This window comes from Oncorhynchus keta, chromosome 31 (genome assembly GCF_023373465.1).
Source record: "Oncorhynchus keta strain PuntledgeMale-10-30-2019 chromosome 31, Oket_V2, whole genome shotgun sequence".
Classification (NCBI taxonomy): Eukaryota; Metazoa; Chordata; class Actinopteri; order Salmoniformes; family Salmonidae; genus Oncorhynchus; species Oncorhynchus keta.
In genome coordinates, this window is record NC_068451.1 from 2593021 (window position 1) to 2881378 (window position 288358).

The 288358-nt window shown below is 42.9% G+C and overlaps 5 protein-coding genes and 2 long non-coding RNA genes across 12 annotated transcripts; 4 read left to right on the forward strand and 3 right to left on the reverse strand.

Moving 5' to 3' along the window:
- Window positions 1-99831: 99831 nt before the first annotated feature.
- On the reverse strand, window positions 99832-178628 carry LOC118364212 (2-oxoisovalerate dehydrogenase subunit beta, mitochondrial-like). The gene is made up of 11 exons (XM_035745542.2): window positions 178254-178628; window positions 171607-171684; window positions 171415-171483; window positions 167893-168026; window positions 158331-158486; window positions 157167-157275; window positions 148724-148821; window positions 147205-147315; window positions 120349-120435; window positions 105781-105942; window positions 99832-100331 (listed from the first exon to the last, which is right to left on the reverse strand). Exons 1-10 carry the CDS (start codon window positions 178447-178449, stop codon window positions 105802-105804), a joined length of 1179 nt encoding a protein of 392 aa, XP_035601435.1. The 5' UTR covers window positions 178450-178628; the 3' UTR covers window positions 99832-100331; window positions 105781-105801.
- Window positions 159272-161956, forward strand: LOC127914273 (uncharacterized). The gene is made up of 2 exons (XR_008087862.1): window positions 159272-159354; window positions 161718-161956. It is a non-coding gene; the product is annotated as an uncharacterized LOC127914273 (long non-coding RNA).
- LOC127914272 (uncharacterized) lies at window positions 169116-169795 on the forward strand. Its single transcript, XR_008087861.1, has 2 exons — window positions 169116-169272; window positions 169399-169795. It is a non-coding gene; the product is annotated as an uncharacterized LOC127914272 (long non-coding RNA).
- A 3904-nt stretch (window positions 178629-182532) lies between the features above and the next one.
- LOC118364213 (dual specificity protein kinase Ttk-like) lies at window positions 182533-193515 on the reverse strand. Of its 4 annotated transcripts, none has more exons than XM_035745544.2 (24): window positions 192971-193515; window positions 191353-191575; window positions 190705-190811; window positions 190060-190203; window positions 189577-189688; window positions 189366-189450; window positions 188716-188822; window positions 188547-188628; window positions 188238-188346; window positions 187821-188043; window positions 187577-187683; window positions 187317-187460; window positions 186950-187092; window positions 186566-186705; window positions 185977-186109; window positions 185686-185778; window positions 185305-185462; window positions 184447-184598; window positions 184181-184305; window positions 183997-184071; window positions 183680-183856; window positions 183469-183568; window positions 183258-183343; window positions 182533-183171 (listed from the first exon to the last, which is right to left on the reverse strand). In XM_035745544.2, the coding sequence occupies exons 1-24, from the start codon at window positions 193059-193061 to the stop codon at window positions 183085-183087; spliced, it is 3003 nt and encodes a 1000-aa protein (XP_035601437.1). In that variant the 5' UTR covers window positions 193062-193515; the 3' UTR covers window positions 182533-183084. The 4 variants fall into 4 exon arrangements, with proteins under 4 accessions (XP_035601437.1, XP_035601436.1, XP_035601439.1 ...); XM_035745543.2 differs by having other exon boundaries at window positions 186926-187092; XM_035745546.2 differs by lacking the exons at window positions 190705-190811; window positions 192971-193515 and having other exon boundaries at window positions 186926-187092; window positions 191353-191495.
- Window positions 193516-193875: 360 nt separating this feature from the next.
- LOC118364214 (receptor-binding cancer antigen expressed on SiSo cells-like) lies at window positions 193876-209330 on the forward strand. Its single transcript, XM_035745547.2, has 7 exons — window positions 193876-194244; window positions 198045-198139; window positions 198454-198532; window positions 198770-198922; window positions 199510-199617; window positions 201575-201669; window positions 207283-209330. Exons 2-7 carry the CDS (start codon window positions 198057-198059, stop codon window positions 207398-207400), a joined length of 636 nt encoding a protein of 211 aa, XP_035601440.1. The 5' UTR covers window positions 193876-194244; window positions 198045-198056; the 3' UTR covers window positions 207401-209330.
- A 2535-nt stretch (window positions 209331-211865) lies between these two features.
- Window positions 211866-225922, reverse strand: LOC118364215 (syntabulin-like). 3 transcript variants are annotated; one of them, XM_035745549.2, is made up of 8 exons: window positions 225841-225922; window positions 220963-221017; window positions 220482-220659; window positions 219944-220138; window positions 215812-215911; window positions 215320-215460; window positions 213745-213897; window positions 211866-213605 (listed from the first exon to the last, which is right to left on the reverse strand). In XM_035745549.2, the coding sequence occupies exons 2-8, from the start codon at window positions 220984-220986 to the stop codon at window positions 212483-212485; spliced, it is 1914 nt and encodes a 637-aa protein (XP_035601442.1). In that variant the 5' UTR covers window positions 220987-221017; window positions 225841-225922; the 3' UTR covers window positions 211866-212482. The 3 variants fall into 3 exon arrangements, with proteins under 3 accessions (XP_035601442.1, XP_035601443.1, XP_035601444.1); XM_035745550.2 differs by having other exon boundaries at window positions 220539-220659; window positions 225841-225921; XM_035745551.2 differs by having other exon boundaries at window positions 219944-220084; window positions 220539-220659; window positions 225841-225920.
- Window positions 225923-234291: 8369 nt separating this feature from the next.
- Window positions 234292-240826, forward strand: LOC118364108 (growth/differentiation factor 6-A-like). Its single transcript, XM_035745342.2, has 2 exons — window positions 234292-234942; window positions 239144-240826. Exons 1-2 carry the CDS (start codon window positions 234591-234593, stop codon window positions 240034-240036), a joined length of 1245 nt encoding a protein of 414 aa, XP_035601235.1. The 5' UTR covers window positions 234292-234590; the 3' UTR covers window positions 240037-240826.
- Window positions 240827-288358: the final 47532 nt, after the last annotated feature.

Sequence of the window (288358 nt, forward strand, 5' to 3'; positions counted from 1 at the left end):
TCCTTCCTAACTCAGTTGCCGGAGAGAAAAGAAACTGCTCAGGGATTTCACCATTAGGCCAATGGTGACTTTAAAACAGTTACAGAGTTTACTGGCTGTCATAGGAGAAACCTTAGGATGGATCAACAACATTACTGAGTACCAGTCTCCATATTTTCAAGCATAGTGGAGGCTGAATCATGTTATTGGTATATTTGTAACCCTTAAGGACTGGGGAGTTTTTCAAGATAAAAAAGAAATGGAATGGAGCTAAACACAGGGAAAACCTAGAGGAAAACCTGGTTCAGTTTGCTTTCCAACAGAAACTGGGAGACAAATTCACTTTTCATCAGGACAACAACCGGGCCAAAACAACACTGGAGTTGCTTACCAAGAAGACAGTGACTGTTCCTGAGTGGCCGAGTAACAGTTTTGACTTAAATCTCCTTGAAAATCTATGGCAAGACCTGAAAATGGTTATTTAGCAATGATCAACAACCACTTTGATAGAGCTTGAATAATTTTGACAAAAATAATGGGCAAATGTACAAATAAATAATGTTGCACAATCCAGGTGTGAAAAGCTCTTCAGCGTCTTATCCAGAAAGACTCACAGCTATAATCGCTGCCAAATGTGCTTCTGCAAAGTACTGACTCAGGGGTGTGAATACTTATGTAAATGAGATATTTCTGTATTTAATTTTCCATACATTTTTAAACATTTCTAAAACATGTTTTCACTTTTGTCATTATGGGGTATTGTGTGTAGATGGGTGAATTTTTTTTGAATACATTTTGAATTCAGGCTGTTTAATAAGTCAAGGGGTAAGAATAGTTTCTGAAGACAACCGTATGTTCCATTGGACATACCATTTTAAACGCTTCTGTTGAACGAAACAAATTGCCTCTGCAAAGCATTTTTCACACTAACCACAACGTAATTCACTTGTCCTACGATAAACATGGGTCTGTTTCTTATCGTGATACTAGTGTTGGAGATTTCAAGCTGTCGAGAATGGAGACCATTATCAAATCTCTTATTAACTGATCTCGAAATAGCTCTATTTATATGGCAGCAATAAACTATTTGACAGGACTGAATCCCATCCAAGCAATTGGAAGTGTGTTTTAGCCTAGCCCATATAACACACATAACCTTTCTGGATAAACAGAAATCTTCTTTTCTCTGGGACAAATGAAAACATTTTGGGCTGGCTCATCAACCTGTTGGATGAGGAAGAGTGGATGGCTGGGGTAATGGGACCCAGATGGTACTGCTGATATAAAAGGCAGGTAAGTTTAGATTACACTAGGCCATTAAAACAAGCAGCAGCAGCTACCCTTTTTAACAGGAGCAGCCAAACGTACACTCGACCAGACCCACTCATAAAATGAATGGAGAAAAGGTATCCTATCCTCCTCTCTGGAGGCCAAGCTTCAAGCAAACTCTATCATTTCCTTAAACAGAAATTTGATTACAGTGAAATTAAATGTGATGAGAGCCAAACCACACGAGAGAGGCCTGGAGTCCTCACCAGCAGAGATTGGTTTTCCATATGAAACCACAATAGAGCCATACCGGTCAATAATTGATTTGATAACTGTTATTTCCTAAATCTGAATTTGAAATGTGTGCATGCAGGCAGGAACACACGCACACATGCATGACACACACACACGCACGCACACAAATACAACCACAAACGGTCTATATGGTATCTCTACACCTCAGAGACCCTTATGTGCTGTGAGGCGGGTGAGTGGATGAGGAGAGGAGCCCAAGACTGCTGCTGGTAACAGTCATGTGTGAGCCACATTGAGAGGGCCTTGTGCAGTTCACACTGACTGGACTATAGTGTGGGGCAGGTTCACAGGAGTCAGCCTGCGGAAGTGCTCTGTTTACTCTGCAAAGCCACGCGGCTGCCAGGGTGAGACTCACAGATCTCTCAGAGCTCTGTTTAGGAGAAAAAATCAAATTGATTTTGGTGTCTGGAATTTTCCCAGAAGAGAATCCTGTCAGCACTAAACACCTAGGTGTGTAATGCAACAATGGAGGTACAGTATATGACACAATACGCACAGCAAACGTAGGACACTGTTAGGATATAAAATGTGGTGGATTGTGTGTGTGTGTGTGTGTGTGTGTGTGTGTGTGTGTGTGTGTGTGTGTGTGTGTGTGTGTGTGTGTGTGTGTGTGTGTGTGTGTACACACAGTACGTGTCTGTGTGAGTTCTATGCTATTTCTGGGCTTCCTGGTCCACACACAGCATCCTCAGAGGAACACTTGTCTGGTTGCAGGACAGTAATTCATTGTCTCACAGCTGTTTTATTTTCTCCTGGCCTCCTGGGGTGTAATTCCACACACAGCACAAGCTCAAATAAAAAACACAAACTTTAGGGCAGGACGAGCCCAGTGCTGACACATCCGGCCGGCAGCGCAGAACACACAGTTTACCACTGGTCTAAACTCACCTCTAGTTATAGTCCACTGAGTGCATTATGATTTTTATGATTTTTAAATTATTATAAAATCATTATTTGATTATTTATTTATTTGATTATGATTTGAGTAAGTGTTTTACACTATTTTGAATCATATGCATTAAATACTTGCTACCACACACTGTGACATACTAATTCTGCATTTTCTTGTGGACATTTAGTCATAGACATGACAAAGACCATTGTCATTCACACACATACATATGCACAAACACGGTCGCATGCACGTCCCCCCCCACACACACACACACAGTTTTTCACACACTCCCGGGCCACACATACTGGCGAAGCTGTGAGCACCAGCCAGGTCTCTTGATGACTCAGCGCATCATTCATTTTATAACCGTTTTCCTTTTCATTTCCTGAGAAGATGACCCAAACCCCCAGACTGAGCCTTGTAAATGGACCAGCGTGGTTTAGGGGTTTGGACTTTGGACAGGGAGCATCTAAGGCATTTGGTGGCAGGATGTTTCGTAACCGGTCTAGCTCCCCAAAGAGGCCAGGAGGGTGATCGTCCCCAGATGGTTTAACTCATAGAAATAGAACTAGCTGCCAGTCCACCGGAGTGGCACAGCGGTCTAAGGCACTACATCTCAGTGCAAGAGGCGTCACTACCGTCCCTGGTTCAAATCCAGACTATCACATCCTGGCGTGATCGGGAGTCCCATAGGGTGGCACACATTGGCCCAGCATAGTCCGGGTTTTTGCTGGGGTAGGCTGTCATTGTAAATAAGAATTTGTTCTTAACTGACTTGCCTAGTTAAATAAAGGTTCAATCAAAAAATCACAGACTCATTAACTTGAATGGGAATTACCATTCTAGTAATTCTATTTCTGTGATGAAGCTAAGGAAGACTTGCATGGGAATTCTGAAGCATAACATGACTTTTGTCATCCTCTTGTATTCTATTGTGTAGAACTGAGTTATCCAGCTATATAGCAGTGATCCTCATTTACACCTATTCACTGTCTTGGTCAGTTATTGAACCCTGTTCTAAGTCTGACTCACACACGCATCAAGGTAATGTACTGTATGTTTACAGTCTCAATGAGATCATTCTTTGTTTCTAAGAAAACATTACTGTATGTATATTCTGCCCTTGAGTTGCGTTCCCATGCAAAACTAGACAGATAGCTAACAACTAAGTCTTCAATAAAACTCCCAAGGCGTGACTTTTCTTGAATGAATATATTGAAACGTTTATGTTGTGAAAAAACAAATATTTTTCCAAGGCTGAAGCGTGACAAGAAATAACTACGTTGAAAGACCTGCACCGTAGCGTTGTTTGTAGCTGCTTCTATGCGTGCAAAACAAATTCTGAACTTCCGTTTGCGTTGACTTTCTAAGTACCAGAAAGCGCCACTAGGGGGCAAATAACACCATTGAACACAATGAAAATCCAATTTAACCATTGTAATAAAATAATCTGTTATCTTCTAACAGGATGGCAGCACACTCCCCGCCTGGTATAATGAAATTGTGCCACTATGAAATAAAACATATCAAGAAACAAATAATGTCCTTTCTATTTTTATATTTTGTCTCTAGGATGCTTCAGAAAGAAAAACAACAATCTCTGAGATTGGTCTCAGAAACACCTTAGCAGCTCCTTGCTTGACAATTTTTAGTTCTACTTTCCTAACCTTTTTGTCAGTACTGGGAAAGGTTTTTACCACAAGCCCGACTGGCCAGTCATTTCTGTGTGCCTGACTGTCTTTCAATAAGACAACATCTCCCACTTTTACATTTGGCTTTTCTGCTGTCCATTTTCTGCGTCTCTGCAGCGTTGTCAGGAACTCCTGTCTCCACCTTTTCCAAAAGGTGTCAGCGAGACACTGGACTTGCTTCCACTGTTTCCATTTCTCTTCTTTTTCTGTTGGAAGAGGGACATCCCACTCACTCTGATCAGAAGAGAGTTCTCTGATTAAGGCTTTACCTTGCATTGTTATTGGAGCCACGAACCCAAGGGGGTCATAAAGACTATTCACTGTGGACAGGATGCCTCTCAGAGTAAAAGGCTTCTCATTGTGGGACACCTGAAATGAGAAGCTGTCTGTTTCCATGTTCCAGGAAAGTCCCAGACTCCGTTGAAAGGGGAGAGGATCCACTCCTAGGTCCAGATCTTTTAAGTGTTTCGCACGGTCCTCCATAGGGAAGGCTTCCATAACTGTTTTGCTATTGGATGCAATCTTGTGTAGTTTCATGTTGGAGTCCGCCAACATTGCTTGTGTTTTTCTTAGAATATTGATAGCTTCTTCTGTAGTAGCTACTGATGTCAGACCATCATCGACGTAGAAGTTCCTCACTACATATTGCTTGGGTTCTGACCCGTGTTCCTTCTCACCCTGTAGCGCTGCTCGTCTCATGCAGTAGATGGCTACGGCTGGTGAAGGGCTGTTCCCAAATACATGGACTTTCATCCTGTACTCAGTTATGTTTCTATCTGGGTTGTTGTCTTCATACCAGAGAAACCTTAAGTAATCTCTGTGATCCTCACGTACACCAAAACAGTAAAACATTTGTTGCACATCTGCTGTTAGTGCAATGCAATCCTTGCGGAAACGCATTAGGACACCCAAGAGTGTGTTGTTTAAGTCTGGACCACTGAGCAGAACATCGTTAAGTGACACGCCTTGACACTTAGCACTGGAGTCAAATACTACTCGTATTTGTTCAGGCTTTTGTGGATGGTAAACACCAAATATGGGCAGATACCAACGTTCTTTGTCTCCCTCTAGTGGCTGTGAAGGTTCGGCTTGGTCGTTATCCAGCATCTTTTGCATGAAGTCAATAAAATGACGCTTCATGTCAGGCTTTTTGTCTAAAGTCCTGCGAAGTGATGTGAGACGGTTCATGGCCTGCTCCCTGTTATTAGGAAGGCGACGTCTATTGGGGCGAAAGGGTAGTGGAGCCACCCAGTTGTTTCCATCATCCTGGAAAACCTGCTTGTCCATAATGTCCAAGAAGTCTTTGTCCTCCACTGATGGTGCTGGTTTATCATCGTCTTGTGTTTTGTCGAACACGGAACATCCCAGGTTGTCTGTGTTCACAGTTGTGATTGGATCTCTCGAGTGCACTGTAGAGGGAGAGATGTATTTCTGATCTACGCTGTTGTAGTTCTCTTTTACCTGGATGATGTCAGGGCAAGGGCTCAGATAGGATGTGCGACCATTTTGAAGTATGTTTGTCCTGAACACGTTAACATTGGCTGGTCGGTGAGCCGTTCCCAGACAGACCTCACCCACAATGACCCACCCGAGGTCGAGTCGCTGTGCATAAGGAGTGTCGTGGGGCCCATTGATTTGCTCTCATACCTTGTGTACCCTTAAGATGTCTCGTCCTAAGAGCAGGAGGATGGGAGCGTCTGGGTCCACAGCTGGAATTCTGTCCATAACTGGTTGCAGATGGGGATGATGATACGCAATGTCGGGGGAGGGAATCTCCATCCTATCGTCTGGCATCATATCACACTCTATCAGAGTAGGGAGAGTGAGCTGCATGTGTCCATCTATAGACTCCACCATGAAGTTGACGGCTCTCCTGCCTGAAGTCTCTGTTACCCCAGAACACGTCTTCATGGTGTATGGAGCAGAGTTGCCATTGATGTTGAAGAGACTGAAAAACTCTGTCTTGGCCAGAGATTTGTTACTTTGTTCATCAAGCACTACATACATTTTGACAGCTTTCTCTCTTTTCCCAGCCGGATAAGCTTTGACTAAGCATATTTTCGAACATGATCTTGGATTGACTGCCTCACCACAGATCTCTGTACACTTTGAGGTGACAGATAGAAGAGCATCGTCACCTTGCTCCCCGCCATTACCTGTCTCTGCTGTAGCGGTGTATGTATTTGTAGGGGCTGGGCCTGGATGCAGAGCAGCAAGATGCCTGTCGCTGTCGCACTCAGAGCACTTGATTGAAACCTTACAGTCTTTAGCTCTGTGCTGAGTTGTCCCACAACATCGTAAACAAATGCCATTGTCTTTGAGATATGATTTGCGCTCATCTAGAGTTTTGTATCTAAACCCACGACACTTTTTAAGAGGATGAGGCTTGTTATGTATTGGGCAGTGACGGTCAGGGTTTTCAACCTTTGTCTTACTGGGTTTGGTTTGGTGGTCTGAAGCCTCAGATGACACATCTGTCTTGTATACAGTCACAGGTGTCTTGCTGCTGTACCTGGCAGGTTTCTCACTTTTCATGGACACCTGGTTAGTTGAGGTGTAGAGGGTGAAGCTGGTGTCATTTCTAATTTTCGCCTGGTTCCTGATGAATCTTGAGAAGAACGAGAATGGTGGGAATGCTACCCGATAGTCCTCCTTATATTTGGATCCCTGTGCTATCCATTTTTCTTGTAAACTGAATGGAAGTTTCTCTACAATAGGGTTTACCCCCCGAGATGTGTCCAGATAAGCGAGGCCTGGAAGGTACCCTTCTACTTTAGCACACTCCAGTTCGAGAAGAATGTCACCTAGTTCTCTTAGTTTGTGATTGTCTTTGTTAGCCAGTTTTGGAAAATCATCCATTTTCTTCAACAGTGCATTCTCGATCACTTCGGGTGTACCATAGCACTCTTCTAGTCGTTGCCAGACCATGTTAAGCCCTGCTGTTGCGTTGAAAATATGGACAGATCTAATTCTGTTTGCTTGCTCAGACGACTCTGCCCCTAGCCACTTGGTAATTAGATCTAACTCTTCCCTGGCTGATAAATTCAAGTCTCTGGTCGCATTGAGAAAGGATGCTTTCCATGCCCAATAATTTTCAGGGCGATCGTCAAACTCCAGGAGTCCCGAACTCACCATCTCACGTCGTAGGAGGTACTTGATGAGGTCTGGTGCCACTTGTGACTCAGGGAAGTTGTGTGTGTGTGACTGGAAGTGGGCTTGCTTTCCATTTCCACCATGCTGCTGTTCATTTCTTTTGAACGGAGAGTCTCTGCTCATGTTCTGTTGTTTGCTACTTACTGGATTATGGCATGTAGCTGGGTCAACACTAAGCTCTTGTTTCTCCACTTCAAATGGAAGTTCAGCAAAGTAGGGCCTAGCATGTTGTTGCACATACTCACATGTACGTTGGACTGGACTTAAGGGCTGTGTCCCTGTGTCTAGTTGTTTGCGAAGCTCTCTGCGTTCTGATTCTACAGCTTCTTCAAAGGCTGCAGCTTCAGCCAACGCAGCAGCAGCTGCTCTCTCAACTTGGAGAACATATAAAGTTGCCTCGAGGTCAGCTTTTTGCTTCAACAAGCTGGCCTCTATTTCTGCCTTTTGTTTCATCACAGAAGCTTCCTTCTCAGCATAAGAGACTTGTGCGCGTGCTGCCTCCGCCTTGGCGCGTGCTTTGACTGCTGCAGAACTCGCCGTTGAGGATCTGCTTGACTGTTTTGATGACCTTGATCTTGTAGATTGAGACTTGGTCCCAATGTGCTGAAGAGGCTCTTCCATCTCTCTCTGTTGAACACCTGGCTCTGTTTGTTGCATCGTAGACTGCTGGTCTTCCCTAGGATAAGAGGCTTTGTTGGCTGATGAACGTAGAAACATAACCACCGTGTGCAGTTATTCTTGTGCTTGAGCCCGCTGTGATGATGTTTTTTCACTATTCTGCCCTTGAGTTGCGTTCCCATGCAAAACTAGACAGATAGCTAACAACTAAGTCTTCAATAAAACTCCCAAGGCGTGACTTTTCTTGAATGAATATATTGAAACGTTTATGTTGTGAAAAAACAAATATTTTTCCAAGGCTGAAGCGTGACAAGAAATAACTACGTTGAAAGACCTGCACCGTAGCGTTGTTTGTAGCTGCTTCTATGCGTGCAAAACAAATTCTGAACTTCCGTTTGCGTTGACTTTCTAAGTACCAGAAAGCGCCACTAGGGGGCAAATAACACCATTGAACACAATGAAAATCCAATTTAACCATTGTAATAAAATCATCTGTTATCTTCTAACAGGATGGCAGCACAATGTAGGTTAAGTAGGTTATGTTGCTATGTGAATGTTCAAGTGTATATAAGTCTGTAAGTATGCGTTTAGGCCAAGTAAATGGAGTTAGGCTCGCCTGTCAGCCACAGTAATGTATATTTAAAACAGCTCGGAAGAAGAAATTGGAGGCAATACAAGTGGCAGCAAGATTTCACTTTGGCAGGCGCTTCGTTTTGAAAGGTTTTTATTGGCACACAGTAGTAATTGTGGACATACCTATCTTCTCCAGTGCTCATTAAAGTTAAAATTACACCAGTTAAAAGCTTATAAACCCCTCTATCGGAGCATAACAGTGAAAGCGTGACTCTCTTCGCGTTCATTTCAGCCACTGTGTCCATGTCTCTCTGTCTCAGTGAGGAAAACTTTAGATCCAGAACCGCAGAGCCACAGCTATACTTAGCTGGGCTCAGATGATAGTAATTATCAGGTTATCATCATCATACCTGGTTCTGTGCAGGTGGAATCCCCACAGCACAGCCCCCCCACACACACACACACACCTGTGGACCGAGCTGTAAGTACAACTGTGCAGTTGATAGATGCCTCCATAGACATGAATGAGTAGCTCTTTCTGAAATTAAAACCAACTTGAAGCAAGGATTGCAATTAAGCCAACTTTCCTCCCTGTTTTGTAATGCATGTTGCACACCTCGGCATACCATCACGTTTGGAAGGCACATGAGTCCCGCGCAACACAGTTACAATAGTACCTTTGCCATTTTTCCCTTTATTAATCAATTGAAATCCAGTGTTTTATACTGAATATACAATATACAGTTAACTGAGAAAAAAGAGGAAACAATTGAGTAAATGGGGATACAAAGGGATGGATACAAAGTATTTTGAAAGCAGGTGTTTCCACACAGGTTTGGAATTTCATTCATGCTAAGGGTCATGTATAAAAATGGTTGTTTTAGGCCCCAGTTGCCCATTATTTTGGCTACCATGCCTAGAACAAGAGACTCAGTGACTTGAAAGAGGGGTGATTGTTAGGGTGTGTTTTGCAGGAGCTTCAGTGACAGAGACTGCTCAACTTGTTGATGTTTCACAATATGCTATTGTCAACAAGTCAAACCCAATTAAACCATTATGGGAGATTCTGGAGTGGCGACTGAGACAGCCTTTTCCACCACCATCAACAAAACACAAAATGATGACATTTCTCGTGGAAGAATGGCGTCGCATCCCTCCAATAGAGTTCTAGAATCTATGCCAAGGAGCATTGAAACTGTTCTGGGGGCTAGTGGTAGCCCAACGCCCTATGAAAGCACTATACTGGTGTTTCCTTTATTTGATCAGTTACCTGTATATTTACATGAATTATTTTAGACTTACGATGACTTTGAGTTACTTTATTTCATGTGTTAGGACATAGCAGTGTTGGCCTATGGCTGTAAAAACGTCAGAGAGAGAGAGAGAGAAAGAGAGAGAGGGAAGGATAGAGAGAGAAAGCTGAGGGAGCTGGGAGAGAGATAGAGACGGAGAGAGAGAGACAGAGAGAGGGGGGAAGAAGGTAGAGCGAACCAACATCGTCAAAATCACATCCAGCAGGCTGTGGTTGTCATGCCAAGAGCTAAACAGGCGTTTCATCGGCTTCTGGGCTCAGATTTATATTCTGGTGCTTTGACGAGCAGGACAATAAATCAGTGTGTGTGTGTGTGGGGGGTAGTTAGCCTGGCTGGCTAAGAAGGGAGACAGGAGGCAGACAGACAGGACAGCAGACCCAGGGCCCATCCATATCTCACACCAGAACTGGTAAACACTCACCACAGCTTTGGCTGCACCGCTAACAGTAGATAACCATCCTGGTGTGAGAACAGGCATCGGCAGGATGACTCACACCATACTGATAACACCCCAAGCCCTCAGAAACATCCATCTTTTGCTGAGTTGCAACTCTTTTGGATTGTATATCTGTGAGTGTATAGACAGCTCTGGCTCCTTTATGATACGTTGCCTATAATTGTCCACACTTAGCACAGCCGCAAAGGCTTTGTTCACGGTGCTCTGGCAGTGGAGCTTCCTCAGCTGAAACAATCAAGACCTCACCTCCTCTCCACGCCACACAGTGTCAATATAGTGTCAATATTCTGCCATACTAACCGACAGTGTTCTGAAAGCAAACGGAAAAGTTATCTGAATCTCTCTCTCTCTCTCTCTCTCTCTCTCTCTCTCTCTCTCTCTCTCTCTCTCTCTCTCTCTCTCTCTCTCTCTCTCTCTCTCTCTCTCTCTCTGAGCTTGTGGAAAGCTACCCGAAACATGTGACCAAAGTTAAACATTTTAAAGGCAATGAAACCAAATTCTAATTGAGTGTATGTAAACTTCTGACTCACTGGGAATGTGATGAAAGAAATAAAAGCTGAAATAAATCATTCTCTCTCCTATTATTCTGACATTTCACATTCTTAAAATAAAGTGGACCACCACCAAACTGACCTAAGACAGGGCATTTTAACTATGATTAAATGTCAGGAATTGTGAAAAACTGAGTTTAAATGTATTTGGCTTACGTGTATGTAAACGTCTGACTTCAACTGTAGATCGACAAGGAATCAGTGGTCACTTAAATAATGGAACAGTGAACATTTTAAATTGGATGAAGAACTGATGAGGAGCACAGCTTGGAATTGACACAGAGGCAGGGAAATTAAATGGAGCACCAACAAGTGACTTTTTCAAATTCTCCTACAGAGTCACAAGGATGTAAGCCGTTTTGATGTCTTCACAGTATCAGAAAGAGCAGATTCTGCAGTTTTCAAATACGCTATCCCTGTCGAACAACTCTTAAAGATGGCCCCTTAAACTATATTTCAAAAAATTACTTTTTGGCAATGACCTTGATTACAAACACTCCCAGCATGTATGCAAAACTGCACACTAATATATTTAACCTCTCTAAGCTAGGTGGGATGCTAGAGTGGTTGAGAGAATGCCAAGAGTGTGCAAAGCTGTCATCAAGGCAAAGGGTGTTTCCTGTGGCGCAGCAACATTCTCAGCGACAACAGAGTGATCAAATTAAGATACCTCACTTATGTTGTACAGAAAGACCCATCTAATGATTTATAGCCTAAGCTATCCTTTGCTCTCAGAAGTAAAAAACATCGGAAACATGAGAGAACATGAGAACAGAAAAGAATCCTTGTGACAAGGATCAGTTGTCACATAAAAACAAAATATGATGACATGACAGAAAAATAGGCCTGGGAAAAGGAAAATGATAATGGGAACGCGATAAACTACAAACTATCTGATTGATCTTTAAATCCATGATTGAGATTAGCCAACCATTATTATAAGTCCTTGTACATTTGCCAGAGAGTCTTTGGGGTTATGGAGTGTGATCACAATCTGTAAGGGAACCTCCTTCCCATATTTTACTACTTTTATTACCCCCATCACACATTTATACACCTACCTGCTGGTAGCGACTAGCACAAGTATCACTTCCACACGATTATTACCCTGAATTGTGCTAATGTGTTCACGCTTTAGTCACTCACTGACAACTACTGAGAGACAGAGAGAGAGACAGAGAGAGAGAGACAGAGAGAGAGACAGAGCGAGAAAGAGAGAGAGAGAGGTCTGAGAGAGAGCAAGAGTGAGAGCGGGAAGGAAAGGAAAGAGAGGAGCAGGCTAAGGATTGTGGGATAAGACACAGCTATTGAGCGGTCATCCAATGTGGTTAGACAAATAGGTCTACTACTGCTGTAGACAGACAGACAGCTCTGATATGGACCAGAGGGAGGGATGACTCAGGAGAGGATGTCAAACAGTCAAGGTCAAGGCCTTGGAACCAGACTCTGACAATCTCAATCCCCTGGAGGGACAACACAAACACACACAGTCAATCAAATGTATTTATAAAGCCCTTTTTACATCAGCAGATGTCACAAAGTGCTTATACAGAAACCCAGCCTAAAAACCCAAACATCAAGAAATGCAGATGTAGAAGCATAGTGGCTTGGAAAAACCCTAGAAAGGCAGGAACCTAGGAAGAAACCTAGAGAGGAACCAGGCTCTGAGGGGTGGCCAGTCCTCTTCTAGCTGTGCAGAGATTATAAGAGTACATGGCCAGATCGTTATTCAAGATGTTAAAATGTTCATAGATGACCAGCAGTGGTTTTAGAAGGTGTCACAGGTCAGCACCTCAGGAGTAAATGTCAGTTGGCTTTTCATAGCTGCGCGTTCAGAGGTTGAGACAACAATTGCGGTAGATGGGAAATAAGAGAGGGATGGTGAGAGAGAGTGTCGAAAACATCAGGTTCGGGACAAGGTAGCACGTCCGGTGAACAGATCAGGGTTCCATAGTCGCAGGCAGAACAGTTGAAACTGGAGCAGCGGCACGAGAAGGTGGACTGGGGACAGGGACAGCCAGTAGTCATCAGGCCAGGTAGTCCTGAGGCATGGTCCTAGGGCTCAGGTTCTCCTGGAAGGGAGAGAGAGATGGGAGAATTAGAGGGATGATACTTAACTTCTTGCAACTACCAAACCCGTATCCGGGAGCGTAATCATAGCCTCAAGCGCATTACCATAACGCAACGTTTCCTATTCATGAAAATCGCAAATTAAATCAAATAAATATATTCAAACACAAGCTTAGCCTTTTGTTAACAACACTGTCATCTCAGATTTTCAAAATATGCTTTTCAACCAAAGCTACACAAGCATTTGTGTAAGAGTATTGATAGCCTAGCATAGCATTAAGCCTAGCATTCAGCAGGCAACATTTTCACAAAAACAAGAAAAGCATTCAAATAAAATCATTTACCTTTGAAGAACTTTGGATGTTTTCAATGACGAGACTCTCAGTTAGATAGCAAATGTTCATTTTTTCCAAAAATATTATTTGTGTAGGCGAAATAGCTCCGTTTTGTTCATCACGTTTGGCTAAGAAAAAGACCGGAAAATGCAGTCACTACAACGCCAAACCTTTTTCCAAATTAGCTCCATAATATCGACAGAAACATGGCAAACTTTGTTTAGAATCAATCCTCAAGGTGTTTTTCACATACAGTGCCTTGCGAAAGTATTCGGCCCCCTTGAACTTTGCGACCTTTTGCCACATTTCAGGCTTCAAACATAAAGATATAAAACTGTACTTTTTTGTGAAGAATCAACAACAAGTGGGACACAATCATGAAGTGGAACGACATTTATTGGATATTTCAAACTTTTTTAACAAATCAAAAACTGAAAAATTGGGCGTGCAAAATTATTCAGCCCCTTTACTTTCAGTGCAGAAAACTCTCTCCAGAAGTTCAGGGAGGATCTCTGAATGATCCAATGTTGACCTAAATGACTAATGATGATAAATACAACCTGTGTGTAATCAAGTCTCCGTATAAATGCACCTGCACTGTGATTGTCTCAGAGGTCCGTTAAAAGCGCAGAGAGCATCATGAAGAACAAGGGACACACCAGGCAGGTCCGAGATACTGTTGTGAAGAAGTTTAAAGCCGGATTTGGATACAAAAAGATTTCCCAAGCTTTAAACATCCCAAGGAGCACTGTGCAAGCGATAATATTGAAATGGAAGGAGTATCAAACCACTGCAAATCTACCAAGACCTGGCCGTCCCTCTAAACTTTCAGCTCATACAAGGAGAAGACTGATCAGAGATGCAGCCAAGAGGCCCATGATCACTCTGGATGAACTGCAGAGATCTACAGCTGAGGTGGGAGACTCTGTCCATAGGACAACAATCAGTCGTATATTGCACAAATCTGACCTTTATGGAAGAGTGGCAAGAAGAAAGCCATTTCTTAAAGATATCCATAAAACGTGTCGTTTAAAGTTTGCCACAAGCCACCTGGGAGACACACGAAACATGTGGAAGAAGGTGCTCTGGTCAGATGAAACCAAAATTGAACTTTTTGGCAACAATGCAAAACGTTATGTTTGGCGTAAAAGCAACACCCTGAATACACCATCCCCACTGTCAAATATGGTGGTGGCAGCATCATGGTTTGGGCCTGCATTTCTTCAGCAGGGACAGGGAAGATGGTTAAAATTGATGGGAAGATGGATGGAGCCAAATACAGGACCATTCTGGAAGAAAACCTGATGGAGTCTGCAAAAGACCTGAGACTGGGACGGAGATTTGTCTTCCAACAAGACAATGATCCAAAACATAAAGCAAAATCTACAATGGAATGGTTCAAAAATAAACATATCCAGGTGTTAGAATGGCCAAATCAATGTCCAGACCTGAATCCAATCGAGAATCTGTGGAAAGAACTGAACACTGCTGTTCACAAATGCTCTCCATACAACCTCACTGAGCTCGAGCTGTTTTGCAAGGAGGAATGGGAAAAGATTTCAGTCTCTCGATGTACAAAACTGATAGAGACATACCCCAAGCGACTTACAGCTGTAATCGCAGCAAAAGGTGGCGCTACAATGTATTAACTTAAGGGGACTGAATAATTTTGCACGCCCAATTTTTCAGTTTTTGATTTGTTAAAAAAGTTTGAAATATCCAATGAATGTCGTTCCACTTCATGATTGTGTCCCAAAAAAATACAGTTTTATATCTTTATGTTTGAAGCCTGAAATGTGGCAAAAGGTCGCAAAGTTCAAGGGGGCCGAATACTTTCGCAAGGCACTGTATCTATTCGATAATATATCAGTCGTGACAGTTTGTTTCTCATCAGAAGTGAACGGAAAAATACTGCAGCTGAAGATTACGCAATAATTGCAACGGAGGACACCAAGCGACCACCTGGTAGATGTAGTCTCTTATGGTCAATCTTCCAATGATATGCCTACAAATTCGTCACAATGCTGTTGACACCTTGGGGAAGCGACAGAAAGCCTAAGCTCATTCGTGGCCCATTCACAGCCATATAAGGAGTCATTGGCATGAGGCGGTTTCAAAAAATGCGGCACTTCCTGATTGGATATTTATCTGGGTTTCGCCTGTAACATCAGTTCTGTGGCACTCACAGACAATATCTTTGCAGTTTTGGAAACGGCAGAGTGTTTTCTTTCCAAAGCTGTCAATTATATGCATAGTCGAGCATCTTTTCGTGACAAAATATCTTGTTTAAAACGGGAACGTTTTTCATCCAAAAATTAAAATAGCGCCCCCTATATCGATCACACAGGACACCAGAAAAGACAGGATAATTTCACCATATAGGACAGACTGAACCTAGCACCCTGGCACAGACTATTGAAGCACAATACCCCCAGACAGGGCCAACCAGGCAGGATATAACCCCACCCACTTTGCCAAAGCACAGCCCCCACACCACTAGAGGGATATCAACAGACTACCAACTTACTACCCTGAGACAAGGCTGAGTATAGTCCATGAAGATCTCCTCCAACACACGACTCTGAGGGGGTGCAAAACTGGACAGGAAGATCACGTCAGTGACTCATCCCACTCAAGTCGGGTATAGAGAAAAAAGGCTTTATTGTGGCGGCATCGAAGAGCTCTAGTAAGCCAGTGACTCAGCCCCTGTAATAGGGTCAGAGGCAGAAAATCCCAGTGGAGAGAGGGGAGCCGTCCAGGCGGTATCACGGCTCAGACTAAGACCCAGATGCAGACACAGGAGGCAAAGTCTAAGAGTTTAATATAGTTCAAGGGGCAGGCAAAAGGTAAGTCAAGGCAGGCAAAGGGTCGTAATCCAAATTAGAGTCAGGCAGGTACAGGACGGCGGGCAGGATCAAGGTCGTGTCTTTGTCATCTTGCTCCGTTGAAAACACCCGATCAGTCTCTGGAGTCAGTCGACAGAAAGTCTCTGGTGTGTAAGTCTGTGGTTGTTCACCAGAGGTCACCATGTACTTTGTAGTTGTTGTCGGTTGGTCTCGGAGTGTCTGTTAGAACCTATCTTCCAGAGGTGTACCACGCGGTGTTCAGCGGACCTCATTCTTCTTGTCTAGAATAGATACCCTAGAGATACCTATAGTGGTGAGAGGAAATTGTTCTCTCGTCTCCGGTCAAGTTTCCTAGACTAACAGTGCATGAATAGCTGCAGACTGAATGTTCCTGTGTAGTCTTGTTCTTTTTCTTGTTCTTCTTCTAGAGAGAGATTCAGAGGGTCTCCACGTTTTCTGGTCTGTTAGAAATGTTCTTCTTCTCTGTTGAAAGTTTCAGAGTTTCTAACCATTTCGTACCTTTCAGCTCATGCTGTCGGTCAAACTGGTCTAATGTAGAGTCCAACCATTTTACCGTCCATATACTGGTTTGTAGAGATTCCAACAATTTCAACGTGTGGATGGTCCTCACGTTCTCTTGTCTAAATTTCGTTAGTGGCCCTTTTATACCCCCGCCTTGGAGGGTGGTTCCATCACGTTGCCACAAGGTCTGTGCTCACGTGGGCGTGGTTACTGACTGGGTAAAACTTTACATGAAAAACAATTCTCTCATGTAGAGGCTAAAATCACATTTCATCTTCTCACAAATAGTTTCAAATTGAATCATATAAGTTCCACAACATTTAGATGTAAATCTGATAACTGGGACTTACAGTATACATTTGTATAGTTACTGTTATTTGGTTATACCGTCCTTAATGATATCACAAAACAACAACTGATCTGACATAATTGTTCAATTCCCACATTCCTTGTTTTGGGAATATTGTCTCAATGTCAAACGTTTTGATGTTACATTACTGCAAAGTCTCACTCTGTGGTAAGAAAGGGACGTCACTCCAGTGCCTTGCCATTCACCTTCACACCCCTGGGCCAGACTACACTCAATTATAGGACCTACTGAAGACTTAAAGGCTTAAAGGTTGAGACTTAAAGGTTGAGATCAAATTTGCGTCTCTCACATGGATAGTCAGACCATTCCATAAAAATGTAGCTCTATAGGAGAAAGCTCTTCCTCCAGATGTTTGCTTAGAAATTCTAGGGACAATAAGGAGGCCTGCATCTTGTGACCGTACGGTATGTGTAGGTATGTATGGCAGGACCAAATCTGAGAGCTAGGTAGGAGCAAGTCCATATAATGCTTTGTAGGTTAGCAATAAAACCTTGAAATCAGCCATAGCCTTAACAGGAAGCCAGTGTAGAGATGCTAGCACTAAAGTAATATGATAAAAAAGTTTGGTTCTAGTCAAGACTCTAGCAGACGTACTTAGCATTAACTGAAGTATATTTTGTGCTTTATCCAGGTAGCTGCAGAGTACAACATCACAGTAGTCTAATCTAGAAGTGACAAAAGCATGGATTAGCTTTTCTGCATAATTTTTGGACAAAACGTTTCTGATATTTGTAATGTTACGAAGATGGAAAAAAGCTTCCTTGAAATATTATTGATGTGTTTGTAAAAAGAGAGATCAGAGTCCAGAGTAACACGAGGTCCTTCACAGTTTTATATGAGATGACTGTACAACCATCAAGATTAATTGTCAGATCTCTTTGTTTCTTGGTACCTAGAACTAGCATCGCTGTTTTGTCCGAGTTTAAAATTAAAACATTTTCCGCCATCCACTTCCTTATGTCTGAAACAAAGTCTTCCAGGGTAGGCAATTTTGGGGCTTCTCCATATTTCATCGAAATGTACAGTTGTGTGTCGCAGTGAAAGTTAACATTGTATTTCAGAATGACATCACCAAGAGGTAGAATATATAGTGAAAACAATAGTGGTCCTAAAACGGAACCCTGCGCCGGGGGTATCCAATTTGATTTCAGATTTCTGGGATCTTGGGCAACGGATGTTCCGCCTCCTCGGTTCTCCCCGTTTTATTTCAGCTTTCTGCGATCAGTGGTCATGAAGAATCGGCAGTATATTTTTTGTGATAAAAAAATCAGTGTGTGGTTCACCGTATGCTGACGTCTGTTTACAATGTGTTACGCTTATGATATCCAGCCAATTTCGACTGATTGGACATCGCTGTCTCATTCAATTTAAGCAAATTAAATTGCCAAACAAACCTTTTCAGGTTGATCATTTGGATAAGGTCCGAATTGATTTGTTTCAACCAATGAGACATTTTTTACTTTTACACATTAACCTAGATACAGCGACACTTTCAGGTTAATTAAAGTTTAATTCCCAGATAGCCTATACAGGGATGATTAATTATTAACATTGATTCATCAATTAAATTGGAGTCAACTTCAATATTACTGAATCAGTATTGAAGGTTCATTTAACGTCTATAAATAGATTCAAATAATTTTGCAGCTTCCAATGTCTCAAAACCCAAACTTTGAAAAAAAGGAGAACATTTTTCCAACTTGATAACATGCATGCAGTTTTGATGAACGTTACTCAAAGCAACAATGTTCTAATCCAAATGTTGCAGACCAAAGACAATCTTTGGGATAGGGGGCGGTATTTTGACGTCCGGATGAAAAGCGTTCCCAAAGTAAACTGATACTCAGGCCCAGAAGCTAGGATATGCATATAATTGGTAGGTTTGGATAGAAAACAATCTAAAGATTCTAAAACTGTTAAAATAATGTCTGTGAGTATAACAGAACTGAAATTGCAGGTGAAACCCCGAGAATAAACCATCCCCCCAAAAATTATTTTCATCCTACCACTGATTTCAATGGCTGGCACTTTTATAATTGGGCAAAATCGTGCCCGATTGCAGTTCCTAGGGCTTCCACTAGATGTCAACAGTCTTTAGAAAGAGTTTTAGGCTGTTTTTTTAAAAATTTGCCAGAAATTGTAGTTTTTCTAGGTGGCTCCCATTTTGGCTGTAGTGTTTCCAAGCGTGTGGATGAGAACCCGTTCTTTGGTATTTTTCTCCGGTAAAGACAATAACGATTCTCCGTCTTAAATTTGATAATTTATTTGTGTGTTAGGGTACCTAAAGTTTTGATTATAAACGTTGATTGACTTATTTGGATAAGTTTATTGGTAACGTTTGGGATTAATTTTGTATGCATTTTGATGGTGGGAAACCACGTGGATTATTGACTGAAGCGCGCCAGCTAAACTGAGTTATGGATATAAAGAACGACTTGATCGAACAAAATGACCATTTGTAATGTAACTGCGACCTTTTGGAGTGCCAACAGAAGAAGGTCTTCAAAGGTAAGGCATATATTATATCGCTATTTCTGACTTCCGTGTCGCAACTCCCTGGTTGAAAATGATCTGTTATGCATTTGTGGGCAGGGCGCTGTCCTCAGATAATCGCATGGTTTGCTTTCGCAATTTAATTTGAATTTGGCGCTCTGAAATTTCACCGGAAGTTGTCGAAATGGGAGCGAAACGCTAGCGTCCCACTGATGCGCAAGAATTTAATGAACCCAATGACCAAGTTGGATGAAAAATCAGCAGAACTCATTGAAGTCGCAGAACAAATGAATGATGAGAGAACTCAGGTGATGAAGATGGAAATATTGATATCTAAGCAAGTAGAGGAAATCTTATCACTGAATCTCTCACTCCGTACTCAAGACCCCTACCTGCAAACCATGACTGATAAGTATGAGGACGAACGGAGCAAGTGCAACACTCACGTGTCTGAAATAAGTATTCTAAGCGCCCAAGTGGACTGTGCTATACAGCAGAATACCACCCTTTAGTTCCATCTGGAGGAATTCCAGAACAGTCACGTGCTACAGCGTGACTACCTAATCGAGCACCCTAGCTCGCAACCGGAGCTCGGTACACAAAGTAGTGAAGACAACAGAAGGTTTCAGAGTTTGCCTCTCTCAGGTGTCTGTAACGGATTTCCTCCTCTTCGTCTGAGGAGGAGTAAGGATCAGACCAAAGCGAGCGTGGTAAGTGTTCATGATGTAATCTTTAATGAAACGAACTGAACACTGAAATACAAAACAATAAAGTGAACGAATGAAAACCGAAACAGTACCGTGTGGACCAAACACTCACACGGAAAACAAACACCCACAAACCAAAAGTGAAACCCAGGCTACCTAAGTATGATTCACAATCAGAGACAACTAACGACACCTGCCTCTGATTGAGAACCATACTAGGCCGAACACAGAAACCAAACATAGAAAAACAAACATAGACTGCCCACCCCAACTCACGCCCGGACCATATAAACAAAGACAAAACAAAGGAACTAAGGTCAGAACGTGACAGTGTCCCTCAGTCTTGGCCATTCGGCACAGAGTAATATGGCACCTCCTCGCCAACAAAGCGAGTAAACACGTGACAAGGTTAATTCGTCTACAACAGCAATATGTGCAAAACGACTACGCTAAACTTGCCACGGCTTTGAAATAACAAATCAGTGGTTCTGCGACTCGCAAACACGACAGCTCGCTGGCTAACACTGTCAAACAAGCTCGGAATGAACACCCACAAGCTCACTATCATAGGCTTTATTCAGCTTACTTACTGAAACAGGAATGGAAGAGCTATTGCCATTCAAACAAATGTTTCTGTCGAACATGTATCCCGTCTTCATTACTTACTTGGGCCCTACTTCCCACATTGGTTTACCAATCTCAGAACTCAGAGAGCTTGCATCAAAGTGCACAGCGATGAGTGCCCTGACATCTCGGTTTGGAAGTTTGACCAGGAGCACTCACTCCAGTTAGAGGATGCATTATCAGATGTTGGAGCTTTGAGAGATGACGCACAACAATGGTTTCTACCACGAAACCACAAAACCACGATACCAATACCCACCGCAGTCCAAATAACTGTAACGTACGTCGCCAGCGAAGTGACTACCGTTACAGTCAACCTGATTGCTACGTTCCTGCACCCAACCCACACAAAGTGTCAGAGCACAAGAGTAACAAGGGCAACAAAGGGTTCAACGACGATCAAAACATAGGCCCATGCTCTCTAGACGTTCTACTAAGTCAAGAACTAAAGAAAGAAACATTTGAGAAAATGACTATGACTAGACGTGGAATTGTCGGACAACAGGTCCGCCAGAATAAACACCCTTAGCAAGGACATAAACAATCAAATTACTCGAGACCGTATCCAGGGCCCGCTCGATCAAGAAACTAGCCCACAGGCTTTGTCTATAGACTCTGATACAAATGTTGAGAAGCAAATTGTCAAAAACATTGAAACAACTCCACTCAAACCATGAGTAGTTGATCTGTCTTCACCATGAACACAAATGACACATCACGTAGTTGCAAAAAACCACTCCACTTTGTGGGGAATATGACCACAAAAAACAACTCAAACAGCCCATACCTGGAAATAGTCCTGGAGGATTGCTTAACCTGTGATGCACTAATTGATTTGGGCTCGACAATGTTGCTCATCTCTCAAATGTTGTTCAATGTTTTATAAAAATGGCTATGAAGCCAGCTAAACGTAGGTTAAAAATGGAACTATGCAAAACTACACTTCGAGGTTTCACTCAGACTACCTCGCATCTCACATTGAGACTCATGCTGAATCTACACTTCCAGGACGAATCGCTTGTTCACCCTGTGTATGTTACCAGCCTCAAACGTGAACCCCTGCTACTCGCAGCAGACTTGATGGATCGTTTACTCCAACTAATGCATTGGAAAACCAACCAAGTATGGTCACAGGTCACAGTGCAGTCTCCACTGACCACACTGTCTCCTCCTAACGCTAGCTGCAACGCAGTCATCCACAAAGGGTATCTGTCAACAGCACCCCTCAGGAAAAAGACATTCCGAAACTTCTTGTTGCAGAATCTGGCCCAAGGAGATATTACGATATCTCATCACATTCAATCAGCAAACCATTATTTTCATGATTTCAAGCCAGCAGTCTCTGTGAATGAGCAAATTCCCTCCTCATTGGAGTCATGCAATACTGTAGCTGAGATAAACTTCTCTTGTCCTTCGGACACTTCCACAAGCACTGTGGGCGTCTCAGGAATAAAAGCATCAACGTACTCTACTCTGTACTCTGCTTCCAATGAAACTTTTTCCGCTTTGTGTGGGACTGAAACCCCTTACAATGACACTAACGGCGTCAGTCCCGCAACTGACCCAATGACACCCACTGGTGAAACACTGTCCGATATCGCAGACAGATATCCTTGTCTCAGTTTGCAGGTACTAGAACAGTTTCCACACGCGGACACTGTGGTGACTGACAGGCCTCGACAACCATTGAGTGTTTTGAAGCAGAAACACCAGGAGATTTGGTTGAAAGATTACAGCCAATCTACTAACAATGCGGCTGCTGACAACTCATACAAAGGGTCTGACCTTTTCGTTTGTGCCTCAGATACCAACACCAACCACTGGTGGCGGGGGGGGGGGGGGGGGGGGGTCCCAAGACATAAAGGGGGGAATGCTAGCCCAGACCCATGATGAGTGTCGTCGAGTGTCGTCGAGCCCGATGGAGGGGGTTGAGACTACATGCAACACAGTATGATGCCACCCGAGCAGGAAACAAATCTTCCCCATGAGAACAGAGAGGAGTGGACAAGCCCTCGACGGGGATAACCTTAGAATACAGAGATATCACTGCGGTGTACCACACTGGTCGTAAAAGAAGTCCAGTTGACTTTCTACCTCCAAAAACAAATGGTAACAATAATCATTCCTTGCCATGTGTAGTCTCAACTACAATGCAACTAGTAAAACGCTCTAATAATGTGTTCCGGTAGGATAACATTTCAGAATGAATTGGTAGGCTAGCTGGTCCCCTTGGATACCACTACCAATGCCAACAAACAATAATATGCAAGTATAAACACCATGGGACCACGCAGCCATCATACCGCTCAGGAAGGAGACACGTTCTGTCTCCTAGAGATGAACGTACTTTGATGCGAAAAAGTGCAAATCAATCCCAGAACAACAGCAAAGGACCTTGTGAAGATGCTGGAGGAAATAGGTGCAACAATATCTATATCCACAGTAAAACAAGTCCTATATCGACACAGCCTGAAAGGCCACTCAGCAAGGAAGAATCCACTGTTCCAAAACCGCCATAAAAAAGCCAGATTACGATTTGCAACTGCACATGGGGACAAAGATCAGACTTTTTGGAGAAATATCCTCTGGTCTGATGAAACAAAAATAGAACTGTTTGGCCATAATGACAATCGTTATGTTTGGAGGAAAAAGTGGGAAGCTTGCAAGCTGAAGAACACCATCCCAACTGTGAAGCACAGGGGTGGAAGCATCATGTTGTGGGGGTGCTTTGCTACAGGAGGGACTGGTACACTTCACAAAATAGATGGCATCATGAGGACAGAAAATGATGTGGTTATATTGAAGCAACATCTCAAGACATCAGTCAGGATGTTAAAGCTTGCTCGCAAATGGGTCTTCCAAATGGACAATGACCACAAGCATACTTCCAAAGTTATGGCAAAATGGCTAAAGGACAACAAAGTCAAGGTATTGGAGTGGCCATCACAAAGCACTGACCTCAATCCCATAGAAAATATGTGGGGAGAACTGAAAAAGTGTGTGTGAGCAAGGAGGCCTAATAACCTGACTCAGTTACACCAGCTCTGTCAGGATGAATGGGCCAAAATTCACCCAACTTATTATGGGAAGCTTGTGGAAGGCTACCCGAAACATTTGACCCAAGTTAAACAATTTAAAGGCCATGCTACCAAATTCTAGCTGAAATAAATCATTCTCTCTACTATTATTCTGACATTTCACATTCTTAAAATAAAGTGGTGATCCTAACTGACCTAAGACGGGGAATTTTTAATTAAATGTCAGGAATTGTGAAATACTGAGTTTATTAAATGTATTTGGCTAATGTGTAATGTGTATGTAAACTTCTGACTTCAACTGTATATATATTTTCCAAGAGTTTAATTCAGGAGATGGTAACTCGTTAAACAACTTCTTCCGTGGTGACCCAAATTAATTAATTGAATTGTTAATTGTTTATTGTTATATGATAAATTATAATTGAGTAACAATTATACGTAGTTAGTTGATTCGATAAATCACAGTCATCACATTAATGATAGTCATGTCACGATAGTGGTTAACATATTTTGGTACTCCAACATCCTGGGGTAGGTGGAGGGAGTCTGGAAGGGCATCTATGAATCTTTGGGTTGGTTAAGAATTTATAGCACGGCTTTTGATAATCCTTGGTTTGGGTCTGAGCAGATTAATTGTTGTGATTTCAAACATAATAAAATGGTGGTCTGATAGTCTAGGATTATGAGGAAAAACATTTAGATCCACAACAATTATTCCCCTGGACAAACCTAGATCCAGGGTATGACTGTGGCAATGCATAGGCCCAGAGTCATGTTGGGCAAAACACACTGAGTCGATGATGTTTCCGAAAGCCTGTTGGAGTGGATCTGTGGACTTTCCCATTTGAATATTGAAGTCACCAAAAGTTTGAATATTATTGCCATGACTACAAGGTCCGATAGGAATTCAGGGAACTCAGTGTGGAACGCTGTATATACTGTATAAAAAGTGATTGAGTAGGCTGCATAGATTTAATGAATAGAAGCTCAAAAGGCCTCTCCTCCGCCTTTGCGGGATGCGTGGGGGGATATGGTCACTAGTGTAACCAGGAGGAGAGGCCTCATTTAACGCAGTAAATTCATCAGGCCAATCACATCAAAGTTATGATCAGTGATTAGTTAATGATTATGACTGCCTTGGAAGTGAGGGATCTAACATTAAATAGTCCTATTGAGATGTGAGATATTATCACAATCTCTTTAAATCATTACAGTGAGTTTGCTAAAGCGAACACTGCCATGTTTAGTTTTGCCCAACCTAGATTGAGGAACAGACACGGTCTCAATTGTGAAAGCTGAGCTGACTACACTAACTGTACTAGTGGCAGACTCCACTAAACTGGCAGGCTGGCTAACTGCCTGCTGCCTTGCCTGCATTCTCTGTCATTGTGGAGCTAGAGTTAAGAGCCCTGTCTATGTTGAGGCACACACACACACACACCTAGCATAGAGCATCCGTTAAACACACAATACTCACCAAACACAGAACACAGAACAACTCCTAAGATCTTCAACAATACACTGCTTTGTGCTTGCCTTGCATACATCACATGTCTATGTGAATATATGACTCTGTACGCTTGCATGGGCCTGCCCTGCAACCCTCCAGAAGTGCTCATGTGTCACTGTAATTTAACCCTGTTAGAGTTAGAGCTATAGGTTGAGTCATCCTGAAACAAATACAGGGATAGCAGTGTCAATTGGTTGAGGAAGGGCACAGTTAGAGGTTAAAAAGACCATACTTAAACACTCCAGCAACAATCCCTGAGGTGATTCAGCCCAGCTGTCTCCCTGTTTAAATGGAGATTGAAGAGAGAAAGAAGGAAGGAGGAGGAGAGGATATTTTTTTCCCCCCACAAAACCATAAATGAGGAAGCTATGTGGCGTGTAGAGACATGAGGGGCAGTGAAGCCACGTGAAACAAACTATTTATGAATGGAACAGTTAGATGTATCATGCAGATGAGGTTGTTCACTTTATTTCCATCAAAACATGTCTCTTTCACTTAGCTTCATGATACATGAAGTATGTATGGTGTGTTGTATTGCTACATTATTACAAATGACATTAAGGAGCTTTTATAATCTAGTACAGTTATTCCCAAACTGGGGTATGCACAATGCTGTTGGTGGTACGCCAAATAAAAATGTGATTCACATTTTTATTTTTTTATTATATATATTTTTTAATTCTTCACATTTTCAAATAGTACATTTATATTTTCCAACAGGGCAACACATTTGGGTGAGTTTTTTCTCTCGCCTGAGTAGCCTCGTTTCACTGCCGAAAAATGTAATTAAACCATCTAGCGAAACAGCAACACAATGTCAAATTCAGGTAACCTAGTCAAATAATTAACATCCAATCACATTAACCTTCACTCTTGCGGGGAAATTTAGAAACGAAACATGACAATTTGAAAAATAAGCCATGGGAGTTTTTTGAGCGAGAATAAAGATGACTTTCGAATAGTAAGACGTGTAAAAGCAACAGATACCATTAATTAAAAGTGGATAGAAGAGTCTTATATGGTGAGCTACCGAGTAACTTGGACAGGCAAGCCCCATACTATTGTGGAATACTTCATTCTTCCTGCTGCTGTGGATATGGCTGGGACAATGCTGGGAGAAAAGGCCCAAAAAACTATACAGACAATTCCTTCATCAAACAACACTGTTTCACAATGCATCAGTGATATGGCAGGAGATGTTTTGAAACAATTACTGCTTCGCATACAAGCCAGTGAATTATATGCGTTACAGCTGGATGAGTCAACAGACTGGGCCTGGCACAGCTCCTGGTATATGTCCGTTACATTTATGGGGGGAGGGTCAATTAAGGAAGACATCCTCTTCTGGAAACCAGGACAATATGATGAGATATTTTTAAAGTACTGGACAGCTTTGTGATATCAAATGGACTTTGGTGGTCAAGATGTGTTGGTATCTGTACTGATGGAGCAAAAGCCACAACAGGGAGACATAGTGGAGTGGTAACGCTCATGCAAGCAGTTCTCCCGACGTCACTTGGGTACACTGCAGCATCCACTGAGAGGCTCTTGCTGCCAAGGGAATGCTTGACAGCTTGAAAGACGTTTTGGACACAACAATGAAAATTGTTAACTTTGTTAAAGCAAGGCCCCTGAACTCTTGTGTATTTTCTGCATTATGCAATGATATGGGCAGCGACCATGTAACGCTTTTACAACATACAGACGTGCGCTGATTATCGAGGGGCAAAGTATTGACACGTTTTTTTGAATTGAGAGACGAGCTTAAAGTTTTCTTCACTGACCATAATTTTCACTTGTCTGACTGTTTTGCATGATGACGAGTTTCTTACACGTCCTATCTGAGTGATGTTTATTCTCGCCTGAATGATCTAAATCTAGGATTACAGGGATTCTCCGCAACTATATTCAATGTGGAGGACATAATTGAGGCTATGATTAAGAAGTTGGAGCTCTTTTCTGTCTGCATTAACAAGAACAACACACAGCTCTTTCCATAATGTTATGACTTTTTGTGTGCAAATGAACTCAAGCTTAAGGACAATGTCAAATGTGATATAGCGAAGCACCTGAGTGAGCTGGGTGCGCAATTACGCAGGTTCTTTCCCGAAATGGATGTCACAAATAACAGGAATCGTTATCCCTTCCATGCTCTGCCTCCAGTCCACTTACCGATATCTGAACAAGAGAGCCTCATCGAATTTGCAACAAGTGGTTCTGTGAAAATTCCATTTAAAATCAGAAGCCACTGCCAGATTTCTGGATAGGTCTGCGCTCATAATTTCTTACCTTGGCAAATCGCGCCATTAAGACACTGATGCCCATTGCAACCACGTACATATGTGAGAGTGGATTCTCGGCCCTCACTAGCATGAAAACTAAATACAGACATAGACTGTGGAAAATGATTTAAGACTGAGACTCTCTCCAATACAACCCAAGATTGCAGAGTCATGTGCATCCTTTCAAGCACACCCTTCTCATTAACCTGTGGTGAGTTATTCACCATTTGTGATGAACAATTAAGGTTTTATATGTAAGATGGCTAAATAAAAACCAAAATTATCGATTATTATTATATTATTATTTGCATCCTGGTCCTATAAGAGCTCTTTGTCACTTCCCACGAGCCGGGTTGTGACAAACTCACACTCATTCTTATGTTTAATAAACATATCATATAGTGTGTGTGTGGCAGGCTTATGACGATGGCAAAAAACAACATTCGAGGGTGCGCTGACCCTGGTGCTAGAGGGTGTATGCAGCTGGAGGTTGAATGTTTGAAGGGATAAGGGACTATAAAATGTTTGGGAACCACTGCTCTAGTAGAACCAGTCACACACATTTTCTCACAGATCACAAGTATTGCTCTTTCAGGAAATGAAACAAACTTGAAAGTAAAATAAAATAGTTAAATGAATTAAACCTAACTACTCCTTATGCTGCACTTGTCATTTGATTTGCCACAGCCCCAGAGAAACATTACACAGCCAGAGCAGAAAGACAAATAAAGTGCATTCGGAATGTATTCAGACCCATTCACTTTTTCCACATTTTGTTACGTTACAGACTTATTCTAAAATAGATACAATGAATGTTTTCCCTCATCAATCTACACACAATACCCCATAATGACTAACAGTTAATTATTATTTAAAACAAATCATTTTTACACATATATATATATATAAAAGAAGTAGCTTATTTTCACAAGTATTCAGACCCTTTGCTATGAGACTCAAAATTGAGCTCAAGTACATCCTGTTTCCATTGATCATCCTTGAGATGTTTCTACAGCATGATTAGTCCACCTGTGGTAAATTCAATTGATTGGGCATGATTTGGAAAGGCACACACCTGCCTATATGAGGTCCACAGTTGACAGTGCATGTCAGAGCAAAACCCAAGCCATGAGGTTGAAGGAAATGTCCGTAGAGCTCCGAGACAGGAATGTGTCAAGGCACAGATCTGGGGAAGGGTACCAAAAATGTCTGCAGCATTGAAGGTCCTAAGAACATTGTGGCCTCAATTCTTAAATGGAATACGTTTGGAAACACCAAGACTCTTCCAGACTGAGCAATTGGGGGAGAAGGGCCTTAGTAAGGTAGGTGAGCAAGAACCGCATGGTCACCCTGACAGAGCTACAGAGTTCCTCTGTGGAGATGGGAGAACCATCTCTGCAGAACTCCACCAATCGGGCATTTATGGTAAAATACACATGGCAGCCCGCTTGGAGTTTGCCAAGGACTTTCAGACCATGAAAAACAAGATTCTCTGGCACCGCTCATCACCTGGCCAATACCATCCCTACAGTGAAGCATGGTGGTGGCAGCATCATGCTGTGGGGATGTTTTTCAGCGGCAGTGACTGGGAGACTAGTCGGGATCAAGGGAAAGATGAACGGAGCAGTAAAGAGAGATCCTTGATGAAAACTTGCTCTAGAGCACTCAGGACCTCAGAATGGGGTGAAGGTTCACCTTCCAACAGGACAACGACCCTAAGCACACAGCCAAGAAAACACAGGAGTGGCTTCAGGACAAGTCTCTGAATGTCCTTGAGTGGTCCAGCCAGAGCCTGGACTTGAACCCGATCGAACATCTCTGGAGAGACATGAAAATAGCTGTGCAGCAACGCTCCCCATCCAACCTGACAGAGCTTGAGAGGATCTGCAGAGAAGAATGGGAGAAACTACCCAAATACAGGTGTGCCAAGCTTGTAGCGTCATACCAAAGAAGACTCGAGGCTGTAATCATTGTCAAAGGGCTTCAACAAAGTACTGAGTAAAGGGTCTAAATGTCATATGTCCATTTTTTTTTTGTAATACATTTGCAAAACATATTTTTTTAAATGTTTTTGCTTTGTCGTTATGGGGTATTGTGTGTAGATTGATGAGGATAATTTTGGTTTTTGAATACATTTTTTGGATAAAGCTGTAATTTAACAAAATGTGGAAAAAGTCAAAGGGTTCTGTATACTCTCCGAATTTTGTAGGGAATTATTCACTGTAGTTATGTAACTACAAATCAAATAGCCTTTAGCTAAGTAGCATGAAAATAAAGTTGAATAAAATAAAATGAAGGACTTCTTATGCTGCACTTTTCATTCCCCACAGAAACATTACAGAGCCAGAGCAGAGAACCAAAGAGGTGCATTTTCTAGGAAAGTATTAGTTTTAGTCATGTAACTATAAAAACATTAATGGGACTCTGTTTATATAGAGAGCCTGTACTGCTATTGACATACCAAGGCGAGACTAGATCATTTTCAATGTAAAAACACACATGTGATATACACTGTATGCCCTCTTCCAAGGACAGGAAGAGAGACGCAGCTTCAAAGGTTTTTATAGGAGTGAAATTCCATGGTAATGGGCTAACATTTGGCGAACAGTGGTGAGAGAGTGCAGGCCTAGACGAGATGTCAGAATACTGAAAATAATGGAAGACTTGAGAAAGTATTTGATGATTATGTCCACTATTGACCTGACCTGCCCAACCTCTTCTCTTTTTACTATAATTATCTTGGATCGTGATTAATCGCTGTACAGATAATACGGCCTATCTGTCATGTAATTTCCATTTCCAGCTATACAGATTGAGAATGCAGTATAACTGCAGTATGCTGCAAATACTGCATCCAAAAAAAACACCATATTTTTTACTGCAATAATTTTGCAGTGTAACTGCAGTTATTCTACAATTACTGCGTCCAAAATACCACAGTTGACTGCCGTTACTGCACTTTTACTGCTGTTTCAAAACTGAAATCGTTTTTTGGTAAGGGAGCTACTCAGTGGAACTCAATCGTATTGAAATATTCTTATTTCCTTGAGGTCTTCCCGCTCCCTCTCTGAAGCATAGTGAAGAGATGATTCTATGCTCATTGACACATATAAGAGAAGAGACACATATAACAATCTAAGGAAGAGGCCCATTAGCAACTATGTCTGCGCTCTATGGATCCAGCATTAGTCTTACTAATTACTCTCGCTCCCTACTGAGTTGTGTCACTATGGAAACAAGGGATCCCCCATGAACCCAGAAAGTGAGCCAGTCGACAGGAAGATGGAGCGTTTCCCAGGATCCCTCACTTTCCCTTGCCCCTGTGTGTGTGTGTATCTGTATGTGTATCTGTGTGGGGGGATATTCTATGACTCCACTTTGAGAATGTGAATCTTAGGTCCCTCAGGAGAGTGAAAGTGTTCGAACTCTAGCACAGGGATGTGGAGAGACACAGTGCATCCTTGCTGAGTGCAGAATGCTGGGGGGGATAAGTGACAGCAGGCCATATACAAACATTCTTTCTTTTGTGTGTGCAAGCACATTTTTTGAGTTCACACATTGTTGGCAGCCTTTGAAATCTTCAACGGTTACATAGTAAATTGTCACAGAGTTGCTAGCATGAAGGAAAGATTCTTCTTCGTTGGTGCGTGTCTTTATTGGGAGAGGACATCAGCATGTTTCTTTTTTTTACTATCATGGAAATGCTGATTGAGTGAAAAATAAATAACTAGAGGGAGAAAAGTTTCCCATACTCTAGTGCTGACGATTCTTTTAAAGGGCGGTTATGGTTTGCCATGGTAGTTTCTGGTCAAATGAAAGTTGGTTTTACAAAATCCATACAGGGCACTTCTGCCCAGAGGAAATGCTTGGCTGCTGGATCCAGGCTGCTCTAAGTTTATCCACTCTTTTCTCACACGGATATATAACTTAGCTAAGCAGATGTGCTAAAATACTAGGATCAATTTAGTGAAGAAATAAGTAGTTAACTTGTAATTCAACACCTCTAACTTTGTTTTAAGTGAGGTGTCAGTTGACAGAAGGTCAATGGTATGGGACAATGTAGCGATTTCAGTGCACACAGAAATTGTATTGGAATTTTATAATTTGTGTTAGGATTTTGAATTTGAACTGAAATCATTAAATTCCAAAATGTAACTTGTATCTTCTGATTTGAAACTGAATTTAAGTAATATTTGCATTCAGTTTTCAAATTGAATTCAATATTCAAATTCAATATTTATAGATTTAGTTTCAATATGGTAGATATTGCCTTCATTTTCTGCCTATCAACTTTACAAACTATGATTTCAAGTTTGCATTCAGTTTCAGTTTTCAACTTCCGTTTTCAAATTCTGTTTATAAATTCAGATTCAAAACTGCTCTCAAGAACATCCTAGTACTTCACCAGCCAGGACAAGTAGAAGAACAATGATAAATCTAACTTCCTTCCAGCCAATTGCAAAGTAAAACAGGCTACCACCTGACCTGATTAATGGCTGTTGCCTTGACTGTGTTTGCTGGCAGAAGAAGCAAGAGACAGTAGTGATAACTGAACAGTCATATTAACTAAGTCTTCTGAGAAAGGAGTTGTCTTTGACAATACCTGCTCAAGCACAGTTTTAACAGTCTGTCATACTTTGATCACTTGAGATGCTAATTAATGGAATGCAGGATAGGGCGGTAACATTAGCTAGCTAGAGTAGGTAAAAAAAAACATATATATATTGCGATTACGTTGCTAACTTAGTTGATTGTCAACTGCAATGCAAACTCTTGGGTTAACTAAAAACAGAGACTCTAACACATTGGTTGATGTTAAATTGTATTTAATCAGCAACCAACACATCTTAAAATAGGCTTCTTATGAAGGTAGCTAGCTATGCTAGCAGAAGTTTACCCCATGGCTTGGTTAGACAGATCCAGGTATAAAGCACACATTTTGCATCATCGGATTAGCCTACAACAGGCAGGTCAAGAAGTTGGAGGTCTGCTGGCGGTCAGGGTTTGTTGACTTTGAGTGAGAGTTTTTTTTCCAGGCACCACTCTCACAACCCTTCACCTTCTCCCTTAGGCTGTTCTGTCAACGTTGATAATCAAACCTACTACTGTTACAGACGACATAACAGTAGTAGGCTTGATTACCAAAGATAACAAACCAGCCTACAGGGAGGAGGTGAGGACTCTGTGAGTGTGGTGCCTGGAAAACAACCTCTCACTCAGAGTTGGAGGTGTGCTTGGCCACGCAGTCATGGGTGAACAGTGAGTACAGGAGGGGGCTGAGCACGCACCCTTGTGGGGCCCCAGTGTTGAGGATCAGCAGAGTGGAGGTGATGTTTCCTCCTGGGGGTGGCCCGTCAGGATGTCCAGGATCCAGTTGCACAAGGTGGGGTTTAGACCCAGGGCCTCGAGCTTAATGATGAGCTTGGAGGGTAATATGGTGTTGAATGCTGAGCTACAGTGCTTTGAAAAATGATTCATCCCCCTTTGCATTTTTTCTATTTTGTTGCATTACAACCAGGAATTTAAATGTATTTTTATTTGGATTTCATGTAATGGACATACACAAAATAGTCCAAATTGGTGAAGTGAAATGAAAAAAACGACTTGTTTCAACAAAAAACAAAAACGGAAAAGTGGTGTATTCACCCCCATTGCTAGGAAGCCCCTAAATAAGATCAGGTGCAACAAATTACCCCCAGAAGTCACATAATTAGTTAAATAAAGTCCACATGTGTGCAATCTAAGTGTCACATGAGCTGTCACATGATCTCAGTATATATACACCTGTTTTGAAAGGCCCAACCACTGAGCAAGGGGCACCACCAAGCAAGCGGCACCATGAAGACAAAGGAGCTCTTCAAACAGGTCAGGGACAAAGTTGTGGAGAAGTACAGATCAGGGTTGGGCTATAAAAAAGGGCTATAAAAAAATATCTGGAACTTTGAACATCCAATGGAGCACCATTGAATCCATCCGTCCACCAAAACTCACAGACCATGCAAGGAGGGCATTAATCAGAGAGGCAACAAAGAGACCAAAGATAACCCTGAAGGAGCTGTGAAGCTCCACAGCGGAGATTGGAATATCTGTCCATGGGACCACTTTAAGCCGTACACTCCACAGAGCTGGGCTTTATGGAAGAGTGGGCAGAAAAAAATGCCATTGCTTAAAGAAAAAAGTAAGCAAACACATTTGGTGTTCGGTTAGAGCATTAGACTAGTGACAGGAAGGTTGCAAGATCGAATCCCCCGATCTGACAAGGTAAAAATCGGCCGTTCTGCCCCTGAACAAGGCAGTTAACCCACTGTTCCTAGGCCGTCATTGAAAATAAGAATTTGTTCTTAACTGACTTGCCTAGTTAAATAAAGGTAAAGAGGCATGTGGGAGACTCCCCAACCATATGGAAGAAGGTGCTCGGGTCAGATGAGACTAAAATTGAGCTTTTTGGCAATCAAGGAAAGCGCTATGTCTGGCGCAAACCCAACACCAATCATCACCACTAGAACACCATCCCCACAGTGAAGCATGGTGATGGCAGCATCATGCTGTGGGGATGTTTTTCATTGGCAGGGACTGGGAAACTAGTCAGAATTAAAGGAATGATGGCTGGCGCTAAATACAGGGACTTTCTTGAGGGAAAACTTTCATTCAGTCTTCCAGAGATTTTTCCAGAAATCTCTTGGGAGATAATATGGCCGGCATTTAATTGTGAGGTATTCTAGGTCGGGTGAACAAAATTACTTGAGTTCCTGTATGTTCCTAGAATTACACCATAAGTCATTAATCATGAAACAGACCCCTCCGCCCTTCTGCTTCCCGGAGAGATATTTACTCCTGTCTACGAGATGTACTGAGAATCCTGCTTGGTTTACCAACTCCGACAGAGTATCCTGAGAGAGCCAATTTTCCGCGAAACAAAGTATGTTACAGGCCCCGATGTCTCTCTGGAAAGAAATCCTTGCTCTAAGCGCGTCAACTTTGTTATCAAAAGACTGAACATTTGCAAGTAATATACTCGGAAGCCGTGGGTGGTGTGCGTGCCTCCTAAGTTGAACCAGCAGGCTGCCTCGAGTGCCTCTCCTCCTCCGTCGATGTTTTGGGTCGGCCTCTTGAATAAGTTCAATTGTTCCAGGGAAGTTGTATTACTGGTCATAATGCTGGTAGTTCTGGTGAGTTACCGCCGCTCTAATATCCAATAATTCTTCCCAGCTGTATGTAATGACCAAAACATTTCCTGAGCTAATAATGTGAAAAATATTACATAAAAAAAACGAAATACTGCAAAGTTTCCTAAGAGCTAGTCACGATGCTGCCATCTCTAACTCTGTAGTTACTATACCCTAACTGTATTTGAGTAGGTGGTGCCCTGTTCCATAGAGACATACACAACACTTCAAACTTATCAAATCGGGTGAGACGCAACACGTTTTCTTATCCGCAGAAGCACAAAAAATCAAAACAAGCCCATTCTCATCACTGTAATCTACTTTGCTCCATTTTCCATTCTTTTGGACAATATTCTAATTCTCTTTGTTTCTACCGCCATTAGATTCAGAATCCACGTCATCATCTGCTACTGCCATATTGTTTTCAACACCGTTTTTCTTCTCAACTAATTTGCATCCCAACTCATTTCAGTCCCTTTGACTGCTCGGTTTTATCCTCATAACAAAACAGTGGCTCATGCGCTTTTAACCACTCTGCCCGTCAATGGCCATATTGTGCTTGATCAGGTGTAATATCAAATACGACTGATTTCTTAGAAGAGTAAGTTAATACGACTGCTCAGTTATCACTGCTGTCACTTGCTTCTTCTGCAAACAAAGACAGTCGAGGCAACAGCCCTTAATGCTATCAGGTGGTAGCCTGTTTAACTTTGCAATTGGCTGTAAGGGAGTTAGATTTATCATTGCTCTTCTACTTTTACTGTCTGGCAAAGTACCAGGATGTTTTCAGAGCAGTTTTGTATCTGAATTTAGAAAATGAATTTGAAAACTGAATCTGAATGCAAATTTTAAATGATTGTTCGCAAACTTGATAGACAGAAAATGAATGCAATATATACCATTTTATGAATTTGAAATGCAATTAATTCTGTTTCAAAACATGAAATACAAGTTCAATTTAGGAATTTAATCATTCAATTTGTGCATTAACAATTCAAAAATGTTTAATTAAAATGTAATATCCTGACACAAATTCTAAATGATAAAATTCAAAATCCTAACACAAAGTCAAATTTATACAATTATATTGGCACTGAAATTGCTTCATATGAGACTGCTGGTTCAGAGGTCAATGGTTGGGGTGGTGGTTACTGAAGGGTCAAGATTGAAAGAGGTAACTGACCCTGTGTCAAAGTGATGTAATAGATACAAAAAATAGTTATCTCACTGGGAACCGACGTCAATTCATCATTTTATCCACGTTGATTCAACGTAATTTCATTGAAATGACATGGAAACAACGTTGATTCAATCAGTGTGTGCCTAGTGTGATCTTTCAAGACTCAGAGCTGTTTGGAAGACAACTTCAGAGAGATGACCTCTATTTTCTTTTAACTGAATTCGATAGATGGACCCAAGCACAATATTTTTTTTACCCTGAGGAATACTAATTAATTACTCATGCGTCATGTTTGCAACTAGGCACTAAAGTAATACTGCAAAAATGGTGACAAAGCAAATCACTTTTTGTCCTGAATACAAAGCAGCCTAGTTGTTAAGAGCACTGGACCAGTTACCGAAAGGTAACTGGTTAGAATCCCCAAGATGACTAGGTGAAAAAAATCTGATGTGCCCTCGAGCAAGACACTTTACCCAAATTACTCCTGTACGTTGCTTTGGATAAGAGTGTCTGCTAAACGACTAAAGCTCTTAGAGACTTACCCAGAAAGACTCCCAGCTGTAATCACTGCCAAAGGTGATTCTAATGTATTGACTCAGGATTGTGAATACTTATGTAAATGAGATATTTCTGTATTTCATTTTCAATTAATTTGCACAATTTTCTTAAAACATGTTTTCACATTATGGAGTATTGTATGTAGATGGGTGAGGTGAAAAATATATTTAATACATTTTTAATTCAGGCTGTAAGACAACAGAATGTGGAATAAGTCAAGGGGTATGAATACTTTCTGAAGGCACTGTACATACCAGCAAACATATCCATATCTATCATACATATCAGCATGCAAATTAGCATATATGCAGTGAGGTCCAAAAGTATTTGGCCAATGACACATCCCATGCTGTCTTGGCTCTGCACTCCAACACCTCAGACCCAAAATGATACAATGACCATGAGGTTAAAGTGCAGACTGCCAGTGTGTGTGTGCAAGCTTGCATGTGTGCGTGCATGTGTGAATGTGTGCATATGTGTCTGCGTGTGTTTGCATAACACCTAGGTGATATTTACAGTTGAAGTCAGAAGTTTACATACACTTAGGTTGAAGTCTTTAAAACTCGTTTTCCAACCACTCCACACATTTCTTGTTAGCAAACTATAGTTTTGGCAAGTCGGTTGGGACATCTACTTTGTGCATGACACAAGTAATTTTTCCAACAATTGTTTACAGACAGATTATTTCATTTACAACTCACTGTATCACAATTCCAGTGGGTCAGAAGTTTACATACACTAAGTTGACTCTGCCTTTAAACAGCTTGGAAAATTCCCGAAAATGATGTCATGGCTTTAGAAGCTTCTGATAGGCTAATTGGCATCATTTGAGTCAATTGGAGGTGTACCTGTGAATGTATTTCAAGGACTAACTTCAAACGCAGTGCCTCTTTGCGGAAATCAAAAGAAATCAGCCAAGACCGCAGAATAAAGGTTGTAGACCTCCACAAGTCCATCCTTGGGAGCTATTTCCAAACGCCTGAAGGTACCACGTTCATCTGTACAAACAATAGTACGCAAGTATAAACACCATGGGACTACGAAGCCATCATACCGCTCAGGATGGAGATGCGTTCTGTCTCCTAGAGATGAATGTACTTTGGTGCGAAAAGTGCAAATAAATCCCAGAACAGAATGCTGGAGGAATCAGGTACAAAATAATCTATATCCACAGTAAAATGAGTCCTCTATCGATATAGCCTGAAAGGACGCTCAGAAAGGAAGAAGTCACTGCTCCAAAACTGCCAGACTATGGCTTGCAACTGCACATGGGGACGAAGATCATACATTTTGGAGAAATGTCCTCTGGTCTGGTGAAACAAAAATAGAACTGTTTGGCCATAATGACCATAGAAAAAAGGGTGAGGCTTGCAAGCCAAAGAACACCATCCCAACTGTGAAGAACGGGGGGTGGCAGCATCATGTTGTGGGGGTGCTTTGCTGCAGGAGGGACTGGTGCACTTCACAAAATAGATGGCATCATGAGGTAGGAAAATTATGTGGATATATTAAAGCAACATCTCAGGACATAGGTCAGGAAGTTAAAGCTTGGTCACAAATGGGTCTTCCAAATGGACAATGACCCCAAGCATACTTCCAAAGTTGTGGCAAAGTGGCTTAAGGACAACAAAGTCAAGGTACTGGAGTGTCCATCACAAAGCCCCAATCCCATAGAAAATGTGTGTGCAAAACTGAAAAAGTGTGTGCGAGCAAGGAGGCCTATAAACCTGACTCAGTTACACCAGCTCTGTCAGGAGGACTGGGCCAAAATTCACCCAACTTATTCTGGGAAGCTTGTGGACGGCTACCCAAAATGCTTGACCCATATTAAACTATTTGTAGCTGACAGTTAGACTTACAGGTTATGTCATTGTCTTTTGTTTGAATTGTTGATGTGTCCGCTGTGCGGGGGAAATGATAATACAAGCGGAACTACGTAGCTAATACTGTTGTAACGGGGATCCTTATTGTAGCAACACACTTTTGGAGGGAAGGCAATCCTGCGCTGCGTTAGCTAAGTTTTCATGTCATCGGGTGTAGTTCATAAAGGTTGAAGAGTGTATGTTAGGATGAAGTGTGAATTCATGCCAGGAATAATAAGTGTGAAGTTTTGATTTCCTCCCTTCTGTGGTCCTTCTGTAGCACAGTTGGTAGAGCATGGCGCTTGTAACGCCAGGGTAGTGGGTTCGATTCCCGGGACCACCCATACGTAGAATGTATGCACACATGACTGTAAGTCGCTTTGGATAAAAGCGTCTGCTAAATGGCATATATTATTATATTACTGTAATAAGCAGCCAATGAGGTATTTTTTCCTTTATTCATGTGTTTAATCTGAACCCGTTATAACGCCGGTTAAACTGTTATGTATGTAAGCACTTCAGAGTTATACCAAGCTAATAAGTCACTCGTAAGATAAGGTTGTAAGAGTGTGCTTAACTATATTTTCATTTACTTTATAGTTCTCACGGAAGGTGATAATTCTGACTAAAACTACAGAATAAAGCCGCCAGTTAAAATCAAGGAACGGTTGTGCTCGTGGTTACTGAAGGGAGCTACACTATTTGATGGCAAAGCTACCAAATACTCATTGATTGTATGTAAACTTCTGACCCACTGGGAATGTGATGAAAGAAATAAAAGCTGAAATAAATCATTCTCTCTACTATTGTTCTGACATTTCACATTCTTAAAATAAAGTGGTGATCCTAACTAACTAACCTAATACAGTGAATTTTTACTTGGATTAAATGTCAGGAATTGTGATAAACTGAGTTTAAATGTATTTGGCTAAGGTGTATGTAAACCTCCAGCTTCAACTGTATCTTCCCATGTTTATTTACTTGCCATGTTGCAATGGTCCTATGGCGTTATTGTCAGTTTTTCGTATGTGAAAATGTAAAAGTTATGGCTGTTGAAATGCGACAAACCTGCTAAATGACCTTAGCTCAAGGAGTAAACATATCAGTTGAAATGAATGGTAGCATATTGTTTTTACATTATACTTGCTAATCATTTTCAGATTCTGTCAAAAATATCTGTAAGTAGATCTGAGCGCCATTTCACAAACATGCCGAATGGTTGACTCTATTTGAGGTTTGTTAGGCTAGTTGTAAGACAATCCATTTGGCAAAAACAATGTTTGAAGCACAAAGAGCACAATTGGATCCAGGGACAATTACTGTAGGCTATTGGTAAAGAAAGTTCAAAGTCCTGGTTTTCACTGCCCAAATATATTGTTTATTACCATTGGCCAAGACTTCCCAAAGATACATCAGAACCAGATGATAGGCGGCCATGTTGTCACCAGTCCCAGCATGCATCTGTGTGGCATCACATCACTGATTTTGATGACAGCTGCTATGTTGAGGTACATTTTGAATTTTAACTATGTGCATTGCCCACTGCTTAACCTTACGTAGTGTTTCTCAACCATTTTTGAATCAGAGACTGCTAGCTATGGTCCTTTCTCCTTTGAGGACTGTTTACATTAAATCTAGCACTTGAGAATTGACTAAATCAGTGTCAGCTAACCATGTCATAGACCGATTAGAGTCCTTTTAGGGATCAGAGGTTGAGAAACACTACTGCACATCCTACCTTTGGCCTAGAACATGATTCACAACAAACTCATAAAATGTTTTGGGAGAGTTACTCAATACTGCCAAGACTACACACTCTTTTGGAATGATACCCTACATTCTGAAAAAGAAGAGAAACACAATTAATTTACTCCATTCCACCGTTGTCACCTTGATTAGTGTAGGTCAGCTGCTGAGTGCAGTGAAAATCTCCAGTCCCTGCCTGGTTGGTGGTACTGATGAGAGATGGCAGGTAGTACTAGGTGGATTGCACCAGCTTTGTACAACTTTTAGGGCAGCATATGTATATACATGGTTCATGTCTAAATTGCTCAGTCAATTTGGTTGGGAATCATTGATGGATAGCAATATTCAAATGTTATCTCTCATTTTCAATGAAACTTAAGTCAGGTCGGAGACTGGACCACTCAGGAACGCAAACCACTTTGGCCTTAAATTGTGTGTAATTGTCCTGCTGACAAATAAAACTCTATCCCAGGTTTATGTCTTCAGGATTTGTGGCAGGTTCTGGGATTTGCTCCTTTTATATTTAATTTGATCCTGGCACCGTTGTCACCTTGTTCAGTGAAGGTCAGCTGCTGAGTGCAGTGAAAAGGCTCAAGCCCCTGTCTGTTTGATGGTACTGATGAGAGATGGCAGCTAGCCTAGCATACTGTAGTAACAAGGCACAATTATTTTAAACAAAAAAAAACATCTTCAAATCAAACTGGTGTAGACGTTACCGTGAAATGCTTGCTTTTAAAATACGAAAGAATGAAGCTACAGAGTACCAGTATCAGGACAAAGTTCCAAGTACGAGGTATTTGAGGTAGATACAGTATGTACATGAAGGCAGGGTCAAGTGACAAGGCATCAGGATAGATAATAATACGATTCAAATTCAGTGCAGAGTAGCAGCAGCAAATGATGAGTGCAAAAGTCTGTCTGTGTGTGTGATTGTGCGTGTGTGTGTTATGTGTATGTGTGTGTGTGTTATGTGTATGTGTATGGGGTGTCAAATGCTGTTGAAGTGCTAACAGTCAGTATCTGTATAAAATGTGTGAAATGCGTGTTACTGTATGTGATGTCAACAGCGTTATATTTTCTGGTTGACCTCAATATTGACTGGCTTTCATCAAGCCTAAAATAGTGACCCTCACGTCACCCCGCTCCTCCGCTCTCTCCACTGGCTTCCAGTTGAAGCTCGCATCCGCTACAAGACCATGGTGCTTGCCTACGGAGCTGTGAGGGGAACGGCACCTCAGTACCTCCAGGCTCTGATCAGGCCCTACACCCAAACAAGGGCACTGCGTTCATCCACCTCTGGCCTGCTCGCCTCCCTACCACTGAGGAAGTACAGTTCCCGCTCAGCCCAGTCAAAACTGTTCGCTGCTCTGGCTCCCCAATGGTGGAACACACTCCCTCACGACGCCAGGACAGCGGAGTCAATCACCACCTTCCGGAGACACCTGAAACCCCACCTCTTTAAGGAATACCTAGGATAGGATAAAGTAATCCTTCTCACCCCCCTTAAAAGATTTAGATGCGCTATTGTAAAGTGGCTGTTCCACTGGATGTCATAAGGTGAATGCACCAATTTGTAAGTCGCTCTGGATAAGAGCGTCTGCTAAATGACTTAAATGTAATGTAATGTAGTGTATAAGTGATCATCCAAGGTCTTTTGTAATGTTTCCTATGTTGAAGATGTGAAAATTATTTGTTCATCTGATGTGTGTAATAAGGAACACTTGAGGCATTTATGAAATAGCTTTTTCAGGTTACTGACAGGCATGAGAACATAAAGAAACTGACTGTTTAAACTGCCAAATCCACATGGATAGATGATTCATTGAAACACTGTATGGCTGATAGAGATGAGGCTAAGGGAATGGCAAATAAATCTGGCAACGCAGCAGGTTGGCAAACATGAGATATCACGTAACTAATGGACGGATCGACATTTGCAGAATGGTTACCTCGAGGATAATGGGGGAGGATCATTCTTTTTCAATTTCAGTCAAGAGGAGGGTTTAGTATTTTTTTTAAAAATCTGCAACAGTCCAGTGGAGGGTCATGTAATTTGTAATTGATGAAATGTCTATGTTTCTCAGTGTTTTAGAATGAGTTGCTTATTAGGCTGTATATCGATGTGTGCCTGCCGCCGCCACTGATTCTCCTGGCCACACAATATCAGGTGCGCCTATAGGATATTTAGTGTGGTCTCAATCAAATGGTCCATAGCCTATAAGCTATAGGCTAAGAAGTGTATGCTTGGAGAAGCACAGAGCAAAGTTATATTTCTAAGATAGCTGCTGGGATGGTGTAAATGAAACTAGGCTACATTACACACTGCAATGGATAATCCAACCCTGAGCCCTGGCCTGCTCTGCTCTTGCACAAAAACATTTTTGTGTTCTGCCTAACCAAGGGCTTTGCGGTGTAGGCCTAGAGTGGCAGAGAAGAGTCAAATGCTTCTTCGGAAAATCATTTTTGATTAGGCCTAGATTTATCAGCAGCCGCGGCACTGTCAAATGGACAGTTTATGGTTCTGAAAGTAGGCAATTTCAAGTAGGCATAATTCAATTAATCCGTCTTCATTTTAATTAGACTAACATCAAGAGGGCTCTGTGTTGGCGCCTATTTTAAGAAATAAGAGGTAGGCCTATCATGTTTCAGGTAAGACCCAAATGCAGACTGTGTTGAAGTAACAATGTTTATTACAGCAACAGGCAAACGACAGGTCAAGGCAGACAGGGTTCAATAATCCAGAGTGGTGGGGCAAAGGTACAGGACGGCAGGCAGGCTCAGATCAGGCAGAGATCAGAAATCCAGAGTAGAGGCAAAGGTACAGGATGGCAGGCAGGCTCAGATCAGGCAGAGATCAGTAATCCAGAGTAGAGGCAAAGGTACAGGACGGCAGGCAGGCTCAGATCAGGCAGAGATCAGTAATCCAGAGTAGAGGCAAAGGTACAGGACGGCAGGCAGGCTCAGATCAGGCAGAGATCAGTAATCCAGAGTAGGGGCAAAGGTACAGGACGGCAGGCAGACTCCAAATCAGGGCGTGACAAGCCTACCTGTTTGACAGACAAAATTAGGCTATAGGCTGCTTTAGCCATAGATTTGTCGCTAAATTCCTCCACCCACCATGCACTCTAGCCTTCCTCTGTGTCAGTGAAGGGCTGTTAAGTTAAAACCAAGACTCGTAATTAGGGGGTATAAGAGGGTAAAGAAAATGACAAAAAACACAGGCTGATTATATAAAGTGCTTTATGCTAGAAAAAGCTGTAAAACATCTGGGAAAGATGTGACTCCGATGCATATGGGGATATCATTGTTTTGTTTCACATTGAGGCTGAGCAACAACCTATAGCCAAGGAGACAAAAAATGTAGGTTATTCACTTTCTGTACAATAGAAGATGTTTAAACCCAGACAGCTTTTAGGGGAACACTTGTGACCTTCTCTCGTTGGGTTAAGCCACGGAAGAAGAGTAGCCAGAAATCAAAGCTTACATTTGTCTGCGCCAGTAGACCTACTCTGTCTGAGGTGGAAAGGTAGGCCTAACTTTTGAAAGTACCATGCTCAGATTACTAATCATGTCTCAGATTTAATTGTTTACAAACAGGGAAAGTGTTGATGCAAACAAGACACTTATTTGTCATTGGAGAGATATGATAAGATGAACACATAGGCCAATCTCTCTGTCCATTCTTAGCCTGTAATTTCAGTATATTGTGTGGTATTAACAATTACTCTGTTAATAGGTCAAATTATGTCTCATTTTTATTAAAGGCTATTTTTTCTTGAACCTGCAAATACGATGGTAGATTCATGCAATGGTTTTACTATAAAGTTCATCTTTCCAGCCCTATTCTTATCCACAGTGGCTTGCGAACCCACAACTTTCTGGCCCGCAGCCCTGTGCGCTATTAAAATTCCTGCTTTACCATGTAGTGTTTACAGGACAATGAACAGTTTCTAAAACATCATATCTAAGACTCAGTCCAAGAATTGAGGGTAAATGGTAGACGTGTTCTCTGCTATCCACTTTGTTATAATTATTATTTTGGGTATAGGGGATGGTCACTTGTTTTTTTAAACGTTCAGAGAGGGTTTAGGTTACATTTATTTTGCTGTAGGGAGGGCCATACATTTTCATTTCAGACAGGTCCGATTTCAGCTCCATCTTTCATTGATGCTAATGGCTCATTCATGACAGAACCCTTTGATATTGACAGCCACTTTAATAACTTTTTTGTTGACAAGATTAGCAAACTTAGTCATGACGTGCAAACAGCAAATGCTGAGCCTTCATATTCATGCATAACGGACCAGATAATGGAAGACTTTGAATTGTGCAAAGTTAGTGTGGAAGAGGTGAAAAATTATTGCTATCTATAACTAAGGACAAACCACCTGGAACCGATAACCTGGATGGTAAATTACTGAGGTTGGGAGCGGAATACATTATAGCTCCTATTTGATCTTCAATCTACAGTAAGCCTAGAAGACAGAGTATGTCCTCAGGCAGCGGCAGCGTAGCCTAGTGGTAAGAGCGTTGGACTAGTAACCGGAAGGTTGTGAGTTCAAACCCCCGAGCTGACAAGGTACAAATCTGTCGTTCTGCCCCTGAACAGGTAGTTAACCCACTGTTCCCAGGCCGTCATTGAAAATAAGAATGTGTTCTTAACTGACTTGCCTGGTTAAATAATGGAAAAATTAAAACAAAAAAAGGCCTGGAGGGAGGCAAAGGTAATTCTGCTGCCTAAAAAGGGCAAGCACAGCAGCAATAGATCACAGCAGACCAATCAGCCTAACTTTTGTAAAAAGAAAAAATTGTGTTCGACCAAATACAATGCTACTTTACAGAAAACAAATTAACAGGGAAGGGCGCTCAACATGCTCGGCACTGACACACATGGCTGATGATTGGCTGTATGAAATTGCTAATAAGAAGATTGTAGGAGCTGTTTTGTTAGGCTTCAGTGCAGCCTTTGATATTATTGATCGTATCATATTGCTGAAATAACATACCTGTTATAGATTAAAATCCTTTGCCTTATCATGGATGTACAGTTACCTATCCAATAGAACAGAGGTTTTTCGTTAATGTAAGCCTCTAATGCAGATTCGGTTGAGTGTGGTGTACCACAGGGTCGCCGGCTTGGACCATTGTTGTTTTTTACTAATGACCTTCCACTGATCATGAATAATGCCTGTGGATGTACGCGGATGATTCAACAGTATACACGTTGGCTGCAATAGTAAAATAAATAACTGACACCCTTATGGTAACTAGTAATAGGCTGGTGCTAAATATCAACAGAAAAATATTTAAGTTGAATTTTTGGGACAATTCACTCGCTCAACCCTATACCTCATCTGGATCTGTTATTTAATAATGTGGCTATTGAGCGAGTTCAAGAGACTAAACTGCTGGTTACTAAAATGAGAAGAGGTCTGTCCATGATTCTATTGTATTTATTGTATTGTATTTATTATGGATCCCCATTAGCTTCTTTCTTGATATCTCAGTCAACCAGACAGGTCTTACAGGCCCTAGTTTTGTTGCACCTGGACTACTGTCCAGTTGCGTGGTCAGTTGCTGCAAAGAAGGGCATAGGAAAATTGCAGTTGGACCAAAAACAGAGCAGCAGGTATTGCACTTAGATGTACACAGAGTGCGAATGTCAACGACATGCATGTCAATCTCCCCTGGCTCAAAGTTGAGGAGAGGGCTGCATCACTGCATCACTATTGGTCTTTGTGCGAGGTGTTGATGTGTTAAAGGTACCAAACAGTCTGTTCAAGCAGTTGGCAAACAGTTCAGACACTCATCGGTATCACACAAGACATACAACCAAAGATCTCTTCACAGTCCCCAGATGCAGAGCAGAGGCTGGGAAACACACAGTGTTAAATAGAGCCATGATTCAATTGAACATTTTTGCTACCCCAGGTAACTCAAGCTAGCAATAAATGGCTGAATTGTAAGGTAAATGTAGTGCTACGTATATTTATGTATTTTATTTGTTGTTGTGTTTCCTGTTTTCACCACATGAAGAGGAACTATTATGACCACTCTATGGAAGGGGAGACTCACAAATACCTACATCTGTTGCTCCAAATCTGTCACACATACTCCTGCTTTCTCCCTCTGGCGCTCAACGTCGCAGGTCTGTCTACTAACCACCGGTCCTGGAAACCCACATTGCGTACACCTGGCAACCATCATTGCGCACACCTGCTCCCCATCCTTAAGCACACCTGGACTTCATCACCACCCTCATTACTCTCCCTTCAATATAGCCCTCACCAACCTCACTCGTCAGGCAGTGTTGTTTCTGTTTTCATGTCCAGATGCGTTGCTTGTTTTGTAACTCTCCATGATCGTTATTATTAAGCTCACCATCTGCACCTGCTTCCTGACTCCCTGTGTCTTTGTAACAGAACATTGCCTCTGAAATCATGGAAGCAGCAGATGATTACACCATCTTCCAGATGGTTTAGGAACAGGGTCATCTACTCCACCAACACCACAACCAGCTGGCTCTACTGTGTACGACCCTGAAGGAAGTCCTCTGCGTTCTCCACCTCCTTGACACCACCAGCAAAGTTCCAGCAAATTTCTCCATACCTCCTACCATGGGTTGTCACAGGGAGCCAGTTCCCCAGCCTACCCAGCCATCCGCCCAGGTCAGTGATGCCCAACTGTCCCTTCAGGAGAAGCATGATGGCACTCCATTGAAATGCTGTGGCTTCCTACTCCAGTGCTCCTTCTATTTTGCCTATCAGATGGAAGCCCCCTCCATCGAGAGGTCCAAGGTTGCCATGGTGATTTCCCTGCTGTCCAGACAGGTGGTGCAGTGGGCAGTGGCCATCTGGGAGAGAGAAGAGGAGCTGGGTGCCTATGAGAGGTTCAGGGCGGTCTATGACCATCCTCCTGAGAGGGAGGTGAGCAACTTTTACAACTCCAGCAGGGTGCCCAGACAGTTGAGGAGTATGCCATCACCTTTCAGACTATGGCAGCCTTCAGTGGATGGAATGAGCAGGTGCTCCTTACTCTATCCAGGAGTGGACTGCGCAAAGAGGTCCAGATGGATTTGGGATGACAACATATCCTTGGATGCTCTCATTGCAATGGCCATCCGTCTGGATAACCTTCTTTGGGAGCGTCGGTGTCCAACTCCCCCGGCTGTCCTGAGGCAGAGCCTGAATCCATAGAGGTAGGTGCCACACACCTCTCTGTAGCAGAGCGGCGTCGCTGGCGATAGCTGGAGCTCTGCCCCTATTGAGGCCAGGAGGGGTACCAGCTTCAGCGGTGTTCGGTACATCCTAACCCGTGGTCCACTAGAGCAGAAGGGCGGCCCTATGAGCAGAAGGCGGCCAACCGTCTCCCAGTTAGACGTGAGTATTCTATTATCATTGTTATCCTCCAAACCCTTTCTGATTCCCATTTCGCTGGCTGTCCCTCAAGTGTTGTCTCTACAGCTGTAGTGGACTCCGGTGCCACGGACGTTTATCGACCAAGCCCTTGCCTCCTCCCTGAACTTAACCTCATTTTCAGGTCTCTCCAGAGATGTTTGACTGGGTTCAAGTCTGGGTTATGGCTAGGTCAGTCAAGGACATTCAGAGACGTGTCCTGAAGCCACTCCTGTTTTGTCCTGGCTGTGTGCTTAGGGTCATTGTCTTTTTGGTCCGTTCATCTTTGCCTTGATCCTGACTAGTCTCCCAGTCCCTGCCGCTGAACAACATCCCCACAGCATGATGCTGCCACCACCATGCTTCACCATATGGATGGTGCCAGGTTTCCTCCAGACGTGATCCTTGACATTCAGGCCAAAGAATCTTGGTTTCATCAGACCAGAGAATCTTGTTTCTCATGGTCTGAGAGTCTTTAGGTGCCTTTTGGCAAACTCCAAGCGGGCTGTCATGTGCCTTTTACTGAGGAGTGGCTTCCGTCTGGCCACTCTACCATAAAGGCCTGATTGGTGGAGTGTTGCAGAGATGGTTGTCCTGGAAGGTTCTCCCATCTCCACAGAAGAGCTCTGTCAGAGTGGCCATCCGGTTCTTGGTCACCTCCCTGACCAAGGCCCCTCTCCCCCGATTGCTCATTTGTCTGGTGGCCAGCTCTAGGAAGAGTCTTGGTGGTTCCACACTTCTTCCATTTAAGAATGATGGAGGCCACTGTGTTCTTGGGGATCTTCAATGCTGCAGACATTTTTGGTACCCTTTCGAAGTATTGTGCCTCTTGGAGTTCTACGGACAATACCTTCAACCTCGTGGCTTGGTTTTTGCTCTGACATGCACCTTCAGCTATTGTGTGTAGATTTTAGAATAAGGCTGTACCATAACAAAATGTGGAGAAAGTCAAGGGGTTTGAATACTTTCCGTTGGCACTGTTTTACAAATAGACACAGATGGTCCATAGAAAGTTTTTTAAAAATATAGGCAATATATTTCATATCAGTATGGGTTACAGGCAATGAGCAATGAGTGCTGATGGTCGATCACATTGTCTTCTCAGATGTATTTATATTCTGACTGACTCTAGAAGTGGTCATTTACCAGGGTTTGTCTTATGTGGACACTGCCTTCCTGGTCAGTGCGACTGACCCTGAGTGGTCCTTCACCAGGGGTGGCTTTGACATGGCTTCACTTTTCCAATTGAATCGTGAGTGTGGTCAGTGAAAGTGTCATACTGACTCCTGTCTTGATCCTCGTTGTAATACTCTCTCTCTATCCCTTTTGTATTTACCCCCCCCTAGCTTCCTCCCTCCTCTCAGTGTCAGACTAAGGAATTATTACAGGATGTACCGAGCATCATGTCACCTTGTCCCAGCCTTGAACGAACCTCAAACAACCACAGAAAAAAAAAAATGAGACTGAACGTTCTGTCTGTCACAAACTCACGGTCATTTTGTGGTGCTTAATGCAGCCTCGTATTCAGGGTTGACAAATCTCCTAAACTTTGGGAGTTTTACTGTAACATCCCTCAATTGTTATTATATTTGGCAAACCATGAACAAATGTTAATATTTAAATGCAGAAGACAGTTCAATTCCACTAACATGACTGAATTCCTGATTAGTCTGACAAAAAGAGGCATCATTGGGACCCGTGGAGAGGAGTGATAGAAAGAGTGTCGTTTTTCAGCTTTGTCCAAATGTATGCCCTAATACGTGCAAGATGAATCCTGTCCCTGACCATCAATTATCATAATTTGCCAAAACCAAGTGACTAAGCAAGTAGAGATGTCATCTGACTGTCTTTGGTTTTTGCCATGTGATGCATTTGAATGGATTCTCAGCCTCAATGTTTAGGGGACTGATTGACTCAGTCTCTCCACACTTGAATCAACAGACATGTTCTGCAGGCCAAAATGTGACTGTAGCTAACTACAAGCATACATAGTTTGGGCTCAGCTCAGCATGTCATCGTTGCCTTTGAAGAGCAGCTATGGACAAAGTGTTAGTGAGGAGAGTGGGGCCCTGTCTACGAGGCCTGTTCTGAGAAACCATACCTACTGTACAGTACATAAAACATCTAATTGCCATGTTGGATATTTGCAACATCTGTTTTGACAACAGAAAGTACCAGTTGTGTTGAAATACCCACCTCACTTTCCCATTACAAATCATATACCCACCCCACTCTCTCAGACCTAATCTGTCTTTGCATAGAAACTACAGTAACAGCGCAGTCTGTCTCTATACACAGCAGTCTCCTTGTGGTCCTGCACATCAAACAGACTCACAAAGAAAGAATCTGGGGAGGGTTTTTGTTGTTCTTCTGTTTTGGCCTGTCATACTCACTGTGTGGGGGGAGGATGACAGGACGCGGGCAGAGAGGTTATGGCTGTACCACAAGGAGAGGTTGACAATAAGGTAAGGTATGGGAGGGTAATACATGCCTTTTCTGACAGTAACATTTTTTGTGGTTCCCCATCTGAAGCGGGCCGAGAGACACTCCAACATAATTACACAGCATGTGAAAACTGAAGAGGATGTTCCCTACAAGAGGGGAGTTGGAGGGTCAGAGCAGAGTGGAAACCAGACTGGGAGAATGTGAATCTGTGACCTATGTGGGCATAACAAATCAAAGCACATTTTAGTGGTCACATGCGCCGAATTACAGTGAAATGCTTACTTACAAGCCCCTAACCAAAAATGCATTGAAAAAAATATGAATAAGAATAAGAAAAAAAAGTAACAAGGGTAAATAGCAGCAGTAAAATAACAATAGTGAGACTATATACAGGGGGTACCGGTTATATGTACATGCAGGTAGTGTTATTAAAGTGACTATGCATAGATAATAACAGAGAGTAGCAGTGGTGTAAAACAGGGGGGGGGCAATTCAAATATTCTGGGTAGGCAGGCATTTGATTAGGTGTTCAGGAGTCTTATGGCTTGGGGATAGAGGCTGTTTAGAAGCCTCTTGGCCCTAGACATGGTGCTCTGGTACCGCTTGCAGTGGAGTTAACCATTTTTAGGGCCTTCTTCTGATATCCTGGATGGCAGGAAGCTTGGCCCTAGTGATATACTGGGCCGTACGCACTACCCTCTGTAGTGCCTTGCGGTCAGAGGCCGAGCAGTTGCCATACCAGGCAGTGATGCAACCAGTAAGGATGCTCTCGCTGGTGCAGCTGTAGGACCATTTGAGGATCTGAGGACCCATGCCAAATCTTTTCAGTCTCCTGAGGGGGAATAGGTTTTGGCGTGCCCTCTCACGACTGTCTTGGTGTGCTTGGACCATGTTAGTTTGCTGGTGATGTGGACACGAAGGAACTTGAAAAAAAAGCTTATATCTCTCAACTTATATTATATCAAGAAGCTGATTCAACAGCATTATCATTACACAGGTGCACCTTGTGCTGTGGACAATAAAATGCCACTCTAAAATGTGCAGTTTTGTCACACAACACAGGGAGTGTGCAATTGGCATACTGACTGGGCAAATGCTCACCTTCGAAGGCCACTGGCATACTTCAGAAGTGTGCTCTTCACGGATTAATCCCAGTTTCAACTGTACCGAGCAGATGGCAGACAGCATGTTTGGTGTCGTGTGGGTGACGTTGTGAACAGACTGCCCCATGGTGGGGTTATGGTATTGGCAGGCATAAGCTACGGACAACGAACGCAATTGCATTTTATCGATGGCAATTTGAATGCACAGAGATACAGTGACTAGATCCTGAGGCCCATTGTCGTGTCATTTATCCACTGCAATCACCTCATGTTTCAGCGTGATAATGCATGGCAACATGTTGCAAGGATCTGTACACAATTCCTGGAAGCTGAACATTTTCCTGGAAGCTGAACATTGGCCTGCATACTCACCAGATATGTCACCCACTGAGCATGTTTGGGATGTTCTGGATCGATTTGTACGACAGCGTGTTCCAGTTCCCGCCTATATCCAGCAACTTGTAAAATCCATAGATTAGGGCATAATTCATTTATTTAAAGTGACTGATTTCCTAATGTGAACTGTAACTCAGTAAAATAGTCAATTGTTGCATGTTGCGTTTATATTTTTGTTCAGTGTAATTTGTTTACTTCTTGACAGGTCATTAGGCTATTTACTGTATTGCAAAAGTTATATTGAATTGTGTTTGTTTGTCAATCCAAACTTAATTTTAAAGTGCATTTAAAGTTTGATTTTTAGATTTAGTCATATTCTTCAAATTAGATTTGAGATGGAGAGGTGAATCCAACATATCAATTATTAATTTGTATACAAACTGTAATTAAAGCCAGACTAGTGGTTCCTCCTTTAAAAGTTGCGTCATGCTGCGGCACACCATGCATACTACCGCAGCACGTCATTTAATTCTCAGTCGTTTTTTCTGTCACTGCAAGTTATTGCTAATTTGACCATCAGATGGCATCTTTGAGAAGCATTTGATAGTATTCAGTATTGGCATTACTGTAAGTCATTGGCACAGATGGAACTATCCAAGCGGAAGATACATCTCCTTCAAAATGTTAATATTTTCACAATTCAATATTCAGTTTGTCTACAAATTAATCATTTAAATGTTTGATTCATGTCTCTATCTCAACCAAAAGTCAAAGTTAAAGAATAGGACATAATCAGATCAAACTTTAAATACACTTGAACTTTAAATAAAGTTTGATTTGATTTAGTCCAATTCTTTAACTTTGACTTTTGGTTGAGATGGAGACGTGAATCAAACATATTTATTTTGAACTTGTAGATTACATTTGAAATTGACCAAAGATTGAAACCGTAGGCCTATATGTATTGGATATTTTTGGTTGAACCCTGGGTTGAATTGACACTGGCTGTTGATGACTTTGCAAATGCTCATATTTTCTACATTGTAGAGTAAGAGTGAAGACATCAACACTATGAAATAACACAAATGGAATAATGTAGTAACCAAAAAAGTGTTAAACAAATCAAAACATATTTTATATTTGAGATTCTTCAAAGTAGCCACCCTTTGCCTTGATGACAGCTTTGCACACTCTTGGCATTCTCTCAACCAGCTTCATGAGCTTTTAGAAAAAGCTGTTGCGCAGCAACTCACTGCCTTCCTGAAGACAAACAATGTATACGAAGTGCTTCAGTCTGGTTTCAAACGCCATCATAGCACTGAAATTGCACTTGTGAAGGTGGTAAATGACCGGCCGAGACTTGGGCAAACCAGCTGGGGGTAAACTCCCCACGAACTGGCAGGGGCATGGGAGCCTGGCGAGCCGGCTGAGGCATAGGAGGCATGAATGCCTGTCGATCCCGCTGCGGCGTGGAAGCCCGATGATAGGGCAGAGCATGACGTGGGATGGGAACCTGCTGAGCCAACCGAGGCAAGGAAACCTTTTGAGCCAGCTAGGACATGGAAGCCCGACGAGCTGGCTTAGGCACCCCCGGTTCCATCAGTGGCGGTGGAATCCAAGCCCGACGTCACCAACAAAGCAGGAAAACTTACGATCCGGCTGAGGCTCGTGGGTTGGGTGCCAACGGGGGCAAGGAAACGGGGGCAAGGACACCATTCAAGCCAGTTAGGGCGTGGAAGCCCGACAAGCTGGCTAGGTACCCCCGGTTCCATCGGCGGCGACCCAGGACCGACGTCACCATCAACCAGAACGCCAGTACTCCCCGATGCTTCGTGTGATGGCTGCTGCATTCTGTAAGGGCCGATGTCGGACAGGAGAAGCAGGTATGGGGAGTCAGACATGTATTCGGGAACAGACATAGAACAAGACAGCACAGGGGTGACACGGACACATGACAAAAAATGCAGCAGCGAGAACAGAACTGGGGAACTGACAAATATAAGGAAGGTAATAAACAGGTTGAGTGAGGTGAGTCCAATATCGCTGAAGTGCGTGACGAGGGAAGGCAGGTGTGCGTAGTGCAGGGCAGCCTGGCGCCCACGAGCACCAGGGGGACGAGTGGGAGCAGGCGTGACACAGGAAGGTTTTCCAATGCCTCACAAATACAGTATTGGTAGATGGGTAAAAACTTTAAAAGCAGACATTGAATATCCCTTTGACCATGGTGAAAAAGTTATTAATTCCACTTTGGATGGTGAATCAATACACCTAGTCACTACAAAGACACAGGCGTCCTTCCCAACTCTGAGAGGAAAGAAATTCGAAAGAAGTTAGCTGAGAGGAAAGAAACCGCTCAGGGATTTAACAATGAGGCCAGTGGTGATTATAAAACTGTTACCAAGTTTAATGGCTGTGATAGGAGAAAACTGAGGATAGATCAACAACAACATTGTAGTTACTAACCTAATTGACAGAGTGAAAAGAGGAAAGTCTGTACAGAACTTGCAAGAATCACTTGCACAATGTGAATTTAATGTAATCTCTACTGCAATCCAGGGCATTTGGTTGTGCTATTGGCACAGAGATAACAAATTTAGTTGTTGAATAAATACAACATATTTGACTTTGTATTCCCACTTTAACATTTTTGTGCTTTTAAGTGGTTGAAAGCGAAGTGATAACACAGTAAGATGACAACTAAACCAAAAATCTGACATTGTTTTTCTATTGGAATTTGGTTATCCAACAACATTCTGTCTTTTCAGTGGGCAAATAAAGGTTGACCAATGTCTCAACCAAAAATTCACAGAATTCCAACTTTGAAATTAAGTGGTGTGCCCAGTGGGAAGAAGTGCTTTGGCAGCTTGGTCATCTAGCACCGGGTCTTTGAGCTTGATTATCACCTCAGAGATCAGCGAGAGTGGTGAGACAGGTTGATGTCTTTTATGTTGTGACCCTGCTGTGCATGGAACCTGACACACTATGACTTCTCCATGACTCTGCTTTCAACAGACCAGAGGACACACACCTGTAAGTCAAACAGCTGTTTTCAACTACCTCTGCAAGCTCCAGGGCAGTGCACTCCCTTTGGGCCACATGCTTTCTACACCATGTGTGTCACATCTGGTATGCACTTTCTCCTTCTAGCCCACAGAGGGTTGTTGTTATTGACTGTGCACACATTATTAGCAACAGATCACAGCCTTTCTGAAATGGAACTGTCAATATCCATCAGCACATCTCTTGATCTAATCTAAGAGAGAGAGAGAGAGAGAGAGAGAGATGGCCGAAATTTTACATGCCCGTAACCATTTGTGCTATTTTTTACTTTTTAAAAAACTTATTTTGTACATAATGTTGCTGTTACCGTCTCTTATGACGGAAAATAACTTCTGGACATCAAAACTGGGATTACTCACCACGAACTGGAAAAAGCTTTTTCCTTTAACAAGTCCGACAAGAAAGATATACGGAGGAAAAGAGGATGCAGATCGGGCTGCCTTTGGAGAATCTGTAGACGAGCGAGTAAACTCCCACTGCCATCAATTCTACTTGCTAAGATGCAATTGTAAAATAAAATGTTTGATCTACGATTACGATTATCCTACCAACGGGACATTAAAAACTGTAATATCTTATGTTTCACAGAATTGTGGCTGAACAACGACATGGCTAATATAGAGCTGGAGAGATTTTCAATGCACTGGCAGAACAGAGAAGCTACGTCGGATAAGATGAGGGGTGGGGGTGTGTGTATATTTGTCAATAACAGCTGGTGCGCAATGTCCAATATTAAAGAAGTCTCGAGGCATTGCGCACCTGAGGTAGAGTACCTTATGATAAGCTGTAGACCACACTATCTACCAAGAGAGTTCTCATCTATATTATTTGTAGCCATCTATTTACCACCACATACCAATGCTGGCACTAAGACCACACTCAACCAACTCTATAAGGCCATAAGCAAACAGGAAAATACTCACCCAGAAGCAGCGCTCCTAGTGGCCGGGGATCTTTAATGCAGGCAAACTTTAATCAAATTTTTACCAGCATGTCACATGTGCAACCAGAGGGGAAAAAACTCTTGACCATGTCAGGATTTGGCCAGGGTTGTTCCGGTTTTGGTCACTAAATGCCCCCATTGTGCTTTTTGACCCTTTTGTTTTCCCTTGTTCCCAGTTATTATTTGGGGTGGCAGCGTAGCCTAGTGGTTAGAGCGTTGGACTAGTAACTGGAAGGTTGTGAGTTCAAACCCCCGAGCTGACAAGGTACAAATCTGTTGTTCTGCCACTGTTCCCAGGCCGTCATTGAAAATAAGAATATGCTCTTAACTGACTTGCCTGGTTAAATGAAGGTTAACATTTTTTATTTATTTATTTAAATTTTAAACCCTTAGTTTTCCTCAGTTCTTTGCTCTGTGTTTGAATGTTAGCACCCAGCCCCATCTGGAAGTCTATAAGAAATCCTGCTATGCACTCAGACTAACCATCAAACAAGCAAAGCGTCAATACAGGATTAAGATTGAGTCCTACTGCACTGGCTCTGATGCTCTTTGGATGTGGCAGGGCTTGAAAACTGTTATGGACTACAAAGGGAAACCCAGATGCGAGCTGCCCAGTGATGTGAGCCTACCAGACGAGCTAAATGCCTTCTATTCTTGCTTCGAGGCAAGCGACACTTAAGCCAGGTGAGGTCACCGTATGTGTGGGGAGTGGAACAAAAGGGCTAGCTAAGGAATATTTAGCAGGGCTGGAGGCTCTACAATGAAATAAGACAATAATCACTAACCAAAACAGCAATGGACAAGGCATATTGATATTAGGGAGAGGCATGTGTAGCCGAGTGATCATAGGGTCCAGTGAGTAGCTAGGTGAGCTGGAGACATGGCGATTCAGACAGCTTGCAGACCGGGGATAGCAGGCTAGCAGATGGGCCTTTGGGGGACGTTGCAACGGGAGAGCCTGTTGAAAACTTCTTGGACGGATACATCGGCAGACCAGTCGTGATGGACTGGCGGGGCTCAATGTCGGCAGTAAAAGGGTCCTGGTCAATAGGTAGGTATTGTAGCCCAAGAATTGGCTGATGGACCTCTTCAGCTAGCTGGGCGATGGGCCTAGCTTGAGGCTAGCTCCAGGCTAACTGGTGCTTGCTTCGGGACAGAGACGTTAGCCAGGAGTAGCCACTCGGATAGCAGCTAGCTAGCTGCGATGATCCTGTGTACAGGTTCAGAGCTTGCGTTAGGAATCCGGAGATGTGGTAGAGAAAAAACAGTCCGATATGCTCTGGTTTGACATCATGCTGTGCAGACTGGCAGGAATGAACCGGGCTGAGGCTGGCTGATGTCCGAGTTAACGGTGATGACCGCTAACTAGCTAACTGACTACTAGCTAGTTATCTGGCTAGCTTCTGATGGGGGTTCCAGTTCTAAAGTGTAAAAAATAGCAGATCCGTACCACATTGGGTGAGGTGGGTTGCAGGAGAGTATGTTCAGTCGGAAGACGGAAATTGAGATTTAAAAATATAAAACTATATACGAAGAAAAATATATATACATGGGACAAGATAAACAGACGTCCTACTGCTACGCCATCTTGGATTAGAATAGGAGATGGGTCCTGTAGATGAAGGGTCCCGTGTAGCTCAGGTGGTAGAGCATGGTGCTTCCCACGGGGGACAAGTACGAAAGTGTATGCACTCACTACTGTAAGTCGCTCTGGATAAGAGTGTTTGCTAAAATGATTTTAAAAATGAAAGGAGATCTGAAATTACATCAGTTTTGTGCCCTTTAAGAGCCTGGTGACCCTGGCACCTGTTTAAAGGCCAGCAGAGGTGAGTCTGCTGTCTCCTCCTGGGGGGTGCAGAGTGAGATCCTACGAGGACACACAGGTGGTCAAGGACTGGGAACTGGCACCTCTCCCAGCATAATTTGCAACAAAGGTGGAACTGCTCTGGAGATTTGAATTCACTACTATGAAATCACTGAGAATTTGGCACAAAAACAACTTTTTAGATGTCAGAGTAATTAGTTTCAGTTTGGGAATTTAGGAAAGACCCTGCCTAACAACCTGCAGAAAACATGAGCAGAGCAGAGGCAGGGGATGACACTCCTCTAAGAGTGGTCTGCTCTGTCAGAAAGCTAATCTAATGCAGTGTATTGATTTATGAATCATGGACCATGTGTGACTATCTTTTTCACAAAAGCATACATTTCGGTGGCTTATCAATGATAACATATTGCGTCTAGTGAGTAATAAACTGGTATAGGAAAACTGTTGCTGCTGTTTAATCACACATCGATATATTCAAAACTTTGCTGTTGGATTCCAATACTGTTGATTTAGAATATAGTGCTTACATAAGGCCACTTTTTACCATAGTGAGGTTCTCAGTATAATCAAGAGGTAATGAATCATACTGTGTATGGGCTTACCTGCTAATAGCTTCTGTGTTGTTTCCCAGTTTTCTCCAGAACTGTATTGTTGGTGCTAAAGGAAGGGGCTGTTTTAGGGTCTTTAACTTCTTGGCGCACCCATCTCGATAGCGGGATCATTTTCGTCAACATCCTCTGAATTGCAGAGCACCCAATTCAAATTAAATTACTAAAAATATTTAATTTTCATGAAATCACAAGAGCAACATACCAAAACACAGCTTAGCTTGTTGTTAATCCATCTGGTGTGTCAGATTTCAAAGAAGCTTTACAGCAAAAACTATCCAAGCGTTTATGTTAGGACATCTCTCTCAGCAGACAAAACATTGCAAACAGCTAGCAGCAAAGCAGATTGGTCACGAATGTCAGAAAAGCAATTAAAATTAATCGCTTACCTTTGATGATCTTCAGATGTTTGCACTCACGAGACTCCCAGTTACACAATAAATGTTCCTTTTGTTCCATAAAGATTATTTTTATATCCAAAATACCTCCATTTGGTTGGCTCATTTTGTTCAGAAATCCACAGGCTCGAGCGGTCACGACGGGGCAGACGAAAATTCCAAATAGTATCCGTAAAGTTCATAGAAACATGTCAATCTTTTTTTATAAACAATCCTCAGGTTGTTTTTACAATAAATAATCGATAATATTTCATCCGGACCGTAGCTTTTTCAATAGGAGAGAGAGAGAAAATGTCTGCTCCAAGCTGTTGCGCATGCAAAACTCTGCTGGCACCCAGCCATCCACTGACTTGATGTGATCCTTCTCGCTCATTTTTCAGAATAAAAGCCTGAAACTATGTCTAAAGACATAGGGAAAGCCATAGGGAAAGGAATCTGGTTGATATCTCTTTAAATGGAGGGAAGGCATGCAATGGAACAGGGAGATTCGTTTCTCTTAGGCACTTCCTTGTTGGATTTTCCTCAGGTTTTCACCTGCAATATCAGTTATGTTATACTCACAGACAATACCTGTGACAGTTTTGGAAACTTTAGAGTAATTCTTATCCTAATCTGACAATTACAGTGCCTTGCGAAAGTATTCGGCCCCCTTGAACTTTGCGACCTTTTGCCACATTTCAAGCTTCAAACATAAAGATATAAAACGGTATTTTTTTGTGAAGAATCAACAACAAGTGGGACACAATCATGAAGTGGAACGACATTTATTGGATATTTCAAACTTTTTTAACAAATCAAAAACTGAAAAATTGGGCGTGCAAAATTATTCAGCCCCTTTACTTTCAGTGCAGCAAACTCTCTCTAGAAGTTCAGTGAGGATCTCTGAATGATCCAATGTTGACCTAAATGACTAATGATGATAAATACAATCCACCTGTGTGTAATCAAGTCTCCGTATAAATGCATCTGCACTGTGATAGTCTCAGAGGTCCGTTAAAAGCGCAGAGAGCATCATGAAAAACAAGGAACACACCAGGCAGGTCCGAGATACTGTTGTGAAGAAGTTTAAAGCTGGATTTGGATACAAAAAGATTTCCCAAGCTTTAAACATCCCAAGGAGCACTTTGCAAGCGATAATATTGAAATGGAAGGAGTATCAGACCACTGCAAATCTACCAAGACCTGGCCGTCCCTCTAAACTTTCAGCTCATACAAGGAGAAGACTGATCAGAGATGCAGCCAAGAGGCCCATGATCACTCTGGATGAACTGCAGAGATCTACAGCTGAGGTGGGACACTCTGTCCATAGGACAACAATCAGTCGTATATTGCACAAATCTGGCCTTTATGGAAGAGTGGCAAGAAGAAAGCCATTTCTTTTCAGATATCCATAAAAAGTGTTGTTTAAAGTTTGCCACAAGCCACCTGGGAGACACACCAAACATGTGGAAGAAGGTGCTCTGGTCAGATGAAACCAAAATTGAACTTTTTGGCAACAATGCAAAACGTTATGTTTGGCGTAAAAGCAACACAGCGCATCACCCTGAACACACCATCCCCACTGTCAAACATGGTGGTGGCAGCATCATGGTTTGGGCCTGCTTTTCTTCAGCAGGGACAGGGAAGATGGTTAAAATTGATGGGAAATGGATGGAGCCAAATACAGGACCATTCTGGAAGAAAACCTGATGGAGTCTGCAAAAGACCTGAGACTGGGACGGAGATTTGTCTTCCAACAAGACAATGATCCAAAACATAAAGCAAAATCTACAATGGAATGGTTCAAAAATAAACATATCCAGGTGTTAGAATGGCCAAGTCAAAGTCCAGACCTGAATCCAATCGAGAATCTGTGGAAAGAACTGAAAACTGCTGTTCACAAATGCTCTCCATCCAACCTCACTGAGCTTGAGCTGTTTTTCAAGGAGGAATGGGAGAAAAATTTTATTCTCTCGATGTGCAAAACTGATAGAGACATACCCCAAGCGACTTACAGCTGTAATCGCAGCAAAAGGTGGCGCTACAAAGTATTAACTTAAGGGGGCTGAATAATTTTGCACGCCCAATTTTTTAGTTTTCGAATTGTTAAAAACGTTTTAAATATCCAATAAATGTCGTTCCACTTCCATGATTGTGTCCCACTTGTTGTTGATTCTTCACAAAAAATACAGTTTTCTATCTTTATGTTTGAAGCCTGAAATGTGGCAAAAGGTCGCAAAGTTCAAGGGGGCCGAATACTTTCGCAAGGCACTGTATATGCATATTCTGGGCCTGTACATTTTTCATCCAAACATCAAAATACTGCCCCCTCCCCATTTCCCTCTCTCCCTCTCCCTCTCCTCTCTGGCTGAGTTTTCTCCAGCCCTCCTCCGGTCACCCTGCTGTGGAGTGATCTTGGCAGAAGCTTGGCAGATTGATTACAGGACTAGAAGCACAAGACTGCCTCTATACACAGCAGCACCTCAGTCCTCATACATACATCATTTGAGTTATTTCCTCTGTGAGTTACAGTGAACATCATAAATCCAAACCACAGATGATCCCACCCTAGGACTCCCTTCAGCTGATTATCTGATTGGACGTCCTACTGGTCGATATCGGAGCTCAGGCCACTCTGTGGGTACAGGGAAAATATTTTTTTCTCAGTCTTTCAATCTACAGTTCTCTCTCTCGCACACGCACGCACGCACGCACGCACGCACGCACGCACGCACGCACGCACGCACACACACACACACACACACACACACACACACACACACACACACACACACTCCTTACTATGAGAAGCCACTGTAGAGACATTTAATTTGTGTCCGCTAACACTGATAAGGTGGAAATCCAAGGCCTTAGCAATGCAGTCAGGAGCAACATTTGAAAATAAATCATACGCTAAATTACATTCTTAAATTGTGTTCACAGTCATTGGTGCAGGCAGGGATCTCTCCACTTGCTCAAAAGTTCTTGGCATATCAGGTTCTATGAAAATACGAATTTATTACTGGATATTCCACCGGGATCCCTTGTGTGCAGCTATCAATCACTCTGGATGTGTGTATAAAATATATTTGTGTGAGTGTCTGTGGTATTTGTGTTTTAATTCATATTTCTGTGTGTGTGTGTGTGTGATCGTGTAAATATTTGCATGTATGATAGAGTGGAGTGTGGAGAGGGCCTTCATCAAACTAAAAATAATTTTTGGGAATCGACACCACTGTTGGAAGATGACCTGAATAACCCTTTCCTCTCTTTCTCGGTTTCTCTGTTTCTCTTCATTTCTCTCTCTTCATTTTAATATGTGACATGTACATTTCCTGAAGGGAAGGAGGATTGAAGAGATACTAACGAGAGAGCGAGAGGGAGAAAGAGAGTGCGCGAGAGAGAAAAAGAGAGAGCGAGGAGAAAGAGAGAGAGTGAGGCAGAAATAGAATGGTCTAAATGGAAAACCTAACCATTTTGAAAGTCTCTATGCAATAATACCATCAGAAGACCTTACTTTAAAACCTGAAAATAGGCAAGAAAAACTCAGCTCCCTAGAACACACAATTAAAAACAACCAGAACCCAATTGACTACCAAATTACACATGCAGAACTTCTAAGAAAATACAAATAAATAAACCTGGAAAGGCATGTGCCCATGACAGCATCAAGAATGAGCTGCAAGATGCCTTATTACAGTTTTTTTCAATTGCTAATATGCATTGGTCAAAACTGAAGTTACATTATCAAAACTCTTCACACTCTTCTTTTCTAGGTCATACTCCACCACCTGCAAAACGATATATTTGCAGCACGTTTTCAAATGCTAACACACTGTTTCCAAAACTGTTAAAAACACATTCAAACCGGAATGATGGTAAAAATGTTGTGCATTTCTGCAATAATCAGATTGAAACATATAGAAAATCTCTGCAGAATATTTAATCATTCCAAACACAGCTGATTGCAATTTCAGCTGATAGCCTACCCAAGTTTTCTGTTTTTAGTCTCGTTACCAAACAGACAAAAGAGGACATCTTCGGAATGATTTAGTTTGGAAACATGGATCAAGGAAGACAGGTTGGTGGGGAAAGAAGGGTGGCAGGGAGAGGGAGAATGCGTGGAGGACAAAGGAGAGGAAGACCAAGAGCGGTGGTCTCTGATGAGATAAGGGCCACAATTATTGACCATGTTGTAAACCATGGTCTCTCTTTGAGAGAGTCCGGTTTAAGGGTGCAACCAAATCTGCAGCGTTCAACAGTTGCATCAATAGTACACATTTTCCAGCAAAACAACAGGTGAGATGTGCATCCTTCAATGATAAATGAACTACAGATTACAGTGCAATACAGTATGTTAGCATTTGTACATATACTAACATTTTGAAATAATATATTGATTGTGTTTTTCAGTAGGATCCAAGGGTTGCCTCCCAAAAGAGGGCGAGGCAGAATATTATCAGATGCGCAGGAAATTCCCATTGTTGACATGGTAATTGGGACAGGATATTTGGGACAGAGTGCTGGCAGATAATATCACTTTTGGGAATGTGAATTACGGTCAGCACAACGACAATTACCAGAGTCCTAGAGAAACATAAAATAAGGATGAAGCAGTTGTACACTGTACCCTTTGAGAGAAACGGTGAACGTGGGAAAGAACTCCGATATCAATATATCCAGGTAGGATGTCTGTTCAGTAACCTAACAGGGTACATACATAGCTATGCATAATGTAAAGTACTGTAAAACTGTGGATTTACTGTATTTTAATGGCGACGGAAGCCAGGCAAACTGCACGTACATTCATCTTTGTGGAAGAAGCTGGATTCAATCGAGCAAAAACACGCCGCAGGGGGAAGAAATGTGATTGGACAGAGTGCAACCGTGGTTGTCCCCGGACAGAGAGAAGCTATCATCACAAGGTGTGCAGCACTGTCCAATGACGGTTTGCTGTTACACAAACCACTCATTGGCCCCTACAATACAGAGAGGCTCATTTATTTTCTGGATGACCTGCATAATTGACACGTGCCAGCGGAAGAGAGAGGGGCAAGAAACTGCCATATCTTCATTGTTGGGTTGGATAATGTTGCATTCCACCACTCTGCTGCAGTCACAAACTGGTTTGCTGCACATCCCAGGATGTCAGTACTATTCCTGCCTCCAAACTCCCCCTTGCTAAACCCCATAGAGGAGTTTTTGTTTCCATGGAGGTGGAAGGTTTATGACCACCATCCACATGACTGGATGCCATGAATGTGGGGTGTGGATATACTTATCCTGAAGGCTGCAATTGTTGGATTAGACATTCCAGAAGATGCTTTTCAAGATGCATCGCCAGAGAAGACATAAGATGTGATGTTGATGAGAACTCGTGGCCAACGCAGGAGAGAGGGATAAGAACCCAAGGAATACCTAGGATAGGGTAAGTAAGGGTAAGTAATCCTTCTCACTCCCCCCAACAAGAGTTAGATGCAAGTGGCTGTTCCACTGGTTGTCATAGGTGTTTGCATCAATTTGTAAGTCGCTCTGGATAAGAGCGTCTGCTAAATGACTTAAATGTAATGTAAATGTAACCCTCACAATACTGTACAGTATGAGTGACTATACTATACATGTTGATGTTTTTTTTAATTATTATTATTTGTTTAATCTTTTTACTTTTCACAAGTAAATTACTATATGCGAAGATATAGAGAAAAATAAAGGCTATTGAAGCAAATTGCTGCATTTCTGATGCATTCTTGTTACATATACTTTAGTACAGTCAATAAAGTGAAAAGGTGTTATACTTATTCTATAATGAAATGCTGATATATGTGAAATCACTCAAACTTCAAAGAGAAGTTAACCATTTATGTAGTGCTCCCTGTTAGTTTTTTTTTAGGTCAATGTGTTATTAGTGACAATGTATGCTTTCTGAGTGAGAACTGTTGCCAGTGTTATGGTCGAACAAGCTTATTTTGAGACATGTATGAAGTGGTTAGAGTGAATTATGGAGGTGAGATTAACTTTTTGGCCCAGATTCATGTTGGTAATGCAGACTGTTAAGAGTTTTGAAAAAGTGGCTTAAGTATTGACCGATGCTTGTTAGCAATTGAAAACAAATTGAAAACAAACTATTCAACCTGGTTTTGGAGAGTGGCTGCTTCCCTGATTTTTAGAACCAGGGGCCTCATAACCCCATATATAAAAAAAGTGACAAATTACACCCTGATATCAATATGGGAATGTGTCACCAGTAACACGAGGAAACTGTTCTGCTCTATTCTCAGTGACCAAACACAGACCTTCACACAACGCTCTCAGCAAAAAACGAATTGTCTTTCAACCCAAACACGTACACACATTACACACACTAATAAACCAGCATGTTCATCAGAAAAGCATAGGAAAAGTATTTGCATGGTTTGTTAATTAAGAATGCTTTTGATTACATATGGCATGATGGATTATATTACAAAACCCTCCAAAGCGGCATTGCGGGTAAAGTATACAGTCGTGGCCAAAAGTTTTGAAAATGACACTAATATACATTTTCAGAAAGTCTGCTGCCTCAGTTTGTATGATGACAATTTGCATATACTCCAGAATGTTATGAAGAGTGATCAGATGAATTGCAATTAATTGCAAAGTCCCTCTTTGCCATGCAAATTAACTGGATCCCCAAAAACATTTCCACTGCATTTCATCCCTGCCACAAAAGGACCAGCTCGCATCATGTCAGTGATTCTCTTGTTAACATATGTGTGAGTGTTGACGAGGACAAGGCTGGAGATCACTCTGTCATGCTGATTGAGTTTGAATAACAGACTGGAAGCTTCAAAAGGAGGGTGGTGCTTGGAATCATTGTTCTTCCTCTGTCAACCATGGAAACATGTGCCGTCATCAATCCTTTGCACAAAAAGGGCTTCACGGGCAAGGATATTGCTGCCAGTACGATTGCACCTAAATCAACCATTTTATCGGATCATCAAGAATTTCAAGGAGAGCGGTTCAATTGTTGTGAAGAAGGCTTCAGGGCGCCCAAGAAAGTCTAGCAAGCGCCAGGACCGTCTCCTAAAGTTGATTTAGCTGTGGGATCGGGGCACCACCAGTACAGAGTTTGCTCAGGAATGGCAGCATGCAGGTGTGAGTGCATCTGCACGCACAGTGAGGCGAAGACTTTTGGCAGATGGCTTGGTGTCAAGAAGGGCAGCAAAGAAGCCACTTCTCTCCAGGAAAAACATCAGGGACAGACTGATATTCTGCAAAAGGTACGGGGATTGGACTGCTGAGGACTGGGGTACAGTCATTTTCTCTGATGAATCCACTTTCCGATTGTTTGGGGCCTCCGGAAAAAAGCTTGTCCGGAGAAGACAAGGTGAGTGCTACCATCCTGTGTCATGCCAACAGTAAAGCATCCCGAGACCATTCATGTGTGGGGTTGCTTCTCATCCAAGGCAGTGGGCTCACTCACAATTTTGCCTAAGAACACAGCCATGAACAAAGAATGGTACCAACACATTTTCAGAGAGCAACTTCTCCCAACCAACCAGGAACAGTTTGGTGATGAACAATACCATTTACAGCATGATGGAGCACATTGCCATTAGCCAAAAGTGATAACTAAGTGGCTCGGGGAACAAAACATCGATATTTTGGGTCCATGGCCAGGAAACTCCCCAGACCTTAATCCCATTGAGAACTTGTGGTCAGACGGGTGGACGAACAAAAACCCACAAATTCTGACTAACTCCAAGCATTCACTATGCAAGAATGGGCTGTCATCAGTCAGGATGTGGCCCAGAAGTTAATTGACAGCATGCCAGGGCGGATTGCAGAGGTCTTGAAAAAGAAGGGTCAACACTGCAAATATTGACTCTTTTCATCAACTTCATGTAATTGTCAATAAAAGCAATACTTCAGTATTCCATAGTAACATCTGACAAAAATATTGAAAGACACTGAAGCAGCAAACTTTGTGGAAATTAATATTTGTGTCATTCTCAGAACTTTTGGCCACGACTGTACAACAAATCAATTTCCTCAACAAAATAACACAGTTTTTTGCACAATGGCGAGGGGTGGGACAAGGGTACAGTTTAAGTCCAACCCTGTTCAATGTCTACATCAATGAAGTAGCAGTGTTGTTGGATCGATCTGCAGCCCCTGAACTCACCCTCAAAGATGAGGATGCCAGATTCCTGCTCTACTCAGATGGCCTTGTCCTACAGTGCAAGGTCTTCAGGAACAACTTAACATTCTTTTGGAATACATGATCAACTAGGTAATCAACATTAACTTCCAGGAATCAAAGCAGCAGACACTCCTTCAAAATACCATGCTTAAACATGCCCAATGGGTTGAACATGCCCAACTACCTGGGACAAAAACATTGTGCATCTAGTAGATTTGGCCTGGCAGTGAATGCACTAAAAGAAAAAGCCACAAAGCATTAATAGAAATACAATTCTAAATAATAATTCCCATGTAAAGGTTTTCCTCCTCTACCTCTGAAGAGGTGTAGCAAAGGATCGGACCAAGATGCGGCGTGGTAAGTGTCCATGGTTTTTAATATGAAAAACTCAACATGAACACAAATACAAAACAATAAACGTGAACAAAACCAAAACAGTACCGTGTGGCGAACAGACATGGAAACAATCACCCACAAAACAACAGTGAAACCCAGGCTACCTAAATATGATTCTCAATCAGAGACAACTAACGACACCTGCCTCTGATTGAGAACCATACTAGGCCGAACACAGAAAAACAACCTAGAAACACAAAACATAGAATACCCACCCAACTAACGTCCTGACCAACTAAAACAAACAAATAACACAAGAACTAGGGTCAGAACGTGACATCCTATCCAAATCTGGTGCATAATAGTCAATATTTTACCAATTGCACTACAAGGAAGCGAGGTTTCAGATACAACCTGTAATTAAGATTATAAGCACATACAGAATTCTACAGAATTATCCTAAATATCTAAAATAATGTACCAAATAATGCATGTAGAGCAGGACTCAGAAGATTCCCTTGAATTGTAAATATAAAGAAAAGGACACACAATTTGGAACCATTTGAAATTAATGGCCTGTCAAGTTCTTCCACACTGATCTCAACAAACCATTTCTGTACGGACCTCACTTTGTGCACAGGAGCCTTGTCATGATGAAACAGGCAAGGACCTTCCCCAAACTGTTTCCACAAAGTTGGAAGCACAAAATTGTCTTGAAGGTCATTGAATGCTGTAGCGTTAAGAATTCCCTTCACTAAAACCAAGGGGCCTACCTTGAACCATGATAAACAGCCCCAGACCATTATTGCTCCTCCACGAAACTTTACAATTGGAACTATGCATTGGAGCAGGTAGCATTCTCCTGGCATCCGCCAAACCGAGATTGATCTGTCAGACTACCACATGGTGAAGACTGCCACATGGTAAAGCAGGATTCATCACTCCAGAGAATGCGTTCCGACTGCTCCAGAGTCCAATGGCAGTGAGCTTTACACCACTCCAGCCGATGCTTAGTATTGCCCATTGTTAACTTAGGCTTGTGTGGTGCTGCTCGGCCATGGAAACCCATTTCATGAAGCTCCCGATGAACAGTTATTGAGCTACCGTTGCTTCCAGAGGCAGTTTGGAACACGATAGTGAGTGTTGCAACCGAGGACAGACGATTTGTACGCGCTTCGCGCTTCAGCAATCGGCGGTGCCATTCTGTGAGCTTGTGTGGCCTACCACTTCGCGCCTGAGCTGCTCCTAGACGTTTTCACTTCACAATAACAGCACTTACATGTTACAGGGTCAGCTCTAGCAGGACAGAAATTTGGAGAACTAACTTGTTGGATAGGTGGCATCCTATGACGGTGCCACCTTGAAAGTGAGCTCTTCAGTAAGGCCAATGTTTGTCTAATGAGATTGCATGGCTGTTTGCTCAATTTTATACACCTGTCAGCAACGGGTGTGGCTGAAATGGCTATTATTACTACTCCTATTATTATTGTACTATTATTACTACTTCTGAATTAACTGTATTTCATTATCCTCATTGCATTGTAGTGCATTTACTAAAATGCTGTACCACTCTACTGCTTTGGCAATATCTACCAATTGTATTTCATGCCAACAAAGCAATCTGAATTTAATTTCAGTGAGAGAGAGAATAATGGACAGTGGCACAGCTGTATTGAGTAGCGTGTCATACAAGGTAGGTTGAGATGGGGAGATGCTTTCTGATCTTGAAACAGTGCAGAGATAAGCATCAAACAAAGACAAACATGATGGACAATAGGGGCTTAAGAAGAGATAGCATGCAGCAGTAAAATAACATAAAAAGAATGAGAGGAAGGTAGCCTACAGTATGGACAAGATTGAGCATAGCCTAGTCCTGGACTAAGACACATTTTTAGTCTAACCCTAACCCTAAAACCTAACCCTAACCATGACCTAATCAAGCGATTACATATCAGCCAGAGTTGCAGTGGATCGTTTGTTGATCGTGTGATCATGTGTAGATTATCTATACGGGGACATTCAACTAAAGTTACCGGCATTTTCCACACAAAATCTCGGTGAAACATCCCTAAATGTATACTGCATACATACATATGTGAGAGAGGAGATGACAGAGGCGTGGAAAGTGTGTCTGCTCCCTCAATACCTGGAACGTAGCAACAGTTGTTTTCCCCCTATCTAGGATTTCTTACAACCTCCTAACAGCCACTCTGACTTCTGAGTTGGCATTGCTGGTTAGGGAGGAAGGCTGTAATGTCCAGTAATTGAGTGTTATTAGGAACTAAGTGGTTAGCTAACACCCCTCACAGCTGCATTCTCCAGAATGCCACATTGCTTCCTAGAAGCACAGCATTCTTTGAATAACTCCTCGGGGAAAAGGGGAAATAAGCCATTCCCCTAAATATTCACCCTGCTGGGAGATGGCTGGTCCGGGCTAGGCTCCGGGGGTCAAGGGGTGTTCGACCAGGGTGTGAGGGGCTACGTGAAGAGGGTGTGAGGGGCGTGATCTTCCAGTGTCTATGCCTAGGGTAACTAGCAGGGTGAGTTCAGAGCCCTAATTACCAGCATGTTTATCCCTAAACATCTGGGCTGCCACGCTGTGTGCTGAGCGATGGCTTACATTACATTTTCATTATGGAAACTGTAGCCAACAAACCAGGGGGGAAGCAAATGCTACCAAGCTGTATGGCAAGGGCCCCACTTCGCATAATAATGTCAGTGGGGGAACGTGATCAGACCAAACAATGTTTTAAGAAGGGAAATTGAAGAACGTGTCTCAGCTAAGGTATCATTTAACTGCGTCTCTGCTTCTTATAGGAAATGAAAACGAAGTGTAGGCGAGTCACATCCCCACTGCAATTGCTTTATAATCTTGATATAGATCCACCTCAGTCTGAAAGTGGAGACATCTATCACCATCAGGGCTTTTGCTTTCAAAGGAGTCTGCCAAGTGAGCCAAGGGAAATGTCTCTCGGGCTCACCCACACTTCCTGTACAAGCCTGCCTTGACGGAGATAACGCTAAAACCAAATCGCTATCAGGATGAAGACATGGCTTTCTCACACCAACACCAGCGTAGATGGATTCTTATTGCCTGTTTATGTTCCAGAGCTGCTATTATTACACTGTAAATCACCATGATCATGTTACAAATGAGGGAGAGGGAGTTTCAATCGGTCAATGAAGAGTCTTGATTACAAACGGACACTATTCATAAAAAAATGTTCAATAGATTTAATTTGGAGAGGATTTGACTTATCTGATTCAGGGGTCTATGAAAGTGTGTGGTAAGTCTGGAAGCTGATAGATAATTAACAATAAACATAAAACAGCAATCAGTTTCTTTCTCCAATGAGAGGTTGATAGCCTACATTAGACCTCAGATCTAGTATGCTGAGCAGGTCTGAATGTATCGACACCGTAGGCTAAATTAAAAAATCTCTTCTACAGGCATCGTTCCTCCATTGTTCTCCCCTCAGACTTAAATAAAGAGTCTCCCAAAAGCCACATGTCTCTAAGTATGTATTTCTGCTGTTCTAATTAGAGGCTCTCTCTCAGCCGGGCAACGGCCCAGCAACAGGAAGAGTTACATACACCCAAATTAAAACAAAACTCAACAAATTAAAATTATAAACATTTTGACAAAATAAATCACAGGCGAAACCCCAAATAAAACAAGATGGGGATTCTTTAAAACATGTGTGTCTGTAAGACAATGTGTGAGTTGCATTTTGTTTACTGAATTTGTTTGACTTAAGGCGGTGGAGGTGTCCTGTGCTATGTCCTCAACTGATCTATAGGTTCTAAAAACCACACTACTCTTTATACAGTCCATTGGAGCCACAGACAATGTCTCCAATTGTTTTCAATTTCTATCTCTTGTTTTACTGACATTCGGATCTAATGAACTGAACGAACTCGGCTGATATGCCTTTCCTCTATTGTGATTGTCGGAATGCAAATAAGTGAGCCTATAATGTTTTTACTGAACTGAATTTTATTGGCAAACAGATCTAATGGTCTGATATGCCTTTCTTTTGTTGTGATTGACAACTGCCACCCTTGCGGGCTGCTGCAGAATTCTATTGCACATTATTTAATTGTCAGCCATTGTTGCCATTAATGCTAGTTAGTGCTAGTTTGACCACCAGAGGGGATCTTTGAGAAACATTTTATAGTCTTTAATATTGGCTGTACTAGAGAATTTAAAACCTTTTTTTCAAGAACATAATACAGTGGGGAGAACAAGTATTTGATACACTGCCGATTTCGCAGGTTTTCCTACTTACAAAGCATGTAGAGGTCTATAATTTTTTTTATCATAGGTACATTTCAACTGTGTGAGACGGAATCTAAAACAAAAATCCAGAAAATCACATTGTATGATTTTTAAGTAATGAATTGTGTGTTACTGTATCAAATACTTGTTCTCCCCACTGTATATGGGATTGATTTTAAGAGATTTTGTTTAGTTAATTTGATAAATATTATGGTGTTTCTATTCCAAAAAAAATTAAAAACAAAACCCTAGGTTTTCTGTTTGGAAAATATGGTGCTGTACAACGTGACTGTCAGAAGTAGGGTACAGTACTAAGAGCATAACATTTCCACACCAATACCCAAATGGAGATTCAGTGAAAATAGAAATCTCATTGATTCATCAAGACCAGTCCCCATGCTTGTCTCAGAGCAGTGCGAAACTGTGCTGAAATAGTTGACCACACGCGGGTAGGCTATTGCTTCAAATCCTCATGCTTCTAACTTCAATATGTTTTTTTGAAATAAATAAGACCTACACCACTTTTAAAAGCACATTACTCAACACTAGTGAGACTCATGGCGCCTATAGTAGGCCTACAGTATATCTAAAAAAAATACTTTTAGAGGATTGGAGTATTCTAAATTAATATCTAATTGTTATGTTTTGTTAGGGCAAATCTGATCTGTGTGAATATCTGATGGGCTTTTATATTATTCTAAATTAATTAATTAATAATAATAATAATAATAATAATTGCTTTGTTTAAAAAATAACTATATTTTGGAGATTATTTCGTTTTCAAATAACCAAAAGTGAGTGATTGTACTCTGAATAAAGACCAAAATATATATATTTGTTTTTAGAGGGAGAGAAACCAAATGCCCACGTGCCTATTCTTTTGGACAAGGACATCCCCGGCCAGCCAAACCCTCCCATAACCCGGACTCCCAATCACAACCGGATGTGATACAGCCTGGATTCGAACCAGGGAGTGTAGTGATGCCTCTTGCATTGAGATTCTGTGCCTTAGACCACTGCACCAGTCAGGAGCCATGACCAATATATATTGTCCTGCTAATAGCCCATACTAGAAACGATGTTTGCAGAATTCACAGCCTGTGATGTTTGTGAAAAACAGGATCAATAATAATAACAATACTTTTCTCCCCTTCTACATGTTAAAGGGTCCAATTGATATTTTTAATCAATTAGTATATTTGAGTTTAACCACGATATTTGTTGTATTATTTGTTCTGTCTTTTCTGGTGGATTACACTGAAATTGCAACCAACTTCATATGGCTTGTTTAAAAAAGAATGATATGTTGGAGATTATTTAACTTACAAACTGCAATGTGTTCCACAATAATTCACCGTTGCCTTCTTTTTCAGGTATCGTGGCTTGAGATTTCTTTGATGAAGAAATCATCAAGAGATATACTGGACTCAAGAGAGGTGTTTCTGGGACCAGATTGTTTCTTTCAAGGTAGGATTATAGCAATATTTTTTTATGTTTAGGCCTATTTACATGTATATTTCTAGTATAGTACCTAATGTTAGCTGTTAGTCTAAATGTATTTTTTTATTCCCCAAATGCAGACAATGACCCAAACCAAATTGGGTGATTTTCACACTTACAGCAGCTGGGTAATGAAGAGTTGTGTGTCAATTCATAAACCATGTGCCATGGAATCTCTTCCCAACTATTTTGCAATCTAAATGGCTCTCCGGCATTTTGCGGTTGCATGAGGTCTTGAGTTAGAAATGTAACACTTAAGCATCGAATACATTGCAAATTGGGGGATTGTCACGTCTACAGTAGCCAAGCTATGAAGAGTCTACTGAAAACATTGTTTTCATGATGGGCTACACCTGTTACAGTACTACAGTACACTAGTGTAAATCCATTTTCAAAATGCTTTCAGCTGTCCATCACTACTGTAAATAAAAACATAGCATCCTGTTAGCATTCTTTATTGTAACCACAATGTCACAAATCATTTGATTCTACCTTTCCAATTACTTTTAGAGTTTGGGATTTACAAACAGTGTAATAGTGTAACAACAGTTTAGTAAGTAATATGCTACAGTCCAGTTACAGCTTGTTCTGATCAAGTAGAAACAAAAAAACAAGTGTATTTTTTCATTGTTTATTTAGTGGCACCACAAATGTGAATTAATATTTACAAAACAATTTACGAAACAAAACACGTTATAAAATTTGAAAAAAATAAAATATTTTAACCTTTATTTAACTAGGCAAGTCAGTTAAAGAACAAATTCTTATTTACAATGATGGCCTACCCGTGCAAAACCACATCCATTTTTTATGCTGATCAATTGCCTTGCACAAAGTATCTATTGCCCTTCTATTAGCCCATAATGGCAGGGCACAACACGACTGGTTGAGAGTAGGCTACAGTACTACAGTAAGAGCAAAATAACCCTAGCATTTCCACACCCTAATTGTAGTCTAACCAATAACCAAACTGAGATTCAGTGAAAATAAAAATCCCATTGATTTTTCAAGAGCAGTCCCATGTTTGTCTTAGAGCAGCGCTGTCTTTGATCTCTGAATGCTGTTTTTTTCCCCTTCCACACGTCCATTAATTTTGAAAGAGTATTTTCCAGTAAGCATAATCAGTGCTCTAACTCCCCCTTGCGCTGGTCTGGAGCAGTAATGCAGTGATGCAGGGCACCGTACTAAACCACAAATTACCTCTAAATCCTGCAGCATAATCTCCAAACTTTTAGTTGAGCAACCACTATAAGTATAAAGATCCAGTCCATTTAAAAAAATGGAGGCCCTTCACACTTTAATGTTGTGATGCAGAAATCCTGGCAAAATTAAAAAGGTTTTACTGGATATTATTCATCCTGATCAGACAGGTTTTTTATATGGACGATACATTGGAGATAATATAAGATAATTACTTGAAACAATAGAATACTATGAAATATTGAAGAAACCAAGTCTGGTCTTCAAGGCAAATTTTTGAATGTTGAAAAGGCCTTTGATAAAGTACAATTTCTTTATAAATGCCTGGACTATTTTAATTTTGGAGAATCTCTTATACAATGGGTAAAAGTTATGTACTCCTCACAAAGTATTGAACTGTTAAGAGGAGTAAAACAAGGGTGTCCATTGTCTCCATATCAATTTGTTTTGGCCATCAAAATATTTAAATCAGATCCAACAATAATGTCAAGGAGTTAAAAATGAAGGGCTTACAAACAAAAGTGTCAATGTATGCTGATGACTCAAATTCTCTTTTAAGTCCGCAATCTGGATCACTGCGCAGTCTCATTGATGATCTAGATAATTTCTCCAGCTTCTCTGGACCAAAACCTAAATATGATAAGTGTACTATATTACATATTGGATCACTAAAAGACACAACATGTACATTACCCTATAGTTTGCCAATAAAATGGTCTGATGGTGAAGTAAACATAATTGGTATTCATATCCCTAAAAAATTGAATGAACTCACTACAACAAATTGCAATAGAAAGTTGCCAAATATAGACAAGACCTTGCAACCACCTGTTTCTTTATGGTCAAATCACACTGATTAACTATTTAGTCATATCACAGTTTACTTATTTACTTATGGCGTTGCCTACTCCAGACAAATAGTTTTTGAATTATTACATTTACATTTAAGTCATTTAGCAGACGCTCTTATCCAGAGCGACTTACAAATTGGTGCATTCACCTTATGACATCCAGTGGAACAGCCACTTTACAATAGTGCATCTAAATCTTTTAAGGGGGGGGGGGGTGAGAAGGATTACTTTATCCTATCCTAGGTATTCCTTAAAGAGGTGGGGTTTCAGGTGTCTCCGGAAGGTGGTGATTGACTCTGCTGTCCTGGCGTCGTGAGGGAGTGTGTTCCACCATTGGGGAGCTAGAGCAGTGAACAGTTTTGACTGGGCTGAGCGGGAACTGTACTTCCTCAGTGGTAGGGAGGCGAGCAGGCCAGAGGTGGATGAACGCAGTGCCCTTGTTTGGGTGTAGGGCCTGATCAGAGCCTGGAGGTACTGAGGTGCCGTTCCCCTCACAGCTCCGTAGGCAAGCACCATGGTCTTGTAGCGGATGCGAGCTTCAACTGGAAGCCAGTGGAGAGAGCGGAGGAGCGGGGTGACGTGAGAGAACTTGGGAAGGTTGAACACCAGACGGGCTGCGGCGTTCTGGATGAGTTGTAGGGGTTTAATGGCACAGGCAGGGAGCCCAGCCAACAGCGAGTTGCAGTAATCCAGACGGGAGATGACAAGTGCCTGGATTAGGACCTGCGCCGCTTCCTGTGTGAGGCAGGGTCGTACTCTGCGGATGTTGTAGAGCATGAACCTACAGGAACGGGCCACCGCCTTGATGTTAGTTGAGAACGACAGGGTGTTGTCCAGGATCACGCCAAGGTTCTTAGCGCTCTGGGAGGAGGACACAATGGAGTTGTCAACCGTGATGGCGAGATCATGGAACGGGCAGTCCTTCCCCGGGAGGAAGAGCAGCTCCGTCTTGCCGAGGTTCAGCTTGAGGTGGTGATCCGTCATCCACACTGATATGTCTGCCAGACATGCAGAGATGCGATTCACCACCTGGTCAATTATATGAGCAAATAATATTTAACTTTATTTGGAAAGGTAAGCCAGACAATTAAATGTGCAATACAATAAAACATACTCTAATCTTTATTTATTTATTATTATTATTTTTTTTTTTTATTTCACCTTTATTTAACCAGGTAGGCTAGTTGAGAACAAGTTCTCATTTGCAACTGCGACCTGGCCAAGATAAAGCATAGCAGTGTGAACAGACAACACATGGAGTAAACAATTAGCAAGTCAATAACACAGTAGAAAAAATGGGCAGTCTATATACAATGTGTGCAAAAGGCATGAGGAGGTAGGCGAATAATACAATTTTGCAGATTAACACTGGAGTGATAAATGATCAGATGGTCATGTACAGGTAGAGATATTGGTGTGCAAAAGAGCAGAAAAGTAAATAAATAAAAACAGTATAAAAACAGTATGGGAATGAGGTAGGTGAAAATGGGTGAGCTATTTACCTATAGACTATGTACAGCTGCAGCGATCGGTTAGCTGCTCGGATAGCTGATGTTTGAAGTTGGTGAGGGAGATAAAAGTCTCCAACTTCAGCGATTTTTGCAATTCGTTCCAGTCACAGGCAGCAGAGTACTGGAACGAAAGGCGGCCAAATGAGGTGTTGGCTTTAGGGATGATCAGTGAGATACACCTGCTGGAGCGCGTGCTACGGATGGGTGTTGCCATCGTGACGAGTGAACTGAGATAAGGCGGAGCTTTACCTAGCATGGACTTGTAGATGACCTGGAGCCAGTGGGTCTGGCGACGAATATGTAGTGAGGGCCAGCCGACTAGAGCATACAAGTCGCAGTGGTGGGTGGTATAAGGTGCTTTAGTGACAAAACGGATGGCACTGTGATAGACTGCATCCAGTTTGCTGAGTAGAGTGTTGGAAGCCATTTTGTAGATGACATCGCCGAAGTCGAGGATCGGTAGGATAGTCAGTTTTACTAGGGTAAGCTTGGCAGCGTGAGTGAAGGAGGCTTTGTTGCGGAATAGAAAGCCGACTCTTGATTTGATTTTTGATTGGAGATGTTTGATATGAGTCTGGAAGGAGAGTTTGCAGTCTAGCCAGACACCTAGGTACTTATAGATGTCCACATATTCAAGGTCGGAACCATCCAGGGTGGTGATGCTTAGTATGTATATCTACAAGTATAATCTTGTAGATTATTTTGGCAAATTTTAGGTTTAGTATGTATGAATCATAAAAAAAACAGGTTTGGAGAGCCAATACATGCTAAATATATTGATGAATAAAGACACAGTGGTTTGATTCATCCTGAAAGTTGTCATATTCAAGTTCAATCCTGTTAGAACTCTAGGGGCAGTATTTCATTTTTGGATAAAAAGACGTGCCCGTTTTTAGCGCGATATTTTGTCACGAAAAGATGCTCGACTATGCTTGGAATTGATAGTTTTGGAAAGAAGACACTCTGACGTTTCCAGAACTGTAAAGATTTTCACTGTGAGTGCCATAGAACAATATCTACAGGCAAAACCAAGATGTTTGAGTGACCAGGAAATCAACAGGATTTTTGAAGGCACGTTTTCAATGATCTCCTTATATGGCTGTGAATGGCACAGGAATCAACGGACACTTCCTATCGTTTCCCCCAGGTGTCTGCAGCATTGTGACGTATTTGTAGGCATATCATTGGAAGATTGGCCATAAGAGCCTACAATTACCAAGTGTCCCGCATGGTGTCTGCGTGGAAATTGGTGCGCAAAAGTCAGGTCCCAGTATTTTTCCATCCGAATCAGAGAAGAATGCACGTGTCTAGGACTGGCATTTCAATGAAGAGATATATGACCAAACACCTTGAGGATTGATTCAAACAACGTTTTCCATGTTTCAGTCGATATTATGGAGTTAATTCGGAAAAAAGTTCGACGTTTAGGTGACTGAATTTTCGGTTAGTTTCGGTAGCCAAATGCATAGTAACAAAACGGAACGTTGTGTCCTACACAAGCATCTTTCAGGAAAAACTGGACATCTGCTATGTAACTGAGAGTCTCCTCATTGAAACATCTGAAGTTCTTCAAAGGTAAATTATTTTATTTGATCCCTTTGCTGGTTTTTGTGAATGTTGCGTGCTAAATGCTAACGCTAAATGCTACGCTAGCTATCACCACTCTTACACAAATTATTGATTTTCTCTGGTTCTAAAGCATATTTTGAAAATCTGAGACGACAGGATTGTTAAGAAAAGGATAAGCTTGAGGACAGGCATATTTATTTCATTTATTTTGCAATTTTCAGAAATCGCTAATGTTGCGTTATGGTAATGAGCTTGAGGCTGTAGTCACAATCCCGGATCCGGGATGGGGCGGCCTAACAGGTAATGGATGGTGGAATAAAAATGTAGAATAGGGCTGGAACAGTGGTCATAAATCTACCCTCACTAATCATGGAATTGTATGACAACGTTCCAGTTGTCGTGAATCGTGCGCCAGGCTCCAGGTTTATCCTGCTACGTGTGGAGTCCCATGATGATTCAGAGGTTCCATGTCCCAAATTATTTGAACAACATTAGCCTAATATGATCCACTAATGCTAGTGACCTTCAGGAACTACTTACACGGAGGCAACAGAGGAAAGAAAGGTAAACGGAAGAGAATGATCCAAAATGTAAGCTACAGTTTAAAGAGAAGCGCTAAAGTGACTGTTACAAATGTATGTGGGTGTTATTGACGGTGGCTCCCATTAATGGCTAATATTTAAGATGATACAAATTGTCAAATAAAACTGAGAAAATCCGGGGCATAGGCTATAATTAAAACATTCTAAGGTGTATACTTCAACTGGGCAGATTAAGCCCTACAGAAGCCTAGCTTGGGAGTTCACATTTCATCCACGCAAATTATGAGGGCACACAATAACAATTCTGAATAACGGCACAGCTATTTATAGCATGTTATATTGTGGAAAAGGAGGCACAGTACATGTCACATTGATATGATTTTCTGTATGCTTCATTATGGCTGGTTTCACATTCGTCTCCAGGGATCATAAAGATTTTTTTTTATAGTTAACAATTACTATGTGTATTTGACAATCCCCTTCTCCAAATAATTGACTCATTTACCTATCTCTTATCAGCAGCTATTATGCATTTATAAATGACAGTGCATGGAGAATGGGAAAAAAATAAAGATGCTTTTAAACTTTTTTCCTTTTTGTGGGTGGGGGTGGGTAAGATCAGCTTTGATATTCCATATAGATGTTGTCTTCCATCAATGTAACTATCTGCATAATTTCCATGCCATTATATATATATATATTTTATAAATACATACAGTGGGGCAAAAAAGTATTTAGTCAGCCAGCAATTGTGCAAGTTCTCCCACTTAAAAAGATGAGAGAGGCCTGTAATTTTCATCATAGGTACACTTCAACTATGACAGACAAAATGAGGAAACAAAATCCAGAAAATCACATTGTAGGATTTTTTATGAATTTATTTGCAAATTATGGTGGAAAATAAGTACTACTAATAAATACTGTATGGACAGTACCAAGTTTTAGAATTCAGCGGCATTTTGTGTATCAGTTCATAACCATGTGCCATGGAATCGATACATAAAAAAATCTCTTCCAAACTATTTTGCAATCTATATGGCACAGCTGTCAATTTTTTTGGTATAGTTTTTCATTCATCACCATTTTCTTTAACCAATTTTGGTCTTTAATCAAATCAAATCCAATTTTATTGGTCACATACACATGGTTAGCAGATGTTAATGTGAGTGTAGCGAAATGCTTGTGCTTCTAGTTCCGACCGTGCAGTAATATCAAACATAAAATCGAATAATTTCACAACAACTGCCTTATGCACACAAGTGTAAAGGAATGACTAAGAATATGTACATATAAATATATGGATGAGCGATGATGCAGTAGATGGCAAGATGCACCCAAATGTATATTTCTCTCGTGTACTTTCTCTGTTTCTCTCTCTTTGAAATCCCCATTTTGGGTAACACGCGTCATAGGGTGTTGGCCCGTTATACTAAATTCTAATCAATAGCCTAGACTATGTTTTTGTGTATGTGTATGTTTTATTCTAATTTTAGCTTTCTAGTAAATAAATAATAAACTAAAATTATTGTGCAGATTCCTAGATTATGTGCAGATTCCCAGATTATGCGAAGTTCAGAATGAGACTGTAGAGGAAATTGATTCATTAGCGACTGTTGTAAAATCGATATTCTGATATTCTTTGAGTTAATTTGGGAAATAGAAACATTTACATTTACATTTAAGTCATTTAGCAGACGCTCTTATCCAGAGCGACTTACAAATTGGTGCATTCACCTTATGACATCCAGTGGAACAGCCACTTTACAATAGTGCATCTAAATCTTTTAAGGGGGGGGGGGGGATTACTTTATCCTATCCTAGGTATTCCTTAAAGAGGTGGGGTTTCAGGTGTCTCCGGAAGGTGGTGATTGACTCCGCTGTCCTGGCGTCGTGAGGGAGTGTGTTCCACCATTGGGGAGCCAGAGCAGCGAACAGTTTTGACTGGGCTGAGCGGGAACTGTACTTCCTCAGTGGTAGGGAGGCGAGCAGGCCAGAGGTGGATGAACGCAGTGCCCTTGTTTGGGTGTAGGGACTGATCAGAGCCTGAAGGTACTGAGGTGCCGTTCCCCTCACAGCTCCGTAGGCAAGCACCATGGTCTTGTAGCGGATGCGAGCTTCAACTGGAAGCCAGTGGAGAGAGCGGAGGAGCGGGGTGACGTGAGAGAACTTGGGAAGGTTGAACACCAGACGGGCTGCGGCGTTCTGGATGAGTTGTAGGGGTTTAATGGCACAGGCAGGGAGCCCAGCCAACAGCGAGTTGCAGTAATCCAGACGGGAGATGACAAGTGCCTGGATTAGGACCTGCGCCGCTTCCTGTGTGAGGCAGGGTCGTACTCTGCGGATGTTGTAGAGCATGAACCTACAGGAACGGGCTACCTCCTTGATGTTAGTTGAGAACGACAGGGTGTTGTCCAGGATCACGCCAAGGTTCTTAGCGCTCTGGGAGGAGGACACAATGGAGTTGTCAACCGTGATGGCGAGATCATGGAACGGGCAGTCCTTCCCCGGGAGGAAGAGCAGCTCCGTCTTGCCGAGGTTCAGCTTGAGGTGGTGATCCGTCATCCACACTGATATGTCTGCCAGACATGCAGAGATGCGATTCACCACCTGGTCATCAGAAGGAGGAAAGGAGAAGATTAATTGTGTGTCGTCTGCATAGCAATGATAGGAGAGACCATGTGAGGTTATGACAGAGCCAAGTGACTTGGTGTATAGCGAGAATAGGAGAGGGCCTAGAACAGAGCCCTGGGGGACACCAGTGGTGAGAGCGCGTGGTGAGGAGACAGATTCTCGCCACGCCACCTGGTAGGAGCGACCTGTCAGGTAGGACGCAATCCAAGCGTGGGCCGCGCCGGAGATGCCCAACTCGGAGAGGGTGGAGAGGAGGATCTGATGGTTCACAGTATCGAAGGCAGCCGATAGGTCTAGAAGGATGAGAGCAGAGGAGAGAGAGTTAGCTTTAGCGGTGCGGAGCGCCTCCGTGATACAGAGAAGAGCAGTCTCAGTTGAATGACTAGTCTTGAAACCTGACTGATTTGGATCAAGAAGGTCATTCTGAGAGAGATAGCGGGAGAGCTGGCCAAGGACGGCACGTTCAAGAGTTTTGGAGAGAAAAGAAAGAAGGGATACTGGTCTGTAGTTGTTGACATCGGAGGGATCGAGTGTAGGTTTTTTCAGAAGGGGTGCAACTCTCGCTCTCTTGAAGACGGAAGGGATGTAGCCAGCGGTCAGGGATGAGTTGATGAGCGAGGTGAGGTAAGGGAGAAGGTCTCCGGAAATGGTCTGGAGAAGAGAGGAGGGGATAGGGTCGAGCGGGCAGGTTGTTGGGCGGCCGGCCGTCACAAGACGCGAGATTTCATCTGGAGAGAGGGGAGAAAGAGGTCAGAGCACCGGGTAGGGCAGTGTGAGCAGAACCAGCGGTGTCGTTTGACTTAGCAAACGAGGATCGGATGTCGTCGACCTTCTTTTCAAAATGGTTGACGAAGTCATCTGCAGAGAGGGAGGAGGGGGAGGAGGATTCAGGAGGGAGGAGAAGGTGGCAAAGAGCTTCCTAGGGTTAGAGGCAGATGCTTGGAATTTAGAGTGGTAGAAAGTGGCTTTAGCAGCAGAGACAGAGGAGGAAAATGTAGAGAGGAGGGAGCGAAAGGATGCCAGGTCCGCAGGAGGCGAGTTTTCCTCCATTTCCGCTCGGCTGCCCGGAGCCCTGTTCTGTGAGCTCGCAATGAGTCGTCGAGCCACGGAGCGGGAGGGGGACCGAGCCGGCCTGGAAGATAGGGGACATAGAGAGTCAAAGGATGCAGAAAGGGAGGAGAGGAGGGTTGAGGAGGCAGAATCAGGAGATAGGTTGGAGAAGGTTTGAGCAGAGGGAAGAGATGATAGGATGGAAGAGGAGAGAGTAGCGGGGGAGAGAGAGCGAAGGTTGGGACGGCGCGATACCATCCGAGTAGGGGCAGTGTGGAAAGTGTTGGATGAGAGCGAGAGGGAAAAGGATACAAGGTAGTGGTCGGAGACTTGGAGGGGAGTTGCAATGAGGTTAGTGGAAGAACAGCATCTAGTAAAGATGAGGTCGAGCGTATTGCCTGCCTTGAGAAACTCAATAAAACAAATTTTCCCATGGTGCCCCAGGTTAATGAGTTAATAATTGCCTGATTTATTATAAACCCTTAATCATTCGATGAGCAGCAGTCGTCACATTAACTAATACAACGTCACGACAATGCTGAGCTGTAATCGATGAACAGCATTCTTACATAGGTATTCCTCTTGTCCAGATGGGTTAGAGCAGTGTGATTGCGTCTTCTGTGGACCTATTGGGGCAGTAAGTAAATTGGAGTGGGTCTAGGGTGTCAGGTAGGGTGGAGGTGATATGGTCCTTGACTAGTCTCTCAAGGATCATATCACCTCCACCCTACCTGACACCCTAGACCCCAATGCAGGGCCGACAGACAAGTTCCTTTCTTTCTCCCCCTTCCACTTGCCTCCTCCATTTTTGTGGTAATGCTGCAATTAGTTGGTTGCTATGTTCAGTACAGCAGACTTTTCTATAAATGTTTCTTAGCTGCATGTGTGACATAACCCCACCAGTCCTATTTATGATATAATTTACAAAGATTATACAATTTTTTGTTTGTTTTATTTTTATATATTTTTTTCAATTAGTATAGTTGAGTTGAACCATAATGTTTGCTGTAATATTTCTTTGTATTTTCTGGTGGATTAAACTGAAATGGCAATAAACTTTCATGGCTTATTTTAAAAAAAGCAATATTTTGGAAATGATTTCATATTGAAATGACCGAAAGCGAGATGTTGTAAAAAGAAAATGTACCATAATGATTGAGTGTCCATATAGCTGTACCGTGGCATTTGCACAGTTACTGAGTAAACCTCCAATTGCGTTCCACTATTCCACCCACTAAAACCTCCCCCCATCCCAAGTTAGACTGTCGTCTCAGTGACTGGCAGACCGTCCCTGTCCATCCTAGGTCCTCTTTTAAAAGAGCACACAGCGCCACTCAAAGAACAGAAACAGATAAACTGCCAAAAGCATCTCCAATGCCTTCACTTCGAATGTATGGTAACAATTATTTAAAAAATATATATATATGCCTAAGAAAATCTTGCATATCTTAATTTAGTTCCACAATTATCAAATCATATGCATAATAAGCAGTTCATACGAAGGATTGTTATCTGTAACCAGGATTCGCATGACAAAAAAAATATTTTTGGCAAAGAGTTATTGGGATTCATCCTTTATTGTCCCTAACATCATTACTCCATAGCAACAGATGTGGGATACACACACACATACGCACGCACGCACGCACGCACGCACGCACGCACGCACGCACGCACGCACGCACGCACGCACGCACGCACGCACGCACGCACGCACGCACGCACGCACGCACGCACGCACGCACGCACGCACGCACGCACGCACGCACGCACGCACGCACGCACGCACGCACGCACGCACGCACGCACGCACGCACGCACGCACGCACGCACGCACGCACGCACGCACGCACGCACGCACGCACGCACGCACGCACGCACGCACACGCACGCACGCACGCACACACACACACACACACACACACACACACACACACACACACACACACACACACACACACACACACACACACACACACACACACACACACACACACACACACACACAGTTGTTCCATCCCCGAGCCCAACTCAAGAGAAGACATGATGAACGAATTCATATACCAGTGGAGGCTGCTGTGGGGAGGACGGCTTATAATAATGGCTGGATTGGAGCAAATGGAATGACATTAAACACATGGAAACAATGTGTTTGAAGTATTTGATGCCATCCCACTTATTCTGCTCCAGCCATTACCACGAGACCGTCCTACCCAATTTAGGTGCCACCAACCTCCTGTGGCATATACAGTTGAAGCTGTTTGAGAAGGCATACAAAATGGGAAGATTTCATTAACCAATGTCAAGTCCTAGCTGATGGAGCTCAGATGCACCACACACGCTGGTCATCTGTTGTGACCATTTTACCACTCATCTCTGTGCAGTCAGAACTTTTGATTATTTTGTGCCACCAGGGCCACAATAATCTGCCCCCTTTCTGATAGTCCGAGCGTGACCTCCTCCCCATGGGTTACTGCAGCTAGTGTTGCCAGCACTGCCACTACCTGGGTTGGCCATCTCGATGACATGTGTGACATTATTCGAAGGACAATGTCCCTGACGTAATGTTCTACACATACTGTACTAGTGTGTTGCATTCCTGTCTCATACTGCCACTGAGTTCTTTAGTAAGAGCGTAGTCCCATGCACACATGCATTGTGTCTTCATTTCCATTTGTATGTGAAAGATCTTTGCAATGCGTTGAATCTAGATCTCTGTATAAACCAGTCATTACTGTGAGAATCTTTGTCAAAGAAAACATGTTGATAGTATTATGACCATTCAGTGCGTTATAATGTCATACTGTCATACAGATGGATCTGTATTTTGAGGGTTGTCCAGCTGGCATTGATTACTTAAACTGATTTCCACACAGTCTACTGACAGACCTCTCCCTGACCTTGATTTGATGACTTTGTCAAATCTTGGATGATGCCTTACGTAGGGCAACAAACATGTATATGTCTTCTCAACCAAACAACAGCTGTATTTGTCTCCCTGAAAATATGTCCTATTTACTCACTATCTTTGCCTTCTCAGAGTTGACATAATCCTCTAAAGTGTTTCTAAAAGAAGTTCCCTGTGTGGATATTAGCAGGGGGTAATAATGTAATTATTCTGTCCATCACAAATCTCCAGTCTGTTCTTGGGTCAATCAGTTCCCATCATTCCCAGCTGTATTTTGGTAACTCTGTGTCTGCCCGTCTTCTGATTCGAGTGTCTGTGTCTCAGTCACCAGGAAAGTGGCATGTTTATAATGTACATACATTTCTCCCCTTCGCTGAACTCTGATAACTCATCCCTCTATGTTCTCCAAGCAGAAATCACATTCCTTTGGATCCTTCAGCACCATGATCAGTAAGTTTACATCTGACAGAACTGTGGATCGGGAGTAGATCAAGGGGTCTGTCTCTACAAGGGTGTTTGAAAAGTGAAAGTACATAAGCCAGTGGCAGGAGAATTACAAGCCTCATGCCACAAGCCTAGACTGGCAATGTTCTGCAAGCAGTGGAAATATGAGACAAAAGCGTAGAAGCAGAATGAGAACAGAGAAATACTTTTTTGAATGCAGTAGAATGGCGGTGGCAGAATCATGCTGTGTTTTTTTTCAGGGGCAAGGACTGGGAGAAAATTCAGGACCGAGGCAAAGATGAACGGAGAAAAGTACAGAGAGATCCTTGATGAAAACCTGCTCCAGAGTGCTCAGGACCTCAGACAGGGGTGAAGGTTCACCTTTCAACATGACAATGACCCTAAGCACACAGCCAAGACAATGCACGATAGGCTTTGGCACATTTTAGAGAGGCCTTCTATTGTCACAAGCACAAGGTACATCTGTATATTGTTCATGCTGTTTAATCAGCTTCTTGATAAGCCACACCTGTCAGGTGGATGGATTATCTTGGCAAAGGAGGAAAGCTCACTAACAAGGATGTAAACACATTTGTGCACCAACATTTGAGAGAAATACGCTGATTGGGTATATGGTATATTTCTGAGATCTTTAATTTCAGGTCATGAAACATGGGACCAACGCTTCACATGTTGCCTTTATATTTTTGTTCAATTTACATCTGTGCATATAAATCATACTCAGATGACTTTGGGTTCAAATTAAAACAAACCCAGTGAGATCAAAGCTTGGAAGGAGATGAGATAGTCCTCCTCCTCCATTTCATCATCAACATCTCACAACATCCGACTGCTTCACTTGACCTCTAACCTCCACTTGGCAACCCTTAAAACCTCTTTCTCAGACTGCTGGAATGCATCAACGCTGTCCATATGCTGGACACTGATGCTCTGGCTACACAATACACACACTACACACACTTAGCAAGGTTTGCTCTGAACATACACTGTATACACTCTGGACAGCTGGAGAGGGGTCGACATTGACTGTACACTAAACATACCACTCCGATCAAGAACCTAAAACACAAGCTGCAGGTCTTAGTCAACTCCTGCCTCAGACAAATCTTGCACATATGGTGGCCTGAGTGGATCTCTAATATAGACCTGTGGAAGAAGCCTGCCTCGAGCACCGTTGGTCAACAAGGACCTGGCGCAGGTGTAGACTCAGAACTGAAGAAGATCCACTTGTCATAGCCTGAGGCAAAGAATGCATCCCAAGACAGGCAACAATAGACAACTTTAGTACAGGCCTTATGTCCCTCCAGGAATGAGATGGATTCATAAGTAAGTAAGTAAACACCGCTAGTCTGAACACAAACTCCACACACAATACACACACCAGCTATGACCACACTCCACACACTACACAGAGATGTCACAGAAATGTACACTGTAATGCCTCACTCCTAGTCCTAGTTCTATGGTGTGAGGTGCATTTATTATCATAGGCCATAGAGAGTAATGCTGCTCAGTCGGACTTTATTATGACCAGTTTCCCAAAACTTCTTGAAAATGTTGTTTACTCACTAAATGCAATGAGTTGTTGTATACACGGTCAAACCAGTGCTGATGCTTCTGGCTAAACCTTTTCAAATGCTATGTTGCCTTTTCAGTCCTGCACAGATGGTAGGCATTTCTATTGTGTCAGCTGTCATACACAATGCTCGCTCCAGGCAAAGCGAAACATTTGAAAGCTTGTCCGTGGTGTAGAAAGACGTCGCACACTCTCTCTCCTCACTACCTCAGAGCCACTGGTGGAAACCTCACATTTTGTTGTTTGCCATGGGGCTTAACCCTTTGTGTGGTGTTCGGGTCTGTCTGACCCATTTTCAATGTTTGCTAAAAAATGATACTGCGAAGACCATTGCTGTAACGCACAGCTGTAACTATATATGTGAGTGAGTAAAATTCCTGAACTAAGTGTTTTCATCATTCTAGATGGCAGCCGGTAGCAACAAGAAGAGGTGATAGGATGCGTGTGGACCGAAGAAAGACAGGAAGACACAGTACACATGCATCAAGTGCAAGAAATATGTTTGCAACACACACACAGTAAAACACTGTCCCTCATGTTGTGTGTAGACCGGCCTTCATTTGTGTTCAATGCGGCTCATATCATTTCCATAAAATACTGTATGCAAAATGTGTCTATCCAATTTGTTCGGTTCAAAGCAATAAACATCAACAATGATGAAAACCTTGTTTCGTTGATATTTGTTCAAGGTAAACATGATTCATTCCACACGTCTTGAAAAATCAAATGTTATTGAAATAAAATGAATAGCACTTCTATTGATAAATGTGATCGAGCAGAGGTATTTTAAAGAAAATTGTTATGGCTGTATTGTTTAAAAAAAAATCTATAATGTTGTGGGTCCATCAGATCGGCGAACATTGGGTGAATAACAAAAACATGAACACCACACAAGGGTTAAGTGGGCAAGTGTGGAGCATGACATGCAAGGGTGCCTCAATTAGAGTTGGAAATACTCCATTGACACACAAATTAGTGCCACTTACGTCATGAGACTGAGCTGCCCTCGGTCTCAAAGAGCACGTCATCGTTAGAAAAACAATCACCCAGTCAAACGGTCAGCCAAGCCAAATGAACTCCGCTGACAGGGTTTTTGAGTCCCCCTAGCAACCATTCATTAGGCCCGTCAGCCGGCATCACAGGACGACACACAAACGGACTATAGCTCAAGAAAGGAAGAACACAGCAGTGGTGGAAAAAGTACCCGATTGTCACATAGTGGCAAGAAAAAGTATGCGAACCCTTTGGAAATACTTGGATTTCTGCATAAATTTGTCATAACATTTAATATGATCTTCATCTATGTCACAACAATAGACAAACACAGTCTGCTTAAACTCACAAACAATTATTCGTTTTCATGTATTTATTGAACACACCGTACCGTGTAAACATTCACAGTCCAGGGGGTGAAAATGTTTGTGAACCCTTGGATTTAATAACTGGTTGACCCTCCTTTGGCAGCTATAACATCAACAAAATGTTTTCTGTAGTTGCGGATCAGACCTGCACAATGGTCAGGAGGAATTTTGGATCATTCCTCTTTACAAAACTGATTCAGTTCAGCAATATTCTTGGAATGTCTTGTGTGAACTGCTCTCTTGAGCTCATGCCACAGCATCTCAATCGGGTTGAGGTCAGGATTCTGACTGGGCCACTCCAGAGAGTGCATTGTATTCTGTTGAAGCCATTCTGTTGTTGATTTACTTGTGTTTTGGGTCGTTATCTTGTTGCATTACCCAACTTCTGTTGAGCTTCAATTGGCAGACTAAAAGACTAACATTCTCCTGCAAAATGTCTTGATAAACTTGGGAATTCATTTTTCAGTAGATGATAGCAAGCTGACCAGGCCCTGAGGCAGCAAAGCAGCCCCAAACCATGATGCTCCTTCCACCATACTTTACAGTTGGGATGAGGTTTTGTTGTTAGTGTGCTGTGCCTTTTTTTCTCCACACGTAGTGTTGTGTGTTCCTTCCAAACAACTCAACTGTAGTTTCATCTGTCCACAGAATATTTTGCCAGTAGCGCTGGGGAACATCCAGGTGCACTTAAAAGAAACTTCAGATGTGCAGCAATGGGTTTTTTTGGACAGCAATGGCTTCTTCTGTGATGTCCTCCCATGAACACCATTCTTGTTTAGTGTTTTACGTATTGTAGACTTGTCAACAGACAAGTAGGATTCTTCTTAACCCCATTGAGCATTCTGCACTGTGCTCTTGCAGTCATCGTTGCAGGATGGCTACTCCTAGGGAGAGTAGCAACAGTGCTGAACTTTCTCCATTTATAGACAATTTGTCTTACCGTGGACTGATGAATGTCAAGGCATTTAGAGACACTTTTGTAACCCTTTCCAGCTTTATGCAAGTCAACAACTATTCATCTTAGGTCTTCTGAGATCTATTTTGTTCAAGGCATGTTTCATATCAGGCAATGCTTCTTGTGAATAGCAAACTCACATTTTGTGAGAGTTTTTTATAGGGTAAGGCAGCTGTAACCAACATCTCCAATCGCGTCTCATTGATTGGACTCCAAGATAGCGGACTCCTGACTCCAATTAGCCTTTGGAGAAGTTATTAGCCTAGGGGTTCACATACTTTTCCCAACCTAGACTGTGAATGTTTAAATGATGTATTCAATATAGACAAGAAAAACACAATAATTGATATGTTATTAGTTTAATCACACTTTGTTTGTCTATTGTTGTGACTCAGAAGAAGATCAGATCAGAATTGATGAACAATTTATGCATTTATCCAGGTAATTACAAAGGGTTCACATACTTTTTCCTGCCACTGTACATGAGTAAAAGTAAAGATACCTTACTAGAAAATTACTAAAGTAAAAGTGAAAGCCACCGAATAAAATACTGCTTGAGTAAAAGTCTAAAAATATTTGTTTTTAAATATACTTAAGTATCACAAGTAAATGTAATTGCTAAAATATACTTAAGTATCAAAAGTAAAAGTATCAATTATTTCAAATTCCATATATTAAGCAAACCAGACAACACAATTTAAAAAATATGTTTTTATTAACAGATAGCCTTGGGCCCACTCCAACACTCAATCATGTATAAACAAAGCAAGTGTGTTAATTGAGTCCACTAGATCAAAGGCAGTAGGGATGACCAGGGATGTTCACTTGATACATTTTCCCGTCCTGCTAAGCATTTAAAATGTAACGAGTACTTTTGGGTCAAGGAAAATGTATGGAGTAAAATGTACATCATTTTCTTTAGGAATGTAGCGAAGTAAAAGTAAAAGTTGTCAAAAATATAAATCAGTAAAGTAAAGTACAGATACCCCTCAAAAAACAACTTAAGTATTTTTACTCAAGTACTTTACACCACAAAACACAGTAAAGAGAGAAAGACCGAGACAGAAAGACAGAGACGGACCATTACGTGTATAATGTATGTATTATTAGAGTGTGTATTCAGTAGGGGTTTGATGCTGCTAGGAGACCTGTGTGCCCACTGAACCTCTTCTGTTGCTCTGCTCTGCCATCAGTGTCCTAATGGGCTGAGAGCACAAAGTGTAGGTGTGTGTGTGTCCGATTTCAGGTAAATGTTTGATGAAGTAATGGAAGTTTGAATAATCAGGATAAGGACACACAATAAGTCCTCTGTGACTCCAGTCAACAAATGTAGAATGAGTGTGTGTGTGTGTGTCTATGTCTGTGTCTGGAGGGGAACAGATGAACAGCTGGTTAGTGGGTCTTCTCCTGTCGATGCTCATTTCACTGAGTTGAAAAGGATTTGCAATACCTTCAACTCCAAGAGGTTTCGGTCTTGGATCAACATCATAAGCCTATTTGTATCTCCTTAGGGGATGTAATGCCTCCATGTACATTGGAGACTGGCATGTGGATTTAACGCTGGAGTTTAAATGGTTGACCTCAAGAAAATATCTTAGCGTTCCAATTCTTTACTATTATATATTAGTAATTGAATAGGATATCGATGTCCACCACATTCTTTGCTTGATCCCAAGGAAACAATAAAGCACTTCTTTTTTAAAAGGGGAAGAAAAAAAAGAAAGTTTTCCGTTATTACATTGGAAATATTGAACGAATCATGGGATGGATGGGAATGCGGAAGCTGAAGAACGTCTGTGTTGAACGTCTGAGAGCTTTGACCAATCAGAACAAGAAATGACTGGAATCTGAGTTTCCTGAAAGTTCAGCTGTCGTCTGTCTGAATGCACCAACAGGGATGGGGAAAGGGAAAATGTAGTCACTATTGAATGCGTTTAAATGAAATGTGTCTTCCACATTTAACCAAACCCCTCTGATTCAGAGAGGTGCAGAGGGGCTGCCTTAATAGAAATCATCAGTGCCCGGGGAGCATTTGTTGTTGGGGGTTAAGTGCCTTGCTCAACGGCAGAACGGCAGATTTCTCTACCTTGCTAGCTCAGGGATTCGAACAGTTGACCTTTCGGTTACTGGCCTAACAATCTTAACGCTGGGCTACCTGCCCACAGTCACAGAGGCATCTTACTAAGGCCGAGAAATAGGGAATTAATCAACGTCACAAAGATGCCAATGGTACATGACGTGATCATCACATCGTATCTTGAGAACAAATTGTGGACAAATATTGTGACAAATTGGCTTCTAGTTAATTATAAATAATACACAGGAGGGACTATAATGCCATTTTGTTATATCAAGTGCAAAGATTTGAACATGTTTCTTGAGGATGAGTTCACCAAATTCAATTAAAGTGGTAATGCAAGACTGACCTCACGACTGACCATGAGCATGTCTTCAGTGCTTTTTCATTAGAATCTGTTGCATCATGCAAATAAATGCACTATTTTATTGACTTTCTCAGTCAATTCAACATTTCTACTATATGCATTTGAAACACTCAGCATATTATAAAATATTACAGTGGTCCTTTGACTTTGAATAGGGGTGATGATGGCAGAGAGGAAATATGTGACAGTAAACATTTCGCAGAATTTTGTCATAAGCAATATTTTTTATATTTTCAATGACACAGCAGTCATATATCACTGTACATGAAAAGCTTGATGTTTTCCCCCGCAATAAACACAAGTTAGAGTTGAAAAGGGACCACAGTGGATCCTTTCCCCCTTGCAGAGGAGGGATACACTGAACGGTGACCAGCCAGCCCACCGTGTGGTTTCGTGTTTCATGTAAATATAGTGCCTAATGACAGTGTCAGAGCATAGATTCTATTATACCCTTCAAACCAGAGGTCATCTCTGCTGCCTGCCACACCCTAGGGTGGGGCCACCTCACCACCGTGGTTACAGGCCCAGCTTTTGCCCTAACCAAAATGACAGACATTTTATCATTACATTTTCTCTGGGGTTTCGCAGTCGGGGAGTGCTGAGAATTCTCAGCGAAGCGAACATGAGGTTGGCAGAGACTGGGTGATTAGTGGCATTGTCTTATTATTATTTTTTACCTTTAACTAATAAAAGGTTCAACTTAATAGTTCAACGTTTGTTACTTTCTCAGTTTATTTGGTCGCCTTTGAAGACCAAAATCGCAGCTTCCTGTTGATGTGAACCGCAAGAACTGTAGGATAGTTGGTGTTGAACGATTGCGCAAGGCACCCATCTTACTTTGTAGTAATGTGAGAGACATCGTCATTAGAGGATACATTTATCTCGGCAAAGCCCTGCTCAGAATCAGTCCAAGCCGCTACACTACATCAACTAACGTTTAGAGTTCAACCTGCTTTTGTTTGATGTCTTCTAGAATTCCTCACCAAATAAATTGAGGAACAGCAGGCAAAGAAACAATTGCTCTCAACAACACGTCATTCCAATGTGTGGCCTACAGTCAAGATGACATCCATAGAACACAGAAAGTGCCAAAAGTGCACGTTGACTAGCGGTCACAGTCCTCTCAGAACAAAGTCCAACACATGTTGTGTTCCTGATTAAGCCCACAAGACACTTCCCCGGTGTCCAGATCCCCTCAGTCCAGCTGTCCTGGGCATCATCTGGACAAGGCAGACCAGCTCTGTCCTCTTTATTTGATCTCATATGGCGCTGGCCATGAGGAAAGAATTACTGTACGCTCAGTTCTTGTTAGTGCTGCTTTGATGTACGATCTACCTTTCTCCTCCAAAGCGTGCAGGTGGTTTGAGTTTTACACTTGGAGAGCAAATGAATCCTCGGGGATGAGACCTCGTACTGTATATTTGGCCACGGCCACAACAGGCCTCTCCTTTCATGCACTTAGTCCCTGTGTGTGGCTCTTAGTCCCTGTGTGTGGCACTTAGTCCCTGTGTGTGGCTCTTAGTCCCTGTGTGTGGCTCTTAGTCCCTGTGTGTGGCTCTTAGTCCCTGTGTGTGGCTCTTAGTCCCTGTGTGTGGCTCTTAGTCCCTGTGTGTGGCACTTAGTCCCTGTGTGTGGCTCTTAGTCCCTGTGTGTGGCACTTAGTCCCTGTGTGTGGCACTTAGTCCCTGTGTGTGTCACTTAGTCCCTGTGTGTGGCTCTTAGTCCCTGTGTGTGGCACTTAGTCCCTGTGTGTGGCTCTTAGTCCCTGTGTGAGGTTCCATCGTTGCAAAGTGTTTCAGATGATTAATCCTAACACACATACATACTTTTCCACCCCGAAAATGTCAATCTTACATCATCTCAGGATGTTTCATGCATTCTATCCATTAATCTTTCCAAAGGCTCATACTTTACCTGTAGGGGGAAGCTGGCCCTGTTATTGGGGCCATATGTTTCATGCTGTACGTTAATGGGATTTTGTCAATGAGGCCTTTCATCTACATCCCATACCATTTTTACGTATCGGTGTCCAGTATGAAGGAAATTAGAGGTAGTTTTGCAAGCCAATACTAACTGGAAGTCCACTGTTCCCATAGAATTCCAGTCAGTAAACTATCACTCGTTAGCAATTGCACAATCGCTAGAAAGCAAGTTCCTTCAAACTACACGCAGAGACAAAAGAAAATGGTATCCTCGAGTTCATTGGACTCTGGGGAAGTAGATAGCGGGCCTCATTGCCGAAATCCCAAACAATTCCTTTACCTAATCCAGGGCCGGCCAGAACAAATCAGTTGGACGGGCATTTGATTTCCATAGAAGGGCACGTTTTTTTCCCCACAGGCTCCTACATTTAAATGGGTTTGAGAGTAAAGGTATGTAATTCAACTGTAAAAATGTTTTACCTTTTAAAGTGGCATGAACACAACCAGTCAATATGTTTTCACCTCACCGTCAAAAAAAATCACTTCAAATAGTAGGTTACCTTTGCACGTTCGTCCAAAATAATTCTAGCATCCGAACAGCGCACTGTGCACCCGCCAACTTTCCTTCAATTCACAAGTGGCTGAAACAAATCTCACTGGAGAAAGCATCCGAGAGAGCGAAACAGGACCTATCTGCCTCACTATATGTAGCAGATGTAATCTGATGATGTTTGGCCAATAAAGTATGACATACTCTTTTTTTTTGTTGTCCAGACAGTATCAGCTACATGGACTACACATACTTAGCCAGAAGGACACTGTGTTTCTCACTCTAATACTTTATCTAAGATTGATGAGTCTTTCTGTCGCTGTGCATCTTGGTCAAAACAATATTCAAATATTTTATTTGGATTGGCAAGGGAGGTACGGTAGGTTGGGCCAGGCCTCCTGAGGCCCAACCATAACTCTGGCTCTGAGCCTAGCCAACATCCAATAGACAGAGTGACATGTTGAATAGCCGTGATCACTGACCGGTAGTACACATTTACTGCTCTCAACTAAACATATACAGTGCCTTCGGAAGGTATTCAGACCCCTTGACCTTTTCCACATTTTGTTCCGTTACAGCGTTATTCTAAAATGTACTACACAGTTTTTCCGCGTAAATCAATTTACACACAATACCCCATAATGTCAAAGCAAAAACACGTTTGTAGAAATTTGCTCATTTATTTAAAAAATGAGAACTGAAATATCACAATTACATACAGTTGAAATTGGAAGTTTACACACACCTTAGCCAAATGCATTTAAACTCAGGTTTTCACAATTCCTGACATTTAATCTGAGTAGAAATTCCCTGTCCTAGATCAGTCAGGATCACCACTGTATTTTAAGAATGTGAAATGTCAGAATAATAGTAGAGAGAATTATTTATTTTAGCTTTTGTTTCTTTCATCACATTCCCAGTGGGTCAGAAGTTAACATACACTCAATTATTATTTGGTAGCATTGCCTTTACATTGTTTAACTTGGGTCAAACGTTTTGGGTAGCCTTCCACAAGCTTCCCACAATAAGTTGGGTGAATTTTGGCCCAGTCCTCCTGACAGAGCTGGTGTAACTGAGTCAGGTTTGTAGGCTTCCTCGCTCACACATGCTTTTTCTGCCCACAAATGTTCTATGGGATTGAGGTCAATACATTGACCTTAAGCCATTTTGCCACAACTTTGGAAGTATGCTTGTGGTCATTGTCCATTTGGAAGACCCATTTGCAACCAAGCTTTAACTTCCTGACTGATGTCTTGAGATGTTGCTTCAATGTATCCACATAATTGTCCTTCTCATGATGCTATCTATTTTAAAGGCGCAGTCAACTTAGTATATGTAAACTTCTGACCCACTGGAATTGTGATACAGTGAAGTGAAATCATCTGTCCGTAAACATTTGTTGGAAAAATTACTTGTGCCATGCACAAAGTAGATGTCCTAACAGACTTGCCAAAACTATAGTTTGTTAACAAGAAATTTGTGGAGTGGTTGAAAAACGAGTTTTAATGAGTCCAACCTAAGTGTATGTAAACCTCCGACTTCAACTGGAAGTATTCAGACTTGTTACTCTACTTTGTTACTCTACTTTGTTGAGGCACCTTCGGCAGCAATTACAGCATCGAGTCTTCTTGGGTATGAAGTTACAAGCTTGGCACACCTGTATTTGGGGAGTTTCTCCCATTCTTCTCTGCAGATTCCCTCAAGCTCTGTCATGTTGGATGGGGAGCGTTGCTGCACAGCTATTTTCAGGTTTCTCGAGAGATATTCGATCGAACTCCAAGCGGGCTGTCGTGTGTCTTTTACTGCAGAGTGTATTCCGTCTGGCCAATCCACCATAATTGATTGGTGCAGTGCTGCAGAGATGGTTGTCCTTCTGGAAGGTTCTCCCATCTCCACAGAGCAAATCTAGAGCTCTGTCAGACCATTGGGTTGTTGGTCACCTCACTGACAAGGACCCTTCTCCTCCGAATGCTCAGTTTGGCCGGCCGGCCAGCTCTAGGAAGAGTATTGGTAGTTCCAAACTGTATTTGGGGAATTTCTCTCTGTTCTTTGCTACTGTACGTTCATCTTTCCCTCAAGCCTGACTAATCTCTTAGTCCCTGCCACTGAAAAACATCCCCACAGCCTGATGCTGCCACCACCATGCGTCATTGTAGGGATGGCGCCAGGTTTCCTCCAGACGTGACTCTTCACATTCAGGCCAAAGAGTTCAATCTTGCTTTCATCAGACCAGAGAATATGGTTTCTCATGGTCAGAGTCCTTTAGGTGCCTTTTAGTAAACTCCAAGCGGGCTGTCATGAAGGGGCTTCCGTCTAGCCACTCTACCATAAAGGCCTGATTGGTGGAGTGCTGCAGAGATGGTTGTCCTTCTGGAATGTTCTCCCATGTCCACAGAGGAACTCTGGAGTTCTGTCAGAGTGACCATAGCGTTCTTGGTCACCTCCTTGACAAAGACTCTTCTCCCCTAATTGCTCAGTTTGGCTGGGCGGCCAGATCTAGGAAGAGTCTTGGTAAACTTCCCCAGATCTGTTTCTCGACACAATCCTGTCTCGGAGCCCTACAGACAATTCCTTCGACCTCATGGCCTGATTTTTGCTCTGACAGGTAATGTCAACTGTGGACCTTATATAGACAGGTGCGTGCCTTTCCAAATCATGTCCAATCAATTGAATTTTCCACAGGTGGACTCCAATCAAGTTGTAGAAACATCTCAAGGATGATCAATAGAAACAGGATGCAAAGGGTCTGAATACTTAAATAAGTAAGGTATCTGTTATGAATTTTTATAAATGTGCAACAATTTCAAAAAACCTGTTTTCGCTTTGTCATGATGGGTTAGTGTGTAGATTGCTGAGGAATTTTATTTAATCCTTTTTTGAATAAGGCTGGAACGTAACAAAATGTGGAAAAGGTCAAAGGGTCTGAATACTTCCCAAAGGCACTGTACAACCATTGCTATGCAATTTGTAAACATAGTATCTACTGCACTCTGAATGACTATTTTCTACTGAATATTTTGAACAATATAAACCTAAGAGTAAAAATCATAGTTTAAATACAAATTATCTTGTGTATTTACATATTTTAAATTTCATATCAAATTTAAGATTTATGAATCAGTTTTGGCATGAACTTTATTGTATGCATAATTTAAAATACAATCTGTGCATATTACTGTATTAAACAAAAATATAAACGCAACAAGCAACAATTTCAAAGATTTTACTGAGTAACAGTTCATATAAGGAAATCAGTCAATTGAAATAAATTAACTAGGCCCAAATCTATGGATTTCACATAACTGGGAATATATATATGCATCTTTTGGTCACAGATACCTAAAGAAAAAGGTAGGGGTGTGACCACCATTCGCCTCATGCAGCGCGACATCTCCTTCGCATAGAGTTGATCAGGCTGTTGATTGTGTCCTGTGGAATGTTGTCCCACTCCTCTTCAATGGCTGGAACGCGCCTTTCGTACATGTCGTTCGAGAGCATCTCAAACGTGATCAATGGGTGACATGTCTGGTGAACATGCAGGCCATGGTAGAACTGGGACATTTTCAGCTTTCTGGAATTGTGTAGATCCTTGAGTCATGGGGCCGTGCATGATCATGCTGAAACAGGAGGTGATGGTGTTGAATGAATGGCACGACAATGGGCCTCAGGATCTCGTAATGGTATCTCTGTGCATTCAAATTGCCATTGATAAATTGCAATTGTGATCGTTGTCGGCAGCTTATGCCCACCCATACCATATCCCCACCATCTGTTCATAACGATATATGCAAACCGCTCGCCCACACGACAACATACACTTGGTCTGCAGTTGTGAGGCCAGTTGGACATACTGCTAAATTCTCTAAAACAAAGAGTAATTAACATTACATTCTCTGGCAGCCTCCCGGGTGGCGCAGTGGTTAAGGGCGCTGTACTACCAGAGACCCTGGGTTCGCGCCCAGGCTCTGTCGTAACCGTCCGTGACCGGGAGGTCCGTGGGGCAACGCACATGGCATAGTGTTGTCTGGTTTAGGGAGGGCTTGGCCGGTAGGGATATCCTTGTCTCATCGCGCACCAGCGATTCTTGTGGCGGGCCGGGCGCAGTGCGCGCCAGCCAAGGTTGCCAGGTGCACCTTGGTTGCCTTTTATTGTTCCCATCACCTTTATAATGATCATGCTGTTTAGTCAGGTTCTTGGTCAGGTGGATGGATTTTCTTGGCAAAGGAGAAATGCACACGAACGTACAGAACATTTCTGGAATATTTTATTTCAGCTCATGATACATGCCATCATTAACACTTTACATGTTGCGTTTATATTTTTGTTCAGTGTAGTTTCACGAATGAGGCCTCTCAAATCTTTCCGATCGTATTACTCTGTGGGTGAGCCAGAGGAGCACAGGAGGCCCAAAGTGAAATATGCTGGAGGGTGAGGTGCTGTTGTAACATTTACCTTGATAAGGGAAGAGAGATAGAAAGGCTGAATACTCGGACTGTATGGGAGTTAACTCTGTGTGTGTGTGGGTGTGTGTGTGTGTGTGTGTTGAAGTGTGACTCTGAACACCCATGTGTACAGATTCCCAGGGTACATAGTAGGAACATGTAAAAGTAATGGGATTCTGTAGTGTTTAATCTAGATACCCTAATAACGATGCCTAGCTCCATCAGAGACTGTTCCACCTTCAAAATCCCATACGCCTCCTTGAAGCCCCTTTAATTCTTATCTCTAGTCTCCAGGTCAGAGCTGTGGTTAGACATGTTGATTAAAGTGGGTCAGGCTGTCTACGCGCCCCAGGAGTCTTAAGGTATTTTCTCATGTGTGCATCTAGCTGAGGGTTGGGACATCAGAGAGAATGATTGATAGGGTACTTGAAGGCATGGAGAGCTGATTCAGTCAGCCTTTTCTGTGCTCAATCCGCCACACTCATGTTTACTGTCATTTATCAGGGTCGTGTTCATTAGGCAAACAAGTGTAAAAAAGTGAATTGAAACAGGGAGGGACTATTTGGACTTGTCCTATAAGAAACTAATTTGGGTTTTAAAACATTTTCCTTTTAGTGCCCTAATTGAGCACAAACCAGACTTATTTAACTAGGCAAGTCAGTTAAAAGAACAAATTCTTATTTACAATGACGGCCTACCCCGGCCAAACCCTAACCAGGACGCCGCCAATTTTGCGCTGCTCTATGGGACTCCCAATCACGGCCGGTTGTGATACAGCTTGGAATCGAACCAGGGTCTGCAGTGACACCCCTAGCACAGATGCAGTGCCTTAGGACTCTGCGCTACTCGAGAGCCCATGGAGGTATTCCACAACAGATTCAGTAGATCTTACTCAAATATTCTCAAAGGTCACCTCCATAGCTTCATCATACAAGTGAATGACCAGTATAAAAACTGCTATCTCAGCTATGAAAACCATCAAGACATTAAAGTGGCAATCAGCAGTTGAAACAATAAAGTGTACTCCCCGCCACTGTTTCGCCAAAAAGCTAACCACTCAATTTCATAGATAGAGCTATGGATGCAAGGACTGACCATCCATGATATAACAATTATAGTAATCATATTTTGAGGCTATACAGGGTTTGTATACATTGACTGTGTTTGCAAACATTGGAGTAATACAAGCTTATATTGTGGGTTGATGGGTTACGACAGTTGAACTCATGAGACATTTCTAAGTTATATTCTTCACGAATCAATGGGTACCTATTATTAATTTCTAAGTAAAAAAATGGATGTAGTTACTTCAGATTGTCCCTTTAAAGAACTGTCAAACATAATGAGGCTGATGTACCACTAAGGTCAATTACTTTATTTTCATTTAAAAAAACAGGTCCATTATTTTTAGTACAGTCAACGTGATGTGAAACAAAACTAAAATTAGAAAAGGCATAGAGTCATTCGAAGAGTAAAATTAAACAGGGAAGACTGAGGCAGAGACACATTCAACAATCGTAACAGTCAGAGTTCCTATAGAATAACCCTTACTGGTACTCACATTAGTGTTTGTGAAACTGTCTGTGTGGATCTGATTTACCATGGAAGTTAGAAAGCGTACAGTAGTAAGAGAGACGACCAAGAGGACACCTATTCCCCATTTACAGAAAAGGTTCACTAAACCAGAAGTAACAGTCTGTGCTTGCACATGGAGGGCCAAAAGAACCATCTGGATTATGCTTCCTGATTGGATGGCCGACAAAGTGTATTTTTCTGGATAATGTCCATTGGTGAGAACAATGGCGAGAGGAAGCTCTGAATCCAGGTCCCCCGAGACGTGGCTCTGGGAAGAATAAGGAGAAGAGAAAGGTTCAGTACGTCAGTCCAGATATCATATTTGAAATTGCAGAGGGAGAGCGAGAGAAAGGCGGGGGTTGACTCATGTGGAATTCAATTTACCATGCCTTTGGTGACTTCTTCCCAGGCTTGTTTTTACAACATGGTGCTCAAAACGACACAGGCAATTAAAAAAAGGGATTAAAAACACAGCCGATCGAGGCGAATGACGACGTCGCTCTCCAATTCACAGTGAATTACTCATCAACGCCGCCACAAATAAAAGATAATCATTTGCACAAACTATAAAAAAACAGCATGGAGCTACACAAGTTCAATTGGAGACATGAAGCATAATCATTAAATCTAGACGTCTTGTCAGTCAGCCATACAAGCAGCACAGAGATCAGGATTGCGTTCAGTGGGTTGTAATGTTTGATTTTTCAGATAGAAATATATCATGCAGAACTGGTCCTCAGTCATGTCAAATCATGTCAGCTCTACAAAATACAGTGGGAAGAAAATGTATGTGAATTACCTGGACTTTTGCATAAAATGGTAATACAATTTTATCTGATCTTCATCTAGGTCATAACAATAGACAAACTATTGCTTCACTACTGCTTAAACTAATAACAAACAACTATACATTTTCATGTATTTATTGAACAGATCGTGTAAACAGTGCAAGGTGGGAAAAGTATGCAAACCCTTGGATTTAATAACTGGTTGACCCTTCTTTGGCAGGAATAACCTAAACCAAATGTTTTCAGTAGTTGCGGATCAGACCTGCACAATGGTTAGGAGGAATTTTCAAAACTGTTTCAGTTTTGCAATATTCTTGGGGTGTCTTGCAGAGGTCGACCGATTAATAAGAATGTGTTCTTAACTGACTTTCCTAGTTAAATAAAGGTCTAAAAAATATATATTTTTTAAATCAGCAAATCGGTGCCCAAAAATACCGATTTCCGATTGTTATGAAAACTTGAAAAATGTATTTTTGGGCGCCAATTTGCTGATTAAATTTGTATTTTTTTTTAGACCTTTATTTAACTAGGAAAGTCCGTTAAGAACACATTCTTATTTTCAATGACGGCCTAGGAACGGTGGGTTAACTGCCTTGTTCAGGGGCAGCACGACAGATTTTCACCTTGTCAGCTCGGGGGATCCAATCTTGCAACCTTACAGTTAACTAGACCAACGCAATAACGACCTGCCTCTCTCTCTCGTTACACTCCACAAGGAGACTGCCTGTTACGCGAATGCAGTAAGCCAAGGTAAGTTGCTAGCTAGCATTAAACTTATCTAATAAAAAACAATCAATCATAATCACTAGTTAACTACACATGGTTGATGATATTACCTAGCATGTCCTGCATTGCATATAATCTGACTGAGCATACAAGTATCTGACTGAGCGGTGGTAGGCAGAAGCAGGCGAGTAAACATTAATTCAAACAGCACTTTCGTGCATTGAGCTGTTTATGACTTCAAGCCTATCAACTCCCGAGAGGAGGCTCATGTAACCGAAGTGAAATGGCTGGTAAGTTAGTGCGCGCTAATTGTCGTTGTGTTGCTGATTCCAGCCCAGGGAGGAGCGAGGAGAGGGACAGAAGCAATACTTTTACACTGACAATACTAAAGTCCCTATAAGAACATTCAATAGTCAAAGGTTAATGAAATACAAATGGTATAGAGGGAAATAGTCCTATAATAACTACAACCTAAAACTTCTTACCTGGGAATATTGAAGACTCATGTTAAAAGGAACCACCAGCTTTCATATGTTCTCATGTTCTGAGCAAGGAACTGAAAAGTTAGCTTTCTTACATAGCACATATTGCACTTTTATTTTCTTCTCCAACACTTTGTTTTTGCATTATTTAAACCAAATTGAACATGTTTCATTTACTTGAGGCTAAATTGATTGTATTGATGTATTATATTAAGTTAAAATAAGTGTTCATTCAGTATTGTTGTAATTGTCATTATTAAGTCTCCAACTTCCGGCGCCGACAGAGATGGCCGCCTCGCTTCGCGTTCCTAGGAAACTACTTTTTTTACGTGTTATTTCTTACATTGGTACCCCAGGTCATCTTAGGTTTCATTACATACAGTCGAGAAGAACTACTGAATATAAGAGCAGCGTCAACTCACCATCATCAGTACGACCAAGAATATGACTTTCGCGAAGCGGATCCTGTGTTCTGCCTTTCACCCAGGACAACGGAATGGATCCCAGCCTGCGACCCAAAAAAACTACTTCGTAAAAGAGGGAAACGAAGCGGTCTTCTGGTCAGGCTCCGGAGACGGGCACATCGCGCACCACTCCCTAGCATACTTCTCGCCGATGTCCAGTCTCTTGACAACAGGGTTGATGAAATCCGAGCAAGGGTAGCATTCCAGAGGGACATCGGGGACTGTAACGTTCTTTGCTTCACGGAAACATGGCTCACTGGAGAGACGCTATCGGAGTCGGTGCAGCCAGCTGGTATCTCCACGCATCGCGCCGACAGAAACAAACATCTTTCTGCTAAGAAGAGGGGCGGGGGCGTTTGCTTTATGGTTAACGAGACGTGGTGTGGTCACAACATACAGGAACTCAAGTCCTTCTGTTCACCTGATTTAGAATTCCTCACAATCAAATGTCGAACGCATTATCTACCATGAGAATTCTCTTCGATTATAATCACAGCCGTATATATTCCCCCCCCCAAGCAGACACATCGATGGCTCTGAACAAACTTTATTTGACTCTTTGCAAACTGGAATCCACATATCCTGAGGCTGCATTCATTGTAGCTGGGGATTTTAACAAGGCTAATCTGAAAACAAGACTCCCTAAATTGTATCAGCATATCGATTGGGCAACCAGGGCTACCAAAACCTTGGATCATTACTATTCTAACTTCCGCAACGCATATAAGGCCCTCCCCCGCTCTCCTTTTGGGAAAAGCTGACCACGACTCCATTCTGTTGCTACCTGCCTACAGACAGAAGCTAAAACAAGAAGCTCCCGCGCTGAGGTCTGTTCAACGCTGGTCCGACCGAGCTGACTCCACACTCCCAAGACTGCTTCCATCACGTGGACTGGGATGTGTTTCGTATTGCGTCAAACAACAACATTGACAAATACGCTGATTCGGTGAGCGAGTTCATTAGAACGTGCGTTGAAGATGTCGTTCCCATAGCAACGATTAAAACATTCCCAAACCAGAAACCGTGGATTGATGGCAGAATTTGCGTGAAACTCAAAGCGCGAACCACTGCTTTTAATCAGGGAAAGGTGACCGGAAACATGACCGAATAAAAAAACAGTGTAGCTATTCCCTCCGCAAGGCAATCAAACAAGCTAAGCGTCAGTATAGAGACAAAGTAGAATCGCAATTCAACAGCTCAGACACAAGAGGTATGTGGCAGGGTCTACAGTCAATCACGGATTACAAAAAGAAAACCAACCCAGTCACGGACCAGGATGTCTTGCTCTCAGGCAGACTAAATAACTTTTTTGCCCGCTTTGAGGACAATACAGTGCCACTGACACGGCCCGCAACCAAAACATGCGGACCCTCCTTCACTGCAGCCGACGTGAGTAAAACATTTAAACGTGTCAACCCTCGCAAGGCTGCAGGCCCAGACAGCATCCCCAGCCGCGCCCTCAGAGCATGCGCAGACCATCTGGCTGGTGTGTTTACGGACATATTCAATCAATCCCTATCCCAGTCTGCTGTTCCCACATGCTTCAAGAGGGCCACCATTGTTCCTGTTCCCAAGAAAGCTAAGGTAACTGAGCTAAACGACTACCTCCCCGTAGCACTCACTTCCGTCATCATGAAGTGCTTTGAGAGACTAGTCAAGGACCATATCACCTCCACCCTACCTGACACCCTAGACCCACTCCAATTTGCTTACCGCCCAAATAGGTCCACAGATGATGCAATCTCAACCACACTGCACACTGCCCTAACCATCTGGACAAGAGGAATACCTATGTGAGAATGCTGTTCATCGACTACAGCTCAGCATTTAACACCATAGTACCCTCCAAACTCGTCATCAAGCTCGAGACCCTGGGTCTCGACCCCGCCCTGTGCAACTGGGTACTGGACTTCCTGACGGGCCGCCCCCAGGTGGTGAGGGTAGGTAACATCACCCCGCTGATCCTCAAAATCTGGGGCCCCACAAGGGTGCGTTCTGAGCCCTCTCCTGTACTCCCTGTTCACCCACGACTGCGTGGCCACGCACGCCTCCAACTCAATCATCAAGTTTGCGGACGACACAACAGTGGTAGGCTTGATTACCAACAACGACGAGACTTTACAGTTGGGATGAGGTTTTGATGTTAGTGTCCTGTGCCTTTGTGTTCTTTCCAAACAACTTAACTGTAGTTCCAACTGTCCACATAATATTTTGCCAGTAGCGCTGGGGAACATCCTGGTGCACTTTTGCAAACTTCAGATGTGCAGCAATGTTTTTTTTGGACAGCAATGGCTTCTTCTGTGGTGTCCTCCCATGAACACCATTCTTGTTTAATGTTTTACATATTGTAGACTTGTCAACAGATGTTAACATGTTCCAGAGATTTCTGTAAGTCTTTAGCTGACACTCTAGGATTCTTCTTAACCCCATTGAGCATTCTGCACGGTGCTCTTGCAGTCATCTTTGGAGGGCGGCCACTCCTAGAGAGAGTAGCAACAGTGCTGAACTTTCTCCATTTATAGACAATTTGTCTTACCGTGGACTGATGAACATCAAGGCTTTTAGAGATACTTTTGTAACCCTTTCCAGCTTCACGCAAGTCAACAATAATTAATCTTAGGTCTTCTGAGATCTCTTTTGTTCAAGGCATGGTTCATATCAGGCAATGCTTCTTGTTGAATAGCAAACTCACATTTTGTGAGTGTTTTATAGGGCAAGGCAGCTGTAACCAACATCTCGAATCTCGTCTCATTGATTGGACTCCAAGATAGCGGACTCCTGACTCCAATTAGCTTTTGGAGAAGTTATTAGCCTAGGGGTTCACATACTTTTCCCAACCTAGACTGTGAATGTTTAAATAATATATTCAATATAGACAAGAACAATACAATAATTTATGTGTTATTAGTTTAATAAGCACACTTTGTCTATTGTTGTGATTTAGATGAAAATCAGATCAAAATTGATGACCAATTTATGCATTTATCCAGGTAATTCCAAAGGGTTCACATAATTTTTCCTGCCACTGTACATTTCTATTGTCAACGTTCCAGAACATTGCGACTCCTGAACGCATACCTGATAGAAGACTCCTGATATAATCTATATGGTTCTTTATGAATCATTGTTAAAAAGTGGTTGGAGGTGATTTTTGATTGGATAAAAAAATAAATAATGGGGGGGGGTTCAAAAAGGTGCACAGTTAAAAACTACAAACCCCAGAGAACAGACACATCTATTTCCATTGTGGTACTCACCTGGGGATCAGTAGTTTGAGATTAGTAGCTGATCAACTTCTTGATGGCGTCAAAGCACTTCCACTTGTCTGGGATGTAGAAGGGTTCGAAGATGTGGGGGAAGGGAGTGTCGTAGCCGCAGACTCTAGCGATGGGCGCCTCTAGGTTGAGGAAGCATTCCTCCTGTGGACACACAACAGGTACGTGGTCAGTCTCATCACATCCCTCTGGACATGGCTCTGCTGGTGTTTGGGTATTCGCAACAATTCGTGTTCATTAGGGCATGCGAAATCTGAAAGTATTTTTAGTCAGACATGTTCAAATAGCACCTCCCCGTTTTACTAGGTTTCCATCCTTTTTGTGCCTAAACATGACCCAGTCAATGCAACTGTTTATCGGACTTTGCATTACACACATAGGGCCAGCAATTTTCTTGACCACATTCCCTAAGTTCTAGACCTCAGCTGAATCTGGTAATGAATGGTGTGGCTGTTGAACAAGTTGAGAAGACCAAATTACTTGGCGTTACCTTAGATTGTAAACCGGCATGGTCAAAACATATAGTTTCAATGGTTGTAAAGATGGGGAGAGGTCTGTCCGTAATAAAGAGATGCTCTGCTTTTTTGACACCACACTCCACAATGCAATTCGTGCAGGCTCTAGTTTTGTCTAATCTTGGTTATTGTGCAGTCGTGTGGTCCAGTCGCGTGGTCCAGTCGTGTGGTCCAGTCCAGTAAATACTATGCATGCCAGTCTCTCTTGGCTAAGAGTAGAGAAGAGACTGACTGCATCACTTGTTTTTTATAAGCAACATTAATGTGCTAAAAATCCCAAATTGTTCGCATATTCAACTTACACAACCAGACATGCCACCTGGGATCTTTTCACAGTCCCCAAATCCAGAACAAATTCAAGAAAGTGTACAGTGTTATATAGTCCCATTATTGCATGAAACTCAGTTTCATTTCACATTGTTCAAATAAACAGCAAACCTGGTTTCAAAAAAACAGATGAAGCTACACCTCACGGCAAAACGCCTCTCCGCTATTTGACCTAGAGAGTTTGTGTGTATGGTATTGATATGTTCTGTCCATGATCTGTTCTTGTCTATTAATGTTCAGTATTATGTCATGTTTCATGTTTTGTGTGGTCCCCAGGAAGAGTAGCTGCTGCTTTTTCAACAGCTAAATGGGTATCCTAATGCAATACCAAATACCAGAATAAACTCCAGGCCCCTGTTCTGTGCTAGACACTGAGCCAGTGGAATGGAATCAGCTTCACTGTCATGGCTGTAGCCACAGTAACACTAGAAGTGCTTCACTGAAACATTGCCAACAGGTTCAGTGAATTCACTACCACTACCCTTAAAAGTTGGGAGACAAATGGCATATTTAAAATCACAGCTCCGAGCTGGCCAACGCACAGCTTGTGTTTTGGCAGCACTGGAAAACAAGCCATCACTTGTCTCTATTGGCTTTTGACCTCCTCCCACAGCACCTGAATGCGATGAAGGGGCCAATAGCTTCCACAGGAGAGAAAAGCCATCGCTGAGCCAAATTAACCATAAGGTCTTAGCAACTAGCATTCACACACACAGACAGACAGGCTAGCCCTACTCTGTAGACATTGTGTTGTATTTGCATGTTTCTGCAGTAATATGTTTTTCATCTCCTCAAAAACATCTGGCAGTGTTCAGAAGAACGTCAGGCTCCATGAGAAAGCCTTTGTGCGTCTCCTTATTTCACGGACTGTAAAAACACAATAGAGAGCCTGCAGATGCGTGTCGGCTCCACGTCCCCAGTACCATGCCAGGCCCGCGGAGTCTAATTCACAGCTATAGCTTCAGCATTGCCAGCAGCGGCATGTCTCAGGATCCTTTGATATGTTAAAAGGGAATTAGCAGACAGACTAAATGGTCCTCTGGGCCATAAAGGTTTACTGTACCACGAGACGGGAATACATATGCAGTATACACTATTACCACTGTGGTTACAACAGAGGTCATAAATCGGTGTTAAAAGCAATTCATTTGTTTCTCTCCAGGTGTTAGGTTCTAAATGACCCTATTACCTCACGGACGATTAGGAAAGCTTAAACCAGTTAATCCACCCATTGGGTCAATACAGCTGCACAGACAAAGACACGTTTCCACCAGTGGTAGTATATATATATTTATATATATATATATATATATATATATATACCCCAATTTGGGTGGAGTATCCTCCGCCTCTTTAAATATTACATCTTTATTGCTAGGCAAGAAGTTAAATGATTACGGGCCACAAACTGTTCCTTCCCCCTTAAGGTGACCTGACCTCGACCCGCTTCCTCACTAATTCACAGCTCTCCACCCTTATCAGTGCCTGCCAACCATCTGATCGTTTTCACTGCACTCAGCACATTCCAAATGTAATTGCCTCCACCATATACATTCCTCCTACAGATAACCATTAACTTCTGGTGTAGACCCTCGAGACCATAGCGCTCAATTATTTCAATAGTATACCTGATCATTAACACTTTTCCAAGTTTAGGAGTCAGAACCCAGAATCCATCACAAGTTTACAGTGTGCTCATGTGTATGGCTCATGGCCCACTGCGGTGTATCAAAGGGGGGTGGGGGTGTCATTACTCAGCCCACAACAGGCATCCCCGCTCTGCCTCGCTAATTAGTGTTGATTAGCTTTAATGGATGCCTGCAGTTAGTGCCAGCCAGCATCCCCTCCCATCCCTCCCATCCCATCCAATCCTACCCGTCCTTGGCCATGTGGGCCAAACGGTTTCCGTGGATGAGTCCTTCTGTCCTCTCAAACAGTCTAGGGCAGAGCTGGGAAACTGGGCATGATGCATTGTATGTATAAGACCATAAGTTCACATTCTATAGTCAAATACATCGATTCACCTATTGCACCTAGTTGAGGCAAGAACATTAATCAATTTAGCCTCTGTAAGGTTAAAATCTTCTAAGTCCAAAATTAGTTTTCACAGTCTTGAAGAACTTTAATAGCTCTTCAACACTTGGAAGGTGAAGATTGTCTTTGATGCAAAACTCTCAGAAAGGACGCTCACAATGTCTGGCAATGGCATGTATGCCACTAAGGAAAATAAAAACATTTGAGCTGCTAATTATAATCTTTGACCAGTTTTCCTTGCCATGTTGCTCAGTGGAAAGCTTTTCCTGGTCATGGGGGCTAGGAGTGTAACAGTGTAAAAAGGCAGACACGTGTGTGACAGCTGGAGGGGGCCTGCAGTGGACTTCAGTGACATTTTGACAGCACACTTAATCATTAAGATGAAGCTTAAAACTTAAGATGAGTCTGGTCAGGCCTGCATTTTTGTAGAGTTACATCAGAAGTGCGATAAATCCTGTCAGACTGTTTTTTAAAGAATGAAAACATGTAGCATAGGCCATGTAGCCTAGTCCATCTCTCCTAATTTACTGTCATGATTGAGGACCATCCATGTCTCTAGAGTGCAGAGCATTAAGGGAGAACGTCTCATGAGACAGTCTATGATCCACAGGCAGACAAAGACAGTACTAAAGGCTTTTTCCTGTCAGATTCCAAACTGTAATCTCCTCTAAATACACTTACTTACTGGAAGCAGGAGGAAGGAACAGCCTGGTTGCTTGTCACCACAGCTAAATGGTGATGTGCCACAGAACTCCGATTTCACTCAAATCGCTGTTTATCTTTGGAGAAAACACATCATTATATGCAATCTGACTTAAATGTCTGCATATAAATATGACAAAATGGCCGAATGCATCTCTCGAGGAGGCAATATTGAAAAATATAAAAATACCAACTGGCGGGGGTTTAGATTTGCAGTTGTGCATTTTGCCTCCTGTCACACGGAAAAAGTGTGTCAGCGACAGCCACAGATTGGGGAATTCAGTCACTCCCGGGTTATACCAATATTACCAAATGGGACTGCCAACAACGACAAATCACACACTGCCCCCTGGGCACACACTAGCTGAATCCGTATTGTGACTAGGAATCAATGTAGAAAATACATTGGATTTGAAATAAGTAATCAACCAGTTATATGTTTTGATCTAATTTGAACCAGCATTTGTAAACATTGAAATTAGGGTAAAATGTTCACTTAAATACATTGACTTAACCTCTAACAGGTTGTCACAATCTAATTTCAACATAATCATCAGAACAATTTCATGTTGAAATTGCATTGAAAATGTCATAGAGAAACAAAAAATATATTTTTCATCCTACATTCAGTTGGGTGGTTGAAATTTTGTTGAATTTTATGTCATTTTTAGGACTGACCCCATTTAGTCAACTATTCGATACTTTTTTATATTTAGTCCCAAATATATTTCCTTTGTAAAGTACACAGACCCCTTGATTTATTCCACATTTTGTTAAGTTACAGCCTTATTCTAAAATGGCTAAAATAAATAAAAATGTATCAGCAATCTAAAACAACACTCCATATTGACAAAAGGGAAAAACAGGTTTTTAGAAACGTTTGCTTATTTATAAAAAATAAAACAGAAATACCTTATTTACATAAGCATTGAGACTCGACATTGAGCTCAGGTGCATCCTGTTTCCATTGATCATCCTTGAGATTGGACATGATTTGGAAGAGCACACACCTGTCTATATAAAAAGGTCCCATAGTTGACAGCGCATGTCTAGGCAAAAACCAAGCCATGTGGTCGAAGGAATTGTCCGTAGAGCTCAGAAACAGGATTGTGTCGGGGCACAGATCTGGGGAATAGTACAAAAACATTTCTATAGCATTAAAGGTCCACAAGAACAGAGTGGCCTCCATCATCAAGAAGTTTAGAACCACCAAGACTCTAGAGCCTTCTCGGGGGAGAAGGGGTTTGGTCTTGGAGGTGACCAAGAACCTGACGGTCACTCTGACAGAGCTCTTAGAGTTCCTCTGTGGAGATGGGAGAACCTTCCAGAAAGACAATCATCTCTGCTGCACTCCACCAATCAGGCCTTTACGGTAGACTGTCCAGACTGAAGCAACTCCTCAGTAAAAGGCCAATGACAGCCCACTTCTAGTTCACCAAAAGACACCTAAAGACTCTCAGACCATGAGAAACAAGACTCTCTGGTCTGATGAAAGCAAGATTGAACTCTTTGGCCTGAATGCCTAGCATCACGTCCGGAAGAAACCTGGCACCATCCTTACGGTGAAGGATGGTGGTGGCAGCATCATGCTGTGGGGATGTTTTTCAGTGGCAGGGCTGGGAGACTAGTCAGGATCCAGGCAAAGATGAACAGAGCAAAGGACAGAGAGATCCCTGACGAAAACCTGCTCCAGAGTGCTTAGGACCTCAGACTAGGGTGAAGGTTCACCTTCCAAAAGGACAACGACCCTATGCATACAGCCAAGACAATGCAGGAGTGGCTTCGGGACAAGTCTCGGAATATCTTTGAGTGGCCCAGCCAGAGCCCGGACTTGAACCCAAACAAACATTTCTGGACAGACCTGAAAATAGCTGTGCAGCAACGCTCCCCATCCAAAGTAACAGAGCTTGAGAGGAGAGGAATGGAAGAAACTCCAAATACAGTGCCAAGCTTGTAGCGTTATACTGGCTGTAATTGCTGCCAAAGGCGCTTCAACAAAGTACTGAGTAAAGGGTCTGAATACTTATGTAAAAGGTGACATTTCAGTTGACATTTTTTATACATTTGCAAAAATAAAAAACTTTTTGATTGTCATTATGGGGTATTGTGTGTAGATTGATGAGGAAAAAAATATTTAATCAATTTTTGAATAAGGCTGTTTAGGTAACAAAATGTGGAAAAAGTTAAGGGGTTTGAATACTTTCCGAAATGCACTAATATATATATATATATATATATTTTTTTTTTTAAATAGCACATAAGACATCCATCATTCACACCTGACTAAGTGGACTAATCCATTGCAGAGGCTGTGGCAAATGGCACACCGGTAGTAAGTCTACATTTATAGTAAATTCCCATCATTTCTAATCTACAATGTTTGTTTGGTTACGGTCATTTCTGTTAATACATTCAATATATTATGACAGTCTTACCTTTCTCATTGTAGGAGTGGAAACCGTTTGCAGAACGCACAACCTAGGCTACACTTTCATTCCATTTACGAGTTGTCAATTTATAAATTATCTTTTGTTTGGAGCGCTCCTGTCAGTCTTGAGAAAGGAAACGCACCTGATTACGTATAGAAGTAGGCCTAGGATTCCTGGCCTGCGAGCAAATGTAGGCCTATAAATGTGCCCAGATCTGGGGATCTGATTCCATTTCTGACCGTCTTAACTCACCACCACTGTGGAGCCTCTCAAAGTATTTTTTTCTTCTCCTCTAACAACACGTAAACAAAGTCTGTTTTTTATATCCATTGAGAATGACAATAGTTCCTCAACACAGCCTATTTGAAACATCTTTCCAGCTCGCTCTCCTTCCATAACCACTCAGCATGAAAGGGGAAGAAAATGTCATGCTCCATAAAATAGGCCTACCTGATTACTTCTTAACCCTTGCGCAAATAGCCTACAGCTGTGTGTCAGGAGATCACTGGTGTGGGAAACTGAGGGCCCAGAATATTTGATTTAATGTTGTAAGTTTGCTAGCACTAGCGTCAGGCTGGACCAAGTTGATACTAATGTTTCAGGTTCCTTGCAAACAGGCCATGTGTAGCCAATATGACTTCTAGGATATTTATTTTTATCAGGATATTGGCTACCTGCAGGCTGCTATTTTTACATATTGGCAATGGCAATAGAAAGTTACTTTTAGATTGGTAACTTTTTCATTTAGATTAACGACAAGACATTGAGATATAAAGACAAAATTTATAATAAACTGTTCCACGAAAATGTGCATGTAAAAATCATAACTGGCACGCAGATCCGTAGAAATGGTACGATAACTTGGCACTCCAATTTGAAAAGCTTGCAGACCGCTGGTGTAGCCCTTTACCAGCAACTTCAGGAGCTTAACAGAAACAGTAGCAGCTGGAGGAGGTGGTTAGGTACAGGTTATTTTCTTCTAGTTAGGATATATTGAGGTCTGGCTCCCTCTTTGGTCATTTGTGTCTCCATTTTTAATTACAATGCTTAAAGCATCAGACAAGCTCAGTAGCCTACATATAGTTTATTAAAACATATAGAAATATCCACATTTCAAACTTTTGACTGATCGATTGGCTGAAAGAACAGACGACTCTCGGTCGACTAAGATTTTTTTTTAAAGTCAGGGACAGCCCTAGACATGTTATTTTAACTTGTTTCAATGTTGATAGTAAAATGGTATGGTTGAATCACCATCATTTTATTGTCATGCCTCATGAACCTAAATATAGAGGTATATTGAAATAAAATGTGAATCCAAATTCCAACGATAAGCTTCCATACTAATTTGAGTAGACTACCAAAAATACACTGAATAGTTGAAAATAGTTGAAAATAACTTTTCTTACATAACTTTTCTTACACAAGTTGTATGTGAAAGTCAATTTGGAGTAAGGTTGAGTTTATGTAGGCTACATTGACATCGGATTTGCTCAATAAAGGACACCATTTCAACATTTAGCAAGGTATACGCTCATTCATCCATCTTAGGAAATTTAGAAATAGCTAGCATTAGCCCTATAAATAGGATGCCAAATTCTCTACCAAACCATGAAAAACAGCCCCAGACCATTATTCCACCTACACTAAACTTTACAGTTGGCACTATACATTGGGGCAGGTAGCGTTCGCCTGGCATCCGCCAAGCCCAGGTTTGTCCCCCAGATGGTAAAGAGTGATTCATTGCTCCAGAAAACATTTCAGTGCTCCAGAGTCCAATGGCCACAAGATTCACGCCACTCCAGACAACACTTGCCATTGCGCATGATCTTAGGCTTGTGTTTGGATGCTGGGCCATGGAAACCCATTTCATGAAGCTCCCAACGAACAGTTATTGTGCTGACGTTGCTTCCAGAGGCAGTTTGGAACACGGTAGTGAGTGTTGCAACCGAGGACAAAGGTCTGAATACTTATGTAAATAAGATATTTCAGTTAAGTATTTTTTTTATACATGTGTGTACTTTCCTCTGCCTAGTCTCTCAGCACCGATTAATCCGTACCTTTATCAGACGTACATAGGCTCTCCAATGACTGATTATCAACAAACATGGGACATTTAAAACACCGCTCCGAGGTTGACAGCAGTCCATCAATTGTTTTTATCAGAGTTCTTATTTTACTGGGTTTACAAATAATACATGGTGTGGTCATTTAAAAAAAAAAAGATTTCATGGAAAATCCATTTTGATCTTTAAAGTATTTGTTTACTTCCATGGTTCCCATATGAACAATGGTTTCAGAGGGTTCAAAGACAGCCGCAGATAGTGGGTTCATAAAGACTGGAAGCTTTTAGAGACTGATTAGAGGAGTTAAAGACTTCCTGTGTACTAGTACTTACATATAACACTTACTAAGCAACTTCCTGGAAGGAAAAATGAGTCACACATTCTCTGATCATCCTATTGAAGGTCAAATTTAGGGAAATTCCTTGCAATTTAGATTAAAATCTACCTCTACAGGTAAAGGATGGACCACTACGGATGAATTAACACCCAAACTGGCCAAAGAGTGGTTCATGCTAGGCTGTGGCCATTCAACCCATCAATTGTCAAAAAAGAGAACATGGAGCTTGGAGAGATACCTCATGTCCATACTCTACCACAGCATGCAGGCTATCCAATTTCACTTTCCTCAGTGTGTGTGTAGCCTAACAGCCCTCTTCCATAAACACATCCCTTTGAAGGAGATTGGTGTATCCTGTGAGGGAGAGAGATGGGGCATCCAGCCATGGTTTTACAGTGGAAGGCGCAGGAAAACAGTGCCTGAGGAAAAAACCCAGCTTTCTTTAAAACAGCCTGACAGCCAAACAAGGGCTCTGCTTCTGATTCGGAAGGCATTTATGGCAGAAAAACACAGGCCTTCATCTTTGACCAACCCTAACTGGGCCGGAATGGAAGACGGCCATCCTTGATGTGAGGCCCGGACCAGTAATCCGGGCCTGACCACAGCTCAGCGATAACCACAGCTCAGCGATAAGCGTTGGGTTGGAGTTTGATGCTGGACTCCGCACCATTCCCATTACACACAAATAAAAGGAAGGAACTCGGCAGAGCAACCAGAGTGAATGGTAGGGTAAAAGCTGTGGTAGGGCTACAGCAAAGGTTACGGGACCAAAGGCTGTGTATAATTAAGCATTAAAGCCCGAGGGCGTGTGGTATATGGCCGAAATACCACGACTAATGGCTGGTCTTAGGCACGACAAAACTATTGCTATTATAGACGGGTTACCAACTTAATTAGAGCAGTAAAAACACGTTTTGTCATACCCGTGGAATACGGTCTGATATACCACAGCTGTCAGCCAATCAGCATTCAGGACTCAAACCACCCAGTTTGTAATCTGGGATTGGTGTTTGCAGTGACTGGGGAGATGCAGCATGAACTGTTCTGCTTCATCCCTAAGTGTACTTCCATGTATAGCGTGAAACAGACTTAAAGCTACAGTGTGGCTTGTAAACACAGCCTCTACTGTACAATCCAATCCCAGGGGTCTAGTCTATAAATTGCCTATACAGTACCAGTCTTTTACACATCTACTCATTCAGGGATTTTCTTTATTTTTACTACTTTCTACATTGTAGAATAATAGTGAAGACATCAAAACTATGAAATAACACATATGGAATCATGTAGTAACCAAAAAAAAAAAAGTTAAATCAAAATATATTTGATATTCTTCAAAGTAGCCACTCTTTGCCTTGACAGCTTTCCACACTCTTGGCATTCTCTCAAGCAGCTTCATGAGGTAGTCACCTGTAATGCATTTTTCCTTCTTAATGCGTTTGAGCCCATCAGTTGTGTTGTGACAAGGAATAGCTCAAATCAGAAAAGAGAAACGACAGCCCATGGGGCGGCAGGGCAGCCTAGTGGTTAGAGCATTGGACTAGTAACCGACCGAAAGGTTGCAAGTTCAAATCCCCGAGCTGACAAGGTACAAAATCTGTCGTTCTGCCCCTGAACAGGCAGTTAACCCACTAGGCCGTCATTGAAAATAAGAATTTGTTCTTAACTGACTTGCCTAGTTAAATAAAGGTAAAATAAAAAAATTCAAATTACTTTAAACATGAAGGTCAGTCAATGTAGAACATTCAAGAAAGTTTCTTCAAGTGCAGTCAAAAAACCATCAAGAGCTATGATGAAACTGGCTCTCATGAGGACCGCCACAGGAAAGGAAGACGTTACCTCTGCTGCAGAGGATAAATTCATTAGAGTTACCAGCCTCAGATTGCAGCCCAAATAAATGTTTTAGAGTTCAAGTAACAGACACATCTCAACATCAACTGTTCAGAGGAGACTACGCGAATCAGCTCTTTGTGGTAGAATTGCCAAAATCAGTCAAATCAGCCAACAAGTGCTCAGCAGATGTGGGATGTGTCCTTACAAGACTTTTGGAAAACATTCCAGGTGAAGCTGGTTGAGAGAATGCAAAGAGTGCACAAAGCTGTCATCAAGGCAAAGGGTGGCTACATTGAAAAAAAAATAAACAAAATATTGAATTGCTTTACACTTTTTGGTACTACATGATTCCATGAGTTTTATTTCATAGTTTGTGTCTTCAGTTATCCCCCAATGTAGAAAATAGTAAAAATAAAGAAAAATCCTTGAATGAGTGGAGGTGTCCAAGTTTTTGACTGGTACTGTATGTAGCACAGCAAGGTCCATGTGTAATTGTCACAAAGCTGAACGCACAGTAGTATGGGAGAGGCTGCTCAACTTTACCATGGCCCTCTTTGTATCCCTGAGGTCCAGTGTAAGTCAGCAGAGAAGCTCTGATACGAGTCGAGGTCAGCCAATGACAACGCCGTTTGTGAGGTGCAGCTAATCCACTGAATGGAAACTTTCATCCATCAACTCTGCAGTTCCAAATTTTAAAGAAAGTAAAACTAATCCATAATTGGACCGTGCTTACACTGCCCTGAGGCAGTTGGCTTTGACCCGATTATCCTTTAGTTTCACCCTCCTGTCCAGACATAATACATTGACAAAAGCATTATATATAGCCACTCCTGGAGTCACTTTAAAACATGGAAAGGGGTGGAAAGAGTTTTGCACATGCCTCAAAGCCAGATAACAAAACTGCTGAACATTGGGATAAGCCTACTGACGGCCTGATTTCAATTATTTATCCAACAACAATCCAAATTAAACAAGAAGCTCCAGGGTGGGTAAATCAAGGCATTCTCTCAGCCCTGTCACTTCTAAGAAAATCTATTTGCACATTGTTCAAAGTATATTTCACATAAAGAATAGAATAAAAGTTGAGTCCAGGACTCTGACAGCTGAGCATGCACTTTGTCAATTGTAACAGTAACCCATGCAAGACTATAAGCCATTTGTATCACAAGCCTTCATTCCCACCATGTGCCCCTGAATAGGATATTCCAGGTCGAGTCTTGCTTTTGACTCTGGTGGTGAGGTGTGATACAGGGTCTCCCTCTCTGCTTTTGACTGGTGGTGAGGTGTGGTGCAGATCTCCCCCTCTGCTCTAAGCTCTGGTGCTGCAGGTCTTCCTCTCTGCTCTTGACTCTTGTTAAGTAGTGGTTTAGGTCTCCCTTTCTGGTCGTTCCCTTGAGAGCACTTGATATGTTGTTGTTATGGTAGGTTTGACCCAGGTCCGATAGCTCAACACCTTTCTGCTAAAAGCCCTATTTTTAGAGCCTTTTCCGTTTCATTGCGTTATCAGTGCAGAACCCTGATAACCCAACCCTTGTTAATAGCGGGTGAGTCAACACAGTCCGGCGAGTTGCAGTACTGACCATCACCCTTGGGCCATCTGGACAGGGGGCAAGTGGGCCCTCCAGAGCCAGTGCTGTCACGTTGCCAAGGGACCTTGGCCACGAGAGTGTGTGTGCCCTACTCTTGAGGGGGGACAACGTGGCACATGGCCGCAACACCTGGATACACTTAGACGTTAGACATGAGGTGCAAGTGCGTGTGATCATGTATTCTGTCAGTAGTGGTTGAGGATTAATTTGGCGCGAGATGAAAGCAGTCTCAACAATACCTCATCATACACAAAGCTCATAAAGCTAAATGGCTATACACAATAAAAACAAGGTATTAAACGCTATAAACAGTTAAATTCACCATATGCTATCTCACATTCAACAATGGTTACTTCGGGACACAAAACATGTGAAAACATGGGTATGACTCAGACCATTAATCCTACCAGTAAGCAGGTCTGGGGAAAACAACATGAGTGACAGCCAGGGAGATGAGAAGGACCAATTCCAGGGCCCTCATCTCAGCGCTAGACCAGCGCTGATGCAGACACACAGGGCATCATCCACTTGAGGTAATGCCTACACTGAATAGCATGCCATTATCCAGATACCTTTGAGTGTGGTCTAGGAAGAAAAAACAAAAGTGATTGGCGGCACTGCCGACAAGGGTCATAATCATAACTCAGGAATAGCTCATGGAGTTGAAACTGTGGCTTATGCCCTCTCACATTCTCCCTGAACGGAACACAGCACATACTTTGATCATGCCCTCACCAGGCCAGAGCAGTCTTCACTAGACAGAGGGGAGAGGGAGGTATGGAGGGAAACATGGAGTGGGGGAGAGGGGATACATCTCCAGTCCAGTCAGTACAGTACAGTCCAAGGTTTGACTATTAGTTTCAACTGTCTTGATCTAATATATATTACTCATTTCAACTGACAAAGTCTACCAAGTTTGAGTATGACATATGACACACAGTTGAGGTCAGAAGTTTACATACACCTTAGCCAAATACATTTAAACTCAGTTTTTCACAATTCCGTCTTAGGTCAGTTAGGATCAACACTTTATTTTAAGAATGTGAAATGTCTATTTATTTATTTCATGACATTCCCAGTGGGTCAGAAGTTTACATGAACTCAATTAGTATTTGGTAGCATTGCCTTTAAATTGTTTAACTTGGGTCAAACGTTTTGGGTTGCCTTACACAAGCTTCCCACAAAAAGTTGGGTGAATTTTGGCCCATTCCTCCAGACAGAGCTAGTGTACCTGAATCAGGTTTGTAGGCCTCCTTGCTCACACACGCCTTTTCAGTTTTGCCCACAAATGTTCGATAGGACTGGAGGTCAGGGCTTTGTGTTGGCCACTCCAATGCCTTGACTTTGTTGTCCTTAAGCCATTTTGCCACAACTGTGGAAGTATGCTTGGGATCATTGTCTATTTGGAAGACCCATTTGCGACCAAGATTTAACTTCCTGACTGATGTCTTGAGATATCCACCGATGTCTTCAATATATCCACATAATTTTCCTACCTCATGATGCCATTTATTTTGTGAAGTGCACCAGTCCTTCCTGCAGCAAAACACCCCCACAACATGATGCTGACACCCCCGTGCTTCACGGTTGGGATGGAGTTCTTCGGCTTGCAAGCCTCCCCCTTCTTTCTCCAATCATAACAATGGTCATTATGGACAAACCGTTCTATTTTTGTTTCATCATTCCAGAGGACATTTCTCCAAAAAGTACGATCTTGGTCCCCATGTGCAGTTGCAAACCGTAGTCTGGCTTTTTTATGACGGTTTAGGAGCAGTGGCTTCTTCCTTGCTGACCGTCCTTTCAGGTTATGTCGATATAGGACTTGTTTTACTGTGGATATAGATACTTTTTGTTTCCTCCATCTTCACAAGGTCTTTTGCTGTTGTTCTGGGATTGATTTGCAATTTTTACACCAAAGTACGTTCATCTCTAGGAGACAGAACATGTCACCTTCCTGAGCATTATGACGGCTGCGTGGTCCCATGGTGTTTATACTTGTTCAACTGTACAAACAATAGTACGTGTGGTACCTTCAGTTGTTTTGAAATTGCGCCCAAGGATGAACCAGACTTGTGGAGGTCTACAATTTTATTTTCAGAGGTCTTGGCTGATTTCTTTTGATTTACCCATGATGTCAAGCAAAGAGGCACTGGGTTTGAAGGTAGGCCTTGAAATACATCCAATTATGCCAATTAGCATATTAGAAGCTTCTAAAGCCATGACATTTTCTGGAATTTTCCAAGCTGTTTAAAGGCAGTCAATTTAGTGTATGTAAACTTCTGACCCACTGCAATTGCGATACAGTGAATTAAGTGAAATAATCTATCTTTAAACAATTGTTGGAAAAATTACTTGTGTCATGCACAAAGTAGATGTCCTAACCAACTTGCCAAAACTATAGTTTGCTAACAAGAAATTTGTGGAGTGGTTGAAAAACGAGTTAATGACCCTACCCTAAGTGTAGGTAAACTTCCAACTTCGACTGTATCAGTCAGTGCCTCTTAAGCTGATTTATTGCCTGACCGAGGACACCCACTGACAGATATTTGAATTTCATTTCACATTTCAAACAGAGAAAGTACAACCCCATACCCCAATCCACACATATATAGATACCCTACTGTCTATCTGCAATCCATCCCACATCTCACCTCTGAAGGCCCCCAGAGATTCCAATAGAACCCTCTGCATGCATGACCACACACAAAACAAACTTACTTGCACTGTGGAGCTGATCTCGGCAGCAAAGCCTCCAGTGATTGGAGCCTCGTGACTGATAAGCAACCGTCCGGTCTTGGCCACCGACTGAAAAACACAACACACACAGTCTGATCCATACAGTGTGACATCAGCCATAGACAAAATCTATGGTTACTGTACACATAATATCTCTCCCCAGGATGCCTGTGGTGTCTAAGGCAAGCATGTGGCAGGCAACGAGACAAGCATCGTATTATGGTATCATGACAAATGTACAATGAGGTAGAGGGTGAACATGATTTGAGTATGCAAACAGTTTGTAGCATGTTCTAACACAACCTTTAACCCAGAGGGAACCCTATTTCACATTTGATACATTTTAGTACAGTTAGTGCAGTCAGCCCATGAGTAACAATTCATCACACAATAGCTCCCCGGAGATAATAAATACTCAAACACACACACACACACACCCCATTCTAACAATTTGTTTAGCATATGTGTGAGCACAAACGAGTGCAGTATTTTCTATAAGCGCTGGCTTTTTTTTGGTTTATTTTGGATGGAATCAAGGCATTATAACGTACCAGAGGCCACCAAAATAGAACTCGTACTGCAAAAGAAATTATGTTATTGTGGGGTGACATCACTGTGTAGGGTAGTGTGAAACTCTATGCTATGGAAACATACAGGCTAGCTAAGCGGAGCTTTCATACTCCTAATTTTAAGTCTCTTGTGCTTCCTTTCAGGGTCTCTTGTCAATTGTTCCCATAAATTCATCAACCAAATAATTACTTCTCATCAGAAACTGGGTCAGATCATATTTGGATTACAATTTCATTATCTAATTGACTACATGAGATACAACCTTTCAAAAACACACAGCTCAAAGTATTGTGCAAATCACACAAAGCTCAACAGAGGACAATATCAGGGGTTGGAACATTTTCAGGGAGCAGGAGCAAAAAACTGAAAATATATATTTTTCAAGGAACAGAATCAGAACCTGGAACAAAGGTGAACCATACCGTTCCGGAACAGAACCGTTACTTTAAAAGCTTGGGAACCGCGTAATAAAAGTTCTCACGTGCCACAACAATGTTTCCAGTCCCACAAAAAAAACACAACAAAGCACCTATTCAAAGCCCTCACCCTGTCACTCAGAACATCATTCAAGTGTCTGCCTACAAGCGGAAAATCTTTGCCAGTGTGTGTGCCGTGCGTTTAGGCTACCTGACCCTCCGAAGCATAGGCTACTGTACTGTTGTACAAGCATGATTCAGAAGATAGAGAAGGATAAACTTTTTCAATGCTAGTTAGGGATACTATATATCACGTTTCACAATGGATTTATTAACTACAAAAAGGTAAGATATGTTTTTAATTCTGGTGCCGCTCTGCACACACAAGCTTCTTAGCTAGCTCGCAAGCTTGCTTAAGCTTGTTAGCTAGCTAGCTCAAAAAGACACAGTTTCTCCATAGAAGACACTCCTCCTAGATAGAATTCTGTGGGCCTAATTCAAATAATGCATGTCATAAGATGCCCAGTGCTTCAAGCCTCGTCTCAACACTCTCCCCCTCTTTCACCACCCGCAAAATTGCTATCGCATCTTGCACCATAGTATTAATTTGTCTGTCCATCATGCATGTAAACAACTAGCTTGCTCTATCCGCACTGACTGGTTAAGTAATTTAATTAGTTAAACTGTTTAAAAAAATACAAGTTAAAAAAAATCTAGTTAAAAAAGGAATGATATAAACAGAACTACTTTGTGGTTCGAACCGGTTCAGAACTTTATTTTGCTGGTTGGAACAGAACGAAAAGTATGTTTGCATGGCCAGGCTTTGTTTGCATGGCCAGGCGTTGTGTGGTATGGATGTTGGAGAGCAGTAGGATGTGTTCTTTTGAAATGCTACTTGGGTTTGATTTAAGCTGGTAGGTATAACGAGCTGGATGACATGCGGAGAGGCTCTTCATCTGGCTTTACTGTAAACCCTACTTTACAGCAGCAGCAGGACGAAGAATAGGTTGCGGTGGAAGAGGAAGATGCAACAGCGCACAACAGACCACAGCGCATAACTAACACTATCTGATCTCATCCAAACCTCGCCCGTCTCTCCTTAACTCCATCGTCTCCAAATCACATCGCTCTATCCTCAATAGATTATATCCCAGACTCTTGATTAGGAGACAAATACTGGTATAGCAATTGTAATTGACGGAAGTACAGTTAGCCTCCATCAATCCAGGCTGTAAAAACCTGCTAGTGTTGTGTGGTAGTAATGGACTGGTTCAGCTGGACTGTTTCTATTGGATCATGCAGCCCTGAGCTATAGCTATGAGTGAAGCGAAATTCCTTCTCCGGTTTGGAATGAGAATATTGTTTCCACAGAGATAATGGACTACACAGACAAAGCTGTGATTCCCTCATTCCCCTATACAAGAGGGTCTACTGCAGGCATGTGACACACTGCAGCTCGAACAGACAGGAGGAAAATTATCGCCTGGCTCCTCCACCTTCTAAACCACTTGGCAAGTGAACGCCCAATGTAATCACAACATGCCCTATCTACAATACATTTTTGAGTAAGCACCGCAGCTTATATACAGCTTTATTTTCCATTTGGTATGGAGACACCTGACGTCACTCAAAACATACCATAGAAATACGCAACACATGGATATAGAATGATACAAAACTATAGCTTCATTTGCTTTCCACAAAAGACCCACAGATACAGTATCAGAACCAAAAGCGTTCTGGGTGTCGCTGATATTAAAGAGGTTGGTTGAGTGTTTGTTTACGTCGCTGGGGTCCCTGGTTTGGTTGCGGCACAGTGCTTCGTTGTGTGATCAGGAATACATTTTTGTCCCATCCCTTTAAAATAATAATTTCAATTATATTTGTATCCTTGTCTACTGAGCTTGAGTAACTGACTACCAGGTGAAATACCTTACAAATACCTTTATCACATAAAACAAAAACAGCACCACAGGCTATATCATTTTGCTTTAAAGGGTTGGAAATTGGGAGAACCAGAGGGTAACGGTGCCTGGCTAAAATGTAACGCAGATAGCAAATCAGGCAAGAGGTGAGAGAGGGCACCAATATCATGGTGTGACATGTTACGGAATATGACTCACAGGTAGATAAATAAGTGAGGCTACCGCCCAATTCCCTGCAGCTAAATTGACCCCAGTCCTCCTGCTTGTTGTCAGAGAGAGAGATTGTGTTTAAATAAGCGTTTCACTTTACCCCTAAACACTAGGGGCTGTCTCTACCTCAGTGCCAGGAGTGGAGCTGCATACCATACTCCCAACACAAGCACATTCTTCAGATGCTTCTGACAAAGGCACCAGCGCTGTTATTCTCAATATCGTGAGAAAGAATTTCACCCCCCGGGGGCCAGGGAATCGAATTACCCATTTAGTAATCACACTCAAAATGCCTTCTGGATTTCTGCACTAATAGGTGGGATGGTGGTTTGGGAAAGCCTGTCCCTTGCCGACGGGTATTCTGATGTGTGATTGTGACTGTGATTCCAGTGCATGCTGTGACAATAAATGGACAAGACAAAATGGAGCTATTCACATCTGGCCCACACCGCAGGAGTATTGCTGAATGTAAAGCAGGGGTGCCCAAAATGTTGGACTATGTGGGCTAAATAAGAATTTGAGAACCAGGTGAGGCTTAGGCCAAGATTATGTGAGATCACACTCTTAATAATAGTCACAAATGTAATGTAATAAACACTATCAGATTCAAACTGAGGAGTATTCCAGCTCCCAGATCTCTTGCCTCAAATGCTAGATCATACCCAGCAATCTTTTGTTATGAAGCAACTGACATTTCATTGTGAGCTCGACCGTTTAAAGCTATAATCACTGCTTACGTGTTTGGGTAAAGATTTTGTGGGACAGACAAAAAACTATGGAGAAGAAACGGCTCTTACATCCATCTGATCTCTACTTTTCCCTCAACCTCTCAAATATGTCCGTTTGTCTTTCAGTCTGTCCATTTTCCTTCTACCCGTTTTCTGTCTCGTGTCTCCTACTCGCCCGCCCGCGTCTTCAGTCCGCATCTTCTGTCCGTCCGTCTGCCAGCCCCCCCCGGTCGGTCGGTCCCCTGCCTGTCTCTCTGCGTCTTCCGCCTGACCCACGCCTTCCACCCTGCAGGTCCCCCGCCTGTCGGCCGGTCCGCCCCCCCGCCTTTTCTTCGTATTCCATTTATCAGTGTCCCGTCTGTCTCGCTCTCTCAGTGTCTGGCACACAACACTTTAAAAAATGGGCAAATACCATGGCGGCCACTGTCAGACCTCAGCTTATTTTAATTTTATTTAACAAGGCAAGTCAGTTAAGAACAAATTCTTATTTACAATGATGGCCTAGGAACAGTGGCTTAACTGCCTTGTTCAGGGGCAGAGCGACAGATTTTGACCTTGTCAGCTCGGGGATTCAATCTAGCAACCTTTCAGTTACTAGTCCAACGCTCTAACCACTAGGCCACCGGCCGCCCCAAATACTGCTGGCCGCAACACTGGCACTGTCCTATTCACTCATCTCAAATCACTGCCTCACCCAGGGGACAGGGATGGGCCAGACACTTTTCTTGGACACACACACAATGACAGTAGTGTACTCATTTACTCAAACATAGTAATTGTGGCCCCGACCTTTAACCCTGACTCTTCCTCTTCAGAGGAGCCAGTGACCCTTTCTCAGTAGCACACTACCGATTTATTTCACTCATCAAAACCAGTCTTTCATGTTGGTGAACATGGACCCAATGTCGTAATGTCAAGTTGCCTTATATAGACAGTGGTGGAGCCACAGCAGAGGGCCCAAATATGAGCAGTAGGCTTTTTCCACATGAGAATTATACGCTTGGAGCAATGAGAGCAGCACACGAACATGCCATGAATATCACTGTACACTCAAGCCTGACAAAAACAGGCATGCGAATTTGGACAGGAGGATTTTATTGCTACGATTTAACTACTTGGACAGTGGCCTGATGAGTCAATGTGTGTGAGTGTGAGAGAGAGAAGACAGAAGGAGAGGGAGATGAGGAGGAGAGGAAGAGTGGATTGCGTGTAATCAAGACTCAAGTAGAGCTTTCAAAAACCTCTGAAACAATGAGTACGGAGCTAGGAGGCTGCACGATAAATCACTGCTCCACCTCCCATATGAAAGAGTAACGAGAGAGAAGAGCAAGACCAGAAGGTAAATGGGGGAAATATGGAGAAATTAAAATAAGAGGAAAGAAAGCATGAAAGAGGAGAGGGAAATCTGAGAAAAGCGATGAAAGGCAGAAATGGATGGAGGAGTGTAGAAGGTAGGCAGAGTTGGGTGAATGGTGAGAACCCAGAGTCAGTCGGGTGGATGGGGGGTGAGCAGAAAAGAGGAGCGGAGAGAGAGTCAGAGTGGTGTATGGTGGGAAAGAGGTTAATGTCCTCTCTGGAAAATATGGAAGACTTAAAAGAAAGGGATAAAAGGGGAGAGAGGAGAGGGAAGGAAGGGAAGGCAGAAAGAAGAGTTGACAGAAAGAGGGTGTCAAGAGAGCGTGAGAAAAAATAAATGGATTTGAATGGATGTCCATTGTAGTCATTCTATTTCAATGGGTGTGACAGAGGGGTTAATGTCCACTCTGGGTCTGTCGCGTTGCAGTCCTGGCCTGGGAGTAGGAAGGTCCTGGCCATCGGGTGGCGACAGTGGTGGCTGCACTTTACTGCTCATTGTGCTGCAGGGCTGTCATTAACCCAGGCCCGCTCGCTGGAGAGGGAATGTCATGTTTACAGGCGTTCCCATACACACCCAACATAATGAGAAGCGCTCAGCTTCACTCTACTCTGCCTTGGAGTCCCAGGCCATGCAGCCTACGCTCGTCCCAACCGCACTACCACCAACCAACATGCAGCCTTCAGGCCTGTGCCCATCCAATCCAACTCTGCCTCTGACTCAGGGTCACTGGGTCCACTCATATAGACACGGTTGCAGGCCAAAATTCCTCTTTCGAATAGAAACTTTGTTGCAGTTGAACCTCGACTGACTGACAGTTCTATTATTGCCCAAGACCTGCCAATATTGCAACTCCACACGCTACACCTTTTCTGATTTCAGTTCAATTGATTTCCTGGCTGCTTTGAAAATCTTCAGAAGCCGATATTGATGTCTGCAGGAAAGCAGAATGAAAGAGACACAAAGTACAACCCCAAACTGATCATGGACTCTCCCTCTGTAGGACTATGTGCAGTCAGAGAAGCAAACAAACACTGCGGTTGAGTGGTACAGAAGTAATCAATGTTTTTCATATTGCCAAAAGTCCAACACAATAAGTTGTATATATTAGGAGAAACATTTTAGAAAATGTACAGGTGAGATCTAGCCTATACTTCACATGGCTAAGAAAGTACATAAATAGCAGGGTTGACAACAAAATCCAGCACACACGCTACACACAAAAAAATAAACATCCCGGGAGAGTCGCCAGAGCACCTGTAAGAAGCTCCCAGCGTTTTCCCCCCAACCCTTCTCATCCACAGGGCACTCCGTCAAAACCCTGGGACAAGAAGTGAAGATGGTGAACCCTGCAACCAGCGAGGAGTTGTGGCCCCTTTGGGCTTTGAGTCGCCCGGCCCACCCTGTAATCACCGCCGCCGGGGTCCTAACTCACACCGCCGCCTTGAGATCGCAATGGCAAATGGTAGTCGCGGAGCAGCTTGACTCGTTACTCAGTCCTTTTAAGTGGCGCTGCACGATTAGCGAGAGGGGTGAGTGAGAGGCCAGTTAAAGCACAGAGAGTGGGAGGAAAATGTTTCAGGCACTGGGCCCTTGTCCAAGCCTGCCTACAGAGAGAGGAGTTAGGACACCGGGGGAGACCTCAGACAGAAATAACTCCCGACATTCCATAAAATTACACTACCTTTCTGCCCTTAAACCATAACGCCATCAACAACTCGGAGCACAGACCATAGGACCTGACGAACAGCTCTGATAGGGCATGAGCAGTGGTCTGTAGACGTTGGGAAATGGAACAAAGGGGGAGTTTAACTTGTGTCATATGATCACGTTCTCTGTAGCCGATGTGAGTAAGACCTTTAAACAGGTTAACATTCAAGACAGCAGGGCCAGACCGATTACCAGGACACGTGCTCAGAGCATGCGCTGACCAGCTGGACAGTGTCTTCACTAACAGCTTCTACCCCCTCAAGCTATGAGACTCCTTAACAGCTAATCAAATGGCTACCTGGACTATTTGCATTGTCCCCCACCCCCATTTATACACTGCTGCTACTCTCTTTTTATTATCTATGCATAATCACTTTACCTCTACCTACATACCACCTCAATTACCTCAACTAACCTGTGCCCCCTGCACCAGTGCCCCCTGCACCAGTACCCCCTGTATATATATATATTTTTTAACCTTTATTTTACTAGGCAAGTCAGTTCAGAACAAATTCTTCTTTTCAATGACAGCCTATGAACAGTGGGTTAACTGCCTGTTCAGGGGCAGAACGACAGATTTTGTACCTTGCAAGTTCAAATCCCCGAGCTGACAACATTTCGGTTACTAGTCCAATGCTCTAACCACTAGGCTACCCTGCCGCCCTATAGCCTCGCTACTGCTAATTTTATTGCTGCCCTTTAATCATTTGCTATTTCTCCATTTTCTTGTTTATTTTAGTAAATAGTTGAACAATTAAGGGCTTGTAAGTAAGCATTTCACTGTAAGGTCTATGTACAGGTTGTATTCGGCGCATGTGACAAATACTATTTTATTTGAACGTCCCCTGTTAAACAACAGAGCATTCCCTGTCTCTCGCTCTCTCTGAGGCCGTGCTGGACCCTGGATCCCAGTACCATCCTCATGACTAACAGCCCCGTCTCTCGCTCACTATTTTTTCCACTCAGGCCTGCTGCTACCAGTCCATGCTCCAAGCTGACCTTAATGATCTTAATCTGTCCAGACCCTTATCCAATAGTTTCCTATCGCCGAGTGGAAAACTGACGACCCAGCAGCCCATCAAATGTTAAGTGGCTTACGCTTTCACAGGTTCAATCTCAAGAGAACACCATCAGCCCCTGCTGTAAGTGTCGGTTGTGCCAATTTATGAAAACAAAAACAGGGAAAACGCATCAGTGCAGTGGGGAATTGGTGGCTCATTATTGACCAGGCCTATTCTCCATCACTGTGTGTGTGCGCATCATTCCCAATGTGTGCATCTGTAAGGTGCCAATGGCTGTGCATCACTCACTTGTACACAGTAGGGTTGTCTCACAGCACCCACACTGACTGCATGTCATGTCAACCCTGACCGTAAGCTTCCTCAGTGGCCAGTTAGACCACTTTAGATTCAATCTGCACCACATCCCTGAACTCCTCTAGGAAAAAGTGCCTCCAAAAAAGGATAAAGATCCCTTTGTTACTCTCACCCTTTTTTTAATGCCTCTGTGTGGATTTAGCAAATGTAAGCCTGGCCTCCGCTAGAAGGTGACACAGGAGAGGAATTCTAGAAATCTCCATTGCCGAGGAATGTAGAACGCTGGCTGCAGCCTGGAAAGTCAATGGGAAAGCAGTGTGAGAGTGATAGAGAGGAGGAAAAGGTGATGAGAGAGAGCCTGAATGAAGAGATGCAGATCAAGAGACACCATATTCATCTCACAAACAGTGTTGAAACAAAGGCACTAAAATTTAAAAAAATGAAAAAAATCAACAATGGGCTTAATATAACACTATGGATAAAACTTTATTTCACCTGAGTAAGTCCCTGTCGTCTGAAAAACTACTCACCAGTCCACCACAGGCTATGCCTCTGGCAGTGTCGGGTCACACCATAATTTCACCAGGCAGCGAGCGAGAGCCACCACCGAAAAACAACCATGAGTCATTTTCCACTGATATAACCGCCGAAACATCACCACAGTAAGGACACATGACAAGGTTATGACATACTGGCCAATAAGCACACAACCCCACTAGGCCAGACCAGAGCATGTGTTAATATTGTAATTACAGACATTGGCTTCAACAATAAATATGTAGGGAGCCAGCCCCAAAAGCCACAAGGCTCTTTCTTCGTGTGACATTTTCTCTAGTGATTGTTTCCAGGGCCTTTCGGCTTATGACGGACCAAAGATATTATAGAATAAGTGCGACCCAGTAAGCAGATACAGGCTCTAACATTGGGCCTGCCAGGGGAGAGCGTCTGCTAATCATTAGCTACCAGCTGAATTAGCAAAACAAACTAAAAGCTGGTCACATAACCGGATATCCCAGATCCGCTCAATGTACGTGCATCATGCTATTACTGGACACTGGGCATTTAAACGCAGCTGCTCTTCAGAAGCAAAAAGGACGCAAAATGGGAAATAACTCAAAAAGCTAAAAAACCTGTAGGACATAGCGATGAAGGCTCCATCAGATTGGCCCTCTCAAGGGCCGGACCCATAGGAACCAAATATCCTGCCTGAGCGCCAGATATGATAGGAGCTTTAGGTAATTCATACGCAGTGTACTCCGTGCCACTGTCCATAACCCCCGAATCTAGTTGCCATCTAACAGTAAAACCCATCGGGGAGGGGAGGGGGGTGATGACGTGATCACACTGCAGGGTACAACTGAACCCACGGGAGCACACTGACAATACATTGGCCTGACGTGGACACCCAAAAATAATGGTTTAAGCTGTGAGATGAGACTAGATGAGCAACTAGCACTCAGCACAGGAAAGGCTACAACAATAGCCCTAGGGGGGGGGCTTCTATCACAGAAGCCATCATCCCCAGTAGGCGTAGGCACTGGCAAAAAAGCACTGCGTGATGCAGCTGAAATATGGCTAATCAGAGCCAGAATCTGGACACACCCAATGGAGAGAAAAGTGTAATTTGTGTGAGAGTCTCATTGGAGAATGGAATGCAGTGAAATTAAGTCTGACAGCTTTTTTTCTGGTTTCCTATCAAGCCTAGAGAGACCAGTTTGTCCAGTACCAGTGAAAAGTTGACACCTACTCATTCCAAGGTTTTTCCTTCGTTTTTTACTATTTTCTACATTTTAGACATAAAAACTATGAAATAACACACGGAATTATGTAGTACCCCCAAAAAGTGTTAAAAAATATATATATTTTATATTTGACATTCTTCAAAGTAGCCACCCTTTGCCTCGATGACCGCTTTGCACACACCTGGAATGCATTTCAATTAACAGGTGTGTCTTAATTTGTGGAATTTCTCTCGTTCTTAATAAGTTTGAGCCAAATCAGTTGTGTTGTGACATGGTAGGGGTGGTATACAGAAGGTAGTCCTATTTGGACCAAGTCCATATTATGGAAACAAGTTTATGTCTTCCCTATTATTCTACAATGTAGAAAATAGTACAAATAAAAAGAAAAGCCCTTGAATGAGTAGCTGTTCTAAAACTTTTTACCGGTAGTGTACCTCTGCTGCAGAGGATAAATTCATTAGAGTTAACTGCACCTCCCATTTGCAGCCCAAATAAATGCTTCAGAGAGTTCAAGTAACAGACATCTCAAATATCAACTGTTCAGAGGAGACCACGTGAATTAGGCCTTCATGGTCGAATTGCTGCCAAGAAACCACTTTGTTTAACACTTTTTTGTTACATCATTCCATGTGTTATTTCATAGTGTTGATGTCTTCACTATTATTCTACAATGTAAATAATTGTGCAAATTAAGGAAAACCCTTGAATGAGTAAATGTGTCCAAACTTTTCACTGGTACTGTATGTGTGTGTGTGTGTGTGTGCGCGTGCGTAACACTGCTTGCCCCCAGCCAGTCGACTGTAATAAAATCGGTGGCTTGTGAGTATTCTGAATTCAGACTGAGTGCCTTCAGAAAGTATAAATACCCCTTGACTTATTCCACTTTGTGTAACAGCCTGAAATTAAAATATATTAAATACATACACACCCCGCCCCCCATAATGACAAAGTGAAAACATGTTTTTAGAAATACATAATTTACATGCATGCACACACACGTAATAAATGACAATTAAAACAATACTGAATGAACAAATTAACACTTATTTCAACTTAATATAATACATAAATAAAATCAATTGGTCTCAAATAAATAATGAAACATGTTCAATTTGTTTAAATAACGCAAAAACACAGTGTTGAAGAAGAAAGCAAAAGTGCAATATGTGCCATGTAAAAAAGCTAACGTTTAATTCCTTGCTCAGAACATATGAAAGCCGGTGGTCTTCAATATTCCCAGTTTTAAGTTGCAGTTATAAGAATTATGACGTGTCGACTATGTGTGTGTATTGATTTTTTAAGAAAGGCATGGATGTTTATAGCTAGGTACATTTGTGCAACAATTGTGCTTTTGTCACGAATGCGCTTTTGTTAAAATCACCACCCGTTTGGTGAAGTAGGTTGTGATTCGATGAGAAATTAACAGGCACCGCATTGATTGTATGCAACATAGGACACGCTAGTTAACCTAGTAATATCATCAACCATGTGTAGTTAACTAGTGCTTATGTGAAGATTGATTGTTTTTTTATAAGATAAGTTTAATGCTAGCTAGCAACTTACCGTGGCTCCTTGCAGCCACAAGGTCCTTTTGACGCTGCACTCGAGTAACAGGTGGTCAGCCTGCCACAGTCTCCTCGTGGATTGCAATGTAAATTGGCCATAAATCGGCATCCAAAAAGGCTGATTACTGATCGTCATGAAAACTTGAAATCGGCCATGCCGATTAAAATCGGTCGACCTCTAACCTGGATTGTGCTAAATGTGGCCATTATTCTTTTCAAAATTCTTCAAGCTCTGTCAAATTGGTTGTAGATCATTGCTAGACAACTATTTTCAGGTCTTGCCATAGATTTAAGATAAAACTGTAACTCGGTCACTCAGGAACATTCACTGTCTTTTTGGTAAGCATCTATGGTGTAGATTTGGCCTTGTGTTTTAGCTTATTGTCCTGCTGAAAAGGAGAGTTTCCTCTAGGATTTTGCCTGTGTTTAGCTCCATTCGGTTCATTTTTTCTCCTGAAAAACTCCAATCCTTAACGATCACGAGCATACCGATAACATGATCCAGCCACCACTATGCTTAAAACATATGGAGAGCAGTATTCAGTAATGTGCTGTATTGGATTTTCCCTAAACATAGCACTTTGTATTCAGGACAAAAAGTGAATCGCTTTGGCACATACTGTCGCAAACAGGATGCATGTTTTGGAATATTTATTTATGTACACACTTCTTTTCACTCAGTCAATTAGATACGTATCGTGTAGTAACTACAATCTTGTTGCTCCATCCTCAGTTAATGGGTGTGAGAAGGGAAAACTATGTAATTGAAATCTCTGAGCAGTTTCCTTCCTCTCCGACAACTGAGTTCGGAAGGACGCCAGTATCTTTGTAGTGACTGGATGTATTAATACACCATCCAAAGTGCAATTAATAACTTCCCCATACTCAAAGGGATATTCAATGTCTGCTCTTAAAATTTGTATTTAATTTTTTAAAACACATCTACCAAAAGGTGCCCTTCTTTGCAAGGCATTGGAAAACCTCCCTGTTATTTGTGGTTGAATCTGTGCCTGAAATTCACTGCTCGACCGAGGGACCTTACAGATAATTGTATGTCTGGGGTACAGAGAAGAGGTATGAATACTTTCTGAACGCACTGTAAGTATAGAAGAGGGGTAAAGTCTTGAATGCATTTCGGAACCAGGAAAGACCGGCTGCACCAGCCGTCCTGGATCCGACATTAAAAAAAACACTGATTGCCCACGCCTGGAGGCGAGAGGATATTACCTCCCTCAAAACAGGCACTGAATCCACTGGAACAGTTGAGGTGATGACCCTGCAGAAGCGTGGGGGTCGCGCAACAAATTGTAGCCTGTAACCAAAATCAAAGTTTAGTCACGTACAAAAAAATATTTGCATATGTTATCGCAAGGGAAGCGAAATGCTTGCGTTTCTAGCTCCAAAATGTAAGTAATACAATACACACATAATCCAAAAAGCTAAAAAGAATGAAATTAAGAAATATCAGAATGAGCAATGTCCGGAATATAAATATATTCTACCCAGGATAACATCATATAATTATGTTTGTAAATTGGTTTCCAATTTAGTTTGACTGAGAAACCAATAAAAACTCCTCATCCAGAACATTCCCTATTGATCCCCCACCTTCCCAATGCCTCCCACTCACATCACTTTGAGGAAGATTTTAACTCGCTTAACCACAGTTTTCACCATCATTGTAAAGCCCTAGTTATATTATTGCTTTGACAAAGTCATTTCTGAAGATTATTACATATTTTGTGTAATATTTTAATATGGTGAAAATATTCCTTGTTAAAATATTTTTTTTTCAGAAGAAACATTGAACATTAATAGTCAAATCATAGTGTGAAAGCAGGTGAGCTGGTTCTACTCTTTTCTTTATTGAAATTTTTTTTCTGGTGTTTTGTGGTATAGAGCATAACACATCGACCCTGTAACCCATATAGATAGATAGGTGGACGAGGCATGTTTTAACAAGTAACTCTCTTGTTAAGCTTGCATGCAATTGCCCCTCCCTGTTGCATATTCCCTGTCACTAGGGGAGTTATGGCTGATTTAAGATACAATCGTCAACCCTTTTTTGGCACTTTTCTTAAATTTGAGCTCTTGAGATGGGAAAATATGACTTATGAAATGGAACGTGCTCTTTTACAACAGCATATTAAAATTAGGTGATATGCACACACACACACACACACACACACACACACCTTCACCCCGGTGAGACAAAACCGCGACGAGTCAGTGAAGAGCACTTTTTGCCAGTCCTGTTAGGTCCAGTGACGGTAGGTTTGTGCCCATAGTCGACATTGCTGCCAGTGATGTCTGGTGAGGACCTGCCTTACAACAGGCCAACAAGCCCTCAGTCCAGCATCTCTCAGCCTATTGCGGACAGTCTGAGCACTGATGGAGTGATTGTGTGTTCCTGGTGTAACTCGAGCAGTTGTTGTTGCCATCCTGTACCGGTCCCGCAGGTGTGATGTTACCAATCCTGTGCAGGTGTTGTTACACGTGGTCTGCCACTGCGAGGACGATCAGCTGTCCGTCCTGTCTCCCCGAAGCGCTGACTTTAGCATCTCATAGTACGGACAATGCAATTTATTGCCCTGGCAACATCCTCAGTTCTCATGCCTCCTTGCAACATGCCTAAGGCACATTTACGCAGATGAGCAGGGACCCAGTAGAACGGCCTCTTTAGTGTCCTAAGTTTTCATAACTGTAACTGCCTACCGCCTGTAAGCTGTTAGTGTCTTAACGACTGTTCCACAGGTGCATGTTTATTAATTGTTTATGGTTCATTGAACAAGCATGGGAAACCGTGTTTAAACGCTTTACAATGAAGATCTGAAGTTATTTGGATTTGAAGTCGGAAGTATACATACACCTTAGCCAAATACATTTAAACTCAGTTTTTCACAATTCCTGAAATTGAATCAGAGTAAAAATCCCCGTCTTCAGTCAGTTAGGAACACCACTTTATTTTAAGAATGTCAGAATAATAGTAGAGAGAATGATTTACTTCAGCTTTTGTTTCTTTCATCACATTCCCAGTGGGTCAGAAGTTTACATACACTCAATTAGTATTTGGTAGCATTGCCTTTCAATTGCCTAACTTGGGTCAAAACGTTTCAGGTAGCCTTCCACAAGCTTCCCAGAATAAGTTGGGTGAATTTTGGCCAATTCCTCCTGACAGAGCTGGTGTAACTGAGTCAGGTTTGTAGGCCTCCTTGCTTGCACACACTTTTTAAGTTCTGCCCATAAATGTTCTATAGGACTGAGGTCAGGGCTTTGTGATGGCAACTCCAGTAACTTTTGCCACAACTTTAAAAGTATGCTTGGGGTCATTGTCAATTTGTCCACACACCATTCAAAAGTTAGGGGTCACTTAGAAATGTCCTCATTTTTGAAAGAAAAACACATTTTTTGTCCATTAAAATAACATGAAATTGATCACAAATACAGTGTAGACATTGTTAATGTTGTAAATGACAATTGTAGCTGGAAACTGCAGATCATGGAATATCTACATAGGCGTACAGAGGACCATTACACGCAAACCATCACTCCTGTGTTCCAATGGCACATTGTGTTAGTTAATCCAAGTTTATCATTTAAAAAATAATAATTGATCATTAAATTCTAACCAGAATTGAAAGAGTGGGAGGCCGCATTGCACAACTGAGCAAGAGGAAAAGTACATTAGAGCGCCTAGTTTGAGAAACAGACGCCTCCCCAAGTCCTCTACTGGCAGCTTCATTAAATAGTACCTACAAAACACCAGTCTGAACGGCAACAGTGAAGAGGCGACTCTGGGATGTTGGCCTTCTATGCAGAGTTCCTATGTCCAGTGGCTGTGTTATTTTGCCCATCTTAATCTTTTATTTTTATTGGCCAGTCTGAGATATGGCTTTTTCTTTGCAACTTTGCCTAGAAAATTAGTGGATTTGGCTATTTCAGCCACACCCATTGCTGACAGGTGTATAAAATCGAGCAAACAGGCGTGCAATCTCCATAGACAAACATTGGCAGTAGAATGGCCTTACGAAAGAACTCAGTGACTTCCAACGTGGCACCGACATCGGATGCCATATTAAAAACTCAGTTTGTCAATTTTTTTCCCCACTAGAGCTGCACTGGTCAATTGTTAGTGCTGTTATTGTGAAGTAGAACGATAACGGCTCAACCGCGAAGTGGTAGGGCACACAAGCTCACAGAACGGGACTGCCGCGTGCTGAAGCGTGTAACAATCGCAACCGAGTTCCAAAGTCCCTCTGGAAGCAACGTCACCGCAAGAACTGTTCATCGGGAGCTTCATGAAATGTGTTTCCATGGCCGAGCCTATGATCACCATGCGTAATGCCAAGCATCGGCTGGAGTGGTGTAAAGATCGCCGCCATTGGACTCTGGAGCAGTGGAAACGCGTTCTCTGAAGTGACGAATCATCATCTGGCAGTCCGATGGACAAACCTGGGTTTGGCAGATGCCAGGAGAATGCTACCTGCCCAAATGCATAGTGCCAACTGTATAGTTCGGTAGAAGAGGAATAATGGTCTGGGGCTGTTTTTCATGGTTCGGGCTAGGCCCCTTGTTCCAGTGAAGGGAAATCTTAATGTTACAGCATTCAATGACATTCTACACGATTCTGTGCTTCCCCAAACTGTTGCCACAAAGTTGGAAGGCCCTTTCCTGTTTCAGCATGACCATTCCCCTGTGCACAAAGCGAGGTCCATACAGTAATGGTTTGTCGAGATCGGTGTGGAAGAAGTTGACTGGCCTGCACAGAGCCCTGACCTCAACCCCATCGAACACATCTTGGATTAATTGGAATGCAGACTGCAAGCTAGGCCTAATCGCCCAAGGTCAGTGCCCGACCTCACTAATGCTCTTGTGGCTGAATGGAATCAAGTCCAGCAGTAATGATCATACATCAGTGGAAAGCCTCCCCAGAACAGTGGAGCCTGTTAGACAGCTTCAAGTTCCTCCAAAATCACTAAACTTAAAATGGTCCAAAGACAGACACACAGTCGTGAAGGCACGACAGTGCCTCTCCCCTCAGGAGGTTGCAAAAGTTATAACACATTGTTATTGAATATTGCATGGTTGGGTTTAGAGTTTGCAATAAAGGCATTTTACTGTACTTGTGCATGTGACATTAAAAGCACATTTTGAAGGACAAGCCAAGTAAAAATGTATTCAAAAGTTTTTTTTAAATGTACTACCAAAAAACTACAGTACCACCACAGCAATGAGGAAAAGCCTGTTACTTGTGACATTGTATCCAAAAAACTCCACCAATCCTAAACAGTGTTTGTATTTCGCATTGCTTCCATCCCAGTTCATGACAAACAAACAAAGTCTGAACACTCCGTTCCACTGCCGGTACAGTATATTTGCTAGCTTTCTTTGAGTAAGACAGCACTTAGTGTGTGAGGCGGGCCAGGTTGGTAAGTGGTAAGTCTTATCTAAAGCAAGTGAACAGGCTCCAGAGCTCCCTATACAGTCAGCAGCACCACTTCCCAGAAACACAGTGCAGACCACGCTACCGAGATTGCATCTGTGCCCCCCAATTCTCATACCATCATCTATTTCTCTCTCGCAACAGACACATCTTCATTTAGCAGAGAGATTGGCGTGTGCAAACACACAATGACTCTTGCCTCTTACGGGTTAAGCAAATGGGTTGCGTCACCACGAAGACAGAGGCCCAACACTTTGAGTCAGTCTAACTGAAGGAAACACAATTATATTAAGAGGAACCATTTTCTAGGAAGTATACATATTAAATCAAAACAGGAGCATTATGAGCTTTTCACACTATCGCACCAAAAAGGGTAGCCCCTACCCGTGTCACCAGCGGGCCTATAGGCAGACAGACCTCTCCACTGATAATTTATATGCTTCATTAAATAGTACCCGCAAAACACCAGTCTCAACGTCAACAGTGAAGAAGTGACTCCGGGATGCTGGCCTTCTAGGCAGAGTTCCTCTGTCCAGTGTCTGTTCTTTTGCCCATCTTTTCTTTTTATTGGCCAATCTGAGAAATGGCTTTTTCTGTGCAACTTTGACTAGAAGGCCAGCATCCTGGAGATGCCTCTTCACTGTTGACGTTAAGACTGGTGTTTTGCGGGTACTATTTAATGAAGCTGCCAGTTGAGGACTTGTGAGGTGTCGGTTTCTCAAACTAGACACTAATCAACTTTTTTTTGATCTTCAGTTTCTTTGCAACTTCTCGCATGTAATAGCCTTCATTTCTCAGAACAAGAATAGACTGATGAGCTGCAGAAGAGAGTTGTTTGTTTCGAGCCATTTTGAGCCTGTAATCGAACCCACAAATGCTGATGCTCCAGATACTCAACTAGTCTAAAGGCCAGATTTATTGCTTTTTAAAAATCAGCACAACAGTTTTCAGCTGTGCTAACATAATTGCAAAAGGGTTTTGTAATGATCAATTGGCCTTTTAAAATGATAAACTTGGATTTGACAACAGAACGTGCCATTGGAACACAGGAGTGATGGTTGCTGATAATGGACCTCTGTACGCCTATGTAGATATTCCATTATAAAATCAGCCGTTTCCAGCTACAAAAGTCATTTACAACATTAATGTCTACACTGCATTTCTGATCCATTTCATGTTATTTTAATGGACAAGAAACATGCTTTTCTTTCAAAAACAAGGACATTTCTAAGTGACCCCTAACTTTTGAACGGTAGTGAAAATTCTAGGCCGATACGGATTTAAGTGATATTTTCTTGGTCAAGATATGGCCAAAAACCGTACACACAGTCTAACGTCTTCCATTCACTGCTACAAATGAATCTATTGACAAATGGAGTGACTGTGATGGTAATCCACTATGGATAATATACAGCTTCTGTAGTGACAATCACACCTTTTATATCCACGCCTTGAAGTACCCATGCAACCCTGGGGCTTTTCAAATTAAAATGTTCCACTTCCGGTGAACTTTGAATAAACTAATGAAACCGGGTACGGCCAGCCAGCACCTGCCAACACATCTCTGTTACCATGGCAGGTGTTAGCCCTCAGTGTGAAGTGCCGACTGCCGGGAACACCAGCCCCTCGGGTAACCAAGTTCAGAAAACACGCTATGCCCACACCACTCAGAGCAGACAGGGAGAACATATCACTGGCTGTTTCATGTTTACACATCCCTTTCTACTTGTCAAATAGGACACACCAGCAGCTATCTGTGGCAGCGGTGCTCTGAGGTAGCAGAAGGGTGAAGGAGTGGAGTTTCCTCCATGCTGCGGAGAGTCAGTGGTCTCGGTTAAGTCTTCGCTATCCTTTACTTTTCGCTCTATTATAGTGGGTGTTCTGGCTTTTCTTTGGCAAAGTCCTACATATTTCTGGAGAGGAGGGAGAAGTGAGCACACACACACACACACACTTCCAGGGGTCATTAAGGGACACCACATGATGTGGAATGTGTGCCGAGTTTGGGGCTGGGGAAATGGGAACGGTGTGTTTTATGGGAGCAGATAGGACTTGCAGACTCCCAAACCAGCATGGACTTGCTGCCTGAGAGGAGGACAAATGCCAAAAAGAAGAAATATTGTGTGCGATAACAATAGCGATGTTGAGAGAGGGGAAGAGTAAGCAAGTGAGGCCAAGAGAGAAGTAAAAGTCAAGTAAAAGGGGATATTAATGACCAAGAGAGAGTTAACAGACCATGACCGAGTGTGAGGAGAGATGGGAGACAAGGAGATTTCTAAAATAGCATTTCCCAGCCGTGACCGAAGGGATATGCCATCTTATTATAATGTCAGCTCCATGCCCCTCTGCTGTGAGAGCAATCCCAGGTGAAATAAGCTAATCTCGGTTGTTCATAGTGGAACAACTTATTTCATCAGCGCTTTAGTGACCTTAAAATGAGCCTGAGAAGAAGTCTTTAAAAAAATCTTTGAACCCGCTGACTTAAGGCAATGAGGACACAACTAAATTAAAACAGTACATGAACTCTGCCGTCCGGATACTAAAGAATTGAGCATGACCCCCTCCGGATGCCTAGCGCACAGACTAGGGCCGGGGTACAAAACGCCTTTCCAAGTATCACTGTGAAATCAAACAAATACATACGTTTACTGTGAATTTCCTCAGATGCATTTTATAGTGGACCTGCGCGCATGGAGCTTGGAACCTCAAAGCATGAGCCCGAGCCACATCTTGATCATGTTAGCTAGTTTCTTTGCTTTGGAAAGACCCAGTCTGGAAGGGTATTGTGTGTCATGAGGACGAAGCAGTCAAAATAGCTATATTTCAATGGAGAGAGCTGAAGGTATGGGTGGAAAGTATTAAGAGGTTCATTGTAGGGAGAGGGCCTGAGCTCCTCAAGGTCTTCCAGCTCCCAGGCCTTTTGGCTGACGGGTCTGGTTTGTGCGGCATGGGAAGAGCCATCTCCAAATCACTGCTAACTGAGCCACCACTCTATTACTGACTGCACACCCTCAAAAGGCGGTTTCACACTGACCAGAACGGAGTCTGACCAGGCCTGGAAAATGGCTCTGAATCACTGACTAGGCACTAATACGAATCTGGGCTAAGTATTGAATATGGACAATGAGCTGTACAATGTGGTAGAAATGTCGGATCAAAATTTGATTGCACAAAAGCCAGCTCAAGAGCACTTAAGATGTAGGCAACTCAAAACAACAAGACTGAAGGTCTGTCAAAGAGGATGATATGGGTTTTTAAATAAATTACCACACTGGCTTTTGACCCAGGAGCAAGAGAGAGGGAGACTTTCCACATTATATCATTTGAGCCTGTGGGTCTGGCAGGGCCAAACCAGTCATTTTGTTTATCCCTTAAATGAACGACTATTACATTTACTGGACTGCCGCAGACAGCGGGACAAAATACAGTTTCTCTCCATTTCTACAGCAATTTCTGTCTATTCCCTTTGTCAACAAGAGACTTGACTGTATATTTAGATCCCTGTGTCGCCGCCGGTTACCACCGGGGTGGATGGCTCCGGATGGAGGGAACAGGAAACCCAGAGCTATCGTGTTAATGATCACATGTACTAAGAGACACACACGGACACTCCTCTATAAAGACCCACCAGGCTCAAAGAGATAAGAACTGATTGAACTGACTCATATGGACATCGTGGTCAATCAGGGCATGGGATGTCCGCTGTTGAAAGACGCTGAGGAGAGACGCAGGAGCCGACTGTGACTCATAGATGTATATGAAGTCCTAATTGAATGTGCGTCCGTGTTTGGATGTGCGTCCATAGACCAACAACCCGAGCGTGTGTACACACACTCCGTCTGCTCATGAGCCTATCACCCATTTACTGCAAGCCGATGTGAAAGCACGTATGTATTCCTGGAAACGCTGGAGATCAAGCGAACAACCGCTGAATTAAAAAGCAGACTGAATTCTTTCTGACATGTACTTGAAACCAAGAACAGCACTGACAATCAAAAGCAATGGATCAGAGAATAATTCTATTTACTAGCCTCTGATGGTTCCAATTGTGCCATTTCCCCCCCTTTACCTCAGCATATAGACTGGCACATAATGAATCCTAGGAAGTCACAACGGAGATAGCCAACTCAGACGGAACAGGATGAAGATGGAGGTCACAATGCTCTGAGAGTTATTCCTCGGAGCAATCCTTTCATGAAATGTCACATCGCCCCTTTAGTAGCAAAAGATCTAAGGCGAGAGAGGGCTGTGTGACTTGTGTAATTCTGGCCACAGTCGTCCCCTGTAAATCTAAAATAGCTGGTCTGTCAGAGAGCTCAGTAGTAAGGCGAGTCAAGAGAAGGAGAGAAAAGGTTTGTGACAATTGTGCCCCAAACAAACACTTGTAGGGCCGGCTGACCCTGAAACAATATACAAAAAAAATGCTAAATGTAAATGCATGTGGACATTCCTGCCATAGCTGCCTTACGTGAATGCCCCAGTGTCTGTAAAAGGCTCAGCATCAGCAGTAGTTCTAGCCACAGAGCCAGGGCAGGCAGGCAGGGCTCACTCAGGGCTAGCCCTCTGTCAGTCTGCAGTCAGTCACGGTGACCAGGGGCACCAAGGTTTGACCTCACTCTCCACCTAACCTTCGAATATAGGGCCTACTTTAGGATTGGAAGTGGAGGATTCTGGGTAGTCAGAGTAGACAGAAAGAGTAGCGTAAGCACACATAAGGGGTCTGTTTCACAGAGATTAAGCAGGGACCTGGACTAGATTGCATTTTTAGGTAGGATGAATGATAATGTAGTTTTGTAGACATATTCCTGGACAGCAGTTCATATGATTTAAAAAGGTTCCACTCAGACTCGATAGTCCTGGCCTGATGTCTGAAATCCCAGTTACGTCAATGCTAATGAAATAACATTTTTAGTTCTCCGTTACTCTTGGATTTATTCAATATGGGTTAGTAAAACCAACCATAAAAGTGAAATATTTTCCCTATCGTCAGGCAGCTATGCCCCCCTAAATTGCTTTGCAATGAGAGTACAATCAGCTTGCTCTTCAAATGCAGATATGGAAAGGTAGACTCGTTTCAAAGGCAACCTTCATGTGCTATACATTGTAGCGCTCAAGGGAACCTACACTGGTCAAAACCTGTAATTCAACCGCTCAGCAGCCAGCACTTCCCAAGACGACAGGAGTATATAACAAAAAGAATCCATTATTTCACTCAGTGGATGAATACTTGTGTCTAGTCTTCACACCAAGGCACACACACAATCATTGTAGAGGCAGACCATTGGCCACAGGTGGGAAATTAAGTATACACTCAGTCAGGGGTGACCATTTGCAATGATGATACTGAAACATGGGGCATTTGTTTTATTGTGCGTTGTGACCAAAACAGGCACTGCTAAGACGGACAACATTTTAAAAACACAGTAATGGAACCCCATTTCCCTGTCCACTAACCCACCTTTCGTGCAAAAAAAGGAGACAATATTCTATTTCACGTCAGGGTTGTTTTCATTAGCTGGCCCCACTGTCTGAAAACATCATTTTTACAGAGACTCGCATTTGTTCCTAATTTGACATCTGGAACATAAAGTTCTTTATGCTTCAGATTTATTAAAAGATAAAACAAAATCTTTTGACGTTGCATTCATGACAAAAATCGGGTACAAAGAACATGGGTATTATTTTGCCTGTGGTTAATTCATCCTCTCCAGTAAAATTGCATGATTAAAAGCGTTCTCCACTCAACCACAACCTTCAAATAATGCCACGTGGGTCACATAGGGCAAGACACTGAGGATGAGAGACAACAACACATTCCTGGGCAGTGTTGTCGGCATTTGAATTGTATGGACTGAGTGAGGACATCATTCAAGAGAAAACGGAAGAATACGTCATAAGAGAATGAGGAGATGGGAGGCTATAAACTGACAAGGAAAGGGGAAATGTAAAAAAAAAAAAAAAGGTGTGAGGACAGATAATCCACAACACGTTTAGCTGAAGGAGAGGAGAGAAAACAGTGGAGAGGAAGACAAGTGTTGTTGGCAAGGTGGAGACGGCGGCCTTGCCCCCGAGAACCATAAGCGGTATATAAACACACTGTACAATTTCATAGAGCCGGTTTAATGGAGCGGCCAATGCTGAAAATCACCCCGTTTATTTGAGAAAATTGTCTCTGAACAAACAGCCCATAACAGACTGTTGCTCACTTCATTTGAAGCGCCCCTGGTGCCAAGAAAATAATAATATATGCCACAGATTCCAATTGGGCTCCCTATTAAATTACCGGCCTGTGACCACAATTTTCATTGTGTGCCTTAACTGTCAGTTGTAAGATTTACTTGGCAGCGCCAGGCCTCGCACAGCTTACCAACTGTGTCATGTGCTTCACCAGAGGGACTTTCAAATTGCATGATAAAACAGGCAATATAAAAATCAATCCGGTATCGAGTCACCAGTGGCTTGCCACGTCCACAACAAAACAGTATGTGGCACGTTTGAAGTGGGCCATTTAAAATGCATGGCATTGGCACATCTCGGGAGGTGACAAAATACGGTGCCTTCGGAAAGTATTCATACTGCTCGACTTAATCCACATTTTGTTGTGTTAGATATCTCTATCTATAGACATTATTATTTATTTCCGCCCCTCACCCATCTGCACACAATGTCCCCCAACGACAGTGAAAACATGTTGTTTTCAGACATTTTTGCAAAGGTATTAAAGATGAAATACAGAAATCTCATTTACATAAGTATTCACACCCCTGAGTCAATACTTTGTCTAAACACCTTTGGCAGTGATTACAGCTGTAAGTCTTTCTAGGTAAGACTCAAAGCTTTTCACACCTGGATTGTGCAACATTTGCCCATTATTTGCCCATTATTGGTTGTTGATATTGCTAGAGAGACATTTTCAGGTCTTGCCATTGATTTTTTTTACCCTCTAGGATTTTGCCAGTGCTCGGCTCTATTCCGTACATTTCTTCTCCTGAAAAACTCCCCAGTCCTTAACGATTACAGGCATACCCATAACATGATGCAGCCACCACTGTACTTGAAAATATGGAGAGTGGTACTCAGTAATTTTTTATATTGGATTTACCCCAAACACAACACTTTGTATACAGGACAAAAAGTGAATTGCATTGCCACATTTTTTTGCAGTATTATAGTAGTGCCTTGTTGCAAACAGGATGCATGTTCTGGAATATTTGTATTCTGTACAGGCATTCTTCTCCCTCTGCCAATTAGGTTAGTATTGTGGAGTAACTACAATGTTGTTGAGTCATCTTCATTTTTCTCCTATCACAGCCATTAAACTCCTTAACTGTTTTAAAGTCATCATTGGCCTTATTGTGAAATCCCTGAATGGTTTCCTTCCTCTCAGGCAACTGAGTAAGGAGGTCTGTACATTTGTAGTGACTGGGTGTATTGATACACCATCCAAAGTGTAATTAATAACTTCACCCTGCTCAAAGGGATATTCAATGTCTGCTTCTTTTTTTACCCATCTACCAACAGGAGCCCTTCTTTGCGAGGCATTGGAAAACCTCCCTAGTCTGTGGTTGAATCTGTGCTTGAAATTCACTGCTCGACCGAGGGACCTTACAGATAATTGTATGTGTGGGGTACAGAGATGAGGTAGTCATTAAAAAAAATGTTTAATGTCCATGCAACTTATCAAGGGACTTGTTAGCAAATCTTTACTCCTGAAATGATTTAGGCTTGCCATAACAAATGGGCTGAATACTTATTGACTGAATACATTTCAGCTTTCATTGTTTTATTAATTTGTTCATGTTTTAAATGTTTTTATTAACTTAATTCTACGTTAACATTATGGGCTATTGTGTGTAGGCCATTGACAAAAAATCAAATAAATTCAGACTGTAACAACAAAATATGGACAAGGTCAAGGGGTGTAAAATACTTTCTGAAGGCACTGTATGGGGACAAAATATACAGGCCTCGCTTACCTCCTCCCCCCCATTCCTCTAGGCTTGAATGGACCATAACTTTAAACTCAAGACATCATTAGAATACTTTGAAAGGCTAACAAAACAGTTTCTCTCCTCCATTACATAATAACACGAGTGAGTGCTACGGTTACTTTAATCGCACGGCGAAGTAGAAATACAGCCCTAATGAAATCATACCAGCTGTGGGAGAATAAAGTTGGAATTCAAGCAATCAGGAACGGCAGAAACTGCACTATAGAGAAAAATAACATGGTTTCTGTGCCACATTGAAGGGCAATTTAAGTGCTAAATTACACAGTCTACTGCAGGGATCATCAACTATACTGAACAAAAATAAAACGCAACATGCAACAATTTCAAAGATTTTACCGAGTTACAGTTCAAATATGGAAATCAGTCAATTGAAATAAATGAATTAGGTCCTAATCTATGGCTTTCACATGACTGGGCAGGGGTACAGCCACCTGGGAGAGGATATCAATCAACAAGAGTTTTATTAGACAGAAATAATCCTCAGCCATGTTTTTTATTCCGCCTGAGGAAGTCTGACCAGAGACCACTATGATGACACACCAAATGTGTTTGAGGGATCGCGGAAAAAGAGCAGGAATAGGATTTTGTAGCCTACTGTCCAAGCCATGTCTTCCAATAGTGCAACCGCTGTCGGCATCCAAAGATTATCCAAACAAAATAAAAACGCTACGGGCAAGGACAACAGCAGTGATGTAGCCTACGGGCTACATATTATTGATATCTACATAGCGCATTGATGTAAATCACACTGCTGCCCTCTCATTTAGCCATTTGCGCCTTCCTTATTGTGGCAATTGTGGATGGCTGTTCACAATTGGATATGTATAACTCAAATGGTTGAATTGAAGACGTTTAAGCTGCATATCAATAATTTGAGGCCAGTGGGCAACCTGTGAAAAATGCGCTCTTGCCTCAGCTGCATAGTGCGGATCCCAGCCTATGGGATAAAAAAGTTGAAAAGATTTGGCATGGGATCTCAGATCCACAAAACCTTGTACAGCTGCACCACTGAGAGCATCTTGACTGGCTTCATTACCGCTTGGTATGGCAACTGCTTGGCATCCGACCGCAAGGCGCTACAGAGGGTAGTGCGTATGACCCAGTACATCACTGGGGCCAGGCTCCCTGCCATCCAGGACCTCTATAGCAGGCGGTGTGAGAAGAAGGCCCTATACATTTTCAAAGACTCCAGCTGCTCAAGACAGACTTTTCTCTCTGCTACCGCATGGCAAGTGGCACCAAGTCTGGAACCAACAGGACCCTAAACAACTTCTACACCAAGCCAGAATACTAATCACTAGTTAACCAAATAGCTGCACGGACCCTAATTGACCATCTTTCGCACTCTTTTGACTCGTTACATATGCTGCTGCTACCAGCGTTTATTCATTATCCTGCTGCCTAGACACTTTACCCCTACCTAATATGTACATATTTACCTTGGAACCTCTGCACATCTACTCGGTACTGTTACTCTGTTTATATACGTTATTATTAGTCATTGTGCATTTATTCCTTGTGCTATAATCATTTCTACATATTTCTCTGCATTGTTGGGAAGGGCTTGTAAGTAAGCATTTCACAGTTAGTCTACAAAGGTTGTTTACAAAGCATGTGACAAATACAATTTTATTTTGATGTTTGAGGGAGTCATGTCTAATGTCTTAAGGGGAAAGCAATCTAAAAGTAACTGAACGTAATCAGATTACCTTACTTAAGTTACTGCTAATAATTTTGGACAAGTAACTAAAGTATTACATTTAGAAAGTAACCTACCCAGCCCTGAGTGTGTGTGTGTGTGTGTGTGTCTGTGTACGCAATTTTATATAGTCTATCATGCGTCTTACCTTGCAAACAGTCTCGGTGTCCCAAGGCAAAATGGTCTGTAGATCTATGAGTTCGCAGGACACGCCCAGCTTCTCCTGAGCCATGTTGGCCACTTCCCTCAGCACATGGATCTGCAAGGCAGGAGTCAGCGATCAAGGCCATGTATTCCATTCTAATCCAGAATGGATTTGAGAACACTTCATAATACCATCAAGAACCCCCTTTTAGAGTCGGCAGAAAACCACTGCACAGCACCCCTTATTAACTTTCAAGTCAGTTTGGACTAACGGAGAAAGTTGCTTGGATAGACTCCATGTTTATTGGCAGATTAGACTGCTGTGCCTGTGAATCACCGGCAATCTAACAGCAGGACATACTGGCTCCATCGTTATCCCTAAACTGTGCATCAGGGCTTTTAGTTAGTCTATGAATGTGTGTGAGGGATAATGAATAAAATCTATTAAAGTTTGGGTCTTGAGTGATAGTCATGAGTCATAAATCAGACAGGCAATTGATAAAAGAAAAGAACACAGCAATCTACAGGCTTCTAGCCCATATAGACACGAGTCTACAATAGGCAAATTAAAAAGATAAATATTCTATTCAGGTGTTCGTCAACCTTGCTAGAGATGACTACTAATATACTGAATATTGCTGAAGCAATGATATAGCCTAGTACTTCTGCAAAGATATGAACAGGTTTAAAGTGCGCAATAAAATGCCAACGGTCCTCTGAAACTTCACAATATAAACAGTAGGGATTTTCAGGACTGGCAAAATGAACCTCTGTTACGCTCATTAGCAGACCTTCACGGCAGGATCCAGGCGCGGTTCTGACCGCTCCACTTGCTGGGAGTTATTTTCTTTTCACTCGTCCATGGAGGGCTGATGGATTACCGGAGTAATGGGGTGGCATTTTAAAAAGCCCCGATTTCCACTACTTGGGTGGATTTTTCATCTTTGCAAAATGACGGCTTTGAAGGAGTTGATTTCCCAGTTATTCCAGGCCCTCAGGCTTAGACCCCCTCTGCTCTTCAGCTGTACCTACATTAGTCTCCTTCTCTGGGTGGGTTAAGCCCATTAAGTGGGCTAGCGTAATCTTTGTAAGGGGGCAACGACACCAAGAGCGCTATAGAGACCATAATCCTCTCCTGAGGAAAATAAATCAGGGGGACAGGAGTTGAAGACAATGGAAGGCCTTATGTAGACGTGGACTGTTAACACTGTGGAGCAGCATCGGTCCAACGGAGACGTCAGTGTAGACGCGATAAACCACCAACCCCTGGTGAGAAAGCCCCTGTTGAGAGGCGTGGGCTTGTGATGGAGCTAGGAGGTAATCCATGGCTCGTCCGTGTCGGCTTAAAATTGTCAAAGACCCAAGATGTAATGCGGATGTCCCTACTCTGCCCACCTCCATACCATAAACAATGACTTCTGGCTAAGGTCATGACTCATGCACAATCATAAATAGATATATAGCTCCATCTCCTCTATGGCTCGAGTACGTAGAATCAACCCATGGCTCCTTCCACGTCTCACCTGTGTTCCCCACGCGACCAGAGTGACGTCACTTCCTTCCTGTATTACCTCGGCCTGCGAAAGTGGGATGGTGTAGGCATCTGTAGGGACCTGCTCCACTGCAAAGCAAACAAAGAAAGAAAAAAAAACACGAGCTCTGTCTCAATTGTTTCAAAACCTGTACTCTCATCTCCTCCCTTTCATCCGCACTGATTGTAAATTAGTTGACAGGTGAAACCCTATGATGGAAGCTAATCTTGCAGATCAGTGCAGTGAAGGAGAATATATATATTTTTTAGAAAGAGCCCAAGTATCTTATTAGTACGGCCAGCATGACCTGGTGCACATACGCAACTACAGTACTACACACGCTAGGAATATAATTGGGGGTCAAAATCCGAACACACATTAATCACTGTTATGGCCAACTGTGGTTGCTCTGTCAAACGATGGTCCATAACCACCCGTAGAGCTCAATGATGGAGTGGATGACAAGAAGGGAAATAACCGGGACACTCACAAATGAAAGCATACAATCTGTGCTTCCAGTTAGGAACAAAGTCTCTGGCCCATTTGAGATGCTTTTCCCAGACCTCATCAATCACAAGGAGCATTGTGTGCACGCCTCTCTATGGTCCTCTGCTGCTATGTTTGTAGAACATGACGCTTGCAACACCAGGGGTAGTGGGTTCGATTCCCGGGACCACAAATACCTAACATTTATGCACGCATGACTAAGTCGCTTTGGATAACAAGGTCTGCCGAATGGCATATTATTATTAATAAGAAAATAAATCTATGCGCTAACAATATCTAGTGAACAACTATAGGCCAGTCCCCCTGATCAATGTGGACAAAACATTTGCGGGACAGGATATAGTTCAAAATGTGTTCCACACACACAAGGGACATTATATTCATGCATCCGACCCTTTAGCACCCTATTTGTAGTAATCTTGGAGTTCCTAAACACTTGGTGACAAAAAAAAAAAAACTGAGGCACCAACATAGCCTATTATGTAGTTATTTGGTAACAACATTACACAGGTCTTTGGCGCTCATCATACACAGCTTTGACTCTGACAAGCAAGATAAAACCTTCAGAAGGTGTGTGTGGGTGTTCAGTGGGGAGACTGGTGCTCCTTAAATAAAAGTCTCTTGCAAGGTAACATGAACTGCAACAGCCACTGGGCGTACTATTGATACTGGAGGGAGACATTACGGTTTCCGACTCTTCTCTTCCTGGAACAGTCGGTCCATAACCACCCATTCCCCCTCTAGAGGTTAAGAAACAGGCTGCCGACTTCAATTTCAAACGAGTCAAAAGAGCTACCTCTGGCAAGCCTTTTCCCAACCCAATCCTGAAGTGAGTGTGTGTGCTGGTACATGGTTCAAATGAATCATAGATTCACCTATAGGCCACATGGGACATTTATTTACAATTAAATGGCTTCCAAATTTAAAGTGATGTCAGGGATGAGAGGCTGCTTATTTTGGTTAATCAGTATCTCTCAGAGCAAGTCATCTAATCCTCAGGGTTATTTAGAAAGACGTGGAATTGGAAAAAGGAAATGCACTCTTTCAAAATACCAACTCCAATGATGGAATTTCAAATTATTTCTCTCTCGGAACATCTTGAGATACTTCTAATACGTAAGCATACAGTAAACCTTACACAGAAAGTCACAACAGGCATCAAGTAAAAACCCACCCCTGCCACCAACGAACAAAACAGTAAACTACTGTTGACTGGATTCAGGGATCTTTATATAGTGTAATTTCATCAACCTCCTCTGGTGTACATAGCTTCCCCGTTTCAGACCGTGACACAGCAGTCATTTTATAGTAGCAGTGACCGGATCTTACTCAAGAAGACCAATGTCAGGCGGTGATTGCCTTTTTTCAGTCCCCAACTCACTTAAAGGAAGTCCAGCTGTGAGATCATAAGCTCACGTGAAAATGGTGTATAACAGTCTTCATAAAAAAATATTCTCTTAAGATTGGGAATCTATCACTAACTAGCCTACATTTAACTACGGTCCTGATAAAGCCAGCACTTGTGGTTCCATCCCCTCTGGCTTGGTAAGAAAAGAAAATGACTGTTTCAAATGAAAAACATTACATGACATCATCTAAACAAGCATCGCTCAGGGGGTTTAGGACCCGGCACGAGGTAGTGCTTTCTGCGCTTTTTCGGAAATTAAAGTAATTCCCTAACTGCTACCAGTTCTGAGAGCCCTGTGGGAAACAGACGAGGGATTGTTGACACCAAGTTCGGGGGGGGGAAAGGAACAAAATCGAGCCATTTCGCTATGGGGAAACATAGCTAGGAGATATTTTCAGAAAAGGAAAAGGAGAGACATATCCATTGGGTGGTATGCCATGGAACTATTTCAGTCAGACAAGAGTTACTTCTCAAAGAGACGCACCGAATCTCTCCCTCTCTGACGTGGTTTCATTAAGTCATAGACACTGTACACAATTTGGACCTGCATACCCCACTGTACTTCCAAGTCAACTGGGTTTAGTCCATCTGAAAATGAAACAAACCTCACAGAAAGACCTAGGGTTTTGTTGAGGGATATATAAAACGTGAGGTGCTATTCCATTCACATTTTGAGAGACAGACAGTAAGTGTCATGGCTCATATGATTTTTTACTCTGCAGTGGGATAAAAAGGCTGCTCTTGACTTCCTGAGAAGCATCAAACACAATTTGACATCCAAAATAAAGATAAGGAGTGGAAAAATACATGTGGCAACTGCTTTTCTGTGCCAAGAACATTGCAAACCTGAAACATATCCTTGCAGGCCCTAAAGAGGCAGAATTCAACTTGATTGTTAAACTATATTACTGTGACTAACAGTTCACCTCACTATATTACTGTCAGACTAGAGCTGGGTTATCCCAAAAGGCTGCCCACAGGCCAAATTCGGCCAGCGGGTGATTTTATTTGTCCCCTCCCTAAAGTCCTTATAGCATAAAATCTGTAAAAAAAAAAAAAAATCACCAGGAAAATCAGCTAAAAGTTATTTTAATTTAAGAAGTTCACTACTATTCCCACCCATAAATAGAAAGGCATATGTGATATCGCAATGTAATCAAGGTTTGAAATGATTGTTTTTGTCAAATACTATATCTGTTTGGGATTCTTGCGGTCAATAGGCAGTGTATACATTATTTATAAGTATGTTCCCTCTCTCCGACCATCCGCTCAAGGAACAAATCAACCCAGGGTTGATTTGAATTTAAATGGAGACACCTGCAGTTAAGGCAATAATACACTTCAGACATGCATAGAAATGGCAGAGGTGCACAAAAAAACAACAAAAAAAGTCAACACTACCACACATCCTATATTCTGCCATTTGGAAGCATACACTCACGCTAAGTTAATGACTACATTATAAACTGCACACTGATGACAGCATAGCTTTCCACATTTAGCAGAATGTTGCATAGTGTCACGAATTCCCTGACAGTGCCTCTTACTAGCACCTCACAACCCTTTCAAGTTGCACACTCCACTCCCCATCCAACCAGGAGTGGTGCCTGAAAGTCTATGGGTACCATAAACTGACCTCTCAAACTCTCTCGGACCTGTGTGACCTGGCTCTTATTGGTTGCCAAGGAAGTAGCTATGGCAGTTGCTAGGGGGCCAAACACCCTTCTGACTCTCCAGGTCTCACACTACACAGTCTCCAAGCAATTGCAGAAAGGGGAGCAAGCTCCTACACCTCAGCCCTGCCCAACAACTGGACTCCTCCATATCTCTGGACTTGTGGGATGGTGTGAGTGCACCAAGTGAGTTGTAACATCTGTACGTTGTTCTTCATAGTTAGTCGTATAACTGCTGCCTATTGTGCGTTGCTTCTCTGTTTACTTTGTTACGTAATCTAGGGTTGGCCGATGTCAACCTTTGTCCTATCGTGACTATGTAAATGATATATGATGGTATTGCTCCCTATTGCCCCCCCCCCCGCAATTAAAAAAATAACTCAGCTAAAACAACCATTGGGCTATGGCGCCAAATCACATGCTAAAACTGGACGAAAGATAATATTGTTGAAAACCTGGGCAGAGAAATCAGGGAAATCTTTTCTAATATTAATTTATGGTGGAGCTTCATCGAGGAACCGGTTTGTTTATGTGTGTGTGTGGCGCTTACCATGATGGAGCACAATTCCCCGAGCTGACAAGGTAAAAATCTCTCGTTCTGCCCCTGACCAGTTAACCCACTGTTCCTAGGCCGTCATTGAAAATAAGAATTTGTTTTTAACTGACTTGCCTAGTTACATAAAAAGGTCAAATACATTTTTTAAGTGTCAGTCACACAGGCTGTCTTGCCATATTAATTCTGTGAGCTGCTCCACACAACTACAAGTTGAGCACTGCATGCTCTTACTACCAGACAGATTATTCTGCTAGGCTGTGTGTGGCATGTCATAAATAATCTACATAATGACTTTACAGCTTCGGGAATTTGACAGTTGTTTGTTTTTTCATCAATTACATAGATTGAAAATAGCATTATTACTACAATATTACCCTCCAAGCTAAATCATTAAGCTCGAGGCCCTGGGTCTGAACCCCACCCTGTGCAACTGGGTCCTGGACTTCCTGATGAGCCACCCCCAGGTGGCGAAAGTAGGAAACATCACCTCCACTCCGCTGATCCTCAACACTGGGGCCCCACAAGGGCGCATGCTCAGCCCCTTCCTGAACTACCTCTTCACCCATGACTGCGTGGCCAAGCACGCCTCCAACTCAATCATCAAGTTATCAGACGACACAACAGTAGTGGGCTTCATTACCAGCTATGACGAGACAGCCTGCAGGGAGGTGGTGAGGGCTCTGGGAGTGTGGTACCTGGAAAACAACCTCTCGCTCAACATCAACAAAACAAAGGAGATGATCATGGACTACTTCTGGAAACAGCAGAGGGTGCACCCCCCTGTCTACATCAACAGGACCACAGCAGAGAAGTTGGAATTCTTCAAGTTCCTTGGCAAACACATCACAGACAAACTGAACTGGACCACCCACACAGACGGTGTGGTGAAGACGTTGCAACAGAGCCTCTTCAACCTCAGGAGGCTAAAGAAATTTGACTTGTCACCTAAAACCCTCAAACTTTTACAGACACACGATTGAAAGCAGCCTGTCGGGCTGTATCACCGCAAGGTTCTCCAGAGGGTAGTGCGGTCAGCCCAATGCATTTACCGGGGGCAAACTACCCTACCCGCTATCATCCAGAAGGCAAGGTCAGTACAGGTGCATCAAAGCTGGGACAGAGAGTGAAAAACAGCTTCTATCTCAAGGCCGTCAGACTGTTAAACAGCCATCATTAGCACATTAGAGGCTGCTGCCTATAGGCATAGACTAGGAATCACTTGCCACTTTAAGGAATGGAACGCTAGTCACGCTAGTCACTTTAATATTTACATATCTGGCATTACTCATCTCATATGCATATACTGTTTCCTATACTATTCTACGGTCTATCATTCACTTAATGTTTACATATCTTGCATTACTCATCTCATATGTATATACTGTTTTCTATACTATTTTACAGTATCTTAGTCCGTTCCTCTCTGATATCGCTCGTCCATTAGTATAAAGTCTTAATTCCTTCCTACTTAGATTTGTTTGCATTGGGTTGAAGACGGAAGTTTACATACACCTTAGCCAACTACATTTAAACACAGTTTTTCACAATTCCTGACATTTAATCCTACAAAAAATTCCCTGTCTTTGGTCAGTTGGGATCACCACTTTATTTTAAGAATGTGAAATATCAGAATAATAGGAGAGCGAATGATTTATTTCAGCTTTTGTTTCTTTCATCACATTCCCAATGGGTCAGAAGTTTGCATACACTCAATTAGTATTTGGTAGCACTGCCTTTAAATTGCTTAACTTCGGTCAAAACGTTTCAGGTGGCCTTCCACAAGCTTCCCAGAATAAGTTGGGTGAATTCTGGCCCAGTCCTCCTGACAGAACTGGTGTAACTGAGTCAGGTTTGTTGGCCTCCTTGCTCATACACGCTTTTTAAGTTCTGCACAACAATTTTCTATAGGATTGAGGTCAGGGCTTTGTGATGGACACTCCAATACCTTGACTTTGTTGTCCCTAAGACATTTTGCCACAAATTTGGAAGTATGCTTGGGGTCATTGTCCATTTGGAAGACCCATTTGCAACCAAACTTCAACTTTCTGACTGATGTCTTGAGATGTTGCTTCAATTTATCCAAATAAATTCCATCCTCATGAAGCCATCTATTTTGTGAAGTGCACCAGTCCCTCCTGCAGCAAAGCACCCCAACAACATGATGCTGCCACCCCCGTGCTTCAAGGTTGGGATGGTGTTCTTCTGCTTGCAAGCGTCCCCCTTTTTCCTCCAAACGTAACGATGGTCATTATTGTTCTGGGATTGATTTGCACTTTTCGCACCAAAGTACGTTCATCTCTAGGAGAGAGAAAGCGCCTCCTTCCTGAGCGGTATGACGGCTGCGTGGTCCCATGGTGTTTATACTTGCGTACTATTGCTTGTACAGATGACCGTGGTACCTTCAGGCATTTGGAAATTGCTCCCAAGGATGAACCAGACTTGTGGAGGTCTACAATTTTGGGCTGATTTCTTTTGTTTCTCATGATGTCAAGGTAGGCCTTGAAATACATCCAAAGGTACACCTCCAATTGACTCAAATTATGTCAATTAGCCCATCAGAAGATTCTAAAGCCATGACATAATTTTCTGGAATTTTCCAAGCTGTTTAAAGGCACAGTCAACTTCGTGTATGCAAACTTCTGACCCACTGGAATTGTGATACAGTGAATTTTTTTGTAGTTTTGTAGTTTTCTATTCAATGCCATTACAGTATCCATTGATTTTAGGACTCCATTTGCAGTTCCTATGCGTTCCACTAGATGTCAACCGTCTTAAGAAATCGTTTCAGGCTTGTATTCTTATAAATGAGGGAGTAAGACCAGTCTGAACGAGTGGAACCTAATGTGACGCAGAGTTTTTTCAGGCGCATGTGCATTTCTTGTTTACCTTTTATATTGACGACGTTATTGTCCGGTTGAAATATTATAGATCATTTAGGCTAAAAAAACAACCTGAGGATTGAATATAAACATCGGTTGACATGTTTCTATGAACTTTACGGATACAATTTGGATTTTTTGTCTGATTGTTTTGACCGAGTTTGAGCCTGTGGATTACTGAAGAAAACACGCTAACAAAACTGAGGTTTTTGGATATAAAGAGACTTAATCGAACAAAAGGAACATTTATTGAGTAAATGAATGTCTTCTGATTGCCACCATATGAAGATCATCAAAGGTAAGGGAATAATTGTATCTCTATTTCTGAGTTTTATAACGCTTCTGCTTGGCTGGTTACTGTTTGTAATAAATTTGTCAACTGGGCTATGTTCTGGGCTAGGTATGCTTTCGCCGAAAAGCATTTTATAAATATGACACTGTGGTTGGTTTAACAAGAAGTTCATCTTTAAACCTATGTAAAATATGTTTTGTTTTATGAATTTTTATAACAAGCATTTCTGTAATTGAATTTGGCGCTCTGCAGAACCTTACTGGATGTTGGCCAGATGGGACGCTAGCGTCCCCTATACCCTAGAGAGGTTAACAAGAAATTTGTGAGGGGATGAAAAACAAGTTTTAATGACTCCAACCTAAGTGTATGTAAACTTCCGACTTCAACTGTATGTTAGATATTACTGCACTGTCGGAGCTAGAAGCGCAAGAATTTCGCTACACCCACAATAACATCTTCTAATCACGTGTATGTGACCAATAAAATTTGATTTGAACACAATTCCAGAAGAGACAGAGGGAAAAACGGACATAAGGATGGTTTGGTTCGAGTGGTTTTAATACCTGAGAAGAAAAAGAATGTTCTGGGCATGACAACTTTCTAATGCCTTAATCAAAACAATCTCACAACTAAATTGAATAGACTTATCACCCAAAGCTGTGTGTGGAAATTATAGGCTTTGTTGAAAGGGATAATAAGAGGTCATTCTGTCGTGAAGGCCGTCGATCCCTGCTCTAATAGCCAAAAAAAAACGATGTAGGCCTGAGGCAGGCACCCGAGCCAGCATGCTGCCAGTCCTGCCAGAGCTAGAGTGGACAGCCAGCCAGAGGACAGGACACAGGCCAGGCCAGAGGCTGTCAGCACTTTACGGCCCATTTGGACCAGCTGGTTCACACTTGCGATTGAATCTGTTGAACTCACTCACACTCAGTCCAGAGCCAAGCAGCCAGGACATAGTTTGTTTGCTGTTCTGTTCTGGCACAACAATAACAAGCCATCTGTCACCAAGGAGACAAAAAGGCTGACAGAAGGTCATTGAGAATGCTTGAGGAAACTTGTTGTAAACACACCTCGCCTACAAACACACATCACCTGGGTCAGATGGGCTCTTTAACTCACCCGCTGCTCTGTAGAGGATCTTGGGCTCGAAGAATATGCAGGGGTTCTGATCTGCGATGCACGACAGCAGCAGTCCCTTACACTGGACCGGACCTCTGGGTATTACAACCTGGAGTGATATACATAGTACAATATTACCTTTTCCACACTATATATCGTGCCAACCTGAACTGTACTGGCTCGGACATTTTCTTATAACGTTGTCCTTTTTCAGCACGGTTACAGCAACTATTAAGGCAGTGTACCCAGGACAACAGTACAGCCTTGACTTAGTAGTGCAAACAGGGTGTATCTGTACCAGAACAGACCATACTTATTCAACTGATACGCACACAAACAACCCAGATCCAAACAATGTGCAATTGGGTGGAAAGCAGAAGCCGGCTTCCTCTATATCTGAACAAGACATTTGAGCCTTCTCTCACCCCTTGCAGTGTTTATTACCTTTGACCTTTGAAAAAGACAACAGAGGATGTTTACTGAATTGACTATGGCTGTAAAGCGCTAACTGGTGCTGTGGTGCTTGGCTGCGTAGGAGAACTTTAGACTTTTATTCCTTTCATGATGGTGTGTGTGGTGTGGGGGGGTGAATCATATTTGACATTTTTAGCACGCACTCGTTTCCCTCCAAGCGTACGTGCCTTAAATGCCAGCTTAAATCACACACATCAGCCGGTTGAACCCCAGGTGACAGCACACGGCGTACAGTGAGTCAGGTATTTATTTGAGAGTCTGTGCTTAATTTCCCTTTCATTTCTATGGATGTAAAGCACTATGCAGCAGCCAGCAAGGTTTGGAAATGAAGGGAGTGGGTGCATGAATAGGTCAACAGCAAATTTGAGGTAGATATTTTTCTACCCTCATCAAATCAACAATCCAAACAGTCCAGTAGGTGTTTTAGCAAGCTACATACACAGAGATCGACTACACCAAAATATGTGTAATAAGTGCAGTGAAGTGAAGGGAGAGGTTGGCTAACTGATACAAAGAGAAAGATGTGTGTGTGCCTTAGACCATAAAGACAGGCTCATTAAGGAAGGGGCAAGCAGTGCAGAAGTAAATTGGTTACAAGGTGCTTTAAAAGTACTTGTGAGGTGGAGAAGTGAGTGAGTGGAGGATGGGATGGAGGGAGGGAGGGAAGGAAATAGGGATGACTTGTCTAACCTTGATGCCTGGGCAGTGGGCGAAGAAGGCCTCTGGACTCTGGGAATGGTAGAGCGAGCCGTGGCCCACGCAGCCCCACGGCGCCCGGATGGTGAGGTTCCCGCAGTCAAATAGGTTGCCGGAGCGATAGCGGTACTTTGCGGCTTCATTTACAATCTGAGGGCAGACAGACAGAGATACATAAATAATAATATCACCACTCATCAAGTTGGTCAGTCACAGCTAGACATTCATAACAATACCTCAGTCCCCCATAAGAGAAAGACTTGGACCTCACACGATGTTGTAGGCTCGGCCCTAATTTATGCCCAAGGACCAGTACGCCCTTCCCACCTCCGAGGGGCCAAAACTCTCCAACAGAAACCAGAGAATCGACTACTGAAATGTGTGTAAGAAACCAAACATGGCTGAGAGACAACAAAAAAATTGTCTTCAGAATAGAACGCTGTATGTATGATCTCTATGGTTACTTGCAGTTGTTCCGAGTCTGTCGACACTGTATAAAATTGTACTACCCAGCTGTCGTGTCTTTACTATCATTAAACTGAAGACTTCGTTTTTATCAAAGATTCTCTGTAATTAGTTACTCGATTAAACTGAATAATCATGTAACTGTAATTAACTAGGAAGTTGGGGCACCAAGGAAAGTATTCAGATTAAAGTTATAATTTCCCAATATAACCATTCAGATATTTTCATATCTGATCAATAGTCTTCTGATGAATGATTTATTTATTTTACCTCACGTTAGTCTCATTCCAAACGTCGTAAATTGTTGGTTATCTGCACGAACCCAGTCTTCACTATGAGTCATCCATACATCAATTGTCTTAAATCATTTTTTACTAACTAAGTAATTCACAGAAATGCATAAACAAACATTAAATATGGTTACATGAATTGATGGAATGTGCCCTCGTGGGCTGACCCGGTGTCACGTTCTGACCTTTATTTTCTGTGTTTTGTGTTTAGTTAGTATGGTCAGGGCGTGAGTTGGGTGGGCAGTCTATGTTTGTTTGTCTAGGTTTTGGGAAAGTCATGGTTCTCAATCAGAGGCAGGTGTCATTAGTTGTCTCTGATTGAGAATGCTAGGTGGCCTGGGTTTCACTGTGTGTTTGTGGGTGATTGTTTCCTGTCTCTGTGTGTGCACCAGATAGGACTGTAATTTGAGTTTTCACATTTTTTTGTTTTGTTAGTTTGTTCATGTGTACCTGATAGCATTAAAAGTACCATGGAAAATTACCACGCCGCGTATTGGTCCTCTGATCCGCCTCTCCTCTTCGGAAGAAGAGGAGGAAACTCGTTACAGAATCACCCACCACAATCGGACCAAGCGGCGTGGTAAAGGACAGCGACGACAGCAGCAGCAGCATCAACAACAGAGGCCACCATCACAGGACTCCTGGACATGGGAGCAGATATTGAACGGAGAGGGACCCTGGGCACGGGCTGGGGAAAATCGCAGCCCCAAAGCAGAGCTGGAGGCAGCGAAAGCTGATCTTGCAGTGCGACAGGTACGAGAGGCAGCCCCAATTTTTTTTTTTTTTGGGGGGCACACGAGGTGTGGTACTAAGCCAGGTAGCAGACCTGAGCTCACTCCTCGTGCTTTTTATGAGCAGCGCATTACTGGTCAGGCACCGTGTTATGCGGTTGAGCGCACGGTGTCGCCAGTGCGTGTCCATAGCCCGGTGCGCTATAGGGCAGAGTGCCATGCGAGTGTGGGCATTGAGCCAGGGCGTATGGTGCCTGCTCAGCGGGTCTGGTCGCCGGTACGCAGTCTTGGTCCAGGTTATCCTGCGCCGGCTCTGCGTGCTGTGTCTCCGGGCGCTGGGAGGGTGCAGTGCGTCCTCTGCCTGCGCTCCGCTCGTACCGGGCAACTGTGGGAGTGGAGCCTAGGGGAGAGGTGCGTGTAAGCACTAGATCTCCCGTCTTACCCACAGCCCGGTTCAACCTGTGCCTGCACTCTTGAGGGTCCGGGCTCGAGTAGTTGTCCAGCCTGGGGAAGTGGTGCCAAGGTTGCGCACCAGAGCTCCAGTGCTCCCCACAGCCCGGTCTTTCAGGCTCCTCCTAACACCAAGCCTCCTGAAAGTCTCCCCAGCCTGGTAGTTCCTGTGGCAGCCCCACGCACCAGGCTGTCTCTCAGTCTCCTCCCTGCAGGTGCTCCCGCCTGTCCGGCGCTACAACCGGAGCCTCCCGCCTGTCCGGGCGCCGCTGCCGGAGCCTCCCGCCTGTCCGGCGCCGCTGCCGGAGCCTCCCGCCTGTCCGGAGCCTCCCGCCTGTCCGGCGCCGCTGCCGGGCCTCCCGCCTGTCCGGCGCCGCTGCCGGAGCTCCCGCCTGTCCTGCGCCGCGTCCGGAGCCTCCCGCCTGTCCGGCGCCGCTGCCGGAGCCTCCCGCCTGTCCGGCGCCGCTGCGGAGCCTCCCGCCTGTCCGGCGCCGCTGCCGGAGCCTCCCGCCTGTCCGGCGCCGCTGAGCCTCCCGCCTGTCCGGCGCCGCTGCCGGAGCGTCCCGCCTGTCCGGCGCCGCTGCCGGAGCTCCCGCCTGTCCGGCGCCGCTGCCGGAGCGTCCCTCCTGTCCGGCGCCGCTGCCGGAGCGTCCCGCCTGTCCGGCGCCGCTTCCTGTAGCAGCTCCACGCACCAGGCTGTCTCTCTGTCTCCTCTCTGCAGGTGCTCCCGCCTGTCCGGCGCCGTTGCCGGAGCGTCCCGCCTGTCCGGCGCCGCTGCCGGAGCCTCCCGCCTGTCCGGCGCCGCTGCCGGAGCGTCCCGCCTGTCCGGCGCCGCTGCCGGAGCCTCCCGCCTGTCCGGCGCCGCTGCCGGAGCCTCCCGCCTGTCCGGCGCCGCTGCCGGAGCGTCCCGCCTGTCCGGCGCCGCTGCCGGAGCCCCTCAGCCCAGAGGCGCCAGAGCCCCTCAGCCCAGAGGCGCCAGAGCCCCTCAGCCCAGAGGCGCCAGAGCCCCTCAGCCCAGAGGCGCCAGAGCCCCTCAGCCCAGAGGCGCCAGAGCCCCTCAGCCCAGAGGCGCCAGAGCCCCTCAGCCCAGAAGCGCCAGAGCCCCTCAGCCCAGAAGCGCCAGAGCCCCTGTCCCTCTGTCCAGAGCCCCTGTCCCTCTGTCCAGAGCTTCTGCCCCTCTGTCCCGAGCTGCCCCTCTGTCCAGTGGGGTCATTGAGAGGGGTTGCCATGGTGAGAAAGCCACGGAGGCGGACAAAGACAATGGTGAAGTGGGGTCCGCGTCCCGCGCCAGAACCGCCACCGCGGACAGATGCCCACCCAGACCCTCCCCTATAGGTCAACGGAGTCCGCACCTTTGGGGTACTGTCACGTTCTGACCTTTATTTTTGTGTTTAGTTAGTATGGTCAGGGCGTGAGTTGGGTGGGCAGTCTGTTTGTTTGTCTAGGTTTTGGGAATTTCTATGTTTCGGCCTAGTATGGTTCTCAATCAGAGGCAGGTGTCATTAGTTGTCTCTGATTGAGAATCATACTTAGGTGGCCTGGGTTTCACTGTGTGTTTGTGGGTGATTGTTTCCTGTCTCTGTGTGTGCACCAGATAGGACTGTAATTTGAGTTTTCACATTTTTTTGTTTTGTTAGTTTGTTCATGTGTACCTGATAGCATTAAAAAGTACCATGGAAAATTACCACGCCGCGTATTGGTCCTCTGATCCGTTTCGCCTCTCCTCTTCGGAAGAAGAGGAGGAAACTCGTTACACCCGGCATGGTGGCTTGTTTGACAAAAGGGGAGTGGGGGTTTTACCAAGAAGTCACTACAGAGTTAATTATAAAAATTAAAGTGCTAATCCTTTACACGTGAACGCTCACTTGTTCGGGAACAATTGCAATCAATATATATATTTACGCTCAGTGTGTCGTCTTGATCGCTGGTGAAAAGTATTTCTTTTGTAGAATTGTCCGTCTCTCTCCCTCTGTCTTGGTTAGAGGGGATAGTTCAAAGTGACATTCGTTATAGAATGGATGTTTCGGCGGTTGTCGTTCTTCGCGTTCAATCATACCGAATTCCTCGCTGCAGACTAGTAATTAATATCAAAGAATTGTTCTTATTGTGTCGGTATCGAAAGACTTGTTCTTATTCTGTCGGTATCGATAATCTAAGAGTTTAAACACGTATGGTTAAAAGATTCTACAACCTTTAGCCATCTCGTAATTGAGGTAAGCTTGGTCCCGTGATAATTTCTCAAAGTTGGGTTTTATTTGGAATGGCAGAAAAGGGCTGGACCAGGATGTCTGACCCTAACTGGGCTCAGGGGCGGGAATGGTATTTTTCTTCAATAAACAGTCCACAATCATACAAACCGTATCATCAATCATTCATCTTATACAACAATTAGATTTAAACCTCATATTATATAAACAGCGTTATGGTAATGTGGCCACACTGTCACTCTTGAGCTTCCCAAGTTGTGCCAAACAGACCAGTTCGTAGCTGGATTCTTCACCGATCTTTTACACTTTCTCTGGAACATGAAATGTGTTCTCTGTGAGGTGGAAGGATTTTCTTTGTCTCCATGAAAAACTACTCTGTGTCCATGAGGAAAGGTTTTCTTTAGGAATTTACAACCTCACTCTGCCCACAGCAGTCTGGTTGTAGAAGCAGAGAGCGGGGGGTGGTGCTCGCTGTACTCAGGTCCTCACACATAGAAGTGAACCGCTTCCTAGAGGATTTTGGCTGGTTAGTTTTACTACCTTTGGTTTAGTCTGTGGATTGGGCAACAACTGAATTTTGAATAAATCTGGTATAAATGGGATGAAGGTCTGTTCTCGCTCTTCTCCTGTATGCTGCCCATGGAATAAGGTTGTAGAGACAAGTCAGTTAAGTAGAAATTCTTATTTACAATGACAGCCTACCGGGGAACAGTGGGTTAACTGCCTTGTTCAGGGGCAGAATGACAGATTTTTACCTTGTCAGCTCGGGGATTCGATCTAGCAACCTTTTGGTTACTGGCCCAACGCTCTAACCACTAGGCTACCTGCCACCCCGGTATTGCCTTGTATGTGAATCCATTCATTTTACACAGTTATTAAATAATACTTGCTTTGATATTCACTTCATATTCACATTCATTTCACATCATTTAACATTCTAGTAAAACCGAGTCAGATAAAACATTTGAATTAGGCCAATTGCATTGTCTTATTACAGGTCGCATGTGTGCACAAAATAGAGAACACCTGCTCTTTCCATGACAGACTGACAAATGGAATCCAGGTAAAAGCTATGATCCTCCCCTTATTGATTGATGTCACTTGTTACATCCACTTAAAAATCAGTGTAGATGAAGGGGACAAGTAAAAAAAATATTTTTAAGCATGGATTGTTTATGAGTGCCATTCAGAGGGTGAATGGGCAATACAAAATATTTAAACAGTTTGGGATAGGTGGCGGTATTTTCACGTCCGGATGAAAAGCGTGCCCAAAGTAAACTGCCTGCTACTCAGGCCCAGAAGTTAGGATATGCAGATTTGGATAGAAAACACAAAAAAAATATATTTTTTTAACTGTTAAAATAATTTCTGTGAGTATAACAGAATTTATTTGGACAAACCATCCAGGAAAAAAAAAAAAAAGAGGTCACTGTGTTTTCTATTGGGTTTCTATGGGAAACTAGATTTATGAGGCACCTGGTTGCAGTTCCTATGGCTTCCACTAGATGTCAACAATCATTAGAAATTGGTTGATGTTTCTCCTTTGAGAAATGAAGAAGTAGGGCTAGTCAGTCTGAGTGTCAAGCCAAGTGGATTCGTTTGGTGCGTGGAACCTGGAGCTCGCTCCACTTTGTTTTTATCCGCTATTGAACACAGTATATAGTCTTAAATTTGATTGTTTATTTACATTTTAGGATACCTAAAGTTTGATTAGGAAAGTTGTTTGAAATGTTTGGACCAAGTTTACAGGTAATTTATTAGATTATTTGTAGTCATGTTGGGCGAGTTGGAACCGGTGTATTTCCATAATTAAACGTGCCAAATAAATGGACATTGTGGGGATATAAAGAAGGAGTTTATCTAACAAAAGGACCATGTGTGATGTTTCTGGGACATATTGGAGTGCCAACAGAAGAAGATCTTCAAAGGTAAGGCATTAATTATTTAGTTATTTCTGACTTTCGTGTCACACCTGCTTGGTTGAAATATGATTTTCATGTGTTTGTATGATGGGGCGCTGTCCTCAGATAATCGCATGGTTTGCTTTCGTCGCCAGAGGAACGTCTAGCCGTAACAGGTTTTAAGTGCCTCTGAACGGGGTATGGTAGTAATTGCCAGGTGCATCGGTTTATGTCAAGACCTGCAATGCTGCTGGGTTTTTCATGCTCAATAGCTTCCCGTGTGTATCAAGAATAGTCCACCACCCAAAGTACATCTAGCCAACTTGACAACTGTGGGAAGCATTGGAGTCAACATGGGCCAGTATCCCTATGGAACGCTTTTGACACCTTGTAGATTCCATGCCCCAACAAATTTAGTTTGCCGAGGGCAACTCAATATTGTGTTTTTAATGAGTACACACACACACACACACACACACACACACACACACACACACACACACACGATTCAGAAAGTGTTCAGACCAATTTACTTTCTCCACATTTTTCCCCCTCAATCTTAAATCAAATTTTATTTGTCACATGCACCGAAGATAACCTTACAGTGAAATGCTTACCTACAAGCCAACAATGTAGTTAAAAAAATAGCTAAGAAAATACTTACTAAAGTCAAAAATAAAAACAAAATAACAATAATGAGGCTATATACAGGGGGTACCGGTACTAAGTCAATGTGCGGACTACAGGCTAGTTGAGGTAATTTGTACATGTAGGTAGGGGTAAAGTGACTATTTATAGATAATAAACAGCGAGTAGCAGCAGTGTAAAAACAAAGGGGTTGTCAATGTAAATAGTGCAGGTGGCTATTTGACACACACAATACCCCATAATGACAAAGCAAAAAGGAGGTAATTTGTTTTGTAAACGTTTTAAAAATAAAAAATTGAAATATGACATTTACATAAGTATTCAGACCCTTTACTCAGTACTTTGTTGAAGCACCCTTGGTAGCGATTACAGCCTCGAGTCTTCTTTGGTATAACGCTACAAGCTTGGCAAACCTGTATTTGGGGAGATTTCTTCTCTGCAGATCCTCTCAAGCTCTGTCAGGTTGGATGGGGAGCGTTGCTGCACAGTTATTTTCAGGTCTCTGCAGCGATGTTCGATCGGGTTCAAGTCCGGGCTCTGGCTAGGCCACTCAAGGACATTCAGAGACTTGTTCTGAAGCAACTCCTGCGCTATTTGGTTGTGTACTGTTGTCCTGTTAGGAGGTGAACCTTAACCTGCTCAGGAACTCAGACTGAGGTGTTCATCAAGGTTCTCTCTGTACTTTGCTCAGTTCATCTTTCCCTTGATCCTGAATAGTTTCCTATTCACCTGCCGCTGAAAAACATAACCACAGCATGATGCTGCCACCGCCATGCTTTACCATAGGGATGTTGTCAGGTTTCCACCAGACGTGATGCTTGGCATTCAGCCCAAAGAGTTCAATCTTGGTTTCATCAGACCGAAGAACCTTGTTTCTCATGGTCGGAGTCCTTTAGGTGCCTTTTGGCAAACTGCAAGTGGGCTGTGATTTGTCTTTTCTGAGGAGTGGCTTCCGTCTGGCCACTCTACCATAAAGGCTTGATTGGTGGAGTGCTGCAGAGATGGTTGTCCTTCTGGAAGGTTCTCCCATCTCAACAGAGGAACTCTGGAGTGTTGTCAGAGTGACCATCGAGTTCTTGGTCACCTCCCTGACCAAGGCCCTTCTCCCACGATTGCTCAGTTTGGCCGGGTGGCCAGCTCTTGGAAGAGTCTTGGTGGTTCCAAACTTCTTCCATTTAAGAATGATGAAGGCCACTGTGTTCTTAGGGACCTTCAATGCTACAGAACGTGCTTGGTACCCTTTCCCAGAAAGCTCGGAGCTCTACGGATATTTCCTTCGACCTCATTGCTTCGACCTCATTGCTTGGTTATTGCTCTGACATATACTGTAAACTGTGGGAACTGATATAGACGGGTGTGTGCCTTTCCAAATCATGTCCAATCAATTGAATTTAACACAGGTGGCCTCCAATCAAGTTGATAAAATATCTCAAGGATGATCAATGGAAACAGGGTGCATTTGAGCACTTTTGAGTCTCACAGCAAAAGGGTCTGAATACTTGTAAATAAGGTATGTTTTTTAAAAATATACATTTGCAAACATTTCTAAACCTGTTTTCGCTTTGTCATTATGGGGTAGTGTGTAGATTGATGAGGGGGAAAAAAATAGTTGATCAATTTTATAATAAGGCTGTAACGTAACAAAATGTTCAAAAAGTGAAGGGGTCTGAAAACTTTCAGAATGCACAGTAAATACTTTATATAGAATATTACCACGCTACAATTGACCTTTACCACCACAAAAAAACTATTGAAGACCACAGCTTCTGAGGAGTCTTTTAAGTCTGTGGTTAATATATTCAAGCATACTTCATTCTTGTCAATACATTCTGACTATCATATAAACAGGTGAATAACTCAAAGTCCCTAGGAACCTGATTTCAGAACCATTTCCCCCCCTACGTATTCACGGTTGACAGAACCTGACCCTTCCACTGGTGGTGTCCAAGGCTCTATTTCATCTAATATTCAGGTAGACAATTCTTTCTTGATTTTATGCATCTCTGGGGGCCATGTTGGATTCCCTCATTTTAATTGAGAGTACAGAGAGAGTAGTGTGTGTGTGTGTGTGTGTGTGTGTGTGTGTGTGTGTGTGTGTGTGTTTCATGTGTATGCCATTTTGCTCTGTAGCAATATGGCAGCAGTCTGAAATATCTCATCATTATCAACATTCAGCAGTTTTTCGGTTGCCTTGACAAGGAAGGGAAACTCATTGGTCTTTGGGATGCGGAAATGCTGCCTGGAAACGAGTGCCAGCATAACAGACAAGGCCGGATAGTGAACCTGCGCACGATTTCCAGGTCAGTGCATTAAAGCCCCATTGCTATCTTCTGAGGTAGACTCACTACCCTAGTGTTATCGTTGAGCAAATTTTTATAGTGAGGGAGGCATAGTTCGGGCAGATTTCCGGTGTCAATTTCCTGTCTTTCAAACACCAGCTGTGCTATTTAGAGTGGAAATGCGTCAGCAGATCATGTTAAAAGCTAGTGTGTGGTTGGCATCTGGCCAAATTGCACCTCAATTATAATGTTTTGCTTTTTTGGCATCGTTTGATTACAACTTGATTGTGTGGAAGCCAAATCATTTATGAGCAGAGAACTCACTAGGGAAAATATTATATTTACACTAATTACACAAGATTGACATGGATGCAGATGAGGCAGGTGTTTGTTGGTGGGTGAAAACATATGCAACGAGTGAAGCAGAAGTGGGAAATGGATCCCAGTAGTCCCTGATCAAATCTGTTCCCGTCACACAAGAGGCTGGGCTATGACAATAACAAATAAAACCATTGGCGTAAGTTAACAGGCAAACAAGTGACAGAAATTACACTTCATGCACAGCGCGCAGTCAGACTGGCTCACCTGGTCGAAGGCAGGGTAAATGTAGTCGGCAAACTGGATCTCAGCGATGGCCGTGGCACCGGCAACTGCCGCACCGATTCCAAATCCCACAATGCCTTGCTCACACAGAGGAGTGTTGAAGACACGGTCTTTACCTGGAGAGAGAAAGAGGGGAGAGGGTTACTCAGTTATCTACCAAGGGGGCTGATGACGACAAATAACAGCACACCCATATCAACCAAAGGAAAGAGTTAATGCTGTGCATTGCTGACTAATCACTTCAAAAACATCCACTCATTCCTTTTCAATTAGGGATGAAATCCAAGCAAAATACAGTGTAATAGGACAATGATGGATGACAAGGTTTGTCAGTCACTCCCCTACTCAACACTTGCTTCATAAGTGTGTTAATTCATTGCAGTGTCTCCTTAAAATAGCATTCGGACTTAAAATAAGTGACATTCAGAGAGAGAGAGAGAGAGAGAGAGATGACTCCACCTCAACTGGAGCAAATTAGGCTGTGATGCACTAAAAAGCCCTAGTCTGAATAATAAACAAAAACTATTTTTCCATCCTGCACTCTATAATCTTCACCGGGAGCCGCAGGACTGGGGCTCTAAATTTTGGGAGGAATGTTATTTTTGTTCCTTTGCTTTGTTTAATTGCCAAGAAGCAAGTATTTTATTTCATTGGTCCCTCCAAACCTCTTTTCTGTCCTTACCACAAGTGCCCACTTCTCACCAAAAACCGGACACCATTAGAGCCCTACAAGCCCTCAGAAATTAAGAATTAGGCCAACCTGTCAGTCAAATCAGAATCCTGTGTACTTGTTGTATACTCTGGCTGTGTTTTACAAATAAATCTGGTGGTCAATGAGTGACACAGTGAGCTCCAAATGTGTTGGGGAGTGAGAATGCTTTGTCGTCGTTTTGGCTCTGTAATCCAGAACTTTGTATTTGAAATGATACAATGACTATGGTGTTACCGTCTGCACTTTATCTTCTCCTGACCCCTCCTGTCTCAGCCTCCAGTATTTATGCTGCAGTAGTTTATGTGTCGGGGGGCTAGGGTCAGTTTGTTATATCTGGAGTACTTCTCCTGTCCTATTCGGTGTCCTGTGTGAATCTAAGTGTGCGTTCTCTAATTCTCTCCTTCTCTCTTTCTTTCTCTCTCTCGGAGGACCTGAGCCCTAGGACCATGCCCCAGGACTACCTGACATGATGACTCCTTGCTGTCCCCAGTCCACCTGGCCATGCTGCTGCTCCAGTTTCAACTGGCCTGGGCCCTAGGACCATGTCCCAGGACTACCTGACATGAGGACTCCTTGCTGTCCCCAGTCCACCTGGCCATGCTGCTGCTCCAGTTTCAACTGTTCTGCCTTACTATTATTCAACCATGCTGGTAATTTATGAACATTTGAACATCTTGGCCACGTTCTGTTATAATCTCCACCCGGCACAGCCAGAAGAGGACTGGCCACCCCACATATGCTCTCTCTAATTCTCTCTTTCTTTCTCTCTCTCGGAGGACCTGAGCCCTAGGACCGTGCCCCAGGACTACCTGACATGATGGCTCCTTGCTGTCCCCAGTCCACCTGACTGTGCTGCTGCTCCAGTTTCAACTGTTCTGCCTTATTATTATTCGACCATGCTGGTCATTTATGAAGATTTGAACATCTTGGTCATGTTCTGTTATAATCTCTACCCGGCACAGCCAGAAGAGGACTGGCCACCCCACATAGCCCGGTTCCTCTCTAGGTTTCTTCCTAGGTTTTGGCCTTTCTAGGGAGTTTTTCCTAGCCACCGTGCTTTTACACCTGCATTGTTTGCTGTTTGGGGTTTTAGGCTGGGTTTCTGTACAGCACTTTGAGATATCAGCTGATGTACGAAGGGCTATATAAATAAATTTGATTTGATTTGATCCATATCGGGTGAACTGTTTAGAAATGACAGTGCTTTTTACAGTCTCCCTATTTTAGGGGACCACAAGTTCACTTGTGTATTATAGTCAAAAGTTTAGTATTTGATCCTATATTCCAAGCATGCAATGATTACATCACAGCGTGACTCTACAAACTTGATGGAGGCATTTTCTGTTTGTGTTTGGTTGTGTTACAGATGACGAATCGTGTCATTTTGGAGTCACTTCTACATGAATGTGGATGCTACCATGATTACGGATAGTCCTGAATGAATCGTGAATAATGAGTGACAATGTTAAGACGCACAAATATCATACCCTCAAGACACGCTAACCTCTGACCATTACGAAAAGAGGGGAGGGTTTTTGTCACTCAATGTGGAAGTGTTCATAAACATTCTATTCTTATTTACAATAAAAGTGACTCCAAAATGACACAATACATTACTTACCATTCATTTCATTTGGGCACAAACTAATCTGAAACACGATCAAAACATACAGCAAATGCATCCGACAAGTTTGTAGAGTCACAGGCCTGATTTAAACATTGCGTGCTCGGAATATGGGATCAAATACTAAACTTTTGACGACTTTTAATACACATAAGTGAATTCGCCCCAATACTTTTGGTTACACAAGTATTGTGTCACTGTCCAAACACTTTTGGAGCTCACATTTGATGAATATGCACTGCACTTGCACATGTTTGAGGCATCTATTAGCTAGTCATTCATGATACTCATTTTCATTTAGGAGAAATAGAAGGACCGAGGTCGAAGTGGCTAGTCGTTTCCAGGTGAACGGCGCAGGAGACACTTCCTGTGCGCACGCTATTCAGTGGAGGAGTAATGCGTCACTGGGGTGAATGAGTCAGGTCAGCCACACAAATAGAGATCAGGATACTGCCCATAAACCTGCATGTAGTATAATGGTAGAGAGAGGGGGATAATAAAAAAAATTAAAAATCCCTCTCCGCCATCTACCTCCCTCAGACGAGATTAAAAAATAATGATCCCTAGCAGAAGGTCAACACATCTGACGTCAATGGCAACAAAAGACAGCAGAGAGGGAGACGTGCATTGGCTTTTCCAAAACCTAATCATACATTTCCACCTAGCCAGGGGTGAACCACGACTTGTTTCCACATTATGGAGTTGAGGGTAAAGAATTCTACATTATGAGGAGGCAGCACACAAAAGATATAATGGCCATTTCAAAACCCGCACATTTGTAGCAGCAGTACACCCGCACAAGTCAGTCCATCATTTCATATTAGGATAATAAGAGAAGGAATGCATGAGCATAGCTGACAAAAATTATTACTACTACATGAAAAAAGGAGTTTCTGTAGAAATGCGTCTCCTTGCCATCAACAATTGTAAGCAAGCACAGCTATGTCAGGACTATCACACACACATGCAAAGTAACACACACAATTTTGGAGTTTTGGCCAATAGGTGTATGCACACACACACACACACTAGGAGTTTTGACCAACAAGGGCATGAAAATGATCCTCGGCTGCCATCTGGTGGCATCACAATGTCATTAAAATTAATCAGCACAAACATACTGATTTATTTGTCTAAAATGGTAAGGGGAAAGGATTCAGCCTCTTACCATATTTGTCTCGGAGACCCACGGTACAACGAAATACTCCACCGAAGGCGACATCCTCCCCAAAGATGACTGAAGCACAGATAAAGCTCATATTGATTGACACGGTAATACATAAACCTAATATTTCTAAATTGCATGTCTTCCAAGATATTGATGAATACATGAAATGACTACCCAGACCAGTTTAATTACCTGCGGTGGGGTCGCTGGCGAGAGTGTTGTCCAAGGCACTGGTCACAGACTGAAATAAGTTCATCTTTGTAGTGGGGCCTAGAAGAAGTTGGGAGAATTTTATTGAATGATTAAAGTGCAAAAAGAAACGATTTGAATTCCATATTTTTTTAAATATACATACACACAATATATATATATATGAGAGAGAGAGAATTTGTAATGTACAGATGGAATCGTTTAATTAATCAATTGAACTTGTATTTAATTTGAAACTGAATGAATATTGCATTCAGATTTCAAATTAGGTTAGTATTAAAATTCTATATTTATATAATCAGTTTCAATATGGTAAATATCACATTCATTGTATGTGTACCAGGTTCCAAATATAATTTCCAATTTTACCAAAGGTTTATATATTCATATATATATTACAAATGAAGGCACACAAAAAGGTATTTAGGAGAACAATGAAAAATAAATTCTAGCCGCACTGGCACTCCCTAAATTTTTACATCAGGATGCACAGCAAAATATTTGGCACATATGCGAGTAACCATGTCGCACTTCAGCATTCAGATTGGTTATTTTAAATTAATTTGGAGAACTGAATTTACAGAGACAACTTTCTGGTACTTTGCCAGCAAAGAATGCTAGAAGAGAACAGACAGAATCAAACGTTGTGTTAAAACAGGTTTCTGGCCGTTTCTGAAGCCAATGTTGCCAATTATTTTAATGATTACTTAATTGGCAAAGTGAGCAAACTTAGGCAGGAAATGCCAACAACGAACAGTGAGCCATCATACTCATACATAAAAATAAATAAATAAAATAAATAAATATTGAAAGAAAAGCAATGTAAGTCGGAATTTTAGTAAAGTCAGTGTGGGAGAGGTGGAGACAATATTGTTATCGATCAATAATGACAAACCTGGCATTGACAACTTTGATGGAAATATGCAGAGGATGGTAGCACACTCTACACGGCCAATCCTGTGTCATATCTTTCAATCGAAACCAAGAGGAATGTCTTTGTCCTCAGGCCTGGAGGGAAGCCAAAGTCATTCCGCAATCTAAGAGTGTTAAAGCGGACTTTTCTGGTTAACAGCAGCCCTATCAGCTTGCTACCAACTCTCAGCAAACTGGTGGAAAACCTTGTGTTTGACCAAATACAATTCCATTTAACAACAGACTTTCAGCATGCTTATAGAGAAAGGCACTCAACATGTGCTGCACTGACGAATGACTGAAGATTGGTTTGTTTGAAAGAAATGTACAATAGGAAGATTGTGGGAGCTGTACTGTTAGATACATTTGAAGTCAGAATTTACATACATCTTAGCCAACTACATTTAAACACAGTTTTTCACAATTCCTGACATTTAATCCTAGTAAAAAGTCCCTGTCTTAGGTCAGTTAGGATCACCACTTTATTTAAGAGAGAATGATATATTTCAGCTTTTATTCCTTTCATCACATTCCCAGTTGGTCAGAAGTTTACATACACACAATTAGTATTTGGTAGCATTGCCTTTAAATTGTTTAACTCGGGTCAAAAGTTTCAGGTAGCCTTCCACAAGCTTCCCACAATAAGTTGGGTGAATTTTGGCCCATTCCTCCTGACAGAGCTGGTGTAACTGAGTCAGGTTTGTAGGCCTCCTTGCTCGCACACGCTTTTTCAGTTCTGCCCACATATTTTCTATAGGAGTGAGGTCAGGGCTTTGTGATGGCCACTCCAATACCTTGACTTTGTTGTCCTTAAGCCATTTTGCCACAACTTTGGAAGTATGCTTGGGGTCATTGTCCATTTGGAAGACCCATTTACAACCAAGATTTAACTTCCTGACTGATGTCTTGAGATGTTGCTTCAATATATTCACATAATTTCCCTTCCTCATGATGCCATCTATTTTGTGAAGTGCACCAGTCCCTACAGTAGCAAAGCAACCCCACAACATGATGCTAACACCCCCGTGCTTCACGGTTGGGATGGTGTTATTCGGCTTGCCAGCGTCCCCCTTTTTCCTCCAAACATAACGATGGTCATTATGGCCAAACAGTTCCATTTTTGTTTCATCAGACCAGAGGACATTTCTCCAAGAAGTACAATCTTTCTCCCCATGTGCAGTTGCAAATCGTAGTCTGGCTTTTTTATGGCGGTTTTAGAACAGTGGCTTCTTCCTTGCTGAGCGGCCTTTCAGGTTATGTCGACACAGGACTCGTTTTACTGTGGATATAGATACTTTTGTACCCGTTTCCCGTAATCTCTAGGAGACACAACACGTCTCCTTCTTGAGGGAAGACAGCTGTGTGGTCCCATGGTGTTTATATGTGCGTACTATTGTTTGTACAGATGAACGTGGTACCTTCAGGCGTTTGGAAATTGCACCCAATCAAGAACCAGACTTGTGGAGGTCCAATTTTTTTCTGAGCTCTTGCCTGATTTCTTTTGATTTTCCCATGATGTCAGGCAAAGAGGAACTGCGTTTGAAGGTAGGCCTTGAAATACATCCACAGGTACACCTGCAAATTACTCAAATTATGTAAATTAGAAGCTTCTAAAGCTGAGACATCATTTTCTGGAATTTCCCAAGCTGTTTAAAGGCACAGTCAACTTAGTGTATGTAAACTTCTGACCACTGGAATTGTGGTAGTGAATTATAAGTGAAATAATATATCTTAAACAACTGGTGGAAAAATTACTTGTCATACACACACTATTTTTGGTTACTACATGATTCCATGTGTTATTTCATAGTTTTGATGTCTTGAATATTATTCCACAATGTAGAAAAGAGTAAAACTAAAGAAAAACCCTTGAATGAATAGGTGTGTCCCAACTTTTAACTGGTACTGTATGTGTTATGGCTTTTCAGAGCTTTTTTCAAATGGAAGCTTCTCTAATGTCAAACATGTAAAGTGTGGTGTACCGTAGGGCAGCACTCGAGGCCCTCTACACTTTCTATTTTTAGCAATGACCTGCCACTGGCATTAATCAAAGCATGTGTGTCCAAGTATGCTGCTGACTCAACCATATACGCATCAGCAACCCCAGCTAATGAAGCCACTGAAACCCTTAAAGAGTTACAGTCTGTTTAAGAATGGGTGGCCAGAAATAAAACTGGTCCTGAACAGCTCTAAAATTAAGAGCATAATAATAATAATAATAATAAATAATATATGCCATTTATCCTTTTATCCAAAGCGACTTACAGTCATGTGTGCATACAAATGGGTGGTCACGGGGATCAAACCCACTACCCTGGCGTTACAAGCGCCATGCTCTACCAACTGAGCTACAGAAGGACCACAAGCATTATATCATTCCCTAAGTTCTAAACCTCAGCTGAATCTGGTAATGAATGGTGTGACTGTTGAACAAGTTGAGGAGACTAAATTACTTGGCGTTACCTTTGATTGTAAACTGTAATGTAAAGAATCAAAATCATGGACAGTCTTACTGACAGTTGTGGATGCTTCTCGTCATGCGTGTTTTGTCCTATATTTTAATACATTTACATTACATTTAAGTAATTTAGCAGACGCTCTTATCCAGAGCGACTTACAGATTGGTGCATTCACCTTATGACATCCAGTGGAACAGCCACTTTACAATAGTGCATCTAAATCTTTTAAGGGGGGTGAGAAGGATTACTTTATCCTATCCTAGGTATTCCTTAAAGAGGTGGGGTTTCAGGTGTCTCCGGAAGGTGGTGATTGACTCCGCTGTCCTGGCGTCGTGAGGGAGTTTGTTCCACCATTGGGGGCCAGAGCAGCGAACAGTTTTGACTGGGCTGAGCGGGAACTGTACTTCCTCAGTGGTAGGGAGGCGAGCAGGCCAGAGGTGGATGAACGCAGTGCCCTTGTTTGGGTGTAGGGCCTGATCAGAGCCTGGAGGTACTGAGGTGCCGTTCCCCTCACAGCTCCGTAGGCAAGCACCATGGTCTTGTAGCGGATGCGAGCTTCAACTGGAAGCCAGTGGAGAGAGCGGAGGAGCGGGGTGACGTGAGAGAACTTGGGAAGGTTGAACACCAGACGGGCTGCGGCGTTCTGGATGAGTTGTAGGGGTTTAATGGCACAGGCAGGGAGCCCAGCCAACAGCGAGTTGCAGTAATCCAGACGGGAGATGACAAGTGCCTGGATTAGGACCTGCGCCGCTTCCTGTGTGAGGCAGGGTCGTACTCTGCGGATGTTGTAGAGCATGAACCTACAGGAACGGGCCACCACCTTGATGTTAGTTGAGAACGACAGGGTATTGACCAGGATCACACCAAGGTTCTTAGCGCTCTGGGAGGAGGACACAATGGAGTTGTCAACCGTGATGGCGAGATCATGGAACGGGCAGTCCTTCCCCGGAAGGAAGAGCAGCTCCGTCTTGCCGAGGTTCAGCTTGAGGTGGTGATCCGTCATCCACACTGATATGTCTGCCAGACATGCAGAGATGCGATTCGCCACCTGGTCATCAGAAGGGGGAAAGGAGAAGATTAATTGTGTGTCGTCTGAATAGCAATGATAGGAGAGACCATGTGAGGTTATGACAGAGCCAAGTGACTTGGTGTATAGCGAGAATAGGAGAGGGCCTATACAGAGCCCTGGGGGACACCAGTGGTGAGAGCGTGGTGAGGAGACAGATTCTCGCCACGCCACCTGGTAGGAGCGACCTGTCAGGTAGGACGCAATCCAAGCGTGGGCCGCGCCGGAGATGCCCAACTCGGAGAGGGTGGAGAGGAGGATCTGATGGTTCACAGTATCGAAGGCAGCCGATAGGTCTAGAAGGATGAGAGCAGAGGAGAGAGAGTTAGCTTTAGCAGTGCGGAGCGCCTCCGTGATACAGAGAAGAGCAGTCTCAGTTGAATGACTAGTCTTGAAACCTGACTGATTTGGATCAAGAAGGTCATTCTGAGAGAGATAGCGGGAGAGCTGGCCAAGGACGGCACGTTCAAGAGTTTTGGAGAGAAAAGAAAGGATACTGGTCTGTAGTTGTTGACATCGGAGGGATCGAGTGTAGGTTTTTTCAGAAGGGGTGCAACTCTCGCTCTCTTGAAGACGGAAGGGACGTAGCCAGCGGTCAGGGATGAGTTGATGAGCGAGTAATACCAGCCCCCCTCTGCGCAGGAGGCCTTTTGACTTTTGTTAGGCCGTCATTGAAAATAAAAATGTGTTCTTAACTGACTAGCCTAGTTTAAAAATAAAAAAAATATTTAAGGGTGACCTACTTTGAAAGGACAGGAAGAGTTGGCTGTGCACTTGACCAGGCATTCCACATTTAACCATCTAAATATCAAGCTGTTTTTTGGGGTTTTATATTCTCAAACTAATAACAGACCGTTTTAACTCGGAAAACAAACCATCAAAACGTACACGAACCCTAATCTTTACCTCAGGAATCTTGATTTAATGTTGTCCATGTAGTAGGCTAATTATCTTGACCGCCCCAACAGACAAATGTTCTGTCAATCCTTGAGATGAACATTAATTCCTGCACTTTGGCTTTTGTTAAATTGTGTGCTGTATCACACAAAGTCTTTATCACTTGTCATTCAGAAAAATCCTTTGCTGAATCAGCTGATGTTGTGCGATAATGTCTCCACTTAATAAAAACAATTGAGTAATTATTGAAAAACCCTGTTAATGATAGTATCAATTTGTTTTTTATTAATCATATTAAAAGTACATCTTTATGGTTTGAAGCATTGCAAAAAATTATATCACACCTAAACTTCATGTATGTGAGCCTTTGAAAACTTCACACTGTAACATTGGGAGATACGAAATGTTACAGTACACTTCTGAGGTCTCCACACAAAAAAAAAGTGAGTCACAGCAATAACCAGGAATTTCCCAGGATCAATGTCAATGTATAATTAAATTGTAAAATGCATATAGTATATGATAACAAACAGTATCAAAATCACATTTTATGTCACATGCACCTTAGTGAAATGCTTACTTACAAGCCCTTAAACAACAATGCAATTTTAAGAAAAATATAAGTAAAAAATAAGAAACAAAAGTAACAAATAACTAAAGAGCAGCAGTAAAACAGTGAGGCTATATATACAGGGAGTACCGGTACAGAGTCAATGTGTGGGGCGCCGGTTAGTCAATATGTGCATGTTGGTAGATGTATCATACATGTAGGAAAGAAAAGTTGTGTTTTATGTCACTCGATTTTGTGCCAAATCTTGAAGACTCCAAGCACGAGAAAGGGTTTAAACATAGCTGTTGATTCAACTCATGAATTAGCTGTATTGAATATATATATATATATATGTTCCCCCTTCATATAAGAATGTATTAACATGAATTAAAAAAAATATTATGAATTACTTTCTAAGCAGCTCCAAACAGCTTTCCACTGCCAGAAATGCTCACTGATACCCTTGAAAGAGCCATGTGACGGCCATCTCCATCTGCCAAACAAAAGTATGGGCATGCAACACAGCCAATTTGCCAACAGAAAAAGCAAAGCAGGAATGCAGCTGGAATAACGTTATAACCAACTAGCTAATGTTATCATGTTAGTTAGATAGCTAGCTAACTCATATAAGGAAAAAAATGTACAGACCACGAATTGAAGATATTTTCAAATGATCTTTACCATTTCAACAAAGATAGTTGGCTATATGAGAAATTATTTTAGAACGCAAGGGCATTTCACTTACCATACTCTGTGGGGACAGGGTCAGGGTGGTAGGTGAAGTGCGCAGCATTCCTTCTTTGTGTTTTAGTTTTGGATGAGCAATTCGGGGATAACCTCAGCAGTGTGATCCCAAACGAGCTCTGAGCACCGACATTTACATTCGCGATGGAGGCTTTGGAGACTGCACCTCTGAGAAGAAACCGTGCAGCAGCCGCCATTGCTGTTGTGAGTGGACTGAACAGGAAGAAGATACTAATGACAGCGTCCCTTTTTAGTCGAAAGGGACTGTAGTTGGTTGAAACAGTGGGTGGTGTCAGAGGGTTAAGCCTCTTGTCCAATCGACCCTGAATACTTGAGGGACCTATTTTAACGTGGCCCGCGTGGAAGTGTCCGTCACGTCGTCTGGCGAAAGCGGGTAGGGAGGAGCGCCTCTCATATCGAACAGATTTTCGGTTTCTTGGCAATTTCTCACATGGAATAGCCTTTATTTCTCAGAACAAGAATAGCCTGAGGAGTTACAGAAGAAAGCTATTTGTTTCTGGCCATTTTGAGTCTGTAATCGAACCCAGAAATTCTGATGTTCCAGATACTCAACTAGTCTAAAAAGGCCTGTTTTATTGTTTTTTTAATCAGAACAACAGTTCTCAGCTGTGCTAACATAATTGCAATAATATTGAAAGGAGACATGCTGGATGGGTGGGGTTGGGGGAATGGGGTAGCAGGTTGGGGTGATGTTCTCTTTTCCCCTCTCTTTACATACTAAAAGTGTGGTTAATGCTTCTGCAGCATTGAAGGTCCCCAAGAACACAGTGGCCTCCATCATTCTTAAATGGAAGAAGTTTGGATCCACCAAGACTCTTCATAGAGCTGGCCGCCCGGCCAAACTGAGCAATCAGGGGAGAAGGGCCATGGTTAGGGAGGTGACCAAGAACCCGACGTGGTCCTTCTGTAGCTCAGTTGGTAGAGCATGGCGCTTGTAACGCCAGGGTAGTGGGTTCGATTCCCGGGACCACCCATACGTAGAATGTATGCACACATGACTGTAAGTCGCTTTGGATAAAAGCGTCTGCTAAATGGCATATTACTTACTTACTTTACGTTCACTCTGACAGAGCTCCAGAGTTCCTCTGGGGAGATGGGAGAACCTTCCAGAAGGACAACCATCTCTGCAGCACTCCACCAATCAGGCATTTATGGTAGAGTGGCCAGACAGAAGCCACTCCTCAGTAAAAGGCACATGACAGCCCACTTGGAGTTTGCCAGAAGGCACCTAAAGGACTCTCAGACCATGAACCTATTTTCTCTGGTCTGATGAAATCAAGATTGAACTCTTTGGCCTGAATGCCAAGTGTCACGTCTGGTGGAAACCAGGCATCATCCCTACGGTGAAGCATGTTAGTGGCAGCATCATGCTGTGGGGATGTTTTTCAGCGGCAGGGACTGGGAGACTAGTCAATATCAAGGAAAAGATGAACGGAGCAAAGTGCAGAGAGATCCTTGATGAAAACCTGCTCCAGAGTGTTCAGGACCTCAGGCTGGGGTGAAGATTCACCTTCCAACAGGACAACAACCCTAAGCACACAGCCAAGACAAAGCATGTGTGGCTTGAATGCTCTTGAGTGGCCCAGTCAGAGCCCGGACTTGAACCTGTTCGAACATCTCTGGAGAGACCTGCAAATAGCTGTGCAGCGACGCTCCCAATCAAACCTGACAGAGCTTGAGAGGATCTGCAGAGAAGAATGGGAGAAACTCCCTAAATACAGGTGTGCCAAGCTTGTAGTGTCATACCCAAGAAACTCAAGTTTGTAATTGCTGCCAAAGGTTCTTCAACAAAGTACTGAGTTAAGGGTCTGAATACTTATGTAAATGTTATATAAATATATATATATATTAATATATATGTATACATTTTCAAAAATGTCTAAAAACCTGTTTTTGCTTTGTCATTATGGAGTATTGTGTGTAGATTGATGAGGGGGGGGAATATTTAATACACTTTAGAATAAGGCTGTAACATAACATTTTTGAAAAAGTCAAGGGGTCTGAATACATTCCGAATGCACTGTGTTTGTTAGACTGCTAGCATGTTGAAAAGACACATCATTAGCCCGAAAGGTGGGTCCAGAGAGGGCAGGCTTTTCTAGTGTTAATCCCTGGCAAGAATGCCAATCAAATTAGATCAGCTTTGTGTTAGGTTACATGCTGCATATTAAAACACCATTAAAGGAAACTTAGATAATAACCTAAGAGTATGCTAATACACTTAAGCAATAAGGCACGAGGGGGTGTGGTATATTGCCAATATACCACGGCTAAGGACTGTTCTTGGCATGACACGCAGAGTACCTGGATACAGCCTTTAGCCATGGTATATTGGCCATATACCACAAAGCCCCGAGATGCCTTATTACTATTATAATCTGGCTACCAACCTAAGTAGAGCAGTAAAAATAAAAGCTTTGTCATACCCGTGGTATACGGTCTGATATACCACGGCTGTCAGCCAATCAGCATTCAGGGCTCAAACCACCTAGCTTTTAAATAATAATAGGCCATAGCCTTTATAGACTAGAACAGTGGTCAACGACCTTTTCTTAGTCGAGATCAAAATGCAAGCCGAGCGCAATTGTCTGCTGGGCGCAAGAGATCAAGTGCACCGACGATGTATTGTGTGATATCAATTCAATTATCAATAGCCTATAGGGCCTAACTATAGTACATTGGTGGAAAAGCACAGGGCAAAGATATTTCCAATTAAATTGCATTACAAATTAGCTATTTACATTGACTGGAAATATTGTTTCATGCACTTTCCTATTTTCAATTGCAATAAGAGGTCTGATTGTAGGCCTAAAGGATGTAATGTAGGCCTTCCCCTTAATATAATGTATATATTATATTTTGAAACTTGAGTATCAAACTAGGCAATATGAAAACACTGGTAATAGGCCAGTTGTTGTAGCCTATTACCTGTGAGGCAAATCAGAGTAATTTCTCCCCGAGGGAGGGAGTGCAAGTCGAAGTGGAGAAGAGTGTTTTTGCTTGACATCATGGGATAATCAAAAGAAAAAAGCCAAACAAAAATTGTAGACCTCCACCAGTCTTGTTCATCCTTGGGAGCAATTTCCAAACGCCTGAAGGTACCACAGTCATCTGTACAAACGATAGTATGCAAGTATAAACACCATGGGACCATGCTGCCGTCGTACCGCTCAGGAAGGAGACATGCTCTGTCGTACTTTGGTGCAAAAAGTGCAAATCAATCCCAGAACAACAGCAATGGACCTTGTGAAGATGGAGGAAACGGGTACAAAAGTATCTATATCCAATGTGCGAAACAAGTCCTATATCGACATAACCTGAAAGGCCACTCAGCAAGGAAGAAGCCACTGCTCCAAAACCGCCATAAAAAAGCCAGACTACGGTTTGCAACTGCACATGGGGACAAAGATTGTACTTCTTGGAGAAATGTCCTCTGGTCGGTCTGATGAAACAAAAATATAATTGTTTGGCCATAATGACCATCCTTATGTTTGGAAGAAAAAGAGGGAGGCATGCAAGTCGAAGAACACCATCCCAACCGTGAAGCACGGTTACATCATGTTGTGGGGGTGCTTTGCTGCAGGAGGGACTGGTGCACTTCACAAAATAGATGGCAAGGAAAATTATGTGGATATATTGAAGCAACATCTCAAGACATCAGTCAGGAAGTTAAAGCTTGGTCACAAATGGGTCTTCCAAATGGACAACTTCCAAAGTTGTGGCAAAATGGCTTAAGGACAACAAAGTCAAGGTATTGGAGTGGCCATCACAAAGCCCTGACCTCAATCCTATAGAAAATATGTGGGCAGAACTGAAAAAGCTTGTGCGAGCAAGGAGGCCTACAAACCTGACTCAGTTACACCAGCTCTGTCAGGAGGAATGGGCCAAAATTCACCCAACTTATTGTGAAAAGCTTGTGGACGGCTACCCAAAATGTTTGACCCAAGTTAAACAATGCTACCAAATACTAATTGTGTGTATGTAAACTTCTGACCCACTGGTAATGTGATGAAAGAAATAAAAGCTGAAATAAATCAATCACTCTATTTTTGACATTTCACATTCTTAAAATAAAGTGGTGATCCTAACTGACCCAAGACAGGGAATTTTTACTAGGATTAAATGTCAGGAATTGTGAAAAACTGAGTTTAAATATATTTGGCTAACATGTATGTAAACTTCCGACTTCAACTGTATATACACACACCTATAAATAACTACAGAGGAAATTGACAGCTGAAAGAAATACACATCAATAATACAGTTAGCTAGTTCATTTGTTGAGCATCTTTTTGTAGTTACATGTTTGAGAGTACAGTAAAATGTGCAAAGTAAAGAAACACAAAAAAGTGTCCATCTTAAAAATAAATAAAAAAGTATAGATCCGTATCCTTCAAGATGCGAGCAATGGGAAGTCATGAAGACATGAGAGAATAAAACATGGAGATGGTAGAGCTCTCTAGGGCATTTATGGACCCTGCTTAAAAAAAACAGTTAAAATGCTTCCTTCTTTCCTCCCATCCTCTGTGTTATCGCTGATCTAACATACTTGGATGGAATAAAAGCAAAGGTTCCACTTCATAGCTTTCACCATTCCAGACATGACAGATCAGTGATTACTTTAAAAAGGGGAAGGAAACATTTTCAAAGTATTCAAACAGGGCCAGTGTACTGCCAAACAGCATGTATTTCTCGGGTTGTGCTGAAGCATGGAATGGGCAGTGTATCTATAGGGGTAAAGCTCGACTTAGGCTAGGAATGGAGTCCCATCTGCTGATCCCTTTGTTCTTTTTAGGCCATCAGTGGAGCATCTACATCTTCCAGTTGAGATGGCTGGATGACTTTACACACCCTGCAGCATCCAGTTTCCGACCACTGTTGCACATTTTCGCCAAGTTCTGTCGATTGCAGAGAAGACGCCAGTCAGTTAAAGCAAACGACGATAAGACAATTATTATTGGAAATTCCACATTGTCATGCTTACATTAGCAGCCCTGGCAATGCTGTTAGGAGACTGTAAGGCAGCGAGCTCGTTGAGGATCCTCTTCAGATCCTTATTGTCAGGAGGTGCTGAAAGGAGATAGAGGCAGACAAAATGAAAGTTGTTGCAATCATTTTTCTTATTTAAAAAAAAAAACTTGGTATTATGGCAGGTATGAGGTATAAATATGCATAATGTGTGCGCGTTTATGTACCTGGCACAGGTGACTGTTGCTGAGACTGAAGCTTTAGGTATGAATGCTCCAGCAGTTCCGCGATGGAAATCCGCTCTCTTGGGTTTCGCACCAAGCACCTCTGGTGGTAGGAGAAAAAACATAACCCACCAGATCCCATTTATCCATGTCATTCACACTAAATCAAAACTCATTACATTACATACATTGCAGAATGAATGGAATCGCTCACCTTCAACACATCTAGCAGATCCTTCTCTGCAATGTCAGGGAACTCCATCTCATGGGTAGGGTCAATGATGGCATGTAGCTTGGTGATCTGGTTGGTGATGGTCTGGAATGGAGTCTTCCCATAGGTCATGCAGTACATGATGCAACCAAGGGACCACACATCACCTTTAGTACTAATCTATGAATCAAATCAACAGTGATTCATTATATATCATTAAACATGCATAAGCGTCCAACATTGATATAAATGAGTCCATATGGAATGTGCATGTAAAAAATACATTGTTTTGGATAAGAAGGAAGGGATATCAGCGCAACCTTAGAGCTTGCCTTCCCTGGCTGGGATGAAGTGTCTTTGATGGCTTCAGGGGGCATGTAGTTCAAGGTCCCAACCTGTGTTTAGGATTTTTTTCTTGAAGATCAATATCCTTATTCTGGAAAGCTTCTGGTTATGTATACATACATTATTAACTACAGTTGGAGATGGGGGTTGTGCTCTTACCTGAGAATCTTTCATAATGCTTGTCACATCAGGCTGGATGCGGTTTGCAATGCCAAAGTCGATCAATTTCAGCGAGGCATTCACAATCACAAAATTGGCTGGCTTCAAGTCACTATGGACAATACCTACACAAAAAAAAAGTTACAGAAAAAAGTTAAAAGGCTTGTCATAGAGACTGCAATGCTTGGGTATGAGGAACTTAGAAAACATAAGGGATACTGATGAAGAGAGATACAAGAGTTCAAGATAGATGGAGAGATAATAACCATGTTTGTGGATGGTCTGGACTGCCTCCAGCATATTCTTCCAGTATAACTTCCTCTCCAGCGGGTTGACAGTTTTACGGTTGCGTAGCCAGGTGCTGAAGTCCAGGTTACCACATTCCATCAGCATGTAGATGTAGCTGTTGGTTATTTCACTGGAATAAAAGAGATAAAAAGCACTGCTCAGTGGGAATCACATGACATGTATAGTGGGAAGGAACAGAGGACCACAATCAAAATACGTTGTGTCGGGTTCTCCCGAGTGGCACAGTGGTCTAAGGCACTGCATCGCAGTGTTGAGGCGTTACTACAGTCTGGGGATCGATCCCAGGCTGTGTCACAGCCAGACGTGACCGGGAGTCCCATAGGGCGGCGCACAATTGGCCCAGCGTCTTCCGGGTTAGGGGAGGGTTTTGTGGCCGGGGGGCTTTCCTTGGCTCATCGCGCTCTAGCGACTCCTTGTGGCGGGCGCCTGCAAGCTGACTTCACTCGTCAGTAGAACTGTTTCCTCTGACACATTGGTGCAGCTGGCTTCAAGGTTAAACGAGCAGGTGTTAAGAAGCAGTGCAGCTTTGCGGGTCATGTTTCGGAGGACGCATGACTTAACCTTCGCCTCTCCCGTTGGGTAGTTAATACAAGATTGATGAGACAAGATCGTAACTACCAATTGGACATCACGAAAATGGGGTAAAAAAACAAACACTTTTGAAATACGTTGTGTTATTCTTAATTTTAAAATTGTATTTAGGCCATGTGTATTTTATTTTTATGTACGTACCAGTACACATATGTGTATCCATTTTCATCAAAAAATATAATAAATGTACCCTAGCTGAATAAGTCAGAGTAGTGAACACTCACTAATCATACAGCTTGATGATCTGATCACTGTACTGCTGCAGGCGATTGAGATGCTCTATCTCGTTCTTGTAGCTCTCCACTGTCTGGGCATCGGCCTCCTCCAGGTTCACATACTTCACAGCAAACAGCTGATTACGTTGGTCCAGAACCTGGTACACCTGAAAAGACAGAGAACCTACCATCACACCAGCTGAAAAAACATCCAATTAGCCAAAAAAACACCTGTAGTACTTCCCTGGTATCTTCAGGTTTCAAACCAATTGAAACAGGGAAGTACCATCTTAAATTGTCCAACAAGTAAGTTGTCTGTTTTTTGTTTTCCGTTGCACAATGTTATGAGAGCTTTTGTTACATTGTGCCCTAATGAACAAGACAACCTACCTTACTGGAGCCACCTCGTCCAATCATCTTCAGGACGAGGAAACGTTTGCCCTTTATCACAATGGACTCGTTTGAGAGAGCAACGGCAGAACCCTGAAGTAACAGACAAGTGCAGAGTCATTCAACCATAGAGTCCACATTTCATTTGACAATAGGCCTATAATTTAAACAGCAAACTCACAAAAAGAGAACATAACTAGGGCCATGACTTAGTTCCTCCTGGCCTGATTGCGTTTTGCCTGTTCAGGTCAAGTGATCAGGGAAATCCCATGGATGGCATTTGTGGTTTACCTGGTGGTTCTGTTGGGCATAGGACACCTGGCTGAGGGGGGTGCACGGCTGCTGCTGGGCAGGGCCGGCTTTATGGGCTGCTGAGAGAGGGCCCGCATATGGGGAGTTCCTCTTGACCCCAGGGGTAAAGTAACTGAGGAGAGGGGAATTCAAATGTCAAAGAAAGTCCTCTTTTTTTTGCATCACTGCTTCCGATCTTTCCTCTGGATTCCAAGACTAAATGCACTCACAGATCTCACTACACTGTCTGCCATCACTGTTACATACGCCATGTCACAGTATGGATGACAGACTTAAATTTGCATTATGACAGTTCAGATTTAAATATGATAATTTTTCCACTAGGTAGTTCTCAAAGTAACTTTAGTTCAACTATATTTTTCTTGAGGGCAGCTTTACTGTAGCTCAACTTCTTACAATGGGAAGTAATTGGTAGTGTGATAAACCATCTTTTCAGATTAGCTTCCCCAACACTGACAATACCATTTCCTAATATCTCAAGAGCTGAAATAGAATCATTCGATTATGGTGATTAGGATCATTGTACAAGAGCTGTTATGTTATATACATGTCCTATCCAGCCCCTCACCTGTTGGCCCTGGTGTCTTTGTAGTTGGGCATCTGGCAGGCGACGGGTGGGTTGAGTCTGGACGGGAGAGGAAGTGACGGGGTGGGTAGAGAGTCCACCAGACGTGGAATGGGCGTGAAATCAGGAGGGGTGTGCTTCTCCTGATGACGACCAAACACACACACAACGTTAAACTCAGGAGGTTAAAATAGAAGAACCCAAAAGAAACAAAAATATGTGTTAAGAGTGTCAAAACAGAGGCAAAAAGAGAGAGATTATAACTCAGTCATAAGAATGAACAAACTAAAATGGAGTTTGATGCCAGCACCTTCCATGTTGATAACATAGTTGTAACCCCAAAAATAAAATGGAAAGCCAAACCTCTGGAGACACGACTCTGCTTACATGGGCTGGTATTTTCCACCCTGAAGACAGCTCCATGCTAGAGGGTTTGGGCTGTGTCTGGCTCAGAGGTAAATGGGTGGGAATCTCCGGCTCCCTCTCTCTACCATAGTTTGACAGACTCAATAACCCGTGAGACAGTGGCTCTAAAAAAAGAAACACACATAAGGAATCTATTCAACTAAAACTTACATCAGGTTTGCAAGCTTTAAGCTTGAAGCCGTTATCACTTTGTAGTCAGGATGAACAGGGTCATATTCATTAGGTACCAAACAGGAGAAAAGAGAGAGGGACTCCGTTTTCCATTCCAGGCCTTAATGAACACCACCAAGACATACAGCATAACTGACTACATTTAAATGAAACCTACCTAGGAGACTCTCTCGGTCTTCTGCAAGGAGAAACTGGTAATTCCCAGCTTTTAGTTTCTGCATTGCAGTCTCAATTAGTTCAGTGGGCTTTGCGTTCACCTGAAGGGCTTTCTGTAGTATTGACGTGCCTTTCTTGACCTGACCTTTTGGAAGAATATGAACAAAAATCTCTTTAGTATCAAAATATAAACGTTCAGTGTCTAAACCATATATTATACACAATCGTTTATGTCAAATAAATTTAAAAAGAGCAATCTACCTCGAGCAACCTCAAACTGAGCATGTGCTATGTGCACAAAGGCAAAGCTTTTGCAGTTGGATCTCGCAACGATGAAGTTGTCCCGAGCATCATCTGGGTCATCAATGCTACGGAGGACATTGTTTTTAATTTTAAAAAATAAAAAAATAATGTATACATCAAACCAATTCTAGAACACTGGATAACGTATGTGAATATATGCAGTTTTTTTTTTATACCCTAAAACATCCTGAAGTACACTCACCCTTTGAGTTCAGCATATCGGACCAGCATCTTGACATAGCTCTCACTGTTTCTGTACATTCCCAATGGCAGTCTGGAGAAGACTCTGGAATAGCTGTCCTTCAGCTTTAGGAGAAGGTTGGTGTCTATCTGAGGATTGCCCCTCTTCTCCAGCTTGGTCAGATACATCCGGCAAGCCTCAGGGGAGTTGGAACCAATTATCTGGTTTATATTGTCAGTGGTATCTACCATTGAAACAGCAGAGAACATAAACTCGATATGCGTGAGAATACATTTTTTCCCCAAGTTTACCATTCCGTTAGTGCGCACCTCTATGAATATGTTGGTGTGCGCCAACTAATGCTTCTCAGTAAACAAGCTTTTTTGCACCGTCAACAACTAGGCCAAAATGGTTTCACTTCAATGTAAAGGTACATACCTTCCATCCTAGTGTCATCTCTCCTATCTTGCCTGTGCAGCAGTGTAGTGGTGGAGTCCACAATTCCCATGTCCTTCCATGGGCGTGGCTCAGGTCTAATGATAGGTGTCTGAGAGAGCAAATCAACAATGTAATATATGACTGTCCCAATCAACTCCAGTCTTTAAAATAAGATTATGTAAGATGTAATTTTACTATGCTCTGCTCTCCATGTTATTGTATATAATTGTAAACAGTTGGGCCAGGCACTAGAAAATTCTTAAACAATCTATAACTACCACTGAAAGGTGGGGATTTTCATTCACAAACCTTTAGATTGAGGAAATCCCCATCTTCAACACGCTTCTTGGCCGAGGACAAGGATAACATCGCACTTGAACCAGAAGTTTGCCTAAAACAAAGTTCCATTCATCAGTTTAGGCTTTGTAATCCTGTGTGTTCTGATAGTGTTCCTTTGACATCGGTAAAGAATGCTTACCTGGACAAACTACTTGAGATGAGAGCCTCCATCTTCACTTGTCTTCCATCACTGTCATCATCATCCATTTCTGAGATTGCCTGCAGTCTACTGCTCTCTCTCCCTGCCTAGAGGCAGGATAATAAAGAACAGGATATTATTTAAAACCAGAGAAGTGATAGAAAAACTACTTTAAAACTAGGGGTGGTAATTGCCAAGCACCTCACGATATGATATTCTCACGATACTTAGGTACCGATGCGGTATGTATTGCGATTCTCACTATTCTATATGCATTGTGATTCGATACTGTGATTTAATTGCGATTTGATGTTCCAAACATAACCCTCACTATATGTCTGCTGCAGAGACAAGAGAGAGCCATAATAAAAAAAAAGAGTTTTGATCAGTCATGAAAAAAAGGGCTGACAAGATGAGACAAGATGTTGGCTCACTATTTAAAAATAATATGGAGAACAAGCTATAGGATGAAAAGTATCAGAGTTTTGCCACAGGTACAGCCTACTAGCACTAGCTAACGCTACCTAACAAAAAACAATCGATACTTGTCAAAGTATCGATACAATATTGTCCCAAAAAATATTGCGATATGTAACTGTATCAATTACCAGCACCCCCCCACCCCAACACTACTACGAATAAAAACTAACCATGCCAACAGCTCTCTTTCGTTGAGAACCAGACATCCAAGCTGGAACCTTGTCCTCTTGGGGTCCATTCCGTTGTTCCATTGTTCTAAGAGAATGAGAAGACCTGTGTCAATTGTTTTTCACGAGACAGAATAGAAGAATGTAAAGCAAAACAAAGAGAGAAGCTTGGTGTGAGAACTTGGAACTGTAAAAAACAAAACACTTCTTTTACCCTGAAGAAAAAATACTGGAAAGCTGCAAGTCGCCTGTACCGTCTGAGTTTCTCGAGACTTTGCGAAATTCTGTTCCATTTTTCGCAGAACCATGTGTATTATAAGTTGAGACTGAAGGAAAAATAGTTTTGACAAAACATTAAGACAATTAATATACAGTACTAGTACACTAAAGTAGCATAAAAGCTGTGATTGCGTTAAAAAAAATCTAGGCTGAAGAAACATGGTCATGTATTTATTTATTATATAAATCAAGATTTGGTTTTTTTTACCTTTATTTAAATAGGCAAATCAGTTAAGAACATATTTTCAATGACAGCCTAGGAACTGTGGGTTAACTGCCTTGTTCAGGGGCAGAACGACAGATTTTTACCTTGTCAGCTCAGGGATGCGATCTTGCAACCTTTTGGTTACTAGTCCAATGCTCTAACCACTAGGCTACCTGCCTCCCCAATGGTCTCATGTTAATAAAAAAAACAAACCTGGTACATTTTCCTTATCCTCAGAGGAAAGAAGTTCTGCTTTGCCCAAAGTCAAGTTCTGCATAGCAGCCTCCAGCAGGTCGTTGGGTTTGGCACTCAGTTCAATGGCCCTCTGAAGTATCCAAGTACTTTTCTTTGTGTTGCCTTTTGAGATGTGGGAGCAAAAAAAATATACATAATAAAAAATAAACTTACTGACTAGATGTTTTCATTTATTTAACTAGGCAAGTCATTTAAGAACAAATTCTTATTTACAATGACAGCTCACCGGGAAACAGTGGGTTAACTGCCTTGTTCAGGGGCAGAATGACAGATTTGTACCTTGTCAGCTCGGGTATTCGATCTAGCAACCTTTCGGTTACTGGCCCAACGCTCTAACCACTAGGCTACCTACCAATAGTACTTTCCTGCAGCATTATGGAGTTTCTGAATGTGAGCTTCACAGATTGGACTGATGCATGTATCGTCAGTAAATAAATAAGATGTTAGAGATACAATAGTTGCTATGGGTGTCTGAGTATTTATCAATATGAGAAAGCTGGTAAATCCATGGAGCTAAAGTTGAGTAAATAACCCAAATTGTGTCATCTGTGTGTATAAATCATCTACGACAGTCAAACCAAAGATTGTTGTGCATCTCTCTACCTTGAGACAGTTCAAACTGAGCATGTGCAATATGGACAAAAGCAAATTCCTGGCAGTGTGTAGTCGCAACATTGAAGTTGTCCTCTGCCCCATTGGTGTCTTGGATTCTGAAAGATATTAAAGGACTCATTTGACAGACCTAAACTAAATACTAAAAAGTGCTCTTTTCAAATGGCCAATCTGGGATTGGTACATCCATTTTGGGGATTTAAACTAGGAAATTAGCCATTGATTTTTGGAAGAAAATACATTTACTAGTATACATTTCTCATGAGCTTAGTTCAACTGTCGTAATCCATCAGAACCCAACATCTAAACTTATTTGTAAACCATGTAATTGTAAACAAAAGACTGAATAGCTTCAAAACATGGATAAAACTATCATTTTGAACTCATTGATGGTCAGTCCTTGCATCCATGAATTTGAGTGGTTAAATTTCTCTAACCTTATCCCTCAGCTGCTAACCAAAAAGTGTCAGGGCGCCCACTTTGTTGTTTTCCCGAATCCCAGATTGCCACTTTAAATATTATTAATACACCCTACACATTGTATTTTTAACTGATGTAGCTAAAGTACAATCACAGAGGAACATGTTGCAAAACAAGGCTCAACCCTCTCATGGAAAAGTATGATCACGGATCACTCACACATTCAGCTCTGCAAATCTGACCAGCATTCTGGCATAGCTCTCATTTTTGCAGTGTTTTCCCAGTGGCATAGTTGAGAATACACGGGTATAGAAGTCTGTAAGCTTTGTGAGATGACTAGGATCCAAGTGAGGGTCTCCTTTCTTCTCCAAGTCCATCAGACATGCGAGACACGTTTCAGGGGAATTTGAGCCAATGGCCTGGTTGATATTATCAGTTTCATCTGCATGAAAATGCAAGGAAAAGACAGTGGGTGACCATTTACAGTACCAATCAAAAGTTGACACACCTAGTCATTCACTGGTTTCTCTTTATTTTTACTATAATGTAGAATAATAGTGAAGACATCAAAACTATGAATGAACACATACGGAATCATGTAGTAACCAAATGTTTTAGCAATAAAAATACTTAATATTCTTCAAAGTAGCCACCCTTTGCCTTGATGACAGCTTTGCACACTCTTGGCATTCTCTCAACCAGCTTCATGAGTAATGCTTTTCTAACAGTCTTGAAGGAGTTGCCACATATGCTGAGCACTTGTTGGCTGCTTTTCCTTCACTCAGCGGTCCAACTCATCCCAAACCATTGAATTGGGTTGAGGTCAGGTGATTGTGGATGCAGCACTCCATCACTCTCCTTCTTGGTCAAATAGCCCTCACACAGCCTGTAGGTGTGTTGGGTCATTGTCCTGTTGAAAAAAAAAATGATAGTCCCACTAAGCGCAAACCAGATGGGATTGCATATCGAAATTCACGCAATTCATGTGTGGTTCCCACACATGCAAAGATCATTTGTTCACCTACTCTGTCGCACAAAGACACAACAGCTGGAACCATAAATCTCAAATTTGGACTCATCAGACCAAAGGACAGATTTCCAGCGCTCGTGTTTCTTGGCCCTTGCAAGTCTCTTCTTATTATTGGTGTCCTTTAGTAGTGGTTTCTATGCAGCAATTCGACCACGAAAGCCTGATTTACACAGTCTCCTCTGAACAGTTGATGTTGAGATGTGTCTGTTACTGGAACACTGTAAAGTATTTATTTGGGCTGCAATCTGAGGTGCTGGTAACTCTAATGAACTTATCCTTTGCAAGCAGAGGTAACTCGGGGTCTTCCTTTCCTGTGGTGGTCCTCATGAGAGACAGTTTCATCATAGAGCTTGATGTTTTTTGCTACTACACTTGAAGAAACTTTCAGTTCTTGAAATGTTCCGTATTGACTTGTCACAACACAACTGATTGGCTCAAATGCATTAAGAAGGAATCAAATTCAACAAATTAACTTAACAATGAACACCTGTTAATTGAATTCCAGGTGACTACCTCATAAAGCTGGTTGAGATAATGCCAAAAATGTACAAAGCTGTCATCAAGGCAAATGGTAGCTACTTCAAAGAATCTCACATTTTACAGTTTTGATTACTACATGATTCCATGTGTGATTTCATAGTTTGTCTTCACTATTATTCTACAATGTAGAAAATAGTGATACAAAGACAAATCCTGGAATGAGTAGGTGTTCAAACTTTTGACTGATACTGTATACGGGCATATCATTATGTACAATATATGACGCATTTTGTCTTCGCCATGGAACGTATGAAAACGTGTTATTACCTTCGATTAGATATCTTGTTTTAATTCGGTCGAGCTTCTGACATAACATGGCAAGTTGGTGCTGTCTGTCTGTATGCTCCTCCTCCAACATCTCTGCAGAATGTAGCTAATATGTTGAGGCAGCTAACGTTACTGACTGTCTATACACACAAATATGACATCTCCGCTATAGTGCGATATATACTTCTGATGTGTGAATTAACAAGCAGAAAACGGACCCTGGTGTAAATAACCAGCTGGTTGGGATATGTGTTGCTAAGTTAACGCCCTTAGGTATCTAACCATCTGCATATTGGCTGGCCAAAGCAAAGCTAGCTTAGCTAATAACGTTAGCTCTATCAAGTTAGCTACGGGTCGTTGCGGAGCACAAAGACGTGCAAAGCTAAAAAGCAGTCCAAATCACTTTTTGTTTTACACCGTACATTAGATTAAAACGAATCTCACATTTTCTACAAATGTACTTTCACGTGAAATAATTATTCTTCATTACAAAAAACGTCTGTCTGTTCATAACACACTTAGTTTAAAAAATCACCACTTCCAATTACTCCGTCAGCTCATTGGTCAGTTTGTATGGTTGACTACGCCCCCAAATAGTCGAAATACTCCTCCCACTTCGATGAAAATTATTTGAAATTATGCTCCGGGCCTCCGGCCATCTGACCATCCGTTCCAAGGGTTCAATTAAAAATCGTGCGGACCTGAATATAGTTGATTATCCCTGCAATATTGTAATGTGTTAGTGGGCTACGGGGTGCCCTAATTAGTTGGCCATAATAAATCCAGTTTGCCTGGATGACATTTATGCTTTTATTAACCAAATACTGTTTTGTTTTAGCTTATTACATTTCACATAACAGCTCGTTCAGGGAAGACAAATAAAGCCAAAGTCCGATGATGTGTTCTACCATTGGGGGGCAGAAGACAAATGCATAGCAAAGCACAGCGATGCTGAGGGTGCCTCTTGCCCCGGCTTCAGTTCCACATCATCTCCTCTGTTTCAAGATGGCAGCCATGAGGCTATGAAGAAGCGATAAATGTTTCTGGAATAAATTATGAAAACAGATACTAGGTAGCAGCTTTAGACACATACGCCTGTGATATGACTGGTAATATTATTATTGCAAGTGTGTTGTTTCTAGAGTGAGATTTATAAGGAAAAATACGTTGCATACCGGTATGCTCATTTGCTAAGCTAGCCAAATAAATGAATTCTGGGGACGGCCACATCTGATTCGCCAGCTGTCAGCTAAACAAGCATATTGATCTGTGCGGTGAGTGTCTGTATTTTAGGTATGAAGACAATGAACTGTGGCTACCTTCCTATATCCGTTTCAGACAAAAATCTAGCGACATAGACTTGATAAGAATGCCCGGTTCAAGACAACTCGGAACTCAGGGAAAAAAACGATATACGAAAGAAAAAATAGATCTGAACGGTCATCTAACTCGGGAACTCGGACCTCTTTCCAGAGCACCGACCTGAATATCACTGACCTAGTATATTTTTGAGTTCTCGGTTGTTTTGAATGGGGCATAAGACGATGCAGCAATAGAGCACCACAGTGGTGGTGTCACTACCCATAAAACCTAGAGGTCAAACAGGGAAATGGTTCCAATCGTTTTTCAAACATACATTTTTTCCCATATGGGACTTTAGAAACACAAAATAAGGGCTGTGTTTTGTGTATACTTAACCTGGCGTGATGTTTTGATAACCATGGTTATCTCTGACAATGTGACTTTAAACTATTTACTCTCAGATTCAAGTGCTAAGTAGCATCAACGTAGGCATGCAAAACTACAAATCAAACTTTATTCACCAAATACAACAAGTGTAGACTTTACTGTGAAATGCTTACTTACAAACCCTAAACCAACAGTGCAGTTCGAGAAGAAGAAAATATTTACCAAGTAGTCTAAAATAAAAAGTAACACAATAAGAATAACGAGGCTAGATACAGGGGGGGCACCGGTACAGAGTTAGTGTGCAGGGGTACAGGCTAGTTGAGGTCATCTGTACATGTAGGTGGGGGCGAAGTGACTGCATAGGTAACAAACAAACCGTGAGTAGCAGTAGTGTATAAGAGAGGGGGGTAGAAGGGGAATTGTTAAGCAGTCTAATGGCTTGCGGGTAGAAGCTGTTGAGGAGCCTTTTGGTTCTAGACTTGGCACTCCGGTACTGCTTCCCATGCGGTAGCAGAGAAAACAGTCTATAACTTGGGTGACTGGACTCTGTGACAAATTTCTGGGCTTTCCTCTGATAGGAAATATATAGGTCCTGGATGGCAGGAAGCTTGGCCCCAGTGATGTACTGGGCCGTTTGCACTACCCTCTGTAGCGCCTTACGGTCAGATGCCGAGCAGTTGCCATAGCAGGTGGTGATGGAACCGATCAGGATGCTCTCGATGGTGCAGCTGTAGAAACTTTTGAGGATCTGGGGACACATGCCCAATCTTTTCAGTCTCCTGAGGGGGAAAAGGATTTGACGTGCCCTCTTCACGGCTGTCTTGGTATGTTTTGACCATGATAGTTTGTTGGTGATGTGGACACCAAGGCACTTGAAACTCTCGACCCGCTCCACTTCAGCCCCATCGATTTTGGATGTCTGTTCAGACCGCCTTTTCCTGTAGTCCACGATCAGCTCCTTTGTCTTGCTCACATTGAGGCAGAGGTTGTTGTCCTGGCGCCAGTTCTCTCACCTCCTCCCTATAGGCCGTCTCATCGTTGTCAGTGATCAGGCTCACCACTGTTGCGTCCTCAGCAAACTTAACGATGGTGTTGGAGTTGTGTTTGGCCACGCAGTCATGGGTGAACAGGGAATACAGGAGGGGACTAAGGGCACGCCCCTGAAGGGCCCCCGTGTTGAGGATCAGCATGGCAGAGGTGCTGTTGCCTACTCTTACCACCTGGGGTCGGCCCGTCAGGAAGTCGAGTATCCAGTTGCAGGGGGAGGTGTTTAGTCCCAGTCCTTAGCTTAGTAATGAGCTTCTTGGGCACTATGGTGTTGACCACTGAGCTGTAGTCAACATTCGCAACATAGGTGTTCCTTTTGTCCAGGTGAGAAATGGCAGTGTGGAGTGTGATTGAGATTGCGTCATCTGTGAATCTGTTGATGCAGTATGCAAATTGGTTTCCAGGATGCTGTTGATGTGAGCCATGACAAACCTTTCAAAGCACTTCATGGCTACCGACGTGAGTGCAACGAGGCGGTAATCATTTAGGCAGGTTACCTTCGCTTCCTTGGGCACAGGGACTATGGTGGTCTGCTTGAAAAATGCAGGTATTAAAGACTGTCAGGGAGAGGTTGAAAATGTCAGTTGGGTGAAGACACCTGATAGTTGGTCCGCTCATGCTTTGTTTACACATCCTAGGATTTCCGTCTGGCCCAGCGGCTTTGTGAATGTTGACCTGTTTAAAGGTTTTGTTCACATCGGCTACCAGGAGCGTTATCACACAGTCATCCAAAACAGCTGGTGCTCTTGTGCATGCTTTAGTGTTGCTTGCCTCAAAGCGAGCATAAAAGGCATTTCGCTCGTCTGGTAGGCTTGCGTCACTGGGCATCTCGCATCTGGGTTTCCCTTTGTAGTCCGTAATAGTTTTCAAGCCCTGCCACATCCGACGAGCGTCAGAGCCAGTGTAGTAAGATTCAATCTTAATCCTGTATTGATGCTTTGCTTGTTTGATGGTTCGTCTGAGGGCATAACAGGATTTCTTATAAGCTTTCAGATTAGTTACCCGCTCCTTGAAAGCGGCAGCTCTAACCTTTTGCTCGATGAGGATGTTGCATGTAAAACATGGCTTCTGGTTGGGATATGTACGTACAGTCACTGAGGGGACGACGTCCTCGATGCACTTATTGATGAAGCCGATGACTGAGGTGGTGTATTCCTCAATGCCATTGGATGAAACCCGGAACATATTCCAGTCTGTGCTAGCAAAACAGTCTTGTAGTGTAGCATCTGCGTCATCTGACCACTTCCGTATTGAGCGAGACACTGGTACTTCCTGCTTTAGTTTTTGCTTGTTAGCAGGAATCAGGAGGATACAATTATGGTCAGATTTGCCAGATGGAGGGCGGGGGAGAGCTTTGTATGCATCTCTGTGTGTGGAGTAAAGATGGTCTTGGACCCCCCTGGTTGAACATGTGACATGCTGGTAAAACTGATTTAAATTTGCCTGCATTAACGTCCCGGGTCACTAGGAACGCTGCTTCTGGGTGATAATTTTCTTGTTTGCTTATAGCTTTATGGAGTTGGTTGAGAGCGGTCTTAGTGCCAGCTTTATTTTGTGGTTGGTAAATAGACGGCTACGAATAATACAGATAGTGCGGTCGACAGCTTATCATAAGGTACTCTTCCTCAGGAGTGCAATACCTCGAGACTTCTTTAATCTCTGCATTCTCCTGCATGTCATCTCCAGCTGACACCTTTGCTGACAGACATTGTACATTTTTAAAACTTGCACAAGACCGTTCACAGAATTTCTCATTTAAAGAAATGTAGGCAATTTGTTCATTACTACATTTAGGTAACATTAGATAGTTAATCCAGAGATTGCTTACCTTTGCCCCGATTTAACAGTCATCCAGATCATCTTGACACCTGTAGTTCTTTATGATAGCGACATTGGCAGCTATTTAGCGTTTCATTTTTGGTGGGTCAATACAGGCGGATATATTGATAAAAGTCACCTTGTCCTAGAGAGATTTACACGGTTATTAAAACATCACGCCAAGGTAAGCCTACACTAAATACAGTCCTTATTTTAAGTGTTTCTAAAATACTCTCTGGGGAAAAATGTATTAATGGTGGAAGAACAATTGGAACCGTTTCCCTATTGGACCACTAGGTTTTATGGGTATTATGACACATACTGTGCATTCTTTAGCTTGCCAGGAGGAAGAAGTAACCTGGAAGAAAATATCCAGCTAACTTTCTAGCTATGCTAATGACAAAAGCTATAACAGCTAGCAAGCTTACTCATTATTAGATAGATGTTGATGACAGTCTTGCTGGAAAATTCTGATTATAAATGCAATGGATTTGCTAACAATGGTATGTCCTCCTTTTAGCTCAACTTCACCATGGCCATCTCTCAGTTTCGCCTTTTCAAGATTTGCACATGGTTTGCAACCTTCCTTTCATTCTTCAGAAGGTTAATGTGCAGGTAAGGAACAACCATTATGTTGAATTGAAAGAAGCGAAACTGATTAGAACCCTTTGCCGTGTCAGACTATGTCTGCATAGATTTCTCCACATCTTAAAGCCACAGTGTGTAAGATTTCCAGTCATTTTACTTGGTTGAAATGAATGTTAATCTCCTGGAACATTATTCCTTGAGGACAACAAACACATTAGCATAGAAATGAAATCCTATTTGCATGTGAAAATTGCATCCCATGGGAATGCCTTTGCTCTAAAATGTATGTTTTTGTGGTGGCTCACAGTTTGATGGTAAGCACATTGTGTTTTTCGACATAGATCTGGGAGGTTGCGTAAGCTAAGCGGCGATCAGATATCTCTTCCAATTACGGTTGATTTTTCATCGGTGCCCAAACAGGTCAGTGATATACAAGTTTATAAGCTACAGCCCATTATTGCTAACATGAGGCAAGTGCTTAGTCGATTCCCTTTACATCCCTAACAAACCTGTTGTCATTAATTCCATCATCAAACATTTATTCTGCAACCAACAGTCAGTGTTTAGATTGTGGCACACTTAAATGCTTTCTCTTTATTTTTGTCATATTATTTTTACAATAAACTTAATTTACACCTTTGACCAAACCCTGTGCAGCCAGAGATTGAAGAATGGAGCTCGTGGGATGAAGAAGGTCCCACGAGTATCAAGATCGAGGGCGGTAACGGCAACGTGCCACCTCAGCCCGGCGAGGAAGAGGAACCAGACTACTTCAAAGACATGGCTCCCACCATCAGGAAAACACAGAAAGTAGGCTGGGTCTTCATTTAAAGCTGAAATCTGTGTAAAGTGCCACTGTTCGCCCCAACATCTTTTGTTGTTGTGTTTGTTTAGTTTAGTTGAAAGTCAGGAGAGGAGTGTCCTGCAGCGTGGTGTGATGCGCATGCAATGATGTCCGGGGGGGGGGACGTGTTTGTTGTTTGACTTAACTTTTCTGTTGTTGAAGTATCCCAAATGGAAGAGGCATTTTCACTAAGTACAGATTCCAGCTTTAAGTGCACTTCTCAACACTAATTGAAGGTAGACTTAGCAATTTACCAAAAGGGAGGAGCAGGGTAATTCCCAACACAAACAAAAATAGTCTAATGGGCGAGGCTGCACTGTTCAACATTTTGTTATCACCCAGCTATCACATGGCATGAGAGAGTGAAGAAAACTCCCGTGCACATGCGCTGATGCTTAACAGTATCTATATTGGTGATGATGAGTGCAGCCTCTTGCCTCACACTCTGTCGACAATATCGCTGGCCACGCTGCTGCGTGTAGTCATGCCATATCAAATAGTTGATTGTTAGTAGTTTTAACTTGTCTTCTTTGTTTCTCTGTCCCCACCCCAGATTGTGCTGAAGAAGAGGGAGCCACTCAACTACTTGGTGCCCGATGGCAGTGCGGGCTTCTCCAGCAGACTGGCAGCCACTCAGGACACCTCCTTCATCCAGCCATCTGTGAGTTTGTGCACCACCGACCAATGTACAGTGTCTATAGACAGTTTACAACCCCTTGAACTTTTTTTCACATTTTGCTCCCATAAAATTAAATCTAAAAAGAGATTTAGATGTTGTTCTTCCTACTGAGCTACACAACCCACACCCCATTTTCAAAGTGAAAGAAAGTTATAGAAAATGTTCTAAATGAAGAAAAAACGACTGAAATATCATAATTGGATAAGTCTCCACTCCCCTGTGTTAATACTTGGTGGAAGCACCTTTGGCAGCCATTGCAGCTGTTAATAATTTGGAATAAGATTATACCAATTTTGCACAACTCTTAGGGCAACATATATCCATTGTTTTTGTCAAAATTGCTCAAACTCAGAACATTTAACTGGGGATCATTGAGAGACAGCGATATTTAAACTTTGTCTTAAAGTCAGGACTGAGACGAGACCACACTGGAACACTCAACACCTTGGAAAGCTATTCTGGCGTGTCTTTGGCGTTAAAATGTGTGTAATTGTCTCCCTGAAAAAGCTTAAGTATATCTCAGGTTTAGGGTTACAGAAGACTGAGTCGGGTTTCCTCTAACCTTTTGATCCTGACAAGATTTGCAGTCCCTGCCAATGACAAGCATACCCATAACATGATGCTGCCACCACAATACTTGGAAATAGAGAGGGTTTCACTTTGTGTTGTATTGGATTTGACCCAACCCTGTCATTTTCACTTTTTTTCACTTTTCACTTTGTCATACAGGCCAGGAATATGGAGCAAATGCAATGTTGTTGCGTTCGGTTTCTGAAAACTTAACTCTGGGATAGACACACTAGAACGGCTTTTCAAGAGGTGTTGAGTGTTACTGAGTGGTCTAGTCTCAGTCCTGACTTAAATCTGCTTTAAAAAATCAGAGACAAGGTTTGAATATGGCTGTCCATAAAATATTTCCAACCAAATGGAAAGAGCTTGAGCAATTTTGACAAAAACAATGGATAAATGTTGCCCTAAGAGTTGTGCGAAGTTGGAAGAATCTTATTCCAAGTTATTCACAGCTGTAATGGCTGCCAAAGGTGCTTCCACCAAGTATTGACACATGGGGGTGGAGACTTATCCAATTATGATACTTCAGTTTTGCTATTTTTTTCTTAATTTGGAAAATGTTCTATAACTTTCACTTTAAAACTGTGGAGTAGGTTGTGTCTAATTGAATCCCTTCTTACATTTAAGGCAGCAAACTGTGGAAAAAAGTTCAAGGGGGTGTTGACTTTCTATAGGCACTGTACCACTAGTCTCTTGTGATAGACTGTTAACATTTATATTATCATCTGTTGGCCTCTGCTGATTCTAAGATGGGGGTGAGGTGAGCTCCTTGTACGGTGGATTACTGTCACTAATTATTTTTTGATGAATACTGATTTTGCAGAGGTGGTATTTGAAGTTGGGTGGGTTTTTAAAAAAAATACTTGAATGGTCACTGATAACATCCTAAATTTGTTGTACAGCCTGGATTGTAAACATAGGTGGACTTTTGAAAGGGGACGTGCTGGGGAGGGGCTTTGGCAGAAGCTTGGAGAGGGGTTGCACTGCTCCATCCACTGTTTCCAGATTTCAAAACCTCAGCCACCAAAAGCTGAGAAGCTAGCCAGCGCCTGTCCAATTTCTTGTTCCAAGGATTACAGACCAGTTCACAACTGCACTATGATGAAGTCTGGGTTTCTTTTTAGTTCACCATCTCAAAAGTAGTTTGCTTTAGTTGGATCAGTGCTGTGACATTTGTTCATTCCCAGAAGTGCACATTTCCAGGAGTGCACAAGTCCTCCAGGGCCACAGTTCTCTGTATTCCGGTTGAATTAAGGTTTATAGCGGTGTGAAGAATAGTTGCTAATGGAGATTAGGTCACCACTGCCATCCTATACTGTGTCAGTGACTGTGTCCTGACTGCATTCCTGTCCTCCTCTCTGTCCCACAGTCTGAGCTTGGAGACATGGATACCTGGCACGAGGATACCAACGCCTGGGAGGATGAGTCGTCAGATGCTGCCTGGGAGGCCGATTTAGTGCTCAGGTGATAGCACTTTCTATTTTTATTATTATTATTATTATTACTATATTGTCTAAAGCAGGGGTATTCAAATATTACCCTACAATGTCCGAAGCCTGCTGGTTTTTTGTTTTGCCTGATAATGAATTGCACCTACCCTGGTGTCCCAGTCCCTGATTGGAGGGGAAGAATGTGGGGGAGGGGGGCAGTGGAACTGGTTTCAATGTAGTCTGCGCAGGACTGATGGCTTCATCCTGCTCCCACCCGCTACCTCATAACTGGTTCTGAACCCAACTGCAGACCTGCAATGTTATTTTAGGCATATGTGATGCAGCTCACTTGCCAGCATTGGTCCCAGCAATTTTGCACCATTAGGCAATATCAAAATGCGCAAACATAACCCAGGAAATAGCCTAGGTTAAATTTCCTGAGATTCTCGCGTGTCCCATTATATTAAGCTTTCGGTATTACTGGGCTGTATCAGCCAATATGCTAGACATAGTTTGAAGAGAGCAGAGTTGGAGAGACTTGCACTTTCTCTTGAGCTATTTTTATAGCCTTTTTATAGCCTTTCAGACTAAGACAAATATGGGTTATAAATATTTATTTCTAGGCAATGTAGTAAACTATAGCCTCATCATATTCAGGTCGTACATTCCCTTGGAAAGGTAACTGCCAGTGATTCTTCACCCATGCATTGGCAGCCTACTCTATTTCAATGAGACCAAACATATACACTATATGACCAAAAGTATGTGGACACCTGCTCATTGAACATCTCATTCCAATCCCATGGGCATTAATATGGAGTTGTTCCCCCCTTTTCTGCTATAACAGCCTCCGCTCTTCTTGGGAGGCTTTCCACTCGATGTTGGAACATTGCTGAGGGGACTTGCTTCCATTCAGCCACGAGCATTAGTGTGGTTGGGCACTGATGTTGGGCGATTAGGCCTGGATCACAGTCGGCGTTCCAATTCATCCCAAAGGTGTTCAATGAGATTGAGGTCAGGGTTCTGTGCAGACAGTCAAGTTCTTCCACACCGATCTCGACAAACCATTTCTGTATGGACCTCGCTTTGTGCATGGAGGCATCCTCTCTAGGTTTCTTCCTAGGTTTTGTCCTTTCTAGGGAGTTTTTCATAGCCACTGTGCTTCTACGCCTGCATTGGTTGCTGTTTGGGGTTTTAGGCTGGGTTTCTATACAGCACTTTGATATATCGCGTGATGTAAGAAAGGCTATATAAATCAATTGGATTTGATTGTCATGCTGAAACAGGAAAGGGCCTTCCCCAAACTGTTGAAACAAAGTTGGAACCACAAAATCATCTAGAATTAAAATATATATGGTTATATTACATAAGAACAATGGTGCAACATTAATAAAAATGATATTATTTTCTAACAAATGCGCTTTCTCCCGTGTTGGATAGCAGTCACTCTCTGCGGTTTTGGAACACATATGTGCAATGTTGAATCGGCGCCTTTTCCTAGAACTTGTTGCTATGTGAGTAATATCAAAGTTAACCAGCATATTGGTGTTGAGAATAGAGGTCGACTGAATAATCGGAATAGCCGATTTTAATTTGGGCCGATTTCAAGTTTTCATAACAATTGGTAATCGGCATTTTTGGACGCCGATCATGGCCGATTACATTGCACTCCACGAGGAGACTGCGTGGCAGGCTTGACTACCTGTTATGCGAGTGCAGCAAGGAACCAAGGCAAGGTGCTAGCTAGCATTTAAACGTATCTTTATAAAAAACAATCATAACATAATCACTAGTTAACTACACATGGTTGATGATATTACTAGTTTATCTAGCTTGTCCTGTGTTGCATACAATCAATGCGGTGCCTGTTAATTTATCATTGAATCACAGCCTACTTTGCCAAACGGGTGATTTAACCAGCGCATTCGTGGAAAAAAAGCACTGCTGTTGCACCAATGTGTACCAAACCATAAACAAAGCATTTCTTAAAATCAATACTACACAAGTATTTTAACCTGCATATTTAGTTAATATTGCCTGCTAACATGAATTTATTTTAACAAGGGAAATTGTCACTTCTCTTAGCCTTCTGTGCTACAGAGTCAGGGTATATGCAGCAGTTTGGGCCGCCTGGCTCGTTGCGAACTGTGTGAAGACTATTTATTCCTAACAAAGACAACCAACTTCGCCAAACGGGGGATGATTTAACAAAAGCGCATTTGCACGAATGTACCTAACCATAAACATCAATGCCCTTCTTAAAGTCAATACACAGAAGTATATTTTATTAAACCTGCATATTTCGTTAAAATAAATCCAGGTTAGCAGGCAATATTAAACTAGGGAAATTGTGTCACTTCTCTTGTGTTCTTTGCACGCAGAGTCAGGGTATATGCAACAGTTTGGGCCGCCTGGCTCGTTGCGAACTAATTTGCCAGAATTTTACGTAATTATGACATAACATTGAAGGTTGTGCAATGTAACAGGAATATTTAGACTTATGGATGCCACCCGTTAGATAAAATATGGAACGGTTCCGTATTTCACTGAAAGAGTAAACGTTTTGTTTTCTACATTATAGTTTCCGGATTTGACCATATTAATGACCTAAGGCTCGTATTTCTGTGTGTTATTAAGTCTATGATTTGATAGAGCAGTCTGACTGAGCGGTGTTAGGCAGCAGCAGCCTCGTAAGCATTCATTCAAACAGCACTTTCGTGTGTTTGCCAGCAGCTCTTCGCTGTGCTTCAAGCAATTGAGCTGTTTATGACTTCAAGCCTATCAACTCCCGAGCTAGTTAGCGGGGTGCGCACTAATAGCGTTTCAATCGGTGACGTCACTCCCTCCGAGACCTTGAAAGTAGTTGTTCCCCTTGCTCTGCAAGGGCCGCGGCTTTTGTGGCGCCATGGGTAACGATGCTTCGTGGGTAACTTTTGTCGATGTGTTCCTGGTTCGAGCCCAGGTAGGGGCGAGGAGAGGGACGGAAGCTATACTGTTACACTGGCAATACTAAAGTGCCTATAAGAACATCCAATAGTCAAAGGTATATGAAATACAAATGGTAAAGAGAGAAATAGTCCTATAACAACTACAACCTAAAACTTCTTACCTGGGAATATTGAAGACTCATGTGAAAAGGAACCACCAGCTTTCTTATGTTCTGAGCAAGGAACTTAAACGTTAGCTTTTTTACATGGCACATATTGCATTTTTACTTTCTTCTCCAACATTTTGTTTTTGCATTATTTAAACCAAATTGAACACGCTTCATTATATATTTGAGGCTAAATTGATTGTAATGATATATTATATTAAGTTAAACGAAAAGTGTTCATTCAGTATTGTTGTAATTGTCATTATTACAAATAAATACATTTTCAAAATCGGCCGATTTAATTGGTATCGGCTTTTTTTGGGGGGTTCTCCAATAATCGGTATCAGCATTGAAAAATCATAATCGGTGGACCTCCTAGTTGAGTACCAATGGTGAAAAATGTAACCAATTGTAAAATATACCTTTTAATGGCACCGTTTTTATTGTATTTGTTTTATAAATGTAAAAACAAATATGTAGGATAGCCAGGGCACACTCCAACACTCAGACATAATTTACAAACATACTATGTGTTTAGTGAGTCCGCCAGATCAGAGGCAGTGGGATGACCAGGGATGTTCTCTTTAACAAGTGCGTGAATTGGTCTATTTCCTGTCCTGCTAAGCATTCAAAACGTACCAAGTACTTTTGGGTGTCAGGGAAATTTTATGGAGTAAAAAGTACATTATTTTCTTTACAAAGGTGGTGAATTTAAAGTTGTCAAAAATATAAATAGTAAAGTACAGATACCCCCCAAAAACAACTTAAGTTGTACTTTAAAGTATTTTTACTTAAGTACTTTACACCACTGTTGAGAACAATGGGCGGAGGCAGCAACAGAGTTAGGAGATGAGAAAACAGCCCTTGTCTTAATTTTCAAAGAAATGTGAGATGGGAATCCCCAACTTAATTAGATCTATAATCAATAGCCTAACTGTTAAGTGCACCAAGCCTCGTGCAAACAAAACATGTCGGATTAACAATTTCACATTTGTGTGTTTTTAATCTTTGCAATGCTGTAATAAAAGTTTTTCCACTTTTTTTCTGTTAGAACAGTGCCTCTGGTATGTATTATTTATTTAGTGTTTGTTTACACTGTTCCAAATTGTCAGGAAAAATAATATTTATAATAATGACCCTCCTTTTTCTTGATCTCCTTATTGTTATTATTATGATCATCATTATAATAATAAGTAATGTCATTGTCATTAGGAAACTTGTATAACAGCCTTGAATAACCACCATCGAGCTGTAGGCCTAAGAGCTCATCCTGTTTAGGCTTTATACCGTAACTTACTTAGGCCTGTATTTCAATACTTTATATAGGCTACTGTATCAATCATTAATTTGTTCATTTCATCACACAGCATACGAATCATTCATGATTTGAAATGCAATCAAGCATTTTCGTTTCTAAATTATTGCTGTAAACAATAAATAAACCGTTCCATTTCGGAAATTGCATTCACAAATGAATGTGACTGTTTTTAGTCTTTGCTGTGATAAAGGCTTTACAAATAAAACATTTTTGTTGATCTCCAATATTTTCCACAAAAAGTAACATTTATTCCACACATCTGACTTCCCCTTTACCTCCTGAGCAACCATTAAAACATTCCCCTCGTTTCGAGTTTATTTGTCCCGTCCTCTGCATCCATTTTGCTGTCACGTGTTCAGAGTTTGTTATAACCAATTGTTTGATGTGATTATGATATGCTATAGGTCAGGCCCCATTGGTCACGTGCATGTGATGCATACATTTGTCACCTAACTAGAGCAAGGTTTGAGGGAATAGGGCATGTTTCTCCTAAACAAGTTAGGGATGTCAGTAACAGAACTTTTCAGTCAGAAATGGCTGTAATTATGTTGCAGCTTCAGCAACATGGACAGTGTAATAAACACTGTTGCTGTTCTGTGGTGTTCACTGCAGCAGGGAGGAGAGGGAGACAATGGTTGCAAGTCACACAGTCACTCAATGGTTGCAAGTCACACAGTCACTCGCTGTCAAGTCTGAGCCCTGCCCTACACAATCAAATCAAATGCGGTCGTACTCCCTCTAGTCATTTGTATCTTTTAATTATTTCATCAAACGGTGAGCTTAAAGCATCAGACAAGCTCAGTGCGTATAGTTGATTTGGTTAAAACACATAGGATGTGTCATTTTATGGAAGAATACACGTTTAGAACTAGACTAGACAGCTCAAGGTCGACCAATATTTGTTTTAGTTGGGGACAGCCCTAGTTCAATGTGAAACTCCTGTCATGTTCAGTGTCATATGGCTGTCATATAGTTGATCTAAAAGTTTAATTGTTATCCAGCAGGTGGCAGTATATTAAGAATGTTCAACACAGTTTCAACACGAAAGAACGGCATTATTTTCACAAAGAAAATTCTGGCTTCAGGGAAACTTGTCTGGCAGTACTTTTTGTGAGGTTTTTGGCTCTCTCTACCTCTGTGAACCATCACCTTTGCTCTCTCAAAAAGCTTAGTAATGAGGTTTGTTGCAATCCTTTTAAACTCATACCTTTTTCTGTCGTTTCAATGTCTTCCAGACAACAGAAGATGGCAGAGAGAGAAAAGCGTTCCATGGAACAGCAGAGGAAGAAGATGGAGAAGGAGGTTCAGAGGATGATGAAGAAGGACCAGAAGATTGCTGTCAAGCTCTCGTAACATTTTTTTTAGAGCACTCGTCCCTTGAGCCAGAAGGCAAAAAAAGAAACACTGAGACAAACTTCATCATGCCATCCTCTAGTCATCTCCACACGAAGATCATCTCTACTCCACAAAGCGGTCATTTAAAAGAAATCTCTGTCCACCAGCCATCATTCGAGGCATGGCTTGGCCAGTGTGATGTTTGTTCATTGACTGTTGCATTCAGCTATCGGAAGACACTTCATTCCTGGGATGTGTTCATTAGGGCACGCAATGGAAAACGGAAATGAGCATTTCTTATCTGACAAGTCCACACTCCCTGTATCAGTCCATTTTCTTCTGTTTTGCGCTGAATGAACACTACCCTGATTTAATTGCAGTTCGCGCGACCATACTCTGCGCAATGCCCTTTGGTAATTGCCCTATGTCCGAGACTGGGTATCAAATGTCACTCTGGCTAAGTATGACACTGGGTTCAGGTAGATAGTTTTGAGTTATCCATTTGTATTTCCCAGGAATATGTGTAAATATACTGGTACCTATAGTACAAGTGGAGTCTCAAAAGAGACTTATTTCTATGACATTGTCTTATTTATAACATGAAGGACAAAGGTGTGTAATTAAATGTAAGTCTCACTGTGTATCAGTTACATACATCCCTTTGTTGGCTTGGTTATTGTGCTTTTTAATTACGTTTCTCGTCGTCATTGTTCGAAAACACATTCTCTCATTGACGTTGCTTGATATTCCTGATGTACTTTTGCTGTACAGCCTTCAATATGCTGAATTGCACATTTTGAATTGAAGGCTTTAAAAGAAGAGTATCAGACTGAGGGTGTGGACACTGTCAAGGGGATTTGGGAATTTAATTGAGCCTTACTCAAGAGTTGGCTGTGGATTCCTATGGTAATCCTATGGTTACTGATCGGCCAGGCTCAACATTTTTGACGTCTTGAATAATCAAAACATTTTTTGTTCTTATCCCTGCTTTTTAATACACCAAAATAGAAGCGGCGACTCTAACGACTTTTGTCTTTGTTATTATGTTGGAATGTGTTTTTATTTTTCTATTTTACACGTTCAATGTAGCATAACGCATACAAACTCTGTATCTGTGTTATCTGAGAAAGTTTGGTTATCAGACATGGCCAACTCACATCCTTGATCAGTGATCATAGCAAATAAAAAGATGCAAAGCTCTGTGCTCTCCTCCTCAGTAATTTGCGGATGGTTAATAACAGAATCAGTCAAAAGATTTCATAAGTTAAAGCCTTTTCCATTGCCTGGACCAATAACCTGTTACGTATTAATATGATTTTGGTATGGTCAATCGGTGTCGAATCAAGTGGATCTTTTTTTGTGATGGAAGTGTGTGTGTTGTGTGCGAGTGCCCAGCAACTGGTGTATGAGACTGGAATGTCAAGCAGACGGGTCTGGTTGCCATGGAAACATATTTGCAGAGATGGCGCTGTAGAACTGACATAAGGCATTTGCAATGAAACAGACCTGTTGGATTAGAATAACAATTGATAGTCCCTTTTCCACATTTGTGTTTTCCTTATACCATCAGTGGGGTATCCTGTGTATATATAATATGGGGATTCTGGCAAAAGTAGTTTTTATATTGAATGTCTACGTGAACGATGCCTTTTAAACATTGGTGTTTTCATGGTTATTTTAGGTGGGGCTTTGTGGTAAATGAGGGATTCAATTATTTTTTTCAGAGTATTGATAATAAAGAATATTGATAGTATTATATTTCCCATTGCATGGAACATTGGCTCAGGAAGAAAGGTTGTTAGCCACAGACAATTATGAAAAAACTGCTGACCTTTGTCCTTTTGCTTTCTTTGCAAATTCTTCTTCCAATTGTTATCAAAGTCCGCATGATGGGGATACATGAAAATGTTTTTCTTTGTCAATAAAGATCTCTTTTTTTTGCACATTCCTTATTTTTCTATGGTAAATCTCTGGATCCCTTTTCAATTGTCTAAATGTTAACCAATATTAGAGTCATGACAGAAAGAAAGATACAATACCAATGAAGCAAGTGAATTTCAAGATTAAATCACTTTTGCTCTTTTCATACTTGTGTGGATTTTTAGTATTGGAATAAAATGTCCCAAGATTCACTCAAGCCATATTATTTCTCTGAACCACCCATGATTTATTGCATTATGAATAAACCTTTTACGTGCCTGTAGCCCAGTGTCATTAGATATGCTTGTTCTCTAACTAGATTAATAGGGCATTTTAATCTCATGCAAGGAAAATTCCTTTCAAATGCTTTTCAAATCCAAGGTCAGACATGTAACAACATCACAAATTCAATGTCTCTCAAAAACACCCCTGCTTGACCAAACCACTCAAAGACTGATCATGACCTACTTTTAGGAACGAAATGTCTCACTCATCAGTTTTTCGGGAAGAGTTGGGGTAAACATCGCTGAGGGATAATCTGCTCGGTTCCTGCAGAATTAGAATTATTTTTCCATTGTAAAAATGAAATTTTCTCATCTGTGTCAGTAATAGCCATTCTAAGTAAACTATCCATATTTTATCCTGCTGGTATGTTAACCACTACTAGCTCTCTCTGGCACTATCTCAATCCATCTTTCCTGGATTCCTCACATCCGATCGCCTCCCCTCCTCAAAATGGAGAAGGTCAGAGGGGAAGGACCTTGGTCCGTCTCCTCAATTGTCTCCAATACAATTGAGAAGGATGCAGGGAGATAGGATGCATGGATTCGAAGAAAGACAAATTGAGACAGCCCTGAACTCAGCTAATGCTGCATTTGTAACCAAGTGGGAGGTGGGAATTTACCAGTTGTGAAGTCATAAATAACAGTTGAATGCATTCACATGCTATGAACTCGTTGAGAAACGCTAATTGGCTAATCGCCAACAAGCTGAGTAAACCATAAACTAAAAGTTCGGCTATCATGCCTGTAAACAAATTATGTTCAAAAACCATATTAATAGATTGCATTTTATAAAGTTTTATTGCGTTTTATCTGCCGAAAATGCTGTTATCAAGATCATTTCCTTAGTAGTTTATGTCAGAGGTCAACAGGTGAGAGAAATGAGAGCTCAGGATGATAAATTAGTTCCCCACTAGTAATTACCTGTTGGAGGGCCATTCGTATGTGGTAAATTCCCACTGGTAACGAACGCAGCATGACTCCACCCTCCCTCCCCATATAGATTATTCCTTCTCTTTGCTACCAGGCCTGGTTGCAGAAGGAGATTACAGCAGATGGAATGATTCATCAGTCTGCTTGCACTCTAATGAACAGAGGGTCATGGTTATGTAACGGACCATCCCCATATGGCAGTAGGGGAAATGGGTTATTTAGCATCGCATGGGACTTCTCATTCCAACTCCAGTCTCAGTGCATCAGTCTGCCGGGTGATTAGATTTACTTTAATCCTCACACAAACATAGATGTATCGTGACATGTGAAAACATGTGTGTAAACAGTCTCTGCTGATCTGTGGCATGACCTTTCTTCAAAGCTTGTCGGACTCAGAACCACCATCTTGAAGTTCCACTCTGGCAAGTCTAATGCACTTCCATTGTAAACTGCCCAGGGGACATTGAACACAGCCTGAAAAAGCCATTGCATTTTTTGTTTGGTAAACACTGAACAAAAATGTACATGCAACACTTTCAAAGATTGAGTTACAGTTCATATTAGGAAATCAGTCAATTGAATAACTGAATTAGTCCCTATTCTATGAATTTCAGCATGACAATTGCACGATCCCTCAAAACTTAATGCCACGTGACAAAATTACACATTTGAGTGGCCTTTTGTCCCCAGCACAAGGTGCACCTACGTAATGATCATGCCGTTTAATCAGCTTCTTGATATGCCACACCGGTCAGGTGGATTAATTATTTTGGCAAAGGAGAAATGCTCACTGACAGGGATGCAAACTCATTTGTGCTCAAAAATAAGCTTTTTGTGCACATGGAAAATATCTGGGATCTTATTTCAGCTCATGAAACCAACACTTTACATAGTGTTTATTTTTGGTTCAGCGTAATATGAAAAGGCTCAGACAGAGCTCTGTTTAATTCATGTGAACTTGTTCCGTAGTTAAGAGCTGTTGTGCGGATGCAGAAACATGTGCCCTCGTGTTCAGGGCCGAGAACATTGTGTTCTGCTGTTTTCAGAGCTGGCCTCAGACATGTGTGGCTTTGTAATTAAGGATCCCCTTCTAAATCCAAGAAGTCTTAGTTTAATTTGCTCACTAAAATATCCTTCTTTTTGGCATTTAAAGAGAAACGGAAAATCACCAATTGAAATTGGCACCCATGAGAACGACAACACATCTCAATTGGTTGTAGAACAATGAAACAGAACATAACAGTTGTGGATATAGGCCATTTAGAATGTATGTTCACTATAAAATGCTTGGGATTAAAGTCTGCTAAACACTTGGCACCAGAACATGCCCAAGAGGAATCAAACATGGATGGGATTATCATGCTTTAATAGTAAATATATTAGGACATTTGATGTTAAGAGTATTACACACAGTAGCTCAGGCACATACAAGTCTGAGTTGTTTTGAAGCGTTGGTCTCAGACACCTATCAACAATTTGTTACACATGTACGCTCTACTCCCAGGTAGAAAAATAAAGAGTGAACGTTCATTAATAAAGCTTTGGCTGCAGGTTTAAGATTATTTTGGAACATAAACCACTACAAACACTCATTCAAACGAACATTCAATTTAATCCCCAACCTCACAAATCCTAATACTTTCAGAAAAAAAACATGGTTGCTTTAAGTAGGGGTAACTAGTGCCAGCCCAGGACATCAATGATGCATTCCCACCTACTCAGATTATACACAAGAGAACAGAGGGAAAATAAATACAATTAACAAAATCCCTTCACCATAAACAATGACTTAACTCACCGCAACAACTTTACACAGTGCAAAGTAACCGCGTGGGAACCTAAAGTAATAACTAGCATTAATATTCACAAGTGTAGAAAAACTAAATATTCAAATACTCTTTGATTAACGTCTGTTGAAGTGCTTTAAGTTGAGGGGTCGGGCTGTGCACGCAGGGGTCGTAGACCGTTACACATCTGCCCCATGATGAGTGACGTGACGGAGAGAGTGCAATCCCATGATGCAACAGCCACGGATCAATGCTGCGATGTTGTAGACTGGCGCCGCCCCATCCACGCCATGCCGGGAATACAGCCAGGCCACTGTGGGCAACACTGGTACGGCCACAGCAACAAGATCAACAAGGAAGCTGCTGCTCCAATAGCTTTTGTTGACCACAGCCATCCCGAGGGCCTTGCAGGGCCCCTCACTGCTCACCTCAAAATCCAGCTCCTCCATGAAGCGCATGGAGACCACCTCAGGGTCTGAGCAACACAGCCCTGAATTACTTAACATATAAGGGCTCACTGGCAGAACTGGAATGGGCTGGCAGGAGCTAGGCAGGCTTAAGGTGGACGGGATAGGGGCCAAGTCTGGGCCCTGCTGTGCTGGGATTTGTAGGAGGCTGGTAGAAGCTGGAAGGAGAGCATCTCCAACTGCACCACCATGGAACTTCAGCAGCTGCAGCAGGAGGGCGTGCAGGTCAGGAGGGAAGGAAAACATCTCGGTCTGAACAGCCTTCTCCTCTGGAGCAGGGAAGGGGAGTGTGCTGCAGCAGAACGTGTTGGAGGGTGGTGGAGGCAGTGGTGCGATTTTCTCCTCCAGACTGTGGAGTAGAGTGGACACCCCAGGACCAGCCTCTGGGTGGCAGCGTAGCTTACCGCTAGAGTCCACTTCTGTGGACATGAGCATGTGTGCCAGGTTGTCGTTGACCAGCAGCCCACAGTCTGCCATCTCCTCCACCGCCTGGTCACCCACCTCCCCCTGCTTATCATTGACAGGGGAGTCACCACAGATGAAGTCCATGGTTGGCTCGTCTTGCAGCGTGGAGCCGCTCTGGGCCATCTCCATGCTGTGCAGCAGGCACTCCAGCTTGCGGTTCTGGATGTTGATGTCGACAAAGTACTTCTGGATGCCCTTGTCCTTCTCCATCAGACTGCTCTTCATGGTCTCCACAACCTGCCGGAGCTGCTTGATCTCCTTGCGTGCGTCCTTTAGGGCCAGCTGCGCCTCTACACGGTGGCACTCCTCCTCGATCCAGTCCTCCCTCATCCTGCCCAGCTGGGACTTGAGCTCCTTGATCTCAGAGTCCCTGAGGGAGAAAATAGTGTTAAGCTAGTTAGTTACAGCTGTACAGGATTGCAATGTTTTTATACACTGTAGGTGGAATGTACTCTATGGGATGCATTTAGGAAACAAGCTAAACATGAGCTGTTCACTGGGAAGGTAACCTGTCATGGACGGTGTTCTCCGCTTCCCTCAGCTTGCTTCTCAGGTGGCGAATGGCCACCTCCTTCTGCTGCAGGGGGGTGAGATACTGCTCTGGATTGGGGGGTCTGAGCCCATGGTTGTCCCCACAGGAGTGGTAACGTCCGGGGGGCGTCCTTATGGGGAGAGGAGACAGGAAATGACACGTTTTCCCTGAATCACATACTGTATGTTCTGCTGGTGAGACACCATCTTTTTCTCAACATGGATACTGAGGAAGAGGACACCCCATGTATTGTACACACCATCCTGTACGGTGTTCAGTACAACAAGCAGTGCTGAGCCCCATCTACAGGAGGCTCCATCAGTGATTTGGGGAAGGAACTAGTCCATGAAAAAAAATAAAGGGATTGGTGCAACGTGCATAACACAAAACAGCTCGTTTTAGGGAGAAAAAAAAAAAGCTGCTGGGCAATGTTATTACTTAGTTGATTGTGTCTGACTGGGGATAGCACTGTCAGGACATAAGCTAACCAGCCAGCCGACTTCATGCTGCAAAAAGCTAAAATGGCAGGTTGGTCAAAAGCGGTCAGGGATGGATAGGGAAGCAATGAGGGAAAGCCCAATTTACAGTTGCTTGGCTGTAGTCTACAAGTTAACCATGTTTTCGCTTGAGAATTCCCTGAAATACCTCAAATCGTTTAAATTGACTACATGTACATTAAACTACAATTATACATAAGCAGTTCTGAAATATCCTTGTGATCAGGCCTAAAGGAGGAATGATGAAACGTGTCAGAGGATGGATTTGGCTAATATGCAGAGCAGCCCCTCTTACAAACAGGCTTAAAAGCTAGCACTATATCCTAGCAACAACCTGGGACTTGTGCTTTGATGGGAGTCCCTGCATCCCTGACAGAAATAGAACAGGCTAGCAGAAAGTAGCAAAAGAACAAGCACATCACACAAAACCAAGGCAGGCAGAAGAGAGCTGAGGGGAACAAGGGGGGACTACCTGTAGCAACAGAAATACAGTCATGGACGTTCTCACGTCCGCATAAAATAAGTAGTAAGTACATAAGTAGGGATTGTGTTGCATAGGGAATAACGGAGTAATGAAATATTCATGACCTCTTCCTCTCCTATAAACCCAAGGTTGACACCCATGCACACAGGCACAATAACAAAATCCAGACGGTTTATACAATTATATAATCTTGGCATGCCCAATCCTGACCGATATAATCCCTGTCTCAGAAAAGGAGATGACAGTCCCGGCATAGAGCCTAATCTATCCACCATTTCCCCACCTAGTGAACACCCACCCCTCCCAGAGCAACAGATGCACCATTACAAAATGGACCCCTAGCCCCTTCTTCCTAGGGCATTTCATGTTGAAATGATAGGAACACGGTAGTTGCTCTTGTACTTTGATAGGATAGGTGGAATTATTGCCATACTGCTTTGAGCTATCCAATCATTTCAGATCTAGGCCCTGTCCACATAAGCAATATGGCAACAACAAAAATACCAGAAGTGGTAACACTGGAGGTTGTTTCTGGAACTGGCCAGTGTATGGGTGTGACATGGCTGTTTACCTGGAGGGTATTTTGGGGCTGGAGTTGCTGCTGGTGGATGAGGGGACTGTCCTGTATGGGGCATAGAGCTCTGCATCGTGGGATCCTGAGGGGCTCCCTGCCAGCTTGAACATCGGGAGGCTCCTGATGTGGGCACCACGACTGTGGGAAAATACATGCAGTAGTTAGGCAAAGCGAAGGAGATTACATTTTCCACAACAGTCTTGTAATGTTGTCCATTTGTCATTGGGGAAGGATTTATTATTTTTCATAAATAAAACATACCTGCAGGAAAAGATAGAGCAATAAAGAAATAGCAGAGCTATACGTTTTGAAACAGTTTCCCAGACCCAATTACATTTTTGTTGGAAGTGCATTTTAGTTTAGGATAAGGCTGAATATGGGTCTGGGAAACTGGCCCTTTAAATGTAAACCCCACTGGTGGGGTAAGATATTGGTAATGGAGCTTTTAGAATGGAGGCAGTAGAGAAACAGAGCCACCCCATATATCACCTGCGTGAGGAGATCTTCTTCCCTGTGGAGTTGTGGGCCAGGCTCTCCCCTCTCTTTAGGCTGCCCGTGCTGCTGGAGGAGCTGAAGTCTGCGTCGCTACCTGCAGTCAGACACACTGAATTGCACCTCTTTCCATTCGATAAAACCATAGTAAAGTGCTCACTGTGAATTTGTGATGAACTAACAACAAAACCTTCAACGCTGAGTGAGTCAATTGCAGGTACAATGTGCTGCCAACCAATATGTGAAGTCTGACTGTTAACGACTACTAATCAGCCAAATTGAAAAACCTCAGGTCCAACATTATTTTTCCAATCAGCAGCCTTTCTGGATTGGAACCTTGCTCAAGCCGTTGGGCGGATTCAATTATGCTGAACCTCGGGGCACCAGTACATGGCCCGTGACCTGCACGGGCAAAAGGAGTGAGGGAGGAGTGCCCTTCTTAAATTAAACAGTGATCTGAGCTGCTCGGTCATGTCGTCACCAAGGCAGCATGGCGCATTGTCCAGAAACAATCTCCTTTCCATATAGTATATGTTTTAATTTTCAAACTATTTTTTAATTTGGAAGGCAGATAAAGTATTTCTATCAAAAGCAATAACTTTTGCACGTGAAAACACAGAATCCTACTCAATACTCCACGTGCTTATTTACATCACTTTTGTTTTGAGCCAACATCAATGTGGGTTTCAAACGGGGTGCCCGGGCCAGATTAATCAAATCCCCTCAATGATGGCATTCCTCTGCACAGACGTTGCTGACGCATGCCAGATTTGTACAAGGCCTGGATAACTATTTTACATATCAGCTAACCACATCATATGACATATGTTATAGCAATCTGGTGCCCAAAGGCACAGTTGATGAAGTGTCATGCAACAATTGATTAATGCATACAATGTCTGAGCAGGGGAACACAACCATTGAATGCGTGCCAATAATATCTCCTTCTTCCTGCACTCGTTCAGTATTCCCCAGAAATGTAAAAGCATTGGATTGGTGTAGGCACGGGCTAGAGGAAGTTTCTACCATATTTCTTATACCAGTCAGTTCCTTTCAAATCCATGAAGGGAAGTGAACAAGTGTACACTGTGAGAGATATTTAGGATGTTGTCATAGGTGGACACCAGATTGCTATAACATATGGCATATGACGTGGTTAGCTGATATGTCCTGCCACTCTGACTGTCTCCTCCAATCGGTGTTGTGCAATTGAGATTCTCGCATTCTCTCTCACCAAGCAAATCATTGTTGCTTACCTTCTACTGCTCAAATGACATGAAAACAATACTTTGCAGATTGTGTATACACACACAAAGCATGTAGAAATCAGGGTTTGGCTCAATTTGAATTAAAGGCAGTCAATCAATAATTTTTTTAAATTTAAAATGCAAACATTTAAAAACTTTTGAAATAAATAGCTTCTACTTTTGAGTTTATTGAGAAGTAATTGAAAAGAAATGCCTTTTTTTCTATTATTGGATTGTGATTTTAGTTTACTTCCTGAATTGACTGCCTTCAATTTGAATTGAGCCCAACCCTGGTCTACAAGAAACCATTTCACATGGTTATTTCATATATATTTTAATCTGACGTAGATCTATTTTCTAGATCTATTTCAATTGATAGTTAGACAAGTACTTCAATCAAACAAATAAATATAAACATAATCAGAATTGAGAGGAAAGCCTAAGATCTTCTAGGACAACATATGTGTCACGCCCTGATCTGCTTCACCTGTCTTTGTGATGGTCTCCATCCACCTCCAGGTGTTACTCGATTCCCCATTAGTCCCTGGGTATTTATTCTGGTGTTCCCTGTTTGTCTTGTTAAGTCAACCAGTGTGGTTTTCCATGTGCCTACTTTTTCTTATCTCGCTTTTGCTAGTCCCCTGCATGCCTTAATGCTGAACTCACCTGTCTGACCATACTGCCTGCCTGCTCTGACCTCGAGCCTGCCTGCCACTTGTTTATGATCTTTTACCTGTCCACAAGCCTACCCCGGCTGCCAGAGAACCTCGCTTACAACCTCCGGGGCGATATTCTGGGGATTGTGGAACCTGCCAGGGTTTTCTTTCTCAGTGCTCCCTCATTTTTGAGTTGCAGCCATGTTTGCCTCGGTCGACAATAGCGTATATTATTATGCTAATGTCGGGAAGTGCGCTCTCCTGGGCTACGGCAGTTTGGGAGCAACAATCCGCTATTTGTCATGATCTACACTGTTGACTTTCGTAAATTGGCCGCCGAGAGTGCCTGGAATCCGGAGTACCTATTCGATACCCACCTTCACGGATTATCAGAGGTGATAAAAGATTAACTAGCTGCTTGGGTGTTACCAGTGGATCTCGATTCCCTCATCGCCCTCACCATTAGGATTGAAGGACATCTACAGGAATGCTAACCGGATGTTCGTTCCTGATTCGATACGTGGCCTCAATTCCTGGAATGGGCTCACTCCTCCGGGCTTACCTGTCATCCAGGGGCTCGTCGTACCCTGGCTTTCTTCCGACAACCGTTCTGGTGGCCCACCATGGCTCCTGATGTCTCAGCCTTCATTGTCGCATGCATGGTGTGCGCTCAAAGCAAGACTCTGCGACAAACGCCGTCTGGCCTCCTTCAGCCACTCCCTGTCCCTCATTGCTCCTGGTCCCATTATTTACCTGGATTTTGTCACTGCCCCCCCCCCCCATGAGATGGTAACCCCACCATTCTGACGGTGGTGGATAGGTTTTCCAAAGCCGCCCATTTCATCCCTTTTCACAAGTTACCTTCATTCAAGGAGATGGGCTGCACCATGAGCTGGGCCGTCTTTCGAATCCATGGACTCCCAGTCGACATGATCTCGGATCGGGGTTCTCATCCCGATTCTTGAAGGCGCTTTGCATCCTTATCAGGTCATCGGCCAGTCTGTCCTCTGGGTTTCATCCCCAATCCAATGGCTAATCGCCGCAAGCCAATCAAGACATGGAGACAACACTTTGGCGTCTCGCTGCTAGTAACCCCACCACCTGGAGCCAGTAACTGGTCTGGATGGAACATGCTAGGAACACTGTTCCCTGCTCGGCAACTGGACTCACCGCATGGAGCATTCAAAGGGTGAATCAGCCCTCGCTCTTCCCAGAGCAAGAAGGTCAACACCCTCAGCCCAGATGTTCATTCGCCGCTGTTGGCGTACCTGGTGAAGAGCCGCCCAAGCTCTTTTTCAATCGTCGACAAGTGGACCACCTCCGGATTCTTGCTCCCCGCTATCGGGACAGGCAGAGGGTATGGTTGTCCACACGGGATCTGCCCCTCTGGGTGGAATCCCGCAAACTTTTCCCATCTTCTAGAGTCCTTAGTCCCACTGCTGTTACCCAGTACCCTCTGTGTTCACCCTACTTTTCATGTGTTCAAGATTTAAACCCTTGTCCCACAGCCCTTCTGCTTCTAGGCCCATCCCTCCCCCCGTGTGTCATCGAAGGTCAGCCAGTGTATACGGTGAGACACCTCCTGAAGGTTCAACCACGGGGCAGGTGTTTCCAGTACCTGGTTGAGGGAGGGTTATGGCCCAGGGCAGAGGTGCTGGATTCCCGCTAAAGACATCCTGGACCCGGCCCTCCTCACAGACTCACACTGCCGTCAGCCAGGTATTTTGCCCAGGTAGCATGCCAGGTGGCACCCCTGGGGGGGTGGTACTGTTTCACCTGTCTTTGTGATTGTCTCCACCCACCTCTGGGTATCACCTGTCTTCCCCATTAGTGCCTGGGTATTTATTCTGGTGTTCCCTGTTTCTGTTGCTAGTTCGTCTTGTCAAGTCAACCAGCGTGGTTTTCCGTGCTCCTGCTTTTCTAGTCCTCCCGATTTTGACCCTTGCCTGCCTTGACTCTGAACGTGCCTGCCTGACCATACTGCCTGCCCTGACCTCGTGCCTGCCTGCCACTTTGTACCTCCTGAACTCTGATCTGGTTTTGACTTTGTTGCCTGTCCACGACAATTCTCTTGCCTACCCCTTGGATTATAATAAATATCAGAGACTCAAACTATCTGCCTCCCGTGTCTACATGTGGGTCTCGCCCTGTGCCCTTATAGTATGTACGTGCCTCCTAACCCCACCTACACAAAAAAACCTGAAGCCATTCCCTGCAGTGGCCTACCTCTGGGCAATGTGGACGATCGCTGCTCCCTCTTGTGCCTCAGCGGTGGTGCTTGCCACTCTGTCATCACCCTCACCCTCTTCACCTTGGTCTTGCACTCGGCAGTGGGCATGGGGGAGCCATGTGGACTGTTGTCTGACCCTGACAGGGTTTTGGAGGGGGACACAGACTGACTACTGGGGCAGCCAGTGTCATCTATGTAGACAGGTATAGCCAAGAATATGCATGGAACACACAGCAGTCAATCATTAAGAGGGACTGAACCTTGGGATCAGAAATCGTCCTGGGCATTTCTAGCACACTGGCGGCCATTAATTCTGCACACACAAATTAGATTTAGGAAGGCCCACTGGGCTAAAGAGAGACCAGCCCATCTGCCATTGCCAGTACTGCCCTGGCTGCTAGTGACAATACTGACAAGTGAAAGCAAATTCCTATTCATTTTATGTTTTCAGATAAATTTAGTGAGATTAAAATAACTATTTTTAGATTTTTATGATGCACCCTAACCTAGATCTGAAACATGGGAACAACGTACCTGAGCAAAAGCTGATGGTCTGTTTGGAGTTGTCTGAGCTAATGTCACAGTCCTTACCCTCCTCCTCTGAAATGGGTGATTCGGACAAGGGTGACCCTTTCTCATTAGGGTGGAAAGGATGAAGGATCAAGCGTGGGATGCGGCTGCGGGGTCTTTCCTTCCCTGCTGACTTCTTTTCCTGAGAACCATACAGGTATCACAACTATCACAACTCACCACTTGAATTTTTGCCACAAGAACCAATCCAATTCATACGACATTCGGTGTGCGTAAATACAACTTTGCGCATTTAGTTTTTCTTGCTACATTAGCTCTGTCACAGCAGCACAATCATTAAATCATTATGGTCTACTTATGTGACAGTCTAGATTAGATTATCATTCTATCACTATTATCATTCTCATGAAATTTGAACAAAAATATTAGTGGAATTGTTAAGATTAAAAACTATCAACTTTCAAAGTGTTGCAATGACACCCACCTCATATTCCTGGAATGGTCCCATTGTGCTTGACGCTGCGTTTTCCCCTTTGGATCTGTGAGAAAAGTAACGGTGAGGTGTAATTCTGTCCAAGGCATCCTGATGTGGCACACTGGCACTGAACCATTTACGAACAAGGCCGACTCCCCGCCTACGTCCACCCCTGCCAGGCACAGACACTGACCGGACCTTGGTCATTAAACCAGTGAGCCCCAAATCAAATATAGGCTACCAGATTGAAAACATTTTGCATGTATTTCCTCAAACATGGAACAAAGGCATGAGACCGTTTCTTAAATCCAATAAAACCCAGGTTTACAGTCCTTCACATGCATGTGCCAGAGAAAATACAATCTATTATCTAGTCGTGAATGATGCTGTAGAGAGGATCTGGGTGTGTTTCTAACTCTTCATTTAGAAATGAATGAATAAATTATGTCCCACTAGGTGGAAAGCACACAGCAGCATATTCAAACATCTCAAATCAAATTGTATTTGTCACATGTGCCGAATACAACAGGTTTAGACATGTACAGTGAAATGCTTACTTGCAAGCCCTTAACCAACAATGGAGTTTTAAGAAAAATAAGTGTTAAGTTAAAAAAAAAAAACAGCGAGGCTATCTACAGGTACAGAGTCAAAGTGCGGGGGAACATCTATTAGAGAGGGGCTGACTAAGGTTTTCCTCAGCGCCATGATTCATTCTGCCAAAAAACATAATGGAATTATGACATTTCTTCCATTTGGGATCCTGTGCCAAATAGCCTTTTTGCTGTCAACAAGATGACACCAGAGAGTAGCACCGGCAAACTGCTCACTGAATATTGAGATAAGAATGACAGAATAATAGTGTATGGTGTTTTGAGTTTATATTGATTTTCACAGACCCTATACACGTAGTTGAATTCACCCTCTCCATGTTGACCTAGACATACAAAGACATCCAGGCTCCAGTACATGCACAAAATGGTATGTTTTATTAATGTTTGATGGCTGAATATGGTTCACATAATGCCTGACTGCACATTATGACATCACTCAATTCCTTATCCATTACCCCTCTCCTGTTGAATGTTGTGCCTCTCTTAGCATCATCGCTTTAAGGAGTTGGTTATGTAAGTGTGAACGTGTTTGATCTTCTCTTTTTTTTATATAAAAATGACGGAATTGACCCCTAAGCTCTGATTCGTTCTCTCTTTACTGAATCCGGACTTTTTCCCCCTTAGCATCTGGACTGTGTCTCTTTATTTTGACTGCATGGCACCCAGGATGTTGGTAAATGTAGCTCAGGACATCTGCTGTCCCTGTCCCCAAGCAAACACCCATCTTGAAAAACACTGTGTACCCTGACTATCATGTCTTACACTCCAGGTATGTTTTCAGCACGTAAGAGTGAAGAAATAAGTTCAACAGCTAAACCACAAAGAGATTATACTTGAAGGCAGGTTTTTATATCAGATTGTATGCACTTTTAGTCTTCTAGGTCCTACAGCCCTGATATGAGAACACCCCAAAAGTTCACCTGAAATGTGCTCAGCTTTTTGTACCTCTTAAGGCAACTGAGAAGTGTGTCATGAGCATCACAATAAAACAGCAGTATGCCAGCATTTTATGCCTCGATATGTTTTCCTTTGGTTTCTACCCGCCTTTGGATAGCTGGCACACAGCTTCAAAGTGGAATCAGATTAGGCTGCAGGCACAGTCTCAGAGCTACCAACACAACCATGCCCTAGCAACATACTTAGCAACAGAGGAAAATTACTGCAAGGAAGACAGGCTAAATGGGGCCAATGAAATTTGCAGACAGTTCTGCATCTAACAAGCGTGCAATAGGAGGGTTTTCCTCCTGCAACATAACAAAGGTCAATGTGGTTTACTTCGGGTGTGGCCTCGGGCAGTGTGGGGGGAGTGTTACAAGGTCAGGTGTGCTCCCATATGAGCAAGCGCACGTGAGCCATTGTCTCTGTGCACATCAGCAGCAATCAATGTCAGGAAAATGCAATCAAGTTTGTGCATTACTATACTCAATAGTTGTTATCATATAATGTCCATACAGTGTCTCAATGCTGATTGAATCTCAGCAGGGTTTGTAAATATCCTTCTCCTGGGTCATGAGGAATGACCCAGGTAGAAGAAAATATCAAAGAAAACGGACTGAAACGGTGAGAGACTACCTGGACTTGTCAAATAAAAAGCGCATATTTTCACTCCGTTTCAAAATATTTTAAAACATTTCATTTACCTTGCAGGTAAAGGTGGTCCCTTAGCAGATAGAATCCTGGGTGGAAGGTTGACAGCCTCAGATTCACAGAGAGATGTTTTCATCTAAGCCTGCCCATGCATGCTCTCAGTAGATGAGATGCAAAACAACGTGACCATCTGCAACAAGCTCTCACAGTCTCACGTCAGAATTTGTCCATATTTCCCAAGCGTTGAAATCTGATGGTTAGGAGTTTTTTTTTAATGGTTAAGGTAAGGGAAACAAATCTCAAACTACTTTCTATAGCTGGATTGAACATGCAACCTTTGGCATTAGAGGTAGATGCTTACACCCATCCCCATCCACTTTCAAAAACATAAACCAATTTGAGACTAACAGCTCTCACTGTTGCCCCTTGTGGCTGGTTTCCACATCATCTCCTGACATCCTCAGACATGGATGGACGTCTAATACTGACTTGTATCACGGGTGACCTGGCTGTGTTGTTCACAATGTTCCTGGCATTGGTCCTACGGCTGGAACTTCCGCAATCAACTGGGTATCAAATCCGGGTGTTCTGCATAACTCAAGACTGTGTTAGCCCACCAGGCTAAAGTCTTTGGGAGTTAACATAATGTTCTGTTCTGCAGGCAAGGTTACTCATCCCTTCTAGTGGTTTGCAGTCGTTTATCGCAATATCAAATCATTTCTGGGTAACAATTTTATTTACCTTGCTGTGATGGTTTTAAAATGAAAATGGTCCAAAAAATTGCTTCTTAGCAAAGAGCAATTTCTCAAACAAAAATGTAGCTAGGACTGTCTGGTAGTGATCTGAGTGGGGAGGGGTAAACTGAAATTAGCTGACATTGGCAGAGAGGTTTGGAACGCTCTTTGTACTTGGTCTATTCACAAATTTAACACCTGGTGGTGTCACCAAAATGCCATCCCAGTAAAACAGGCTGACATTTCAAGTGGTCTTTTCAAACAGCTCTTACACTAAAAGTGTATTATTATAATTTTCACAATTTCACAGTATTTTTCCAACACAGTGTGGAAATATATAAGACCTCTGGGCCTTTAAATAGCTGCACAGGTCTACAGGGTATGGCAAGCTGATATTTTAACAAGATAAATCATTTAGTTATGAAAGCCCATTTAGTGGGTATAATGGTTTCATTTAATTCAAGTAGTTTTTTTTTTTTTTTTGCGTTGTACTTAGACGTAAAGGTTATTTCTGAGCTGGGAATTATCTCACGATACTGCATCCTTAATCTGTTCAATCTGTATTTAGTCTGCCTGCTTGGTTTGAGTGTGCACTTTCGGGCAGTCAACTGTATGAAGCATGATATAATCCAATATTTTCCTCTGAGAGGGTTTACATATGGTATGGCACATAATCATATATTTAAAACCATATAAAAACAGAGAACATAAGTTTATTGGACAGGACATATTGTGTGTGTGTGTGTGTGTGTGTGTGTGTGTGTGTGTGTGTGTGTGTGTGTGTGTGTGTGTGTGTGTGTGTGTGTGTGTGTGTGTGTGTGGCATGCAAACATGTGTGAGCATTCAGCATTCAAACATGTGTGAGCATTCAGGATGATGATAGAAGCTGTGTTTCAAGGTGTCTAATTTTCTGTCTTTTGATAATGTTCACAAAGGAATACATTACAGTTTCTCCAATAAAACCACATCTGAAAATGTCCAGTTCTATTATAGTGTTTTGATAGATTTTCCCCAAATCCAACATAGATTATATCCTTATCAACCTGAATGGTGTGTGTAAATACCCATAACAATGGCAAGGTGTAAAAGCTTTCACTTGCTATTGGTGGTCAATAACATCCAATTCAGTGCGTTCTAAATACACTCTAAATACTCTAAATACACATTATTTACAGAGAGAATACAGACAGCTCACATCGGCCAATTTATGATGGCAAAACGTTCCTTAATATCCTTATAATATCTGTTTCTGCAAATGCTGACCATGTTTGTCAATGTATACGTTACAGTATGTGATGTGCTTCATGGTGACGTGAATGAAGGTTATTGTAGTTTTTTTTGTATTTGTTTTTCTTACCTGCTCTGCCCAAGTTGAATATCAAAGGCAGGCCTAAAATCAAAAGTTTCCCGCCACATGTATGAATTCTTAATGGTTTGTCAATGATTTTAGATCATTCTCACAAAATCCAGCAACGAATGCAAAAAAATATAGTCTAGCCCATAAACTTACTGAAATATAGCTACCAAAATATGTTTTGTCGCTCTTGTAATCCCAGAAGAAAGATATCAATGCATAGGGGGATGGTCGCCCATGGGATTAATTTAACACGCAGTTGAAATCTTTGGCGCTGTCCACCGTCTCGTGGTGCAGAATATGATCAAGCGATGTATGAGTTCAAACTTCACCTGACCGTTTTTTCAACCAGCCCCACCTTTAACATTTGGTTAGTGCGCAATAGCTTAACTAAATTACATGCATTTTACAATCATAATTTCGAATTTAACTAAATACGACAATATGCCAATGGATAGCAAATTGTGATAAGAAATGGGAAAGTAAACAGCATCATAGGCTAGCTTGAAATCAGAATTACATGCGTATCGTTTTTTCCTATTCCTATTTTTTCCGAAATGTTTTCATCCAACTATTTACATAAACATATAATTGCACTAGCCTGGATGTTTGGTGATGATTCCCCCAGTTGCAAAGGATGCGGGTGTAGCCTAAATCACGGACACCACAACGAGTCCCTCGTTACTCCAGTGTTCATCACGAGTCTGACTGTCGAGCCCATCCCACTCTGTGTTTTGATATGTGGAAATTACACTGTGCACACAGGATTGGACGAGGATGAAGCTGCTAAACACGCACCAACAGTGACAGCGCGCTCTCGAAGTCAAATATGACCAATGTTCGAACAGTGTTGGGTTACATAACTGCAGGCATGATTGTTCCGTCCTGGAATCGCCTACTTCCACCTCCCATAGCCTATGTAGAATGACACAGACAATAGTATCAGGGTGTGTGACAACAAGAAATGCATGAAATAACAACAACATATCTACATTTTGAAACAATATAGTTGCATCTCAGGCAATGTCAGTATGATTGGGGCGCGGCTTAGAGTTTCCTGTCCATGGTGCTGAAGTCACTGGGCGAGTCCAGGAATTGAGCAGTGGCATCATTAGGCCTTTTTTTTTTGCTCCAGCCGTCAACCTTCTTACATTTCAGTCTGATATGAGTTTGCATAACCACACATCACTTGCACTATGCAGAATTTCTAAGAAAACGTTTTACTGACTTATTTTTGCCTTTTCAAATCATGTTCAGTCAATTGGATTTACCACAGTTGGACTCCAATCAAGTTGTAGACACACGTTGTAGAAACACAGACATAACTAAATGACATATTATCCAGACCCTGAGCTCAAATATCGAGTCTCATAGCAAAGGGTCTGGATAATATGTCATTAAAGTTATTTCTGTTTGTATTTCTTATACTACATTTGCAAAAATGCCGAAAAAAAACAGTTTTTGCTTTATCCTTATGGGGTATTGTGTGTAGAATGATGAGGACTTTTTTTTATTTCATCGATTTTAGAGTAAAACTGCAACGTGACACAATTTGGAAGGGGTCTGAATACTTTCCGAATGCATTGCCTAGGGTAGGGATGGGCAACTCCAGTCCTCGGGGGCCTGATTGTTGTCACACTTTTTTTCCCCTCAGGCCCAGTTCACAAACCCTACTCCAATAATCAACTAATCATGATCTCCAGTTCAGAATGCATTTGGTTTCATCTGTTGTGTTTTCTAGGAATGGGAGGAAATTGTGACACCACTCCGGTCCCCGAAGACTGCCGTTGCCCATCCCTGGCCTAGGGACTATGTAGCTTCTTATCTGTCATGTTTGGAGTTGTGTTGCGCTATTATGCAGACACTTGAATTTTTCTTTACAGCTGAGTTGCCCTGGTCGAAACTTTAAACAGCAATTACCCCAAAGAAAAGTCAGAAACTATTATTATCTTGTCAAAATTGACTACAAAGTGTAAATAGGATAATTTAGGGTTATAAAGTAATTCTTGTCCAAATTGGAGTTTTGTGAGACTTGTGGTTGTGACTGCATCACACTGTAAATGAAGGTTGGGTTTCTTTCAATACTGATTGAGAGGTGAGAGAGAGAGAGGGAGAGAGAGGTGGGGGGTTTAGTTACTGTGGCATTCTTTCAGCAGTTTTGCCTGATTGGTAAGATCGAGGACTATGTTTGAAGTTGTTTAATGGTTTTTGGAAATACACTGTAGATGTATGTATTCCAGAGTAAAGATTGTTCTAGAGTAGAGAGACCCACAGCATCAATTGTAATTGAGTACTGGCAGCATCTGCTGTGACAGGTGGGAAGGTACAAGTTGCCTGAAAAATATCAAATCTCTAAATGTTCTAATCTCTCAATATTCATCTCAAAGTGCACCAAATTCACACATATAGCTGTTGCTACATGTAGCTTATTTTTATGTGCTGGGGGAGAATGCCCTTAGACCCCCCCTACCGGTTTTGGGCTAAGCCCTGAATATCTTCAAATCAATCTACACACAATGCCACATCATGACAAAGCAAAAACTGTTTGTTAGACTTTTTTGCAAATATATAAAAAATGTGGCGCTCTGGTACCGTCTCTGTCTGTGTCTGGCAGACATATCAGTGTGGATGACGGATCACCACCTCAAGCTGAACCTCGGCAAGACGGAGCTGCTCTTCCTCCCGGGGAAGGACTGCCCGTTCCATGATCTCGCCATCACGGTTGACAACTCCATTGTGTCCTCCTCCCAGAGCGCTAAGAACCTTGGCGTGATCCTGGACAACACCCTGTCGTTCTCAACTAACATCAAGGCGGTGGCCCGTTCCTGTAGGTTCATGCTCTACAACATCCGCAGAGTACGACCCTGCCTCACACAGGAAGCGGCGCAGGTCCTAATCCAGGCACTTGTCATCTCCCGTCTGGATTACTGCAACTCGCTGTTGGCTGGGCTCCCTGCCTGTGCCATTAAACCCCTACAACTCATCCAGAACGCCGCAGCCCGTCTGGTGTTCAACCTTCCCAAGTTCTCTCACGTCACCCCGCTCCTCCGCTCTCTCCACTGGCTTCCAGTTGAAGCTCGCATCCGCTACAAGACCATGGTGCTTGCCTACGGAGCTGTGAGGGGAACGGCACCTCAGTACCTCCAGGCTCTGATCAGGCCCTACACCCAAACAAGGGCACTGCGTTCATCCACCTCTGGCCTGCTCGCCTCCCTACCACTGAGGAAGTACAGTTCCCGCTCAGCCCAGTCAAAACTGTTCGCTGCTCTGGCTCCCCAATGGTGGAACACACTCCCTCACGACGCCAGGACAGCGGAGTCAATCACCACCTTCCGGAGACACCTGAAACCCCACCTCTTTAAGGAATACCTAGGATAGGATAAAGTAATCCTTCTCACCCCCCCCCTTAAAAGATTTAGATGCACTATTGTAAAGTGGCTGTTCCACTGGATGCCATAAGGTGAATGCACCAATTTGTAAGTCGCTATGGATAAGAGCGTCTGCTAAATGACTTAAATGTAAATGTAAATGTACCGCTTTCCGTGCGGTAACAGAGAGAACAGTCTATGTGACTGGAGTCTTTGATCATTCTTTAGGCCACATCACCACAGTTTTTGTCCGCCTCCTCAACCGCCCCCGTGGCCTCTTATGAGCGGCAACCCTCGTCGCCGACCTCCGACAGGGGACCCTAGCCATGGGTCTCAAATGGACGGGAGATTCCGGCAGCGCCGGACGGACGGGAGACTCCGGCAGCGCCGGACAGGCGGGAGACTCCGGGAGCGGCGGACAGGCGGGAGACTCCGGCAGCTCCGGAGTGAAGGGTGATTCTGGCATCGCCTAGCTGACTGACGGCTCTGGCAGCTCCTGGCTGGCTGATGGCTCTGGCAGCTCCTGGCTGACTGACGGCTCTGGCAGCTCCTGGCTGACTGACGGCTCTGGCAGCTCCTGGCTGACTGGCGGCTCATGACAGACTGGCGGCTCTGACGGCTCAGGACAGACTGGCAGCTCTGACGGCTCAGGACAGACTGGAGACTAGCAGCTCAGGACAGACGGGAGACTCTCGCAGCTCAGGACAGACGGGAGATTCTAGCAGCTCAGGACAGATGGGAGACTCTGGTGGCTCAGGACAGACAGAAGGCTCTGGCAGCGCTGAACAGGCGGGAGTACCTGTAGGCAGAAGACGGTAGCCAGGCCAGTGCGGCGAGGTGGAATAGCCCGCACTGGCGTAAGGCTGGTGTCATGTACGCCGGCCCAAGGAGACGCACTGGAGACCAGATACATAGAGCCGGCTTCATGTCACCTGGCTCGATGCCCACTGTAGCCCGGCCGATACGAGGAACTGGAATGTACCGAACCGGGCTATGCACATGCACTTGGGAAACTGTGCGCTCCACCGCATAACACGGTGCTTGCCCGGTCCCTCTCTCTCTCTGGTAAGCACGGGAAGATGGCGCAGGTCTCCTACCAGGCTTCACCACACTCCCCGTGTGGCCCCCCCAATACATTTTTGGGGCTTCCAGCCGCGCTGCTGTGCTGCCTCCTCATACCAGCGCCTCTCTGCCTTTGCTGCCTCCAGCACTGCCTTGGGACGGCGATATTCCCCTGGCTGAGTCCAGGGTCCTTTGCCGTCCAGAATCTCCTCCCATGTCCAGGAGTCCTGTGTACTTTGCCACTGCTGCTGCTGTCCTTTACCACGCTGCTTGGTCCTTGGTTGGTGGGTGTTTCTGTAATGGCATTCCTCCTCCTCTTCTGAAGAGGAGTAGGTATCGGACCAAGATACAGCGTGGTAAGTGTCCATAATGATTTGTTACGAAAACAACTGAACACTCGAACAAAACAAAAATAACGTACATCAACGAAACAGTTCCATGTGGTGACAAACACTGACTCGGAAAACAAACACCCACAAACTAACAGTGAAACCCAGGCTACCTAAGTATGATTCTCAATCAGAGACAACTAACGGACACCTGCCTCTGATTGAGAACCATACTAGGCTGAAACAGAAACTAAACATAGAAAAACAAACATAGACTGCCCACCCCAACTCACGCCCTGACCATAATAAATAAAGACAAAACAAAGGAAATAAAGGTCAGAACGTGACACTGTGGTTGTTTTTATCAAATCATGTTTTGCCTAAGCAGATTTCAAATGAAAATATTGTTTGTTCTGAAAATTATATTGAATTCATGTAACTGTTTTAAATAATGTAATACAAATACAATCTTATTATCAGTTACAGGTGGGGGGGTTTTATGTGCTCTTCCAAAATGTATGGTAAAGCATAAAAACATGAACATTATTTTATTTCTTACAACATGCTAGTCAGCGTCACAGACATTCCATCCTCTTACAAAGACAAATAGCTGACCATAAGACATTTTCTGTACTTCGACTTTGTATGAGAAAAATATCAAATTCTAGGGTAATTTGAGACAGTTTTGAAGCCTAGTTTATAGACAACCAGTCTTTAGTTCTTCTCTTGAAATGACGTCACAGATTACCCCTTTTATCAATTTTACATTCAGCTACATTTTTCTCCTGACACAGTGGCTCGTCCCTGTAATCCAAGTCCCTGGGAGGCTGAAGTTGGCGAATCGAGTTAGTTGATGAGCTCTGGGCTGTAGTACGCTATGCAGAACGGCTGTCCGCATCAAGTTTGCTCGTGATATGGTGCTCCTGCCCAAGACCACCAGGTCGTCTAAAGAGGGGTACACCGGCCCAGGTCGGAAACAAACCAGGTCAAAGCCCCGGTTCCGTCTAGTAGTGAGTAGACACTGCAGTGCAGCCTTGGCAAGACATCGAAACCCAGTCTACTTTATCATTTTTTTTTGTCTTGTTTAAAAAAAAAACAGCTTCACTGATGAAAATTCCCTCTACAAAAGATTTAACATGCCATGATTTTTTTTAACAGTAACCAGTCGACCAAACTCGTTATCAGTTTACCTTCTGTTGTTCTTCTGAGAGTTATAGGGCCTACTGACTCCTGAACCAGAATCTGGGTTTACGGGAGTCGGTTGAATAGAATCGCCATATTCAACGTATCCTATAAACACAGATTATGGTTCAACTGACTCCCGACTGATGAATGAAGTGTATAATGCAGCAGGGCCCGTTGAGAGCAAAATTAATTTGAGGTCAAGGAACTGTCAAAGCTCTCCAAATTTAATCAGAGAGGGGCTGTCAACAAAAAAATCCCGAGGTGGGGATACTGAACTGCTTCGCAGCAGTGACCAGAATATTCGAATGCACTACTGTGATCCATGCCTACTTTTCTCATTTGAAACAGTTGAAATAAAGAACTCACCCTGTCCACGTGTCTTACAATATTGTCAATACATAAATTCAGTTATGTCTTTGACTATAATGTGAAAATAATTCATATTTCTAAAGTAACAGTAAGGGTGAATAATTGGCAACATTAATGAATGTATTTAAAGCAAAATATGGGTATTGTGAATGATGGGTCTACGTTTGGTTTTTATTTTCTGTCCATTGTGAATGAAATCCGCGTAGAGAAATGATGTGGTTGTGTTTATCAAATCTTGTTTTTGCCTTAGCAAAAGTACAAATAAATTATGGCTTTTTCAAAAAATATATATTGCATTTATGTAACTGTTTTAAAATTTAAAAAATACAAATACAATACTACAATCTCATTGTGGTTCAAGGTGTTTTTGTTGTTGTTACTGTACTATTCCACAATGTTTGGTAAAGCATAAATGCATTAACCTTACTTTATTTCTTCAGCAGCATTAATAACCTTCCATCATCTTACAAAGAGAAACAAATGACTATCAGAGATTTTCTGTACTCCGACTTTCTATTAAATTATTGTCAAATCTGAGGGTAATTTGAAGCGCTTGAAGCCTAGTTTATAGAAAACGATGTCGTCTTTAGTTCTACTCGTCGACTTTGAAAAGGGTTTGTAAGCGTGCCTTTGAAATAGCGTCACACACTCCTCCCGGTATCACCTCTACTTGCAGCTGGGGATGGCGCCGGGCGCGGTGGCGCGTGCCTGTAACCCAAGTCCCCCGGAAGCTGAGGTTGGCGCTCTATGTCGAACGGGTATCCGCACTAAATCCAGTGTCGATATAGTACTCATGGGGTAGCCCGGGCCCACCAGATCGTCTACGGTGGGCTGCACTGGCCCAGGTCGGAATAGAAGCAGCTCAAATCCCAGGGTCCGTCCGGTAGTGGGATAGCGCCTGTGAGTAGGCTCTGCAGTGCATCCTTCGCAAGACATCACAATCCAATTTGTATTATTAAAATAAATCTGCTTTTGTAACGGATGTGAAATGGCTAGCTACTCAGCGGTGGTGCGCGCTAATAGCGTTTCAATCGGAGACGTCACTTGCTCTGAGACCTTAAAGTAGTGGTTCCTCTTGCTCTGCAAGGGAGGCGGCTTTTGTGGATCGATGGGTAACGATGCTGCGTGGGTGACTGTTGTCTGTGTGCAGAGAGTCCCTGGTTCGCGCGAGGGGACGGACTAAAGTTATACTGTTACATTGATGCTGTATACTGGCTCATACGGACGACAGAAGTGAATAACATAATGCAGCGGGGCTGTTGAGAGCAACATTTAGTTGAGGACAAGCTCTCCAAACTCAATGTTCAGATTGCAGAGATGAAAAACATAATGCAGCGGAGGGAGGCTGTCAAAGAGGTGGGGGATACTGAGTAGTGGCCAGAACATTCAAGTAGCCTACCCCTGTGACCAACGGCAACTTAATTGTGTGAGACATCTAAGGCCTATTCTCATTTGAAACATTTGGAATAAAATACTGACCCTGTCCATGTGTTTTAAGAGTAAATCTAAAGAGTGAAAGCTCGATGGTGGGCAAATGCTGCCCTCTGCTGGAATGTACTGCTACACAAAGGAATACCAAATAATGCTATTTCAACCACATGCTATTCTATGGACGTTTATTCCTCCACATACCAATTTATAGAAATGCAAATAGACAATGAGTAGGTGTTCTAAAACTGTTGACCGGTAATGTAGATAAAAGCGAAAACTTTACATACTACAAAGAAATCAGCATCAGAAGTTGATTTTGTGGAGTTTTTAAAAAATAGGTGCGGTATTTGGTAGGTGGATCCCCTGGATCCAATCTTACCCAACTGGCATTAGAAATAGGGTCTGCATAGAAATAGGCTATAGTCCTAAACATACACAGAGTAAAAGCTATGGCAGACACACAATTAGTGCATGCATCAACGCCTGCATGCATTATCAATCACTGTGAAGTTGTTTCCTGTCTCAAACAATTTGACATCTTATCACTGTGAAGGACCTTGTCTGTTTGTTGACCTACTAACACCACAGTTAGTCAATATGATACTGACAAGGCCTATGTACACATCTTATCACTAACCCGTTCAAGAGTGGAGATTTCCACAAGGGATTTTCATTAAGTCCTTTATCTGGAGACATGGTGGCCTTATCATGATCGGAATGACACATTTTTGAGGATAAATTATGATCATGTCTTCATCAAGTGGGCCTAGATATTAAGAGGAGTATGGTTCGTATGATTTTGAAGCCACTTGCAGTTCACGGAAATACCATTGGAGGTCGGTAGAGTACAGCAAAAAGAGAGGCTGAATAGCGTAATGAATAAGTGTTCTTCTTGCCATATATTTTATTGAATGGAACATATTCTCTTCGGTACTTTCATAATCTATTGATGCCCTCGGGGACATTGCCAGTTTGGTTTACGGACATAAATACAATATATATATATATCTGTGACCTTCGTTAGGGATGTAGAACATCGCCCCAAATAGCTGAACTATTGCTAAGGTGTAAAACAAAATGGCCCCAAAAAATGTGCATGTTTGAAATAAATCACTGATCTTCATGTTTTCGTGCATAAACGTTTATAGGGGGTCTTAGATAATTGGGTACATTCATATAGGCCAATAGGCTACTCTGTCAGCTGGGTTGGAACGTTCCATGACCTCTGCTCTGTTGCAATCTTTGTCCACCTCTTGACCTTTGTCAACGTGTTATTGTACCTTTAAACTTGGCATCCTGTGGCGTAACTTATGGCGGTGAGACACGACTCCTCGGCCGTCGGAGATGTCTCTTCCGTCTCAACGTCCATAGAAAGACTGGGAAAAGTTCTCCAATAAGTAGCCTACATGAGCGTCTGCAAGTGGGCGTGTTTCTCTGTTGATTCAACAGTCTCGGCTCTTGTGCGATGTCGAGGGCGCGAACGCACTTTTCTGGTGAGAAGGGAACGCAGAAGTCTAGCTCTGACGCGCAGTCTATCTTCAGCTCTTGCTGTCTAAAATCGCTTCATTGTGGAGAGGGCTTTGACACATATTTGGAACACTACCACCATGGACGCATTTCAAGTACTATCGTTATATATGTTACTGATCTTCATTTGGAATATACCATGTTTTCAGTCAGCTGCCATCATATCTCCCTCTGTGCCAAGGAGAAACAAGGGAGCCAAGATCCTTCATGATGGACAAAGGTCAACCAAATTTCCCAAAGAGATCTTCGCATCTTCACCTATCTTAAGCCATCACGGAGAAGACTTTAACAAGGACGCAATTGTGCCCCACGATTACATGCTCTCCATATACAGGACGTATTCGGCTGCAGAGAGACTCGGACTAAACGCAAGTTTTTTCCGCTCCTCAAAGTCTGCAAACACCATAACAAGTTTTGTGGACAGAGGAACAGGTTGGTCACAACTAAAATGACTTAGCTATGTAGTCTACTACCGTTGCTTACGACCAAGTGAGAATCTTGCTACATTTGTTCTAGATTTGCACACATCGCTGCAGCCATTGTATGCATTTTTTACTCTGGAAAATAAAGCCCCTTTCACAATAACATAAACTATTAATTTTACAATGTCTCTCTTATTGAACGACATGCTGGAGTTGCAAGTTGAAATGTGGAACAATTGTGTTCCTGTTCTACTCTTGACCCACAAAGACTGACATAAAATAACCACATCAAAATAGTGTGCTGGCCTATCACTCGATGGTGCAGATTTAGATGTGATCCAATCTAAATATGTAACAGCTTGAATTGTAAAATGTACCATTAATTAATGCATAAAACGATATTGCACAAGCTAAAGTGCAATTATCTTGTCAGCCTCAAAGTTATTTTAGGTGCACTGGAGCTTTAGGACCGTTTATGAGGGACGCATTACGTTTTGTTGTCGCATTCAGTTCCATTTGAGCCCTTGGGACACAGTTTAAAGAGTCATAGGAGTACGTCAGTTTTGCAAAGTATAAAGTTATATTAGACTTACATTGACCCCCAGGTTACACGACAATAAAACACTAATTGAGGCCCTATCTAAATGAAGGTAGTAAATCATTCTCTATGAGTCCCCGCTTGCACCAAACCCACTCGACTCAAAACAGGGCCAATTGAGATAATCAGAGGAAAAGTTATATTTCCACAGAACTTGTGCATTAATTTAAACATTGGTGTAGGACTCAGTGAACACGTCAAACAGGAAATTACAGTTGGCTTGCATCAGGACAGGAATGAACATTTTGTGTTACAGATCGTCATGCCATCAGTGCAATCTGTATGGCCAACTCTGCAGTTAATAAACGGTTATATTTGAATGGGTTAGGGTGGGCTGCAGGTGGTGGGCTGGCTGCAGGTGATTAGGGACAGTTAACTCTGTAACCAGGTGATTTGACGGATTTGATTAGACAAACAACGGCAGATAAACACCAACAAACCGAACACATGTAAGTCAGCTTTATCTTTAGAGGAGAAATACAATCAGTTAACGTCATTATTGGCATTATTTCCCATCTGTAACATGTGAAAAAGCCTCACTTTCCCCCTGATTTTGATTTGATGTGTCACTGGCTCTGACCCTTCTCTGGACTCTCTGAGGGTTGCTTTAGCATCGAACCGCTGATTGGAGTATTTGAACTCGTGATCTAATTGAGTGTTCATGTCATAACATATCAAATACTGTATATTCTCCCATAATGACCCAGCTCAGCCAATGGCACATCACCAAAAACAAAGGGAAAAAATGTAAGACCATGTCCTTCGCTACGAAGTGGTTAGTATTTTTACCGTATACCTCGCTGTGTGACCGCCACTTTATAATTGCTGAAAATATTTTTTTATTCCGTTCTCTCAGCACATTGGTGGTTTCTGTTAAGATTCTACCAGGCCCTCGAGTGTTGAGTTGTATTGCATAATAGACTACAACATACTATTTTTTTGCACTTTAAAAACGACAACGTTTGTGCGTAATATTTTAATTTTGCGTTTTTCAGCTATTACGCACAGCTGTTTTTTGGAAACACTTGTACGATAGACGAGATTCTTTGTATAAAACTGAAATATTTTATATTGTGTCGCTTTTCCCCTATGCAGGTAAAATGAAAACAATTTATGCAAAACAGAATAGGAGACGTCCCTACGTTCGTTGTGGTCGCAAGGTCAGACAAGAATAAACCAAATATATGAAAATGACTTTTGGCACTTGAAGTAACTCATTAAAACGCAGATGGTGCTCGCTGGCCTCGGAAGCCACAGCACTAGAAGTCTCTCTCTCTCTCTTTCGCTCCTCTCTTCGCTCTCTTTCTCAGCCTTTAGAAAGTCGCAGCCTAATACATAGAGGAAAGCGTAACATCAATGTTATATGTTGTCCACAACCTCAGATAATACAACAATAGGCCTAACATAAGTGGCTGACGCCGTATCGTTCCTATTTTGGTCAGATAAATATGTAAATTACGCACAGGCTCCATTATGTCCAAATGTTTAAATTTTCGAAGCAAATGAGGTGAATCGAAATGCGTATCTTAATTTGTCGAATCATATCTCAAAATCAACAAACTGCATTGTCAAGTTATTTAAAACAGATTCGCGCTCTAACTTAAAGTCAGCATAATCAGGCCAAGCACTTTTGAACCGGGAATGTTGTCGTTGGCAAGGAGGAGATGAAATATAAGCGGGGAAGTATTTTAATGAGGAAGAGGGGAATTCAGAACTGTTAATTATTTGGTGACCTTGTATACGATTTGTTTGAGGTCTTATAAAAAACCTTAATGCAGACCATACGCGCAAAGTTACTGAAACAAACACAAGGTTTCACTCTACGTTTACTATTAAACTATGCAGGGTTCACAGAGGGGGGAAAGTATTGGCAACCAAATTCAAATATCTATTTCGAATAAACTCATATTATTTTGAAATATGGCATCTATGTTGGATTTATAGATTAATAGCCTATACACAGGGAGCAATTGTTTAGGCCTAGAACAGGCTACCCACAAATGTTGTTTTTATTAAGGAACACATTTTCCAGTGCATTTAATTTGATGGACGGAATCACATTTGATTGATATTTCCCAAGACCACAGGTTGATCTATCTTATGTATGCCTAGTATATTCCTGTTATCGTGAATGCTGAAGAAAATCGCACTGTGTTTGGGCAACACATTTTTTTCATGGTAGCCTTCAAAGTAAAACAGATTCGTTTTTACTTCAGCCTTTTTAAGCATTTACCCTATTATGCCTATGTATAATTATATTTGACTGATAAAATAGGACAAAAATCTAAATGTCTCGTAAGTAATCGAAAAATCTTTAGAAAACTGTGTTTTAAAAGCTCGAATGTATTTTATGAAACCTTGGGTTTTAGATACTTAAAAAAAACACTGCATACCGCCAGTAAACCTTTTACAGCAGAAATTAACAATATTACAATTTATATGAGAGCACATTGCTTCGCTGGGATCAAATATGTGTAGCCTGGGCTTCGTGGGTCTCGAGCAGGGAATAATATATTAATTGTGTATTGTTCAGTTGAGTGTACAGTAACCTATGTCGCCTTCGGTCGGTTGAGTCTGGCAGAATCCCCTCCCGTCATATCACTAGGCCCCTCGTTTCTATGCTCCACAACTTTGATAATCGTTTCAGATGTAGTATTTCCCAAGCAAAGAATAATTAATAAACTGGTTTGATAAAATAGTCACTAATTTAATCAGGCTCTTCGTTTAGTGATGATAGACCTACATTGAAAAAGCAAAGTATTCTCTGAAGTGATTCATTTGGGGTGTTATTAGAAAACAATAGCCTACATTAACATACAAAAATGATGATACGATTCAGTTGACAATTCAATTGAAGTTTGCTTCCGAATTTCACATTTCTCCCCATAAGAATTAAAATACATAGGCTATATTTCGAGTCTTATCTAATAGTACACATTTACAACATTTAAAGTACAGGGCAAAATTATAGGATTATATGCTACTGAACGGTATTTTGCACATCGAAAGTGTATAAAATCCAAAAGGACAGTGTGTGTGTGTGAGAGAGAGAGAGAGAGAGAGAGAGAGAGAGAGAGAGAGAGAGAGAGAGAGAGAGAGAGAGAGAGAGAGAGAGAGAGAGAGAGAGAGAGAGAGAGAGAGAGAGAGAGAGACGCCGAAAGAGGTAATTGCCAGCTGTTGTATTATGATCATAGGCTTAGCCTACAATATTCAGGTTACTGTCTCAAAAATTATATCTTACTAACATGGAAATAAATTGATTCAAACAGGCGACACCTTATAATATTAGGCATAATGGGCAAATCTAAATAATTAATTATTATGGTAGTTGTTATGGTAGTTGTTCTGCTAAGTTTGCATCTGTTGATTATTGATGTTAAGAGTGAAGATGGTTATTATACAGTAAATTATAATGCACCCTTTCTGCTCAGAAATGACGTGTCAGTCGTAGTTTGTCTCAGCTCGACTTTTGAATGGGCACTGAAAAACAAGAGAGAAGGCCAGCGGATCTGGCCTTTTTGTGAGAATGTGAACCCTCCTCCTCCCACTCCCTCTCCTGAACACTGTACACCCTAAGTGAATCTGACTGCAATTATTTCTTTTTATCTTGCAGACGATCTCTTGCACTCTCCTTTGCGAAGACAAAAGTATCTGTTTGATGTCTCAACCCTTTCAGACAAAGAGGAGTTGGTTGGAGCTGAATTAAGGATATTTAGAAAAGTACCCGGGGATTTGCAAACGTCCCCGACAGGTCTCTATGACATTCAATTACTCTCCTGTCGATCAGAACGGCTACTGGATGCAAGATCCCTTGATCCTCTGGACTCCCGAAAACCAGGATGGGAGGTTTTGAACGTGTGGGAAATGTTTAAAAATCGGCATCACTCTGCCCAGGGGAGCCAGCTTTGTCTCCAGCTCAAGGGCACTCTTGGTAAATCAGAAATGGAAATCGATTTAAAACAGATGGGATTTGACAGAACCGGTCGAACTCAGCAAGAGAAGGCCATCTTGGTGGTTTACACCAGGTCCAAGAAAAGGGAGAACCTGTTCAACGAAATGAAAGAGAAGATCAGGTCTCGTGGATCGGGGAGCAGGTCGGAGGAGGAGAGGGGCCTGCAGTTCAAAGCCAGGCGCCGACGGAGGACTGCATTGAACAATCGGCATGGGAAAAGACATGGCAAAAAGTCCAAATCTAGATGCAGCAAAAAGGCTCTGCACGTTAATTTCAAAGAGCTAGGGTGGGATGACTGGATCATTGCGCCATTGGATTACGAGGCGTACCACTGTGAGGGCGTGTGCGACTTCCCTTTGAGATCGCATTTAGAGCCAACAAACCATGCCATCATTCAAACTCTCATGAATTCAATGGATCCCAATAGCACACCTCCTAGCTGTTGTGTTCCCACCAAACTCAGTCCCATCAGCATTCTTTACATAGACTCGGGCAATAACGTTGTGTACAAACAGTATGAGGACATGGTGGTAGAGCAGTGTGGCTGCAGGTAGCGTCCTTTTCTTCTGCGTATTTAAACCCCGCAAAATCAAAGATAAGTCACTCGGTCCAGGTCAGGATATGAAAGCTGTGGCATATCTTAAGCATATAGACCCATGCGTTCTTGCCATATCATGGTGCGCCTAAACTTCACTCAAAAGGGATCCGCGAGAGACATCATTTGTAGCGTAGGCCTATGCAAGCATATTTATTTTTGATCAAATTTAATCTCCGTACAATCTCACATAGTCTTAGATGTCCAATTGTTGTGTTAAACTAATACCTACTCCTAGCCTACATTTGCGTCCATCTGATATGTTTTTCAAGAGCATAGTCTATTGTTTTGCGAGGCCCGGACATGGATAGGTAGGTCGTCATAAACCATTAGTCCGCAGTAGAGGAGTGGGTATCAACATACTAGTGATATGCTATTATTTGTCATTTTTCTGAGCAGACTTGGAATTCTTGATGTTCCATCAGTGGATTCTGTCCGAAATGGGCACAGTGTAATGCACCTGTTCAAACTAGGCCGCAGTCACGGGATAGCCCTTGTGCATTGTTGCAGCTCCCCGCAACGGTCTTGTAAAGAGGACTCATTTGTAGCGGGTGTTTCCAGGCTCACTGCCAGTGTCCAGCTGAAACTATCGAGCTCTTCTGATGCGTTATCAATCGGCCCTAGCACCCCCCCATCTCCAATCTCTCTCTTTCAAATCTATTTATTTCTCTCTCTCTCTCTCTCTCTCTCTCTCTCTCTCTCTCTCTCTCTCTCTCTCTCTCTCTCTCTCTCTCTCTCTCTCTCTCTCTCTCTCTCTCTCTCTCTCTCCCTCTCTCTCTCCCCTCTCTCTCTCTCTCTCTCTCTCTCTCTCTCTCTCTCTCTCTCTCTCTCTCTCTTTCTCTTTCTCTCTCTCTCCCCCCTCTCTCTCTCTCTCTCTCTCTCTCTCTCTCTCTCTCTCTCTCTCTCTCTCTCTCTCTCTCTCTCTCTCTCTCTCTCTCTCTCTCCCCCTCTCTCTCTCTCTCTCTCTCTCTCTCTCTAAAGGTGAATGTAATCTACCAAACACACAATGGGCGCTGAGGAAAAGAGATAGCGCAGATATGCCTACAAGAGATTTCCCTGTGCGTCCTGTTTCATCAGAATGGAGTGCGCGCTCGAGTCATCACAGCCCTCGGGCAACGAATGCAAGACTAAACAGACGATTTTTAACACGAACATGGACATGGGCATTCGTATTGTGCCTGCCATTGACAGCTGACTGTATTTCGATGACTTGCTGAAGGCACACTGAAAGGCAGTTGGACCCGGTTGCGCACAGGAACACGTGGGGACACCAAAGGCCACGTTAAATAATCAAGACAAACATTTGCATCTTCAACGTCTGCATCTTTACTAAAGGCACTTCCACAACTGACTGCGCCAATGTCATGTAGTCAGGAAGAACACCTTTTTTCATGATAATCGACTGACCAGAAAAGACTCGCAAACGAGATATTTAAATGCACATTAGCTTTGAATGCACTGCTGTTCATTATTTGAGCTGTAAATATTTGTATAGTTAAAACTTTACAAGTGCAACTTATGAAGAAATGACAAAAGGCATTTCTTTGTAAATGTACATACTTAAATGCACTCAAATCGTTATAATATCTATTCTATAATAATTTTATTAATTGTGATGTACAGAGTTTCATGATAATCATATATTTCTTACATTGACGAGAGTAATTTAAGCTGTATAAAAAAATGTTGAGGGTGAAAATACCATTATTGATGTCTACCTCATAATTACCTAGGTTCTGAGTTCTGAGGTGCATTCAACTGTGTTAAATTCTTTTTAAATGATATATGAAATTATACATTTATATAGGCCAATATATATATATATATATATATATATATATATATATATATATATATATATATATATTAATGGATATTATTCCACACTATTACTGTACTAATAAAGTGAAGAAAAAAACATCCAACACTCTTGTGCTTCGGATGACTTAACTCCCCCCTATAATTAATTTCCCAGAAATCTGTGAGTTGATCCTCTGTGACATTTATAACTCTGCTTGTTTCTAATGAAGTTACAGATATGAATCACACTAAGTACAGTACCTAACGTTATTGTACATATCATGCGAAATCAAGTGGTCTACATGGATTTGATTTGAATAATGGGAAAAATTCACACTTCAATCAGGCCTTTGTGCATTTTTTCATGTTGACCAAAATAAGAAGTGAGAAGAATGTCTCCTTTGATCATTGGATTATATTAACTATGGAAAAAGAATCACTTGTTTTACCCTTTCTTTCAAAGCCTGTATATAAGCAGATATGCTGTTTGTTTGTATAGTGTTCTGTTGCTCAACCCTATCTATGCATATTTCATTAATATCAGTCTTATCGGATCACAATGAATCCATGATGTACTTCCAAATTTTAACCATTAAATGTGCTTGAATTACAAAACTAGCTTTTAGCAAAGCATGGTGTTTTATTTCTAGCAGGGGATACGGATCATTCTACCCATGTAGGATTATAGTTAGTGCTGCTGGTTACAGCACCGAAGCGCTTGACATTGAGAGTTATAGTTGTTGTAGAACTCATGCAGTAGAACTCAGTGGTGGTGGCAATGGAGTTCAGCTTCCTTTAAAAATGTCTGCAATGTAAACAAAGCATACATCTTTATTGGTAGGAGTTGATATACAATGCCTTCGGGAAGTATTCAGACCCGTTGACTTTTTACACATTTTGTTACTATACAGTCTTATTCTAACATCGATAACATTGATGTTTTCCCTCATCAATCTACTACACACAATACCCCATAATGAAATGTTTGCTAATTTATAAAAAATAAAATATGGCATTTGCATAAGTATTTAGACCCTTTACTCAGTACTTTGTTGAAGCACTTTTGGCAGTGATTACAGCATCGAGTCTTCTTGGGTATAACGCTACAAGCTTGGCACACCTGTATTTGGGTAGTTTCTCCCATTCTTCTCTGCAGATCCTAACAAGCTCTGTCAGGTTGGATGGGGAGCGTTACTGCACAGCTATTTTCTGGTTCCTCCAGAGATGTTTGATTGGGTTCAAGTCCAGGCTCTGGATGGGCCACTCAAGGACATTCATAGACTTGTCCCAAAGCCACTCCAATGTTGTCTTGGCTGTGTGATTTGGGTCATTGTCCTGCTGGAATTCAGAGGTCCTGAACACTCTGGAGTAGGTTTTCATCAAGGATTTCTCTGTACTTTTCTCCATTCATCTTTGCCTTGATCCTGACTAGTCTCCCAGTCCCTGCCACTGAAAAACATCCCCACAGCATGATGCTGCCACCACCATGCTTCACCATAGGGATCGTGCCAGGTTTACTTCAGACGTGACGCTCGGCATTCAGGCCAAAGAGTTCAATCTTGGTTTCATCAGACCACAGAATCTTGTTTCTCATGCTCTGAAAGTCCTTAGGTGCCTTTGCCAAACTCCAAGCAGGCTGTCATGTGCCTTACTGAAGAGTGGCTTCCAGCTGGCCACTCTACCATAAAGGCATGTTTGGTAGAGTGCTGCAGAGATAGTTGTCCTTCTGCATTTTTCTCCCATCTCCACAGAGGAACTCTGGAGCTCTGTTAGAGTGACCATCGGGTTCTTGGTCACCTCCCTGAAAAAAGGCCCTTCCTCCCCTGATTGCACAGTTTGGCCTAGCAGCCAACACTGGAAGAGTCTTGGTGGTTCCAAACTTCTTCCATTTAAAAATGATGGGTGGCCACTGTGTTCTTGGGGACCTTCAATGCTGGTTCCCTTCCCCAGATCTGTGCCTCGACACAAGTCTTTCTCGGAGCTCTATGGACAAATTATTTGACTTCACAGCTTGTTTTTTTCTCTGACATGCACTGTCAACTGTGGGACCTTATATAGATAGGTGTGTGCTTTCCAAATAATGTCCAATCAATTGAAATCACCACAGGTGGACTCCAATCAGTTGTAGAAACATCTGAAGGATGATCAATGGAAACAGGATGCACCTGAGCTCAATTTCGAGTCTCATACAAATAGTCTGAATACATATGTAAATAAGGTATTGCTGTTAGCTTTTTGAATATATTTGCAAACATTTCTAAAAACCTGTTTTCACTTCGTTATTATGGGCTATTGTGTGTAGATTGCTGAGATGTTTTATTTATTTGATCCATTTTAGAATACGGCTGTAACGTCACAAGATGTGGAAAAAGTCAAGGGGTCTGAATACTTTCTGAGGGCACTTTAGGCTATGATTGATGGTACTGTGTAGGTCATGAACTTATTGGAAGTCATAGGGCTCTCTGATTCAAGCCACAGGATAATTTAGTGTTTTCACTAACATGTAAACAGACAATGAGTGTCATTGTTCAGTGTTTTGCCGGCTCAGCGCGATGCTAAAACTATGTTAACATGTGGTGGCCATTCAAGTACAAGGAAATGCATTGACTGTCACTGATATGGTACTGAATGGATGAACCGCAGCTATTTCCCAATGAATTAGTCACCCCCCTGGGTCAAGTTTACTTAACACTTTAATGTTTCCCAATCTGAGGATGAAAAAAGTTTGAAAGCAGGGATTGCTTCCATATAGGCTATCGACCTTGGCCTGGAAACAATTAGGAAATGACTTTGAAATGTTATACGTTGTCCAGGCTCTTGTACAGTATCATGTCACTCCCCGCATGGTTGCTGGGGGAAAGAGAGGACACTAAGTGCACTCTTTAGTTGCCCCTGCAAATGACTGACACAGCAACGACTTCCCTGAGCAAAAACCAAATGGCCCTTCAGGCTATGTCTGTGTGTCAGCATTGAATAGCATCAGGATGCTATGTGGCTAATGCTACGTCCTACTTGCTAACTCCCCTAAAGTGCAGTCCGTTGGTGATACCCATAGCATGTTGATACCTTACTAGCAGACGTGCAGTACAAGTTTAAACACAGACACAGGTCTGAAAGGAAAGACATAATGTGTGTGACAAGTTGACTGCCATTAGTCAAATGTCCTCTATGCTCTTACCTTACCTGTGAGATGGCGTACGCTGCTTCTGTGAAAAATGAGGGCTTGGAATTTCAATTCCCCTTACATTTTAGGTCCCGTTATTTTATTGGACACAGACATTATATATTTGGCTGGGACGCTGGGTTGATGGAGGAAGTTTTGAGAATGGTTGCATGCCGATGAAAAGGAAGGAATGCTTTAGTTTAGTCGTCTCCATCACTCACTCGTTAGCTTTAATGGTTTCATAAAGAATAACAGTTTCGTCCTCATAGTTGCATAATTGTCTTAGTCACCAGTATGGCGAAGCCATTCCGAGAGAGTGCCTTGTTTAACATTTCTATCTAATGTATTTATTTAACCAGTGTTGTATTGGCAAAGGCACAGCTCCTTTTTCATCAGAATATGCGGAGAATGTTTAATACAAATAGCCTTGACACCCCACATCTGTGGACCACCTCTTCATGGTCCATGATGATGCATGATAACAAAGTCAAGATCTACAATGTGTTTCTCCAAACCGTCCGGGAGTCTCTCCAATGTCTAAAAACACAAGTTGGCTCCAATAGAGATAGACATTTCCCCCATACCTAACCCCACTGTTATCAGTGATGTCCTCATAAACTGTGCAGTGAGGAGATAAATCAAACTTAACATTTAGGCTGCAAGCAACTTTTCAGTGAGTATATAGGGAAATGGGCATAGTGAAATATGATATAATTTTTGTTAAGTACGAGAACTCTCATTGTGATTTGTTGAACGGCTGTATTTGGGATGCTGAGAAAGGGAATGCTGGGACAGTGCAAAGGCCTGAACTCAAACTGTTCATGACACTATTGATGACATCAAATTGGAATTTCTTTATCATGGATTTTCAGTGTCTGTTTCTCCTCTCAGAGAATTCTGTTTATCTCTGGAAAGAGATTCCTCCTTATTCCTTTTTTAAATTCCTTGCATCTAATAGAGCCTGGCTGGGTTGTGGCTCATTCTCCAACCTCCCCTTTACCTCACAGGCCAGTGCAAGGTGGTTTCTTTCCCTATGAAAGAAAATAAATACTCAGAACCCCAGAGTGTGTGCGCGCACACAAATTGTGTTGGTTTAGAGTGTACAAGTATATTTGAATGTGAGAGTGAACATGCATGTATATTGTGTAATGTGTGTGTGTGCGTGTATGTGTGTGTGTGTGTGTGCTGGAGGACAGAAGGACAGCAGTATACACAGATGGGCAGATGAGTGCTGCAGAGTAGCGGCAGATGCCTGGACTGACCCCCACTGACACCCTGCATTGAACCACTGGCCTGCACACAAAGGCAGGGGCAGATCCAAACATTAAATATACTTGCTTGTGCCTTAATGCCAGAGGTCCCATTTTGTCCGTATACTTCTTTTCCTCTGAGGCAGACAGTCGAGCGTGTTGAGTGGGGCAACCAAGAGGGAATGAGAGAGAAAAGAAGACATGATTGAACCCTTTTCTATCTATCATGATTTGAACCTTTATATTTCCTGCGATTGACTCACAAGAGACAGTGATGCTGTGAAGAGAGGTGGTTGCCCTTGGCAGCTGCTCACTAAGTAAGAAAAAAAAGGAAAGCACAGGAGTAGCATAACAAAGGACTATGGTGTTCCCTCTGATGGGGCATCTGCTGGGCTTCTTTTTTCTCCAGCCCTGCGGAAGGTTAGCCAGGACCCTCTGTGGCCCTATGGTAGCCCACCCTACCCCACCATCAGGGGTACCATCAGGCCATACGGGGGACAGACTGGCGGACACCTCCACCTTCCCTGCAGATCACCTGCTAATTGTATTACATCACACCCTTTGAGGGCCTCTTCACTTTACTATCTATCCTATCTCAATATCCCAAATCAAATTGGAGCATGGATAGATTTTTGCGAGGGGTGCTGTAAATTGGGGCGAGGGAGGGGCGTTTGGAAGACTTGATCCCGAGGGAAAGGTTTTAAAATAAAAGCACTGACTGAAGACTCCACCAGAAACAGAATGTCAATTGGGTGATGTTGATTGATCTATATGGGGGCACCTTTCAAGCGCCTGTTTATTTTCTCAAGGAATGTCTCAGAGTGCCCTTTCATCTCTCTTCATCTTGTTGCTACTAACCAGGAGTATGTCTCTGATGGTGAACTGTCTTATTGCCAGGAAAGCAACATTTCCTTAAATTGACAGTGTACCAAAGGCTTAAGCACAGGCGTTACCGTAGACATATAAGCATATGCAAATAGATGCACCTCACTGAGCGCTTGTCCTGTGTGTGCGTATAGATAGTTTTTTTGTGAGGGCATGTGTCTGAGTATCTGTGTGTGAGACTGACTAGTGTCGGTGTGTGTTTGTATGTGAATCTGAATGTGCTGAAGACCAGAGTAGATTTTCTCAGTAACTTTGACAATGCTTATGTTTGACAATGCTTATGCAAAGCCAGCACACAACCTCCCTGTCAAATCACATTTGTGATGGCCACGGGAATGGTGGTGGCAGGAGGATGATGATTGGCCAGGGGGCTGGGCATGCCTTTCATTGGTCAAGAGCACACACCATAAGGGGAGCTTGTCCAACCCAACAGAGTGATTTGGAAACCATACATCAGGTAGCCATATCAAATCATTTCAACATAGAACATTAACCTGGTTTGATTCGTATTTAGTGAGAACATAGCCCCTGATTAAACCAATGGACCAGATGGGAGAAACAGACAGAGGTCTTTGTTCTGTACTGTAAAACGAGACAGGGAGGAAAACTAACATGGGTCAGGGGCAATGATTCAGGAAGACTAGGATCTCACTGAGTAGGAGATGGAGGGGCAGGGTGGTGGGGTGTTAGGAATACTTGATGGGCAACTCCACAGCTCTGCAAAGGCAAAGCTTTCACTTAAAAATGGTGCCTGGGGTATCTCAAAAGGTCAGAGCCCAGAACACTAACACACTACATTAATCATGAGCCGTTGCGGCTTACCTGTCTAGCGTTTCAGCCATGCCGTACAGTTAACCTCAATTACGCTTGATTACGAGGTGTGGAAGACACAGCGCCCAGGCCCAGCCTCCAGAAAAGATCAGACATCAATAATGCAGCTTCAGATTGGATGAGCCTGTCTGTTACCAAAGCAACAGGGCAAGGGGAACATACACCAGGTCTTTGACAGTTTGCTAAGGCCCCCCCACCCACCCACACACACACACACACACCGTCTTTCTAGGCAAAGCTCAATAAGCATTTGGATTTGGAGTCTTTGGATTCTCAGATACTGTCTGTCTTATAGCTCTTGTGTCATGTGGTGGTGGGTTGGGTAGCAGGAGAGCACGTACACACACTGCATGGTGTACGAAAGAGAGTCAAAGGCTTCACGCACAGCAATTACCCCATTACGCGTTGGTGGCGGATGGAACTGTTACAGATGTTTTATGACGGGGGCCCTTTTCATTTTGTCTTCCCGATGAGAGACAGATTTATGGTGCAACTCAGTCCTCTATTCAGGAATGCCATCCCCTTCCCACCCCCTTTTCCCTTTTACACACACACACAAGGATGAGAAGTTCCGGAGTTGTTACGTTTTTGTAAGGCTTCTCCCCTAAAGTGGATGAAACATGAAATAAAAGTGCATATTCAAATTAGGAGTAAGTGAAAATGTTTCAAGAGCAGTTTTCTCCTCCTACCGAGCTGGCCTATATGGTCACCGAGGTTGTTGGCAGCAGTCTAAAAGAAAAATACATGTCTGATGGCCCCTCCAATAGGTAGGCTTCCAGGCTGGCCGACAGCCTCTTTTCACGGGAGGGAGTAAACTGTGGAGACCTCCTCGGAGAGCCCCTGGTCTGTGGACAGATATCAGGCAGAGAATCAAACCAACTATGACACATTCACACCAAATGTTATCCTGCTTAAAGTAACCATCGTAAAAAAAGCAAACAGTAAAGACCGGTTAACTTTTTTCCAACAGTAATCTCTTTGGGTTCTCAGTGACGTGTTTGATGTGCCGAGGTCTCTTGCTGTGGTTTCTTTTCAGAGGCTGTTTTGGTGCGGTTCCCCTAAAGTTGGACTGTGAATCAAATCTACAGTTCAGTAGCTTTTATGCCTTAGCAAAATATTGGCCATAAATTGATGGATGAGCAGCAGTCTAATTACAGGGCTACATACTAATGTAATACTAAAAAGTCCCCCTCCGAGTCATGGCTACAATTATTAAGGTTTACAAAAGAGACTATATGGCAGGCAGTGGGGACCCAAAGAGCTTTAAAGTGCTGAACTTATTTGACAAGTCATAACCAACACAAGGAGACATTTTGAAACAGGAGAAGGCTTGTGCGTGTCACCAACAGTTTCTCTTCAGAGAACAAACTGTGGAAAGTTGTCAGGTACAAGTCTTTTAACAAACAAGGTCAGCAGAGGAACAGTTGATATGAATCATTTACCAGACGGAGACAAAGAGGTCTGGCGAGACTAGATAGCCCAGAGGACCCAGAGGCCTTTGTGACCTAAGCACAGGCTTGTCGTGCTACACACAGAGAGACCACGGTGACATTTTTGATGCCGCTCTCCAATCAATCCTGGGGGGGAAAATGTCAGATTGCTGATTGATTTTTCCATTGTGACATGATATTTGAGATGTCAGGTCTTCGTTGGTCACTGAAAATGTCACCATATGACATTACTTACACAGAAAGACTGTAGCCACTGTTGTTCTCAGATCTTCTTTCTAGACGGCGTAATACCTGCGTAATACCTGCGTAATACCTGCGTAATACCTGCGTAATACCTGCGTAATACCTGCGTAATACCCTGCGTAATACCTGCGTAATGCCGGCGTAATACCTGCGTAATACCTGCGTAATACCTGTGTAATAATGTAATACCTGCGTAATACCTGCGTAATACCTACGTAATACCTACGTAATACCTGCGTAATACCTGCGTAATACCTGCGTAATACCTACGTAATACCTGCGTAATACCTGCGTAATACCTGCGTAATACCTGCGTAATACCTGCGTAATACCTGCGTAATACCTGCGTAATACCTGCGTAATACCTGCGTAATACCTGCGTAATACCTGCGTAATACCTACGTAATACCTGCGTAATACCTGCGTAATACCTACGTAATACCTGCGTAATACCTGCGTAATACCTGCGTAATACCTACGTAATACCTGCGTAATACCTGCGTAATACCTGCGTAATACCTGCGTAATACCTGCGTAATACCTACGTAATACCTGCGTAATACCTGCGTAATACCTGCGTAATACCTACGTAATACCTGCGTAATACCTGCGTAATACCTGCGTAATACATACGTAATACCTGCGTAATGCCTGCGTAATACCTGCGTAATACCTGCGTAATGCCTGCGTAATACCTGCGTAATACCTACGTAATACCTGCGTAATACCCGCGTAATATCTGCATAATACCTACGTAATACCTGCGTAACACCTGCGTAATATCTACGTAATACCTGCATAATACCTACGTAATACCTGCGTAATACCTGCGTAATATCTACGTAATACCTGCGTAATACCTACGTAATACCTGCGTAATACCTGCGTAATACCTGCGTAATACCTGCGTAATACCTACAAAATACCCGCGTAATACCTACGTAATACCTGCGTAACACCTACGTAACACCTGCGTAACACCTACGTAATACCTACGTAATACCTGCGTAATACCTGCGTAATACCTACGTAATAACTACGTAATACCTGCGTAATACCTGCGTAATACCTGCGTAATACCTACGTAATACCTACGTAATACCTGCGTAATACCTACGTAACACCTGCGTAACACCTACGTAACACCTGCGTAATACCTACGTAATACCTACGTAATACCTGCGTAATACCTGCGTAATACCTGCGTAATACCTACGTAATACCTACGTAATACCTACGTAATACCTGCGTAATACCTACGTAATACCTACGTAATACCTGCGTAATACCTGCGTAATACCTACGTAATACCTGCGTAATACCTACGTAATACCTACGTAATACCTGCGTAATACCTGCGTAATACCTGCGTAATACCTACGTAATACCTACGTAATACCTACGTAATACCTGCGTAATACCTACGTAATACCTGCGTAATACCTACGTAATACCTGCGTAATACCTGCGTAATACCTACGTAATACCTACGTAATACCTGCGTAATACCTGCGTAATACCTACGTAATACCTGCGTAATACCTACGTAATACCTACGTAATACCTGCGTAATACCTACGTAATACCTGCGTAATACCTGCGTAATACCTACGTAATACCTGCGTAATACCTACGTAATACCTACGTAATACCTGCGTAATACCTACGTAATACCTACGTAATACCTGCGTAATACCTACGTAATACCTGCGTAATACCTACGTAATACCTGCGTAATACCTGCGTAATACCTACGTAATACCTGCGTAATACCTACGTAATACCTACGTAATACCTGCGTAATACCTGCGTAATACCTACGTAATACCTGCGTAATACCTACGTAATACCTACGTAATACCTGCGTAATACCTACGTAATACCTGCGTAATACCTACGTAATACCTACGTAATACCTACGTAATACCTGCGTAATACCTGCGTAATACCTACGTAATACCTGCGTAATACCTACGTAATACCTGCGTAATACCTGCGTAATACCTGCGTAATACCTGCGTAATACCTACGTAATACCTGCGTAATACCTACGTAATACCTGCGTAATACCTACGTAATACCTGCGTAATACCTGCGTAATACCTACGTAATACCTGCGTAATACCTACGTAATACCTACGTAATACCTGCGTAATACCCACGTAATACCTGCGTAATACCTGCATAATACCTACGTAATACCTGCGTAATACCTACATAATACCTGCGTAATACCTGCGTAATACCTGCGTAATACCTGCGTAATACCTGCGTAATACCTGCGTAATACCTACGTAATACCTGCGTAATACCTACGTAATACCTACGTAATACCTGCGTAATACCTGCGTAATACCTGCGTAATACCTGCGTAATACCTGCGTAATACCTGCGTAATACCTACGTAATACCTGCGTAATACCTACGTAATACCTCAGGACCCTTTTTGCTTTATGTTATGACATCCAACATGGTTCAAATTGGGCATTTATTAAAAGTTGAATTATACGATATGTAGTTGCCATAACTTTAGATTTTTATTTGGATTAGTTCCTTAAAATACCACTTTCTACTTAGAGGGACATAAATTATAGTGGTCTTTTATGGCATGAGGAATGTAGTGAGTTTTGTTTGACCAGATGTAACCTTATCAGGTATTCACTCTTTTTTTCTATTCTTGTGTCTCTCACATCTCTTAGCTTAAGCAAAACAAAAAAGAGCTCTCACACAATATTTCGGTTTGCTCTAGTTTGACCTCTTTGTGAACTGCGGTTAAGTGAAAGGCACTTTCAGCCGGTGGAATCAAATGGCAGTAACCATATGCCTTTCAACTGATACAAAGGTGGGAGAAATGGGGTGGGGGCCGGGGCTTGCATGCTAGGGTGAAAAGGAAAGTGCCGTGCCGTATCTTTTTGTGCTGCTAAAGTGGTGGTGGTGTTTCTGGAGCGGGGTGAGGGGGGTGGTAAAAGGGGCAGTGGTAGCTGGACATGCTGCGGAACAGAAGGAGAGAACAGAAGAGAATGTCTAACTGAGATGGACATTTTTTTCATGGACGAGTGCAGTGGGAAAACAGTGAGCAAACAGTGAGCAAACAGCATTCCTTTCTCTCTCTCTGTGCAAGTGTGTGTGTCTGTATGTGTGAGTCTGTGTGTATATCTATGTGTGTGTGTGTGTGTGTGCGTGTGTGTGTACATGCGTGCATCAGCGCTTGTGTGTGTGTGTGTATTGTGCTTGGTTTCAGTGAAGATGTTCAGAGCTCCAGGTCGGTCTGGATCTGATGTCTGATTTGCTCCACTTGACCCTGTGCTCACTGAGTCCTGACTGACAAATCTCATCCTGCTCTTGAAGACTATGTCCGTGTCAGACTGGGCCAATGACTCACCAACCACCTCGGCATGAAATGGAAGCTAGCTACTCAGTCACAATGCTGCTGTGATACAGAGCAGTCTTAAAGTTATCTTTAGAGTTTATTTATGGTAAAACACATTTGTGTATGAAGTGCACCACTTGGTGTAGGCTTCTTGCATGGCAGGATAGCTACTTTTGATGTGTATGTGACAAATACAAGTTCTAAGGTGTAGTTGTATTTAGAATGAACTGGCGTTTGTTTCTCTGATACAATATAATATTTGGATGGCAAAGAGCCTCACGAAACCCTAATGTGATTCAAGCTCAAGAGTTGATACACAGGGTTGATAAACGTGCCAAATGAAAAATGATTTGCTACCCCATTACAATACAGCCCTATAATCTGTCTTTCAGTTCCATTATGAAAGGGGGATCAGACATTCTTTGTAGCAGGGGATGTGGAGGACAGTAAGTATGTTTGTACAGAAGCAACATTAATTCATTCCTCTCTGCACTCTTTGAAGAGCACCAGCAGGAATGACAGGCTAAATGTTTCCAGAGATGTCACATTTCCCCAAAATCTAAAAAGGCTCTCGTGAGCACTCATCCTTTCATGTTTGATCCTGTGTTGGAGATTGTATGATAAACAGACTGGGGGTGGTTGCTGGGATGTTAGTGGGAGGAGGGGGGCGGGTGTTGGATGGGAATGTACACCATGGTATGGCCCTGCCTGGTCTGCCACAGGATCCAGATGCCTTCACCAATTAGCTCTTTGTCTATTTCAGAGGGGGCTTGAAATGCAAGTCTGAATTAAGATCTGGAGTTTCTCTTCAACCTTCTAGGATTGCAAGAATATTGCACTGAATTAGATTAATTTGGGACTACTTCCACATCAACCCACCTTCCCTGCTCTCCCTGGCCTTAAACATGCACGCACCCCCACCCCCTAACAGATGGTGCAGAGTTGCTCTACATTAAACCATTAGTTGTGTTAATAAACTGTCACAAGCTGATGTAGAAATTAACATGTTAGTAGCTAGGTTTTCTATCCAATTGGTGGACATATTTAATGCAAATATTCTAAAATCCGCATGAAGAAAACATGCAAATTCTTCCACAAGTGGTGTGTTTTCACCAAATGGACTTGTTGCAGATAAAAATCTGTGCTTTATGACGTAGTGCACACTAAGTTGTCATATACCGAATTAAAATCTAAAGTTCAATGTGTTTCTATTGCATTTTCAACTATACCTATAGTTTTGTCACAAAAACTGTTAAATAGCAAATGTGCCTACTCTGGTTTTGGCACGTGTGCTCTCATCAACAGCTCACAGATGAGTAGGCTATGCGGGTAGGCTAGCCTACCGTAGGAGATTATTATGGATAAGAACGAGAATATTTGTATTTGTCAAATGGCAGTCAAGCCTCGATCATCATGTCACCAGAATAAGACCCTCAACATTTATTGGAAAGGAGCATCAAATTCATCACTGTGCACTTTCACCTCTGAAGTTCATAATAACCTATTTGATCTGTAACCTAATAAACTGCATGTTTTCACAAGTCATAGTGGGTGGACCAGACACCATTTCATGGTGTGAATCCAAGTTTACTTCGATATGATGGTTATTGTATCAGTATTTGCGCATAAAGCGTTTCCAACGCCCTAAAAGATTTAGATGCACTATTGTAAAGTGGCTGTTCCACTGGATGTCATAAGGTGAATGCACCAATTTGTAAGTCGCTCTGGATAAGAGCGTCTGCTAAATGACTCAAATGTAAATTTGTCACATAGTTAATTTAACCGGCATAAAAAGATCCCACCATGGTGAACAAACAGGCATTTATAAATTTGGACTGAAACTTGCGGTTTCCATCACAGCTGCACCATTTAAAAAAGATATACAGTATGCCTTTACACAAATAAGAATTGTGGATGGAAATGTGTTTTGTGATATGAAAACATCCAGTGGCGGCCAGTGCTGTTTAAGATGAGGGAGGACGATCATTTTTTTTCATGAAAATGGCCATATTTCTATAACAGCATATTGGATGATTCATATCATTCATATTCCATTCACCCAGCTCAATTTAACATTGATAGGGTTAGGCTACTACATGATACACAAATTTGCTTTATAATCATCATGACGTTGCTACAACCTAACCTATGAATGAAAGTTTACAATGTAGGTGCAAACAGGTTGAGAGAAAAATTTGTCCAACAGTTGCAAACTAGAGTTTCTATTTGACAAATTCTGATATATTTATCCCGGTTTTGTTCCTTTTGCTTCCATTTAAGAACAGTTTTTTTCAACAGAATTGGCGGCTTGAATACAACCTTGATCACACGTAAAAACAGATCACTTTCATAGCAGCCACATTGTATTCCTTCTCATATCTACACGCTCTCCTCCTCTCACCTGGACTTAAATGCACAACACGTCAGCTGTACTACATGATTCCATACATTTTAAAATATAGAAAACCCTTGAATGAGTAGGTGTTCTAAAACATTTGACCGGTACTGTATATCTCTCTCTCTTGCATTGGTCTTCATTTTTGAGGAACTTAATTTGTTCAAAATTGTTCAACGATGGTCTTTCTCTCGCTTTGAGTCAACCACTCACCTGCAGTGCTAGGTAGCTATAGCTTAATCTTTCAGTACTATATTTATTCTCTGATCCTTTGATTGAGTGGACAACAGGTCAGTTCATGCTGCAAGAGCTCTAATAGGTTGGAGGACATCCTCTGGAAGTTGTCATATTTACTGTTTTAGTCTATAGCAGGGGGTGTGAACCATGATCCTCCTGGGTTTTGTATTGAAGTCAGTGTACCCAGAGAAGGACGGAAGCTAACTGTCCTCCGGCTACACCATGGTGCTACACGATAGAGTGCTGTTGAGGCTATTGTAGACCTTCATTGCAAAACAGTGTGTTTTAATAAATGATTTGGTAACATGTGAACATATTTAGTATAGTTTTAATCTAAAAAGTTTCAATATTTTTGTTTTTATGAAATTCACTTAGGATGGTCCTTCACTTCCTCCTCTGAGGAGTCTCCCCTGCTTAAGTTGGTATGTAGATATGTTTACATTTAACAGTACACTTTAAAAAGCGACTGAACACACCGATTCCGCATGTGTTTTTCTGCTGATCATCATAAAAAATGTGATTTCAGTCTTCGGGGTATGGTTTGATATGGGTGTGTTATCATACCCTGGCAGTCACTGATGTTTGTGCCTCTTGAGGCACCGTAGCAACAACATAGCCAGTGCCACTTCCTGAAAATAGTCAGAATTAATCTAATATAAATCAAGAAATCAGTAATTCATGTTGACGTTTTTACCGAGGAGATTTTAGTCGTGCAATTTGACATCTAAGATGTTTGGTGCAGTATTTCTCAAGTAAAAACAATGTGTGACGTGTTGTCTTATGTAAACAAGTCCGAGGCGCAGCGCACTGACCATGAGACAGACCTGTCCACATTACTCAGTGCCTCAGAAGATAGAGAGCAATCACTGCAGCTGTTTCTCTGTGCATGACAATTTCTCCCTAGGCGTTGCCAACATGTGTTACTGGGCAAAAGGGGGCATGATTGTTGACATACTTGTATCCAACCCAACATTCAAGTGTACCCTTATTTCCTGACTAAACCATCTTGCACATCTCAGTTTTGGACTATACTGACTTTATGACCAAAATGATCCTACTTACACTTTGTAGTCAATTTTGACACTAGAATAAATGTTCCTAACTCTTATCGATGCCACATTAGCCGTTTTCAACCTGAGAAGTTGGTTCTCTGGTTCAGTTCCGCAACGTCTCAGTCAAGTCGTTAAACCAATAACAGCTATGCTTAGCTGTTCCATTTCATCGTTAAAACAATCTGCTTGTAACAAATTGGGCCAAATGGATTGCATCACAAGCACATTGAAAACAATGAAAATGTCAAATAAAACTTATCCATATCCAGCATCTTGATGGAAGAACCTGGCTCTCTGCAGAGAGATGCTAACCGATCTACCAAGTTCAGCAGCAACGCCCAAGTGAAAGCAACAGGATAGTTAGCATCTGATGTATAATACAGTTCTGGGCATTAAAAGCGTGCTTTCTCAAAATGACTTTCTGCAGTAAGGTACTGCAACGGTCATAGTATGAAGAAGGTGTGGACCAAAGTGTAGCGTGGTACGTGTTCATGATGTTTTATTTACTGAACACTGAAATACAAAATAACAACGTGAAAGAAACGAAACAGTCCTGTAAGGTGCAGAAAACACTAAATGGAAAATAATCACCCACAAAACACAGGTGGGAAAAGGCTACCTAAGTATGATTCTCAATCATCAGACAACGAACGACACCTGCCTCTGATTGAGAACTCTACTAGGCCAAACACGTAGAAAATATAACATAGAAAAAGGAACATAGACAACCCACCCCAACTCACGCCCTGACCAACCTAACACAAAGACATAAAAAATAAACTAAGGTCAGAACGTGACAGGTACAATGTTTTTAAGACTAACTCTCTTGCAAGATGATCCCAACAATCATTTAACAGCAATACATGAAATACGTTTCTGAATACGCCTCTAATGGTGCAATAACGTCCCCTTTGAAACAAATATATTTTGAATGCCGAAATTAGAAGAAATATGAAATTCCCTTAAATTGATAGCTTTTTGCAAATCCAATCAGTTTTCCACGTTGATTGCATTTTTCTGATTGAAATGATGTGGAAACGATGTTGATTCCACCAGTTTTTTGCCCAGTGCAAAGCTAGTTGAGTATTCTGTGTCAAAAAACACGCCGTTGGTGAACAATAAAGGGCTCTCAGAGAAAACTCCGGAACAGAGACAGTAAAGTGAATGTTAACTGAATCAAGAAAGAAAAGAGAGAGAGAGACAGAAACAAATCTAGCTCTCGCAAAAATAGAATATAAAAATATCAGAACGGTAGTGAAAGACCATTTCACTTTTCTTAATAAAACCCTTAAAAAAGCCTGCATTAATGGGTATGGTTTCATAACACAGGTCCATTTAAATGTCTATAAGTCCTATTAAATTGCTCAAATTGGTCATATTTAGGATGCTTAACCGCTCACCTCACAGACCTGATCAATGGAAGTATTGGGTTTCCCTATAAGTAAATACCCCTGAATTTGTAGTGTGAGATATGAATGGAGTTCTTATGGGTGACACATTTTGTCACCACAAGCAACTACAACACATCTATTCAGAAGCAGTATAATTGGTCAAATGGATGGTAGATCACTGGATCACATTTAGGGTTTTTTCCATTGGTCTCTACTAGGAGGAGCACGTGCACTGGGACAGAGAGACTGTGGGTGTGTGGAGGAATGGATCTGTCAAAGTAAGGAGGATTGCTTCACTAGTTCACAAACAGCCCAGCAAGAAAACCAAAAAGAACTTGTATCAACATAACCAAAGAATGCCCATGGAAGTTCACATACCACATCCAATTAGCACAGTTTATCTGTGCCTGGGTGGGAACGCTTCCCATTGGACAATACCTACACACACGCACGCATGCACGCAGAGATGCCAAAAGAACACATGCCTCCATCCACCTTGGAGAAAGTAGTGGTGGCTGTATTTTCCCAGGGGCTAGCTAGCCACAATGATGGCATAGGCTAAGAGCTCCTGGTGGGTTTGGTATGAGCCGTCAGCAAGAAGGGCATTCCAGAGTCCCCGCCAGGTTGACCGGCAGTGGCACCACTACTGCCAGCAGGAGGCCCTCTGACGGGCACGTCTCCTTAACATGGGGGGAGGTGGGGGAAAGATGGATGAAGAGAGGGATGGAGAGAAAAATAAAATATGGGAAAGAGAAAGAGAGAGAGAGAGAGAGATCGGTAGTATGGCCCTCCAATAGCAGTACACTGAGGCGCTTTTACACGTATAATTATGAGAGGTCTAATGACGAGACAGAATAATGTGACAGCATATTGCAAAATGTCATTCTAATTGTCAATGATTGATGCAGTTGTTATGTGTGGTGTCTTGCAGCAAACTGAAGCATGATATCTGAACCATCATCGCTATTACACAATACGAGGTCACATCCTGAAGAGGATAGACCAGAGGGCCTGTGAGGACTTAGCCATGTCTATTTGGCTTGACTCCCTGACCCCTGGGTGACCCATGTACTTAGGGCTTGGGATTTCTATTCAGTGTTTAGTCTTCTCTCCATTTCTGCTGGAAGATGTTGCAATTTGCTACCTCAAACAAAACACAGCAAGCCAAAGAACCATTGCCAAAAATGCGACAAGTATTTCAGAATTCTTAGAAATGAACAGTAAACGAACTGACAAAAGCATTGGAGCCATTCAGTTGTGTCAATAAAAGTGTGGATTTATAGACATGTCGATTTTACAACTCTTCAGTCCGAGGACCAACACTATCCACTTACTGCTGGTTGGCCACGTAAAATGGCTCAAGTGTTTATGTTATCCAGCCAGTGGCTTGTACTGCTCTCGGTCACAACAGCTAAGGCATGACATGTTTGCCTGGAGGATTCTATGTCGGGTAAAGAAACCATTAACATCAACTTGTGGGAAGTATGGCAAGCAGTGCAGGGTATAAGAGATGCTGCATGTGTGTGTGTGAGTGTGTGTGTGTGTGTGTGTGTGTGTGTGTGTGTGTGTGTGTGTGTGTGTGTGTGTGTGTGTGTGTGTGTGTGTGTGTGTGTGTGTGTGTGTGTGTGTGTGTGTGTGTGTGTGTGTGTGTGTGTGTGTGTGTGTTTGTGTGTGTGTGTTTGTGTGTGTGTGCGTGAGTGCATGTGTGTGTGTGTTTGTGTGTGTGTGCGTGCGTGAGTGCATGTGTGTTTGTGCAGGTTACAATTGTCACATTAGAGCCCTGCTCAGATTGACAGCAAAGGATTTGTTTGGGTATTTACAACGTTACGCTTTGTGTGTGTGTGTGTGTGTGTGCGTGCGTGTAGGAGTGTGTGCATACTGTATGGGAGTGAATTCGCGAATTACGAGAGGTGCATTAAATCAAATCAAATCAAGGTCATTGGTCGCATATACACTTTAGTGTGTTCAGCGAAATGCTTGTGTTACTAGCCCCTAACAGTTTAGCAGAAACGTCAAACAGTACGCAAATAATAATCAAAAACCAGAAATCAGAAACGAGAGCTTTGCTCAGTGCTCAGTGACGGCAATGAGCTGTTTTTTTTTTCTGTTTTTTTTTTACAACATTCAGATTACATATGAAATGTGAAAAAGATGCATTCAGATGTTTAGGTATTATCTTATATAATTTAGATTTCTTTATTCTCCTTCAAAATGAGGTCACATCATTTTTCCCTTTCTTCATATGACTGCATATAAAATACAATTACACAAGTAAAGGAGTAATCAATTGTAAAGTGACTTTCTCCAATATGGCAAATGTTTTTCTTACTGAGGCAGATTCATAGCTCTTATATACTGTACAATATACTCTTTATTTCCCTTGATAGAAAAAAAACACTTCACTGTGAAGAGGGATAACTGCATGTTTTTTCCTACACAAACCATATTTTGCTCTTAGCCAATCAGATTATGGGGTGTCTATTAGAGTTTGTGATGTCATGGGAGGGTTTGCAAGAGGTGGGAGAACAGTGAGACTGCAAAGGGGCCGTGGTTGTACTCGGGTGCGTGGGGGTGTGTGTGGGGGTTTTCATCTTAGCCAGGCACTGGGTTGGATAAATAAACCCGGAAACATTAAAAGCCCTTTTCCCCTTGTGCATTAGATTGTGTAAACATACATTTAGAAACTGCTTGTCCTGACACTGTGCTACACACTCTGACGATCGTCTTCCTCTTCGCCATTCACAAGTCACCCTTTATGTTGAGAGTGCCATGGGTCATACACACACACAGTTCTATTTGACTTCTCGTAGAGATTTTGTTAAATTAGGATTGCAAACTACGATTTTAAACTCTGTTTGATTTGCATTTAGATTGCGATTAATCAAAGGCATTTCCCGAAGTGCCATATTTGAGTACACAGAAGACGAAGTTACCACTGTGTACTTTTGAAGAACTACTTGGGTGGGCAGAGAAAACCCTGCACATGGCAGTAGACAACACACAAAGGGATAATGTAATAGAGACAGGTACTAGATTAGGGAAGTTGTTCTGAGATTCTGCATTAGTACTTAAGTTTTACGGATGGCTTAAAGCATTACACTCACCCCACGCATGCACGCACGCACACACACACACACACACACACACATACACACACACACACACACACACACGCACGCACGCACGCACGCACGCACGCACACACACACACACACACACACACACACACACACACACACACACACACACACACACACACACACACACACACACACACACACACACTACAAACTGAACAAATCAATAAATGATCTGAACTAGACCAAGATATTATCCCTCCCCAGTGGGCATGGGTTGTCATTAGCAAACCTTTCCTTAACAACATATCCAAGGCGTAAAAAAACAAACAACTGTTGTGTGGTGTGGTCTCCCAGTTAAATAGGTTTACTGGAAACTCCATGTTATTGAAACCCAAAGGTCATAAATCCCATAGACTATGTACTTAATACCTGGATGAGTACGGACCATAGAATGTTGACAAGCACCACAATCTTTCTATACTTTTGTATTTGTTGGAGACTGTGTGCATTTACACGTATGTGTGTAAACACACGTATGTGTGTGTGCGTGTTTGTGTGTGTGAGAGTGTGTGTGTGTCCATGTGTGTGTATCCGTGGGTGCATATGACCTGCATTATCCCCTTTTCTTTGGTTACAGAGTCTTCCACGTTGTTGACTCACGATTGGAGCCCTGAGGCAGACAGCAGGGGTTCCAAACTTAGTTTCCTGTAAAAAATACCTCCGCACTCCACATCCTAATTAATCTGAAGGGCATGCCCAAGATCCCTATAAAATCATACAAGACTATACCAATTTCCTGGTAGCTTGCTCGCTACATGTGCTTCTTGTTCTTCAACATAACAGTTTCCTTCCCTGCAACCCATACCAGGGAAGATTTATGCCCCCTCTTTTTTTCCATTATCCTTCAGAGTGATTTCGACATTATAACATGATACCAAGAAATTGTATTTTCTGTCCCCTTTACTCTGAAATAAAACATGGAGAATTCACGAAGAGCGACCATCAGACAAACATTGAAAACATGTGGCTCCCGCTGGTTTAATTAAACGATAAGGCACAAGGGGGTGTGGTATATGGCCAATATACTATGGCTAAGGGCTGTTCTTAGGCACGATGCATCGCAGAGTGCCTGGACACAGCTCTTAGTTGTGGTATACTGGCCACATACCACAAATCCCAGAGGTGCCTTATTGCTATTATAAGCCGGTTACCAACGTAATTAGAGCAGTACATTTATACCACAGCCGTCAGCCAATCAGCATTCAGGGCTCAAACCACCCAGTTTATAATATCAAGTACATATCGAATAAGATTAAATCATGGGATCAAATTGGCAGAGGCATTTCTGTGTGTGTTGTTTGACTGCAAGAATGTGTGTATCTCTGTATGTATGTGTGTGTCTGTGATAGTGTCTGTCTGTGTGTATGTATTGAGTTACGTGGGGCCAACAACAGCCTGGCTCTAAAATGTAAAGAAACATACACTGATTGCCCACATTGCTCCAACCTAACACTCAAAATCAGTCACAAAGCCATCTGTCTGAGACACAACAGATCCCTTATTACAGACACACACACACATGTATGAACACGCGCACACACACACACACACACACACACACACACACACACACACACACACACACACACACACACACACACACACACACACACACACACACACACACACACACACACACACACACACACACACACACACACACACACACACACACACAGCCCACTGGGAACACCACATCATTTCAATGTGGAGAATAGGGTAATATTTGGTTGATACGTTGATCAATGGAAAGGGAAAGGGGGGATACCTAGTCAGTTGTCCAACTGAATGTATTCAACTGAAATGTGACATTACAACCTATTTTCACAAACTCAAAAAGACCCAATGTGTAATCACTATGATTTCAACTATTTAAAAACACATCAAACTTAAAATGGGAATACTGCGTCAGACATTGTGTTTATTTATACAGCAACTTAATGTGTAATCACTGTGCTTCGTCTAATGACCTGGATTGCAGTCGAGATTACATTAAAGTACATGGTGCAAGTGACCAATGCCGTTGCTGATTATTAGAGCATCTGTGAATATTTCCACAGACCTGCGACCTTTGCATGTTATATTGAATATGCACACCTTCTATGATCACGTGAGAAGACATTTGTTGTTACAGTAACCTCAAAACGTGGCCATGATGTGTTACACATTTTAAGGTTGAATAAATACTGTTATAATTAGTTTGTAAGATAGCCTTAACTGTAGGCTACTTACTGTAATATTACAAAGGTAATATTGTGTTTGGCTGTATTTGGTTGACAATGCAATAAAATATCAACATTTAAAGCAGATGTATTTATTGCCTAGATAGTTCTATCTGAGCTACTGGCTTAATCCTATTCGTTAACTGTCATTTTGGGTTGAGATGGAGAAGTGAGTCCAACATATCATTTGTCAACTTTTCGACAAGTTAATAGGCTATTTACTGTAATGCAAAAGTGATATTGAATATTGTTTGGTTGTCAATGCTACCAAATATCAACATTTGAAGGAGATGTATCTTCTGTTCGGATAGTTCCATCTGTGCCACTGAGTTCTGGCTTTAATTCCAGTTGGTCTACAAATGAATCTGTAACGAGTTTCCTCCTCTTCTTCCGAAGAGGAGAGGCGAAACGGATCAGAGGACCAATACGCGGCGTGGTAATTTTCCATGGTACTTTTTTAATGCTTTACGGTACACATGAACAAACTAACAAAACAAAACATGTGAAAACTCAAATTACAGTCCTATCTGGTGCACACACAGAGACAGGAAACAATCACCCACAAACACACAGTTACCTAAGTATGATTCTCAATTAATGACACCTGCCTCTGATTGAGAACCATAAGAAACATAGAAATTCCCAAAACCTAGACAAACAAACATAGACTACCCACCCAACTCACGCCCTGACCATACTAACTAAACACAAAACACAGAAAATAAAGGTCAGAACTGACAGTACCCCCAAAGGTGCGGACTCCGGCCGCAAAACCTTGACCTATAGGGGAGGGTCTGGGTGGGCGTCTGTCCGCGGTGGCGGTTCTGGCGCGGGACGCGGACCCCACTTCACCATTGTCTTTGTCCGCCTCCGTGGCTTTCTCACCAACCTCTCAATGACCCCACTGGACAGAGGGGCAGCTCGGGACAGAGGGGCAGAAGCTCTGGACAGAGGGACAGGGGCTCTGGACAGAGGGACAGGGGCTCTGGACAAAGGGACAGGGGCTCTGGCGCCTCTGGGCTGAGGGGCTCTGGCGCCTCTGGGCTGAGGGGCTCTGGCGCCTCTGGGCTGAGGGGCTCTGGCGCCTCTGGGCTGAGGGGCTCTGGCGCCTCTGGGCTGAGGGGCTCCGGCAGCGGCGCCGGACAGGCGGGGTCCGGCAGCGGCGCCGGACAGGCATTAAGGGACGCTCCGGCAGCGGCGCCCAGGCGGGGCTGACAGGCGGGACGCTCCAGCATTAATCCGGCAGCAGCCGGACAGGCGGGGGCTCCGGCAGCAGCGCCGGACAGGCGGGAGGCTCCGGCAGCGGCGCCGGACAGGCGGGAGGCTGGTCATTAATCCGGCGCCAGACAGGGGCCGGCAGCGGCGAGACAGGCGGGACGCTCCAGCAGCGGCGCCGGACAGGCGGGACGCTCCGGCAGCAGCGTCATTAAGGCGGGAGGCTCCGGCAGCGGCGTCGGACAGGCGGGAGGCTCCGGACAGGCGGGAGGCTCCGGCAGCGGCGCCGGACAGGCGGGAGGCTCCGGCAGCGGCGCCGGACAGGCGGGAGGCTCCGGCAGCGGCGCCGGACAGGCGGGAGGCTCCGGCAGCGGCGCCGGACAGGCGGGAGCACCTGCAGAGAGGAGACAGAGAGACAGCCTGGTGCGTGGAGCTTAATCGGACAAGCGGGAGGGCAGTGGCGCCGGACAGGCGGGAGGCTCCGGCAGCGGCGCCGGACAGGCGGGAGGCTCCCGGACAGGCGGGAGGCTCCGGCAGCGGCGCCGGATTCCGGCAGCGGCGCCGGACAGGCGGGAGGCTCCGGCAGCGGCGCCGGACAGGCGGGGCTCCGGCAGCGGCGCCGGACAGGCGGGAGCACCTGCAGGGAGGAGACTGAGAGACAGCCTGGTGCGTGGGGCTGCCACAGGAACTACCAGGCTGGGGAGACTTTCAGGAGGCTTGGTGTTAGGAGGAGCCTGAAAGACCGGGCTGTGGGGAGCACTGGATGCGCAACCTGGCACCACTTCCCCAGGCTGGCTGAGCCCGGACCCTCAAAAGTGCAGGCACAGGTTGAACCGGGCTGTGGGTAAGCACGGGAGATCTAGTGCTTACTACACGCACCTCTCCCCTAGGCTCCACTCCCACAGTTGCCCTAGCGGAGCGCAGGCAGAGGACGCACTGCACCCTCCCAGCGCCCGGAGACACAGCACGCAGAGCCGGCGCAGGATAACCTGGACCCAGACTGCGTACCGGCGACCAGACCCGCTGAGCAGGCACCATACGCCCTGGCTCAATGCCCACACTCGCATGGCACTCTCGGGGGCTGCCCTATAGCGCACGGGCTATGGACACGCACTGGCGACACCGTGCGCTCAACCGCATAACACGGTGCCTGACCAGTAATGCGCTGCTCATAATAAGCACGAGGAGTGAGCTCAGGTCTGCTACCTGGCTTAGTACCACCCCCGTGTGCCCAAAAAAAAAAAAATTTGGGGCTGCCTCTCGTACCTGTCGCACTGCCGTGCTGGCTCCTCATATTGCCGCCGATCAGCTTTCGCTGCCTCCAGCTCTGCTTTGGGGCTGCGATTTTCCCCAGCCCGTGCCCAGGGTCCCTCTCCGTTCAATATCTGCTCCCATGTCCAGGAGTCCTGTGATGGTGGCCTCTGTTGTTGATGCTGCTGCTGCTGTTCGCTGTCCTTTACCACGCCGCTTGGTCCGATTGTGGTGGGTGATCAGTTTCCTCCTCTTCTTCCGAAGAGGAGAGGCGAAATGGATCAGAGGACCAATACGCGGCGTGGTAATTTTCCATGGTACTTTTTTAATGCTTTACGGTACACATGAACAAACTAACAAAACAAAACATGTGAAAACTCAAATTACAGTCCTATGCACACACAGAGAAGGAAACAATCACCCACAAACACACAGTGAAACCCAGGCTACCTAAGTATGATTCTCAATCAGAGACAACTAATGACACCTGCCTCTGATTGAGAACCATACTAGGCCGAAACATAGAAATTCCCAAAACCTAGACAAACAAACATAGACTACCCACCCAACTCACGCCCTGACCATACTAACTAAACACAAAACACAGAAAATAAAGGTCAGAACGTGACAGAATCATTCACGTGTTGGACTCACATGCACTTTAAATGCAGTTTGATTTGATTTAGTCCTATTCTTTAGCTTAGATTTTTGTTTGAGAGGAAGACTTGAATCCAATATGTTTATTATGAACTTGTAAATTCCATTTGATATCAACCAAAGCTTCAAACCCTAGGCCTTTATGTATGGTCTATTTTCGTTTAATCCTGGGCTGAATTGGTCATTAATCCTGGGCTGAATTGGTCATTAATCCTGGGCTGAATTGGTCATTAATCCTGGGCTGAATTGGTCATTAATCCTGGGCTGAATTGGTCATTAATCCTGGGCTGAATTGGTCATTAATCCTGGGCTGAATTGGTCATTAATCCTGGGCTGAATTGGTCATTAATCCTGGGCTGAATTGGTCATTAATCCTGGGCTGAATTGAAACTATAGCTGTTGATGACTTCGCAAAGGCTATAAAGGTCTAAATAGCATTATTGATGATACTGTATATGGTTGAACCAATATGGCTACATTTAATTTGCTCTGTTACACCTAACCTTTGGAATGACTTTGACAGCAATGGTACATCTATTAAGTGGAGATTTCTCAACAATCATTCTCACGATAAGCAGACAGCTAATAGTCAGTGAAAAAATATCAAAGCTAAGCAGGGCTTAGTTAAAACCTTGGATGGGATAGCTGTAGATAGCTCAACTCTCCAGTAGGAGGTGCTGCTCAGACTATTTTAGAAATGTTGATATATACTATACTATACTATACTATACTATACTATACTATACTATACTATACAAAGGCAAAAATTCAACATATTTTATACATGGTTTGTCTATGTTGAAAGTTGCTTTCCATTATGACATAATCCTGTGGTCGAAATTTCACAAAACAACAGTTTATGGTGACGACTTTTTTTCAAATCCAATCTATTTTCCACGTAGATTCCAAATCACAATACATTGACAAATGATGGTGAATTTTGGGGGGATTTAACCAGTTTGTGCCCCGTGGGAATATACTCCTATATCATGATCACAATGTTTTCCTCTGGATTCTCATTATAACAGGAACACCTATTCATTCCAGTGATTCATTCAGGCCTGGTGATCAAATAAATTTGTGGTGAACTGCACCAACCCAACCAAGCAAAGGAATTTGTGGTGAACTGCACCAACCCAACCAAGCAAAGGAATTTGTGGTGAACTGCACCAACCCAACCAAGCAAAGAAATTTGTGGTGAACTGCACCAACCCAACCAAGCAAAGGAATTTGTGGTGAACTGCATCAACCCAACCAAGCAAAGGAATTTGTGGTGAACTGCACCGACCCAACCAAGCAAAGGAATTTGTGGTGAACTGCACCGACCCAACCAAGCAAAGGAATTTGTGGTGAACTGCACCGACCCAACCAAGCAAAGGAATTTGTGGTGAACTGCACCGACCCAACCAAGCAAAGGAATTTGTGGTGAACTGCACCGACCCAACCAAGCAAAGGAATTTGTGGTGAACTGCACCGACCCAACCAAGCAAAGGAATTTGTGGTGAACTGCACCGACCCAACCAAGCAAAGGAACGTGACACAAACATATGGTACAGGAACAAAATCCAATCCAATGCATTTTCAGAACACAGAAATATACATGAACCGTGACTCATTGGAGAGGGAAAACCAATTGTCTGCAGAACATTGCGGTAATATGTCCAAAATGTTCATCGGGGCCACTGTGGATAAGTGACCAACAGCCGCCCTTTGGTTTGGTTTTATGAAGCCCCAGAATGAATCATCCACACTAAACTGGCCTTTACACAGACCAGGTCCCCTTCCTGGGAATGTGTGTGAGTCACTGCCGGCCAGGGCCGCTCACGGACAACTGTCTATGGCTGGCCCGCGCCTCCTCTCCGTGATCACCCCCCTGAGACCCATTCAATCAAACCCCCATATATTTTCTAATTAACTTTAGCTGATGACTTAATGCAATAGTTGTGTTTTACTGTCTCCTTTATATGTTATTTATCATTCTCTGGGAGTTTGGAGGTCCAGTTACAATGGGACCTTCCCATTCCCTTCCCCTCATACCAGTGGTGTCCAGGCTGTCCTAATCTGTGACCCTGAACCTTCCCACTCCCTTCCCCTCATACCAGTGGTGTCCAGGCTGTCCTAATCTGTGACCCTGCACCTTCCCACTCCCTTCCCCTCATACCAGTGGTGTCCAGGCTGTCCTAATCTGTGACCCTGCACCTTCCCACTCCCTTCCCCTCATACCAGTGGTGTCCAGGCTGTCCTAATGTGTGACCCTGCACCTTCCCACTCCCTTCCCCTCATACCAGTGGTGTCCAGGCTGTCCTAATCTGTGACCCTGCACCTTCCCACTCCCTTCCCCTCATACCAGTGGTGTCCAGGCTGTCCTAATCTGTGACCCTGCACCTTCCCACTCCCTTCCCCTCATACCAGTGGTGTCCAGGCTGTCCTAATCTGTGACCCTGCACCTTCCCACTCCCTTCCCCTCATACCAGTGGTGTCCAGGCTGTCCTAATCTGTGACCCTGCACCTTCCCACTCCCTTCCCCTCATACCAGTGGTGTCCAGGCTGTCCTAATCTGTGACCCTGCACCTTCCCACTCCTTTCCCCTCATACCAGTGGTGTCCAGGCTGTCCTAATCTGTGACCCTGCACCTTCCCACTCCCTTCCCCTCATACCAGTGGTGTCCAGGCTGTCCTAATCTGTGACCCTGCACCTTCCCACTCCCTTCCCCTCAAACCAGTGGTGTCCAGGCTGTCCTAATCTGTGACCCTGCACCTTCCCACCTCACTGGGTGTCTCCTGAATGACCAGGACATTTTTATTAGCCTTCTGGCCAGCAGGCAGGAAAGGCAGAGCAGTTCCCGGACCTTAGCAACAGACTAGCCTGCGAGGAAACCACTGTTGCTCAGGAGAAGTAAATCGTTTTTACTGTGTGATTGATGAGGGGGCTGAAAGAGTATTGATAAGCAACTATTTGCTGGTGAAGGGGAGAGGGGACCCATAGAACAATGTCTGGGTTGGGCTCAAGGAGAGGAAGTGGACATTTTCAGCAGTAAACTTGTTTTTGTACACACCTCAGTCAGTTCAGAGGGTCGACATCATTTCTGACTGAGTAAGCATGGTTGCACATTTGCATATTTATTTGTAGTAGTTTCTCATATAAACTTACCTATATGTGCATTATATGCTAGTATTTGATTTGTAGGCCAATCTGTATAACCTACAAGCAAATGCACCCCTACCCAGGCAGGTCACCCATGATACAAGTCAGTATTCGATGTCCATCCATGTCTGAGGACATCAGGAGATGACGTGAAAGCCTGCCGCTAGGGGCAACAGTGAGAGCTGTTACCTTCAAGTGGGCTGTGGTTTTACTATGGTGTGGTGGATGGGGATGGCGGATGTGTGTGATTATCTGCCTCAGGTTGCATGTTTGAATGCAGCAATAGGAAGTTGCTTTTTTGTTTTAAGCCTAAACCTAACCCAAACTTTAACTCTTACCTTAACCATTCAGAGTTAATGCCTAACCTTGAGAATATCGGAGTTAATGCCCAACCTTAAGAATTCAGAGGTAGTGCCTAATCTTATCCTTGGAACGATACAGAATAGTAAACAAACACTTAGAAATGTAAAAAAGAAATACAGTATTTGCATGTACTTACGGAAACATAAGTTGTTTTGATTAGCATCTCAAATCTCAATCTGGGTGGCATGGTAGCCTAGCAATTCAGAGTGCTGGTCCAATAACCGAAAGGTCGCTGGTTCAACTCCCTGAGCCAACTAGGTGAAAAATCTGTGGCTGTGCCTGTGAGCAAGGCACTTAACTCTAATTTATCCTGTAAGTCACTCTGGATAAGAGTATCTAGTAAATGTAATATCAAATGAACAAGGGGAAAATAGGCAGTCACGTGGCCGGAAGTCCTCTCTGCATGTACTGTAGGAATGTATATGCTGCTGCTAAGACAACTAAACATTTTACGCTATTGTGTCAGTTAAAAAATGTATAATTCTATGCTTCCAACTGGTAAAAAGCGCTTTTTTTCAAGTGAACAACAAGACAGTTATTGGCCATGTTTAAGGATGGCTAGTGAAGGAGACATTTTAGTCTAAACTGAATAGGTGGGTATTGTTTGTAGTAGCCCTGCTATTTGTTTACTTAAAGGGATACTTTGGGATTACAAACAGCAAATATGTTCCAGAAACAATTAAGTACCCCTGATATTTATCGGACTTTTATACAAGTATTCCCTCCCATCTCAGGCAAATGCCCCCCCCATCTCCTACACACACAAACACAAATGTACGCGAAAACGCACACACACACCAGGCCACAAAGTGTATGCAATTCTAATGATGGATAGAATATTAAACGGCTATTATGTTCTGCGTTACAGTACATGGGTAAGCTTGATGTGAGGGTGAGAGGTGAGGGAGAGGAACATTGAGAACACTGCTTGATTAAAGAGCCCTGGAATATCTAACTTGACTGCGCAAAGAGTCACTTTAACACAGTGCTGCCCAGACATCATATGCCATGCTAGTCATGTGTATGAAGGGTACACTGGGGAATGAGAGGTGTAGGGTGGGTGACGGGTTCTCAAATTTGAACTAGAAGTCCTCTATTTCATATCCCTGACACAGAGATCTGGGAACGCTGCAGTAAAACCACCAACAGTTATTCTGTGGGGAATATTACTCTGCAGAATGGCAGGGAAGGCAACAGGCTACACCTACACTGTGCTATAAAGGTAGACAATTTGCACATGGGCTGAGACATGGGAGAAACTCGTGGACACCATTTTTCTGTGTCTGTGTACAGTTTGGAGGAAGTTGCTAGCTAGCGCTAGCGCAATTGCTAATTAGCATTGGCTCATGAAACTACATCTGACTTCCATCATACTGGACACAGATATATAAAAATGATATCTACGAGTTTATCTGACTCTGGGAAAGTAAATAAAGAGCATCATTTCCAAAATCCTGAAGTATCCCTTGAAGTTTTATACATTACTCTATGCAAAACAAACCTTTTAATCCTCAGTCCACATATTCATGTCGTATTTTCATAGAAAGAACTACCAAAGACAAAGTGTGTTCAGGTAAGCCCAATTCTCCCGATGTGCAAATTGTCTACCTTCATAGCACAGTGTAGCTGTAGTATGTTGCCTTCTCTGTCGGTCCACAGAGTAATATTATACACAGAATAATTACCGCCAGTTTCCTTCAGTGGTTTTACTGCAGCATTCCCACATGTCTGAGAGGGATATTCTGAAGTAGAGGACTTCCAGGTCAAATTTGAGGACCCGTCACCCACCCTACACCTCTCATTCCCCAGTGTACCCTCCATACACATGAATAGCATGGCATATGAGGTCTGGGCAGCACTGTGTTAAAATTACTCTTAGTGCAGTCAAAGGTTAGATATTCCAGAGCTCTTTAATCAAGCAGCGTCCTCAACCTCGTCCCTCTGTGTTCCTCTCCCTCACCTCTCACAATCCCACTAAGCTTACCCATGTACTGTAACGCAGAACATAACAGCCCTTTAATCTTCTGTCCCTCATTAGAATTGCAAATATCTTGTGGCCGGTGTGTGTGTATGTGTGCATGTGCATGATCATGTGTGTGTGTGTGTGTGTGTTTGTGTAGGAGATGGGGGGGGGTTGCTGAGAAGGGAGGGAATACCTGTATTACAGCCCAATAAATATCAGGGGTATGTTTATTGGTACTGAAGCATATTTGCCGTTTGTTGGGAAACACTAAACCAAGGAAGGTTCCTGGCGAAGTGGTAGGGTGGTGCTCTTTTCTGGGTTACAGAGAACGCAGAGGAAATTCATTCTGACATTAACAGGCGGCTATAGGAAGTGTTGTTGGATTAAATTAACATGGTGCGGCCCCTGCGGGTGGTTGGTGAGGGGGCAGATTTGTTTTAGGGGGGGGGGTATCAGATTCAGGATGAATATGATTTGCCAGTGGTACTGCTGGTGCCAGTCCACAAGCAAGAGAATCCGAGCGAGAGAGCCAATTGGTGAACAGGAGATGGCTCAGAGCAAGAGAGGTGCGTTCCATGAGGATGCAGCTGCAATCTCGTTCACTATTTGAAAACGTTATTTAATTATGCCCTGGGCACAGGGTGTGCCATTGAATGGAGATGACAGAATCGAAGGATGAATCACAGACCGACTGACTCCGAGACTTGTTGTTTTGGAGTGGAGGAAGAAGGGTATAGGAAGGTGTGGCGGAATCTGTAGATATGACACGGGTTTCCCTGTGACTCCCTTAAAAACATCCTCATTATGTAAGGATGTGCCCAAGGCAGGGGAGATGAGTATGGGCACCTAGCTATTCCCTGCTGTTGGAGAAAACCCAATTCTGAAATAACGTGCGCCTTGTGAGAACCCTGTGGTGTGATAAATCTCTATGGTGCCGAATGCTGACCCTGTCCGCTGTCAGTTGGTTTCCCCCGAAAATAATTCAGTGCAGTTGGCGGCCCGTTGTCTCCATGCCACCTCCCCCACGTCCACATGTACAGTGGACTCCACTGTCATTTTGTTTCAAATCGATTGTGAAACACTTTGGAAAACAACAGGTGTAGACGAACAGTGAAATGCTTACTTCTGGGTCCTTTCCCAACAATGCAGAATTAAAGAAAAAAAAATATATATATAGAAATTGTGACACAGGGAATAAATACACAGTGAATGACAAATCACAATAACGAGTAAAACTAGTGTAACATGGCTATATACCGTACAGTGAGTACCAGTAACGGTAGATACCGCACTTTTGTACATCGCGCTGTCCATACATGTGACCTTATTTTAGCACCCTAAAAACGTAATTACTTCCAGGTCAACTGTAATATGAATGCCATTGTAAAGCACAATTTCTCCCCTTTCCAGCAAAATCAATGACGAGACCTTCCTGCTGCCCGTCTCTGCATGATTGAAGAAGGCAATGGAGCTCCACCGGGTCTTTTTCAAAATGGCAGGTGGGGAAGCGAAAGCTACCGCATCTTAGTAGAAATGGGAGATATGTTCTGTCGGGAAACAGCTTTTTTCACTCGATTTGTCCAACTTATCACCTCTAAAATGTCAATTAAACACCATAACCCTATAATGTCTCATTTACATACCTATTTGAAGGTTTGTGTCGAATTTGAATAGGGTTTTTTAGGCCGGCGCTAAATTTATCTTCACAATTAAACTGTGGCTGTCAACGGTTTTTGAGAGTCATTATGGCTCTTGATTGAATGAACTATTGATGAACTCACGAGTAATTCACTTTAAACTCACCATTGATCATTTCTAGTTTTTAATCTGCGAGAGAAGCGCTACATCTGGTGGAAAGAGGCTGTATGGCACAGAGTGAGATGAATAATGTGTACGTTATGTCTTGACACATCACACTTTAACGTAGTGTCAGCGCGGTCCGTTTTTTCAACTTTTCTCCAATACTATTGGTCCATTACCATGTCAATCAATGCTGAATCGAGACATAGTTCACACCCAGGATTTTTATGCCAACACAGTCGCTACAGTCCCATTAGTTTTCATTGCAGCCTTGTTTGAATGCCACGGTTGCTCACATGTGTACGGAACGAAGTTAGCTACCGTTACGGGGTCTTTGTAGGTAGGGGTAATGTGACTAGGTAACAGGATAGATAGGAGATAGTAGCAGCAGTGTATGTGGTAAGTGTATGTGTGTGCGTGTGTTTGTGTGCATGTGTATGCATGTGTGTGCGTGTTATGTGTGTGTTAGGATGTCAGTGTAAGTATTTGTGAGTATGTGGGTAGAGTCCAGTGTGTGTGCATAGTCAATGCAAGAAAGTTAGTGCAAAAAATGGTCAATGCAGGTGGTTTGAGGTTTCAAGGAACTGTTTAACATATGACAACAACATACAGTATGTCTCATGGTTAGATGACTGGCAGGATGAATTGTCCTCTGGTGGATGAGTTGCTCTCTAGTTCTCTGGTGAATTTCCCAGAACATTTCAAAAATCCAAAACGAGACGAGGCTAATAAAGCGAGCATGCTAGTTCCTCAGACTCAGCATCACACATACAGATCAATATTAGCCTGCAGTTGACAGCATCCCCAGAGGATAGAGGGTCAGTAAACTATCTCTTTCTCACACACACAAGCACACACACACACACGCACGCACACACACGCATGCACACACACACATTCTCTCTCTCTCGCTCTCTCTCTCTCTTGCTCTCTCTCTCTCTCTCTCTCTCTCTCTCTCTCTCTCTCTGTGTGTCTCTCTGTACAAACTGTAACTGAAATAGATGAGAGACCAATGTGATCCAAATAGAAAAATACTGAGCTCCATTGTACAGTACCTTCTGCTTTATTTTTTTACAGATCAATTTCATCTATTGAAATATTTTCAGTCTTTTGTTATTTTTCTTTGCTCTGCAGCTGAAAGTGACGTAGCTAAAGGTCGTTAGGGGGTGCAATCTGTGGGATTTATTTGTCCAATTAGTAACAACATATAGACATTCTCCATCACTTAGTGGAATCTCGAAAACTTGCCTAATTTTCCAGCTGAAACATCTTGAATGAAACATCTTTAAGCCAGCCCTTCAAATATTGCCTGACAAAATATGACATTTCATTCCAGACTTACTGCTATTATTTTGTTATTTTATTTCAGACTCACTGCTATGATATTTTGATATGGGGGCACTGACCCCTATGATTTACGTGGTCTCCCTTACAGCCTGTGACGAGGGGAGAAACTCTAGTTTTTTCCTTGTCCTTCTGAATCTTGAGGAAATAAGAAAGTGTTTTAGCTCTTTGTCCTTGAAGTAGGGTCACAAAACCTGGAATGTTCAGGAAGGAAGTCACGGATGCAAGGCTATCTGAAAGAGCCCCACTCATTCCCCCCCTCTCCTCCTCTCCCTGATAAAGGAGAGAGGAGGGGAACACAGGCACATGAGGTACCCCATATGAGTGGGGCCATGGGGTGGGGGTTAGGAGGTTGGGTGGAGGGCGGGCGGGTGGGGGTAAGCGCTTCTGAGGCAGCCGTCTCCTCATGGCTGTCTCTCATCACGCCATTGACCCCCCAGGAAGCTTTAGATGCTCGGCTGGGTTTAAAATTCTCTTATCGACGCTAATCTCAGAGATAAGGAAGGGGGGAGTTGAAAGTGTAAATGGAGCACTGTGGCCCTGGAATCCTGTTGCAGGCCCATTCTTTCTTTACCTGCCTCCTGTGAGATTTGTTAACTGTTTGTGCCTACAGTCCAGCTACCTCTGCTCAGTGAAGTGTGTCCCAGCAGTTTCTTTGTGTGTGTGTGTGTGTGTGTGTGTGTGTGTGTGTGTGTGTGTGTGTGTGTGTGTGTGTGTGTGTGTGTGTGTGTGTGTGTGTGTGTGTGTGTGTCTGCAACCCGACGGTGCTGTGTGTGTGTGTGTGTGTGTGTGTGTGTGTGTGTGTGTGTGTGTGTGTGTGTGTGTGTGTGTGTGTGTGTGTGTGTGTGTGTGTGTGTGTGTGTGACAGAGAGAGAAAAAGAGAGTAAGACAGATAGTGTGTGTTGTAGTATGTGTGTGTGTGTGTGTGTGTGTGTGTGTGTGTGTGTGTGTGTGTGTGTGTGTGTGTGTGTGTGTGTGTGTGTGTGTGTGTGTGTGTGTGTGTGTGTGAGAAATAGTTTTTAGTGGTTTGTGTGTGCGCATGCATGTGTGTGTGTGGGCGCGCCTGCGTGTGCGCCTGTGTGTGCGCCTGTGCCTGCGCCTGTGTGTCTGTTTAGTGGATGGGGATGTTTCTCAGGGGGTTCTGTACTGTCAGACACTTCCTGTGTCTGACAGTACAGGGCTGTTGGAGTTTGATTGATGTGGAAAGAGAGAGAGAGAGAAGAGTCCCCTCAGTCAGCTGGTTCTGAGGCTCAGTTCACTAATCCAAACCCAACCCATAGAGGGTCTGAACCCCGGCCTGTGCAACTGGGTCCTGGAATTCCTGACGGGCCGCCCCCAGGTGGTGAAGGTAGGAAACAACACCTCCACTTCGCAGATCCTCAACACAGGGGCCCCACAAGGGTGCATGCTCAGCCCCTTCCTGTTCTTCCTGTTCACCCATGACTGTGTGGCCACGCATGCCTCCAACATCAAGTTTGCAGACGACACAACAGTAGTAGGCCTGATTACCAACAATGACGAGACAGCCTACAGGGAGGAGCTGAGGGCCCTGGGAATGTGGTGCCAGCAAACTACCTGCCCTCCAGGACACCTACATCACCCGATGTCACAGGAATGCCAAAAAGATCTTCAAGGACAACAACCACCTGAGAGAGACACTGCCTGTTCACCCTGTTATCATTCAGTAGGCGAGGTCAGTACAGGTGCATCAAAGCTGGGACTGAGAGACTGAAAAACAGGCCATCAGACTGTTAAATATCCTTCACTAGCACCTTTGAGGCTGCTGCCCTATTTAATTGAAATCTTGAAATCACTGGCCACTAATAATGGAACACTAGTCACTTTAATAATGTCTACATATTTTGCATTACTTATCTCATATGTACAGTTGAAGTCGGAAGTTTAAATGCACCTTAGCCAAATACACATAAACTCAGTTTTTCACAATTCCTGACATTTGATCCTAGTAAAAATTCCCTGTCTTAGGCCAGTTAGGATCACCACTTTACTTTAAGAATGTGAAATGTCAGAATAATAGTAGAGAGAATTATTTCATTTCATCACATTCCCAGTGGGTCAGAAGTTTACATACACTCATTTAGTATTTGGTAGAAATGCCTTTAAATTGTTTAACTTGGGTCAAAGGGTCAAAGGGTAGCCTTCCACAAGCTTCCCACAATAAGTGTGGTGAAATTTTGGCCCATTCCTCCTGACGGAGCTGGTGTAACTGAGTCAGGTTTGTAGGCTTCCTTGCTCGCACACACTTTTTCAGTTCTGCCCACCAATTTTCTAGAGCATTGAGGTCAGGTCTTTGTGATGGCCACTCCAATACCTTGACTTTATTGTCCTTAAGCCATTTTGCCACAACTTTGGAAGTATGCTTGGGGTCATTGTCCATTTGGAAGACCCATTTGCGACCAAGCTTTAACTTCCTGACTCATGTCTTGAGATGTTGCTTAAATATACCCAAGTAATTTTCCTCCCTCATGATGCCATCTATTTTGTGAAGTACACCACTCCCTCCTGCAGCAAAGCACCCCCACAACATGATGCTGCCGCCCTCGTGCTTCACGGTTTTTCCTCCAAACATAACGATGGTCATTATGGCCAAACAGTTGTATTTTTGATTCATCAGACCAGAGGACATTTCTCCAAAAAGTACGACCTTTGTCCCCATATGCAGTTGCAAACCGTAGTATGTTTTTTTTATGCCGGTTTTGGAGCAGGGGCGTCTTCCTTGTTAAGTGGCCTTTCAGGTTATGTCGATATAGGACACGTTTTACTGTGGATATAGATACTTTGGAACCTGCTTCCTACTGCATCTTCACAAGGTCCTTTGTTGTTGTTCTGGGATTGATTTGCACTTTTTCGCACCAAAGTAAGTTAATCTCTAGGAGACAGAACGCATCTCCTTCCTGAGCGGTATGACGGCTGCCTGGTCCTATGGTGTTTATAGTTGCACACTATTGTTTATACAGATGACCGTGGTACCTTCAGGCGCTTGGAAAATACCCCTAAGGATGAACCTAAGGATGAACCATACTTGTGGAGGTCTACAATAGAGGCACTGTGTTTGAAGGTAGGCCTTGAAAATCACCCACAGGTACACATCCAATTGACTCAAATAATGTCAATTAGCCCAGAAGCTTCTAAAGGCAGGACATACTTTTCTGGAATATTCCACGCTGTTTAAAGGCACAGTCAACTTAGTATATGTAAACTTCTGACCCACTGCATTTGTGATGTGTTGAAGTGAAATAATCTGTCTGTAAACAATTGTTGGAAAGATTACTTGTGCCATGCACAAAGTAGATGTCCTAGCCGACTTGCCAAAACTATAGTTTGTTTAAGAAATTTGTGGAGGGGTTGAAAAATGAGTTTTAATGACTCCAACCTAAGTGTATGTAAACTTCCGACTTCAACTGTATGTACTGTATTCTATTCTATAGTATTGTAGTCTATGCCGTTCCGACATTGCTCGTCCAACATATTTATATATTCTTAATTCCATTCCTTTACTTTAGATTTGTGTGTATTGTGTGTATTGTTGTGAAATTGTTAGATATTACTTATTAGATATTACTGCACAGTTGGAGCTAGAAACACAAGCATTTCGCTACACCCGCAATAACATCTGCTAAACATTGTGACCAATAAAATGTCATTTGATTTGATTGAGTGTCTCAGGACAGCACTGAGAAAATCTGGCCCAACCAAAGGATCACTAAGCAAACAACACCACAAAACATCTAAGCAATCTTCAATGTTCTAAAGAGACAGTACATGGTGGCATACTATCTGACCACTGTGATTGATAGAAAACTGAGGAAAACACCGACTAGGTACAGACTCAGTGAGCACAGTCTGGCTATAGTGAACAGTCGTCACAGGTAAACCTGGCTGCCCAGAGAGGACAGGCTGTGCTCACTCTGCTCCAGGGGACAGATAGAGACAGATAGAGACAGAGGCGCATTTCCTATTACACCGTGACAAATACTCAGACTTAAGAGAATCCTTCTTTCCTAAAAGTATTATTACGTACAAAGAATTTGAAACTATACGAGAAAATGTTTTATATTTATTGGTTGAAAAGCCAAATATGTGTCCTCCTGCCACAACCTGAGGGACAGCCAGGGAAAAGTGCAATTTAATGTCAATAATATTTCCCATTTTGCTTTTGTTTCGGCTTTCATACCATGTCATGTGGCTTCTCAGTCGTGTTGAGCCTGGTCTACTACTATTGCTTTAATGCAGTATTGTTATTCTCATTAATATTGTTGTATTTCACAGGAACAGAAGCATTTCGGTACACCCGCAATAAATATCATTTGCCATGTCAACAAAGTCTAATGAATTGAATTGAGAGAGAGCAATCGCGCAATCGAGCAGGAGAGCGAGCTCTGGCTTCAGAGCGACACTGGTGTTTATCATAGGTTCAGTGTTGTCACGCCCTGATCTGTTTCACCTGTCTTTGTGATTGTCTCCACCCACCTCCAGGTGTCACCGGTTTTCCCCATTAGTCCCCAGTGTATTTATTCCTGTGTTTCCTGGCTCTTTGTGCCAGTTTGTCTTGTTTTGCCAAGTGAACCAGAGGTTTTCCTAGCTCCTATTTTTCCTAGTCGCTGGTTTTTCCCGAGCCCTCCTGGTTTTCGACCCTTGTCTGTCCTGACGTCGAATCCGCCTGCCTGACCACTCTGCCTGTTCTGACCTCGAGCCTGCCTATCCCCTTATACTGTTTGGACTCTGACCTGGTTTATGAACTCTCGCCCGTCCCCGACCTGCCTTTTGCCTACCCCCTGTGTCTGCATTTGGGTCTCGCCTTTTGCCCTTTTAAGTGTCATGTTTGTATATTTTCAGAGATCACTGCTAAAAAGGAGGGTGGTAAGAGGGTATTGGAGGAGGGATTCAACTTGAGAGTAAGGGGGCAGAGTAAGGGGGAGAGGAAAAAATGACTGAAGGTACAGTACCCTCTCCCAGGCTTAAATCTTTGTCGGACGAAGAGGATGCAGCTACTGAGGGAAAGTACTAATTGATCCACAGAAGTCAAGCGGGTCTGAATCAAACCAACCGATGTGTATAGGATTCTGTCACCGACAGCGGACCCATTTTGATGTAGTGTTCTCTCTCTTAACCGCAAGCACAATTCTCATGTTTCCTCCCATGTCTGTGTGATGGGGCTTTTGAACATCATTAAGCATTCCGTCAATGATTCTGCCATTCTGGGATTGCAATTTTTCGTGCAAAACCAACAACTCGCTGCATATTACTTCGCTTACAAATTGGACCAATCACCACAGTATTTCTGCAAAAAACAGTTAAATCATCGCAATATTATTGCATAAAACTGACAGATCCCTGACCCATTACTGCATAATATGTTTCAATCAAGCCACACTCTAAACTTCTTCCCTCGTCAGTGCATAACAAATTGGACAAATCATTTCAAATCTCAGAATTGCCTCAGCAAAATCAAGCATTTATGCCTGCAAATATCACATACAATTCTGGAGGGACTGGTTAAGCTTCCAGCCCTGGTGTGATTTGTCAGTGCAACCTGTTTCCCATGGCACATTTTTATTTATTTGACCTTTATTTAACTAGGTAAGTACAAATTCTTATTTTTAATGACGGCCTAGGAACAGGGGGTTAACTGCCTGTTCAGGGGCAGAACGACAGATTTGTACCTTGTCAGCTTGAACTTGCGACCTTCCAGTTACTAGTCCACCGCTCTAACCACTAGGCTACCCTGCCGCCCCACGTGGTTCTGAATCACTGAATGAGCCAGTCCATCACCGGACGACATGGATACTAAATTGGTGGGTTACTCTTTGGTCATTCATATTTAAAGATGGAACTTAGATGTTCCCGCTTCACGAGGCTTTAATAAGGTTCGATCCTCCCAGAGGCTGCATGAGTCACTCTCAAAATGGATATTTTATTCTTAACCTGATCTGACTGTTATAATAACCTTTGTTTACATTTTACTAGTTTGTTTTTGATTTTTTTTTTAATAGTGTGTGTGTGTGTAACTGATGCTGTCATCTCTGTATTTTAAGGCTCTTCATTGTTTTGGTTCTCAACGGATTTTCTCACTCACAAGCTCTGTACGAGGGGTTAGATGTGTGAGTGTCAGGGGGCGGGGAAACGGTGTCACTGGAGCCTCCTATGTTCCCTTTTGGGCAATTATATCATGTGTACACTACTTACAAAACTCTCTTGTTGTTGTGGTATGCTAGTGTGTTCTAGTGTGTACCACTAACACACCGCTCTCACTGAGTTACATCTACTCACGCAACTCTCTCAATCCATCATAATAGTATGTCTTCCTGACAGTGTGAACTCTCTCAAACTATCATAATAGTATGTACTCCTGACAGTGTGAACTCTCTCAATCTATCATAATAGTATGTACTCCTGACAGTGTGAACTCTCTCAATCTATCATAATGGTATGTACTCCTGACAGTGTGAACTCTCTCAATCTATCATAATGGTATGTACTCCTGACAGTGTGAACTCTCTCATCGTACTGGGTTTACACATCTACTCACGCAACTCTCTCAATCTATCATAATAGTATGTACTCCTGACAGTGTGAACTCTCTCAATATATCATAATAGGTCCTTCTGTAGCTCAGTTGGTAGAGCATGGCGCTTGTAACGCCAGGGTAGTGGGTTCGATTCCCGGGACCACCCATACGTAGAATGTATGCACACATGACTGTAAGTCGCTTTGGATAACAGCGTCTGCTAAATGGCATATATTAGTATGTACTCCTGACAGTGTGAACTCTCTCAATCTATCATAATAGTATGTACTCCTGACAGTGTGAACTCTCTCAATCTATCATAATAGTATGTACTCCTGACAGTGTGAACTCTCTCATCGTACTGGGTTTGTTTGTCCCTTAGCTCTCCTCTTTCCAATTCCAACCAGCGTTTAGCCTGGCCAGATTATAGGCCTGACCTGACTGGCATTTCTTGGTTATCACAGGAATAGAGTAATTGCGTGGCATGAGTGGATTCTCCCCTGTAATTATCTCCTGCCAATTTTGACTGGTTCAGTTCCCCCCTTTTCTGTTCTCTCTCTCTCTGCGGTTGCTGTCTCACTCCTTTCATCTCCGTTCCCACCTTATTCTGGGCCGGTGTGAATTTGAGGGTACGGCACGCCCAATGACCAATGACCAAATGACATGTCGTGAGAGCTGGGCTTTGACACACCACTCTCATTGTGTAATGAGACTTTTGAACCCTCCTGTTCGGTCCTCACAGGCATAGATGGGGATGAACGATCCTCAATTCATCCCCAGTGATTCATATCTGGAATGTCAAAGCAGACGCCTAACGGGATCTCTCCTCTGAGTGAGTTGTAGGTAACAGTACAAGTGAACTTGGGAATGTATTATAGATGTACTGTCTACATCTAGAATTAACTTGCAATCGGTGCTCTCTAAAGGCTTCCCATGAAGTTTAGTTTGGAGGAAAAAGCAGTATTTTGGGAGTAGAGCCACTATGTGTTGTGCGGAAAGGGATTTGAGGATGGAAAAGTGGAAGCATGTTTCATATTAAGATGGCTTTTATTGGTCATTTGCAAGCGAGGTCCAACCAACATTTGATTTCCCATTTTAACCCAACCCCTCCAAAAGACACACATGCATGTATTTGCAGAGGTGCGGGGGGCTGCCACACAGGGTGCCTGGGGAGCTGTTCTTTTGAGGGGTCAAGTTCCGTACATAAGGGGTAACTGTTGCTGGCTGGTCTCTCTCACCGCTAGGCTACCCGCTGCTCGTATTAGTGACGCTCCCCACCCTGCTTAACTACAGATGGTCCTCCTCTGACCAGTTTTCCCCCTGTCATATACTGTACCTCCAGACTGACAGCTCACTAGCTGTATGGAGTGTGTGTGTGTGTGTGTGTGTGTGTGTGTGTGTGTGTGTGTGTGTACGTGCGTACGTGCGTGCGTGCGTGCGTGCGTGCTTTGTGTGTGTGCATACACGCATATGTGTTCTTGGCGTCTATATGGTCAAGTATCTACATGTTTCCCAGGCTTTCAGGCCAAGCCTAGTCCCCATAGCGAGACCCTTGGGGCCCCAACCCATTTTGAGCTCATACAGTATATGATGAGGCAATGCAGGACCAGGGGAGGCTTGCAGAAGCAGACACTCTTAGTCATAGTGAGTATGACTCTCTCACACACACAGACACAGAGTGGGGAAATGCCCCAGACTTACTGGCAGACTTTGGACTGGAATCTTCCTGTCCTTTTCTACCACCCATTCCAGCCAGATGTAGTAAACTCTTTAGACCACACAGAGAGATGTGATCATTATGTGACCATGCCTGACACACGCCTCAAGACTCATAGCCAGGGCCTTTACCAGCCCTGTCTGTGCATTGCATTGAGGCCACTTCTGCTAAAGAAGTCCCATTATACTGATGCATGAACTATAATGTTTTCCCCATTCTCCTGCTGATCAGTATGGAGAGCCTGAGCTTCAGAGAGGGAGAGGAAAGGTGTGTAGAGGAGAGGAGAGGAGAGGAGAGGAGAGGAGAGGAGATCTCTGCTGTGGTCTGTCCTCTGACAGGCAGCTTGAGGGACGTGTATCCCTCTCATTAGCTCAACGAGTCCCACGGGGGGCAGACTTAAATCAGATCTTTCCCCCTTCGGTCGGTCTGCAGCAGAGGGGCCTCTGCCCCGCCTCACAGCACAGACACATTCCAGCATAGCCCAGCCCAGCTCAAAGCAGTGTAGAGCAGGGCCTGACTCTAACAGCCACGACCACCAGACTGCCTCTCTACATGTGACTGAAGCCAGACTCAGTCCCTGCTCCCAGGAGGCAAGGGTTGGGGGAAAGAGGGGAGAGAGAGGGGATAAGGGAGAGTGGGCGTGGGGGGGACCAGGCTTCTCAGATGATCCCTGGGAGCCACTGCCCTCCAAAAAAATGCCACAATTAAGGAAGTGCGTCCTGGATTACATCACAGTTGCCATTTGTAATTGTTGAGGAGTAAAACGGTCTGGGTTTCTAGACAGACGCAGGAAGAAAAAGGAGGTGTTTCTCAGTGGTCCAATTGAATTCTGTGACCCCTGTGTGCATGCATTGTTTTTCAATGTCTGGGCTGATTACATGCCTAGATAAATACTGCTGCTGCAGCTTATTGTACAGTGTAGAGAGACGCAGTCTTTCTCTGTTATGTATTGTACTCTCCCACGAGGGCCTGTGCAGTGCACTGGGCGGTGTCTGACTACATGTCTTCCTAATATCCAAGGTCTTTTACCTTTGAGACCTTTGTACATCTGGTGCACAGGGACTTTGTTAGTCTCTCTCTCCGCGGTGACCTAGGCAGATGATCTGCTCTGCTCTTAATCACCTGTCTGTCTTTATAAGCCCCCTGTCTTATTACAGACATTTCACCGCTGTATTTAGGGGCTATAAATCATCTTTTGTAATATAGGCTCTGTTGGCTCAGAGTGGAGGGGCGCTGATATGAGGCTTCTCAGTTACATCCCAGGGGAGAGGGCAAACACAGCCCTGTCTTCTCTCTGGCCAGGGAAGGCATGGAGCGAGAGGGTGAGAGAGGGGGGAGGGAGATGGAGAGAGACAGAGAGACAGAGAGCGCTAGAACGAGAGCGAGACAGCCCTGTCTTCTCTCTGGCCAGGGAAGGCATGGAGCGAGAGGGTGAGAGAGGGGGGAGGGAGATGGAGAGAGACAGAGAGACAGAGAGCGCTAGAACGAGAGCGAGACAGTCCTGTCTGTGTGTGACCAGAGGACAAGAGATGGGATCCTATACGATCAAAGAGCAGGTGGGGGTATTGAGTTATGGTTTACTATATCATAATTTATTAAGGGATAAACATTTTCATGTGGACTTTTCATATAGTCAGTGCACGTGTTTAAGGTGTAAGTGCAGGGGGCCTCAGGCCTACAAATACTAGAAGATAGATAGCTCCACTTCCTGTGAACCTGCTCATGTACATGTGCGTAGCTGTAGGTTTTGCTAGGGGGAAAGAAGGGTTTCAGTTCGGAGAGCTGGGGGAGGTAACTGGAAGAGTTGTCGTATGGTCAGCTTAGTTCTCCTCCTTATTACTCAAAGGACTATTCGCTCTGGTGATGTAGCCTTTTCTGTTTGCTTTGTGGAGTGGTTCCATATGGAGGCTCAGTCACACTGGGATATAGCGTCTGTCTCTTGAGACAAGAAGGACAAACAGAGGACCACAGCTATCTCCGCCGCTCTCCATACATACCCACACCCTGCATGTTCTCACATGTGCATAAGAACACCACATCTGGATGTGAATAGCTACTTTGAGGATTGTATTGAACCAGCTGAACTGCCAGATTGGAGGGCCTTGCACTTTTGGGAGTATTCCATTGATTCCATGACGCCAGACAAACTCAATCAAGCACGGCTACAACGTTTGAAAGTCAAACAAATACTATTTGAACCCAGGTTTGAAGCTCACACCCTTTGACCAGTTCCACTCTAATCGTTGAGGTGGACTGCATTCTGGTTCCGTGTTGCTCTCCCCCTGTCTATGACGTCCCGAAGAACACAGAACACAGATTTCACTCATGGCTATAATTTCCATAGCAGAAGTAAACGCTTAAAAATAACAAAGGCTACACCAGAAAGGGTTAACTAGCAACGCAGGCTGGTTCTGGCGAATGCTTCACAACTGCCTTGCATCACCTGGGAAAAGCCACTGCACCCGTATTAAAGAGAGCTTATTAACACTTCCTAAGACGAGGGGAATGTTCCCCGCAGTATGGAAAAGGGCTTTTAATAACCTTCTCCACTCCACACATGAAGGGCTCTCTGGGGGGAAAAAAACAGATTTAAACAATTATCAGGCTACTGTAACGTCCACAGCACACAAAGATGCTCCCTAAATTACAGTGCTTAAACTGTCCGAGGAAATGAGGCGATACCTCAAGGAAGGAACATATTGTGCATGTTTGCGTCCCAAATGGCACCTTATTCCCAACATAGTGCACTACCTTTGAACAAAGTCTTATGGACGGACCCTGGCCAAAACTAGTGCACTATATAGGGAATAGGGTGCCATTTCAGACGCAGGTCATGACATAAGTAATGTCTCTCTCCTCCTTGCGGTGTAGTGCTGCTCGAGTCAACAGGAACCCAGTTTCCTTTCCACCATGTTGCTTCCCACTGGGCACAGACGTCAGTTCAACGTCTAATTTTGATTTACATTTGGTTGAGTTATAAACGAATGGAAATGTAACTTGAAATGAACAAAACATTTCACCGTCATTGGATTTAGGTTCAAAATCCTTATGTTGAGGCCTTTTTGCAAGTCCATTCAGTTTTTGATGTTGATTCAACGTCTTCACATTGCATTTTCTGGTTGAAATTATGTGTAAACAACGTTGATTCAACTAGGATTTGCCCAGGACGTTCTCTGTCTCACTAGGATGTTGCTGTTTATGTGGTTTTCTATGCTAAGGAACAAAATATGTGGTACTGAGTGTACAAAACACTAGCAACACCTTCCTAATATTGAGTTGCACCTACTTTGCCCTCAGAACAGCCTCATTTCATCGAGGCATGGACTTTACAAGGTGTCGGAAGTGTTCCACTGAGATGCTGGCCCATGTTGACTCCAATGCTTAGCACAGTTGTGTCAAGTTGCTGGATGTCCTTTCGGTGATGGACCGAAAGGACATCTGTCGGAATTTTTTAAGTTAGTAAATTATTCCATATGTGTTATTTCATACTTTTGATGAATTGACTATTATTTACTATACATTCAGTGTATCTTGCTCTATTTTCACGATTAGCCATTGAATACCAAAGCTCATTACTAGGCCAACTGATATATCAGTTCACTGATATTATTGGCCGATATTGGTCTTTTAACGCTATATTGGTTTCAGCCGATAACTCCACTGATAACTGATATGCAATAAATAGGATGAAATAAGGGAATCTCATGCTTATCTGAACCCTAGCAGCAATTCTCACGATGTGTCATTATTTTCACAATGTATGAAATCAACGTTGAATCATAGTTACTGGACAACGGCTCTATTGGATAACAATTTATGATAATGAAGTGTGGATAAACAGTATGTAAGCAGACATTTGGTAGTGGTATGTTTTGCCCCCCCACCCCCCAAAAATTGGAATTGATATCCCACCCCAAAAACTATATTGGTTGTGCTCTAAAAATGACCCCCGCACAGACAATACAGTAGGACTGTAACTTGCTCTGTTCAGTAAATGCCATAATAATGAAAACACTTGACCGACATTGGTTCAATCGCTTGAATTCCATTGAGTTCAGGTTTTTGTGAGCCCAAGGCACCATTTCTCTAGAGAGAAATCACATTTTTCATGAGATAAATCAAGTCAAGAACTAAACTCAGCAAAAAAATAAAAGTCCTCTCACTGTCAAATGCGTCTATTTTCAGCAAACTTAACATGTAAATATTTGTATGAACATAAGAAGATTCAGCAACTGAGACATAAAGTGAAAGAGTTCCACAGACATGTAACTAATAGAAATTGAATAATGTGTCCCTGAACAAAGGGGGGGTTAAAATCAAAAGTAACAGTCAGTCTCTTTTATTTTATTTTACCTTTATTTAACCAGGCAAGTCAGTTATGAACAAATTCTTATTTTCAATGACGGCCTAGGAACAGTGGGTTAACTGCCTGTTCAGGGGCAGAACAACAGATTTGTATCTTGTAAGCTCAGGGGCTTGAACTTGCAAACTTCTGGTTACTAGTCCAACGCTTTAACCACTAGGCTACCCTGCCACCAGCTGCATTAAGTACTGCAGTGCATCTCCTCCTCATGGACTGCACCAGATCTGCCAGTTCTTGCTGTGAGATGTTACCCCACCAAGGCACCTGCAAGTTCCCGAACAGTTCTGGGGTGAATTGCCCTAGCCCTCACCCTCCGATCCAACAGGTCCCAGACGTGCTCAATGGGATTGAGATCCGGGCTCATCGCTGGCCATGGCAGAACACAGACATTGCTGTCTTGCAGGAAATCACACCAAGAACGAGCAGTATGGCTGGTGGCATTGTCATGCTGGAGAGTCATGTCAGGATAAGCCTGTAGGAAGGGTACCACATGAGGGAGGAGGAT

Coding starts and splice junctions, on each gene's coding strand:
- LOC118364212 (XM_035745542.2), bottom strand. CDS start 178,449: ATGGCGGCTGCTGCACGGTTTCTTCTCAGAGGTGCAGTCTCCAAAGCC. Junction 171,685..178,253: donor CCCTGTCCCCACAGAGTATG/GTAAGTGAAATG, acceptor AACTTCTTCTAG/GCCCCACTACAAAGATGAAC. Junction 158,487..167,892: donor TTTACCCTGCCTTCGACCAG/GTGAGCCAGTCT, acceptor GTCTGCCCTCAG/ATTGTAAATGAAGCCGCAAA.
- LOC118364213 (XM_035745543.2), bottom strand. CDS start 193,061: ATGTTGGAGGAGGAGCATACAGACAGACAGCACCAACTTGCCATGTTA. Junction 184,599..185,304: donor ATCATCAAGCTGTATGATTA/GTGAGTGTTCAC, acceptor CTTTTATTCCAG/TGAAATAACCAACAGCTACA. Junction 183,172..183,257: donor GCATTGCCAGGGCTGCTAAT/GTAAGCATGACA, acceptor TGCAATCGACAG/AACTTGGCGAAAATGTGCAA.
- LOC118364214 (XM_035745547.2), top strand. CDS start 198,057: ATGGCCATCTCTCAGTTTCGCCTTTTCAAGATTTGCACATGGTTTGCA. Junction 198,140..198,453: donor TTCAGAAGGTTAATGTGCAG/GTAAGGAACAAC, acceptor TTTTCGACATAG/ATCTGGGAGGTTGCGTAAGC. Junction 199,618..201,574: donor CCTCCTTCATCCAGCCATCT/GTGAGTTTGTGC, acceptor TCTGTCCCACAG/TCTGAGCTTGGAGACATGGA.
- LOC118364215 (XM_035745549.2), bottom strand. CDS start 220,986: ATGGGACCATTCCAGGAATATGAG. Junction 215,912..219,943: donor ATCGTCCACATTGCCCAGAG/GTAGGCCACTGC, acceptor GTCTGACTGCAG/GTAGCGACGCAGACTTCAGC. Junction 215,461..215,811: donor AAGAAGATCTCCTCACGCAG/GTGATATATGGG, acceptor ATTTTCCCACAG/TCGTGGTGCCCACATCAGGA.
- LOC118364108 (XM_035745342.2), top strand. CDS start 234,591: ATGGACGCATTTCAAGTACTATCGTTATATATGTTACTGATCTTCATT. Junction 234,943..239,143: donor TTTTGTGGACAGAGGAACAG/GTTGGTCACAAC, acceptor TTTATCTTGCAG/ACGATCTCTTGCACTCTCCT.